The sequence below is a fragment of the Bos mutus genome, chromosome 13, assembly GCF_027580195.1.
Source record: "Bos mutus isolate GX-2022 chromosome 13, NWIPB_WYAK_1.1, whole genome shotgun sequence".
Taxonomy (NCBI): domain Eukaryota; kingdom Metazoa; phylum Chordata; class Mammalia; order Artiodactyla; family Bovidae; genus Bos; species Bos mutus.
This window is the reverse complement of record NC_091629.1, coordinates 38,892,763-39,152,260: the sequence shown is the minus strand read 5'-3', so window position 1 is coordinate 39,152,260 and position 259,498 is coordinate 38,892,763. Positions and strand designations below refer to the sequence as shown.

General features: G+C 53.4%; 9 protein-coding genes across 21 annotated transcripts; 6 read left to right on the top strand and 3 right to left on the bottom strand.

Annotated features, from left to right (window-relative positions):
* The first annotated feature begins 6,094 nt into the window (after positions 1 to 6,094).
* NTSR1 (neurotensin receptor 1) lies at positions 6,095 to 55,344 on the top strand. Its single transcript, XM_005893992.1, has 4 exons — positions 6,095 to 6,808; positions 49,920 to 50,121; positions 53,989 to 54,079; positions 55,095 to 55,344. The coding sequence occupies exons 1-4, from the start codon at positions 6,095 to 6,097 to the stop codon at positions 55,342 to 55,344; spliced, it is 1,257 nt and encodes a 418-aa protein (XP_005894054.1).
* Positions 55,345 to 84,632: 29,288 nt separating this feature from the next.
* Positions 84,633 to 89,500, top strand: MRGBP (MRG domain binding protein). Its single transcript, XM_070381445.1, has 6 exons — positions 84,633 to 84,776; positions 84,900 to 85,290; positions 85,796 to 85,917; positions 87,654 to 87,735; positions 87,991 to 88,065; positions 88,473 to 89,500. Exons 2-6 carry the CDS (start codon positions 85,143 to 85,145, stop codon positions 88,658 to 88,660), a joined length of 615 nt encoding a protein of 204 aa, XP_070237546.1. The 5' UTR covers positions 84,633 to 84,776; positions 84,900 to 85,142; the 3' UTR covers positions 88,661 to 89,500.
* A 2,388-nt stretch (positions 89,501 to 91,888) lies between these two features.
* OGFR (opioid growth factor receptor) lies at positions 91,889 to 99,532 on the top strand. Its single transcript, XM_070381444.1, has 7 exons — positions 91,889 to 92,092; positions 94,241 to 94,309; positions 94,846 to 94,924; positions 95,827 to 95,905; positions 96,648 to 96,714; positions 97,315 to 97,463; positions 98,186 to 99,532. Exons 1-7 carry the CDS (start codon positions 91,946 to 91,948, stop codon positions 99,201 to 99,203), a joined length of 1,608 nt encoding a protein of 535 aa, XP_070237545.1. The 5' UTR covers positions 91,889 to 91,945; the 3' UTR covers positions 99,204 to 99,532.
* A 2,601-nt stretch (positions 99,533 to 102,133) lies between these two features.
* Positions 102,134 to 121,033, top strand: COL9A3 (collagen type IX alpha 3 chain). The gene is made up of 32 exons (XM_005893989.3): positions 102,134 to 102,265; positions 102,867 to 102,935; positions 104,110 to 104,145; positions 104,732 to 104,803; positions 105,497 to 105,550; positions 106,669 to 106,704; positions 106,917 to 106,940; positions 107,185 to 107,238; positions 107,569 to 107,622; positions 108,026 to 108,067; positions 109,195 to 109,251; positions 109,630 to 109,683; positions 110,293 to 110,346; positions 110,537 to 110,590; positions 110,999 to 111,052; positions 111,443 to 111,496; positions 112,167 to 112,220; positions 112,763 to 112,816; positions 112,908 to 112,961; positions 113,107 to 113,151; positions 113,271 to 113,324; positions 113,407 to 113,460; positions 113,923 to 113,976; positions 114,082 to 114,153; positions 114,474 to 114,509; positions 114,975 to 115,019; positions 116,229 to 116,261; positions 116,428 to 116,574; positions 116,733 to 116,787; positions 117,246 to 117,428; positions 119,457 to 119,534; positions 120,330 to 121,033. Exons 1-32 carry the CDS (start codon positions 102,188 to 102,190, stop codon positions 120,518 to 120,520), a joined length of 2,055 nt encoding a protein of 684 aa, XP_005894051.1. The 5' UTR covers positions 102,134 to 102,187; the 3' UTR covers positions 120,521 to 121,033.
* Positions 121,034 to 121,134: 101 nt separating this feature from the next.
* TCFL5 (transcription factor like 5) lies at positions 121,135 to 138,458 on the bottom strand. The gene is given in 7 exon segments (XM_005894005.3): positions 121,135 to 121,916; positions 131,423 to 131,564; positions 133,415 to 133,661; positions 136,142 to 136,304; positions 136,585 to 136,771; positions 137,720 to 137,747; positions 137,750 to 138,458. Coding segments are annotated over 7 exon segments (1,518 nt in total). The 5' UTR covers positions 138,378 to 138,458; the 3' UTR covers positions 121,135 to 121,793.
* Positions 138,459 to 144,567: 6,109 nt separating this feature from the next.
* DIDO1 (death inducer-obliterator 1) lies at positions 144,568 to 195,068 on the bottom strand. 10 transcript variants are annotated; one of them, XM_070381440.1, is made up of 17 exons: positions 194,935 to 195,068; positions 175,548 to 175,652; positions 174,779 to 174,892; positions 173,264 to 174,101; positions 172,142 to 172,463; positions 170,066 to 170,278; positions 169,181 to 169,394; positions 160,375 to 160,849; positions 159,946 to 160,105; positions 159,441 to 159,557; positions 159,222 to 159,326; positions 158,853 to 158,988; positions 158,132 to 158,660; positions 157,425 to 157,578; positions 156,537 to 156,626; positions 155,639 to 155,834; positions 144,568 to 149,104 (listed from the first exon to the last, which is right to left on the bottom strand). In XM_070381440.1, the coding sequence occupies exons 4-17, from the start codon at positions 174,097 to 174,099 to the stop codon at positions 146,061 to 146,063; spliced, it is 6,591 nt and encodes a 2,196-aa protein (XP_070237541.1). In that variant the 5' UTR covers positions 174,100 to 174,101; positions 174,779 to 174,892; positions 175,548 to 175,652; positions 194,935 to 195,068; the 3' UTR covers positions 144,568 to 146,060. The 10 variants fall into 10 exon arrangements, with proteins under 10 accessions (XP_070237541.1, XP_070237539.1, XP_070237538.1 ...); XM_070381438.1 differs by having other exon boundaries at positions 194,834 to 194,984; XM_070381437.1 differs by lacking the exon at positions 194,935 to 195,068 and adding an exon at positions 186,409 to 186,541 and having other exon boundaries at positions 175,479 to 175,652.
* A 93-nt stretch (positions 195,069 to 195,161) lies between these two features.
* GID8 (GID complex subunit 8 homolog) lies at positions 195,162 to 201,276 on the top strand. 2 transcript variants are annotated; one of them, XM_070381443.1, is made up of 5 exons: positions 195,162 to 195,297; positions 197,892 to 198,021; positions 198,884 to 199,080; positions 199,719 to 199,916; positions 200,595 to 201,276. In XM_070381443.1, the coding sequence occupies exons 2-5, from the start codon at positions 197,904 to 197,906 to the stop codon at positions 200,766 to 200,768; spliced, it is 687 nt and encodes a 228-aa protein (XP_070237544.1). In that variant the 5' UTR covers positions 195,162 to 195,297; positions 197,892 to 197,903; the 3' UTR covers positions 200,769 to 201,276. The 2 variants fall into 2 exon arrangements, with proteins under 2 accessions (XP_070237544.1, XP_005894049.1); XM_005893987.3 differs by having other exon boundaries at positions 195,284 to 195,414.
* A 4,501-nt stretch (positions 201,277 to 205,777) lies between these two features.
* Positions 205,778 to 221,551, top strand: SLC17A9 (solute carrier family 17 member 9). Of its 3 annotated transcripts, none has more exons than XM_070381430.1 (13): positions 206,063 to 206,265; positions 211,815 to 212,012; positions 212,243 to 212,382; positions 214,165 to 214,264; positions 215,579 to 215,709; positions 216,158 to 216,305; positions 216,475 to 216,571; positions 217,158 to 217,245; positions 217,898 to 217,932; positions 218,274 to 218,389; positions 218,980 to 219,035; positions 219,181 to 219,210; positions 219,578 to 221,551. In XM_070381430.1, exons 1-13 carry the CDS (start codon positions 206,207 to 206,209, stop codon positions 219,739 to 219,741), a joined length of 1,362 nt encoding a protein of 453 aa, XP_070237531.1. In that variant the 5' UTR covers positions 206,063 to 206,206; the 3' UTR covers positions 219,742 to 221,551. The 3 variants fall into 3 exon arrangements, with proteins under 3 accessions (XP_070237532.1, XP_070237531.1, XP_070237533.1); XM_070381432.1 differs by having other exon boundaries at positions 206,069 to 206,265; positions 216,209 to 216,305; XM_070381431.1 differs by lacking the exon at positions 219,181 to 219,210 and having other exon boundaries at positions 205,778 to 206,265.
* A 21,304-nt stretch (positions 221,552 to 242,855) lies between these two features.
* Positions 242,856 to 243,527, bottom strand: BHLHE23 (basic helix-loop-helix family member e23). Its single transcript, XM_005894004.2, has one exon. It carries the CDS (start codon positions 243,522 to 243,524, stop codon positions 242,856 to 242,858), a length of 669 nt encoding a protein of 222 aa, XP_005894066.2. The 5' UTR covers positions 243,525 to 243,527.
* Between the last annotated feature and the right edge of the window lie 15,971 nt (positions 243,528 to 259,498).

Below are 259,498 nucleotides of genomic sequence, written 5' to 3'. Positions count from 1 at the left end.
AGAACAATGCCCGCAGCAGATCCCCGCTTTGATGTCGGCAGCGCGGGCAGCGTATCTGCACAGCGAGCACGCGTGTATTTATGGACCCGAGAGAGGCTGCGATTTCAGCAGATCGCGTTTGCTCTGCATGCATAATCTGATTATATTTTAACTGCTCATTTACACGAGAACACATTTCCCTCAAACGTGCTAATGCTCTTTTTTTTTCCCCTCAATGATATTTTTAAAAACCAGATTGCTGGGCGGTACAACTGCACTGAGAGAGCTTTCTGAAGTGAAAACAAGCGGCTCTCCACGTGTGGACGTGATGCTGCCTGCCCCAGAATTACACTCTGAGGGGAACAGACCATGTATCTGCAGAGCCTTCAGCCCTGCCCCAGGAAAGGGCTTTCCCAGGACTGGGCCCCAGAGAAGGCTGGCCCTGGCCCTCACCCCTCGCCTGGTCATCCTCCCAGAGCCACAAGGACAGCCCTGAGCAGGGACGAGAGTGAACAGCCCATCACTGCTGCCCCTGGAGAAGGGGGGCTTCACGAACACCTGCGATCACTGCAGCCCCCCAGGCTGTGGTTCTTGGTTACAGCAGCCCCTGGACCCTCCTGGGGCCCACAGCAGGGCTCCTCAACTGTCCATGATTAATAGGTCCAGAGGAAGTCCCTCTGAGCCCCCAGGGTTCAGCACTGGCCAGCCTTGCCCACTCCATCCCCCACTGGTCTGCTTATCCTGTAGGAATCAGGGGCCCATCCAGGACCTCAAAGCACATCCCCAGGAGCTGCAGACTCTACCTCACCTCAGAAATGACCTTAGGGGGCTCTTGTGGGGCAAGGGAGTCCCAGGAAGGTGAGAGGCAGGCAGTGGCAGCCAGAGGAGGACCCGGGCCTGACGGGAGAGGGCGCCCCTCTCCACCCTGCCCACCTGCAGGCCAGAACTTACTCCCAAGACATGCCTACCTGCAGGGCGAAGGGGAGAGGGGGTGACCCCACTGGGGTCACTAGAGTCTCAGACATGCCCTGGGGACTGCACCCTGGAACTTACAAGCCACCAGGCCTGCTGCCGGTGCTTCCACAGGATTCTCTCCAAGGCTCCTTCCCCAGAGCTGGGGCCACCCGGGCAAGTGGGTCACCTGCCTTGTCTGGCACCTGATTGTTTCCTAAGAGTGCCCGGAGTCACCGCGACGCTCCGAGGCAAGAATGACTAAGGAGACTCGGGTTTTATTTTAGAACTCATATGAAGTCATTAGGAAATGGGAGACATGTTTTTCTATTTAAGTACTTTTAGGCAACTGGAACTCCTGAGTATAGACAAAGGCACAGGTTTCAGGTCTCTGGAAGAAGACCTGGAACTGTCAGAAGTCGTGTTTATGCAAGCACCACCCTCCCTGGGAGATACCCTCACAGAAGGAAGGCCCATGGGGCGGGGGGCAGGGGCCTGTGGGGTGGGGTCCCAGCAGCTGTGACCCTTTCTCTTTCAGCTTAAGTCACAAGTGTGTTCACAAGCACCTCTGGGAAAGCTAACCAGAAATTGGTAAATTTATAAGAGGCATAAACTCAGCTTCTCAGGAAGAGAGCTGACAAAACACTGCTTTTCTCTGCAAGCTGAGCAGATGGAACTGTTTGTCCTTCTGCATCGGATGCGCTGTTGTCTTTCACACAAGAGAAAGTCTCAAAAAGAAAATGCCTTGGTGGGAGGGGGTACTCAGGGACCCTCTTTATAACCTGACCCAAGTGTGGAGGCAGAGGAGGATGAATGGGGAAGGCAGGGGACTCAGGGTCGGGGGATAACTCTGTCAGTTTCAAACCTGGTTGCCAGAAGTCAGGCTGCAACTTCAAAGAAAATTCTAAAAAGCATCCTTTGTGTTGATCAGCCTGAAATGCATGCCACAGCAAAGCCTTCACAGGAGTAATTTTTAGGAAGCTGGGCTGCATGGAAGCTTGTTTTGGAGATCAGATTTTCTCTTTCTCCTTAGATGATCTGACATGCCCTTTTTTCCTCCAAAATGTCATCTCTCCTGATGTGTCTCTTTGCTGAAGTCTTCAACGCCCCAGGTGGGGTCCGCAGTTGCCAGGCCCTTCTCAGCTGCAAGCGTTAGTGGCTATTGTGTGTACAAGCGCACTGCTCAATAAATCTAGAAAAGTGCACAGTGAGATGGTTTCAATTGTTAGGAGAAGGGGCCGTGCTGCTGCTGGGGGTGAAATGACAGTTGTGTGAGGTGTCCCCACAGCCTGAACCCCTCTCCCAGCCATCTCCCTGCCTGCTTCAGAGGGTGGAGCCCAGAGGGACTAGCCCCCAACCTGCAGCTCGGAACTCAGCCTTCCTCATGCATCCTCCACAGGGACCCTGAATGAAAGCCATGCCCGCACTCTCAGGGGCCCAGGAGCTCAGCCCCTCCTCTTCCTCATCTAGCCCACTGGCGGTAAAGCCGGAGTTTGTGGAGCAGTCACCTCCACGTGGAGCACCTGAAACACGGTGCTCATAGTGACCTGGTGATGCCGGGTCCACTGAGGTTTGGTCGGTTTATAGACCTGGAGCCCATGGTCAGCAGGGTACACTCCTGGCAGCCACACCCTCCCCATCATCTGGCTCTTCCTTGTGACCACAGCTCAAATTTCCAGAAAGCCAGCCAGGGCCCAAGGGTTAAGGCACAACTGGAAACATGAGGGATAAGGATGTGAGAGCCAAGGCTCATGCCCAGCCTGGAAGGAGACCTGCCACTCCCGCTCCACCCACTAGCTCTCACACAAGTGTTGCTCTATCTTTAACATCCTCCTTGGAATGCTCTGCGTTTTGACATGTGCACTTTCCAGGCTGTGGGTGGGAAGTCAACAGCCAAACACTACAAATTACACAGACTACATATCCTTAGGGTCTTTAGATAAATGCATACTACTCCCCACCCACCTGTAGCCTCATAGGAAACCTAATAATAACCTTAATAACAATAAAGTGTTTGTTTTGCCACCACGTCACTGAGTTTGGGGTCCTTTGTTACGCAGCAATAGGTAAATAGATAGCTGATACAGGTATTGCTGTGAACCTATATTTTTATTTTATTTTAGGAAGAAGCCTTCTTGTAATAAGAGCTGCCCAAGGGCCATATGAGGGCCAGAGGAAAGACAGGATGGGACTCCAGGACTCCAAGGACTGAATTCTTGTAGCCAGGAAAGTAAAGTCATTGTCACACCCTCTGCCCCTCATCCTGGCTGCCACTCTCCTAAGATGGTTAGATAATCCTGCCTCCTCGATAGCTTCAGGCCCAGGGGTGCAACCCAAAGGGGTCTGTCTTGGGTTCCAGGCTACATCCTCTTGCATTTGGAAGCCTGTTGGGGAAAGACCATAGGTGTTGCCAGTCTTGCTGTTCATCATCTAATCTCTTTCACTAGTTCATCAAAAGTCCACTGAGCACCCACTACATCCAGGTACCTTTCAGAGCTTGGAAGAAGTTAGCAAAGCAAACAAACCAGGAACCCCCACACACCTGCCCATGGCAGTGGTCATCCAGGCATCTTCCCTCCAGTGTCTCAGACTTGACCTTCACACTGAAGCTCAGGTGACCGCCCAGCTCAACAGCCAGGACCCTACCCTGCCTACAACACGCTGGGCTCCCCAGGAAGCTGGAGACACCCAGGTGCTGCTGCCCTCTTGGCCGACACACCAGCTTCCCCAAGAAACTCAGACACCTGCCAGAGCATCTCAGCCCTGGGAGACTCGGACAAGCAAGCTCATTGCGGACACACAGCATGTGGAGTGTCAGGGGGAGGCCGGCAAGGCTCAGAGGGAGTTAGGCCTGGTCAAGGGTGTGGTCCAGTCACTGAAGGACGCAGCAGACCAGCCCCGCCCTCCGTGAGCACCTCACCAAAGCTTTTCCTAAAGGGTCCCAGCCGTTCAGAAAGCACATGTCCAGGGAAATCATAAGCGAAAGAGGCAAACAGTTTGGACTCAGAAGGTTCCGGCTGCCGGGCCATCTGGACAGGCTCCCCGCTTCACAGAAAGAGGATTTTAGGCCTCCGGGGACTCCGGACAAGGTCCTGCAACCCATGTGGTTCAGCGAGGCGGCCCAGGTGACATTTCCTCTGTGATTTCAAGCAAACGCCTTGTCATAATATTTGTGCTAAGTTGCCTTTTATGATTTTTTAAGCTTCTAGGCTGGCTCGAAAAGAAATCTTTGCAAAGAAGCCCAGCTTAGCAGAAAGGTCAGGGATGTGAAAACCAAACAGTGAGCTTAACCAGCCGAATGAGAGCGCATTTCCATCAGGAATGTCCTGAGTGGCAACAGCTACTGGCCAGCAAAGTGGCCACTGGCTGCTGCCTTCCTCTGGGGGGAGAGGCGGGGATCTCAAGAGAGGTGACCCAATACCACTGTCCTCGGCAAGACTCCATGTCCCCATGGGTTCAGGATGACCTCCGGGGGCCAACACAGGCTGACACGGCACTGCTTTCTGTGGCGAGGACACTCAACTCCCAACCCTAGGACCTGTTCACTGAACCTATGGGCTCGCCTTCCAGAGAGCAAACCTGGGCTAACTTGGAGAAGTTAAAGCAACTTTTGTTTTCCCAGGTATTTCAGCTTCACACCCTCCGAAATCCTCACACAGTCCGCACAAAAGCATTCACTCCACAGGTGTCCACTGAGCGCCTGCTGTTTGCAGCACCAACAGCATCCAGAACAATGGGGACCCAGGAGCACCGATTTGAACTGTGTACCCATTTCACAGATGACTAAACAGAGGCATGGGGAAGCTAAAACACTCACCCAGATATTAAGCAGCAGGTTGAAACCACTCCTGTTGCCTCTGAGCTCACTGTGCTGGCCTCCAGCAAAGGGACATTTGTGTTCCCTGCGAGGGTACATTTTTAAGCACGTATCTTATGTGCTAAGACTCCGTGATAGGAACATCAGGGTTCAGTGGAGCGGAGGAGCTCAGAGCCAGCTGGGAACCGGAGACTAAGCACTGAGCCTGAGTTTCTCCCCCCACTGGTCTGAAGTCTGGGCTGCTCGGCCTCACCCCCTTTCCTCAGTGCTCCCTTTCCCTCAGGTCCCTCTGGTATCTGTTCCTTATTCCCAGCCCAGCCAGGTCCCTCTACATCCTGCCGGGCTGGACCCTGAGGATGACATCTGATGGTCCACGTTCAGGTGATGATGACAGGCCTGGACCCTACCACCTGCACCCACAGTGGCACACGGCCACCCCAGGGTGCACAGAGGCAGGTGGTACTTTATCCTCTGCTTTCTGATCGCCTCAGTCATCCCCTCCCCCAGTTACTTGTGCTAGAGTAGAGCCCCCTGGGAGCCCAGCTTCTGGCATCCCCCCACCTCAGCAGGAAGCCCACTGTTTGGGTGGGCTGGAAGCGACCCGGGGGCAGTTCCCTTGGGGAAGTGGGCATAGGAAGCTGGGGAGACCCGGAAAAGGGGGGCGAGCTGCCTGAGGCGGGTGCCTGGAAAGAGCCAATATTCCTGGCGCACCTCACTGGAATCCCAGTTCCCTGGGGCACTCCTTCCAGCCCAGATGGTCCCTGAGAGTGAGCGGGGGTGATCAGCCAGCCCTGCCCCGTTGCGGGGCGGGGACAGTGGCTGGGGCCGCCTTCTCTCCCCTCCAGCGCCCCCCACGGCTGGGCGCGCCCGTCGCCGCCGGCTCAGTGGAGGCGCAGAGCTCCGGAGGGCGCTGGCGCTGCGGGAGGTGCGCGGAGCGAGGTGCGCGGAGAGCGCGAGCGAGAAGAGAGCGCGCCGGGCGTGCGCTCCGCTCGGCTCCACAGGCTTTCCTCGCGCAGCCCAAGCCCCAGCCGGCCGGGCGCTCTCCGTGAGAACCGGTTCTGCCGCCCGGGGACCGGAGGAACCGTGGGATCGGGCATTCGGAGAAAGCTGGGAAAGCGCGGAGCCCGGAGGGAAGCTGCAGCCCCCAGTGAGTGCGAGCGCCGAGCGCGCCAGGCTGGCACGGACCGGGTTGGTGCTCTCCGGCTCGACGGCACACCCCCTCGGCCTCTCACGCCCACCCCTCGGGCTCCCTCTATTCTGTCCCTGCCTAAGACTCACCCACTCTCCCCCTGGCATCCAGCCGCGGACCCGGGGAAGCGCAGCAGCACCCGGCCCCGCGCGCCCGACATGCGTCTCAACAGCTCGGCGCCCGGTCCCTGGGTCGGCCGGACCGGCGACCCGTTCACGCAGCCGCCGTCGGTGCTGGAGAGGGCGCTCCTGGCTCCGGGCTTGGGCAATGGCTCTGGCAACCTGTCGGAGTCCGTACCAGCGGCGCCCAGCAGCGACCTGGATGTGAACACGGACATTTATTCCAAGGTGCTGGTGACCATCGTGTACCTGGCGCTCTTCGTGGTGGGCACGGTGGGCAACTCCGTGACTGCCTTCACGCTGGCGCGCAAGAAATCGCTGCAGAACCTGCAGAGCACGGTGCACTACCATCTGGGCAGCCTGGCACTGTCCGACCTGCTCATCTTGCTGCTGGCCATGCCTGTGGAGCTGTACAACTTCATCTGGGTGCACCACCCCTGGGCCTTCGGTGACGCCGTGTGCCGCGGCTACTACTTCCTTCGCGACGCCTGCACCTACGCCACCGCCCTCAACGTGGCCAGCCTGAGCGTGGAACGCTACCTGGCCATCTGCCACCCCTTCAAGGCCAAGACCCTCATGTCTCGCAGCCGCACCAAGAAGTTCATCAGTGCCGTCTGGCTGGCCTCCGGCCTCCTGGCCGTGCCTATGCTCTTCACCATGGGCCAGCAGAACCGCAGCGCCGACGGCCAGCACCCGGGCGGCCTGGTGTGCACACCCATCGTGGGCACCGCCACAGTCAAGGTCGTCATCCAGGTGAGCAGCCTCTTCTGGGGGGCAGGGGCAGGAGTCAGAGGCCACCAGACCGGGATCTCCCCTGGGAGCAAGGGTCCAAGGCGGACCCTCAGGGAAGCCTCAGTGCCTCATCCCAGAAGTAGTTTCCTGTCTGTGTGTCCTCTGGGTACAGGAAGTTGGAGAAAATTTCATGTCCCAAAGAAACTGTATTCCTATGAAGCTGGGAATGAGTCGGGATGGGGGAGGAGCAGGGGACTCGAGAGCAGCCTGATCCCCGGCTTCTTCCCACCTTTCACTCCAGGGCTGCCAGGCCTCAGCCCTACTTATTTCATCGCCTCCTTCCACCAAAGGGGCTGGAAGCCCAGATTACCGACCTCCCTCGAGCAGAGGCTCTGTGGATGGGCCTCAGCTGTCCCCAGAGCCCCTGAGGTGTAAGGCAAATGTGTGTGCTGGTGTCCTCCTCTTTCCAGAGAGGGTCCCTTCCATCAGCTTCTCAAAAGGCTTTGTGCTTCCCACAGGTGTGGTCCCTCTCCTCTACAACAGAACCCCTATCCCAGACTGCTCCCCCAGTGTCTTCTGGCCTGATGCTGTCTTGGGCTGGTTCCTTAGTTTAGCCTCAGTTTTCCCATCTGTGAAATGGGGTAATCACAGCCCTGGTCTCAGACGGTATAGGATTCAAGAGAGAGGGTATGGGAAGCCCTTGTCTGGCTCCTGGTGGGTAGAAGTAGTCAGAGGTGCTGTCCCTGGTGGTGGTGGTGATGTTGTTTCTGCTGGAAAATCCTAAGGTATTGGGCCTGGTGGCAGATTGGAGGGCCTGCAGTCGGGTGACCAATGCCCTTGGAGGGTCTGGTGAAGCATGTGGGGACCCAGGTTGGAGACCTCCCTGGACATTGGCTCAGCCAGGCAGGGGGATTCCAGCCCCAGGGAGAAGGCTTCTCAGGCAGGGCCCTGGCCTGGGAGCAGGGTGTCCACCAGAGCAAGTCAGGGAAGAGATACCACCTGGAATGGCATGGTGGCCTCAGGATGTGGGTAGCCATGAAAGGGCGGGGGCTCCCTCCACCCCAGAGTGGGATGGGAAAGGAGGGTCTGGGCTGAGCCAGGTTGGGGTGGGAGTCCAGAGAGACTGGCTGTCCTGTCTGGCTATCCTTTCACACCCAAGTCATCAATAGCTTCTCAGCAGAACCCATGCTGCTGCCTCTGAGTATGACAGGGGTGCCAGGCTCAAGGAGCTGGCATGCTTGGGGGTGGGGAAAGTGCCATCTGCATGTCTATCCTGGGCTGCAACTGGCCCTCCACAGGCTACTACCAAGATGGAGCCAGTGGGCAGAATTAAGCTCCAGACTCCTCGCCTGCCCTGGCTCCAGGTATTCCTGTGCAGAGGGGCCCCCCGGCAGCCACGTGTAGCAGGAAGATGAGTCACAGGCTGCAGGCAGGAGCAACCAGGGTGCGTGTGGTGACAGAGTGGGAATTACCTTCCGGCTTCCTCTGGGGTCTTGTGGGCTGTGCTGGGGCTGGGGAGTTGGGACACAGCAGCCACGACACCTGGCTGTGAAGGTGGGGCAGGTCAGTCATGCCCACCCAGGAGATGCTCCCCTGAGACCCCTGCCCCCTTGGACCCCTGTGGGCTGGGCCAGGAGCAGCTGGGGGTCAGACCATTAAGAAAACACAGCCACAGAGGGAACCCCCCTCAAGCACCCTCACCCCCTGTTAGTGCCACATGATCAGATACCCCAGGAACTTGGCTTGGCTTCCCAAAGGGCCCTCCCTGAATCCTTTTGGTGGGAGGCTGCCATGCTGATGTGGCCTGGGCTGTGTCCTGGTCACTTGTCCACTAGGCAAGTGTCTGTGGAGCTGGCTCTACAGAAGGACCGCATCTGTGGCCGCAGCTGTAGCACTGCTGAGCGTTTACTCAGCACTTGCTGGCTCCGGAGTTTCCATTTTTCTTTAATGGCCTCGGCCATATGCTCAAGAAAGACTGATGGGCCAGTTATTAGAGGCGCACTTATTTCTGACACCGACCACTCCCGCGAGGCTCCGGGCTCCTGTGTGCTGCTCCATGTGCCTGAAGGAACATTCCTCATGGAGAAGCTCAGCCCTGGCCTTGCCCCCTCCCCCCTTGTCCCTCTGCGCCATCCACTGTCCCAGGAGAGGTTCCCAGGGGATTTTATGTTCCCCACATGGGCTTCTGGGCCACTTGGCAAATCCGGGCCAATGTCCACTGTTTTAAACAGTGACATCTATGCAGAGAGGGGGTGGGCACCTGTATCCATGTGTCTCCCTCTCATGGGCTGTGTTGGGAAGTGTGGAGAGGTGGGCCAATCAAAACAACCACTCTTTCCAAAACTGGGGCCCCCTCCCAGCCCGAGTGTCTCCCACCAGTTGTGTCAGCCCTCCACCCCGTGAGGTTCCATCCTGGACACTTGCAATCAGAAGTAGCGTTTAGAAATGAGGTGCTTCGATGATGAGATTTCTGAGCAACTTGGAGCTGTCATTGCTGGAGTTTTCTGAGTGTGTGGTTGGAGTGGACAAGGTGAGAGGAGCTCATGGTGAGGACAGGGCTTCCCGGGCCAGCAAAGGCCCTGGATCCTGGGCCCCTGGTCAATAGGGAAGCCTGGGAGGTGGAGCCTGAGGAGCCTGCCCCGTTGCCCTGGGACAGTCCAGCACCTCCCCAGGGCCCCAGAGGGGACTGGATTCAATCCTGCAGGGTAGTGGTATCTCCCTCCCCACTGCCACATCTCCATCCCCTAGTAAATCCTGTCTCCCCAATGCTGGGGAGGGGTAGGGGGAGGTGGATGTCCCCCTCCCGGGGCCTGCTGCTCTAGGAACAGGGATGGCGGGTGTCTAGGAGGTGCCCCAGCTCAGAGCAGCCCCTCTGCATGCACGGTGCCCTTGGGGGGAGAATTAGGGGTCACAGGGCATGTGTACCTTTGTTAGAGATCCACTCCCCGCTCACAAGGCCACATTAAAACAGCCTCCCCTGGAATCACCCTTCAGACCTGCATCAGCATGGGGAGGGCTCTGGGTCATCACTTCATTGTTACTGTTTTCCAGGACCTGTGGCCCTGACAGCAGCTGTGAGGCTGGGGGCGATGGGGGTGGTGATGGGGTACCCCTGTAATCTGCCTTCGCAGTTGGCCTCTTTCACATTCAGTGCCAGCAGCATTGCTCCTCATGATGGGCTGGGTCCAGCTTCAGAAGGGGCAGCCGGCCCTGGGTGTGGCTTGTACGGGAGGGGCTCATGTCCACGGGCACATCGACTCTGGGCAGCCTCCTGAGCACCGAGGCCATTAAAGTCTGACGTGATCTGTGGAGGCAGAGGCCGCCAAGACCTGTCTCCACAAAGTGGGAGAAAATTGGTTCCAATAAAATCAGGCCATGGATCATTTTCTCGGTGTTTCTATCCTGTGCCACCAGCTGCGCTGTGCCCTCTCCCCCTGCCCCCATCCATCCACCTGTTCGCTCCTCTTTCATCCATCAGTCTCCCATTCCTCCACCTGCAGCCAGCTCACCTCGGTGATGCTGACACTTGTGGCTGAAGTTTGGCGAGTCACGGGGCCCCAGGAGAGTGATGCTATGTTAGGGAAACAGGCACCCAAGATTGGTGCCTCCTGCTGGACTCACTGCCCAGAATTCAGCTCCTCCCCCAGAAACATCTGCCCAGCACTCACAACATGCCGGGTCATGGAAGTTCAGGGCAGGCCAAGGGGCTCTCCTGTATTAAGGGGATTGAAGACGTAGCCCCTGAGCACCAGGCTGGGTTTCCCATCAGACCCAGGTGCAGAAAGGATGCTGCTGCTGAGACAGTAGGGGTGCAGTCCTGGGTTCACTAGTGATGTCCCAGCATGCAGTGGGACTTCTTGGTTTGGCGACTGTGCTATGGTTCTGTACAAGGACAGAGTCTGGGGCAGCGAGTAGGGCAGGGACCCCCATGAGCAGTCATCCCAGGAGACACCCACGCAGCTTGGGTGTCCTGCTTGGGGACTGCAGCCCATCCCTCGTGTCCAGAGTCTCAGCTCAGGGGGACCAGGACTCTAGCCGTGAGCTTTGGTGCCAGCATGGTACACTCGCCTATTGGCCCCAGCAGGACAGTTGTGCTGGGTGGGGCAGGGCCTGTGAGGGGAGGAGGGTGTCAACCTACTCAGGTGGTTGGAGGCCTCCATCCCACCACCAGAGAAGCAGCCAGGCTTCCATCTGGTTATCTAATGGCTTGTGTTTCAAGAGGGAGAGGAATCACAAGCCTTTGTTCCTTTTTTTCTGTTCCAGTGAAACACACTTAATGTGAAATTTACCACTTTCTCCGGCTTTAAAGGAGCACCACCCCACCAGTGCGGACTTCCCCACTGTCCCTGAGGGAGAATGCGTCCCCACTGGACACCAGCTGCCCCTGCCCCCAGCCCCGACTGTGTGTCTAGGGTTTGGCTGCTCCAGGCCCCTGTCAGACGGGATTTCCAGCCTGCCTTAATCTCTAAGATGTGGTGAAGATGTGGTGGTCACGAGTGAATGCACCGTGCCAAGGAAGGAAGCCAGTCTCAAAAGGTTCCAACTGTATGATTCCAGTCATGTGACTTTCTGGAAGGAAAGTGACGGGCACAGGGCAGGGAGGGATATTGGCAGTAGGTAATGCATGTTCTGTGTCTTGTGGGTGCTGCCAGCTCTGTGATGGAGCATTATCAAAACTCACAGGGCTTAGATAAAGGATGATTTCCTTGAATAGACACTGTCTCCATGAGTCCCTCAGAGGTTAAAGGCCAAGTCCATGGCCTCACCCTGTGAAGGCAGTTTGGGTGCCAGGTCCTCTTGGGGGGTGGGGGGTGCCTTTGGGCAGGAAAGTACCAAAGGGTCTGAGGGTCATTTCTGGGGAACTCAAATTCCCCAGGCAGCTGCTCATCCTACCCGCCCCCCATCACCCCAGGAGCCAGGCAGATGCTCAGCCCTCTGGGGGGGACCATGGTACCAAGCTCACAGCTGTGGGGGCTGCCTGCTCCCCAAGATCCCTGCTCTAACCTGGCAGTGCCCTGGCATTGAGCCTGGCCACCACCATCCCCAGTGACAGGGCAGCCCCCCAAAGGAAGCAGCCAGGCTCCTTGGGCCCTGAGAGAGAATCGAGGCCCAGAGAGGGTGGGGACGTCCAAACCAGGCCCACACCTGCCCTGTCTTTCTGCTCCCACAAGGGGCCCAGTTGGACTGCTGGTGTGCTATGACCCCTGCCCCCTTTGGGGATGTCACATACATGCACCTGTGGGGGTGGCTCCATCACCCATGGCTAGAGCCAGAGGGGGAGAGGGCCAGGGAGCCAGGTGGAGCTGGGCCAGTGCACCCAAGCTGCTAGGGAGGGGGTCTTTTGGGATTCTTGTCTTTGGCAGCCCAGGATCTAAGGTTAAGTGCCAACTTCTCCACTGACCAGCTGCAGGGCCAGGCTACAGATGTGACTTTCTGTGGCTCAGTTTCCTCAATTACCAGCTGGAGGTGGCAATTACTCTGTGGTCCAGGAGCAATGGGGCTGAGGCACCCCATGCAGCACAGGTGGCTTCAAGGAGAGACAGGTTCTCTGATTTGCACCTTTAGGGGCAACAAGAGCCTCCTGCCCCCAAGAAGGCTCCCCTGCCCAGAGCTGGGAGCTGATCCCACGGTCACACCCAGTCCCAACTCGGGGTCTGTATGCACACATCAGGATCCTGCAGGAGATCCCAGAAACTCCCGAGCCTGGCGTTGTTCTCATACCTGTAGGGTCAGGGACCAGACTGAGCATCTGTCCAGCTCCCCCGAAAAGCCTTCACTGCCCGAGGGCCCCTGAGCCAGGAATCTGCAGCACCATGTGCTTGAAGAATCCCCATCTGTCTTCTGTGATGACACCTCCCCCTTCACCCCCTTCCACACCCCCTCACCCAGCACCACATGCCAAACACAGAGGGTCCTATGGGGAATCTCCCCAAAAGGTGTGCATCTCAGCAGAGAAGACAGAGAAGTGGCAACACAAATAAGTGCAAGTGAACAGGAGAGGCAGTAGGGCTGTGATCTTAGGTAAGGGCGGGTATTACAGCATCTGGGGAAGAAGGTTCCAGAGCTGGAACAGCAGGTACATGGCACCTGCTGGGGTGACATGGCCAGAGCAGGGGAGCCCAGGGCAGGGCAACAAGTGATGAGTGATCATGGAGGACACAATTCAGTTCAGTTCAGTTGCTCAGTCCTGTCCGACTCTTTGTGACCCCATGGACTGCAACACGCCAGGCCTCCCTGTCCATCACCAACTCCTAGAGTTTACCCAAACTCATGTCCACTGAGTCGGTGATGCCATCCAACCATCTCATCCTCTGTCATCCCCTTCTCCTCCTGCCTTCAATCTTTCCCAACATCAGGGTTTTTCCAAATGAATCAGTTCTTCACATCAAGTGGCCAAAGTACTGGAGTTTCAACTTCAGCCTCAATCCTTCTGATGAATATTCAGGACTAATTCCCTTTAGGATGGACTGGTTGGATCTCCTTGCAGTCCAAGGGACTCTCAAGTGTCTTCTCCAACACCACAGTTCAAAAGAATCATTTCTTCAGTGCTCAGCTTTCTTCACAGTCCAACTCTCACATCCATACATGACTACTGGAAAAACCATAGCTTTGAGGACACAGGACATCCTTTATCCTGGGAAAATGGGCCCCTCAGAGACTCTAGCAAGAGGCCATGTGGCTTACACTTCAGACAACCGTTCTCCCTGCCTCTTTGACACAGTGGGGACTCAGGAGGATGGTTAGGAAGTCCACGTGCATGATCAAGATGACCCAGACCAGGCCGCTTTCGGAGAAGGTGGAAAAATGATCAGATACTAGATCTATTTGTCTTCTTTCTTAGGCTTAAGTTTATATCCAGGCTTCCCTGGTGACTCAGATGGTAAAGAATCCACCTGCAATGCGGGAGACCTGGGTTCATTCCCTGGGTTGGGAAGATCCCCTGGAGAAGGGAATGGCAACCAATTCCAGTATTCTTGCCTGGAGAATTCCATGGACCAAGGAGCCTGGTGGGCTGCAGTCCATGGGGTTGTAAAGAGTTGGACAGGACTGAGCAACTAACACTAAAGTTTACACCCAGTAAAAATCATTTGCCTTTGTTTACATCCATGACTTCTGACAAATACAGAGAAGCCTGTAACCACTGGCTCCAAAGATAGAGCCCAGTTCTGTCACACAAAGGAGTCTCTGCAACCCACTGCCCTCAACCTCCCCTCTGATGCCAGGTAAATTGAGCCTGTGAGTCTGGCTTTCTTAGAGCATGCAATGCCTGAGGTTCACTCACACCATCGCCTGTGTCAGTAGCATGTTCCTTTTGTGTGTGGAGGAGTACTCTACTGCACAGATGCTCCACCACGTGCTCACCGCTCACTGTTGGAAGGACTTTTGGGTGGTCTCTGGTTTTGAGCAATTATGAATAAACCTGCTGCAAATATTCATGTGCAGGCCAATGTGTGAACACATGCTTTCATTTTTCTCATGTAGGCATGAGAGTCAGATTTCTGGGTCACACAGGAAGTGTGTTTAACTTTGGAAGAAGCTGCCAGACCTTCCACAGTGGATGTGCCATGTTGACCATCCACTAGCAACGTGGTGGAAAGACAGTTCTCTGCGTCCTGGCCGGCACCCGGCACTGTCGGTGTCTGGTTTATTTGTTTTTCTGCTTTTCATTTATCCATTTTGTAGGTGTGTAGTGGTATCTTGCTGGGGTTTTAACTTGCATTTCCTTGATGACTCATGATATTAAGCATCTTTTCCAGCAGTTATGTGACATCTGTGTATCTTCTTTGGAAAAGTGTCTGTTCCTGTAGTTTGCTTATTTAAAAAAAAAAAAAAAATATATATATATATATATATATATATATATATAGGCTGTGCTGACTCTTAGGTGTGGCATGCAGAATCTTTAGTTGTGAACTCTTAGCTGTGGCATGTGGGATCTAGTTCCCTGACCAGGGATTGAACCTGCCCGCTCTGCATTGGGAGCACAGAATCTTAGCCACTCGATCACCTGGGAAGTCCCTGGCTATTTTTAAATTGGGTTGTTTTCTTTTTTAAGATGTTTATTTATTTATTTGGTTGCACTGGGTCTTGGTTACGGCATGCGGAATCTTTTGATGTGATGCTAGGGCTTAGTTGCTCCACTGCATATGGGATCTTGGTTTCCCAACCAGGGATTGAATCTGCATCCCCCCACCTAGGAAGGTGAATTCTTAACTACTGGACCACCAGGGAAGTCCTGGGTTGTTTGTTTTCTTATCATTGACCTTTGAGAGTTTTAAATATATATTCTGCATCTAAGTCTTTTGTGAGATGTGATTTGCAAATATTTTCTCCCCTTCTGTGGCTTGTCTTTGAATTTTCCTAATGTTGCAGGTCACAGAGCAAAAGGTTGGAATTTTGATAAAACCTAACTTATCAAAAATTTTAGTGGCTTATGCAAGGTCACAAAGCTGTTTTTCTTTTTTTTTTTTTTATCTTCTGGAATCTGTATAGTTCTGTGTTTTACACTTTTAGGCTTATGATCCATTTTGAGTTAATTTCTCTATAGAATGTGAGATATAGGTAATTTTTGTATATACTTACCCAAATGATCAATACCATTTGTGAAAGGATGATCTTTTCTCCTTTGGAGTTTTCTTGTACCTTAATAAAAACTCATCTGACCTTGTGTTTGGGGCTAAATCCAGACCGTCACGTGTCCCTTCAGTCTTTGTGCCTGTTCCACCCCCAGTCCCACATTCCGTCGCCACAGCTTTATAGGAAGTCTTTCAAGTAGCGCAAGTGCGCCAACCTTGTTCTTTTCCAAAAGCGTTTTGGCTACTCTAGTTCCTCTGCTTTTTAACATAAATTTTAGAATCAGACTTTCAGTATCTACAAAAAAGCCTGCAGAGGTTCCAGTTGGGATTGTGTTCCTCTATACTAATAGATCTACGTGGGGAGACTTGACATCTTAATACTGAGCCTTCCGATCCATATGCAAGGTGCATCACTGTATTTATTTAGGTCTTTGATTTTTTTCAATGGTAGTAGATTTCAGCATACAGATCCTACACATATTTTGTTATGTTATATCTAATTATTCATGTTTGGGGAATTATATATATGTGTGTGTGTGTGTACTTAAAAATTTTTTCTATTTCCTATTTTTTGTAGCTAGTATATATAAATATGATTGATTTTTAGTTATTGGCCTTATATCTTACAACCATGATAAGTATACTTATTAATTCTAGAAATCCCTCTGTACTTTCCCTGGGATTTTTTATGTCAACAGAGATGTTGTTTAAGAATAGAGGAAGTTTTATTTCATCCCTTCCAAATGTTTAATTTCCTTTTCTTGCCTTATTGGTCTAGCTACAACTTCTAGTATGATATTTAATAGGGGTGGAGGAGAAAGTTTCCCTGCCTTGCTACTGATCTTAGAGAGGAAGTCTTTAGTATTTATAATTAAGTTTGAGGGTTTCCCTGGTGGCTTTGATGGTAAAGAATCCACCTGCAATGCAGCAGACCTGAGTTCAATTTCTGGGTCAGAAAGGTCCCCTAGAGAAGGGAATGGCTACCCACTCCAGTATTCTTTCCTAGAGAATTCCATGGACAGAGAAGCCTGGTGGGCTACAGTCCATGGAGTTACAAAGAGTCAGACACAACTAAGGGACTAATATGAGAGTTTTAGTTTAAATTTTTAGTAAATTTTTTTTTTAATCAGGTGAAGAAAGTTGCCTTCTATGCCTTGTTTGCTGAGAGTTTTATCACAAATGGCTGTTGGGTTTGTCTAATCCTTTGCTTCATGTGTAGGCTTGGTTTACACCTCATCAGTGAAAGCCTCCTACACTGGGAGGACTTGCGACTGGACTCAGTCTCTTTTGAGGATGTTGTCCGTTTGATGTTTGGCTTGGTTAGGGTGGGTCTAGACTTTAGGGCATGGTCCTTATTCCTAAGGTGTGGACTTGCTGGCATCTCAGTGGGATGCTTAGTGTGTGAGGAAGACTTCTCTCCCTTCCAGCTCAGCCAGGATACCAGCCACCCTCCCATAAGCCCATCAAGGTCACAGTGTGTGCACACAGCCCAGCCAGCCCAGAACCTACGAGAGACCCCCGCGGGCTTCTGAGGACCCCACCATGCAGGTCCCCCTCCCAGCACCCGAATCTGCAGATTAAAGCCACTCCTGCAGCCCCAAGCTCTGAATTCTGCCTCATCAACTGGAGTAGCCAAGCTCTGCTCAGACCTCAGCTCCTGCTGTCACAATGAGGAAAGTGTCCCCAAATAGAGCACTGGGTGACAGCAGACCCCACCTTGTTACTTTCCTGCTCTCTGGAGCTATGGTTGTGCACTGTGGTTTGTCTTGTGTCTGAAAACAATCGCCTGACAAATTGTGTACAATTTTGTAGTTGTTTATGACAGGCGAGCTTGTCCAGTGCCCCAAGTAGAAATCATCTGTGGATTTTAAACATTGCCTACTTTCAAAAATATCTCAGGCAGCTTATGATAGAAGACTTAGTTCAAAGGGATTATTAAAACAATGTAGCAAAAGAATACATAAAAAGAAACATTGTTATCCTAGAAACATAAAGTGGAAGACAGCCCCAGTGTTTGAGTAAATTTCGTACTGAGGCTTATGAAAAAGTGCAACATTATTTGGACTTAAACATTTTTAGCTCTTTGTCTTAAAAGGTGGGTTTATTGTAAATTTCAATAACTCTCTGAGGACACATCTAAAGGTTAAGAGCATTCTTTAGTGAGTGACTCAAAGAGAGTTCCTCTGTTTGAAGAAACACGCCACTTCCAATGTCCTGAAGTTCAGAGAGTCCTGGGGTTGTTTGGAATCGTCCCTGTTCAGAAATTATGAAGTTGTGAGAGCTCACAGCAGGCCGTGGGGTACTGTCACCCGGAGCATCGTTTCCTAGTTGTTTGGCAGGACTGCAAACCTCCAGCTCCCAAGGGTTAGGAGGGAGTGAAAGTGCATCTGGATCGTGTCACTGCGGAGCCCTGTCTGTCCAGTCATCCAGGACACACTGGCTTGGAGCCCATATCGAACACTTGCTCTTTTGTGACTCAGTCCACTTCAGGCTCTGTGCCCAGCAGGATATGCACGGTCGGAAGCGCTGTCCAGGGTCACTATTTATTGCCGGGGACAAGGGAGAAGCAGTTACATCTGTGCTGACCCATCTCCCAGGCTCTGCTGATCTGGACAGACTAGCTGCTCCTGTTGCTGCCAGCCCCACCTGGGGACCCTTAAGAGGAAGGTGTGTCAGGCTGGGGCAGAGATCTCTCTATCCCCAGGACCCCCAGGCAGTCCTGGGGGCCCCCTCTGGACTGTCATCAATGTGGGGAACCCCGTGACATCATCCCTTTGTTCTTCCCACCCCAGGGGTGGGCCTGGGGCAGGTAGGGCCAAGTTGAAGTTGAGCACCCCCTGGTGATCTCCCAGTGGTCTGCCTATCTCCCCGGACAGCAGGTCAGGAGCTCAGGCACCAGCATCCAGGGAAGGAGGTCAGATGGAGAGCCCCATGAGCAAGGGATCAGGCAGCTGAGTCATGGCATGGCCCTTGCTGATGCCCTTATGGCTTTAGCTGGAGGCAGAAGGGAGTGCGGCTGGCCTGAAGGCCCCTCTGTCCCCACAGGCTGCTGCAATGCCTGGTACCAAATTCTCCCCAGCCCCACTGCCCACTCTGCTGAGGTGGACCTGAGCACCCCCAGGAGACATCTTCTCTGCCTAGGGCTGCCCGGGGTTTGGGGAGGAGGGGCAGATGGGGCACCTGCCACACCCAGGCCAGGGCTCAGTGGGGCTCAAGTCTCACTGGGGCCCAGAGGACAGTGGGCTCCTGGCGTTCTCAGAGGCCCAGAAGATTGGGAAAAAACACCAGCCAGCCACAGCGAGCTGGCAAGCAGACAGTGTACCCCAGCCAAGGCGAGCTGCTCTGCAACAGTAAGGCGCCTCTGAGCCCCCACCCTGTCACACTCGCCTGCAGACTCAACACGGATAATTGCAGGGCACCTAGACAGGGTTAACACCCGCTAAACTTCCTGCAATTCATTTTCCTGACGGCTTGTTTAAGAGACGCTGTCTTGTGTATTAAAAATACCTACTTTTATGTCAGAGCTGGAGAGCAGCTAGAAGGCGCTCAGAAAGCTTCCAGTTAAAACCACACAGGGCGGATCTTCACGTTTTGAGAAAGCTCTAACCCCAAACACTTTCTATGCATCTGCCTGTCACGGAAGCTGCGAGAACCTCACGGTCTCGTGAGCTGATGGTCCTGGGTTTGCAGCAACAGACCACAGAAATCCATTCTCCCAGAACTGGGAGGCTGGGCTCCCAAATCAGAGTGTGGGCAGAGCAGGCTCCCTCAGGGGCTCCCAGGGAGAGTCCTCCTGCTTCTTCCAGCTTCTGTGGTCCAGGCGTCCTGGGCTCATGGCACCTCTCTGCCATCTCTGCTTTCATCTTCTCATGACTTCTCCCCTGTGTCCACGTCACTCCTCTCTGGCTCTTTCTAAGGACATTTGTCACTGGATTTAGGGCCACCCCTATCCAGAGTAATCTCATCTTGAGATCCTTAACTGCATCCATGGAGACTCTTTTTCCAAATAAGGTCCCATTCACAGGATCCAGGGGTTAGGATGGGGGGACACCAATAACCCCACTAGACCCCACTTGCAAGGGCAGAGACAGAAAGTGGGATCAGGGCCAACTCTCCTGGACAGAGGGCTGGCCCCTGTGTGCTGCCTGCCCAGGTCGTCTCAGCTCAGACCCGTGAGGGGCACCTGGGTGAATGCTGGAGCAGGAAGGGCTGAACGCAGACCTCACAGGCCTCCAGTGCAAGTGCGCAGCACAGTCCCAAGACCAGCCAGGATGGTGTCTCAGCAGATGAGATGCTCTCTGACCTCCCTGCAAGGACATGGCCCTGGGTGGGGTGGGACTGGGGGAGGAAGAGGACACAGTTCAGGCAGGCCACAAATCCTCTTTCATAGATATTCTCATTTGACCCCCGTGGTGACCCTGTGAGGTTGGGACCACGAACACATGGGTTCTGTCACTGCTTTCTCCCTACGCCCCGCAGGCCTGGAATGAACAGGGCCTCCGAGGATGAGCCTCAGGATCCTCTACCAGGCTTGGCCAGTTGTTTTACCTGTTCACACCTTGTCAGGTAGCTCCACCTGTTCACACCTTGTCAGGTAGCTCTACCTGTTCACACCTTATCAGGTGGCTCCTTGGCTGAAAACTCTCACTGCCTGCTGGAGCGTGCTAACTTGTCCCAGCTTGGTCCTGTCTGACACTGTAATGAACCAAAGTTGAGCTCAGTTTGACTTGATGACCACACACGAGCCTACAGTGAGGGACAGGTGCCTGTGACAGTCAAGGGGGTCAAATGTAGGGAGCCAGCCATGGCAAAGAGGTTATGGTGAGGTCTGTGGCTCCAGGGTCCATCCTTTCTGCTCCAAGCATGAAAACTTTAATACTTCCCTGGGGCCTCTGAACCTGGGTCAGAATCCATGCTGTCTCCACATGGCCATGTGAAGCCCAAGGGGACACATGTGCGGAACAAGCCTGGGTTTACTCCTGGGACTCAGCAGCCGAGATGGCTCTGCTGTGCGGGGTGGCCGGGAAGGGCAGGTGTGGATGCTGGGTCCCTGATCAGGAGGCTGTGCTGGCCCAAGGGTGAGCCAGAAAGGGGGTGCGGCAGTGAGGCCAGACTGTGGACAGTTTCCCAGCACCCTCCAACCCAGTGTCTGGGCACCCTTCCACCCGCTAGGCTCCCTGACCTGGGCACAGGGGGATTCCCAGTGGCTCTGCCTCAAGGCCCCCAATCCCTGCTCCATTCCCTGGGGCCCTAGTGGTCCCCTGAAGAGCCAAGAGCTCCCCTCCCTGTCTTGCCCCTGGGCTTGACCAGACAGAGAATGAAAGGAGCTGCCAGACAGTGGCCCAAGGGACGAGGTCACCAGCACCCCAATGACAAGGAGTGTCTGGTTGACATTTAAATCATTTGAGCCAATTCCAGCCCTTTCTAGGGGTGTTAATGGAGTCCTTCCCTGACCTTTTTCACTAAATCTCAAAAGGGATGGGGCACCCCCGGGTCAACTTCCCCCACACTCTCAGAAACTATGAGCTGGGGTCATGGTGCAGGAACTATTTAGAATCCAGCACCAGCATGCCAGGACAGAAATAGATCTCCAGGGAGGCTCCGGTGTCCAAGAGCCAGTGGCTCAGGCCCCAGCTGCCTCGGGACTTCCACTGCTATTACCAATAAATTAAACTTGTTTTTGTTTCTCCTGCCCTGGAGAAATAGCCGCTGTCAGAGCATGGAATCCAGGAGGGCAGGCTCTCAATGAAGGAACGCCCGAAGGGGCCCCATGTGACCCTCTCCTCTACACTTTTTGCCCCTCTGGGAAATGGAGTTGGTCACCCCAGTTACTCACATGTGGGTCCCAGGAGCTCCTGACTGTCCCATGAAGTGTGGCCCCTGGAAGACAGGAACCCTCCACAGACATCATGGGGTTAGTCAGTTCACAGATCTGAGGTCAAGTGGCTCCATATCCACAAACAGTGAGGGTGCCCACAACCCAGGGGGTCTGCTCATCCATTACTACCACAGGAGAGATGGGTGCTGAATGATGCTTGTGACCCTCATCACTTCTGACAGCATTTGGGTGTCACACTGTTGCCTCTAGGGTTGCTTTGGAAACCAGATGCTGTGGTGCAGCCGATCGATCCCCTGGCTCCATCAAGAGGATGAAGGGGTGGGCACTGGTGTTTGTGAGCACTATCAGGAAGGAGAGGGCTTAGTGTCACCCAGGCTCATTGGTCACACAGGCGCTGGGTGTTCCTGGAGTCCCAGAGAGAGACTGTCTCGTTCCAACCAGAAGAGTTATCTCCTGAAGCCAGGTCAGGTCATGTCGAGCCCCCACAAGAGCCCACGCAGGCCCCTTCAGCCCGGAGTCAGGTGCAGGGCCTCTGTGCACACATGTCCCCATCTCCCCAAAGACTTGTCACCTAGGGCTCTCTCTCTCTCTGCAGCTCCCTCTGCCCTCTGCTGCACCCAGCATGGCACCTGAGCCTGTGGGCACAGTCCCTGAATCTCCATGAGTCTGGAGCAGCAAGGCTGGGAGGGCAAGGGGATCACAGGGACCCTAGCCCAGAGTTTGCCGGGAACAGGTGGGTTCAAGTGCCGGAGTGCGGCAAGGCGCAAACAGCCTGTCTCTGCCCCTGAACATAAACACAGCTGTCACCACCTGGAACACAGTTTTCTTCCCTGTGATAGGGCCCATCCAGCAAGCAGGTTGGAGCCAGCTTCTTTCCACAAGCCTGCCGGCACTCAGCAAAGCAGCTCTGGGCAGCAGCTCCAAGCCCCTGGCTAGCAACCAGGTGACTCCAGCAGGCTGCACAGATGGGGCAGCTGGACAGAATTTCTACAAGGACGTGTCCAGGGCAGCTGGAGGGTGCACCTCGGCTGGAAGAGGTGGACCCTGGACCAGTCATCGTATCTGGTTGAAAGCTCAAATGGCTCCTGGATGTTAGGAATCCAGGCAAATAGCCTGGGCAGACCTTGGTCAGCAGGAGCTTCCTGAGGGCCAGCAGGGAACTGAGGCACTGCCCAGGGACCTGCCCTGTTTCCTCTGAGTTTCCCCGGGTCCTTCCTGGAGTCTGGGGGGAAATGTTGACTCACACTGGCCAGGCTTCGCTCCTGCTTGAGAGCAGACAAAGCGGGCCACAGGACAGAGCAGCTGGGTGCCACACCCTTGGCCCCCCAGTGCTGGGACCAACTCGGGGCCAACCCTGCCCCAAGCGCCCTACACTTCTCACCCTCTGTCAGAGCAGACAGTGCCAGGCCAGTCAGAGTTCTAGGATTGCCCAAACTCTATGGCTCATTCAGGCCCCAAACAGCGCCATTTGGGCTCTTTACAGCCCTCCCAGGACTCCCTATGAGGACAAGGAAGACTGACATTGACTTTCAAGCAATGTCAGCTTCCCGAAGCAGGGAGGGCTTCCTGGAGGGAGGGCTTCCTGGAGGAAGGACCAAGAGGCTTTCAGGTCTGGGGAAGTGGGTGATTGCTCCCCCCAGATTTTCTGGGCATCTGAGTTTTGACCCAGTAGGACAGAGTCTCGGGCTCCTTGACTGTGATGTCCTCACCTCTCGCCACTGTTCAGCAGGGCCCCAGGGCTGTCTCATCCATGAAGCTCTCCACCCCGTAATCTCACAGCTCCTGTGCCGACCTCGGGCTCCACTCCTCCCTGAGTAACGAAGGCGGAGTCCAATAAGGCATCCCTGACTCCCTGACATCTGGCTTGGTTGGCAAACTGCCAGCTTTCCTTTGGGGGCAGACAGACAGACGGATGCTCAAGGCAGGAGTACGCAAAGCTTCCATTCAACCCCAGCTTTGCTCCTGCGGGTTTTTACGTTTGGTTCTAAAAACGGCAGAGGGCTCATTTCTCAACTTCCCCTTTGCAAAGCTGTTTCTATTCCAGTGAAAATTGAATGCATTGGTGGTTTTAATTGCTGGCCAGTCCCTGGACCCGTTTCCACTTGGGCTGGACCAGAGCTCTGCAGAAGGTAGGTGTGCACAGTGAAAGTTTATTTCTGTGTGCGTGTCTCGCTCACAAAGAGAAAGAAGAGAAGAACCATCCACGAAGGGCGAGCATGCCGACTGGAAGGCGGGGCTTTCTCTGCCAAGCAGATTGCAAGGCAGTCGTGTTTGTGAGACAAACACCTGTTCCTCATTCAGAACAGAGGCATGTCCCCCAGGCCCACCTGGACAGGCCAGCAGATGCTTGGGCCGGGCACTGGCAGCTGTACCCACAGTCCCCACAGCAGGGCCCGGGGCTCAGGATGCAGATGCCTCTCAGCAGAGAAGAACTTTGGGTAGATTTTATTCTGAGGGCACTGGGGACTGGAATTGGAGAGGGGGCCTGTCTCCCCTCTCCTAACTGCAGTAACAGACATGCTATCTGGTCATCATCCTTCCATGCCTGGGAGCTCTTGGCCAGCAGGGAGCTCTCCATGGCCTTTCCCAGGCTGCAGTCCATGGACTCCTTCAGGCCAGTTTCTCTGCTCTGCCCACCACCCCAGGATGGCCCAGTCAGGAAGCATTAGGTCCCTGGAGACACAGGCATGGCAGGCAAGGGGCTCAGGAGAAGTCCAGCCTCAGCACCTCTCACCGGAATCTGAGCCATCTGGAGCTGGTCCCGCTGGGAGGTGGGGGCTGGGCTGTGGCCCACATAGGGGACATCTCTGAGTCAGGGGTGACTTGGGTCACATGGGGCCTGTGGCATGGCCAGGACCTGCAGCGAATCACCTCAAAGGTGGCCTCTGTGGCACCATCAGCTCCAGCCCCACGGAGGACACGTGTTCTGCCCCTGGAGCTTCGGACTGTGTCCAAGGTCCCCGCCCAGGCACAGCCACTGGCAGCACCATTCAGTGGGTCTGTGACCCACCTCAGCAGCCAGGGTGGAGCTCAGGGTGATGAGTTTGGGGATGGGCAGAGATGATGGCCCAGAGGACCAGGCATCCCAGCTTCCCCACCCAAAGCCCCCACTCATCCAGACCTCTGTGTCCTGGCCCCCTGGACACAAGCTGCCCCAGCGGGCACCTAAAGGCCTCAGACCTCACCCCGGGCCTCGGCCAGGACGTTGAGCCCTCATGCCTCGGTTTTCTCAGCCTCTAAGTTTGTGCCCACTTTAAATACAACTGGATGTGTCCTGAGGAAGGTGACCACAGGAGTGGGGGCACCCAAGGTCCCCCAGCGGGGACTGGGGACCAAGGGGACCTGGTCACTGTTTATAAATGTCTAAATTCTGCCCAGAGGCAGTGTGAATTTCTTACCATCTCCATGTAAATCTCTGGAAAATTCTGCCTTTTCCAGAATGTCATACAAAGAGTTGGAATCATAGTCCATAGGCTTTTCAAATCAGCTTCTTCCACTTAAAAATGCCCTTAAGTTTATTCCATGTCTTTTCATGGCTCAATAGTGCCTTTGTTTTTAGCACTGAATAATATTCCATGGTCTGGATGCACCCTGGTTTTTATTTATTCACCTGCTGAAGGTTATCTTGGTTGCTTCCAAGTTTTGGCAATGTCAATACAGCTGCTATAAACCTCAGCGTGCAGGCTTTTGTGTAGATATACGTTTTCAGCTCCTTTGGATAAATACCAAGGAGCACAATTGCTGGATTGTATGGTGAGAGTATGTTTAGTTATATAAGAAACTACAAACTCTTCCAAAGTGGCTGTAATACCATGTGGCATCCCCACCAGCACAGAATGAGAGTTCCTGGGGCTCTGTATCCTCTCCAGCATGTGGTATCCTCATTTTTATTTTAGTCATTCACATTGTATCTCCATTTGCATTGTATCTCTCTTGGCATTATATCTCTAGTTCACATTGTATCTATCACCATTCACATTGTATCTATCTCCATTCACATTGTATCTCCTTGTCTTGGTTTGCCTTTCCATAATGACTTAGCAGGGATTCCCTGGTAGCTCAGAGGAAAGAATCCTCCTACCAATGCAGGAGAGGAGGGTTCCAACCCTGAGTCAGGAAGATCCCCTAGAGAAGGAAATGGCAACCCACTCCAGTATTCTTGCATGGAGAATCCCATGGACAGAGGAGCCTGGTGGGCTACAGCCCATGGGGTCTCAAGAGCCAGATATGACTTAACAACTAAACCACCACCACTACCATCAAAGACTTAGGTTGTTAAGAACCTTGATTTCTTATGCTTATTTTGTCATCTGTGGGTTTTTTGTTTTTTTTTTTTTTTTGATGAGGTGCCTGTTCAGAGCTTTTGCCAGTTTTTAAATTCCTGTTGTTGAGTCAAGAGAGTTCTTTTGTATTATAGAGGTTTTCTCCTACGTTTTTATTGTGCCAGGTTGAACCGATGACATCATAGGAAGTCCTGAAGCCAGTGGTCAGTCCTCCAACTTTGTTCTTCAATGTTATGTCTGCTGTTCTGGTCTTTCACCTCCTCTCCACTTAAACCTTAGAATAAGTTCATTGATATCTACAAAATAACTTCTTGAGGTTTTGATGGTGTTGAGTTGAATCTGTAGATGAAGAGAATTGAAACAGTAACAGTATTGTCTTCTTGTCCATGAACATGGACTCTCTCCATTGATTTAGGTGTTCTCTGATTTGTAATTTTTCTTCTGTAGATCCTGTACACATGCAATTAGATTTATAACTAAAGTATTTCATTTTGGGTGCTACTGGCAAGCAGAGGCTGGCCAGGATGGCCTGCACGCACATCTCCACCCACACTTGCTTACGGGGTGATGGGACCTCTCTTTGCCTTGGCTCCCCATCTGGACCATGGTGAGGATGCAGGGAACTGCCATCTGTGAGTCACTGAGTGGTGCCTGGCATGGAGCCCCCGTGTCAGGGTTTGGAGATAAAGGCCACTTGCTGGCCCCCTGCTCTTCAAGCAAATTTCCAAATTTTCTTGAACCAGCTTTAGCAGTTAAGACAGTTTAAAACAGGAAGTCTACCTTGAGCCTAACCCAAACCCACTTTGCTTTGGTTCAATGTCCACATTACTGGGCCTTTGACCTGCTGGGCAAATGCACCTGTTTTTACCTCACAAGCAGGAGGGTGCACGGGGCCCATCACTGGGCTGGTCAGCCTTGGGCTGGCCAGGCCCTGCAGCTGCCAAAGAAGGCCCGAGTATGGACCCCAGGCTCCCTCTGACTGTCCAGCTCACAGACCGGCTGTCCCATCCATCTGTCCGTGCCTGTGGCTACAGAGGACAGAACCCCAGAGCTCCCCATCCCGTGTCAGAGATGGACGAGGAGCCAGGAGTGCACACATGCCGGGGGAGGGCCACAGCCTTGTCCCACTCCCACCACTGGGCCAAGGCCAAGGGAGCCCTGGGTCTTGGCCAGAGCCCCACGCGGAGACCTTTAATTTAGGAAAGTAGGTCAATCAACAGGGCAAGGGTGCCCCCACCCCATTCCCTGGTGCAGCTTCTCTTCCCCTGCCTGTCGGGGTCATGGTAAGGCAGCCCCAGGCCTGCAGACCCTGCTGATGTCTAGGTGATAGTGATCTCTGGTGACTGTGCGGGCATCTGTCAGACTTGTCATGTTGCTGCGAGAGGCCTGGGGCCCCAAGCGGGCTGTGGCCTGGGAGCCACGACCCGCCTGGGTATCCAGCATCATGAATATTCATGCAGGTAATCGACTTGCAAATCCCAAGTAATTTACATGTCATAAACAGAGTGTGGATGTCTTTTCAGGATAAGATCTGTCAGGGAAAATAAATCTTGATTAGCAGTTATAACAGGGAAACAGTCTCCATGTCCACGTCTGAGTCCTTGTCCTCGCGAGGCTGCTGGGAGGCACCTTGTGCGACCACCCTTCAAAGTCTCAGCTCTGGGGATAAACGTTAGGACAAATCTAGGGAGAAGGAGGCGGTAGGTTCCCTCGTGAGCTGCCCCTGACCCACACTCCTCTCTGTGGGCCATGAACTGTGTCTTGGGCAGGGACCCCCAGGCTCCCCACTAGAGTCAGTCTGTGTCCGTCCCAGTATTCTGAGTGGGGAGGACAAGTTCTAGAAAGTGTGACTGCTGTTGACCAGCTCAGGGCCTCTTACCCAATCATGTGGCAGGTGGTCCGGGCCTTGAGAGGGTGGTCCACCACCCTTTGATGGAGGCTCTTGACTCGGGTCTCAGGTAATGACAAAGATTCTGAGAGGGGTAAGCAGACCTCCCACAGGGATCAGGACTGTGACAAAGCTGTGACTGGCTTGTGTCAGGCACTGTGACAGCCCAGACACGGTTGCCCCCCACTCCCCGCATCACTAATGAAGTTCTGAGAGCTGACTCTGACTCCTCCACCCCCCATGGCCACCCTCAGGGCTGAGTGCTGTCCCCACTGTCCCCATTTATGGAGAAGGAGACTGAGGCTGGGGATGGGGGGGAGGGAAGCCGCTCACCTCTGCCTCTTCTCCTGGGTGTTCCCACCCTTCCCAGCACCCTGTCCTCGGTAGCAACTTGGCATAACTCCAGTTCATTTCTGGGGCTGGGTGGGTGATGGAGCAGGAAAGCAAGATTTCCTGGGGCGCTCCTTGTGGCTCCTCCTCCCTCCTTGGAAATTTTGGTGCATCTGGACACGTCCTGGGGTGCGGAGAAGGCCAAGGTCTGCTTCTGGAAGCCATGGCCCCAAACTCAGGCTACCCTGGGGTCCCTGCAGCTCCTCCAGTGTCCCCCTGAGGGGCTGCCTGCCCACTGTTCCTGCTGGGTGGCTTTATCTTTTAGCACAATTTTGCTCATGACTCCCTTTAAATGAATGACTAACTTGACCTTGTGCAGGTTCTGACACATCCCATTTTAGGGGTGACCCTGGGGTTTGAAGGCTGCACTTCTCTCTCCCCTGCGGGCCAGAGGTGGGACCCAGGGAGGGGGTGCAGGCATCACGGGCTGTGGGGTGGACGTTTCTGGAAACTGCTCTTCAGTGCTTCTCATAAGAGCCTCGAGCTGCCCTTTGCAATACAGTGTCCAGTCTGAATCCCAGGGACTTTTGGTGAAAACTACATACTCGTGACTCCAGAGAGCTCGTAGGAAGCAGAAACATCAGCACCTCACTAGTGCTTTTTATTCTGGTTGCTTGTTGAAACGGTAATATTTTGAATAAATTAAGTTAAATAAAAAATCCATTAATGAAATTATTTCCACCTGTTTCTACTTTGTTAATATAGCCATGAGAAAATTGTAAATCATTTATGGCTGGCACAAGCCAGGCTGTTCCACTGGGCTGTTCAGCCACAGACGCTGCCCACAGCGGGAGGAAGTGGCCTGTCCATGCATGTGGGAATCTTGTGTGTACTTGGGGCCATTCTCCAGAGTCTGCCCAGGCCTTCCCAACCCACGGCCACTAGGGCCCCCACCCACCCCATGTGGAGATGGTTCATCCCTCCCTTTGCCAGCTGTTCTGGACTGAAAGTGTCCCCCCAGATTCCTATGTTGAATCACTGGCCCTAGTCATGGGGTGATGACTTTGTGGGGTGATGGGGTCTTGAGGGTACAGCCCCTCATGATGGGATTAGTGCCCTTATAAGAGGCCAGAGGATCCCCATCCTCTTTCTGCTGCAGGAGAATACAGAAGGCAGCCTCCCCCGAGCCCATCTACACTGGCACCTGGTCTCCCCCTCTGGCCCCCAGACCTGTGAGAGATTGATTCTACCATTTCTAGGCCACACCGTTAGGGTGGCCGGGGCAGGGGAGGGGTGGGGGGAGTGCGTATTCATCTGTTCAGTGTGTGAGCGGCTGGGAGCACTGTGCTCATTCCTGGGCAGCCAGCTGGGGATGGGGTGGGGGGAGAAGCAACGCAGTGACACACACCATGCCCCAGGGAACAATTCACTCTTGACCTCTCTGTCCTCTGGGGCCGTGCCACTGCCCACCTGGCCTGCTGGGAGCTATGCGGAGGCCTGTCTCTGCTTGGTGCTCCACACAGGCCCCGCCAACTGGGGCCAGCCCCATTCACAGTTATGCAAATTGCTGTAATTGCAGGCAGGAGGTGGGGCCTCTGGAAGCCTGTCTGCTCCGCCGTGCCAGGATGCCACGGTTCAGCTGGATCTCGCTTCTGCATCAAAACCCAGTGTCAGCGGCTTGACACACCCCCAGTCTAACAAATGAACTGACTTTGCTTTTGTGACAAGTGCAGTGCTGGGAGGGGGAATTTAGTTCCTTGCATGGGTGGAGAAAAGATGCAGATAAAGCAGCCCCAGGAAGAGATGCCCACTGCAGGGAGAAGCACCCCGTGGGCTGTCGGCCCCCACTCTCCTCCACCGTTCGAGGATGGGATGGTGGCCATGCCCCTGCAGCCTCCCCAGGTGGCAGCCACCCTGCCCATCGCTCCCTGGGGTGGTCACCCCAGGAAGCTGTCTCCATTTGCTCTGATGGACAAGGCTGGAAGCTTCTACCAGACTCCAGGTACTGATCTTGACCATGTCCTTTTTTTTTTTTTTTCGTTGAAAGATAATTGCTTTACAGAATTTTGTTGCTTTCTGTCAAACCTCAACATGAATCAGCCATAGGTATACATATATCACCTCCCTTTTGAAGCTCCCTCAATCTCCCTCCCCATCCCACCCCTCTAGGTTGATACAGAACCCGTATTTGAGTTTCCTGAGCCATACATCCAATTCCCATTGGCTATCTATTTTACATATGGTAATATAAGTTTCCATGTTACTCTTTCCTTACAGAAATCTCTCCTTCCCTCTCCCCATGTCCATTCTATTCTCTATGTCTGTTTCTCCATTGCTGCCTTGTAAATAAATTCCTCAGAACCATTTTTTTAGATTCTGTATATGTGCATTAGAATATGATATTTATCTTTCTCTTTCTGACTCACTTCACTCTGTATAATAGGTTCTAGGTTCATTCACCTCATCAGAACTGACTCAAATACGTTCCTTTTTATGGCTGAGTAATGTTCCATTGTGTATATGTACCACAACTTTATCCACTCATCTGTTGATGGGCATCTAGGTTGCTTCCATGTTCTAGCTATTGTAAACAGTATTTCAGTGAACAACGGGATACATGTCTTTTTCAACCCTGGTTTCCTCAGGGTATATGCCTAGGAGTGGGATTGCTGGATCATATGGTGGTTTTATTCCTAGTTTTTTTTTTTAAGGAATCTCCATATCATCTTCCATAGTGGCTGTATCAATTTACATTCCCACCAACAGTGCAAGAGCGTTCCCTCTTCTCCACACTCTCTCCAGGATTTATTGCTTGTAGACTTTTTGATGATGGCCACGACTGAAGCGACTTAGCAGCAGCAGCAGCATTCTGACCAGTGTGAGGTGATATCTCATTTAGGTTTTGATTTGCTTTTCTCTAATAATGAGCAATGTTGAGCATCTTTTCATTGTTTGTTAGCCATCTGTATGTCTTCTTTGCAGAAATATCTGTTTAAGTCTTTTTCCACTTTTTGATTGGGTTGTTTGTTATCTTGGCATTGGGTTGTATGAGCTGCTTGTATATTTTGGAAATTAATCCTTTGTCAATTCTTTCATTTGTTAATATTTTCTCCCATTCCAAGGTTTGTCTTTTCACCTTGCTTATAGTTTCCTTTGCTGTGCAAAAGCTTTTAAGTTTAATCAGGTCCCACTTGTTTACTTTTGTTTTTATTTCCAATACTTTAGGAGGTGGGTCATAGAAGATCTTGCTTTGATTTATATCACTGAGTGTTCTATTTATGTTTTCCTCTAAGAGTTTTATAGTTTCTGGTCTTACTTCCAGGTCTTTAATCCATTTTGAGTTTATCTTTGTGTTAGGAAGTGTTCTAATTTTATTCTTTTACATGTAGCTGTCCAGTTTTCCCAGCACCATTTATTGAAGAGGCTGTCTTTGCCCCATTGCATATTCTTGCGTCCTCTGTCAAAAATAAGGTACCCATAGGTGCGTGGGATTATTCCTGTTTTTGTTCCATTGGCCTATATTTCTGTTTTTGTGCCAGTACCATACTCTCTTGATGACTGTAGCTTTGTAGTATAATCTGAAGTTAGGAAGGTTGATTCCTCCCGCTCCATTCTTCTTTGTCAAGACTGGTTTGGTATTTGGGGTCTTTTGTGTTTCCATATGAATTGTGAAATTTTTTGTTCTAGTTCTGTGAAAAATGCCATCAGTTATTTGATAGGGATCACATTGAATCTGTAGATTACATTTGGTTGTATAGTCATTTTCACAGTATTGATTCTTCCTACCCAGGAACATGGAATATCTCTCCATCTGTTTATGTCACCTTTGATTTCTTTCATCAATGTCTTATGATTTTCTGTGTACAGTTCTTTTGTCTCCTTAGGTAAGTTCATTCCTAGATATTTAATTTTTTTTGTTGCAATGGTGAATGGGATTGATTCCTTAATTTCTCTTTCTGATTTTTCATTGTTAGTATATAGAAATGCAAGTGATTTCTGTGTTGATTTTGTATCCTGCAGCTTTGCTAAATTCACTGATTAGCTCTAGTAATTTTCTGATGCCATCTTTAGGGTTTGCTATGTACAGTATCATGTCATCTGCAAACAGTGAGAGATTTACTTCTTCTTTTCTGATCTGGATTCCTTTTATTTCTTTTTCTTTTCTGATTGCTGTAACTAGGACTTCCAGAACTATGTTGAATAATAGTGGTGAAAGTGGACACCCTTCAGTTCAGTTCAGTCGCTCAGTTGTGTCCGACTCTTTGCGATCCCATGAACCGCAGCACACCAGGCCTCCCTGTCCATCACCAACTCCCGGAGTTCACCCAAACCCATGTCTATCAAGTCGATGATGCCATCCAACCATCTCATCCTCTGTTATCCCCTTCTCCTCCTGCCCTCAATCTTTCCCAGCATCAGGGTCTTTTCCAATGAGTCAGCTCTTCGCATCAGGTGGCCAAAGTATTGGAGTTTCAGCTTCAACATCAGTCCTTCCAATGAACACCCAGGACTGATCTAATCTTAGGGGCAATGCTTTCAGTTTCTCACCATTGAGAATAATGTTTGCTGTAGGCTTATCATAGACGGCCTTTACTATGTTGAGGTAGATTCCTTCTATGACAATTTTTTGAAGAGTTTTAATTATAAATGGGTGCTGAATTTTGTCAAAGGCTTTACTGCATCTATTGAGATTACCATATGGTTTTTATCTTTCAATTTGTTAATATGGTATATCACATTGATTGATTTGTGTATACTGAAGAATCCTTGCATTCCTGGAATAAACCCAACTTGATCACCGTGTATGAGCTTTTTGATGTGGTGTTGAATTCTGTTTGCTAACATTTTGTTGAGGATTTTGCAATCTATGTTTATCAGTGATATTGGCCTGTAGTTTTCTTTTTTTGTGTTGTCTTTGTCTATTTTTGGTATCAGGGTAATGGTGGCCTTGTAGAATGAGTTTTGAAGTGTTCTCCTCTGCAATTTTTTGAAAGGGTTTTAGAAGGATAGGCATTAGCTCTTCTCTAAATGTTTGATAGAATTCTCCTGTGAAGCCATCTGGTCCTGGGCTTTTGTTTTTTGGGAGATTTTTATCACAGCTTCAATGTCAGTGCTTGTAATTGGTTTGTTCATAATTTCTATTTCTTCCTGGTTCAGTCTTGGAAGATTGAACTTTTCTAAGAATCTGTCCATTTCTTCCAGGTTATCCATTTTATTGCCATATAGTTGTTCATAATAATCTCTTGTAATCCTTTGTATTTCTGCATTGTCTATTGTCACCTCTTTTCATTTCTAATTTTGTTGATTTGATTCTTCTCCCTTTTTTCCTTGATGAGTCTGGCTAAAAGTTTGTCAATTTGTTTATCTTCTCAAAGAACCAGCTTTTAGTTTTATTAATCTTTACTATTGTTTCTTTCATTTCTTTTTCATTTATTTCTGCTTGGATCTTTATGATTTCTTTCCTTCTACTAATTTTGGGGTTTTTTGTTGTTCTTCTTTTTCCAGTTGTTTTAGGTGTAAAGTTAGGTTGTCTATTCGATGTTTTTCTTGTTTCTTGAGGTAGGATTGTATTACTATAAACTTCCCTCTTAGAAATGTTTTTGCTGTGTCTCATAGGTTTTGAGTTGTCATGTTTTCATTGTCATTTGTTTCTAGAAATTTTTTGATTTCCCTTTTGATTTCTTCAGTAACCTGTTGGTTATTTAGAAACATGTTGTTTAATCTCCATGTGTTTGTATTTCTTACAGGTTTTTTTTTTTTCTTGTAATTGATATCTAGTCTCATAGCATTGTGGTCAGAGAAGATGCTTGATATGATGTCAATTTTCTTAAATTTACTGAGATTTGATTTGTGACCCAAGATGCGGTCTATCCTGGAGAATGTTCCATGTGCACTTGAGAAGAAGGTGTATTCTTCTGCATTTGGATGGAATGTCCTAAAGATTTCAATGAGATCCATCTCATCTAATGTATTATCTAATGTATTTGATCTAATGTATCATTTAAGACTTGTGCTTCCTCGTTAATTTTCTGTTTTAATGATCTGCTCATTGGTGTGAGTGGGGTGTTAAAGTCTCCTACTATTATTGTGTTACTATCAATTTCTCCTTTTATGTCTGTTAGTATTTGTCTTATGTATTGAGGTGCTCCTATGTTGGGTGCATAGATATTTACAATTGTTATATCATCCTCTTGGATTGATCCCTTGATCATTATGTAGTCTCCTTCCTTATCTCTTGTAATCGTCTTTATTTTAAGGTCTATTTTATCTGATATGAGGATTGCTACTCCAGCTTTCTTTTATTTCCCATTTGCACTGAATATATTTTGCCATCCTCTCACTTTCAGTCTATACGTGTCTTAAGGTCTCAAGTGGGTTTCTTGCAGACAGCATATATATGGGTCTTGTCTTTGTATCCATTCAGCTAGTCTGTGTCTTTTGGTTGGAGCATTTAATCCATTTACATTTAAAGTAATTATTGATATATATGTTCCTATTGCATTTTCTTAATTGTTTGGGGTTGATTTTGTAGATCTTTTCTCCCTGTCTTGTATTTCTACATAAGTCTATTTAACATTTGTTGTAAAGCTGGTTTGGTGGTATTGAATTCTCTTAACTTTTGCTTGTCTGAAAAGCTTTTGATTTCTCCATCAATTTTGAATGAAATCCTTGCTAGGTACAGTAATCTTGGTTGTAGATTTTTACCTTTCAGTACTTTAAGTATATCCTGCCATTCCCTTCTGGCCTGCAGAGTTTCTGCTGAAAGATCAGCTATTAGGCATATGGGATTTCCCTTGTATGTTACTTGTAGCTTCTCCCTTGCCGCTTTTAATATTCTTTCATTATGTTTATTCTTTGTTAGTTTGATTAGTATGTGTCTTGGTGTGTTTCTCCTTGGGTTTATCCTGTATGGGGCTCTTTGTGCCTCTTGGACTTGATTGACTATTTCCTTTTCCATGTTGGGGAAATTTTCAACTATAATCTCTTCAAAAATTTTCTCATACCATTTCTTTTTCTCTTCTTCTTCTGGGACTCCTGTTATTGGAAAGTTGGTGCATTTGATATTGTCCCAGAGATCTCTGAAACTATTGTGTTTTTTTTTTTTTTTCATTCTTTTTACTTTATTCTGCTCTTCAGAAGTTATTTCCACCATTTTGTCTTCCAGCTCACTGATTCATCCTTCTGCTTCAGATATTCTGCTATTGATTCCTTCTAGAGTATTTTTAATTTCAGTAATTGTGTTGTCTCTGCATGTTTATTTTTTAACTCTTCTAGGTCTTTGTTAATTGATTCTTGCATTTTCTCCATTTTGCTTTCAAGGTTTTTGATCATGTTTGCTATCATTATTCTGAATTCTTTTTCAAGTAGTTTGTCTATTTCCTCTTCATTTATTTGGACTTACGTTTTTCTAGTTTGTTCCTTCATTTATGTAGTATTTCTCTGCCTTTTCATTTTTCTTTTTCAACTTATTGTGTTTAAGGTCTCCTTTTCCCAGCCTTCAAGGTTGAATTCTTTCTTCCTTTTGGTTTCTCCCCTCTAAGTTTGGTCCAGTGGTTTGTGTAAGCTTTATATAGGGTGAGATTTGTGCTGAGTTTTTGTTTGTTTGCTTGTTTGTTTTTCCTCTAATGGGGAAGGCTGAGTGAGGTGGTAATCCTATCTGCTGATGATTGGGTTTGTATTTTTGTTTTGCTTGTTGTTTTGATGAGGCGTCCTACACAGGGTGCTATTGGTGGTTGGGTGATGCCTGGTCTTATATTACAGTGATTTCCTTTGTGTGAGTTCTCACTACTTGATACCCCTTAGGGTTAGTTCTCTGGTAGTCTAGGGTCTTGGAGTCAGTGCTCCCCCTCCAAAGGCTCAGGGCTTGATCCCTGGTCAGGAACAAAGATTCCACAAGTGGTTTGTTATGGCATTAAGTAGATTAAAACAGATATGCAAAAACAGGAAACCAAAGATGAACCCCAGACAAATTGCAGTTACAAAATCAGGCAAATAACAATTAAAATAATGGAATATACACATATACATATACACCCATGAGCAAAGTCAAAACAGTCCAATAAAAATAAAGTACAATAGATTGACCCGGTGAACAAAAGACATCAAAAATTACATTTACCAGTTAAGAACAAAACTAACTACACATGGACATCACCAGATGGTCAACACCAAAATCAGATTGATTATATTCTTTGCAGCCAAAGATGGAGAAGCTCTATACAGTCAGCAAAAACAAGACCAGGAGCCGACTGTGGCTCAGATCATGAACTCCTTATTGCCAAATTCAGACCGAAATTGAAGAAAGTAGGGAAAATCACTAGACCATACAGGTATGACCTAAATCAAATCTCTTATGATTATACAGTGGAAGTGAGAAATAGATTTAAGGGCCTAGATCTGATAAATAGAGTGCCTGATGAACTATGGAATGAAGTTCATGACATTGTACAGGAGACAGGGATCAAGACCATCCCCATGGAAAAGAACTGCAGAAAAGCAAAATGGCTGTCTGGGGAGGCCTTACAAATAGCTGTGAAAAGAAGAGAAGCAAAAAGCAAAGGAGCAAAGGAAAGATATAAGCATCTGAATGCAGAGTTCCAAAGGATAGCAAGAAGAGATAAGAAAGCCTCCTTCAGTGATCAATGCAAAGAAATAGAGGAAAACAACAGAATGGGAAAGACTAGAGATCTCTTCAAGAAAATTAGAGATACCAAGGGAACATTTCATGCAAAGATGGGCACAATAAAGGACAGAAATGGTATGGACGTAACAGAAGCAGAAGCTATTAAGAGGAGATGGCAAGAATATACAGAAGAACTGTACGAAAAAGATCTTCATGACCCAGATAATCATGATGGTGTGATCACTGACCTAGAGCCAGACATCCTGGAATGTGAAGTCAAATGGGCCTTAGGAAGCATCACTATGAGCAAAGCTAATGGAGGTGATGGAATTCCAGTTGAGCTATTTCAAATCCTGAAAGATGATGCTGTGAAAGTGCTGCACTCAATATGCCAACAAATTTGGAAAACTCAGCAGTGTCCACAGGACTGGAAAAGGTCAGTTTTCATTCCAATCCCAAAGAAAGGCAATGCCAAAGAATGCTCAAACTACCGCACAATTGCACTCATCTCACACGCTAGTAAAGTAATGCTCAAAATTCTCCAAGCCAGGCTTCAGCAATATGTGAACCGTGAACTTCCTGATGTTCAAGCTGGTTTTAGAAAAGGCAGAGGAACCAGAGATCAAATTGCCAACATCTGCTGGATCATGGAAAAAACAAGAGAGTTCCAGAAAAACATCTATTTTTGCTTTATGGACTATGCCAAAACCTTTGACTGTGTGGATCACAATAAACTGCGGAAAATTCTGAAAGAGATGGGAATACCAGACCACCTGACCTGCCTCTTGAGAAACCTATATATGCAGGTCAGGAAGCAACAGTTAGAACTGGACATGGAACAACAGACTGGTTCCAAATAGAAAAAGGAGTACATCAAGCCTGTATATTGTCACCCTGCTTATTTAACTTACATGCAGAGTACACCATGGGAAACGCTGGGCTGGAGGAAGCCCAAGCTGAAATCAAGATTGCTGGGAGAAATATCAATAACCTCAGATATGCAGATGACACCACCCTTATGGCAGAAAGTGAAGAGGAACTAAAAAGCCTCTTGATGAAAGTGAAAGTGGAGAGTGAAAAAGTTGGCTTAAAGCTCAACATTCAGAAAACGAAGATCATGGCATCTGGTCCCATCACTTCATGGGAAATAGATGGGGAAACAGTGGAAACAGTGTCAGACTTTATTTTGGGGGGCTCAAAAATCACTGCAGATGGTGACTGCAGCCATGAAATTAAAAGACGCTTACTCCTTGGAAGCAAAGTTATGACCAACCTGGACAGCATGTTCAAAAGCAGAGACATTACTTTGCCAACAAAGGTCCGTCTAGTCAAGGCTATGGTTTTTCCAGTGGCCATGTATGGATGCGAGAGTTGGACTGTGAAGAAGGCTGAGCACTGAAGAATTGATGCTTTTGAACTGTGGTGTTGGAGAAGACTCTTGAGAGTCCCTTGGACTGCAAGGAGATCCAACCAGTCCATTCGGAAGGAGATCAGCCCTGGGATTTCTTTGGAAGGAATGATGCTAAAGCTGAAACTCCAGTACTTTGGCCACCTCATGCGAAGAGCTGACTCATTGGAAAAGACTCTGATGCTGGGAGGGATTGGGGGCAGGAAGAGAAGGGGATGACAGAGGATGAGATGGCTGGATGGCATCACTGAGTCGATGGACGTGAGTCTGAGTGAACTGCAGGAGTTGGTGATGGACAGGGAGGCCTGGCTTGCTGCGATTCATGGGGTCACAAAGAGTTGGACACGACTGAGTGACTGAACTGAACTAAAGCACAAACTGGAAAACAAAACTAAAGCAAGGTGCCAAGTGGGGAATAAAGCAATGAAAACAAAACTAACAAATATGTTGAGAGGAAAGGAAAGAAAGAAAAGAAAGAAAGAATAGATATGCAAAGTTAAATAGAGGTAGATGAAGAAGATTTATATACATTGAAGATTAACTAGAAGGGGAAAAGAATAGTAGGAAAGGCAAACAAAGGAATAAATGTATAAAAATATATAATAGGTTTAAGAAAATTAAAATCATAAAATAGAGAAAAGAAAAGAAAAAAAAAAACAGAAGAAGAAAGTGAAAAGGAAAAAAAGGGCCATGTCCTTTTGCTGTCCTCACATGGGTGGGCGGGCAGGGTCTCCCTGGGGCCTCTAAGCTAATCATGGGGCTCCACCCTTATGACCTCATCACCTCCCAACACATCGCCTTGGGGGTTGGGATTCAGCGGTTGGACTGGGGGACACATGTTCAGTCCAAAGCAGTTACCCTCTGTGTAGGGCTGCAACCTGGGGGTGGGAGGTGGGGTGGGTGCTCTGAGGCACTGCCCAAGGACTCCAGGCCTGGTCTCTGCTCTCCACTATTTGTAATTTTGTGAGGGACAGAGAGTGAAATGGTTAAACAATGACAAGAAAGTGGAACAGGACACAAGTCTGCCTGGGAGGGGAGGCTTTCCCCATCCTGCCCACAAACAGGTGTAAGGTGCCAATGGGAAGCACACGGCCTGGCCCAGCCCCTGACCCCCTACAGCCCAGGGTCCTCACGCCAAGCCAAGACAGTACCTCTGCCGTCCCCTTCAAGGCTGCTGTCCTGTTCCCCCATTAATTAATGTGAGGGTGAACCGAGGGTAAATGATGTAAAATAAATGAATGCACAGGCAAGAGAGGGCTGTTTGCTCCATTGTGGCCCATGAGGCTGAGGCTGCAGACCACTCCCCAGGGGTCAGGGGACACATGTCCAGGGAGCCGAGGCTCCAGTCAAACCCCATTTCTGGCTCAGAGCTTCCTTCAAAGGCATCTGGTCTAAATACCAAATTTGGACTCCATGTTCAACCGCCCTCTTGATCAGAGTCTAATTTTCAGAACCTGCTGAATATCACCCAGATTGTTCTCCTCCCTCCACAGAAACCAGAGAGTGGTGACTGTTGAGGCCCATGTTGGCTGAGGGGAAGTTTGTTTAGAAACATGTCCCCTTGGCGGTGACATGGATTGGGGAGTGTGGGGTCTGCTCAGGATCTGGGGTGCAGCAGCTGGACACCTGGAACCTGATGGTCTTCTCAGAGGCCACTTGTGGGGAGGCCAAGGCCTCAGTCATGAGGCATTTCTGTCACTGGAGTCACCACCTGGGTCTTCCTGAGCCAACGTCACCAAACCACATCGGTCCCCTCACCCACGCACAGTCAAGCCAGTCCAGTGACAAGGAAAGTGTAGTGTTTACTGGTGGCACCAAACCCAGAGTCCAGGGCAGCTGGGGCTGAAAAAGCCTGAACTCTCTGATGGGTTTCAGGGGAGCATTTTAAAGGCTGGCTGAGAGGAGGGGTGGGCATCACAGGGTGTGTGATCAGCTCCTGTACAGTTCTCTGATCTCTGGTTGTGCGGAGGTGCTGGAGCGGGGCCACTGGGGTTCAGGTTATCAGTCCTCCAGCTCCAGGAGGCTTGGGGGCTATGAGTGTGAGATCCTCAAGTAGTTGCCATCTTCATCTCCTTTCAGCATCTGTGCCACAACTTGGAAATGTGCATCAGATACTATTATCTGGTGCTTCAGAGATGAGCTAAAACAGAGGATGTGAGGGGGTTGCCTCAAGAAGGCTTCCCTGGTGGCTCAGCAGTAAAGAATCCACCTGCCAATGCAGGAGACAAGGGTTCAATCACAGAATAGGAAAGATCCCCTGGAAGAAGAAATGGCAACCCACTCCAGTATTCTTGCCTGGAGAATCCCATGGAAAGAGGAATCTGGCAGGCTGCAGTCCATAGGGTCACAAAGAGTCAGACATGACTGAGCAACTAACCCTTTCAGGAAGAGCTCAGAGTGTCCTGCTTGGTTGCACCAAAGGGCTAAACAGGACCAGACATGGAAGACAGCTGTGCACACATGCAGCTCACACACATATATACCCACATAGACACGCATAGACATGCATAGACATACAGACACGCATGCACAATACGCCCACTGAAGTGTGACTGGTGTCTGGGGGCTCGAGGGAGGACAGCTCAGACACCGTCGCAGCATGGACCCCTTGCAGGATGCCAGGCGCTCATCTCGACCTGAGCTCACCTGCATGGGCCCCTCTTGCCATCCCCTCTCGCGGTTAATTTCACAGTCACTTAAGCTCATTCAGCAGCCAGCTCTCCTCTGTCAAGCTTTAATTACATGTTGCTGGTTTTTCAAGTCAGACCCACAGGTTAGATTTGCTGGTTCATAGGAAATACAGGCAAAAGAGCCCCACCCTTCTGCCCACCCCTCTTTCTGTGTAGTGTGACTGGAAGGATGGGACATCACAGGTGGTATCCAGTTACCTTTATGAAACCAGTCCCCTCCTGGCCAGCCAGCTGCTGGCAACCTGTCCCTAGGAACAGAGTCTACAAAGAAATTTAAAAAACAGTCCCCAAGTTCTGGGGTCAGACAGTCCAGTCAAATGACACAAATGATCCCTGTCCAACATTCCCACCGCATCCCCCTGTCTCCACAGGACTTCTTGTCAGTACTTGGGGGGTAAGGGCCTGTGAAAAGTTGAGGAGGGGAACTTCAGATAAACAAAGGAGGGTGCTGGAACATTCCAGAAGAGACACAGAGCCTGTCCCTGCTCCTCCATCCATGGCCCCTGGGCTGGGAGGGAGCCAGCTGCCCACGTGCATCTCCAGGTAATAGTCTGAGTCACAGCCACCTCGAGTTACTGTGAGGAAAGAAAGGGCTGATGAGCCTTGAGTGGGGCATCAGTAAGCCTCTCACAGTCCCTGTGAGCTGCTGACCTGCCTCTCAAGAGAGCGAAGCTCCCCTGGGCACCAATCAGCACCCACTCTGACCCCGGCCCTCAGGATCAGACTGTCAATAGTGCTCCAGGCACCCAGGGCCTGGGTCACGCAGGGTCCTTCTGCAGCTGGGGACCGGCCTGGGCTGCCTCCATCCCCTGGTCCTCCAGGTGGACCAACCACCCTGTGTTTATAGGCAGGAGGCAGGTCCAGTCTGAGAAGGGCACGTGCTTGGGTTGCCTGGCCCAGCCCCAGCCTGGGTGGCTCTGTTCTTTGCTCTGCTTCTAGAAATAGAAATCACCCTTCAGGACCCCCACACACACATGCAAAGGGCGGAGAGCCACGCATACCTGGGCCACCCACAACACGCAAAAGCCAAGCCTGTTCCCTGTTGCAGAGGGCCCTGCATGGCCATGAGGAGGATAGTGCAGTGGACCCCATGTGGTCACGCAGCCAGGAGTTTCTTGGGGGTGGAGGAAGAGTGGTCTTCATCAGATACGGGTGTGGGAGAAGGAACTTCAGGATGCCGGCCAGCCCCCTCCACCCCGGGTGTTCCCTCTCACTTCACTGATGGAAGTGAAGTGATCCTAGAGTGCAGGGCAGCCAGGCCCACCCGCACTGGTGGGGGCTGAGTGGAGTGGGAGTGCAGGACCCCACCATCACTTCTAAGGCACCCTCCCTCCTCATCACAGCCATCCAGGTGGGAGCCCCAGGAGGCCTGGCTGAGGGAACCTCTGTGTCATTTCCCAGGGTCAAGCCCAGAGCACAGGGTGCCCCCCATGCCCAGGGGTTGGTCAGCTTGGGAGAAAACTAGAGCCAAACACTGGTTGAGTGGGGTCTAGGGGGACGTGGATGACCGCTCTCAGGCCCCCTCCCTGACACCAGCCACTCGGCTCCAAGTCCACCATAATCAGATTGCCCTAAGCAAGGACAGAGCTCTAATTCTATTGAGAGGAGCCAAGACTCAGAGTTCAGGGCCTGATGTCCACGGGGAGCACAGTGACCACACGCCAGTGGACAGTAATTTGAAATTGGGAAGGAACAGGATATTTGCTGAGCTGCCCACACAATTACATGACCAGAAAACACTAAAAATTGTGGAGCTGGAGAATCAGCTGCCAGTGAACTCAAGGTAGGGCCACTCCCACTGGCCCTGGAGGTGGAGGACAGGGTGAGGGACAGTCATACTGCAGTGGGGACACCACTCCTTCCTGGTAATCCCTTTCTGGAATACACGGACACCAGTTTGGACCCCGGTCTCAACAGCACAGTGGTGCCCAGTCCTACAGGACTCACTCTCCAGCACAGCTGGGGAGTTTGCTCATTTCCACAGAAATCCACTCCCCACATCCACTGGCCCTGCTGCTGCTGCTGCTGCTAAGTCGCTTCAGTCGTGTCCGACTCTGTGTGACCCCATAGACGGCAGCCCACCAGGCTCCCCATCCCTGGGATTCTCCAGGCAAGAACATTGGAATGGGTCGCCATTTCCTTCTCCAATGCGTGAAAGTGAAGTCGCTCAGTCGTGTCTGACTCTAGCGACCCCATGAACTGCAGCCTACCAGGCTCCTCCGTCCATGGGATTTTCCAGGCAAGAGTGCTGGAGTGGGGTGCCATTGCCTTCTCTGCCACTGGTCCTAGAGGCTCTCAGTTAAGACCAGGCCCCCAGGTTTTCCTGGCTTGGAGCCGAGAGCATTCTCTGATGGCTAAGTTCCTTCAAGGTGCACACAGAACCTCCAAAACAGGTGTAGAGTTGGCACCACTGGTGATCCTGAGTCAAGTTGTGGTCCCACACAGCAGGAAAACACAAACAGGAGGCTTGGCAATGACCACAGGAGCTCGTGTGTGGATAGTGGGGTAACAGCAGTCAGTTTTTACTGCCTGGGAGCTGCCCTGCAAGGCAGGCTTTGTTGCCATTGTGGTGTGAAGTATGGGTCGGGATAAGACCATGATTCCATGTAGATACCCAGGTGACCACCAAGGTACCTTCCTGCCCACATGCACAGAGGTAGGGCCAGGCCCAGGGTTAGGCCTCCATCCCCTGCCCTGTGCCTGTCCCAGTCAAGGACTTTTCCAGCCCTGCTGGTGGCTAATCAGCAGACATCCCACTGGTCTGAATATTCTCATGGGCTTTTTAGCCAAGAGGTGTTTGAAAACATGGCAAACAAGCCTCTAGCCCACAGATGGTTTTGAAGCAGTTTTGAGAGGGGCTGGAATCACTGGAATGTGACTTGCCACCCCAGCTTCCACACCCAGAGTGATGAATGCCCCCACCAGCTCACAGCCAAGTCCAGGCCCCAGCACCTCGCCTGTGTGCTGCTGAGGGCAGGAGTCCTGTCCTCTTTCCTTGAGGAGGAGCACGGCTGACCCAGCAAGGGTGGAGGGGCAGGGGTGGTAAGAGGCCATTTCCCTAATCCAATTGAGGGTCTCCTGGAGCCGGGCTGGTGCCAGCACTGCAGCGCAGCCAGAGCAGACAGGATGTGACTACCCAGGAGGGGCGGGGGATGGGGGAGGAGGTAGCATATCTCCGTGGCTCCAGCACTCAAGAGGACAAAGACTCGCACAGACAGAGCTGCTGCCTGCGTAGGCAGTGGGGCAGTTGGTAAGGCTCCTGTAGAGGTTTACAGGCTGCTCACCTGCCCCTCATCAGAGGTCACAAAGAGTCTAGGAGCAGTGAGGACAGTGTGGAGTGTTCCTGATGGCCCCTGCCCCAAGCTGGCCCTACTCCCCCGACCCAGGCCCTCCCCAGCCCAATCTCTCTATCTCTCCCCACCAGGCCAGCGGCCAGTGGGCACTGTCCATGGTGCTGAACCCCGAGGCTCTCTGGGGCTCGAGCATTCTGTTCACTCTGAGTCGCTGGTGACCCTGGTCCACCCTCTCCCAGAAATTCCAAGCCAGAAGATGAGCATGAGAACCAGAGTGGAGCAGAGGGGAGACCAAAGAAAGAGAGAGTGATGGATGGAGGTTCAGTCCTGAAAGGAGTCATGGCCTTTGCACTAGAAAGTGTGCTCAAATTTCTGCAGTTACCCAAAGTGTCCCCTCTGGGAATCTGGGGTGGGGCGTGCCCCCCTCCCCAAGGCTTTACAGATGAGAATGAGGTCCCTCCACTTGCCCACAACCAGTGGGTGCTCTGTTCACTTACTCTCTGCTCACAGACCAGCCCCACGATGGAGGTGAGCGCCGGGATGCAGGTCAGACTGGGTCTGGGCTTTGTCTTCTGTAAAATGAGAGTAGCAGTAGCTTCTCCATGCATACTCCACAAGGTGACCCGTGCACAGCACTAAGTGTGGGTCTGGCTGGTGGAATGCATCTGTCAAGGGTTATGATGTGTATCATCTAGAAAGTGGAAGTTAGATGGACTTAGAATGTCCTCTTTTATACTGAGCCAAATTCTGGTACTGGAACCATCTAACGCTGAGGGACTGCACTGTGAGGAACAAGACCAGTGGCCGAGCAGTCAAGCTAAGCCCAAGGTGCACCCAATCTATGGAGCCCCCTCTCCAAGATGCTCTTTCAGGCACTAAGATGAGTAACTTGGTGCCTGAGCAGCACAGGCAATTCTGGGGGAGGCTCAGACGCTCTGCTCTGCGGTCAGCACTGACCTGACCCACAGAGCAGCGGGCCTCGATGTTGGTCTGTCTTCTCTCCCAGACTTTTGTCTGCTGTGGACCGTGCACCCTCTTGGAGGGGTTCCAGCAGTGTCTGGAGTATCTGGGGGCCACTGAGATGAGGGATGATAGAGGGCAGTCACCCCAGATGGTGTCGGCCCCAGGAGATTCTGGGTTGTGTCACCTGGAAGGACCTTTCTGCCATCCCAGACCCAGTGTCCTGCCCCTGATGTGAGAGTGGATGTGCTGAGATCTGGTCCCCTCCACCTACAACACTCCACCCCAGGGAGGCAAGAGGGGTGTGTGGTTGGCGTGTCGCCATGGGTACAGGACCTGGGCAGCTGCCACAGGTCGCACATTCATTCAATTCATTAATTTCATTTAAGGTCAAGAGGACATGCCCGGAGGCCCCAGCTCCCAGCCCTCTCCCTGGGTTGGCCTCTGTTAGGCTTCTCTCCAGGGAGCCGCCTGGTGTTGAGCTGGCCTCTTACTCCACAGAGAAGCCAGCTGCTCTGTTCCTGCTCTCCTCACTAAACCATGACGTTGGCCCTCCCTCTCGGTCATTCTCTGTCTTGACAGTGCCCTGTGGTGTGGATACATCATAACTCATCAAGAAGCCCAGGCAGTGGATGTTGAAGATGTTCTGGGTTCTTGCTTTCTGAGCAAGGCTGTGCTGAGTGATGGTGACAGACAGGGACCCTGGAGTGACTTACATCACTGTTCTGCCTTTGGCAGTGGCCAAGGAGAGGGGAGGGCTTCCAACTAGGGGAGGTGCTAGTGGTAAAGAATCTGCCTGCAATGCAGAAGACATGGGTTTGACCTGTGAGTTTGGCTCAGATGGTGAAGCGTTTGCCTACAATGTGGGAGACCCAGGTTTGATCCCTGGGTCAGGAAGACCCCCTGGAGAAGGAAATGGCAACCCATTCTAGTACCTTTGCCTGGAAAATCCCATGGGCACAGGAGCCTGGTAGGCTACAGTCCTTGGGGTCACAAAGAGTCGACACACGACTGAGCGACTTCACTTTCACTTTTTCCTGAAGGAAGGCAAAGCAACCCACGCCAGTATTCTTGCCTGGAGAATCCCATGGACAGAGGAGCCTGGCAGACTGCGGTCCATAGGATTGCACAAGTAGGATACAATAAAGCAACTTAACAAGGATGCATGCACAAGGGGAGGGGACTTTCAGCATTTGCTGGGTGAGGAGGGTTTGTTCCCCGAGGTTAGAAGGAGGTGGTCCCTAAACCCTGGGCCTGACTGGGCTGGTCGCCTGCTGGAAGTGACCTCTGCCCAGTCAAAGAGGCCATCCCAGTGGCTCCACAGTGGAAGTTCAGACAGGAAGTCCCTTCTCTCCACCTCCCCTGTCCCCCGCAGCTTCAGAAGCTGCTGCACAAGCTACTGGGTTTTGCCAACACCCTGAGCAGTGTTTTGCACCTTCCCACTCACCACGGGCTGCTTGCTGAGCTGTGAAGCTTGGGAGTCCAGAGGCCAGCTCTTTACTAAACACAATGGGATCAGTCAGGGGGAGACAGGTGGCACAAAACCAGCTATGGCTTCTCAGAGAAAGAGTGCACAGGACAACAGCCTTGATGGGGGTGGCAGAGGAGTTGTGTTGGCATGAGGACCCTGGGCTGTGGAGGGCCAGGGGCCGGGCCAGGCCATGTGCTTCCCATTGGCACCTTGTACCTGTTTGTGGGCAGGTTGGGGACAGCCTCCCCTCCCAGACAGACTTGTATCCTGTTCCACTATCTTATTATTGTTTAACCATTTCACTCTCTGTCCCTTACAAAATTGCAAATGCTGGAGGGCAGAGACCAGGCCCGGAGTCCTCAGGCAGTGCCTCAGAGCACCCACGCCGCCCCCTCTTGCCCCAGGCTGCAGCCCTAGTCCTGGGTAACCCAGCGTGAATTCTGCTTCTGGCCCTGAGCCTGGAACTGTCATTGTCTCCCTGTTAGTGATGGGAACGCTGAGGCCAACATTCCCCTCTGGGACTGCCTGAGGTCAAAGCTAACCAGTGGACAGGTCAAGGGTCCTGCAACTTCTTGGTGGTCCTGCCCAACTCAGGAGTTTTCAGCTCAGGGGTGCAGACCCCCAAGGAGGAGGGGGGACAGGGAATCATCTCAACATGTCACTCAGAAGACCGTCCGCCCCCAAGAAGGCTGCCCGGTGTAGTTGGAGCTTGCCTAGTGGTCATTCGAGGTTGTGGCAGAGTGTGCCTGGCTACCATCTCAGAAAAGATGGGCTCTGAGGTGGAGACGGGCAGCTGCCCTGCACCAGGACCCGGGCCCTCCAGCTCTGCACACTGTGCCCTCCTGGCTCCCTGGGGCAGGGGTCTGGTCCTGTTCTCCACACCCTATCGCCTGAAGTGAGAGGCAAGAGGGCAGGGCCATAGTTGTAGGAGTGATTGCAGGGTACAGTGGGGCAGGAATTTCTCCTGGGACTGAGAGAATTTTTTCCCACCACTTAACTTTTATAGCAGAATTTTCCAGCAGTGCCTAAACTACTTTGTTTTTTTTTTTTAATTCCAATAGTATATCATGACAGTAAAAATTTCATAATTTCTTCTAGCAGACTTGTGGCTTTTATTTCCGTGTTCTAATCTTTGCTTGATCTTGATTTGTGTGTGTGTGTGTGTGTGAGGGAGAGAGAGAGAGAGATCTCTGTGAGTCAGAGTACCCATTCCAGGAACTCATTCAGGTTGTCTTAAGGGCAATAAAGGAATATTTATTTTGCACAAGAAGGACTGAAAGTCCAGGAAGGATGACTGCAGGCAGAGCTGGATCCAGGAGCTCAGTGTCCCCAGGGTGCTTTCCTTTCCCCTGTTGTGGGAGTTTCACTGTTAGGCAGGTCCTTCCCTCAGAGGTGAGAAAAGAGTGTCAATGGCCACAAAAGCAGTTTCCTACTCAGCAGCCTCCCAACCCTCAACCTGAGGTGAGGTCTCTCCTGAACATCAGGTCTGGGGCTGTTCTCAGAGGACAAGTGTGACTGGTGCAGAGGCGAGCATGCACCCTGCATTTGTCCAGAGTACCCACCTGGGCCTTATGGAATGTGCCATTGTTCAGGAATCCGGGAGGGGTGGGTGGTTCCTGGGCAGCAGAGGGAGGTCCTGGGAAGGGACAGTGGATGCAGCAGGCCCTGAGCGTCTACCCCTAGCTCTGCAGCCTGTCACCACCTTCCCCCGCTGTTTGGACGCCACCTCCACCATCTACCATGTTTGCCTCCTTGGGAACATTTTGGGCCTCTCTTGCTCCCCTGAGTTATTTGCACCAAACAAATCTTGTGCCGTCTTTGTTAGTGAGCTCCCATAGTGAGTAAGGCCTCCCTGCTGACCTGCCATCCTTCCCTCCAGAAGTGTCCTGGCCACTGTTACACTGTTTTTTCCGGTTGAATTTTAGAGTCTGCCTTTCTATCCCCACATGGTCTCGTGTGTCACTGGGACAAACGTACAGATGAGGCTAAGGCTGAGCCCTCCACACCTGGGCATCTCTGTCTGGAAGGAAAGCCCCAGCTGCTCTTCCTCTCTGCTCTGTGTCTCCTGTGGCCGCACTTCCGGTGTTTCCTTGACGGCTTGCACAGGGCTGAGCAGACTCACTCCTCTTTGCTTGTAGCTGGGAGTGGGCTGCTCCCTTGTTCCCAGAAGTGGGGTGTAGAGTGCAGAACTGGGTGAAGCCTGAGCCCCCATCCATGCTGGGAACCATGGCAAAATGAAGCAGACCCCTAGCACCCCCACAGTCCAGGCTGGAGGGGCAGGAGTAGCCTAGGGAAGGCACCCCCTCTTCCTGCACCAGGAGGAAGCCCCTGCTGGCCAAGCCTCATCCTCAAACCTCTAGTGGGGGGCTTCAGTGCTGGGGCCCTCACCCCACCCTGGAACCTCAAGGTCAGTGCCTGGACTTCTTCCAACTCAGGGATCCGCCAGGGCCTCAGACCAGACCCTGCAACCCACCAGCCTGGACCCTGGTCCACTGCTCGCAGACCCCCATATATGGCTGTTTCACTGTCTGTGCTCAGTGAGGTGTGGTATTTCAAATGTTTTGACATTTAAAATCTGTGTTGGATACATTTGTTTTGTTAAATTATACCTGGCTGTAGTGACTCATGGGAGTTGATTTGTCTCCTGGGCCTGCACCCCTACCCAGCCCCCAGCCACAGCTGCCCCTTGGCTTCACCAGCCCCTCATCGTCCAAGTCTCCAGACCTTTCCCCCAAGCTCGGTGGGGCTGAGCACTCAAAAGACAGAGCCAAATGCAATTTTACACCAGAGGGTGTTACTCCCCTCTTCCCTTATAGCTCAGAAGGTGAAGAATCTGCCTGCAATGCAAGAGACCCCAGTTTGATCCCTGGGTTGAGAAGATCCTCTGGAGAAAGGAATGGCAACACCTTCCAGTATTCTTGCATGGAGAATCCCATGGACAGAGGAGCCTGGCAGGCTACAGTCCATGGGATCACAAGAGTTGGACATGACTTGGTGACTAAACCACCACCACCACTGGGAGGTGATTTGGGACCATGGGAGACCTGCTCCCCATCACTGGTCAGGGTCACACACATCCACTGGAGGTTTGTGTCCCTATTGGGAACAACAGCACTTTCTCAGAGAGGCCACAGACTCTCGGGCTGGGCAGGTGCCTGAGAAGGTGGGTCAGCCTAGTATTGCCAAAGGGCCGGGCTCTGGCTCAAGTTCAGGTCTGAGCCGGTGATTTCAGCAAGACCCTTGGCACCTGGAGAGTCGGTCTCCCCAGAGGCCAAGAGAGGTGGAAGATAGAGGAGACAACAGGAAGTGCTCTTCAATGCGCTGAGAGGCAGTGGGCAACGGGGCAGTAGGCAGGGTCCTTGCTCTGTGTCCTAATGTGAGCTGTCCACATGCAGGATGAGGGACGCTGGGTGGGCCGTGCTGAAGAGAGGTCAGGTAGGGCCGCATCCTTGTCCAGACCTGGAAATGCAGAGCCTAGACCCTCACCACACCCGGGATGCTCCAGGCTGGGCCCTGTGCTGGGGGTTCCTTGAGGTGGCAGAGAGGCCACGGACCCTCAAGCCAGCCAGCAGAGCTGGCCTGGAGATGGGCAGACCCAGCTACTCCCACCTCCAGCCCCTGAACCTGGGCCGGTGGACGGGCGAGCACCAGGGCACATCCCTGCCTGGGGCTCAGGGACACCCTCCTCTGTCTCTCTGAGGGCCAGGGGGCAGGTGGGCCCCAGGGTGCGTCCCCACCCGTCTCAGAGCCACCCTCCTCCCTCTCACGCAGATCAACACCTTCATGTCCTTCGTGTTCCCCATGGTGGTCATCTCCTTCCTGAACACCGTCATCGCCAACAAACTGACCGTGATGGTCCGCCAGGCCGCTGAGCCGGGCCAGGTGTGCACCGTCGGGGGCCAGCACAGCTCCTTCAGCATGTCCATCGAGCCCGGCCGGGTCCAGGCCCTGCGCCACGGCGTCCGGGTCTTACGTACGTAACTTCTGGGCCCTGGGGTGGGTGTGGGGGTGAGCTTGGTACCACAAACAGGGAGGTCTAGAGAGCTGGGGAACCGAGCGTGCCAGGCCGAGGCTTGGGGTGCCAGTTGCTCCAGGGATCGGGCTGTTCTTCATTTACTACTCGTCCACCCACTCACCAATTAGTAAGCCTCCTCGTGGCTTTAAATCAGGTAGTTTGCTCACAAAGCCAGGGCTGCAGAATTGGGGTCCCCATGCATGCTAGGCCAGCTGGAAAGGCTAGAGGTACCGTCCCCCCTCACAGGTTCTAACAGGGCATCCTGAAATCCTGGAGGGTCAGGTGGAGTGGACCCTCTGTTTCTGTGAGTTGTGAGGGTCCTGCCTCCATCCCTCTGTCCCTGGCCTGGTCTGGGCCTGCAGATGGCATCATGACGAAGGGTCCTCAAAACTACCTACCCCTCCCCACTGTCTTGAGGCAGCCCCAGCTCACTCAGCCCCCCAGAGCACCCACCCCCACCTTCCATTGGTCCCAGCAGCCCCCCTCCCATCTCCCTCCCTGCCCCGGCTGCCAGCCCCTCACCGTCTGCAGCCACTGGTCTTGAGAGGAAAAGGTCCCAGCAGCTCTACCCAACAGGAACATGATGCCTGCAGGCCCCACATGAGATGTTAAATGGTCCAATAACCATGTTTTGAAACAGGTAAAATTCATTTTGTTCATTTATTACTCCAGTATTTCCCAGATATGATCATCTCTGCCTCCATCTGCATCCTGTAAGTGATAGGAGAGTTACTTCGGGTGTGTTTAGCCCTCGGCCTGGCTCGGCTCCCTGCAGCCTGGTGTCGAGTGACCAGCAGGCAGTGTCCAGCAGGCAAGGCCACAGCATCTGTATCTGCTGTGTGTGGATAGGCTTTCTGGAACTCCTGGTGTCTCCAACCCCTGTTTTCTGCTGCTTCCAGCAGGCAGCTCCCTTGTCAGGGCCTCCCAACCCCAGGCCTGCGGTCTCCAGAGACCTCCCAGTGTGGGTCTCAGGGCCTGTGGGGTCAGGACAGCAGCCAGGGTGTGGGCCCCAAACCCAAGACCTCCACAGATCCTTCTACAACCCCAAGACAATGACATTATCTCAGGGACCACGCTTCTCTCTTCCCCAAGACAGCATAGTCAGCCCCAAGTTTTCCCAAGCAGTTGGCTTTTTATTGCTCTCTTTTTCGTTCTGGTAAAATATACCCAACATAAAATTTACCATTTTGACCATTTTAAGTGCGCAGTTTGGCAGCTGTGTAGACAATCATATCACTATGGGGCCATCACCACCATCCCTTTCCGCCTTGTAAAATTGCAACTTTTCCCATTAGTAACAAGCTCTCACCACTCCCCCAGCCCCTGACAACCACCTTCTACTTTCAGTCTCTATGAATTTGACTCCTCTAAGGAGCTCATATAAGTGGAATCATACAGTATTTGTGGATTTTGTGACTGGTTTATTCATGTGATGTAGTAGCCTCAGGGTTCATTCACCTTGTAGCCTGTATCAGAATTTCCTTTCTTTTTAAGGCTGAATAATATCCCACTGTATGCAAGGACCACATGTTTATCCATTCTCCATTGATTTCAGCTCCTGTGAATAGTGCTATGAGATGCTGGTATCTGAGTTCCTGCTTTCAGTTATGTATATATATCAGTTCAGTTCAGTTCAGTCGCTCAGTTGTGTCCGACTCTTTGCGACCCCATGAATCGCAGCACGCCAGGTCTCCCTGTCCATCACCAACTCCCGGAGTTCACTGAGACTCACGTCCATCGACTCAGTGATGCCATCCAGCCATCTCATCCTCTGTCGTCCCCTTCTCCTCCTGCCCCCAATCCCTCCCAGCATCAGTCTTTTCCAATGAGTCAACTCTTCGCATGAGGTGGCCAAAGTACTGGAGTTTCAGCTTTAGCATCATTCCTTCCAAAGAAATCCCAGGGCTGATCTCCTTCCGAATGGACTGGTTGGATCTCCTTGCAGTCCAAGGGACTCTCAAGAGTCTTCTCCAACACCACAGTTCAAAAGCATCAATTCTTCAGTGCTCAGCCTTCTTCACAGTCCAATTCTCACATCCATACATGTATATACATACACACACACACACACACACACACACACACACACACACACACACACACACACACACACACACACACACACGCCCTGGAGTAGAATTGCTGAATCACATGGTCATTTCTGGGTCGGGAAGATCCACGGGAGAAGGGATAGGCTACCCACTCCACTATTCTTGGGCTTCCCTTGTGGCTCAGCTGGTAAAGAATCCTCTTGCAATGCTGGATACCTGGGTTGGATCCCTGGGTTGAGAAGACCCCTTGGAGGAGAGAACAGCTTCCCACTCCAGTATTCTGGCCTGGAGAATTCCATGGACCATATAGTCCATCAGGTTGCAAAGAGTCGGACACAACTGAGCGACTTTCACTTTCACAGTACTTTCTCATGTTTAATTTTTTGAATTAGAAAATATTTTTAAACAGCCATACTATTTTCTCAAGTGGCTGCACCATTTTACATTCCCACCAATGTTGCAAAAAAGTTCTAGTTTCTCCATATCCTCCCACAAATTACTATTTTCTGGGGTTTTACTATTTTTTATAATAGTCATCCTATTGGAATATGCTGCTGCTGCTGCTGCTGCTAAGTCGCTTCAGTTGTGTCCGACTCTGTGCAACCCCATAGACGGCAGCCCACCAGGCTTCCCGTCCCTGGGATTCTCCAGGCAAGAACACTGGAGTGGGTTGCCATTTCCTTTTCCAATGCATGAAAGTGAAAAGTGAAAGTGAAGTCGCTCAGTCATGTCCGAGTCCAGCGACTCCATGGGTTGCAGCCCACCAGGCTCCTCCATCCATGGGATTTTCTAGGCAAAAGTACTGGAGTGGGGTGCCATTGCCTTCTCCAATTGGAATATGAGGCAGTATCTTATTGTAGCTTTGATTTGCTTTTCCTGGGTGATCAGTGGTGTTGAGCATCTTTTCATGTGCTTATTGCATATTTGTATCTCTTCTTTGGAGAAATGTCTATTCAAGTCCTCTGCCCACTTGTGAATTGGGTTGCTTGAGTTTTGTTGTTGAGTTTTCCATATATCCAGGATATTAATCCCTTATCAGATGTGAAGCAAACATTTTCTCCCATCTGTAGGTTGTCTTTCCACTTCGTCAATTGTATCCTTTAATACAGTTTTTAAATTTTTATCCAAATTATTTTTTCCCTTTGTTGTCCTTGGTGCCATCACCAAGAAATGATTTTCAAATCTATTGTTGTGAAAATTTTGTTGTATCTTTTCTTCTAGGAATTTTATACTCTTAACTCTTATGTTTAGATCTCTGATCCACTGTGAGTTAATTTTTGTGGATGGTGTGAGATTAGGGTCCAGCTTCATTTTTTGTATGTGGGGATCCAGTTTTCCCAGAGCATTTGTTGAAAAGAGTCCTTCCCGCTTGATCTTGGTACCCAATAGAAAATCATTTGAGCTTTCTGGAAACTGGAAGGGCTTATTTCTGGACCGTCCATTCTGGCCCATGAGTCTACACATCTGTCCTTATGCCCTTACCACTCCATTTGGATGACTGTAGCTTTGTGGGTGGTTGGGGAGTTTGCAGTCAGGAGGGATGAGTCCTCCAGCGTTGTTTTTTCTCAAGACTGTTTTGGCTATTCAGCATCCATTGAAATTCCCAATGAGTTCTTTTACTTCTACAAAAAACTGTCATCAGGACTTACACAGAAGTTGCACTGAACCCGTAGATATGTTGTAGTACAGGCATCTCAACAGTATTGGGTCTTCCAGTCCGTGGGCACAGGACCTCTCCCTCCAGCTCTCTGAGGCCAGTGTCTCCATGTCTCAGGTGCCGTGGTCATCGCCTTCGTGGTCTGCTGGCTGCCCTACCACGTGCGACGCCTCATGTTCTGCTACATTTCAGACAAACAGTGGACCCCGTGAGTACAGGAGGCAGGGACAGAGGGGGTGAGGCTCAGGCCGGGGGCGTGCTCCCCAAAACAAGTGGGACTGGGGCACTGAGAGGGGCCGCTCAGGGTAGGGGTGGGAGTCAGTGTCCCCCAGCATGTGCTCGGGCATGGCTGTGATGGGTTGGGGGGGACAAAAGGCTGTGGAGGGACAGACACCCCTGGAAGCTGCTTCAGAAAAGGAAAGCAGGTCCTAAGATGATCAGCAGGTTTGGGGGAGTCTGGAGAGTGAAAGGAAGGGCTGGTCCTGCTGGCTGTGGGTGGAGAGATAGCAACCTTCAGGGTCCCTGGACCACTCCCACCCCCAGCCTGGAGGAGTCATCCACCAGGAGGACCCGGGGCTCCAAGAACATCATGCTCATGCTGTTATGTTCGGGCACTGGCCTTCCCATGACAGCAGTCTGAACCCTGCTGGGTGAGCTCCTCTGCACAGCAGGGCTCCAGGTCAAGGGTCATGGGCTTTTCCAAGTGACAGGGAGCCACTGGGGAGGGTACAGCTAGGCTGAATGAGGAGAAGGTTCAGGGCGTGGAGCATAGCCCCAAACACAGGGTTTCTGAGATTCAGGGCTGCCAGGTGAGGGTGTGAGGTCCCTGTGCATGGAGGAAAGCAAGTTGAGGTGAGGTACACAACTGTCTGAGCTGTATGGAGGGGCTCCTACCCTGGCTGTTTCATTAAGGCCAGGCCCCAGCTGAGCCTGGCAGCCCTGGGGTGACTGGGATCTTGGACAGGAAGGGCACATCCACAGGCAGCAGGGAAAAGTGGAGACTGTGGCCAAGGTAAGCTGCACACCCTGCCTTGGGAGGGTGGCCGCAGCTCAGCTCAGCAGCTCAGCTCAGCAGCTCAGCTGACCGGTGCTGGGCAGAAGTGTATACAGAACAACCTCTCAAGAGAAACCAGAGTCCTGAAGATTATTATGAAATATCCCCACGTTGGCCAGGGCCGCCCTGTGTGTCTGGGCCCACCGACCTGAGTGTTCTCTCCCCGCAGGTTCCTCTATGACTTCTACCACTACTTCTACATGCTGACCAACGCCCTCTTCTATGTCAGCTCCACCATCAACCCCATCCTCTACAACCTCGTCTCTGCCAACTTCCGCCAGATCTTCCTGTCCACCCTGGCCTGTCTCTGTCCCCTGGGGGGCCGCAGGAGGAGGGGGCCAGCCTTCTCGAGGAAGGCCAACAGTGTGTCCAGCAACCACACCTTCTCCAGCAACGTCACCCGGGAGACATTGTACTAGCACGAGGCAGGCTGGGAGGGCGCTGGGAGGGGACCAGGATGGGGTCACTCAGCCTCCACCCCCATCCACTCAGCACCTGGGAGCTGGAGGGAGTCATCCCAGGGCCTGCTCCCGGGCATCCAAGATCCAGGACCCAGCACCCATATCCCAGAGGCCCCATTTCTTTTCAGCTTCTCCTCTCTCCCTACCACCTCCCTCCTCTCCTCTTTGAAAGCAAGAGAGATTGCTCTCCTCCCAGATCTAAAAATGGCCTTTAATGAGGAGAAATTTGTGTTGGGTGACAGGCAGTCTTCTTTGTTCTCAAACTAATGGATGTTTAGGGAGAAAAAAATGAAAGGGGCAGATCAAGGCAGGCCGCTGGGCAGCCCAGTTGACATTGGAGGGCAGTGACCCCAAGAGCTGGCACTGAGAAGAGCCCGGCAGGCAGGATCACCGCAGGCCTGGTGCCACCGAGGGCCTCTGTCATACCTCTGGTCAGCTCAAGACCAAGTCAGCCCGTTGTGCAGCAGGCATTCAACACCCCCTCCAAGGTGGTGTCACAGGAAGCTTTGATGCCACCAGAGGGCTGGAGTCAGCTTGCCATCGCCCAGCCCTGGGCCTCCCCATCCTCGCATGTCCTCCGCTGGCCAAGGCGGCAAAGCCCTGCAGGGATACCTCGGGCAGCTCAGCCTCCCAGGTCTCCATTCTGACTCTGCAAAAACAAGGCCAGGTCCGTGGGGTCCTGGTGGCCCAGTCCAGGACAGGGACATCCCCACGCACTCTCATTTCTGCTGTCCAGCTGAGCTCCTGCAGCCCTGGCTCCGAGCTGCTTCAGGGTGGACACCCAAGGTGGAGGAGGGTCGACCAGGTCTCCAAGAAATGCCAGCCCTGGGGCCATAGGTGAAGAGGAGGAGCCACAGGTACAGGCTGCCTGCTGGCCAGCAGCCAGGCAGAGACCGAGACTCGTCCGTCATGCCTGGCCCCAGCTCAGATGCCCAGGACAGCAGGCGCCTCCTTGGTCTCTGGGAGCCAGTCTCAGACAGGACAGCCCAGCCCCAGGAAGGTACCCTGAGCCAGAGGAAGGCGGCCCCGGGGGAGCTGCTTTGGACCAGCCGGACTAGGAGTGGACAAGAGACCAGAAGTGAAACATAGACCTTTTAAAACAAGTCTTCCCTGGGCCTGGAACACATTGGCCCAGAAGGGAGACAGTCAGACCAATGGTCAGATGGGCGGACAACCACATGGGTGGCACTGACTCAGGATCTGAGAGCTGCTCCTGGTCTGGTCTCAGCCTCCATCCACAGAAACGGCGAGTCAGATGCTACAGTGTCCACAGGCATGTCACATCTGGGCTCTGCTATGGATCGGGGTCACTTGACCCTCCCAAATCCTCCCCCAAGCTGTTCAGCAAGAACCAGGCCAGGAGAGTCAGCCCACAGCTGGTCCCCATGCCAGGCAGCCCTGCCGTGATACAGTGGCCATCGGCACAGAGGACAAGGCCAGCCCAGAGCTCCCACACGGGTGTCGGTTCTGGACAGGGGTAGGGGAGCCCCCTGCCCTGCTCAGCGAGTGGGCATTGGAGTTCAGCAAAGACTGAGTCTGGTCCCAGGTGCTGGCTTCAGGCGGAGGACCTGGACTCTTTCTGACAGACCCTCAGACCCTTCTGGCCTCCCTGGACCATGCACACACTGCAATTCCCCGAGCCCCAGTTTCCCTGTCTGAGTAGCAGGCATGGTAACTTCACCCACTCAGCCAGAGCTGAGTGTGATGGCTCTGGAGGACCAAGCTTGGATGATGGAAGGATGGTTCCCTGAGGTAGGGGCGGAGAGGACATGGAATGAGATGAGATGCCCGCCTCCCAGACCCTCCTGGGGGCACACGGGCAGGGCCTGCCACTGAGCTCCAAACCCACCTTACTGTCTGCCCACTTCACATCAGTGGAGACCTGAGTCCGTGCCCTGTAAGACACCCTCCTGAACTACCCCAGCTCCTGGTCAGGTCACCGTGGAATGCCAGAGGCCGGCTCTGAGTGGTGTCTGTGTCCCATCTCAGGGTCCAGTGCCCATGAGCCTGGTCACCAGTGATGGCGAAACCCCACGGTGTGCACTGCCCAACCACCCTAATGTCCCGTAGGGACTGGGACACCCCCTCAATAAAGAAGTAAAGGAGCCTGTGAGCCTGTGATGCACCCCTACATGGGAGAGGGGCCCCACGGGCCTGCCAGCAGCCATTCACCCACTCATCAGACAGTGACTGTGTCAGCGACAGCCTTCTGCTGGTCCTTTCACCAAAAAAACATGTGCTTTGGTCCTGTTTCCCAGAGCTGGGGGGCTGGGGGCCAGGACCCCCAGCTCAGGTCCCACCTGCCCCCAGAGCTTTCAGCAGCAGCCTGTGAGGGGCCTCTCCTGAGCATGAGGTCCCATGGAGCCTGAATGTGGGGACCTGGGTCCACATTGGCTGTGCAGCGACACCTGCCACCCAGTGTCCTGATCTGGGGTCTGGGCACAGGCAAGGCCCACCCAAGGGGGTGCAGGGCCCTGTGACTGTTTGACCCTGGTCTCCATGGCCCCTCTAACCAGCCTGGCTCCTCCCTGGGGGCCAGCAGGTGGGGGCCGGGCCAGGGAGGGACGCTCACCTGTCCTTGGACACAGCCAGAGCCATCCTCCAACAGAAGGGCTCCTGCAGCAGGGTATCCCCTCCTGCCCTCTCCTCTTCCCCTGCTCTGCCTTCATCTCATAGCAGCAGCAGAGTCCCTGGGGACCCCAACCTTGGAGGGGAGGGGCAACATGGAAAGCATCGTTCCAGATTGCCAGCCTCTGTCTTTCCCTTCTGTCTCCTTGGCCAGCAGTCTTCCCCACACTCCCCTTCATTCATTCATTCACTTGCCAAGTGCCCCTCTGAGCCTGGCTTCCTCAAAGCCTCCCCATCCTAATGGACACGGGGCTGAGTGTGAGCTTCAAGTCCTCTGTGCTTAAGAGCCATCCGCGCCATCAGCAGGGAAGTCTCAGGATGCCCACTCTCACTGGCAAGCTCCAATAAGTATGCTGACATTTTACAAGAATAGCCAAAGGAATAAAACTCTAATAGTGGAATTTCAGGCCAGTCATGAGGAGAGAAATTTGGGGTCAGTGGCAGCAGTCCCAAACCCTCAATGCCACTGTCCCACAGGGCCAGAGCTCTGGTCAAGGCCCTCCCTGCCTCCTGCAGGTTTTCTGAGCTGCAGTCCCTGTTCCAGCACAAGGAAGGGGGAGGAATCCACTCTCCTACAGGAAGGCACCTCTGGCCCCATCGCTGTCGCTAGGCAACAGGAGGAGGGCCTAGGAGAGAATTCCATACATTTTGAAATACATTTGAAGAAAGAAAAAAGCATCCGGTCGCTGGCTGTCGGAGCACAGGGGAAGCTCTTCTCCACCCACCTGACTCCTCCCCACCTTCTCCCTCCTCCCATCCCCTCCCTCCTCCCACATGTCCCCCATTGCTTCCCACAATTATGATTTGAATTCCAATTTCTATCAGAACACCATGGAAACCATGTCCAGGCTGAATTGATGAAGGAGAGAATGGGAGAAGGGGAAGGCGGGGGGCTGGTCAGGGAAGGAGGAGAGACAGAGCGAGGGGCTGAGAAGGGACTGCACTCCACCTGGGAGGGCCCCCCACCACACGTGTGCACTCCCACCATGCACATGCATGTGCTCGCACATGTGCTCAGCCAGCACCAGCCTCCACCTCCCGGGCCTCATTCGTCGGCTGAGGTCGCCAGTTCCCAGCCTGCGGTCTGGCTCTGGCTGGGGGTGGGGCCCAGCACCTGGACACTGCCTTCCTGACCACCTGGGCCCCTCAGTCCCACCTCCCCTCCCCTCTTTGGAGTGAAGAGAGACATGGCGGCCCTCGTTCTGCTCTCATCACCCTCAGGGATCCCCAGCAAAGCTACAAAGAAACTTAAAGGGAGCTACCCGCCACAGCCAAGGATGCTCCAGGTGGGGGTGGGGATGGGGGTGGGGGTGGGAGTGTGTGGGCAGCTGCAGGGGGTCCAGCTGGGCCATGACTCTAGATGTCCCCCACCCTAACCCCCTTTACTCCTCAAGAAACGTGAGCTCAGCTCTCTGGGGAGAGAAGTGGACCCTGGATGGAGTAGGAGGGAGGGCTGCAGAGGGCGTCTGAACCTGATCCCCACCCAGAGCCCTCCCCACTCCATCTAGCTTGCTGTGTACACATTAACTTTCAAGATGCAAAATCTTTATCTTTCATTATAAAAGCGATTCCCTCTTTCATGAAAAATTGAAATAATATGAAAAAATACAAAGTATAGGGTGAAGTCTCAGCTTTGTCCCACCTGGAAGTGACCGCAGCTGGCAGATGGGTGAGAACACCACCCAGGGCACCACCATGTGCTACCTCACAAACACACTGGTGCTTAAAGAGAATGCACACCTCCACTCACAAGACACATGCACTTACATACACACATGCACTTACATACACACATGCGAACATAGGCACATGCATGCCCTCACATATACATATATATATATATATATATACACACACACACACACAGGCACACACATGCACACACATGCATATACATATACACATTCAAATATATGCATATACACACCCTCACATAACACACATATACAGACATACACGCACATACACACATGCAAACATATGCATGCCCTCACATATACACATACATACACACATACACACATGCCCATACATGCTGTATGTGCATGTATGCTCATATGCATGTGCTCATACACACACATACCTACACACCACACATACACGTGTGTACACTCACACACATATACACATGTGTATATATACACTCATGCCAACATATATGCATGCACACACTCTCATACACACACATGTACACACACATAGACATGTGCATACATACTGTGCACACATAGAGGTACTCATGCACACATAGTTGCACATGCATGCACACATGTGCACACTCACACGCGTATATACATGTGCATACATATATGTATGCAAGTGTACACTCATGCATGCCCTCATACACACATATACACATACATGCACACATCCTCGCATGTACACACTTGCACATAAATACACATATACATATGTGCATGTGTGCATGCATGCAAACATATATGCACACGCATGCTCATACACATATGTGCATGGACATGTGCATGTGTATATACACATGCACATACATGTACACGTGTACATACACATGCACATACATGTACACATGACTGCAGCCATGTCAGTGCACACAGCACTCCCCCTTTCTTTTCTATTTAATCTTTAAAAAAATTTTTAACTTTTTATTTTATATTGGAGTATAGCTAGTTAACAGTTTTGTAATATTTCAGGTGCATAGCAAAAGGACTCTGCCATATATACACATATATCCATTCTCCCCCAAACTCCCCTCCCATTCAAGCTGCCACATAACATTGAGCAGGGTTTCCTGTGCTATATAGCAGGTCCTTGTTGGTTATCAATTTTCTTTTCTTTTTTATTAAATTTATTTATTTTTAATCGAAGGATAATTGCTTTACAGTATTACATTGGTTTCTACCAGTCATCAACATGAATCAATCATAGGTTTACCCATGTCCCCTCCTACTTGAACATCCCTCTCACCTCCCTCTCCATCCCACCCCTCTAGGTTGTTACCTCTAGGTTTTTTAGACACAAAGTTAAAATAAATTTCTGACATTCAGATGTTTCCAAAAGCAACTCTCCTGTGCAGGTAAAAAGTCCCCAGGAGTCCAAGCAGAGGACATGCTGTATCTCAACAGAGTTCAACTGATCCCTTGGGAGCCCAGAGATGGGATGGCCCTTCAGGGGTATCCTGCAGGGCTGATATGGGAGGCCAGCAGAGAGCTGGGCCAGCAAGGTGGCAAGCACTGCAGGCTGTGCATCCTCATCAGTCACTTCTCTCGGCCCCCATTACCCTTCATCACTGATCCCTCCTCCCGGCAGCCAGACTCCTCTGAGCAGCCTGGCCATCTGTCTACATTAGAAAGGGGTGCTCCTGCAGGGCGGGGGGGCAGCACCATGACTCCTGCCTGATGACCTAGACCCCTGACCCTAGGTGACTCTGGGGCCGAAGAGGCCCAGTGCCACCCACAGAGACCCCCCACAGCTGACAATGGTCCTCATGGCTCAGATGCCAGTCTGCACCTGTTTCCATCACTCAACACATTTAATAAGCACCTACTGTGTGCACCCCAGGCTGGAGGGAGCTTCTGGTCAGGGGCTCAGGGTGGGGGCCGGCTTGTCCTCAGCCCATGCCCCACCTGTGCAGCCCCAACACCACCAACAAGCTGTCTCTCTGGTCCTCCAACTCCCTGCATTAGGGCTCCAGGAGGGGGCCTGGGATGCAGCACTTACCCAGCATTTCTGGGGCCTGCCTGGCATGGACTAGCCACTGCTGAATGTCCCAGTAGGGCCAGGAAATGCCCCCTCACTGGCCCTAGTTTACTGGTGGGGGAGGGGCCTGGGGTCCCCCAGACACCATCAGGTATGGGAATCCAGTCTCAGTGTATAAGGGGGTGAATTTTAAGGCCCACTTTCCATCATGGGGTCCCTGGGATTGTGAGTCCCCTTCCCCCACCCCAACCCTAGCCAGAGTACCCTGGCTTCAGCCTTCGGGGCCCCAAGAAGCCAGAGAGGCAGATTCTTCCATGGCAAGATGGCATCTGTGATCAGGAGGGTGAATGCAAAGGATCCTGACCATCTCCCACCCACCTTTAGGGGTTCCAGCCTGGCCTAGGATGCCCTGTTCCTACTGCTCACTTGCTGCTAAAACTTGCCGGCACCCCGCCACCCCAACCACTCCCCCTCTGAGCAGCAGACTGTCTGCTGCCCCCATGTGCCCCGCTTCCCCTCAAGTGCATCCTAGGCCCATTCATGACCACAGAATCTCCCGTGTGCCCTGTGGGTTCACCCCAGCTGCACCCCCGAGGAAAGAATTGTCAGCACAGCCATTTCACAGGCGCCGAGTCTGCAGAGTGGCTGAGCGGAGAGGGAGGGGGTGGGGGTGAGGGGTGGGGGAGGGGTGGGCATGGTCTGGCTGGAGAAGCGGCAGGCTGGGGCCAGAGTCAGGACCTCTGGTGCCTTGAGCAGCCCCATGGTCTCAGCAGGGCCCATGGGTTCTGCAGAGGGCCAGCCAGACATCTCCTTTCTGGCCCCTATGTGGGCAAATAGCCACTGAAAAAGAAAACAGAAATTCCCTGCTGCAAACAGGGAAAACGTGTCCCCACTCCTTCTTCAAGCGTTTATTTTAGAAAGCTTGGTATCGTACTTCCTTTGAGAGGAACAAGCCTCTCTTTAAAAGCAGAATAAGCCTCTTGCCAGCTCCCAGCCCAGTCTGTGTTCCTCGGGGACTTAGAGCCATCTCTGTCTCAGATGCAGTCATGAAGTACAATTGCCCCCCTCTCCCAGCCCCTGCGGAGGCAAGAGCCTGGCCCCAAACTACCTCCTGCCATAGAGACACTGCTGCTGCTGCTGCTGCTGCTGCTAAGTCGCTTCAGTCGTGTCCAACTCTGTGCGACCCCATAGACGGCAGCCCACCAGGCTCCCCTGTCCCTGGGATTCTCCAGGCAAGAACACTGGAGTGGGTTGCCATTTCCTTTTCCAATGCGTGAAAGTGAAAAAATAAAGTGAAGTCGCTCAATCGTGTCCGACTCCTAGCGACCCCATGGACTGCAGCCCACCAGGCCCCTCCGTCCATGGGATTTTCCAGGCAAGAGTACTGGAGTGGGTTGCCATTGCCTTCTCCACATAGAGACACTAGAGGTGTCTTTTTCCTTTGGAAAAAGCCAATTAGTTAACACAGACGGTCACCCCCATTACCAAGTAGATTTAGGATGAACTGTATGTGACAAGGCTTCCCACATGGCACAGTGGTGCCAATGCAGGAGACGCACGAGAAATGAGTTTGATCCCTAGATGAGGCAGATGCCTTGGAGAAGGAGATGGCAACCCGTTCCAGTATTCTTGCCTGGGAAATCCCATGAACAGAGAAGTCTGACAGACTACAGTCCATGGGGTTGCAAAAGAGTCAGACATGAATTTTTAAAACACACCTTTTTCATACATATATGAACAATTTTTCTAATAGGTGATACATGCACACCGTGCAGCAGGAAAAAGGTGCAAAGCTGATAAAAAGACACCACATCATGGCCCCTCCCTTCTTCCCCTCTGGTTCTCCCTGGAGACAGCCCCCACAGGGACATGAGTGACCAGCTGGCCCTTTTGTGAGCACCCAGCCGTCTGCCTCTCTCTGCAGCTCAGTCCCTCCACGACAGGTTTGCTCACTGGAGCCAGGTCCCAGGTGGAGGCCCTCGGCAGGTGAGGTTAAGGTGGGGAGAGGCTCCTGGACTCCCAAGTGGGTCCAGCATGGCAGCAGGAGCCCAGCCTGGATGAATGGGCATTGGCTTCTTCCCAGAGCCTCCCGCGTGGAGCCCAGCAGGCAACCCTGTGATTTTAGCCTGTAGGACCAAGCAGAGGGACCGTCTGCTCTGCAAAACATGAGGTGGTAAATGATGCTGTTTGGTGCTGCCATGTCACAGTCACTTGTTGTGGCTGCCGGGGAATCTGGGAATTGATACATGGCCTGCTGTGTGCTTCGCTACAGCTCCTGCAAATCCACGTTCTCTTCCCTTCTTTGCTGTTAATAGAAACTTTTGCAATGTGTCCCTGCACCCTGTGTGGTGAGCCTGCTGTGCAGGTCAACTCGCTTGTGAGCCCTGAGTTAACCCTCTCCTGGGAGCCTGCAGAGGCTGCATCTACATGAGAGCCTGCACTGACGGGGAGCTGACTCAGCCGCCCCAGGACTCCCCCCGCAGGGACCGCTGCCTGATTCTGGGTGCTGCGCTGCTGTCACCTGCTTTGTCCTGAGCTGGTGGCATCCTGAATCTGGATTGGGGGCCACGAGGGAGATGGGACAGGGTCTCTGGCTCCCTGTCTGCAGGGAGCGGACACCTCTGAGCTCCCAGACCAGCAAGGCCCTGCTCTCTACAGCACTCCCGAGGATGATGGCTGGAGGGCAGGGCAGGCCTGGGTCAGCACAGTCAGCAGTGAGGAGGCAGCGGGGAGGACGTGGCCATGCACACACACTCCTGCTAGTTCCAGGATGCAGCTGGAGAAAAAGGTGCCAGGTGTCTTTGGGGGTGATCCCAGAGCAGGTCAGGGGGCAGTGAGAACATCTGTGGGTTCTGGAGGCTCCACCAAGGACCCCTCGGAGATGGTGCTGGAATGCTGATAGGCTCTATCTAGGGGTGGGGGAGCAGGGGCTTGCACCAAGGCCCCAAGCAGCAGCAAAATCTGCTCCAGCTGTTAGCATCCACAGGTGTACAGAGCAAGCCTGGGGCAGGACAGCTGCATGTCTGGGGTGTTCCTCACTCAGACACCCAAGCAGAGGGATCCAGTCCACCCCTGGCCTCTGCAGGTAGGAGCAGGCCTGACCCACCACGGCACTCGGCAAATATTTGCCAAATGAGGCAAATCTATATGGGCTGAAATGGAACCTATTTGTGATCAGTGGTTGTGTTAAAAATAAAGTGAAGGGCCAGCAAGAGACAGAGTGGGCTTCCATTTGGGCTTTTTTTTTTTTTTATAACTAGGGGAATTACAGATGGAAAACCAAGCTTCAGGGCAGAGGGCATGGGTGGCTTCTCCACACAGACTTTTTAGCCAGAATGTTCTTTACCCTGTCATGATTACTTGTTTTTATAATAATCATCTTCATCAGCATAGAAACGCTATTTATATTCCCCAGTTCTTTATGATGAAAAATGTCAAACATATAGAAAGGCTGAGAGAGTGTACAGTGGGCACCTGGATGCACACTAGCTGGATTCAACAATCGTGAATAAAAAATTTCTGCATTTTCTTTTAAGTCTGCTGGGAGGTCAGAGATTAGGACACAGCAGGAGGGAAAGCTGGGCCTGGAGGGTACTTGAGTGCTGGGAGAGGGTGGGGGACAGGGAGGTACTGATGCAGTGGGAGGGGAATGGGGGGAATGAGGGTGGGACAGGGTGACTGAGAGCCCCCAGCATCCCGGCCTGAGGACCAGGTGATGAGGCAGGAGAGAGGGGCAGCTCCATGTCCACTGCAGCCACCCCCAGGTATGGGGGGCTCCCCCTCGCGGCTGCTTCTCTGGGGAAGCTCCTGATCAGGAAACAGAGGCACCTCCCCCACAGCCCCCAGTGGGGCCTCAGGGAAGGTTGCATCTGTTGAGGACTTTGTAAGTCAGTTGTGATGTGTCAGGTTCTTGGGAAGCCATGACAAGTGCTGAAATCTCCCCCAGCGGAGTCACAGTATCATTGCTCACTGTCTCAGGCTTGGCAGCCTTATGCGCCAGGAATTTCAGGAACTGGGAGGATCCACAGTGCAGCGGAGCACCAAGGCCATGGGGGCAGCTGGCCAAGGATGGGCTTCTTCCTTGAGCCCCCTCCGGCTGGTACACCCACGGAATTGGGCTTCTGTGTCCAGGCTCAGATCATGGGGACCCCACCTTCCCCCAGCCTCCCCAGGATGACACATCCAGCAGCTTCCCTGAGGCCTCAGAAAGCAGCAATACCCGCCTTTCTCCTCCAGCTCCATGACCAGAAAGTAGATTCTCCTTAATTACTTGGAAATTTCAGACAAAGGCAAAGCCCAACTTCCCACATCTCTGGTGAGGACAGTCATCACAGCAAGTGGGGCTGGGCCAGACAGGCTCCAGTGCCCAACAGACAGGCAGCAGCCCATGTTGCCATGGAGGGGACAGGCTCACAGCCCTCCACCCTGCCTGGGACCAGGGGGACTGCTGTCCACTTCTCAGACCCCGAGCCTCAGATGGAGGAACCGAAGGGTCTGTAATGGGGCATGGCTTGGCTTGGACAGACCAATGCCAGGAGATGCTGGGCTCTGAGCCTGGCATTCGCCTCGATCCCAGGAAGGCCTGACACTGCCATCTGTTCTGACTTAACCAGCTCTGCATGAACGGCCGCCCTGCCCCAGCCTCACACAAACCTGAGATCAAGGAGGGTGTGTGTGGGTGCCCTTGACAAGGAAGGGCAGGGCCCCTGGGACCCAGTTACAGAACTGGAGCCCTGGCGATGGGGGGTTCTCAGAAGAGAGCTGCATAGGGACCCTTCCTGGAAGTACCTCAGCCCTCCCACCCATCCCCCAGGGGGCGGCCTTCCCACCTGCTGAGGCTGATCCAGCTGGTGACAATCAGTGTGACCCCCCTTCCCAGCACGGGGGCCTGGACTGGAGGGACAGAGGTAGAGAGCAGGGGACCCCACCTGCCCCAGCACCCCTGCTCCCTGTCAGTTTTGGGAGCCCTGACACCTGAGCCAGCTAGGGTCCCTTCTGCTGCCTCCCAACACACAAACGAAGGAGAAGACGCAGAGCGGAAGAAAGGCCTCCAGCCAGGATGGGCGTGAGCTCTCTCATGGAGAGTTTTCAAAGCCTCAGTGCTGTCTTTGAGAATGAACGTGGAAACCTGCCTGCTGGGGCCATCCCAGCCATCCTGCATTGTGCCTCCTCGGATGTGCCAGGAGCTGCCCTGGCTAATGCTGGCAGGAGCTGAGTGCCCAGAGGCGGGCAGGAGTCCTAACCAGGACCCCAGATGAGGACAGCCCCCACCTTACGCTTCATCCTGGGACCGACCACGCTCACAGCCCACACTGTCCTGGCTCCAGGCGGGCAGGGGCTGCCCAGGATCACAGAGTGGGTTCTGCTGCTGCCAGGAGCCCTGGAGAGCCCAGGCTGAGGCTCGGGGGTCCTCCCCCTCCTGTATAAGATGGAGGGACAGGTGGGTCTTCATGACCTCGTTTCTCCAAACAATGTTGGAAGCTTCCGGAAGCACCAGGACCTATCTCTTAATGAGTTCTCAGAATCCCAGAGTGGCCCCCACCCCAGCAGGCCCCCCACCCCATCGCTGGGGCTATGTGGCCCTTTCAGATATTCCCCCAGTACTCCTGGGAGACCCCTGGTGACCCCATGAGATCCTCTGAGGGGTCAGCCTCGATAGTCCTCTCATTTCCCCTCTGCCTTCCCCCTCACCACATGCTGACCACCTCCATCTGTGAAATGGAAATTATTTGCTTTCGCAAAGCAGGTTTGGGGAATTAGTTTAATCAGAAAGGCTTGCTCTGAAGTACTAGAAAGGCCAGGATTTGGGAATCGATCATGTATGAAATTACACAATGCTGTTTTTTAAATGAAACAAAGACTACTGCTGGTAGGTTTCCTTCACGTGTCTTTTGCCCCATTCCATCTCTCTGTATTTAAATTTCAAATAATTTCAAACTCAAGTTGCGTGACTCATATGAGTGTTTTGCCCAACCCCACCCCCACCTCCAGACCCGTGAGGTTGCTGTGTCTGCCCACATTTGCTTCTCAGCTTCTGTCTCTCTAAGGATCCTCTCCTCGACTGTCTGAGATCACTGCCTTCATGGACTTGAATTATTCAATAAAAGTAAAAAGCAAGTTCAGACAGCACAGCAGGTCCAGAGGGGAGGATCACATGGTGACAGCCTCTCCCGGCGGCATCTGGCTGAGCACTGCATTCTCACAGCTGTCTGGGCCGCTGCTGGGCCAGGTCCTCCTCAGATTCCTCTTGTTACCCTCTGTACTTCCTGAGGGCTCTGTCTCAGGGTTTCCTCCTAGGTTTTCCAGGTCCCTATGGCCTATTAGTGTGCATGTGCCTGCTAAGTCACTTCAGTTGTGTCTGACTCTTTGCAACCCCATGGACTGTAGCCCACCAGGCTCCTCTGTCTCTGGGATTCTCCAGGCAAGAATACTGGAGTAGGTTGCCATGCCCTCCTCCAGGAGATCTTCCCGACCCAGGGATCGAACCCGCACCTCTTATGTCTCCTGTATTGGCATGCGGGTTCTTTACCACTCGCGCCACCTGGGAAAACCTGGTGGTCTGTTAGTGTCCCCCAAAAATTCATGTGTTGAAACCCTAACCAGCAAGGTGACATGTTAGAAGGTGGGGCCTTTGGGGGTGATGAGGTCATGAGGATGGAGCCCCACGATGGCATTAGTGCCTTTGTAAAATGGACCCCAGAGTGCTTCCTCACCCCCTCCACCTCTCGAGGACACCAGGAGAAGATTCTTGTGTATAGCTGGGAAGAGGCCTCACCAGAACCCACCTGTGCCAGCCCCCTGATCTCGGGCCCCCAGGCTCCAGGGTTGTGAGAAATAAACATCAGTTGTGGATAAGACCCCAAGAGTGTAGGGTGCATTACCACGGCCAAAGCTAAGACACAAGGTGACTGTGAGAACCTTAAATCTGCTGTCATCTTTATTTTGTGATTTTTCAATGTTGCACATGTTCTCAACAACAGTAGACTTGCGGCAGATGCTCCTTCCTGACATCCCCCCACCCCCGCCATTTCCCTTGGCCAGAGTATCACTTTCCATCTTGTATGGGATGCCTTTGAACTTTTAAGAGCACAGTGGAGCCTGGAGACCATCCGCCCACCCCTGCCACCAGTCACCACGTCCCGTCACATATCTGATCCAGGACTTTTGCCTTCCGCTCCATGACACAGTCAAGACTTCCTCTTTGGTCAACAGAGATTCTAATCAGGTAATGCTGATCCACAGCACCTAAAGGTTATGATGATGGAGACATTATTTTCCGAGAAGCCTGGTGTTGTGTTAGGCCCGGGATAGGGATGCAGGTCTGTCGCTACCCATCACCAAGCACCTGTGCCTGTTCTCCCCTCAGGGGTCACATCTGGCTTGCGTACCCCACACGGCCTCTTTCCGGAAGCTGTTGTGCCCAGGGAGGCCCTGAGCCTGACAGCACCTGGTCCCCAAGCTTGCAGAACACGCAGGCTGGCTGGCTCTAGTTTGGCATCAGTGTCCTTGTGAACACCGATGGTTGGAGGTAGCCATCACTCTGGGTCTGAGTCCCCAGGGGCCAGGCCTGTTCCTCTTCTTAAACTCCTGTCTTTTGTTATTGTCCCTGGGTCCTGAGATGTCACCAGGAGAGGCCTTTTGCATCAGTCCTGCCTGGCATCCCTGAGCCCAGTGGCCACCTCTTTGTTGCCCTGCATTGTGTCCATATTTGAGCTGCAGTTTGTACCCACCCCCACCGGGGCCCATGCTCACGACCTGACCCTCAGAGCCCATGTCCTCCCTTCTCAAAGTGGACAGAAACCAGGCCGAGACCCAGATGTTGTGGAACCCAGGTCCATAAAAAGTGTGGAGCAGAAGGGATCTTAATGCAGAGTGACTTTTCTTGCTGTTGAAAGAATCGCTCCTTTACAGACAACATTTACCATTCTCCACATTGACCCAAAGAATCACCTCCTTCTGCTGTTTGTGCTCAAGGAAGCAGAGCTGGCTTCTGGAAACTGAATTAGTGGGGAAAGATTTCATTGTTCTGAATATATTCCAGCCTGGCCAGTGCCACTGAAACTGACTTGAGAGCCGAAATAACTGGTCACCCCGGCACAGCCTCCACAGCATCCTGCGCTCATCACATCACCATCCTGCAGCGAGTCTGAAGTCATAATTGTCCCTGGGCTCCAGCAGATCCAAGTGGATGAGAATAACTGTGGAAAATGATGCTGGACTCACCATCAACAGTGGGAAACCCTCATTTAAAAGAAAAGAACAGAGTGTGAGGGGATCAGGAGGGCCTCTTGGGGGGGCAGGCAGACGCAGTGCTGAAGTGGCTCTGAGTCATCTTGGGGATAGGGGTCTTCACAGCCGACTTCAGTGAAATGCCAGCCTCCAGAGATCAAGGTCTGCTCCTTGCCCACCCTTCCGGGGTGGGACTACATAAGGGGAAAAGCTGAGAATGAAGCATGTTGTCAGCAGTCACACTCAGCTCTGTTTTCCCCTCTGCACCTGGCAGGCCCCCTCCCCACACCTCGAACCCCCCAGCCCTCAGCCATGATCCCCTCCCCCAGAAGATACTCCTGCAAAGGGGTCCCTGGGACCACAGGAGGAAGGGGGAGGGGAAGGGAAAATGAGTGCTGTCCCAGGGGCCCCACCCTTAGAGAGGTAAGAGGTAGGGGTGGGTGCTCTGGTGTCACAGGAATAGAGCACACAGCCTGGCCCCTAACCTGGAACATCCAGCCCATCTCATTTCCCCACCACAAAGGGGATGTTGACAGCCCCTGCCCGGGAAACCCTCCCTCCACTTCCTGTCTGCTCAGTCCCTGCTGTCACAGGTGAGGCGACCAGTCCTCACAGCTGCAACACACCAGCCAGACAAAGACCATTCCAGCAGGGCCGGCTCCGATAACAGCTGGCTGTGACCCAGGGCTGTGACAGGCACGTATCCCGCAACAGGCAGAAAGTGTGCAGTCACTTCCCTCAAGAGACCAGAAAATAAAAATGGTAAGCAGCAGCTCAGTTCATTCCCCACTTCGCTGGAAGGAGCGAGGGAGGCAGTCGGGAGGCATCTCCCACCAAGTTCCCCTCCGAGACCTCTGGAGGGGGAGCTGTGTATACGTGCATGTGTGTGCACGTACATGTGTGTGTGCACGTGTGTGCATGCATATGCACGTGGAGGCAGAGCCTGCACTGCTGACAAGTCCCAGGTGAGGCCCAGGCTGCTGGCAAGAGGCCAATCGAGCAGCCCAGGTCCATCAGAACTTGCACACCCTCCCACAGGCCCAGGGACTCGAGAAGCACACGTGGACAGGCTTCCAGGTGGCTTCTCCTGGCACAAACAAGCTGAGGATCCGTCCCTCAAGAAGGATGGCTTGCACCCTCCCTGGGGCCCTGGGCCCCTACAATACCAGGCCTGGCAGCCAGGACCTGGCTCCCCTTGGCTGTCTTCAGTCCCCTCTACACCTCCTAATGAGCCCCCCGTAGTGCCAGGGCCACCCTGTCTCTCACTCTACAGTCACTTCAGTGGGAGGCCAATGGAACATCATGGACCTGGCAGCTGCAGACCAGAAGATGATTCAGTCAAAGGCAGCTGGATCGTCAGATAAGATATGGGATGCCTGGTTAACCTTGAACTTTGCATAAACTGTGGATAATTTGGGGTATAAGTCTATCCTGTGCAATGTTTGGGGCATATGTATACTGCAAAGTTATTCATTGTTTATCTGAAATTCAGATTTGACTGAGCATCCTCTGTTCTTACAAGTTGAATCTGGCAACCCTCTCAAAAGAAGCCAACCTCCCAGTCAGGAGTGACCAGCAACTGAGCCTTGGGCCCCGTGGGTGGCCTGGTGGGAACTGTACGAGGGAAGAATGCTGACCACGGAGGCTGGCCCAGCGGGCAGGACAGACATCCCCAGGGTCATCACAGTGATTCCTTGTGTCCCTGGTCTGAGGAATTGGACTTCCTTTTCAAAGCACCCTAACTGGCTCTCTTGGGTGGGCCAGGTCCCAGAGAACAGGAAACGCCTTCTCTGGGTCCCTGCCTGCAGGAGCCTAGATTTGGGTCTAAATAGTGGGTGGGAAGCGCCCCCTAGAGGCGTAATGTGGGGATGCAGAAGCCTGCCCTTGTAGGCTCCTCAGCCCGGGACTAGGGTGACAGCTGTCCTCCAGGTCCAGATTTCAGGATAAGGCCAGAGGACTGCCGTGGTTGAGCAGATTGATGTGGGCAAGCAGGACCCCCAGCAACCCCCCAGATCCTCCTCCCAGGTCTCGGCCTGGGGACCAGAGGGAGGCCCCTGGGGTGGCAACCTGGGACCTGAGAGTTGAAGTCCGGGCAGGAGAGAGACAGGCAAAGGTGGCAGGCATTTGTGGCCCCTGGGGCACAGGAGGACCAGAACAGGCCTGCCTGGCGAGCTAGGAGGAAGGGGTCACAGGAGGGTGGCTTCTGGAGCTCAGGTCCTGTCCTTGACTAGGGAACTGTGGCAAGGTTGCTGATGGTGGATAGATGGAAAGGTAGGTAGATTGTAGCTTTATTTCTTTTCAAAGTTTGCTTTTAATACAAAGTACCTTTTGCTCTTTATCCATTCTCTGTGGATTCTATTCCTTTTTCTTGGGGCTTACTTCCACAAGGCTTCCTCCTCACCACACACATGTGTGCACACACGCACACCCCCACCACGCACTTCATGTCAGCTTCCCCTCTCCCCACAAGCCTCTCCCAGAGCTTCCTCCCTCTGCCCATCTGCAGCCCCCAAGGGTGTGGCCACATACCTCCCACCTTACACAGGAAGGGCAGGGGAGCCACATAGCTCCTCACACACACAGGGCGCAACGACTTTGGTGTCGCATCTGTCATGTGACTCTACTTGCTCTCTCACTGTCAGATGGGGAGGAGGCTCAGCGTCATTTTCCCTTAATTAATTTTTACTGAAGTATAGTTGATGTACAATATTATATGTTATAGGTGTACAATATGTGCTTAATCACTCAGTCATGTCTGACTCTTTGTGACCCCATGAACAGTAGCCCACCAGGCTCCTCTGTTCATGGGATTCTCCAGGCAAGAATACTGGAGTGGGTTGCCATTTCCTTCTTCAAGGTGTACAATATAGTTGTTTATAGTTTTTAAAGTTTATACTCCATTTATAGTTTTTATAAAATATTGGCTATATTCCCTGTGTTGAATAATATGTTTGTGTAACTTATTTTATACACAGTGGTTGGTCCCTCTTAATCCCCTGCCTCTGTATTGCCTCTCCCCACTTCCCTCTCCCCACTGGTAACTGCTAGTTTATTCTCTATATCTGCATCTGCTTCTTTTTGTTACATTCACTAGTTTGTTTCATTTTTTAGATTCCACATATAAGTGATAACATACAGTGTATCCTTCTCTGTCTGACTTCGTTTCTTTCACTTAGCATAATATTCTCCAAGTCCATCCATGTGGCTGCAAATGGCAAAATATCATTATTTTTTATGGCTATCCATTGGGGAAGGCAATGGCACCCTACTCCAGTACTCTTGCATGGAAAATCCCATGGATGGAGGAGCCTGGTGGGCTGCAGTCCATGGAGTTGCTAAGAGTCAGACATGACTGAGCAACTGAGCGACTTCACTTTCACTTTTCACTTTCACGCATTGGAGAAGGAAATGGCAACCCACTCCAGTGTTCTTGCCTGGAGAATCCCAGGGACGGGGGAGCCTGGTGGTCTGCCATCTGTGGGATCACACAGAGTCGGACACGACTGAAGTGACTTAGCAGCAGCAGCAGCAGTATACCGTTTTATATATATAAAACGGTGTATATAATATATATAGGTCCCAAATATATATATATATATATATAGGTCCCAAAAATAAAGTCTGTCACTGTTTCCATTGCTTCCCCATCTACTTGCCATGAAGTGATGGGACCAAATGCCATGATCTTAGTCTTTTGAATGTTGAGTTTTAATCCAACTTTTTCACTCTCCTCTTTCACTTTCATCAAGAAGTTCTTTAGTTCTCTCTATATATACACCACATCTTCTTTATACATTCATCTGTTATTGAAGACTTAGGTTGCTTTCGTATCTTGGCAATTGTAAATAATGCTGGTATCAGCGTACATGTACCTTTTCAAATTAGTGTTTTTGTTTTGTTTTGCTTTGGATATATACCCAGGAGTGGGATTTCTGGGTCATATGGTAGTTCTATTTTTAGTTTTTTGACAAACCTCCTTGCTGTTGTCCACAATGGCTGCACTAATTTAATTTCCACCAACAGTGTACAAGGGTTGCCATTTCCCCACATCCTTGACAACAGTTGTTTGGTTCAGTTCAGTTCAGTCAGTCGTGTCTAACTCTTTGTGACCGCATGGACTGCAGCATGCCAGTTCTCCCTGTCCATCACCTCCAGGAGTCCACTTAAACTCATGTCCTTTGAGTCAGTGATGCCATCCAACCACCTCATCCTCTGTCGTCCCCTTCTCCTCCCTCCTTCAATTGTTCCCAGCATCAGGGTCTTTTCCAGTTAGTTGGCTCTTCACCTCAGTTGGCCAAAGTTTTGGAGTTTCAGCTTCAGCATCAGTCCTTCCAATGAATATTCAGGACTGGTTTCCTTTAGGATGGACTGGTTGGATCTCCTTGCAGTCCAAGGGACTCTCAAGAGTCTTCACCAGCACCATAGTTCAAAAGCATCAGTTCTTTGGTGCTCAGCTTTCTTTATAGTCCAACTCTCACATCCATACATGACTACTGGTAAAACCATAGCTTTGATTAGATGAAACTTTGTTGGCAAAGTAATGTTTCTGCTTTTTAATATGCTGTCTAGGTTGGTCATAACTTTTCTTCCAAGGAGCAGTGCTTTTTGATTTCATGGCTGCAGTCACCATCTGTAGTGATTTTGGAGCCCCCCCCACAAATAAAGTCTGTCACTGTTTCCATTGTTTCCCCATCTATATGCCATGAAGTGATGGGGCCAGATGCCATGATCTTAGTTTTCTGAATGTTGAGTTTTAAGCCAACTTTTTCAGTCTCCTCTTTCACTTTCATCAAGAGGCTCTTTAGTTATTTTTTGGTTTCTGCCATTAGAGTGGTGTCATCTGCATATCTGAGGTTATTGATATTTCTCCCGGCAATCTTGATTCCAGCTTGTGCTTCATCCAGCCCAGAATTTCTCACGATGTACTCTGCATACAAGTTAAATAAGCAGGGTGACAATATACAGGCTTGACATATTCCTTTCCCTATTTGGAGCCAGTCTGTTGCTCCATGTCCAGTTCTAACTGTTGTTTGCTGACCTGCATATAGGTTTCTCAAGAGGCAGGTCAGGTGGTCTAGGATTTCCATCTTTTTCAGAATTTGCTACAGTTTGTTGTGATCCACACAGTCAAAGGCTTTGGCGTAGCCAATAAAGGAGAAGTAGATGTTTTTCTGGAACTCTCTTGTTTTTTCCATGATCCAGCAGATATTGGCAATTTGATCTCTGGTTTCTCTGCCTTTTCTAAATCCAGATTGAACATCTGGAAGTTCACGGTTCACGTACTGTTGAAGCCTTGCTTAGAGAATTTTGAGCATTACTTTGCTAGCACGCGAGATGGGTGAAATTGTGTGGTAGTTTGAGCATTCTTTGGCATTGCCTTTTTTTGAGATTGGAATGAAAACTGATCTTTTCCAGTCCTGTGGACACTGCTGAGTTTTCCAAATTTGCTGGCATATTGAGTGCAGCACTTTCACAGCATCATCTTTCAAGATTTGGGATAGCTCAACTGGAACTCCATCACCTCCACTAGCTTTGTTCATAGTGATGCTTCCTAAGGCCCACTTGACTTCACATTCCAGGATGTCTGGCTCTAGGTCAGTGATCACACCATCGTGATTATCTAGGTCATGAAGATCTTTTTGGTATAGTTCTTCTGTATATTCTTGCCATCTCCTCTTAATAGCTTCTGCTTCTGTTACGTCCATACCATTTCTGTCCTTTACTGTTGCCCATCTTTGCATGAAATGTTCCCTTGGTATCTCTAATGTTCTTGAAGAGATCTCTAGTCTTTCCCATTCTATTGTTTTCCTGTTTCTTTGCATTGATCACTGAGGAAGGCTTTCTTATCTCTCCTTGCTATTCTTTGGAACTCTGCATTCAAATGGGTATATTTTTCCTTTTCTCCTTTGCCTTTTGCTTCTCTTCTTTTCACAGCTATTTGCAAGGCCTCCTCAGACAACCACTTTGCCTTTTTGTATTTCTTTTCTCGGGGACGATCTTGATCCCTGCCTCCTATACAATGTCATGAACCTCTGTCCATAGATCTTCAGGCATTCTATCAGATCTAATCCCTTGAATCTATTTTTCACTTACACTGTATAATTGTATGGGATTTAATTTAGGTCATACCTGAATCAGATCAGATCAGTCGCTCGGTTGTGTCCTACTCTTTGCGACCCCATGAATCACAGCACGCCAGGCCTCCCTGTCCATCACCAACTCCCGGAGTTCACTGAGACTCACATCCATCGAGTCAGTGATGCCATCCAGCCATCTCATCCTCTGTCGTCCCCTTCTCCTCCTGCCCCCAATCCCTCCCAGCATCAGAGTCTTTTCCAATGAATCAACTCTTCGCATGAGGTGGCCAAAGTACTGGAGTTTCAGCTTTAGCATCATTCCTTCCAAAGAAATCCCAGGGCTGATCTCCTTCAGAATGGACTGGTTGGATCTCCTTGCAGTCCAAGGGACTCTCAAGAGTCTTCTCCAACACCACAGTGCAAAAGCATCAATTCTTTGGTGCTCAGCCTTCTTTACAGTCCAACTCTCACATTCATACATGACCACAGGAAAAACCATAGCCTTGACTAGACAGACCTTTGTTGGCAAAGTAATGTCTCTGCTTTTTAATATGCTATCTAGGTTGGTCATAACTTTCTTTCCAAGGAGTAAGCGTTTTAATTTCATGGCTGCAGTCACCATCTGCAGTGATTTTTGAGCCCAGGAAAATAAAGTCTGACACTGTTTCCACTGTCTCCCCATCTATTTCCCATGAAGTGGTGGGACCGGATGCCATGATCTTCGTTTTCTGAATGTTGAGCTTTAAGCCAACTTTTTCACTCTCCACTTTCACTTTCATCAAGAGGCTTTTGAGTTCCTCTTCACTTTCTGCCATAAGGGTGGTGTCATCTGCATATCTGAGGTTATTGCTATTTCTCCCGGCAATCTTGATTCCAGTTTGTTTGTGTTTCTTCCAGTCCAGCGTTTCTCATGATGTACTCTGCATATAAGTTAAATAAACAGGGTGACAATGTACAGCCTTGACAAACTCCTTTTCCTATTTGGAACCAGTCTGTTGTTCCATGTCCAGGTCTAACTGTTGCTTCCTGACCTGCATACACATTTCTCAAGAGGCAGATCAGGTGGTCTGGTACTCCCATCTCTTTCAAAATTTTCCACAGTTTATTGTGATCCACACAGTCAAAGGCTTTGGCATAGCCAATAAAACAGAAATAGATGTTTTTCTGGAACTCTCTTGCTTTTTCCATGATCCAGCGGATGTTGGCAATTTGATCTCTGGTTCCTCTGCCTTTTCTAAAACCAGCTTGAACATCAGGAAGTTCATGGTTCACATATTGCTGAAGCCTGGCTTGGAGAATTTTGAGCATTACTTTACTAGCATGTGAGATGAGTGCAATTGTGCGGTAGTTTGAGCATTCTTTGGCATTGCCTTTCTTTGGGATTGGAATGAAAACTGATCTTTTCCAGTCCTGTGGACACTGCTGAGTTTTCCAAATTTGCTGGCATATTGAGTGCAGCACTTTCACAGCATCATCTTTCAAGATTTGGGATAGCTCAACTGGAACTCCATCACCTCCACTAGCTTTGTTCATAGTGATGCTTCCTAAGGCCCACTTGACTTCACATTCCAGGATGTCTGGCTCTAGGTCAGTGATCACACCATCGTGATTATCTAGGTCATGAAGATCTTTTTGGTATAGTTCTTCTGTATATTCTTGCCATCTCCTCTTAATAGCTTCTGCTTCTGTTACGTCCATACCATTTCTGTCCTTTACTGTTGCCCATCTTTGCATGAAATGTTCCCTTGGTATCTCTAATGTTCTTGAAGAGATCTCTAGTCTTTCCCATTCTATTGTTTTCCTGTTTCTTTGCATTGATCACTGAGGAAGGCTTTCTTATCTCTCCTTGCTATTCTTTGGAACTCTGCATTCAAATGGGTATATTTTTCCTTTTCTCCTTTGCCTTTTGCTTCTCTTCTTTTCACAGCTATTTGCAAGGCCTCCTCAGACAACCACTTTGCCTTTTTGTATTTCTTTTCTCGGGGACGATCTTGATCCCTGCCTCCTATACAATGTCATGAACCTCTGTCCATAGATCTTCAGGCATTCTATCAGATCTAATCCCTTGAATCTATTTTTCACTTACACTGTATAATTGTATGGGATTTAATTTAGGTCATACCTGAATCAGATCAGATCAGTCGCTCAGTTGTGTCCTACTCTTTGCGACCCCATGAATCACAGCACGCCAGGCCTCCCTGTCCATCACCAACTCCCGGAGTTCACTGAGACTCACATCCATCGAGTCAGTGATGCCATCCAGCCATCTCATCCTCTGTCATCCCCTTCTCCTCCTGCCCCCAATCCCTCCCAGCATCAGAGTCTTTTCCAATGAATCAACTCTTCGCATGAGGTGGCCAAAGTACTGGAGTTTCAGCTTTAGCATCATTCCTTCCAAAGAAATCCCAGGGCTGATCTCCTTCAGAATGGACTGGTTGGATCTCCTTGCAGTCCAAGGGACTCTCAAGAGTCTTCTCCAACACCACAGTGCAAAAGCATCAATTCTTTGGTGCTCAGCCTTCTTTACAGTCCAACTCTCACATTCATACATGACCACAGGAAAAACCATAGCCTTGACTAGACAGACCTTTGTTGGCAAAGTAATGTCTCTGCTTTTTAATATGCTATCTAGGTTGGTCATAACTTTCTTTCCAAGGAGTAAGCGTCTTTTAATTTCATGGCTGCAGTCACCATCTGCAGTGATTTTTGAGCCCAGGAAAATAAAGTCTGACACTGTTTCCACTGTCTCCCCATCTATTTCCCATGAAGTGGTGGGACCGGATGCCATGATCTTCGTTTTCTGAATGTTGAGCTTTAAGCCAACTTTTTCACTCTCCACTTTCACTTTCATCAAGAGGCTTTTGAGTTCCTCTTCACTTTCTGCCATAAGGGTGGTGTCATCTGCATATCTGAGGTTATTGCTATTTCTCCCGGCAATCTTGATTCCAGTTTGTTTGTGTTTCTTCCAGTCCAGCGTTTCTCATGATGTACTCTGCATATAAGTTAAATAAACAGGGTGACAATGTACAGCCTTGACAAACTCCTTTTCCTATTTGGAACCAGTCTGTTGTTCCATGTCCAGGTCTAACTGTTGCTTCCTGACCTGCATACACATTTCTCAAGAGGCAGATCAGGTGGTCTGGTACTCCCATCTCTTTCAAAATTTTCCACAGTTTATTGTGATCCACACAGTCAAAGGCTTTGGCATAGCCAATAAAACAGAAATAGATATTTTTCTGGAACTCTCTTGCTTTTTCCATGATCCAGCGGATGTTGGCAATTTGATCTCTGGTTCCTCTGCCTTTTCTAAAACCAGCTTGAACATCAGGAAGTTCACGGTTCACATATTGCTGAAGCCTGGCTTGGAGAATTTTGAGCATTACTTTACTAGCGTGTGAGATGAGTGCAATTGTGCGGTAGTTTGAGCATTCTTTGGCATTGCCTTTCTTTGGGATTGGAATGAACACTGATCTTTTCCAGTCCTGTGGACACTGCTGAGTTTTCCAAATTTGCTGGCATATTGAGTGCAGCACTTTCACAGCATCATCTTTCAAGATTTGGGATAGCTCAACTGGAACTCCATCACCTCCACTAGCTTTGTTTGTAGTGATGCTTTCTAAGGCCCACTTGACTTCACATTCCAGGATGTCTGGCTCTAGGTCAGTGATCACACCGTCGTGATTATCTGGGTCGTGAAGATCTTTTTGGTATAGTTCTTCTGTGTATTCTTGCCACCTCTTCTTAATAGCTTCTGCTTCTGTTAGGTCCATACCATTTCTGTCCTTTATCGAGCCCATCTTTGCATGAAATGTTCCTTTGGTATCTCTGACTTTCTTGAAAAGATCCCTAGTCCTTCCCATTCTGTTGTTTTCCTCTATTTCTTTGCATTGATCACTGAGGAAGGCTTTCTTATCTCTTCTTGCTATTCTTTGGAACTCTGCATTCAGATGCTTATATCTTTCCATTTCTCCTTTGCTTTTCACTTCTCTTCTTTTCACAGCTATTTGTAAGCCCTCCCCAGACAGCCATTTTGCTTTTTTGCATTTGTTTTCTATGGGAATGGCCTTGATCCCTGTCTCCTGTACAATGTCATGAACCTCATTCCATAGTTCATCAGGCACTCTATCTATCAGATCTAAGCCCTTAAATCTATTTCTCACTTCCACTGTATAATCATAAGGGATTTGATTTAGGTCCTACCTGAATGGTCTAGTGGTTTTCCCTACTTTCTTCAATTTAAGTCTGAATTTGGCAATAAGGGGTTCATGGTCTGAGCCACAGTCAGCTCCTGGTCTTGTTTTTGCTGACTGTATAGAGCTTCTCCATCTTTAGCTGCAAAGAATATAATCAATCTGATTTTGGTGTTGACCATCTGGTGATGTCCATGTATAGAATCTTCTCTTGTGTTGTTGGAAGAGGGTGTTTGTTATGACCAGTGCATTTTCTGGGCAAAACTCTATTAGTCTTTGCCCTGCTTCATTCCGTATTCCAAGGCCAAATTTGCCTGTTATTCCAGGTGTTTCTTGACTTCCTACTTTTGCATTCCAATCCCCTATAATGAAAAGGACATCTTTTTTGGGTGTTAGTTCTAAAAGGTCTTGTAGGTCTTCATAGAACCGTTCAACTTCAGCTTCTTCAGCGTTACTGGTTGGGGCATAGACTTGGATTACTGTGATATTGAATGGTTTGCCTTGGAAATGAACAGAGATCATTCTGTCGTTTTTGAGATTGCATCCAAGTACTGCATTTCGGACTCTTTTGTTGACCATATGGCCACCATCATGGCCACTCCATGATGGCCACTTCAATTTAAGTCTGAATTTGGCAATAAGGAGTTCATGACCTGAGCCACAGTCAGCTCAGTCTTGTTTTTGCTGACTGTATAGAGCTTCTCCATCTTTGGCTGCAAAGACTATAATCAATCTGATTTTGGTATTGACCATTTGGTGATGTCCATGTGTAGTCTTCTCTTGTGTTGTTGGAAGAGTGCATTCTCTTGGCAAACTTCATTCTGTACTCCAAGGCCAAATTTGCCTGTTACTCCAGGTATTTCTTGACTTTCTACTTTTGCATTCCAGTCCCCTATAATGAAAAGGACATCTTTTGGGGGTGTTAGTTCTAGAAGGTCTTGTAGTTCTTTATAGAACTGTTCAGCTTCTTCAGCATTAGTGGTTGGGGCATAGACTTGGATTACTGTGATATTTAGTGGTTTGCCTTGGAAATGAACAGAGATCATTCTGTTGTTATTTGTCTTCTTTTCAATGACAGCCATTCCGACAGGTGTGGGTAATATCGTGGTTTTGACTTGCATTTCCCTGTTGATTGGCAATATGAATATCTTTCCATGTGTCTGTTGGCTGCAGACATTTTTTCTTTAGAAAAATGTCTATTCAGTTCCTCTCACCTTTTAAAAATCAGGTTATTTGTTTCTGATGCTAAATTGTGTGAGCTGTTTATGTATGTTGGATATTAACTCCTTATCAGTCATGTCCTTTGCAAATACTTTCTCCCATTCAGTAGATTGTCTTTTTTTTTTTTTTTGTCAATGGTTCCCTTTGCTGTGCAAAAGCTGTTAAGTTTAATTAAGTCTGACTTGTTTATTTTTGCCTTTATTTCCTTTTCTTTAGGAGACTGATTCCCCCCCTCCCCCCCTCCCCCGCCAGCCAAATCACTATGATTTATGCCCAAAAGATTTCTTCTTATGTTTTCCTCTAGGATTTTTTTATGATTTCTGGTCTTATATTTAGGTCTTTAACTCATTTTGAGTTTATTTTTTTATGTGGTTTGAGAAAACTTTATAAACACATTCTATTTACCCACAGCTGTCCATTTTCCTAGCACCACTTATTGAAGAGACCTGTCTGTCCTCCACTGTATATTCTTGCCTCTATTGTTATAAATTGATTGATCATGATTGTGAGGGTTTATGTCTGCACTTTCTATCCAGTTCTGTTGCTCCGTGTGTCTGTTTTGTGGCAGTACCATACTGTTTTGATGACTGTAGCTTCATAGTATAGTCTAGTGTCAGGACACATGATTCCTCCAGATCCGTTCTTCTTTCTCAAGATTATTTTGGCTATTCGGGGTCTTCATGTTTCTGTACAAATTTTTAAATTACTCTAGTTCTGTGAAAAGTAACAGTTGGTATTTTGATCCACTGTCTTCTTTACTGCGGGAAAAGCTGCCCATCTTCCACCCCTCCCAGGGCTCTGGAGGTCTAGGTGCCCTGAACTTTTGGTGCAAGCCCTTGGTCTTAGCTGATCCCTGCAATATGTGTCCAGAGTGGGTCCAGGAGTGGTGTCTGAGCCATGTCAGGATCAGGGACCCTTGTGCACTGAGATCAGGAGTGAGGGGCTCACAGTCAGGCTCCCATTGCACCTGTGGCCTCTTTCTGAAGTCCTGCCACCCAGGGCTGTCCTCATCCTCAGTGAAGCTCCCTTCTCTTCTGCTCCTTCACGTAAGATCTTACATCTTCTTCAGTGTGATCCTCCAACTATGGGCTCCCAGCAGATAGGGCCCCCACCCAGACCCTCCCTACACCCCTGTGCCAAGCTCTCAGGAGGCAGTTATTGATCAGTGATCACCTGGTGACCACCTCCTTCCCCAACACCTATGTTTCATCCCTAACAACACCTACCCCTTGCCTTTGTAACCAGGTGGGAAGAAACTGACCATAATGGAGGAATTTTCACAGTAGCTCTCTACTCATGGATTAAAGGGGCCTCCTTCAGCTCAGACTCTCATGATCATCCCAGGATACACAGGTGGCCCACACACATCTCTCTACCCAGTTGCACTTCACTTTTGAACACTTTTTCTTCTGTATGTTATTTTGAGGAGACTCATCCTAAATAGGCCTTCCCAAGTGGCACTTGGAGAAGGCAATGGCACCCCACTCCAGTACTCTTGCCTGGAAAATCCCATGGACGGAGGAGCCTGGTAGGCTGCAGTCCATGGGGTCGTAAGGGTCAGACACGACTGAGCGACTTCACTTTCACTTTTCACTTTCATGCATTGGAGAAGGAAATGGCAACCCACTCCAGTGTTCTTGCCTGGAGAATCCCAGGGATAGGGGAGCCTGGTGGGCTGCCGGCTATGGGGTCGCACAGAGTCGGACATGACTGAAGCGACGCAGCAGCGGCAGCACATTCTAAATAAGTCCCAGGTGGCCCAGTGGCCCACGCTGGATCACCAGTGCGGTGATCTGAAGCCTGACATCTGATTCACCACAACCCAGAGGCTGAAGGTGCAGGCACAGCGTTCAGATTCCTGAATCCTGCCTCAGTCTGGCTCCGGTTGTGCTCACGTCTGTGGGACACAAAGAAATGAGCCATTTCACTGGGATTAGGCAAAGTCCTGGCAGCTGAGCATGGCATTTAGCTCCACCCTGACACTGGGCACAGAGGTGGGCTCAATACCCATGGGTAGAGACGGTGCCACACAAACCTGGTGAAGCAGACAAATGGGCAGTACCCAGGAGGCTTCATGTAAGAAAGATGTGGAGAAGGCAGTTTCCTTTTGCCCAAATCATCCAACCTGTCTTTCTGCATTGAGTCTGATTGCAGATACACATGCCAGGATCTGCCTGGAACGAAAGGAACCAGGTGTCTGAGGACCACAGCTGCTGGCTGAACACAGCTCAGCTACAGGGGCCACCAGAGAGGACCAAGACACAGCCCAGCACCCAGGTGACCCCAGGCAGGAGGAAAAGATTGCATGAGAGGCACAAATGGGCTGAGGCTGTCTTGTGGGCATCCTAGAGGCATCTTGTGTAGCTTCCTAGAGGAGGAGGCTCTCCAGATTGAAGAAGACAGGAATTGGGTGGGGATAGAATGAGCAGAAGGTGGACCTGGTGGAGGGGCAGGGACCCCGACGTGACTGGGAAGTGTAGGGAGATTAATGATGAGGGCCACTGTCTGTCAGCACTTTCTGTGTGACAGAGCCCATGTGAAGTGGCTTTGGGCTGTGCTCCGTTCCACCTCACAGCAAGCCCTGAGGGGAGTCCCACTTGTGGGTCAGAGAGAGGAAAGGAGCACAGTCCCAGCGAAGTCACAGTGTCCCTCCACATCGTGGCTCCAGGACAGCCGGTGGCACTGGGTCACTGTGAAATCCTCTCTGGGCCACGTGTCCCCACTCTGTGGGGACTGACATCACACGAGGGAGGCCAAGACTCTGAGTCCCCGCTGTTCCGGGAGTGAGGCTGGCCAGAACAGTTCCGAATGCCCGCTAAGAAGCGCGAGAGTGTGCCCAGGGCACCCCAGGATAAGGCGCCGTCGTTAGCTGCACTGCACGGAGGACACTGCGGCCTGGAGAGGCTCAGCGTCTTGCCTGGCTCACACGGCTGGCAAACCGCAGAGGCAGAAAGGGACCCGGAAGGCCGACCCGGAGTCTACACCCAGGGGGAGAAGAAGAGCAAGAGCACTCCTAGCCTTGGGTATCCCGCCCGGGGCACCTCGTGGGCGTGGGCTGACGGAGAAGGGGCGGGGAGAAGCCCTTGGGGGCGGGGACGGGCGGGGCCGGCGATCTTGATTGGGCGCAGCTCTGAGCTTGTCACCTGACTGCCCAGGCCGGCCGCCCCATTGGCCCCGCCCCCAGAGGCCCCGCCCCTCCCGACCAGGGTTAACCCCCCAGGGCCCAGTGCCGGTCACCCTGGAGGCCCCGGGCGGGAAGGCTGTACCCCGACGTCCCTGCCCCGGTGTTCAGGAGCCTCTCTGTGCAGCGCTCAGGCCGAGGGTCAGCTGGAGGCAGTGGAAGCCCTTGGAGCCCCTACTCGCAGGAACTGTAGGTTGCCTGTTCTTTTTCTTTGCTTCTTACTGAGGTGCAGCTTGCATTCCCGCCATCGTAAGCGCAGAGTTCAGCGGGGTTTACCCCGAGCTGTGCAGCCACTGGAACTATCTAATTTAGGGCATTTCCATCCATCTACGCAAACCGACTCCTTCGCCTGATCCGCCTGCTCTGCCGGCGCTGCGCCGCGGGACCGTGCCGCCTAGGGGCGCGGCGACCCAGCGCTCAGCTGCGCCTGCGCCTGCGCCGAGCGAGAGCCCGAGAGCGAGCCCGTCGAGCGCGCGCCCACGCCGCGAGTGCGCCTGCGCGGAGCTCGTGGCCGTGCCCGCTCCCGCCCGGGGCTCGTCGCTGGGCGGCGGGGCCATGGGGGAGGCCGAGGTGGGAGGCGGCGGCGCGGCCGGCGACAAGGGCCCGGGGGAGGCGGCCACCAGCCCGGCCGAAGAGACGGTGGTGTGGAGCCCCGAGGTGGAGGTGTGCCTCTTCCACGCCATGCTGGGCCACAAGCCCGTCGGTGAGCAGAGCGCCGCGCCGGGGCGGCCCACCCGCGTGGGGGCGGGGCGGCCGGCAACGGTCGGGGACGCGCGCTGGGCGCGCGGGGCGGGGCCTCCTGCGCCTGCACCCCCGCCTACCGTGCCCCCACCTGCGCACCCTGCCCCCACCTGCGCATCCCACCCATGCTTCCTCCAGCAGTCCCCAACTCCTGCCCACGCTGCCCCCTTCTATACCCTACCCCCACCCGACTCTGCCCCCTTCCTGTGTACAGCCACCCATCCCGGCTGACTCCAGCCCTCACGTGCACCCCGACCCCTGTCCCCTCGTTACACCTCCGCTGCAGACCCCTGCCTTTTCCTCTCCCACCTCTTACCCCCGCACCTCCTACCTCCTCCACCCTCCACCTTTGCCTCCCTACACCCTTGCAACCACTGCCCGCTTTCTCTCCGTTGCCCCCTACCTCTCTTTTCTACCCTACCAGCTGGCCTACCCCTCCCCCACAAGCCGACCCCTTCCTTCTGCAGGTGTGAACCGGCACTTCCACATGATCTGTATCCGAGACAAGTTCAGCCAGAACATCGGTCGGCAGGTCCCATCCAAGGTCATCTGGGACCACCTGAGCACCATGTATGACATGCAGGCACTGGTGAGCTGGACCCCCGCAGACAGAGCTGCTGGCAGGGAGCCCCCTCCACACCACCTACCCCGCCTTTGTCCGCCCCCCCACCCACCCAGGTCCTGGCCTCAGGGACCTTGACACCCAGGATGTCCCACAGGTGACGAGTTGTTAAACGAGATAGCTCTGGGTAGTTTTATGAAAACACAAGCCTGGTGACAGTAGCTAGCTACTGTACTGAACCTACCTTAGATTTGGAGGGGAGGCAAGGTTCAGTTAAGATCTTTCCAGGAGATAACTAGGGAGCTGAGGCCTGTGTGGGAGGGGGCTCTTAGGTTGTCAGTCCTGTGGAAAACTCCCAAGGGCTATAGGCAGGAGGTGACTGGGTCTGAGTCACATTGAGATGAATATGGTGGCTTCTTGTGAGAACCAGGCTGACCGGAAGGCCACCCTCAGGGAACCCCCAGATGCTGGGTCTGAAGGAGAGCAGGTCAACTCAGTAACCAGGACAGTAGAAAAGACAGGTGGGTGTTCCCTGCAGAGGAACAGCAGGAGTCAGGGCCCTGTGGCAGCAGGCGTCAGGACTTGGGGCTGCACCGGCACCCCACCCTGTGCCCCTCCCTCCTCCCACCCCCCTCCCACTGAAACCTGGTGCTTGTCATGAGGCAGAGAGTGAAGCTCAGACCCTCCTGTGTCCTTAACCCTCACCACCACAAGTTCCCTGTTGGCCTTGGGCAAGTCGTTTGCATCTCCTTGTCCCAAGGCAGAGAAGGGAGAGAAATGACAGTACTGCTCTGACCCCCAGCCCGCAGTTAGCACCTGGGAACTTGAGGTCAAGCTGTTGAACTGAAGCAGGCCCCCCAAAGGGCTGTGCCCACCAGTTGGGGCCTCACTCCCCCAGAATTCCCATGTTCAGCAGTTTGATAGGACCCCATGCTTGTCATGTTGGGGTGTCACCTGGCCCCCAGACGCTTCCTGCATCTCCACTCCAGGCTGGGGCCCAGAGCTGGACACAGAGACAAGTATGGCAGGGCCCCTGTCCTGCGGGCCTTTGGTGCGGTAGACAGGACAGATGGCTCTCAAGTGCAGACGCTGGCTTAGAGGGTGCTGAGGCCGTGACGCCCATTACGGGGTCCCCGTGATACTCAGCTGTGGGGGCCACCAGGGGGGCTCTCAGTCCAGGACAGGTAGCCCTTCCTTCCTCAGTTCCTTGGACCCGAGCACCACTATAGAGCTGATGCCATGGTCACCTGGGACCTTGTAAATATGGGTCTGTGGATCTCACCCCATGGGATGACCATGGGCCTGGGAGCTCTCAGGGTTTGTGAAGCTCCCAGCTGGCAGTTGGCACACTTATTCGCTGACCACCAGGCTTGCAGCTCAGCTCCCAAATTGGGGACTAGAAGCCCTGTCTCCTGAATCCCCTCCCAACCCAGAGACCTTTCCCGCCAGCTCACCTTTCCCTTTGTCTGGTGGTGGTGTTTCCGGCTCTCTGTCCCTCTGGGCCTACGTGATCTGGGGAACAAGTGGAGCCTGGCGAGCATTCCTGGTGCTGCCTCCATTTTGCTTTGTTTGCCTGGTTTCCACGAGAGAGAACAAAGGCCTCAGGCCCTGCGCCTGCCCACTGCAGCCCCTCAGGACAGCCATCTGTGCTCGTTGGTCACTCCTGAGTTGGCTCTTACATCTCTAGTCACATTTTTTTAAATGTGATATTTAAAATCATATTTTCTTCTTTGCTTCTAAAAAAAACCCTTATTTGTCATCAGCACGAGTCTGAGATTCTTCCGTTCCCAAATCCAGAGAGGAACTTCATCCTTCCAGAAGAAATCATTCAAGAAGTCCGAGAAGGTATGACTCGGGCAAGGGCAGATTTGGGAATGGGAAAAGGCGGTGGTGTCAGGGTGAAGGTCACGAGCCTCAGAGAGTGAGGGTCACTGGCTGGGTGGTGCTCACCCTCCAGGATGGGGCGGTCTGGGGGCCTCCAAGACAGGGGCAGACACCTCCCAAGTCGGCAGCAGCCCCTGGCCTGAGCCACCGTGGTCAGGCGGGGCCATGGCGCTCACCATTGTGGGCTCCAGGTCATCGTCGGTTATCTCCCCACAGGAAAAGTGATCATAGAGGAGGAAATGAAAGAGGAAATGAAGGAAGATGTGGACCCCCACAACGGGGCTGATGATGGTAAGCGTGGAGCTTGCCCTCCCACCGTAGGGCCCCAGGGGCATGGACCCCAGCCTGGTGAGGCTTCCCCATCACTGGCAATGGGGTCATTCGTCTGTCTCAGCAGCTGAGAAGGCAGCTTCTGTCTGGTCGGGGAGAGCCTCCCACACAGGGGAGTCACTCTTGGAGCCAGCCTTGGGGGTGGGGGTGCAGGAGGCTGCCCGACTAAAGTAGAATGGGTGGCAGCCTTCTCAGTGCAGGGCAAACCCCAAGAAGCAAAGATGGGCACAGCCGTGCAGGCACCTCAGCTAGGGAGGAGCCTTTTGGGGTCGACGTCATGTACATAGGTATAGATTTTTGTAACTGAACAGGAAGATGAAATAAAATTTTGGATATTCTGTTTTCAGCCAAATGATTTTGTCTCCCAGTTTTTTCATCTTCAGGAAGCTTGGGGAAAGCAACAGAAAAGTCCAGCAAAGACAAAGAAAAGAACAACTCGGACTTGGGGTCCAAAGAGGGGCCAGACAAGCGGAAGCGCAGCCGGGTCACCGACAAAGTCCTGACCGCCAACAGCAACCCCTCCAGCCCCAGCGCAGCCAAGCGGCGCCGGACATAGATACTCACAGCAGGCGGGTGCTGTGGTCTCGAGGCAGTGGGAGGGTCAAATACCACCGGCCTTACTGCCTGCCCTCGGGTGCCAGAGGCTCCTGAGGTGCCACTCAGACCGTCTGGGCTCGGATGGCCCCCAACGCCCAGGATGGGTCCCGCTCAGATGCTGAGACCCGGGACGTGAAAGCCCAGGCCGCGTCCTCTCTGGACACTCGTGGGTTCCATCGCTGTGGCTCAGCTGCACCTGGGGCCAAGCGTTGGCATGGGCCTGAGGACCAGGCTGCGTGGGCAGAGCGCGGACACAGCAAGCAATAAATCATGGACTGCCTCTCTGCTCTGAGGGGCCCGGGTCTTCCCGTTTCTCCGTCTGTCCACCGGTCAAAGGCTGGCTCTCAACTGACTGCAGCCTCAGGGGGGGAGCGTCAGGCCACAGGCGCCGGCCCTTCCACCACCAGGGAGACTTGAGAACTGGGTACTTTGCCTCATTCATCTGTACTGTAATGATGTATATAATTTGGTTGGTATTTCACTATTTAATTTTTAAGAAGCCTATTTTACTAGGGTTTTATACGAAAAAAGTACTGCAGAAGTTGAACCTGTGTTGTATTTTTTGCTGAGATGTTTTGTTTTAAGGTAACAGACTACTGAGATACTTTTCACTCAGTTTTTATATGCCAGATACAGAGAATTTGTAGCGGTTATTTTTGTATTCTCGAGTCAGTCCACTCGCAAACAGACCAAATGAATGAGCAGAGGGAGGCAGGCCGAGGACTGATGGGGCCTGGGCACCAGGCTGACTGAGACATACTTGCTTTTGACTGAGGGACATTAAAGCACAAAAAAGCAACTGGAGTTGTGTGATTTTGATATCACAGTTAACTTTTCTTATAGTAGGAGGTTGTCTTTTTCCAAGATTTATAACTGAAGCTAGGCTTTGATGTACTTGGATCACTTGATACAATGAATATACAAACTAGTAACAGGTCTAGAGCGGCTACTTTGTTGCATGTGAGCATCCCTTCAAATAAAAAACCTCAAGAGAGGCACCCAGTCGGAGTGGTGCCTGATGGGAGTAGTGCTTGCTTCCCCCCAGCATGAGAACTGGGGCGGAGCTCAGGCCTCCCAAGTGAGAGAGGAGGCGCTCACCCTCATCCTGACAAACCGGGAGGACACTGGTGCCACCCATCCCCCCAACATCAGCCACAGGCGATTGGAAATCCCTGAGCCCATGGGGCTCCATGGGCTGAGAGGTGGCCGGGTGGGGGTCGGAGGCCGGCACCTGCTGCCCCAGTAGGGCCCGCAGTGCCTGGCACGGAGTGTCTCATGTCAGGTCTACTGACCCTGAGCAGCCCTGGCCTTCCGTCCTGACTGCCCCGTGCAGGAAGCTGAGGCAGAAGCTTACACCCCACAGTCAGACCTGGTGCCTAAGGGCCCCATGGGGTGAGATTCCAGGAGAAGATCACACTTTAAGAGGGGCCTCCTACCACAGGGAGGGGCATCTAGATGGCACCCTGGTACAGTCAAATGTGACTGGCACTTGTAAAGCAGAAGCTGGGCCCCATGTGAGAACAAGTGTGTGGCAGCAGGCAGTATGGGAGGCTGTGCTCTGAGTGCTGCAGCCTGGGGCTACAGCACTGTGTCCTCCAGTGCATGCTTATCTGTTTTCAGGTAGAGGTGGGAGGGCCTGCCTACCAACCCAAGTGCTCTCAGAGCGCCCCAGCACCCATCAGTGCCTCATCAGAGGGCCCCATCCCTCCAGAAGTCACAGCCAGGGTCTAGTCACAGTCAGCTGCAAGTCAGCTAAGAAGGCCAGGCCTGTGGCCACAGTCTGCAATAGGCCAGCCCTGCACAATGCCTGATGGCACCCCACTCCAGTGGTCTTGCCTGGAAAATCCCATGGACGGAGGAGCCTGGTAGGCTGCAGTCCATGGGGTCGCTAAGAGTCGGACACGACTGAGCGACTTCACTTTCTCGCATTGGAGAAGGAAATGGCAACCCACTCCAGTGTTCTTGCCTGGAGAATCCCAGGGACGGGGGAGCCCGGTGGTCTGCCGTCTATGGGGTCGCACAGAATTGGACACGATTGAAGTGACTTAGCATAGCACAGCACAATGCCTGGCCATCTGCCTCTGTTGCCTTCTCCTTGGGACACCTACCCTGGCCATCAGTGGCAGAAGATTTGCAGAAATGCCCAGAACTCCATACCTTTGGGGGAGTCACCACTGTCCTTGAAGGTTGTCCAGGCGAGATGGTACCCAGAGAGATAACGGAGGTTGGTAAGCCTGCAAGGAGTTGGCACCAGCATGAAGGGTCTTCAGCCGTGCCCATGGCCAAGACTGGCAGGTTCTGTCCAGCTCTGAGCTGTCCGCAGATGCAGAGCTCAAGGACTGTCACATCCTTGGGCATACCAACCTGAGGCCTGGCAGCCTGCAGCATTGGGCAGGGCCTCAGTCTCTGTTGACCAGCCCTGAGGGTGACCCCGGGTCATTCCTGTCTCCGGGTGTCTGGGTCTTTACCTGGTGCCTCCAAGTGAGTGACGGCAGCACCCATGCTGTCTTACAACCACTACCTGCAGCAGAGGGGACAGGAGGGCAGGCCCACGAGGACACTGCACTATGGGACTCTCAGACAACTTGGGGGTATCCTCCTAGGGGCACACTTGTGGGGGACATCTGCTACAAACAAGCTCCAGGGGGCCACCCTTCAGGGGGACACCCTCCCTGAGGTCATCCTTGGGGGGATCATGGTGGAGAGAGGTGCCCTGCAGGGGAGGGTGTTCGGAGGGGAAGGGACGTTCTGGGGGTGCTCTGGGGGACCTCCTCAGGGGGCGGGCTTCCTGTCTACATTCTTCTGAGGAGAACACAGGGGCGGGGCAATGGTTCTGGACATCTTGCGTGTAGGCGTCCTCCAGGGTGGAGGAGGCCATTCTCCAGGGGAAAAGGGACCTGGGAGGGTCCTGAGAGGGTACCCTAGGGAGCACCCCCCAAGGGTCCTCTCCAGGGAGAAATCCCTACCTAGGTGGGCATGGGGTGGGGGGGGACAACCTTGGGGGAGAGGGGAGCGTCCTCCGGAGGGGCTTTCTCGGGGGGAGGGATATTCTCGGTGTGGGAGGACAGGCCTCCGCCAGAGGGACATCCTTGGAGGGTACATCCTGGGGACGGTCCTCCTCCGGGCTGGGCGGACCGAGACGGCAGCCCCGGCCCCGCCTCCGACCCGCCCCCCGGCCCGCCCCCGCGTTTCCTCCCTGTTTCACTTTCGCTTCCGCCGGAGCGGGTCCCACCGCCACCGGAGCATGGAGGACTCGGACTGCGACTCGACCTGGGACGAGGATGAGGAGGAGAACGGCGAGAGCCCGCGGGCGGAAGCCGGCGAGGATGGCGAGACCGGCGCTCTGGGGAACGCGGAAGCCGAGGAGGACGCGCCGCCCAGCGCGCTCCAGGTGCCGCCCCCGCGCCCTGGGAACCCGGCGCCCCTGGGGAGGCCGTGGCGGCAAAGGGGGCAAAGCCCGGTTTCTGGCAAGCCATTCCCCGCCCCGCCGCGGGGCCAGGTGTGAAGGCACCTCCCAGAGACCCGGCTTGGGGCCCGGCTCCCCATCTCCAGCGGTGGCCCCCTTCCCTCCCTGTCCTCCGGCTACTCGCTTCCTGGTTCCCAGGACACGCTGAGGTCCGCTCCGACCCGCTCCCCCGCGTGCTCCCCCGCCAGGGCACCTTGCAGGGAATCCGGGGCCACTCTCAGACCCTTATCCCCAGGGCCAGATCGGCGCGGTGACACTTCCTCCAGAGGATGGCCCCAGCACATCCTTGACTCCCCTGTCACATCCCAGCCTCAGGCCCTTGGCTCTGTCCTCTAGACAGACCCAGCCCTCAGCTCTGGCCTCCTTCACCGCCTCTCTCCTGGAGCTGCTACCTCCACCCCGGCTCCCCTACCCAAGACTCCACCCTTCCCCAGGCCCCAGAGCCCCCAGCCTGCCCCACTCCGTTGACCCTCACTAGGTGCAGCACCTACCCGCTCTGACTGGGGCTGACCTCATGTCGTCTGGAGGTGGCCTTGGAGGCTACATGTGTGTGGAGGTGGCCTTGGAGGCTACATGGGTGTGGCTTGCCTGAGCCAGGGCAGCTGGTGTGCCCACCAGCTCCTCGTTGTCACCACTGGTTACTTGTCATAACCATGGTTATTCAACATTACTGGCAGTTACTTGCTGGTACTTACCAGGTGTCACAATCCCCGAGTGGGTACGCCATTGCTCCAGCTGGGGTTCTAGGTGAGGGAGAGGGCTCCAAGTGATAGTTGTCACGACGTGTCCCCCTCCCTTTGGGATGAGGATATCTTGGCACCGTATCTGGGGAAGCTTGGGTTCCAGCCTTAGTGGTCTCAGTGATGGATTGTCGTGCTGCAGATGAGCACTCTGGTGTTCAAATTTCTCTCCGGGTCTTGGAGTGGTCGGTCAGCAAGAGGAACCCCAAGGGGCTCCTGGGCCTGCTGAGAAGGCCGGCGACCTCGGCACATTTCCAGTGTTTCAGGGGTGCACGAGTTCCTAGGGTAGGTAGGCTGGGCAGTGGTCAGAGGCACAGATCACAGGGCAGGAATCCACCTCTTCCCCCAGGCGGATGCCCACTGGACGTGGTGCAGCTTAGGTGGCAGGACACCATCCTCACTATAGCTCCATGGGCCACTCCTAAAGCAGTGCTTCGGCATGTGGACCTTCCTGTGAGATGCCCATGGTCCTCTGACCTCTTCCCTGCCCCTCTGCTATGGCTTATCTCCTTCTACAAAGTCCCAGTCCCCTCTCCATTCCCCCATGGTCCTTCCTGGCTGCCACACACTGGGTCCCGGTGTGGCTTTTTGGTGCTTCCTCCTGGACACTGTCATTTGTGCACCCATGGTGCTGGCCCTGCTCTGAGCTGTGCACCTGACCACCTGACCAGGACCCACCCTCTGGACCGACCCAGGGAGGCTGAGAAATGGATGCTGATGAGGGGTGGGGCAGCTTCTGCTGAGTTTCATTTCCACCCACTGTCCATTGACCTAACCAGCATCTGGCTAAGAAACCCTCTTCAGAAGCATCTGGGGCTCTAGGTGGCAAGGCCACTGCCCTTGGGTATACAGCCCCTTGCTGCTGCTGCTGCTGCTGCTGCTAAGTCGCTTCAGTCGTGTCCGACTCTATGCAACCCCATAGACGGCAGCCCACCAGGCTCCCCCATCCCTGGGATTCTCCAGGCAAGAACACTGGAGTGGGTTGCCATTTCCTTCTCCAATACAGCCCCTTAGGTGTTAGCTTAGAGCGCAGGGCAAGGAGGAAATGTTGGGGGAGGTGGGGTTCCCAGAGGAGGTCCTGGACTGTGATGCCAGCAAACAAGGGAGGAGAAAGTAATGCTGGAGTCGGGGGGCACCCCAAGAATGCACATTGGCCTGTAGTCCTGAGGGCTCACTCCAGCTACTCTGGCCCCTCTGATATTGCTGGCAGCTAGGCCCAGTCCTTGCTGCCCTTACCAGGGTGGGTCCTCCCTGGGGTGGGTCCTGCTTGCTGGCTGCCTTGAAGAATGGGGAGGGTCTCCCCACTGGGATCTGATCCTTTCTCTCTCTCCAGCTCAAGGTGACAGGGTCCCGAAACTGGAGAGCTGCACGGGACACACGCCGGTACCGGCACCACTACCCGGTAGGTATCTGTGCACAGCCCCACCCCTGCAGCCCACCAGGACTGAATCCTTCCTGTAATCACGGGGTGACAGCACCACGCCCTAACTCCCACCACAGCACCCTCACCTTTCACACTGTGACTGCGCCAGCTGCCAGCTCATCCACAGGAGGCCCCACCAGCCCATCTCATGGCTTCTGTTGTCCTCAGCCCCTGCCCTCTGTACCCAAGAGTCTCAGGGAACCCTTGGGCTGTCTCTGGGGTGCAGATGAAGGGGACCTCCCAGCCCTGGCCCACATTGTTGAGGAGGGGATGGTCGTCACTGGTGGTCAGAGGTGGCTGCTGTCTCCCAAGTGTGAAGGCTGGTCCTCCCCTGTGGCGTGGGGGACCCAGGTTTGGCACTTGGGGTCTTCACCAGCCCTCAGGATATCTGGAGGTTGACGGGCCAAGAGCCAACACCTCCTCCCTCCCACCCAGCCCAGGAATGCTTCAGTATGAGGGGTCCTTGGAGTCAGCCTGTTTGGATGACACCTTGTCACCTTTCTCTGGCTCTGTAGGATCTGGTAGAAGGAGATAACAATGGCGACATGCTCAATCTGAGTTTCTACAAAAATGAGATTCGGTTCCTGCCTAACGGTGTGTACCTGCCCAGCTGCCGGCAGCTCCATTCTAGGGGTATTCCTCTCTCCTCTGCCTGTCTGGTCTGCTGGGACATGGTTTGGACCTGTGGCTTTCAGATATACCCCCACAGCACCCACCCCCCCACCCCCCAAAGCTGCTGAGGACTCCCAGGGCCCCAACCCTTGGCCTGGACACAGTGGCCACCATGCTCCAAAGGGCCAGGCGATGAATGCTGGTGGCTTTGCAGGCACACAATCTCTGTCACGACTACTTGACTCTGCCTCCATAGTGAGGAAGCTGCATACATAAACTAACAGGAAGGAATGGTTTTTACCTTTTTAAACAGTTGGGGAAGTTTTATGGTACAATAACATTTATGACATGTGAAAATCATATGAGATTCAAATTTCAGTGTCCACGGTGAGGTTTTATCAGAACCCATCCACATACGTGTTGTCCATGGCTCCTTTGCTGCACGCGCCAGGGGGCCGCACAGCCTCAAATATTCCCCTCCAGGCCCTTTGCAGAAAGTGGGGGGTGCCCTGCGGAGACCAGGCTGCAGCGTAGGGCTTGGTAGCAGGTCCTGTGTGAAGGCAGAACTCCAGCTAGCAGCCTGTGGTTTGTGGGGTGCAGCAAGGCCTCCCTTCTGCAAAGACAGGTTTAGATCTGGGACCACTCTCTCTTACCCGATGGGGCCTCCCAGGTTCTCCCACCCAGAGTGCCAGCATGGCCTGCCCACTCCGGTCTGCCCTCTATCAGCCATAAGGGTTCACCTTCCAGATTGCACAGTGGTGGTCAGCCTAAATTGGGTTAACATCACAGGAGGTGTGCACAACCTGAACCCCAAGGTCCTCATGAAAGGGGCGAGGGGAGGGGCTTTCGGTAGTCCCCCTGACTTGTCTCTGTGGGCCTCCCAGGCTGTTTCATTGAGGACATTCTTCAGAACTGGAAGGAAGACTATGAACTCCTGGAGGACAATCACTCCTACATCCAGTGGTGAGTGGGCGGGGCTTCTGAGGAGGGGCTTGAGGCTCCGCCCGTACTGGATCCTGGCTCCACCTCTTCCAGGCGCCGGGCTTACTGAGCAGGCGCACTGCCCTCTGTGCCCCGTGCCTGGCTCTGCGGGCAGGGGCCAGCTAAGGGGAGACCGGGTCTGGGTTCTCCAGCTGGAAACAGCCTCAGCTGCTGGGGGTTGACGCTGGCTTTGGGGGATAGCAAGAGCAGTCGACTAGCTGGCTCGCTGGAGGCCCCATGAGGCTGTCCTGAATCTGTCCACAGAGCCCCTCTGCCGCAAGGGCGGATTCTAACGGTGTCTTAAGGTGCTCCCCGGACGCTGGCCTGCAAATGCAGTGTCCTTTAAGGACGGCTTGCAGGCGACTGACCCAGGGCACAGGATATCCCTGAGAATAATTCCGCAGCATTAATGGTGGGCGGCAAAGAAGAACGTGAGAATGAAAGGGAATGGTAGAGAGGCTGGTCGCTGTCTGGCAGGTGCCCTCCTGCTGCGTGGGCAGGCTGGACTCTGGGTGGGCTGGGACTCCTGTGGGTGGGCTGTCCTGGGTCCTTATCCTGGGCACTCCCCCTGGAGTTCTTCCATCCTCACCCTTTGACTTTATTGACTGGGGAGAGATCACAGCACATGTGGCATGCCAGGTCCAGCCAGCCCTGCCAGAGTTGAGCCGAGCCCCAGGGTCCGCGAGTGTTGCTTACCAGGCCTGTGCCATCCCTTCCCTCACAGGCTGTTTCCGCTGCGGGAGCCAGGGGTGAACTGGCACGCCAAGCCCCTCACACTCCAGGAGATCGAGGTGAGCTCTGGAGGTCAAGGTACAGGTCACGGCTAGCCACAGGTGTTCATGGGTCCCTTGGGGAACAGGAGCTGAAGGACTCCCCTACCCACAGTTTTATTATCTTCCCTCATAAGTGGTCCTTGCCTCTGGCCCTCAGTGCTCCTTGCAGGCTTCCAGAGAAATCTGACTGAGAGGGTTGCTCATGTCCAGGGGTCTCGGGAAGGGGCCACAAGCAGAGTCAGAGTGACCAAGCTTTGCCTTGGTCAGCCCTGGTTTGGGCTGGATCGATGATGCCTGGCGAGTGGGGAGGGGGCTCCAGGAGCCGGGGAGGCCAAGCAGGTGTGCCCAGGAGACAGGATGGGTGCTTACAGCCCTGTGTCCAGCCCTAGGGTCCCTGAGGTCTTCCCGCAGGTCAGGGAGTTCCTCTCAAGGCTACAGCACATGCCTCAGGCTGGGGAGGTCTGGTGCCAGTTCAAAGTCAAGTGAGCAGCCCCAGGCTCCTGCGCCCTGGCCTTCTGAGCCAAGGCCCCAGATGAATTTGGGCCTGAGGAAGGTGTCCAGCTCTTGGCTGTGTTGCACTGACACTGAGCTCTCTGCCACCCTTGGGGGCTTTTCCAGGCATTTAAGAAGTCTGCGGAGGTCAGGAAGCGGCTGGTCCAGGCCTACGAGCTCATGCTGGGCTTCTTTGGGATCCAGCTCCAGGACCGAGATACCGGCCAGGTGTGCCGAGCACACAACTACCAGAAGCGCTTCCAGAACCTCAACTGGTGAGCAGGCCAGGAGCTTGGGGTTCTGCACAGCTGGTCTCTGATTGCGAGAAACATCTCTGGGGAGGGGCCTGCAAGGCAGAGCCTGAGACTCCCAGCATCCTCTGAGCTTGTGGAGGTGGGGCAAGGGCAGGGTGGGGGCAAGACAGAGTAGGGTGAGGATGGGACCAGGTTGGGCAGGACAGGAGAGGGAGCGGGAGGAGTAGGGGTGAGTGCCACCTGATTCAGCTGTGGGCTTCTTGCTATGGCCTGCCACCCATGTAGGCATGGGTTGGGTTGCCAAGGGGCTCCATCACTTTCACTACATCACTGAACATCCCACCTGGAGGGTGTGGCAGACATGCTCCCCTCTCCCCCCTAGGATGCACTGGGTGGAGGGGCAGCAGCTCAGGGCACATGGGCAACAGACCCCTGCCTCTAGAGGGTCCCCATCTGGTTCTTCTCCAGCTGTGCTGAGGGTGCGTGTTCCATGGGACCAAGGGGACAGTCACCCTTCTAGGGAACGCATCACAGTTCTTTACCTGCACGATCCAGGCACATAGGCCATCTTCTCAGGGACCTGAGGACAGGGTAGGAATGGGGACTGACCTGTGGGCTGGAGTGTCTCTGCTGGTGGACACCAGCCTCTTGGGGGAGTGTGAGGGGGGGCTGGAGAAGGGCAGTCTTTGGCTGAGCACCGCCCACCCACGTGCAGCCCCACCAGCGCCTCCTGTCCCCACCAGGCACAGCCACAACAACCTCCGCATCACCCGCATCCTCAAGTCTCTGGGGGAGCTGGGGCTGGCGCACTACCAGGCACCCCTGGCCCGCTTCTTCCTGGAGGAGACGCTGGTGCGGAGGCAGCTGCCAGGCTTGCGGCACAGCGCCCTGGACTACTTTGTGTTCACCGTGCGCTGCCGGCACCAGCGCCGCGAGCTGCTGCGCTTCGCCTGGGAGCACTTCCGGCCCCGCTACAGGTTCGTCTGGGGGCCCCAGGACAAACTGCAGAAGTTCAAGCCATGCTCACCACCCTGCTCATCCCGGCTGGCCTGCCCCAGACAGGCGAAGGAGGAGGAGAGCCCTGGGGAACCCCCCCTTGAAGCTGGCACCCAGAGGCACGCCTGTGGGCTGGGGAAGGACGAGGAGGCAGGCCCACTGGCCGAGGGTCCCCAGCTACCTGGCACAGAGTCCCAGGAGGTCAGAGCCCTGGAAAGGGACCAGGGAGATGAGACCAGCGAGGAGCAGGGACCAGAGTCACCAAACCCCAAGGAGAGCAAGAAGAGGAAGCTGGAGGCGAATCTGCGGGAGCGGGCCCTGGGGGAGCCAGGCGCCAGCGCCTCTGAGGTGGAGAAGATCGCCCTGAACCTGGAAGGCTGCGCCCTCAGCCAGGGCAGCCTCAGGGTGGAGACCCAGGAAGTGGTCAGCCAGGCCCCAGAGGAGGCCAAGCAGCCCTGCCCCCAGCCCCCAGGGGCCAAGGTGGCCGATGAGGTAAGGAAGCGAAGGAAGATGGACCAAGGTGCCAGTGATCACCCAGAGGCAGCAGCAGATGGTGGCACCCTGACACTGGCCACGACTAAGCCCCCTGCCCCATCTGAGTGCTCAGAGGCTGAAGAGGGTGCAAATGGGATCAAAGAGGAAACAGAAGGCCAGGCAGGGCTGGGGCAGAGTGCCCCTGGCAGCCCAGGCACTGCAGCACCGGAGGTGGAGGAGAGAGCAGAGCCCACAGAGGTGGGGCCTTGTGTCCATCCCGGAGAGCCTTAGGGAAGCAGACGCCCGTGGCCCTCCTGGCCCTGCCCTGCCACAGGCCTGGGAGCCACGTTGTCAGCTGTTCTCAGTGTCCAGCTCTGTTGGCCTGTCCCTGGTGGTCACTGCAGCTGCAAGGAGGCCAGGCCCAGTCCTCGGGGAGGCTGAGGCTTCAGCCTTCTTCCTTCCACCTCACTTCCCACCTCCTCCCTCCTGTGTGCTGTCACCCCCCTCCCCCCCACCAACCTTTGTAACTTGGCCCTTCAGGGTCTGGAGGGGTGGGAGGGGGCACTCATTTTCTTACTCTGATCCAGAGGCCTTTTCTGAATAAACTCATTTGACTTTGAGTGTTTCGGTATGGACGGCAGCCCGTGGATGGCCAGGGCAGGGGAGGGGCTGGTCTCATGAGTACCTCTGGCTGGACTTCTGGGTGCACATGGCCCAGCTGCGTCACCACTTTGCTGTGGAAGTGCCTGGGGCACGACCCTGGTGCAGCCCTCCTGAGCATGTGTGCCCCCCAGTGTATACCCCCCAAAATGCCTGACCCCATGGCCACCCAGAGCCTCTGGGGCTGGGCATTGGGTCCCTAGGCTGCCTTTTGTCAGCGATTCAAGGGTGTGGAGCAGTGTTAGGTGTGCCCTGATCTGGGGCTCTGTGATGCGCCTCGGAGCACAAGCTCTGTGGTGGTTCCATGGCTCTGTCCCCTCTGTCCCCACCCTGGCAGCCACAGCCGCCCCTCAGCCCATGGGTCCTCCACACAGGGACCCTGGGCCCTCCAACCTGGCATGGGAACAGAGTGCCACCCTCCTTCAGCAACCCCCAACCCACAGGGCATGCTGCCATCAGCCTGGCTTTGTCCCCTGGCCAGGACTGACCTCTCCCCTCCTGACACGTGGAAGTGATGGAGGTCACACCTGGGGGTGGGGGGCAGGGGGAGGGAGCCTAGTTCATTCTGCGGGTTGGGAGCTGGGACCTGCATCCCGCTAACATGCTCCCCTGACACCTCCTGTCCAGTGTGTGGGGGCGGGGGGAGATGGACAAACTTAAGGTCACTTTTTGGGGCTAGTGTGGGCCATACAGTGACCCCAGGGGTCAGGGTCCTTATCCAGACCATTATCAGGCTCACGTTCAGATGGAAAAGCTTGGAGCCTGGAAGGGGAAGACCCCGTTGGAGCAACCCTGGGGGAGGGGAGTATCTGTGCCCAGCAGTGGGACCTGGCGATAGGCTGGCAGGCCGCTCAGACCCACCTGACCTGCAAGCTTCAGGAAGAGTGATGGCCCAAGACAGGTGGGCAGTAACCCTGGACACTGGCCAGTAGATGTGAAGCCAGCCCCCTGGCCTCTCCCCAGGCCACTGTGGCTATTGGGGCTTCAAGACAGGGGCTGCTCTCCAAGGGAGGGTGTTTCCTGGCAGCAGGTGGGAGGGTCTGCATAGGGCTAGGATGGGGGAATGGGATTCCAGGCACTCGGTCTCTCCTTGACTTCACAGCAAGACTTCCCCAAGTCTGGTCCAGCAGGAGCACTCTGGCGCCCCTGCTGTGTCAGGCATGGGAGTACAGGAGGAAGGGGGGTTGGGTGAGAGGCCGTGTCAGTAGGTGTGGGATGGAGCTGCTTGCCCCGCCCCCAGTCCCACAGCCTCACCCTGCGTCTGTGAGGATGTCCTAGGATGACTCTTGAAGGCAGGAATTTTGGAGATTCTCTTGTCCCTTCCTGATATAATTATCCCTTCCTTTAGAGACAGAGAAGGGGGAGGCAGAGGATGAGATGGTTAGATAGCATCACCAACTCAATGGACATGAATTTGAGCAAACTCCAGGAGATAGTGGAGGACAGAGGAGCCTGGTCGGCTACAGTCCGTGGGGTCACAAAGGGTCGCACATAACTTAGCTACTGAACAAAGATTGGAGGGTGTGGCCAAGCCTGACAAGCGGTTCACAGCTGAACCCAATGGGGAAGGGAAGGGAGGTTCTTAACTGTGTGGTCTACCTCCACGCACCTCCTCCATCGACTCAGAAGCTCTGAGTTGCCTCCTGCAGAAATTCTGAAGCCTTATTTCCCAGGGAATTCTAAAGATTCTGACACCAAGCAGGGGGGAGCTGCGGATTCTGAGCAATCGTAGGTGACCTGGACATTTGAGTGTCCCCCTGCGGGACACTGAGTGCCCCTGGCCTCAGGTGCTGCCCCTCACCCTGCTGTCCCCATGCGTTTCCAGGTGAAGCACAGCTCATCCAGCTTGTGAGAAAGGAGCAGCCAGCCCCTGTCCACTGTTTCTCTCGAGCCTGGGGTCACGGGGGCACTTCCTTTCTCTGTGGGGCCCCCACTTTCCTCTTGGGGTGGCAGTGCCGGGTGAGAGTCCGGCCTTTGCCAGTGCTGGTTCAGGTACATGGACCACTCAGTACAGTTAAAGTTTGGGGTGAGGGCTCCGGTGAGGGGGGTTCCAGCCTGGCAGGCATGGCCCTGGGCGTCTGCTCACGGCAGGGACTGGCATCCTTGGTGGGCCCTGTCTGGTCCCTGGCACAGATGTGTTCACTCTCTCTGAAGGACTTCCTGGGCCTTGGGCAGCGGGGTCCCTCTCAGGACCCCAGGGAGGAGAATGTGACTCGGTCAGCCCCTTGACAGGACCAGGACTGCCCCTTTTTCAAAGGAGCCTTCAGAGTGGGGCTCTGCCTCCACACCCTGGTCCAGGACCAAGTGAGAAAAGAGCCTCTTTCTTTTTTGCTGAAAGGTGTGTGTGTGTAACTCACCAGTCCCAGGATAATTTTAACTCAGAGGCTGGCCCCAAAAATGCCACTGGGTTTCTTTTTTCCCTGGCTGGCTCGGCAGGGAGTGGGGCGATGCAGAAGCCCCCGCCCACCCAGGTGGGCTGGCTGAATGGGGGGCTTGTGCGAGGGCCGGCGGGGCGGGAACTGGCATCTGGCCGGCCCACCACCAGCCCCGCCCGCCGAGCCCAGCTCGAGGCCCCTGCCTCCGCCGCCAGCTCCGCTCAGAGTGCAACTGCAGCCATGGCCGGAGCCCCCACCCTGGCCCTGCTGCTGTTGGGGCAGCTGCTGGCTGCCACCGTAATCTTGACTGAGGCACAGGTGAGCATGGGACCCCGGGCGCATGGGGCTTGCCTTTGAATGCAGCTAGGGTGGGGGTCCATGGCTCTGTGGTCACCTGTTGAGCAGCGCAGCCAGGGAATAAGCTCCCCACTTGCCCCCTGTAGCCAGTCTCCCTGAATCAGCGAGGGAGCCAGGAATTCCGGGGCACTTGGAGATGGCGGGCACAGTCTTGTCACTGCAAAGTTTCCGCACCACCTGGGCACAGGCTCGCCCTTGCCCGGGTGAGCCCCCATAGACACGGGGACACCCTGGGATTGAGTTCAGGGACTGCTCCGTCCTCAACCCAGCGGGTGTGGTGCCAGAGCTGCATCTCCACCAGAGACACACAATGTGGCCTTTGTTCCTCGTGGGCCTCGGACGTGGCCCCTCTTGGCCCAGCAAGGTGGCAGGGGACACTGCAACAGCCCGGGGGTCTGAAGGAGAATGGGGGAAGGGGCGGTGCGGACCCCTGCACAGGTCCGAGCTCTTCTCCGGACTGGGAGGAGGGGCTGCTCTGTCAGGCTAACCCCAGGGCCAACCAGGGGGACCCGCAGTGGGACAGCATGGGGTGCTGCCACCTGATGATGTTTCTCCATTTCAGAAAGTGGGACCTCGAGGCCCCCCCGGTCCCCAAGGGCCACCTGGGAAGCCAGGAAAGGATGGCATTGATGTGAGTTTAGGGGGGATGATGGGGAAGCTTCTGTGGGGTTCTCACTCTGGCCCCAAACTCCCTGAGCCCCAGGCCTGATGGAGAGAGAGTCAACCTCCCAGAGCTGGGGTGATGTTGGGGGTAATGAGCACCCCTGTGGGATGTGAAATGGGACAAATGATCCTTGCTCCTGCTTGCAGTGGACCCCTCAGGGGTTGTCTCCCCAGAACAGGTGGGGTTGGCTGTGTAGTGCTCTTTGGGGTGGAAGTGTGGGCCCTGAGGCATGTCTCTGGGTCCCTGGAGGGCCCACACTCCTCTTTTCTGGAGGTGAAGGCCCAGGCATGGGCCTATGCCCCTAGCAGGGTCTCCGTGGCTACTAGAGGTTGGAGCCAGCCTTGAAGGGGCTGGGGGGCTATCATCTTCAAAGTGCCCCAGCCTAAGTGTGGCCCTGGCCGTGTGGAAGCAGATGAGACCCCACAGCCTGCCCCCAGATCCAGGTGGGGTGAGAGCCCTGGACCCAGAGAGACTCAGCCAGGCCATGAAAGTTAGGGCCCTCCAGACCTCTCCTCACCAGTACTGTTCCCCGGTGGAGCCGCCCTTGGCCAGTTCTCAGCTCCTTGAGTCCCAGGGGCCTGCCCGGCTCTTGATGGCCCGAGTCTCCCTCCTTCCACCCCCTCCGAAGGGCCATTGCCTAGTGCAGCCGTGTTGGGCCCTGGACCCAGGCAGCCTCCACTCCTGGTGGGGCTGGGCCCCTTGCACCCCAAGGCTCCGCAGCCGATAGGAGCCAGGCTCCATTGTTCCCTCTAGGGATGTTTCCACGTAATACCTGGCCTGGAAGCTTTGGGTGGTCATCAGAGGGGAGGGGTGCTGGGGTGCCTTCCTCTGTGAGTGTGGGGGCTGCCACCTCTGACTAGGTTTCAGGCAGGTGGAGGGGTGGGCTTCATGATGCCTCCCATCATTTCTGGGATGTTCCTGTGCCCTCAGAGTGGGCTCAAAAGCCCCAATCTGTCCAGCTAACCCCTCTCCCCACCACCTGCCCTCTCCCCACCACCCACTGCTGTGACTGCCCCTGGAAGGGAGGGGCCCACCGGTGTGGACGACAGGATGAGGGGCTCCATCTTGTCTTCTGGAGCCTCCTCTGCCCCAGCTCTGCTCCCTGGGGACGCTTGGTCACATGGGCATGTCCCCTCTGCAGGGAGAAGTTGGTCCTCCTGGTCTGCCTGGGCCCGCGGTGAGTGTCCTGGCTGCGGTGTGGGCTGTGTGTGTAGGGAGGGGGTGGGGATGTCCACCTTCTAGTCTGGAGGGGAGGGGAGGGGTGGGCCTATAACAGAGGGGTCATTGACATCCCTTCCCATCATGCTGGGCCCTGGGTCACCAAAGGGGAGGGCTGGGAGAAGGGGCAGAGCAGAAAGCAGTGGGAGGGGAGTAGGTGGGACTTGGTGCCTCTCAGGGCAGGGTCTGGCTTTTGAAGCTTGTTCGGGCCAGGGGAGGGGTCAACACAACCCTGCACGTCCAGCTTGTCAGAGGTCCCACAAGTGACCCTCCTGGAGCTGTTCAGGCCAGGAATTAAGGGCTCTAGGCTCACAGAGGGTATCCCAGCCCTTCACTGGGAAGGTTGAAGGGTCCAGGTGATTATCATACAGATGTAGCCAAAGACAGGTAGGGGGCTGCTGGAGGAGGTGCCAGCGAAGGTAGGCAGCTGGGCCAGGGTCTAGTGGAGAGGCCCTCCTCGGGCCCCACTGGAGGACGTCTCTCTTCTTGGTGAAGGCCACTCTCTGGCTCAGCTTCTGTCATGCCTCTGCCCTTTCCCTCCACAGGGACTGAAAGGGGCCCCAGGGAAGCCAGGGAAACCAGGAGAGGCCGGGCTGCCTGGACTGCCTGGAGTGGATGTGAGTGTGCCTGCTCCTCCCCTCCCTGCCTGCTCCCCTCCTCTCCTCGTGCAAGCCCCCACCCCCTCCCGCCTGGAGGGGCTCCATCCCAGCGCCCAGGAGTCAGGTTTAATTGCTGCTCTCCAGCTGGGCCAGCTCAAATAGGAGAGTCTGGCCCAAGAGAATCTCCAGAGGTCCCCCAGCGGGGTCCCTTGGCCTCCGTCCCAGACCCGTCAGTGTCTGGCCCTGTCCACCAGACGACAGCGCCAGCACACAGGAGGGGCGAAAGTCCTGCCAGCTTCTCTGGGAACAAAGGCCCATTATCCAGGCCCCTCCAAGCCCCTGGCGGCTGCATCAGGGGTCCTCAGGAGCTTAAGGCGGAGCCCCAGGACGGGGGCTTTGTAAGCACTGGAGGGGGTCCAAGAGGGGAACTCTCCTGCTCCCTGGGCTTGTCCACTCCAGCAGGGGCTCCAGCTACTGGCTTCCCACAGGCTGCCCCCACCCCCCCAGCACAGCACACCAGGTGGATGGTGGGTGTGGCCAGTGGGGGGAGGTACTAGTCTAGTCTTTCTGACCTCTCTGGACTGGCTTTAGAGAAGGGCCCATGGCTGGCTCTTTCCCCTGGAGGGGCACATCCTCCCTTTTTTTTTTTTTTTTGGGGCACATCCTTCCTGTGTGACCCCTCTAGCCTCCCTCCTTCCATCTGCTCCCCAGGGTCTGACCGGGCAGGATGGACCTCCTGGACCCAAGGGCGCTCCCGGAGAACGGGTAAGGCAGGCACCGCATCCAGTGGCTTCAGCTTGGAGTTGAGGTCCTGGCCAAGGGCAGTCTAGCTGAGCACCGCCTGTCCACAGGGTGGGGGTTCTGAGGACAGCTGCCATGACTGGACTGGCTGGGCCCTGCCCCTGATGTGGGTTGGAGGGGGCAGGAGGGCAGGTGGACACAGGGTGGCACGTTCCCTGTCCCCACCCCATCTGGTCAGAGCTGCCCCAGCCCTCAGACCGTGTTGAGGGGCTGGCATGGGCGGGGCATGGCTGGCCCTTCTCCTCTCGTGGTGAACCACTGCCCCTCTCTCTGAGGGGCCATGGTCATGGCCCAGCCTGTCCCCTGAGTCTGACCAGTGTCCACCAAAGCCTCTTTCTGGTTGATTAACTTCTCTCGTGGTGCTGACAGCAAAGCTGAACCCAACACTCCCTCTCCTTCCCCGCTTTAAGAAATGACCGTTTCCCAGCCCTGGAGTGCAGAGGACAGGGGGCTGGGTGTGGGGGAACCCAGGACACAGCACTGCCTTTGGGAACTGGGCTACGGAGCTTTCTTAGTAGAAACAAGGAAGAGAGAGGCTGCCTGCAGGAGGGCAGGTGCTTGGGTGATGCCAAGGAGGGTTTGGGAGATGGAGGAGGGTGGGAGAAAGTGGGCTAGCTCCAGGCTTTTCTGCTGGGAGCCTGGGACCCAGGAGGGGAGGGCCTCCAGTACAAGAACCTTGAAGTTGGGATGCAGGCAGGAGGAGGTCCAGGAGGGTGCTGACAGGCAGGTGGCTGCTGGAGCTTTGGGACTCTCTACTGTGGGCCAAGGTTGGAGGGCTTCCTGGAGGAACCGGCCATGGAGTTCCTCTGTGTGGCGTGGGTCACACCTGGTGGTCCATCCTGCCTGCAGCAGTGCTCCCAGGAAGGTGGGACCGGTTCTAGCTTTTCCTCTGCAGGATTGTTGGTAAAGGGCTGGACCCAGACCCCTGAGACATCAGAGGTCCCCCCACCGCCTGCTGTTAGTCTTCTGTGAAATAGGAACCCCTCCTCAGGGGAGATGGACTTGGGAGGGAGGGGAATGGGTTTGCATACACTGGCATAGTGCCTCTGCCAGCCCCTCTGACACCTCATTTCCTCCTGCAGGGAAGTCTGGGACCTCCAGGGCCACCTGGGCTGGGGGTGAGTACTGGCGTCTCCTCCTGGTGGGAGTTTGAGGGCCCCAAAGCTCCCCAAATGCAGCCCCTCTGCAGCTTCTTCTGGGGTCCTGAGTGCCATCCGGGCTGTATCCTCTCATCCCCAGTGACTGCCCTACCAGCTCAGGGTGATGGGATGGGTGGTGGGCAACCCCCTCCCGTCCCCAGCAAGCCCTGACCCCATTCTTGACATTGCAGGGCAAAGGCCTCCCTGGACCTCCTGTGAGTACTTACAACTCTCGTGCCCACCCCCCCCACCAAAGCATGCCCACCACACTCAGAGCCAACATGGTTACCAGGTCCCAAGCCAGGGTGAGGGTGGGGCTTGGTGGGGGTAGACAGAGTCCCTGTACCTAAACAGAGCTGGCCAGCCCTGTGAAGGGGATACAGGACAGAGTCTGAACTGCTCTGGGTCCTCAGAGCTCCTTGGGTGCAGACCCCGCTCTCTCACTTCTTACCTTCCCAGGGAGAGGCAGGGGTGAGCGGCCTCCCAGGTGGAATTGGCCTCCGGGGCCCCCCGGTGAGTGGCTGCCAGGACTCCCCAAAGGCAACTATGGGGGAGGGGCTTTCCCTCCCTTTTCCCTCCCTCCTTCACCTTCTCCCTGCACCCCTCCTCTCCCTCTCCTCTTGCTTGTGGTCCTCAGTGGCTGAAGTCCAAGGACAGAGTGGATCTCGGGATGCAGAAGGTGGGGGAGGGGCAAGCAGGTGGGGGGCACCATAAGTGCATTGTCCTGGGCAGGGGGTGGGATGGGGAGGTCGGGGTCGGGGGGCTCGTCTCCGGAGGAGGCTGGTTGCCTCACCCCTGGTGGGGGCTGCTCCTGCTCTTTCTAAGTCATAACCCCTCCCACAGGGACCCTCAGGACTCCCAGGCCTCCCTGGCCCCCCAGGACCTCCTGGCCCCCCTGTGAGTACTGGACAGAGGCTCTCAAGCTCTCGGGCGAGTCTCAGGCATGGGTGACTGCTTGGTGGGTGGGACTCCCTTGTCCCCAGGGTGCCCATCCTCAGGCCCCCCAGGCTGTCAGCCCCAGGACCCATGTCTGCATGGAGAGTCCTGGCCACACCCCAGACAGGGGCTAGGGCCAGGCTGGAGCAGTGCATCAGCTGACCCCAGCTAGTGGGGCTCAGGCCTGGGGACCGCCCCATCCCAAGGGCAGACGGTTTTTGTCATTGTCACGCACTCTGCAGAGGGGCCAGCTGGCACTGGCCACTGGGGGATGAAGGGCCCGAGCGCCTTGGTGGTCTCGCGTGGTGGGTTGTAGGGAGAGAGCATGGACGGCTGTGTCGAAGCTGGCATCTCTGTCTTCCAGGGTCACCCAGGGGTGCTTCCCGAAGGTGCTACTGATCTTCAGGTGGGCATGTGCGGCCTTTTCAAAGCCTTTTGTGGGGGTGCCTGTCTTGGTGGGAGGGGGCCCCATCTGGAGAGCACAGGAAGGCAGGGATGGGGGCTCCCTAGGAATGGGCTCAGTGCAGGCAGCACCAGTTCTGGGTGTAGCATCCCCCCCCACACTGCCCTCTCCCCACCCCCACAGCCTAGCCTTGCACCATCGCATCTCCCTGGCATGCACGGTAGCGCAAATGGAAGTTAATTTAAGCAAAATCACATGTTGACCAATTCTGCTCCTCCTTGGCACAGCCAGGCTTTGCGTGTGAAGGCCAGGTTTTAGCCACGCAGGGCAAGCTTGACCGCCTTGATGGGGCAGACAGAAACTTTCAGGCTACAGTCTAATAGTTGAGCTTTGTCTCTCATGTAAGAACAATGACTCTGGAGGCCTGGGGTTCGTGGGCCAACACCCAGCCTCCTGGAAGAAGCCATTGTAAGTTATTAAACAGAGGGCCTGGCCTGGCCCAGCTAGCCCACTGGTGCCCCTGCCGGCCCTTCTCGCCTCCACCTGTGTCCTGAGGGCTTGATGTTGGTGTCCCTGGGGAGGCTTCAGGGGGTCTTCTGGAAAGAGGAGAACGGCTGGGCCCCTGATGCTAGGGGATCAACTGGGGGGTGATGTCACTGGCTCTACCAGATGAGCTGTGGAATGATCCGGAAGCCCCCACACCAGCCCTGGGCTCGCCGAGACCCTGGGGATGCCCAAGGGTCACACACGCCTCCCTCTGGCACCTCCATGCACCACGGGGACCCCGAGCAGGGCTGGCTGCCGAGCTGTGTGATGAAGGCTCCTTTGTGAAGCCAGCAGCCACTGTGCTGAATAGCTACTTTGAACCTGTGCTGGGCCGAGACATCAGAGCTGGGTGTGTGGAGGCGGCCTCGAGGGGCTGGTGGCTGCGGCCTGGCTCTGCAGTGCCTCACTACACCCCACGGCGGTCCTGAGTGAGGCCCTGTCTCAGCCCCTAGGAGGTCCCCTAGGGGCCGAGGTCCCCTTCACCTGTGCCAAATGGCCCATCTCAGGGCCTCCATGTTCTGACCTCAGTTCCCACTCCTATTCTCTTTGACCGGGAGGGGTCTGACCACTCTGTTTCCCAACAGTGCCCGGCCATCTGCCCGCCAGGCCCCCCAGGGCCCCCAGGAATGCCAGGGTTCAAGGTGAGCAGCCACTGAGGGTTGACACAGACCCCAGCCCACCCCTACACTCCCTAGGAGGTGGCCAGGCCCCCACATGGGCAGAGGTCAGGGGGTGGTGGGGTCACAGGGCTATTGCAGGAAGCAGTGGGGGCTGGGGTCCCACCCTGCTGGGGGTCCTTGCTGTGTCCCTGTCCCCTCAACACTGGTGACCCGCCGGGATAGGGGCATCGAGAGACAGCGTGGGGAAAGCTGGTCTCAGACCCCCATCCCAGTCCTGGCCCAGCACTGCTCCTCCCACCAAGGCCTTGGTTTCCCCAGCTGGCTGATGGGCTGGGCAGGCCTAATTGTTTAGGACTGCTTGGGGGTGGGGCCATGACTGTCTGCTCACTGCTCTTTCAGGGACCCACCGGCTACAAAGGGGAGCCCGGAGAAGTTGGCAAGGATGGCGAAAAGGTAGAGGCCGGCCATGGGGTGGAACCCGGCAAGGGGGTGGGGAGGAACGGGCGCTGGGGTGGGGTTGGGGTGAGGGGTTGGGATGAGTGAGAGGTGCTGGCTGCTTCCCAGGCAGGCAGGTGGGGGCACCCTGACTGAGCGGCTTCTGTGAACCCCCCATCCCCCCATTCTGGGCCTGCCTGCCAGAGCCTGGTGGTTTGGGGCAGGGTCTCTGCACAGACCCCCACCACCTGGCCTCACACAGAGGTTCCCTGAGCCTGGGCAGACCCGCTGCCCTCCCTCCCTCATGGCCACTTCCCTGGAGGACATGTGTCTGTCCTTACCCGCAGACTAGGGCCCCTCTAGCATGGTTGGAGTGGCCAGACTGCCACGTGAGCGGCTGACCCCCACCACAAGGTGTCCGGGGAGGGCTGGGGTCCTTGCTGGGAGGAAGGACAGGGTGAGACCTCTCTGGAAAACGGCCAGTGCCCCCTCGGCCTTGGAGGTACAGCTGTGAGGTCAGGGCAGCGCCCCCCACTGCTAGGGCTTGGGCAGTAGGTAGGGAGAGAGGGCAAGGAGGAGAGCTGGGGCTGGCCCCACCCACCACCACTTTCTGTGCCTCTCTTGCAGGGTGACCCCGGCCCCCCTGGACCCCCTGGTATCCCGGGCACCGTGGGGTTGCAGGTGAGCAGGGAGAGGGGTTGGACAGGTGAGGATGTGGGGTGGACAGCTCAGGGCTGTGAGGAGTGGTCCACCAACTCCCAGGACGGGACTGGGTGGGGGTCCTGAGACCAGGGTCTCCATGGCTCCTGGGGGTGTGCACTCCTGGGGGACTGCTGGCCCGGGCCCTACAGCTCCAGCTCTCTCCCTTCAGGGTCCACGGGGCCTACGAGGACTTCCAGGGCCACTTGGACCCCCCGGGGACCGGGTAAGTCTACAAGCCACCCCCCCCCGCCTACCTGGCCCTTGAGGGGCTATGGGCCAGCCTGAGGTGAAGAGGCATTGGGGGCCACCTCCCGAGGTCAGGTGGGCCCTGTGAGTGTGGGTCCTCACCCATGGCCATGGCAGGGCTGTCTCTAGAGTCCACTCACTGGATTGTTCCCCAAACCGGAGCCTGTGAAGGTTTTTGTGGGTCCAGGGGGTGGGAGGGGCAGATGGGGGGCATTGGGGAGGGGGCTTGGCAAATGTGGGGAAGGGAAGAGGCCTGGGGACCCTAGCGGGGTGCTGATGGGGCCGTTGCTGGGGGCTCCTGGGAGGGCCTCTCCAGATGGACCTGGGTGCTTTGGGGACGCCCCCAGGCTTCTGATGAGACGCTCAGGGTCTTTCTCCTCCACAGGGTCCCATTGGGTTCCGAGGGCCCCCCGGGATCCCAGGAGCCCCTGGGAAAGCGGTATGTGTGTGTCTGCGGGTGGGTGGGGTGGCCCCTGCAGGCCCAGCTCTGTTCTCTCCTCTCTTCTTCACCCAGTCGCCTTCCCCAGACCCACTGGGCTGCCCCAGCCCTTCCCGGGGCTTCACTGTCCCGTGGGCTCACATGGGGGATACATGTGTCACACCTAGGCAGGTACCCATGTGCATGCCTGAGGGGAAGGACTGGGCACGCCTGGCACGGGGTCGAGTTTCCCGAGGAGTCAGCCTGGCCCTCATGGGAGATCTGCGCCCTGTTTCCAGGCATGAAGTGGGTGGAGGTGTGGTCGGGGTCCCTCTGGCCTCTACGACCCTCAGCAAGGTCACCCGCCCCCTACCTTGTTAACTCTTTCCGTGTTCCCCCTTGTCACTGCAGGGCGACAGAGGAGAGAGGGGCCCAGAGGGGTTCCGTGGCCCCAAGGGCGACATTGTAAGTGAGAGAACCTGGGTTCTCTGGGTCCTTCCTGGGCAGAACCTGGTCCATGAGGGTGGGGGAGTCACACAGACAGCAAGTCCAGGGAGGCCTGGGGTGGCTGCCCTCTCCTGGAGGTAGGGGGAGCCCCTGGGTAGTGCCAGGCCCGGCCTGAGGAGAAAAGCCTTCCCCCCAGCCCAGGTAGCTTCCCCAGGAGCCCCCGGCCTTGTTTCCCCTGTGGCTCCTTGAAGCTACTGTCACCTAACAAGCTCCTCTTGGGAGTGGCCAGGCAGGGGCCAGAGGACCACTGACGTCCATCAAGAGGCCCTGGGCTGTGAGGCCTGACCTTGTGCCAGGACTGCCCAGCTGAGAGATGGAGCAACAGAAAACATGACTCTTGGGTTAAGTGACACTGAGATAATCACACATCTGCCAAAATGAACTGAAGTGACCATCTCCAAACCCATCTCATCTTCCCCTGGCTTGAGAGCATCCCCAAGACCCTAAGATAGCTCCTGCTTGATGGGCCTTTTCCCCTAAGGGTTGGGTCTGGCCCCCACAGCTGTCCCCCAGCCAATCCTGAGTCTAGGAAGTGGTGGGCAAGCCTCCTGCCCCCCTCCCAAGACCCAGTGACACATCTGGGAGAGCAGTCCCCGAGGCCTGACTGTGGTCCCTCCGTGTCTCCTAGGGCAGGCCTGGTCCTAAAGGCATCCCCGGCATGTCTGGGCCCGGTGGAGAGCCGGTGAGTGTCCGCGGCTGCCAGCGCATGGGGGGGCAGGGTGGGTGACCTGTGCAGCTCTCCTAACCCTGTGCCCACATTCAGCCCGGACCCACACTTCTTCCTGGCCCCCTGGCTCCTCCCCCACCCCAGCCTGAGAGGACAGGGCGGCACAACCGGTCGTGGGAGGCAGAGCTAAAGGAGGGGAGGGGAGGGAGAGACCCTGGCTGCCGTCCTGCCGCCCTCCCAGCACGTGGTTATGTCTGTGGTTCCAAAATTGGTCTAGCCTGTGGGACTAGGCTCGATCCTGGCCTAGGCTCGATCGAAGGCCAGATCCTGGCTCCTAGGCCTCAGTCTCCTGGTCTGTAAAGTGGGCACAGCAGACTCCCTGGAGTGCTGTGAAGAGTTTGGGTGCATCCTCCCTGCCCTCACCTGCACGATTGGAGGACAGCACAGGTCACCACCTGCCTGAGCCCAGGAGGGTAGACCCACGGCAGGGCAGTGGGGAAGGGCAGGGCCTGGAGGGGGCCCACCGCTCACCCGGCCTCACACTGTCCCATCCCCAGGGCATGCCAGGCAAGGACGGCCGGGACGGTGTGCCAGGACTTGATGGCGAGAAGGTTGGTCCTACCTGGGGGTCTGCAGGGAGGAGGAGGGTGTGTGGGGCATTCAGCCTGCAGGACCCCAGCACGTGTCCCACAAACCTCACAGGGAGAAGCTGGTCGCCACGGTGCCCCGGGAGAGAAGGGGCCCAACGGGCTACCGGTGAGTGCATGCAGCTACCGGGCGGCCATCTACCCCGAGCAGGGGTGTGTGTGGGGTCTCTGCATCAAGGCCAGGGAGGCTGCGGGAGCCCCTCACTCTCAGGGTGCTCTGTCTCTGACCTTATGTGCTGACCTCTGACCTACAGGGTCTCCCCGGACGAGCAGGGTCCAAGGGTGAGAAAGGAGAACTGGTACGTGGTTGCTTTCTCCAGGAGAGGGAGAGGGGAAGATGCAGCCGCAGTCTGGGTCCTGGGGGCAGAGGGGGCCCTCCCCTGCAGGCAGGCACTCAGGGTTCACCCCTCCCCCGCAGGGCAGACCTGGAGAGCTGGGTGAGGCCGGCCCCTCGGGAGAGCCTGGTGTCCCTGTGAGTATCTGCAGCTCTTGCCCCCTACTCGTGTGTGTGTGTGTGGAGCCTGCTGACACCCTCTGTCCCTTCTCGAGTGTAGGGAGATGTTGGCATGCCCGGCGAGCGTGGAGAGGCTGGACACAGGGGCTCAGCGGTGAGTTGGGGAAATGAAGTCTCGGGGGGCAATGGGCTCAGGGCCTGTTTCTCTGTGGGCTGGGGTGACATCTTGGAGGTATGAAAGGGCTGAGTCTGTGAAAGTTGGGACATGGTGGTGGCTGGGCCCCAGCTGTCCTGTCCTTGAGACTCTGGCTGAGGGTGCAGAGGCCCAGCACCCAGCACCAGGCCGAGGGAGCAGCCCCACCTCAGGCCCCTCCACGGACCCAGCAATGATGCCACCAGCCTTGGTGCCCAGGGCAACAGGGGAATTGGTGCCTGGTGCCACGTCCGGCTGATGCACGGGGTCCCAGGGCCTGACCTCTGCTACCTCAGCTGCCCCCAGGATGCCCCCTCCCCAGCAACTGGGCCAGATGGCTTGGGGTCAGTCCTTGTGCCTGCCTGCCCGCCCAGCCCCCAAGGGGAGGCGGAGCTGGACTAACGCTCCCCCTCTGTCTTTCAGGGGGCGCTGGGCCCGCAAGGCCCCCCCGGGGCCCCTGGCGTCCGTGGCTTCCAGGTGGGTGAGATTTGGGGCCGGGGAGCCCAGGTGGGCCAGTCGGGCTTGGGGAGAGTCAACACTGGGCTCCTTTGTGGGGCTGATGAGCTGGGCCCTTGTCTATAGGGCCGGAAGGGCAGCATAGGAGACCCCGGCCTGCCGGGCCCCCAAGGCCTCCGAGGTGGCATGGGCGACCGGGTAAGTGCTGTCCCTGCAGGAATCCCTGCACCCCCACACCCCTCATCCCACCTCCCACAGTTCCACAACACACTCAAAGGCAGTGTTGGTGCCCAGTAGTTAGCACTGGGGGGTCCCCATTGTCCCTGAGACTTGGGGGCTGGGGCCATCAGGGAGGAGGCTAGGGGCAAGCTCCCAGCACGCTCAGGGGCCAAGATGCCAAGTGTATGGGAGGAGCCCATGTGTGCCGAGCTGGTCCTGGCACCCCAGTGGGGGAAGGGCACTGGCCCCCTCCCCCACCCCGCTGTGATCCTCTAACGCTCATCACCCCTTTTGACCAGGGCCCGGGAGGAGCTGCCGGCCCCAAGGGCGACCAGGTGAGACATCAGTGGTCAGGTCAGCTGGGGGGCTGCCACTGTCTTCAGGGCTGGGGGCACCTCCTTCTCTCCCTCCCTCCCTCCTTCCAGCTTTGTCGCTGCCCCCACTCCTGGCCCCCAGGCTGACAACTCAGAGCACCCATGCAGACCGGGGTCAGTTGGCTCCTGGGTACAACAGAGGCTGCCTGTGGCCGGGGGTGATTCTCAGGGACCCTCAGAGTAGGCATGCTCCCCACTGGCTGTCTGGGTCCCAGGAGCAGCACCTTCTCTCTGGAGGGCCCAGGGTGGGAGAGGGGCCCACAGCTCTGCTGCTGACCCCCCAACCCCCTGGAGCACCAAGAGCACCTAAAATGGTCCAAACCCACCTGAGGCTCTGCTCGCTGTCTGCCTGGCACCCAGGCCTGAGTCTTGGGCACGGCTCCCGCCAAGAATGGGTGTCGGCAGCTCGGCACTGTGTCATTTCAGGGCATCGCAGGTGCTGACGGCCTTCCTGGGGATAAAGGAGAACTGGTGAGTGTGACAGGCGGCCTCTTGCCATGGTTGTGGTGCGGGGAGGGCAGCATCTGCAGGTCTGTGGGGTGGGGGTGGGGCCAAGTCGAGGCTGAGGCAGAGGGTGGGACCTGTGCTGTCCCCTGTGGTGGGTCTTCTATCCCTCACCCCCTCTCCACACTCCCTCTGTGACTTTTCAGTATGAACTAGCCAGAGCTGAGGCTGAGCTACGGAAAACGCTGCTTCCACCGAGCTGATAGAACAAAAGGCTGATAGAACTGACAGTCACACTTCGGGAGGTGACTGAAAGGGAACAGTCAGGGTGTCTGGGAACAGAGACCATCGTGGCCGCATGTGGCTAGGGTCTCTGGCTCCGTGACCAAGCCTTTCTTTAAGTCTGGAAACGGCTCAGTCCAGGACCCTCGTCTCCAGCAGAATCTCGTAGCCCAGAGCCAACCTTTCCGGCTGGGGTGCTCGGCACCAGCTGTGGCTGGAGCGGAGGTGGTGTCGGGCTCTCACCGGAGAGCGGCCCGGGTGGAGGAGGGGTCCGGGGCCATCTGGCCGCCGGCTGCTGCCCACTCCCTGTCCACAGCCTGCCAGGCAGATTCCTGGGTTCACAACTGGAGAAGGGGGGGCCTCAGCCACAGAGAGTTTCAGCTCTACCTTGTAAAACAAGAGTGAGAACAAAGCAAACATGGGTGAGAAGTGCACCACTGCTAATGACACTGCTTAGGGAAAATAAGGTGGCTCCCTGATGACTCAGATGGCAAAGCGTCTGGCTGCAGTGCAGGAGACCCGGCTTCGATCCCTGGGTCGGGAAGATCCCCCAGAGAATGAAATGGCAACCCACTCCAGTATTCTTGCCTGGAAAATCCCATAGATGGAGGAGCCTCGTAGGTTACAGTTCCTGGGGTTGCAAAGAGTTGGACATGACTGAGCAACTTCAGGGAAAATAAGTTTAAAAACATCAGTAGCTACAATACAATCTCAGCAATATAAAAATATAAAAAGAATATACAATATTTATGAACATATAAGAAACATACCTAGAGTAAGAAGGAGTAACCCCTGTGGATGCTGTCATGTAATCAGACAGCAGCTTCATGGGCGACTCGCTTTCTCTTCATCCCCATCTAATAACAGGCAAAGCTGGCTCCTGGGGAACTAGTTCCCACAGCCAACAACACGTGAGTAACTGAAGTGCACAACTTCCCTTCTGCTCTTTTCCAGGGTCCCAGCGGCCCTGTTGGCCCCAAAGGAGAGGTGAGTGCCTGGCAGACACTGGCTCCCCGGCCCCCTTGGGGCCCCAGGCTGGCTCTGGGGCACTGATGGCCGTGTGGGTCAGAAGTGGGGAAACTGCCAGCTCCGAGGGAGAAGCCCCTGCAGGTGGCTCGGCCATGACCCCCTCCCTGCTTCTGTTTCCCTCCAGTCTGGCAGTCGCGGGGAGCTGGGCCCTAAGGGCATCCAGGGCCCCAATGGCACCAGCGGCGTAGATGGCGTCCCTGGCCCCCCTGGCCCCGTGGGCCTCCAGGGCGTGCGAGGCGTGCCTGGCATCACTGGAAAACCTGGGGTCCCGGTACGTGTCCCCTGGGAGCCAGTGCTCCTGCATGTTGGGCTCTTCCTGGATCTGGATCAAGTCCTTTCCAGACAATCAGGGTTCCTAGTGTTCGTGGGGGTGCCCCAAAGAGAAGTCAGTGGGCCCAATATGATGATGGATTTGGGGGTGAATTTCAGGGGAAAGAAGCCAGCGAGCAACACATCAGGGAGCTGTGCGGGGGGCTGGTCAGTGGTGAGTGTCCTCCCTCCCACCCCACCCTGCCTGGTCCACAGTGCCTGCAGCCTCACCCACCCCCAGCAGGGTCCCATCCTCATCCCCACCCCCCCTCCCCCCACCCCCAGCCTCCCCCTCCCCTACCCCCAGCCTCCCCCTCCCCCCACTGCCACCCCCCACCCCCAGCCTCACCTCCACCCCACCCTCATCCCCACCCTCCATCACCTTCCAGCCAAGCCCACTGCTGGCATCCCTGGGGTCTGCACTGGGTGGGCTCCTTCCCCTCAGCATTTCTTAGGCCTGTGATTTGCTCCTCAGCATTTCTCAGGGACAGCATACTGACACCATTTCTCACAGACCCAAAGCAGTCACAGCCCTTCGCAGTCAATGAACAAGCTGTCTTTGAAGAGCGGTATGCTCACACTTCACGTAACACACTTCTGATGAATACACGCCTGATCTTTGTTTTCCAAAAGAGCAAATCGCGCAACTGGCCGCGCACCTGAGGAAGCCCCTAGCACCAGGCTCCATCGGGCGACCGGGTCCTGCTGGCCCCCCGGGCCCCCCGGGCCCCCCAGGCTCCATTGGTCACCCCGGGGCTCGAGGGCCCCCTGGATACCGAGGTCCCACAGGAGAGCTTGGAGACCCTGGACCCAGAGGTGAGTGCAGCCCACTCCACCATGCAGCCACACGCTGGAGCCCCCCACCAGTATCTCCATGCAGTCTCCACGTTGAGATGCTCCCTTATGGGGACAGGGTGGGGAAGAGGCCCAGAGGGGAAACTGACACGAGGCCTCAGGGGCCCCATCCTTCCCCTCCCCTCTCCTCTCATCCCACCCTTCCCCTCCCCACGGGCTCCTCTAGAAAAGCCCCAGAGGTTAAGCCATTGCTAGAAATGCCTGGGGTACAGCCCTTCATGCTCTGGGGCCCAGCTCCTTATTAAACCCAAGGGTATGACAACATTTTCCAAAATGTGATGTTCTTCTCAAGTTTCATTAGAACAACATTTGGGGGAGGACAGGCTGAGAAGAATGAGAGGAATGAACCAACAGGAGCCCCATTTATATGTAAGAACAGTTCCTGTAATGAAAACTGGCATGTGTGAACATTTCTGTGGCAAAAGGCAAAAGTTAATGAGATATTGAGAAATGCATCTTAAGAACTAGGAGAGGTAACTTAGAAAGAGGCGGAAACCTTGACCCCCTGCCGTGGTGCCGTCGTCGAGGGAAGCTCAGTGCCCACACAGTAACACGGCTGTGGGAACTTCTGGCCATTAACCTCTTCTAAAAAAGGCCTTGAATACTTGGTTCATTATACATCATCTGCTACCACAGTCTGACTGTCTCAGGTCAGCTAGCTTCCCAGCCCAAATTCAGGATTTAGAGCTCTCATTGCTGCTAGTTCGTTTCAAACTTATTAACCAAATAATTTTCTATTTCTGAAAAACCGTTTAAGAAAAATGAAACTTACTTCTGTGAGTTCCTTTGTTCATCTCTGAGGTTCAGTGTAAATACTTCAGTAGATGAAATCGCTTCTGTAATTAGTGGTGTCGTTTCGTTACTGTAAAGACACTGAGAGTATTTTCAGCGCTAGAGGGCAAACGCCGGCGGACGCCCTTCTCTTCCCGGCAGGCTGAAGGCCACTGTCAGACAGCTTCCTGCTGTCTTGGAGACTTTACTGTCTGCAGCGGGGGATGGTTCCCCCCAAAGACAGACCAACAAGGTTTTATCCAAATAGGGATCTGAGTGCCTTTAAGACTGTTGAAAATAAAATTCAAAAACAGCATTCATCACCTTTATGGATTCTCAGAAAAACAGCATGACAGGACTCAGTGGAGGCAGCCATTCAGCTGCAGGGTCACTGTGCTCCCTGGGGTGCCTGCCTCGGGCTGGGGACACCTGAGGGTTATTGTTTGAGTTAAAAGAGAACATATTCTATAGGTCCTCAGGCAGATGCCACTGTCACTGCTGGGCATCCATCTCCCCAGGACAAAACGAGTCAGGGAGCCGTAGAGGCCGGGGAAGCCCAGGACCCGTGGGAGGCCCTGACTGCCTGGCCCTGGGGCTCCTAGTCCTCTGCAGAAGGTGTGCTACCTTCTGTGATGGGAAAAACAACAAACACCAATTGACAGGAAACTGGTGTCACTGCTTTTAGCGTCAGGCAGGACAGATGCCCCCAGCCCAGCTGTCTGCCTCAAGCAGCATCACTATGTGGACAAGAGGCTGTTTCCCCAGAACATCCCCAGGTCTTGCAGCCAGCATCACACAAGGCACGGGCAGCCCGCGGGCGCTCGCAGAGGGCCTTAGCGCACCTTCCAGACACCAGGGCCACAGAGACCAAAAGCAGCCACGAGTGAGGGAGCAGAGAACAGAGTTCAGGGGGTGTTTGAAAACACCCTAAATAACTGTCAAAACTCATGGTGAACATAGGAATACACGGTAAACGCTCAGATTGAACAAGCTCAAAGTCCGAGAGTGATGTTCTGATACTGGGAGTCACACAAGTGGGTGACGTTGAGCCCGACACTTTGCTGCGTGTCCTTTCTAAATGTGTTTTGATTCAGTAAAAAGCTTAGAAAGCAGGCACCCTGCTTGTAAGCAGGCGGATCACCACTCACCACAGCCAGTCTGTCTTTGAACTTGAATCAGAGCTTCTAAGCATGTGATTATGTCACTTGCTCTTAACAGGAAACCAGGGTGACAGAGGAGACAAAGGCTCAGCTGGCGAGGGCCTGGATGGGCCCGACGGAGACCAAGGGCTGCAAGGTACGAGACCACTGTCATTAACGTCCCACGGGCACATCTGGGGGGCGAGCACACTTCATCGCCTTCTAACAGAACAACTTCTCTCTCTTGGCAAAGCATTCTTAGAGGCGGGGTCAGGAGCTGTTTCAGTAACCACTTTTATATGGAAAAGCTGAATCAATGAATTTATCACCCTGTGTTGAAGTAGATTCAGTTAGATTCTATTCAAGTAAAGCCGTCAGGTATTTCACTTCAGTTCAAACAGAATTTTCTCTTAATTGACCCACGTGTACCCTGGGTGTTGGCAGTTTTCACGTCAAATATAAATGCTCTGCTAAGAGGGAAGAGGGCAGCTCCAGCCGTGTTCCCTTCTGTGCCTTCTGGTTGGGGGATACATGCTGGGACCACCTCAACACACACCCATCAGCACCGCCCGGCTCCTGCTTTCTCCTCTGCTGACCTCCTCTTCCACCTGCTGTCCACCTGCTCAGGTGCCCCCACACATGCCACCCCCGTGGCTACCACCCTCATCAACAGCACCCCCATCCCTCACCCAAGACTCATTCCTCACACGGCACCGACTGACTCACTCCACGCTACCTTGCTAAGGACAGAACCCCGACTCCTGCACCCTGGGCCCATCCTCCCCACGCAAGGCCTCTGCCCTCACTGTTCTCCAGCCTGAGTGCGCCTCCCCTGGGCCCCTCCCAGAGTTAAGAAACGAGCTAGAGAAACACAAGAGTTGGGTTGGCTTAATGGACACTCCACTGATGTCCCCTTTCTGTGTCTCCACTCACCTTCCTGGGGGCTCTCAAGGACCGCAAGGCGTGCCCGGCATCAGCAAAGACGGCCGAGATGGGGCTCATGGAGAGCCTGGGTTCCCCGGCGATCCTGGCCTTCCTGGTGCCGTTGGCGCTCAGGGGCCTCCTGGCATCTGCGACACCTCTGCCTGCCAAGGAGCTGTGATGGCAGCTGTCGGGGAGAAGTCAGGTCCCCGAAGCTCCTAAAACACAACTTCGGGAAGAGTGAGAAAGCGGTGCCAGCAGTGGGCTCTGGAAGGATCGTGGGGACCAGTGGCATCCTGGTATTGATGGGGGACGCCGCCCAGCAAGCCATCCAGCAAGGCTGCCCCTCCTCGTCCTCAGCAGCGACGACTGGACACTTGGTCCCCAAGAGCATGCTTCATCGAGCTGCTGTCAGAAGTGTTCCGTCTCTACATGAATTTACAATGGTCCCTTCAGCTGTAACGTCATACCTCAGACACAGACCAACATTTTCAGAGGGACTGAGGGTGTACACACAGAAGGTTCCGTACAATTCCGAGAAAGAACAGTCAGCAACTTGTTTACATGGCATTTGTGTAAAGACTAAGATAACACTTCAATAAAATGACACATGAAATCTTCAGATTAATGACTGGCCACAGTATTACAAAAAAAATAAATAAAGAATTTAACGTATGGTATCCCTTCCATACAAAGGTCTCGTCTGATTTACCTGCTTCTTTTGTGCACAAACTTTTAACTATCTCTGTTGACAGTATTTATTGAAAGTGACTGTATTGCACTAAAGCCTATTGGGATTATCTGTTGTAACAAATAAAGCCACTCATTTGAAAAACTCAGTTCCAAACATTACAGTTTATTACACAGAACGTAATGACTCTATGAAAATGAGGGCACTGAAGCAATACTACTGTGACAATATTTCATTTATGGACAAAAGTACCTTTAAAGGAGGTCTCTGGAAAATTTCCAGCAAAAAGGTTTGAAAGAGGACTGCATTTTGCAATAAAGTTCGGTCCAGCTGGAAATCATTACAAGGGGAAGTGATAAACAAAAGAAATAAAATTCCCAAACTACTTACAGTTAAGAAAAATTTAACTCATTCTAGTTGCTAACGGGGCATATCTAAAATGTAAATAAAATAAGTAAAAAGCAATGTACCTTTTAAGACTAAAGAAATTACAAAGGATGTTAATTTTTTTGAGTTATCATGTTAAGAAAACATGATGGAATCAGACTGATAATTGAAAAATTACTTACTAATCGTCAAGATGTCTTCATCCCCAAAAGGTCTAAGAGGACATAAATGGGTAAGTATTTTGTTCTAGATAAATATTTCTACAAAATGGGCTTTCAAAGTCCACATTAGAGTCCCATGAGCTGAGACACGTCCCTCTCAAGTTAGACTGTCAGAGCGGAAGTCCAGGGTTGAGGTGATGTTTGCGTGTCACAAAGGCGTGGCTGTCTACTGCCCAGGAACCAGTGTTCACGTCCATCACTTGATCTCCACAGCTGGGCTGCTCTGTAGACTCTCCTGCGCAGGACATGTCACCAGGGAGTCTGGTCTGGTCAACTTTAGCCTTCTGCCAGTTTTACCGCAAAATACACTCTCAAATTCCTAAAATCGAGACAAGACCATCAATGTACTGTATGCACAAACATGAAAACTGCTATTTTCAAAAACACAAAAGGTTGACATTAAGAGCTAAACTACATCAAAACATATAGTTAAGGTGTCACAAATATATGTCACATCTTGTAAGGGGATAAAGATGGGGATTCAAACACTTTCCTTGGTTACCTTTACATGTATTTTTATTTCATTTTCCAAAAGATTCTCAAAATGCCAGACCATATTGTAAACCCTTCTGATGTTCAAAAAAACACCCCTAGTTTTTATTTTCATTGTGGTAACACAGACATAAACTCTACCGTTTTAACCATTTGGAAGTGTGCAATTCAATAGCATTAAGTATGTTCACACTCTTGTGCAAACCATCACCACTTTCCATTTCCAGAACTTTCCACCACCCCACACAGACCCCGTGTACCATTACGCACCCCTCCCACCAGGGGCATTTACAGTCTCCACCCCCTTGTTGCTAAGTGCTCAGTACTGGGCATGGCGATGGCCAGACTGAGGTGACTCCCCAGTATCCTACTGGCTGTGGGTCAAGTTAATGCCACTCTACCTCTAAATGCTTTAGAAAAGGCCTCGGTTTTAATGGCTGTATCTGTCTCAAGCTCACAAAAGGAGAAGGCGAGTGCAAGCAGACAACCTGAGGCTCACAGGCCTCCAGGAAACAAAAGATACAGGCCTGTGAGATGTAGAAGGCGGGAAGTCCCACAGGCCACAGGTTGGGCCCGCTCGCCAACATGAAGCTTTGCATGTCGTGAGACTTAACACTCTGTGACAACTTCAGCAGAGAATTCTTTTCCGTATAAAGTTTTTCATGTAATACACAATACTGAATAATCTTAATTGGTTTATTTCTCCCTGAGATGCGTCAGGAGTCTTCTGGAAAACTCAGAGTCAGTTAGAGAAGGAAACTTATTACAACCTGTTATCAATAGCAGCTCAATATTCCAGGAAAACTTTGCTGCCTTAATAGAGAGAGAAAACCATATCGAGTATTGTACCACCTTACTTTTAATAGCAAACTTCATTTACTTAATTCAATTCAGTCTAATCTGAGCCCATCATGACCACATGTAAAACACTTTCCTTAAGGTTCCTTTTCCACAAACCTTCCATCACTTTCTGTATACATATTAATTTGTCCTTTATTTTTGCCCATTCAGAAACAACAAGCTCTGGGACAGAACTATTCTCCCTTTACCCCATGAACAAAGATATTTCCATTCTTTATATCTTCCTCTCACTGAGGGTGAATATCCTACTTTCTTTACATACTGAAATGCTTCCCTTATTACTTTTAGTAGCTTAATTGCATATCTATTACAATTTTAACCCTTAAAAACTTTAATCTCTAGTGAAAACCAAGAAGCAAGTAATTGAACTGTTCTTTATATCAGCATGTTTTGATTGGCAAACTTAAGAACACATTCTGTAACCTCTCAAAGCATATATTTTCCTATGATACAATTTTTCAATTTAATGTGGTACAGGACATGTGTCTAATAAGCCCAAATAACTTAAGATTTTTTTCTCTCTCAGAAGACAAAAGGTGAACTTAGACTTGTCCAGCAATCAATGTTCAGTGTTTTATCTTAATGAAAAATGACTTAGACCTTTAATGAATTTCTGTCACAGAACTTAGTTGAGCAAAACTAGTTTCAAGTTACCAAAAATTTGGAAAAACTAATACATAATTATTCCTAAAGAGTTCATCTGAAAGCTTTTATCCCATTTATCTCTATTTTATTATTTATGATAATATTATACAGACATTACCCATCCAAAGATCACATAGCTTGTATTTCAATACAAAACTTATCAGTTTATAACTATTATCCCATTCTCTATCTCTATTATAAAACCGCCCTAAGCTGTATAATCGGAGAAGGCAATGGCACCCCACTCCAGTACTCTTGCCTGGAAAATCCCATGGATGGAGGAGCCTGGTAGGCTGCAGTCCATGGGGTTGCTAAGAGTCCGACATGACTGAGCGACTTCACTTTCACTTTTCACTTTCATGCATTGGAGAAGGAAATGGCAACCCACTCTAATGTTCTTGCCTGGAGAATCCCAGGGACGGGGGAGCCTGGTGGGCTGCCGTCTATGGGGTCGCAGAGTCGGACACGACTGAAGCGACTTAGCAGCAGCAGCAGCAGCAGCAAGCTGTATAACAGTAGCAAAACTTAGGTATCCATTAGCAAGCCATCTTTTCCCTATATCTACAGAGTATTATGGCCAGGCCATATTACAAAGGAAAATCATTTTTTGTACATTTTATTGGTTTGTGACTGAAAGCAGCCCAATTCTGGAGAATGTACCACAAAAGGCTGCATTTGAGAAGTGAGCTTGCGTCCCCAGGGCTGGCACACTTACACACAAGACAAAGAACAGGATTCCCGCACACAAAAACAAAAGGCAAATCCAAGCATTCCCTGAAGGTCCCCAAAGCTTCCTGTTTTAACAACAAACAAAATGCAAATGAAAAGACAGGAAATCGTGACCACCAGCGTCCTGGCAACTCACCCAGCAAAGGTAAAACTTAGTAACAGTTGGGATACGCTGAATTTACTTGATTTTAAAAAGGCTCTTTCTTCCCCCTTTGATTTGTACTTCTACTAATTAACCCACAACTAAAGTCACAGGCACTGTGAGTTGTGTCTGCATTTCAAGAACATGATAACAGTTGTAACTTCAGGGTTTCTCCTAGAAATATTTTGATCTCTGAGGGTCATGATACTGAGAAAATATCTAAGCCAGTTTTCTCTGATAGGCAAAAAAACCAGTTTCAGAATTTCAACAGTTTCATCTTAACCAATTTTCTCTAGAGTTTGAATGAAGAATGTTGTGGCCATGTGGTGTTTAAAAAAAAATCACTTTTCTTTTTATAGAAGCATAGTTGAACATTTAACAGTTTTGTAAAATACACCCTAGACTACAAGATAGAACAGAGCACTGATCACTCACACTTAATTATTCATGGCCAGTGTTGTCAAATACCAAGCAAATCAACAAGTCAAGGCAAACCTGTCTCTCAAGGCTCAAGTTCCCTAGTCTCAAAAGAGGGAGTTCCTAACCAGTGGCCATCAGAAACAAAGCCACATGACCAAGCCTTACTTAGTCCAAAAGGGAAAATCCCAATGAATACTCCTCTGCAGCTGAAGTCAATGTGATAGGGAAGAATACTCTGGTGTCGCCACACATCAGTTCCATTACTTACCAAAGACGTCTCAACCCGCCAATGTGAGCACCTTGTTTTCCTTTACCAGAAGTGCCATAGGCCAAGGACGCCCGGTCGGTGGCAAGCGCCTGGTGCTGCCCCTGAGAAAAGGTGCTCAGGTGCTGGACAGGATCCATCTGGGTCACTGAAACTCACTGAACCAAATCTGGGTCCACTTGCCCATGCACAGTAAAGCCAATTTACTGACACCAGGGTGTGGTGAAGGAAAGTGCGGTGTTTGTTGCAGGTACCAAACAAGGAGCTCAGATCTTCTGAGCATTAACACTGATCACTGGACAAGCCTAAGTTCACCTTCTTTCATCTTCTTTGAGAAAAAAAACTAAAGATGCTCAGGCTTATTACACACATGTCCTGTACCACATTAAATTGAAAAGTTGTAGGAAAACGTATGCTTTTAGAGGTTACAGAATGTGTTTGTATGTTTGCCAACCAAAACATGCTGATGTAAGTGAAGTGCAAGTCCCTCAGTCATGTCTGACTCTTTGTGATCCCCATGAACTATACTGTCCATGGAATTCTCCAGGCCAGAATTCTGGAATGGGTAGCCTTTCCCTTTTCCAGGGGATTTTCCCAACCCAGGGATCAAACCCAGGTCTTCTGCATTGCAGGCAGATTCTTTACCAGCTGAGCCACGAGGGAAGCCCAGGAATCCTGAAGTGGGTAGCCTATCCCTTCTCCAGAGGATCTTCCCAACCCAGGAATTGAACTGGGGCCTCCTGCGTTGCAGGCAGATTCTGTACCAACTGAGCTATCAGGGAAGCCCATGCTGATGTAAAGAACGGTTCAATTATTTGCTTCTTGGTTTTCACTAGAGATTAAAGTTCTTAAGGGTTAAAATTGTAATACATATGTAATTAAGCTTCTAAAAGTAGTAAGGGAAGGATTTCAATGTGTAAAGCAAGTAGGATATACACTGTCAGTGAGAGAAGATATAAAAAATGGAAATATCTTTGTTCAGGGGGTAAAGGGCAAATTGTTTTGTCCCAGGGCTTCTGGTCTCTGGATGGGAAAAAATAAAGGACAAACTAACACGGATACAGAAAGTGATGGAAGGTTTGTGGAAAAAGAATCTTAAGAGTTTTGCATGTGGTCAAGATGGGCTCAGATTAGACTGAAATGAATTAAGTAAATGAAGTTTGCTATTAAAAGTAAGCTGGTGCAAGACTCAATGTGGTTTTCCCTCTCTGTTAAGGGAGCAAAGTTTTCCTGGAATATTGAGCTGCTTTTGATAACCACTGCTTTTGATAACAGCTACTAAAACTAGCTGACTCTGAGTTTTCCAGAAGACTCCTGAGGCATCTCAGGGAGGAAATATTAAACTAATTGACATTATTTAGTATGTTAAATTACATGAGAAACATTATATGGAAAAAATTCTCTGATGTTGTCACAGAGTATAACTAATCATGACATGTAATACTGCACATGGGTGAGCAGACCCAAGTTTGGTTTAACAATATTTGGTGACCCAGATGGGATTTCCATTGCATCTGGGTGCCAAAATCTGTTACTGAACAGAATTTGGGTTCCCTCGCCTGCACACAGTAAAGCCAATCTACTGACACTGGGTTGTGGTGAACGAAAGTGCAGCATTTATTGCAGGCGCCAAAACAAGTTCGGGTCATTCGAGCATAAGCCACCCAGACTCCTTGTTTGGCACCTGCAATAAATGTTGCCCCTTTCTTTCACCACAACCCGGTGTCAGTAGATTGGCTTCACTGTGTGCAGGCGAGCGGACCCAAATTTTATTCAGTGACTTTCAACCTCATCAATTAAAAAACAATAAGGAAAATAGGAAAGGGAGCCACTGCATATTAAAAGATATTTAAGAGCTATGAACCAAACACAGTGTTTGGATACTGACTCAAATAAGTCAACTGTAAAACGACAGTTGTGAGCCAGAAAAATCTGGACAGGGATTGAGATTAAGGAAGAGGATGATGATGCGGTTGTGCTTGTAACCAGCACTTTCCTTTTTTAGAGACACATTTGCAAATGAAGAGATGTGACACCTGGAAACACTTTAAAATAATTTGGTGAGGGTGGGAGGATGGGGATGAATCGGTAAAATGAAGTTATGCCTGAGGCTGAGCTATGGGACACAGGCATTCATTATTCCAGTCTCTCCATTTTTGTGCGTGTATCCATTTCTGTTTTTTTGTTTTTTAAAGAACAGCATTCTTACACAATTAAGTCTAGGTTTATCTATTTTTATTGTGGTAAAATATATATAACATAAAACTTGCCATTTTTACCATTCATAAGTGTAAAATCCAGTGGCTTAAGTACACTCACAAAGTTGTGTAATCATCATCATTATTTCCAGAACTTTCTCATCTTTCCAAACTGAAACTCTGTCCCCATTAAATACTAACTCGCCATCCACCTCCCCCAGCCTCTGGCACCATTCTACTTTTTGACTGTATGAACCGGATGACTTCATATAAGTGGAATCATACAGTATTTGTATTTTTGTGTCTGTCTGTTCTCATTCAGCATCCTATTTCTGAGGTCCATTCATGTTGTGAGGCATGTGTCAGAACTTCATTCCTTTTTGTGGCTGAATAGTATTCTATTGGCTGTAGAAACATTCCGCTTATCCATTCTCCTGTTGATTGGATTATCTCCACCACTTGGATTGTTTCCATCTTCTGGTGACCGTGAATAACATGGCTATGAACACTGGTATACAAGTACCTGTTCAAGTCCCTGGTTTTCTACTCTCATGGGTATTTACAATACCCAGAAGTGGTATTGCTGGATTATACAGTAATTCTACATTTAACTTTTTGAAGAACCACTAGCTGTACCATTTTACATTCTCACCAGCAATCCCAAAGTTTTCTATTTCTCCACATCCTCACAAACACTTGTTATTTTGTTTTGTAATAGCCACACCTAATGGGTGGCAAAGACCCAGATGCTGGGAAAGATTGAAGGCAGGAAGAGAAGGGGACAACAGAGGACAAGATGGTTGGATGACATCACTGACTCAATGGACATGAGTTTGAGCAAGCTCTGGGAGATACTGAAGGACAGGGAAGCCTGGTGTGCTGCAGTCAATGGGGTTGCAAAGAGTTGGACACGACTGAGCGACTGAACACCACCACCACCACTTAATGGGTGTGAACTAGTATCTCATATCCTTAAAGTGCTTTTGATCTGCATCTCCCTGATCATTAGTGATGTTGAGCATCTTTTCATGTATTTATTGGCCATTTGCTCATCTTCCTTGGAGAAATGTCTATTCAAGTCCTTTGCCCGTTTTTGAATTGTGTCGTCTTTTTGCTGCTGGACTATAGTAGATTTAAACTTATTTTATGACCACGAAGGGAAGTGTAAGCACTGTGTCTGCTGCCACTGCTCTACCTCCCAAGTCATCTGGAGCTGCTGGAGTGCTCCGTCTGACCAAGTGGTGACCGAGACGGCCAGCCCGCCCAAGGCCTTCTGCCATTTGCAACAACCACCTACGCTCAGAGGCTGTATCTGTACATAAATATACTCTAATTTTCTTCCCAATATTTAAAATATTTTCAGTGGATCTTAATATAAAATGAACCATGGTTTGATCATTTTCTGTATTCTGACACCCCAAGCCGAAATATAAAATATTTATATTTTATAAATATATTTTATAAAATATAAAATATTTATTTGAGAAGGTAGAGTTTACCTTTGAGAATAACTAAACAGAAGTCATCATTTCTCAGATGTAAGAAAGTTCTTCAAGAGATTTTCTAAACAACCTTCACACAATGAGCAGACTACCTCTGGGTAGCCATCTTTATTCTCAATAGTTCTGCCGGAAGTAGAGTTCAGGTGTAGCTCAATCCAGACTCTCACACAGTCCCTGGGACTTGACTCATGGGAACTTGGAGGGACAGTGAGAGAGGGAGACAAGTGGATGTCTCCTGCCCTCGAGTGCACCAAAGGTAAACTATCACTCTGCCTGGTTCAATTAGCATCTATCTCAACAAAACCTCATTGAAATAATTGAGTTCTAAGGGATTTTTACAACTCATCAGACACCTTGAAATGATATCTGGTCAAACTTGATATTCACATTACATTTGTAAGTAGGAGAATGCCAATGATAAAATCTGTATTTTTAGTAGGAAAAAGAAAGATTGTTACAGTTACATGACAAGAAATTATATCAGGAAGTCAGGAAGAGGAAGAAAACTGGTGTCATCCATAGACAGAGAGGAGAGAATCAAAGGCAAAAGGTTAATGAAATCAAGAGGGGTGACAAGCCTCAGGGCCCAGGGGGGAGGGGGTGCCCCAACACTCAGCTGCACGAGAGCCCCAAGGAGACAGGACCGGCGAATCACAGTGGGAAGTGCCACACGGGCTCTCGGAACAACAGGTGTGACAGACAAAGAGAGGACAAGAAAGGCCTGAACCGTATTTCATAACCTTGACCTAATAAACGTACAGAATTCACCAAACAGAGAATGCATGTCCTTTCCAAATAAACACAGAATTTTTAAAAATTTGACTACATAAGCCGTCACAATGGAAGTCTCAGCAAGCTGTTAAAAACTGCCATCTTTACAGATCAGAATGTGAGAAACAGGATAGATAAAATAGACAAAATACTATTCTTAAAAAGCAGAGTCTTGGACTTCCCTGGTGATCCAGAAAGGGCAGTGGGATGAGATGTATACTGAAATAATCTTGGCAAATTACTTAAGACTTTTATGTATTTTACCTTTAAGAACAAAAATGTTCATGTAAGTGGGAGGGGGGACGTCACTAACGAAACAGTAACGACACAAAGGTTTAGGATTTTCCAGTCTAATTCTCCCCAAAATTGCTGATATTACTTCAGCCTGTTTTTTGATGGGTCCTGTAAGCCGACACAGAAACAATTTACAAACTCAATGTAATTAAATTTCAGAAATATTCAGGAAACCTAATACACACAAAAATTAATATGTTTTAAACTATTTAATCTTTGAATATAGAGACAGTTAAGTTCTTTTGGTTGTTGTAAACACCATCATCATATTTGAATCAATCATATGAATAATAATTCACCATTTACAAGGTACACAGAGCCAACCATTAAATTCATTTTTTTAAACATAGAAGCTTTATTTTATTACAATAAACCAAGTATATTGCTAAAAAATGTTAAAAAAATAACCAGAATAACCACATTATAAATAACCATAAATGATCCAATTAGCACAAATCTAACATAGGTATGGCTTTAAAAGGCAATTAAAAATATACAATGAAAATAAGGAACTTGACGAAATTACAAAACTCACAAGATGGAAATGCACATGGGCAGAGGAGAGGAAATGGAGAAGAGAAACTCTCAGCACTCAGCCTGACAGGCTGGCTGTGGGAGAGGCATGCTCAGGCCCCCAGGATCTAGACATAGGAGGCTCTTTCTAAAATGGTTCCCTGTTTATTACACCAATGTCAGCTCAGTTCTCTTATTAGACTTATGCTTTGTCAACAGCAGCATGACAGCTGGGACCAGGAGCAAAACCAGGGCGCTCTTCACTAACCACGTGCCCCCACCTCAAGTTCTGAGGCAGGTACCTGGACCCAAGGTTCCCTGAGGCAGAGCACAGGAGCCACTGCCGGGCACATTCTCTCATCTGAAACCCCAAGGAAGCGGGTGGGTCGGACCCTCGCTAACATCCAGCATCAGGTCCCACCAGGAGCCCAGCTGGCTCACAGGGTATCAATGGCTCCTCAGCCCCAAAAGACAGGGTCAAGGTTGAGGCGCTCACTGTACCAAGAAACTGAGATGCTTGCCGCAGGTCCCCGCATAGTCCTCCATCACCCGGGCCGAAGGGTCTCTCTGCTCTGTCTTCTCAACACGTTTGATAACCAGACTGTTTGATTATTTTTGACAATGAATTGCCTCTTTTTGTTTCTATTTGTGCTTTATCCCTTTCACAACAATTTCTGAGGGCAAAAATTCACACCCTACAGGCCTGTCTCTGAAACCCCACTGAGCCCCCATACAGATCAGGTGTCTCCTTGCTAGCTGACAACTGACAATGCAGGCTCATGCTCTGCGGTTGGTGGACAAACCCAGCTGTGCTTCGTACTTTGATAATAGATAATTCCATCATTAACAAGCAGGGTGTTACTCACACTGGACTCAGTATCTGATATTAAAGTCCAGGAAACAAAGGACAGTTTGGGACATCTTCAAGGAAAAGGATAAATAGCAATACTGACCCATTTATAGGACTGAAAGTCTCCTGGCCTAGATACTAACCTTTTTAAGAGAATCTCCATGCCTCTCCTGAATATATTTCAGGAATGCTGTGGTCCACTGCAGAGTCGTGGCCTTATCTGTCTCAGCGTTGCAAAACGGGACTAAAAGGTTCAACTCGTCACAGCAAATGCGGATTCTGCGCCTATGGTCAAAACCCAAATTAATCACATCAAAAAGCTGATGCAGAACAAGGGAATAAAGTGAATGCCTATGTTCCTCAAGGAATTAGCTAAGAGCAGCTCCTCCCTCACCAGGATCCCCTCTGCAGCACCAGGCCCCCTTGAGGGCCAACTCAGCCTTGTCGCGCTCCCTGGAGAGTCTCCCCTCTTTACTTCTCCTGGGGTACATGCAAGGGCCAGCTCCAAGCCTCTAGAGCAAGGATGGACCCAAAGCCCCAAAACCAGAAGCAAAACTGTGTATGTGCTTCTTCTGGGCAGAATGTTCTTTCACTCAACAGGCCTTTACCTGCCCGCTAGGTGCCAAGGAGCTCACACAAGCTAGGACTCAGAGCACTCATCCTTCAAGGGGTCCCAGTTCATTTAGAACACAGACTACCAGCCTGTTAATGTTCCCAAACCTGGTCTTTTTAGAGATGATTTACATAACTGGAGGCTTACTCTTAGACTATTTTTAACTTTCACGAATTACACTCAGTGCTGCACGAGCTGATGTGGAACACTTGATACAATATGGCCCTTGTTGCTCATCTTCCCATGTGTACACTCAGAATTTAAGAGAAACTTTGTAAGGTAGCAACAGTGGGAATTCACTAGATGCTCTGTAACCACAGGCACCAGGCCCAACGTCTCAGCTTGTTTGATGCTGGCGTCCCACTTCAAACACCTATTTCATACACAAGGAACTTATAAGGAGACGAGAGGAACAAGAAGGTTGTTAAACTAGGAAATGGCAGAGGAAGAATTCAAACCTTCACTGTCAACAGGTAGTAGTAAGTAAAAGGCTTTTTGTCAGATGGTATGTACTCAGTAAATGTTTATTAAATACATGTCAGAGTGGGAACAATGCCCATTATAATTCACAGTGAGTTCAGTTATGTGTGGACACATATTTAGGTGTCTAGCTGCCTAGCTTTAATATTTCCCTTTAAAAAGAAATAAATTGCCTTAGTCCAACACTATAGGTTCAGAGACGAATATATGTCTTGCTCAGTGCTCTAGTTCTTGAGCCTAAAACAGAAACTAGTACAGTACTCAACAAATGACTAACTAACTATATGTGAGGGAATCATCATGTAAAAACCCAGCTGCAATGGAAAATATAACCACCTTTGGATCTATGCAAAACAGCACAAATAAAATCAACAGATAAAACAACTCACATAAGCTGTAACCTCCTCCTTCTCCAACATTATTAGAAGACCCAACAAAACTGAGTGACTCAGTGACCAGTGACCCTGGCCTGCACCTTGAAACTCAGATTTGGGGGATCCCACCACCACCAGTCACCACCCTGTGACTAAGCCGTGGTGCAAACAACACGGCTTATGCCAAATACCAGCTTTCCTTCCGGGGTCTGGGATCTGGCTGCAGCCGATAAGGAAGGCCCCCACGGTCAGCCCCCTACTAGTAGGATCCCAGGGCGCCAAGTCTCTCAACCGCTCTCCTGGCTGGGGACACACTCCCATGGCTTGGGGCTGACAGGCATCCCGAGTGGCTCCACTGGGAGGGGTTCCTGGGAGCTGGTGCCTGGTCCCCTGGCTCTCCCCACACGCCTCTGCTGGCTCTGCTGGGTTCTTTGTCCAAAACAGACCAGAGCCACGAGTGTTCCCAGTGATTCATCAAGCCTGGGGGTCGTTGTGAGTACTCCCACCTCACAAAACACAGTGGCCGCTGACTCCTGCCGGCTTTCTCTCCCTTTGAATATAGAAATGGCGACACCATCATTTTCTACAAAAGGCTGCCTGCCACCAGCACTGCCCACCACCTGCTTGGCGTCTGAGACAACCCTATGCTGCCGATGTTCAGGCCTTACCTTCGGTCTCTTTCCATGCGGTTGTGCCTCTCCCTGCGTTGGGACCGGCCCCCCTGCGGCCCGCTCTGGGTCTGCTCTCCAAGGGTGGCCTGGGATGACTCTGCTGACTGCCAAGCTCCCTGTGCCGCTGTGGAGCCTTCGCCCACGTTCTGAATCTCTCCAAGGGCTCTTCGTTCTACGTTTGTGTCCAACTGACGTATCCTACTCCGATTCCTCTTACTTATGGCTTGTTTACATAGCGCTTCTTCTTTGCAAAAGAAGGAAAAAGTGGTATTTTAATTTTTCAGTTCTTCTTAACTTACCCTCGTAAATGCTGAATATATTTTTCAGTATTTTCAATCCAAGATGTAAACATGAATGGATAAGGTGCACACAGAACTGAACAGGAAGCCTCAGTATTCCACAGGGGCAGCTGGCACAGAGCTCCAGGTTTCAAACTATAAAACTGAACATAAACCAAATTAAAATACACTGAGTATTATGTGATCAATAGAGTTTGTCAAAGGTCTCTCCTTTAAATCAAGAGGCATTTTAACTGGGATCTCTGAATAGAGAAACCAAGAAGCTGTTTGATTTTCCTGATATTCAGGATGGAATCTGGGATTTTTTTTAAACCCAGAAGTATTTTCTCCAATTCTTGATATGCAATTATTCTAAAATGACAACTGATACTATAACTGCAATGTTCAGAAAAGGACAAAACCTAAGTGGTTTAGGGTTAAACATGCCCTCACCTTACAAATGAGATTCCTTCCCTCTACAAAACCAGTAATCACATCATAGCTGTGACGTGTGCTACAGAAACATGTCAAGTTCCCATCAAACAGGGGTCTAGCTAATACAAGTGGTGATGAGCATTCCCAAGGTGCCATACAAAGCCAAATCTTCTACAGTGACATAATTGCTGAACACAAATTTCAGAATGGGGATAACTTTTAAAAAGACATAGAGGGGAATTCACAAGTATCAGTGATGTTTTGTTTCTTAAGCTGAATAGTCAGTACAGGAACTATTTTAATATTAACCTTTGTACCTTACAAATGTTAACGTATACTTTCGCATACAACGTCACAGTGACCAGGAAAAATTAATCACTGATGTGGGAGAAAGCAGGAGCACTCCATCACTATCCTGTCCCCATCAGCTCTCAGAAAGCACACTGTGTGAGCTGTGTTATTGTTGGACAACATGAAAAAGAATGCTTCCCAGGAAAAATGGATTGAGAGTTAACGTCAGAGGTAAGCAAAGTTTGTCTTCAGCAGTTTCTTTATGTCTAAAATGTTCTGAATCACCTTATGGCCTCTTGCTCCCAACTCAATCCTTTGCCCATCTGCAGACTGTCCCCACCAGGGCTTCCCAGGTGGTGCTACTGGTAAAGTATCCGCCTGCAATGCAGGAGACGTGGGTTCGATCCCTGGGTCAGGAAGATCCCCTAGAGAAGGAAATGGCAACCTGCTCCAGTATTCTTGTCTGGGAAATCCCATGGACAGAGGAGCCTGATGGACTACAGTCCATGGAGTGGCAAAGAGTCAGACACGACTGAGCGACTAAACCACCACCACTCAGTTCAGTTCAGGTCAGTCACTCAGTCGTGTCCGACTCTTTGTGACCCCCATGAATCGCAACACGCCAGGCCTCCCTGTCCATCACCAACTCCCGGAGTTCACTCAAACTCACATCCATCAAGTTGGTGATGCCATCCAGCCATCTCATCCTCTGTCGTCCCCTTCTCCTCCTGCCCCCAATCCCTCCCAGCATCAGAGTCTTTTCCAATGAGTCTACTCTTCACATGAGGTGGCCAAAGTATTGGAGTTTCAGCTTTAGCATCATTCCTTCCAAAGAACACCCAGGACTGATCTCCTTTAGAATGGACTGGTTGGATCTCCTTGCAGTCCAAGGGACTCTCAAGAGTCTTCTCCAACACCACAGTTCAAAAGCATCAATTCTTCGGCAATCAGCTTTCTTCACAGTCCAACTCTCACATCCATACATGACCACAGGAAAAACCATAGCCTTGACTAGATGGACCTTTGTTGGGAAAGCAATGTCTCTGCTTTTGAATATGCTATCTAGGTTGGTCATACTTTCCTTCCAAAGAGTAAGTGTCTTTTAATTTCACGGCTGCAGTCAACATCTGCAGTGATTTTGGAGCCCAAAAATATAAAGTCTGATACTGTTTCCACTGTTTCCCCATCTATTTCCCATGAAGTGATGGGACCAGATGCCATGATCTTAATTTTCTGAATGTTGAGCTTTAAGCCAACTTTTTCACTCTCCTCTTTCACTTTCATCAAGAAGCTTTTTAGTTCCTCTTCCCCTAAAATCTCTGAACGGATTTCAGACTCATGCCTCATTCATGAAGTATGAAATTAAAAAAAAAAAAAACTTTACATCTGTCAGCAACTTGAAGGTAACGAAAAATGTACATAAGTCTATCATTTTTCTGTTTAAAGAGGTTACTGTTAAGAAAAACCAGCCTCTAAACTGAATATTTCCAGGCCAAGTATAAACTCGATGTTCAAAATTGGTATGAATGTTCAAAGTGAGGTGACTAAAGCAGAGGGAGGAAAGGGTTCCTAAAATGCAAGCAGACTTCCAAGATTATTTCATATGTTTATAAACCACCTCCCCCTTCTCCCACCCATGGCCAATTAAACCCACCCAACATCAAGGGCAAAGCTCAGGCAGGAAGAGAAAGCATCTGCCAGCTTCTGCCGTATCACTTACCTCCTACTTTAATCCAAACCTGCTCAGGCAAAGCTTTGTTTCTACTACCCAAAGTCTGCTTAGTGGATTCAATTTCTTGCTGATAACAGAAAGAAAATGCTCTTGGCAATCCAATATCCTGATGCTTGGCAGTTTCAAGTATAGAACATGAGTTACTAGAACTCTGGAGAAAATGAAGCAATAAGAACTTTATCAACATGTGACAATCTTCTCTCTACGTACAAATAAAATGCACTTTAACAGAAATAACACCAAAACTATTCATATGAACTTGAAGAACTTTTATAAGCACTTTTAAGTATCCCCGAACCACATAAATACTCTCGATTTCAAAATGTTATTGCGCTTAATGAAAGGGAAAAAAAAAATCCTTGGGACCTAACTAAAATACAACTTATCCTTTTAATACAAAAGAGCAAAGCTTTACAAATTATTTTCCCTACCTGTGTTTGTGAAATATTAGAATTTCCACTAGTAGCGCAAGCATTTGTAGTAAACAGAGGGTATGTAAATTGCAAAGCAGTAGTTGCAGCAGTAGTTTTATTTTTCACTAATGTTGTACATTTGTTTTGTTGTTGATGAAGAGGAACATTCATTAGTTCGGATGGATGGCGAATAAGAGTAACCAAACTGCCAAGACAAAAGAAACCCAGAAACACGTGAAGTGTGTGTGGCCGGTAAGTTTCCTCAAACACCACAATCACTTAGTATCACACTTCCGTGGTTATCATTAGATTTTCTAGATAACAGATTCTAACTCGAATCTGTTACCATGAAAGGCCCCTCATCATGGAAATCTCTATAAAACAATTATCCACTAGTGTTGTAGGGGACAAGTTCAAACTATCTTCCTCACAATGCAAGGTGAAGCTGTGTGTCATCTTTCAGTTACAACTCCCTTCCCATCCCACTTCTGACACCAATCTCTGGTGGTTTGTTTTGTTTTGTTTTGTTTTGCCATCCTCCAAAATCTGACGACTATGGGCAAAATGGGGGGAAAACTACAGTGTGGGGACAGTCAGAAAACTGAGGAGACACCCCAGCAGACAGGTTACTCCCCTCCAGGAGGCGCTGGGAGAGTGCCTGTGAGCTGGCAGTCTGGCTGCAGGATGAAGCTGCTTTTCACTCGAAGCCTCACAACATGACCTCTCTCCTTCCAGGGCTGTATCTGCACAGCGTGAGGTCAGCCTAAGCCTGAGTCAATGCAAGGGGAAGCGGAGGCCTCTCCTGACATTTAGGTAGGCGATCTGGGGAAAAGCCTTGATCCTCAGGAGCATCTGTGCACTTAACTCATCTCTCTTCCACGTGCAGACGCAGACAGAGTGCACACCATAAAGGAAATGCTATGGGATGTGTACGCAAGACCTGCTCACTCTGCCTGCACAGAGCACACAACGTCTCAGGTCGGCCCCAGGCCCTCTTGAGGCCTGCTCCCTGTTATGATGCAAGCTGCACGGAGGCTGCTAGCCTCTGCACATGACCCTGGTCTACACCCAGACCGAGGCTGGTGCTTCTCTGCACCGGGCCCTGGTCTACACCCGCACCCGGCCGGGCCCGGTCGCCAGAGGATGCACCCACTTGTTGAGCGCCACGCCGGGCTCCGGGGCTCCGCGCCGCGCGGGGCGGGCGGGGTCTCGGCAGGGATGCTGTTGAAGCGATCCTCCAGGCGGACGCGCACCGCCGACTTGGCCCGCGCCTCCGGCGCGCCCTCCGCGTTCTCCTTGCCGGCGCCGTCGGGCGCCTTGGGCCGGGGTGCGCCCGGGCCCGGGCCGTCGGCGCCCGGCGTCTTCTCGGCGGCGGGAGCCGCGCCCGCTTCGCTCAGCAGCATCATGCGCAGCTCCTGGAAGTCGATGTGGCCCAGGCACTGGTTGGCGCCTGCGAAGCCGCCGTCGGCCAGCGTGGGCGGACACAGCACTGGGTACACGGGCGGCGCGCCCCCCGCCGCCGCGGCTGCCGCGCCCCCCGCCGCCGCGAAGCTTCCCGCCGCCGCGCCGGGCGCCGCCGCCGCCAAGAAGGCCGAGTTGAGGCGCGTCTCGAGCTCGCCGTCGGCCGCCGCCGCCTCCATGTGCGAGTAGAGGATGTGCTGCAGTTGCGTGTACTCGATCTCCGTCATCTCCACCAGGCTCAGGTCGGTGGTCGTGAAGCTCAGCCCCGCCTCGCCCAGCGTCGCGTCCGCGCCCTCGGGGCCCGCCGGCCCGCCCGCCTGCGGCGGCTCCCGCGGCCCGGGGCCCGACATGCCGGCGCCAACGGCGTGGGGCGCGCGGGCGGGCCGGCGGGGCCAGGCCGGGCGGGCGGGGGCGCGGAAACCGCCAGCCGCAGCGCGCCTGCGCCGCCTGCCCGCAACGGCAGCCCCTCCCGGGTGCGGCCCCGCCCCAGCCCCGCGGCCCCGCCCCGCGGCCCGGCCGGGCCAACCGCCCGCCCCGCCCCGCCCCCGCCACGGCTCCACCTCCCGGGCTGCGCGCGCAGGTAGAGGGCGCGAAGGGGGTGGGGCGGAGCCTCCGGGTCCAGAGGCCGCGGGGCTGGACTACCTGGGTTCGCGCGTCCGCGAGTCGAGACCACTGTAGTCCAGTGTCGCGGGAGCAGACTGCCTGGGGCCTGGCCTGGTATCGGGTCGCAGGTACCTCTCCAAGCAATGCACCTCCTCGAGTTCACGGATTCACGGGTTGCTGTGCGGGTAGCCCCTTCTCGGGACACGAGGGTTCCGTGCGTCCGAACAGCAAACAAGTGAGACAGCGGCCCAAAGTACAGGTGTGACGAGGCAGTCTGTGCCTAGGTGAAAACTCAGTCAGGTAGATAAAAACACGCGGTGCCGGTTTCGTCCTAGAACAGGCAGCGCTCCTGTAATCAATGCATGCCGCGAATACTGGCCAGTGGTGAGTGTGGTGCACATGCCACATAGGTTCATCCTTTTAAAGTGTGCCCTTTGGGGGCAGTGTATTCACATCCCATCACCACAGTCAGGTTCAGAACATTTTCACCCCAAAGAACCCCATACCCATTAGCACTCCCTACCCACTAACCTCCTTTCTGTCCTTGTGGGTTTGCTAAGCCTGGGCCTGTCCTCTAAGGTGTAGGTACTGTGTCCACCTCTCAGCCATGCCCCCACATCACCCAGTGGTTGTTTTCTGTAGGGGAACCAGGTAGTTCAAGGACAGGCCTGTGCCTGAAGGCACAGTTCTTCCACCAGGCTGTCAATGTTGTGCTCATTCCATTAAAGCTCAGATGGCCCTCCTTGGAGTGGCATTCATTTCTTCTGTAGTATCTCTTCTTCGGACAATATAAAATAGTCCTATGCATTTGCTTTGATAGTTTGCTTTTTTTTTCCCCACTTAGTATGTCCCCAGTAGGGAAATGATGAATCACTTGCTCAATAAAAGATATCAGGACATCTGATTAATCATATAGAGAAAAAATTAAGAATGCTTTCCCCCACACCAGCATAATAATTAGTTTCAGATCATTGAAATACAAAATTGTATAACCAATAAGTATACAGGATGATATCAATAAAATATATGAGACGATTCTAAGCATGACACCAACACAGACCATAATGTGCACAGACTTGCCCTGGCGAACTTGTTTAAAAGCAGATTCTAAAAAAAAAAAAAAAAGGCCTGGGTAGGTCCCAGAATGCCCCGTTTCTAGGGAGCCCCCAGCTGATGTGTGTGCCTCTGATCAGTGGACCCCACTCTGAGTAGCAGAATCACAGAGTACGCGGAAATTTACAGTGTTTAAAAGAGAAAATAAAGATTATATTCAACTTGGCTTTTCATTTACCAGAAATAAAGATCACTGGCACCTACAGTGTTTTTTGTGTTTCTTGATTTGCATGGATTCCTTGCAAATAGCAGTTTCTGAGCTTTCTTTTATTTAGACATGAAACATGAGAATGATCTGGCTTTAGTGAAGCTTATTTTATAAATCAAATGTGAAGAAAATATCAAACATGCTTACTTCAGACTCTAAATGTGGCTCCCAACAGTTCTGGTCTAGCCCTCCAGGGCAGCCCTCCTTAGCTGAGGAGTCAGGCAGAGCCCAGGGAAGGTCAGGATGGGACAAAGCCCACCTCCAACACTTGGCTCCCTTGAGCCAAAAGTAGGCCCCTGTTCCAAACATGCCAAAAAAAAAAAAAGTAAACAGCATCGTGGAGCAGTGCAAAAGGCTGCCTTTTGAGGCCAGGAGGGGCCACCCTGTGGCCAGGCTATGCTGTAGGGGAGACCTGCACGGCCAGCTGGGCCACGTTCCTAGCAGCCCCTCTCCTGTGTGTTCGTGATCGGGGGTCAGCAGAGACAGTTCTGCACGAGATCTGGAGGCCAGAAGAGGAGCTACAGCCTCACAGATTTTTCTACTCAGAGGTCACACCCTGGGACCACACGTGTGGCGATCCCCCTCTTGGGGACAGCAGCTCCACCCACTGTTCCACCTCCTAGGGGCCCACTCAGCCTCTGTCGAGCCCAGTGTGCCTCTAAGCCTTGCAATACAGTGCCCAGCTTCTCAGGCCGGACTATCAACTCTGGGGGTGCAAAAAAACATAGGAGAGAAGCCGGTCCTTCCTCAGGGAACCTGACCTGTCCTCACCCCATTCTCCACACCTTCCCTCAGCCGGTCCTGTCTATCCAGCTCCCACAGCCAAGCTAAGCCTGCAGACCAAGCCCTGATATGTCACCCTGTCCCTGTCTCTGTCTTTCCCTCTCTCCCTCCCTGTCTCCCCCTGACCCAGATAACGAAGCGACAGTGAAACCCGCAGCTCCAAGTCTTCATGTTGTGTGCTGTGCATCTTGTTGCTGTGACTTGTGGGTTTCATTCACTCCTTAAGGAGTAAGATGAGTGGAGAAATCTTTGTTAGAGATGTGATTTTAATCAGCTGCTTAGGAGAATTTGCAGAGTCTGACAAGACTGAGCAACTAGCACAGCGCAGAGCCCTGAGTAATATTTGTTGTCACATGACCTGGGCCTGTGATGTGTGTTCCTTGAAGCAACTTGGGAGAAATTGATTAAATATTTTTGTGACCAATTACTAAATATTTGCAAAAATTAATTGTTAAGTATTTAATTTTGTGTTTTAAGTGTTTGATACTATCTTTAAATATTTCTAAAAATACTGTTTAATAGATTGATAGGAGTAAGAAATAGGACACAGAACAAAATACAAGTTTCCCTCTGCTTTCTCGAAGGTGCCTCGTCTGTTAAAGTATCAATAAATTACACACACAAGGAAAGACAAACCAAAGGAAAATTTAAAGCCACTAACTTGGACTTCCAAGGAAATGAATGCGTCAGCCTGCCAGGTCAAGAGACCAACAGTTCAATGACAATGGGCAGGTGGCCCGCAGGAGTCAGACCACCAGAGGCAGGGAGAGGGCTGAGGCTATAGTTAAAAAGTAAAGTGAAGTCACTCAGTTGTGTCTGACTCTGTGACCCCATGGACTGTAGCCTACCAGGTTCCTCTGTCCATGGGATTTTCCAGGCAAGAGCACAGAAGTGGGTTGCCATTTCCTTCTCCAGGGGATCTTCCCAGCCCAGGGATCGAACCCAGGTCTCCTGCATTGCAGGCAGACGCTTTACGGTCTGAGCCACCAGGGAAGCCGAGAGGGAAGCCACCAGGGAGGCTATAGTTAAAAACTGGAAAATCACAACACATTAAAAGCAGCCCGAGGTGGACCTGCGCTGCAGAGAATTAGCGCTGAATGTCCAGGGCTCGGTGGAGAGATTTCAGGACTGGTCTGGGAAAAGTTCAACGGAGCAGGGTGTCAGAGCCGTGGCTATGCTGGGGTGTCCTGACCCGCTCAACCACGTGGTGAAGAGAAGGAAGCAGCAAAGGGACCCAAGCCTTCTCTCCCTCGCTCCCACCCCTTCCTCCTTCCCCACTCTGTGTTCTTTAAACAAAAGGAAAGTGTTCCTTTACTACTTACATGATGACAGATGTCTATGGGTAGCCAGTCCATCATCACAGATGAAAGGATGCATGTGGTCCAGGGGAGAGGTGTGACCTCAGCCGAGCTGCCTTTCAGGCTTGAGCCGCTTTCTTTTTGTTCCTGACGTGCAATATGTGTGTGTGTGTGTGTGTGTCCATGTGCATGTGTGTACAGGCAGGAGCTGGGTCTCACCCAGCAGTTGCCAGCCCAGCACAGTCTCCCTGTGGGTCTGGGTGTCACTCACAGTCAAGGTCATGAGAGCAAACAGCCTCCATAGCTGCCATGGGACAGGACCCCTTGTCCCCCGAATGCCTCCACCCTGCTGCCATGCCCACCACCCTGCTCTGTCTGCCTCCTGTCCCCTCTGGCATGTCCTGAGCAGAGTCTTGCAGCTGATGGCCTTGGCCTGGGGCCAGTATCTCACTGGACGCATGTGGCTCCCCCTGGCAGTTGGGCCTCAATCCACCCTTACGTTGGCTAAAGGGCACCTGGGTGGTTTTCTGCTTTGGGCGATCGTGAATATGTATCACCAGAAATATTCAAGTTCTCGCACCCTTGGGGTGACATTGCACCCCTGGGAGCACATGCTTTGGGGTGAATGTAGAGGGGCATGGCTGGTTTGCATGGACTTCAGGGACAAGTCACTGATTGGAAACTGGCAGCTCTTCTCTGGGGGTGCTGCCTTCCCTCTACACTGTCCTGCGTCCTCGCCAGCACTTGCCACTATCAGCTTTCTGACTCACGCTGTGTAACTTTCCTGGAGCAGTGTCCATGGCAGCTGAATTCCTCTTCTTTTTACTGATACCCTGATTTCTCTGTTGCAGCCAGAGGTGGCTGTGTGCCCACCTGGCCAACGAGGTCAAACCAGACATTTTAAAGGGGCGACGCTGGCTTCCTCCTACAATAGTGAAGGGATGATGTGATGGTTCCAAAGGCAGCCTTCTTGCAAACCAGAGGACAAGAGTCATGAACAGTGGATGGCAGTGCAGGGGCCCCTCAGTGACATCATAAGTCAGTCCACTTGCTGGGGCTGCCTGTCCCCCACCTTCATGTGTTGCTCAAAGATGCAAAAATCTCTGTACCTCTTTGGTGATCCCTGCCTGAGCACCAGGAACACAGGTACAGGAAAAGGAGGCCAGAGGCACTGCAAGGAACTCGTGCCTCTGGACAGCGGCACCTGGGGAATCTTGGTTTCCCTGGGATACCTCTCATTGCCCCCATTCCATGAACATGTGGGACCCCACATATCTCCAGGGAGCATACATTCTCTGGGAAGGAGAAGCTTGAAATCTTTTGAACAATGTGAAAAATGAAAATTAGGCTTTTGATGAATACTTGATATCTTTGGGAATCACCCAGGTTATAAGAAGTGAAAAAAGATACAAGAACGTATAGAATCCCAATTGTGTAAAAGAAAAATGGAGGGAAAAGGGATTAAGGGAAAAGGCACACAGCCGATGACCTGTTGGGTGGGAAGATGTGGGTGGTCTTGGTGGGTCTCCCCTTTCTTAAGTGTCTGACAAGAAGCAGGCTTCACAATCATTCGAAACCTGGAGCTCCAATCCTCATCTTGAGGGACCTGGGTTGCGGCTGGGGCTCGTATCCCGGTGCACCTGCTTCCCCCAGCCCTGCCCAGTGTCTGTCCTGCAGCACTTGGGCTTCTCTCTCTGGCAGGCGTCACCAAGGTCAGGCTAGCACCATGGGTTCTCCACAGATGAGCCTCCTTCCTGGGCCATTGTGTGTCAGCGAGCCTGATGCATTTCCAAGATGGCAGTGGTGGCAGTGGCCCCAGGCTGGGGTCCCTGCACTCACCCCTGGTTTCTCATGTGTTCAGCTGGGTAACCGATGGTCAGTTACTGACTCTTCAGCCCACGGGGTGGAGTCTGTCCTGCCCCAGGGACGTTTTCTGGGTGTCTTGGCTCACGGCAGGATGATGGGTGCACAAGCTTTGTTAAGAAGCCAAATGCTGGTGCCAGGGTCACCAGGTTGGGGCTAGTCATGCAGCTGAAGTTCAAGGGCAAGACCCACAGCTTCGTCGTCTCCTCCCAGGCTGTTCTCCTGACCTGAAAGCACCACATGCCCCCACCTCCCACTCTACCACCCCCGGCTATTTACTCCACCCGGCATGGTGCCTGGCCCACCTGCTCTGCCTCACCACATGCTCCCTACCAACCTGCCGGCCAGCCCGATGCACCTTTAAGCCCTGAGTCAGCAACTGGGACTCTGGGTGCCTGCCAATCCTGCAAGGGATCTGCGTAGACTGCCTATCCCCAGACCTCACGTCCCTGTCATCCCTGATCGTGCTTCTCTGTCTTTCCCTTTGTGGCCTCGGACTTCCTGCTGGATGTGGGGACCCACACTGGAACTGTCCCTAAAGGGGGTGCATTTGGGAGGGGTCTTCAGGCCAAGAGCACCCCCTGCCCACAACACGCTGACCCGCAGGAAGTAGGGAGCCAAGATGTCCTGTCCAGACCCGACTTTCCAATGCGATGCCACACAAGACAGAAAAACTTTCTGTAGATGTTTATTCTACTTCATGTAACAAAGCTATGAAGTTCCATGTTTAAATGTACAGTGATATAATACTTTGCAATATAAAATACAATTTACAGAAATTTCTATCAAGTAAACCTAAAGAAACACACTTGATTTTTTACATTTGGTTGTATTTAAATTAGAAAATTTTTGTTTTACATGTAAAAAAAAAAACCTTCACATCACATTAGATGTTGGAACTCGTCACCACTTTAATGTAACTTAACCTACTGATAGGGTCTGTAACACCCACAAATCACCCAAACTGCTAAGTTCTCAATGTTCTCGCAGCTTAAACGTTTGTGCTAGAAAGGGAAGAATCTGTAGTGATGTACAATGGAATAGACTCCAAAGAACAAAGGAAATTCTCTAACTTTACATTTGCAAAATTAAGTTTATGAAAATATAAAAAAAAATATCAAATTATATTTATACAGTCAAATAAATTAGCAAGTTTTCCTCTACTTTCCACTTCAGAAATACTTGGAAACACATGACGGGAAGCAGCTTCCTGTGCTTCACGGTGAAAAGCATTCTAATTTGCAGTTTTTGAGCTAATAGCGCTATTTTCACCTCAGGCTTTATACAAATATTGTTCCATTTCAACGACAAATGCTGAGACTTATCACCTGACAAGGACAGCAGTGTGGAGCTAGTGCACTTTTCCTGGGACATAAGAAAGAACTGCTCAGGTGGTAAAGTCCAACCAAAAAACTGTTCCTGATTATTCAAGTCAAAGAACGGCCCTCCCACCCCACCCCACCTTTTAAATTACACTTAATTGATTTATTTCCTTTCTTTAGACTGGTAAAATTTAAATCTTTTAAACTAAATATTATTTAAAATTCAACAGTTTCTATTCAGATGTTGCTTTTAATCATTTTTTGGGGGAAAGAAAAACTGTAAGGCAATACATAAAAACTGAGCAAAACTAAGAAATGTTTTGTTTCCTGGTTGAAATTTGTAATTCAAATTTCTTTGTGACGAGAGAAAGATGCATCTGTTAAATTTGGCATTTCTCAACCATCCAGAGGTTAGCTGACAGCCATGCACAGAAACCCATGGCCACCAGGTCCGAACCCTGTGAACCAGACTCTGGAAACAGCCACACCTCTGGAAACAGACACACAGGTGAGATGTCAGGAAAGGCATGGCTTTAACAGCCACTAAACTCCCTCACAACTTACAACAGTCAAGTTACTAGAAAAGATAACTTTATAATCTGAAAAAGCAATATGCTTTTGTAGGTACGTTCCCATTTCAGTATATTTAAATGGAAATGTTAAGAGTTCTTAGTTTTTTGTTTCTAAAAAAGCATAGGAATTGTAAAGGTGTGAAATTTTTTAAGAAACCATTATACACAAAATTACAGTAACTTTTCAAGTCCATAAGGTTCTATTTGCGCATGAGCCCTCAGTTCTTTCCAAGACCATCTGCTCAGCAGGGAGTGCGGCTGCTGCAGGGCCCTAGGTCTGGGCAGTCGGAGCGGCAGCCCGAGGGGTCTCGGTCTTGGGGTCCCGGGGCCGCTCCGGGCTCCGGCTGCGGTCCCTGCGGCGCTCCCGCTCTCGGGCCTTGTCGCGGTCTCGGTCCCTGCTGCGGGACCTCTCCCGGTCGCGCCTGCGGTCGCGGTCCCTGTTGCGGCTCCGCTCTCGGCCCCGGTCCCACTCACGCCCCTTGTCCCTGCTCCCGTTCCGCTCGCGGCTCCTGTCCCAGTCACGGCCAGTGTCCTTGTCACGGTGGCGGTCCCAGTCTCGGCCACGGTCCCAGTCCCGCTCGCGGCTCCAGGTCCGGCCGCGCTCCCGCTCCCAGGGCTTCCCACGCTCCCTCTCCCGCCGCCGGTCATCGAGGGCCCGGCCTGAGCGGCTGTCAGGTGGTGGGGCCTCAGGCTCCTCTGGGGCCTTGTCGCGGGGCCGCCCCTCAAAGGCCGGGCCTCTGTACTCATGGCCCCGGCCCCCCTCGCGGAAGTCGGCCTCTGGGCCCTGGGCCGGTGCAGCAGACGGTGCAGGAGGGTGGCTGGGCAGCTCCAGCAGTGGCCTGGGCGCTGGCTTGGGGCCGGGGGGAGCTGGACCCTGGAAGTGGAAGCGGGGAGGCACCGGTTCACTCTTCTCCGGGAATGGGGCACCCCCCCGAGGTCCCCCAAAGGGCAGGGGTGCAGGTGCCCTCTGGCCGGAGAACCGGGGCGGTGAGTGGACCCGCTGCTCTTCAAACTGCTGAGGCTGCATGCCCCTGGGTCCAGGCACGAAGCCAGGCGCTTGGCCTCTGGGGCCTTCAAACTGCCCAGGGTGTGGCCCCCTTGGGCCCACGAAGTGGCCGGGTGGGGGTCCTCGCTGACCTCCGAACTGAGAGGGAGGAGGGCCGCCTCGGGGTCCCTTAAACTGCGACAGCAGAGGCCTCCTCTGACCCCCAAACTGGAACGGTGTGGCACCCCGGCCTCCTGGGAATGGGGCCTGCTCAGGTCCCTCGCACTGGGCAGGGCCACCTGAGGCCTCGCCGTACAGGGCATCCGGGTACTCTCTCTTCTCCCCGTGTGCGTCCTTACGCTCTTCCAACAGAGGCGGCCCTGCTCCCCTGGGTCCTCCTAGGTGGGACGGGGAGGGGCCCCTGCCATCCCCATAGGGAGGTGGCCCATGTGGCCCTGAGAACAGGGAAGGGATGGGTCCCTTCGGAGGCCCGAATCTGGCCGGTGGAGGGCCTCCTCTTGGCCCATCGTTATTAGTGTTCTCTTCTGAGAATGGAGGGACTGGCCCCCGAGGAGCCGGGAAACTGGGGCCGTGAAGGCCCGACATCCCGAAAGCACGCGGTGTAGGCTCCCTCTGGCCCTGAAACTGGGGTGGAGGTCCCCCTTTCTGTGCCAAGGCGGGGAACACACCAGCCCCCTCGCCTGGCCTGGGCTGGGGCTCTCTGTCTCCTTCAGTGTCAGTGGCCAGGGCGTCACTTTTCTCAGCAAACTGAGCATTTCTCGGGTCATCGTACTGGGAGGAGCCCATCGGGTTCTCCTGAGGTGCATACATGGGCCCTGAAAAACCAGGAGGGGGGAAGGCCTGGCCCTCACTCTGCGGAGGGTAGAGAGGCTGGAAGGAGGCGCCCGGTGGTGTGGGCAGTAGTACCTTCCGGGCAGGTCTGGCCACAGCATCCAGGCCGGCCATGCTCTCTGGCCCGAGGGTTTCTGAGGGCTCACGAGGGGGACCATCCTGTTTGGCCGGCAGTGGGGCCTCTTCACCCGGAGTCCATGGTGGAGGGGCCGACTCAGGTTCCTCCTGGGCCGGCAGCAGCCCTGGACCGGCGGAGACCCCTCCGGGTGCTTCTCTGGCCGGCGGGGCCCTCAGGGCAGCCTCGCTCTCATTGTTCTCCACGGCCAACCGCCGGGCCTGCCTGGGGTCCCGGCTCAGCCGTGCCTCGGCATTTGGGCCGGGGGCCTGGTTGGTGGCGGGGGCCGGAGCCGGCTTGACTGCAGCCTGCGGTTCCTGCGGGAACAGCTCGGCCTTGGGCAGTGTGGCCTTTGGAGGCGGTGACATGAGTGCGTCTGACACGGAGAAGTGGGCCATGGAGGCCCCAACGGCGGCCCGCTGCTGCCTGAGCGCCTCTTCCTGCTCCTCCACCTGTCGCTTCTGCTCCTCGATCTGCTTGTTGAGCTCTTCAATCATCTTCTGCTGCTCCACCAAGGAGGGAGCAGAGAGGCCAGGCCCGCCACGTGTGTCTACACACATTCTGTTGGGCAGGTCATCGATGGTCACTTTGGCTTCCTCTAAGATCGTCTCATCCTCGGGGTCGTAGGCTACCTCCTCCCGCTCAGCTGCCTCGGGGGCCTCTTCCGCGTCCTGGTGCCTGGTCCGGTCACTGGGCGGAGTGTCCAGGGCTCTCTCAGGACCGTACTCTTCCTCGGGGTCATACGGCCTATCGTCCTCCTCCTCCTCCAGGGCTCTGTCTTTGGAGAGCTGACCGAACTGCTGGACGATGGGATCCAGCAGGGGTGCTGCCGTCAGCCCCCCATCGGTCTTGGCTTTGGAGTCCTGGTGGGGAGCTGGGGCCGACTCCACAGGCTCTTTGGAGAGGGGGTCAAAGGACTTCTTCTTCCCAAAGAGAGTCTGCAGGATGTGTTCCAGGGGTGAGGCGGTCTTTGAAGTAGAAGAGACAGAGGAAGCAGCCGCTGGAGCTGCTGCCGCCGTCCCGGATGGTGCTGTGGCTCCTGGTTTGAGTGTCGACAGTATTTTCAACATGGAAGACGAGCCTGGCGCCCCAGGTGCTTCTGGAGGAGGGGGTGGGGGTGGGGGAGAGCCTGGGGGCGTGGTGCTGACAGCAGCGTCCCCTGGGCAGAGCTGGTATTTGGTGGGCCTCTTCTCCGGCGGCAGGGCAGCAGACACTTTGGGATGGACAGGCTCCACCTCGTCCTGTGTCAGCAGGCGAGCCCGCTTCTCCTCTGTCTTGTCTAGCTCGCCAGCGCCTGAGGGCCGTTTTGTTTTCTGACAGATCACTAACCCGAGGATTATGTTTGGACGCGGTGACTCGAGACCTAAAAAACAAGAGTTGTGAGAATGTGAGAACCAAAATCAGCCTTTGTCCTTGAGAGGTAAGCTTATTATGGGCAGGGAGGGGGAGGAGATTCTGTGGCAAGATAAAATCAAGTGTTGGGAGAGTTACTGCGACAGACGCATACTGCACCAGGACTGCACTGCACACTTGCCTGGCCTGACGCCCCACAACCCACGAACTGGGGGCCTGATTTACAGACACGTTCATCCCAGTGGCTGGAATCCTACAGGTTTCCAATTACACGCAATGCTGAGACAGAAGCACCCGCCCCAGACCGTTAACATACTGGGCATGAAGCCTGTGTGGACCACAATGTTTTCTAAAATTGAGCTCTGTTCTTTTATTTGTCTCTAACTACAAATCAGGAGGGTAGCACCCTCTTTCGACTCTAACTTATGAGCTGCAATATATAATTTATTTTATACTAATGTTAAAATTCAATTAGGGACCGATTCTACAACTCAATTACAGTGATCAATACAGCACACAGCATTCCATTAAGTTCACCACTCACTTGTGTCAACAATTATAATTAACAGGAAAAATGATGCTGACTGAAAGGGCTAAAATAAACGTTCTTTCAGGTTTAGAAAGAAACTCAATGACCAGTAACTTATCAAGAGCTACCTAATGCTCAGGTCTTTGTCAACAGAGGACATGGGCCATAAAGTGCACAGGTGTTCAGGACAGGGGCGGTGATGGACAGGCTACATGGAAAACATGCTGAGAATTTCAGAAAAAGCATAATTCTTAAAAATTACTATTTCTTCAGTAAGGCTGAATTGTAGTACTCTATATCAGAAATGCTACTGTTTCAGTAATGCCCCCCACCCCGACACTCATAATAAATCCAGAATACTGACAGGGGAACAGAAAAACCCAAGTCACAAATCAGTGATTTAGGAAGAAATGATAAACACAGGAGAAAAATTGTTTCCACAGCAGAAGATAGTTAAAATTAATCAAATTGTATAATTTCAATTTATGGATAAATCACCACTATTTATAGATATTCACGTATTTCCTATTTATTCACTAAGAAAATTCGGACTGCTTTTCCTGTTCTGTGATCTTAAGTTGCTCACAAATCAGTTGTCTCTGGACATCATCACGTGGCTCCAAGCATTTCTGTCGCCCTTCCTAAATGCCAGCAGAGAGGTGCTGACGAGGAGAGCCAGGCCCACCAGAGTGAGCTGGGCCAGGCCAGCATCCACACGGGTAACCTCCACACGAAGCACCTCCAGCCCCTCCCCACATGGCTTCTGGGCCTCCTGTTCACAGAATGATGTTCATTGGCTGAGGGCCCATGAAGAACCCCACTAGTGAGAGGAGTGGCTTCCAGAATGTCCTCTGTCTGACCTGACACAGCTGTGGAGGGAGGAGCTGGACACAGGGGTCACGGGGACATGGGCACAGGAGGGCCAGGCCCACTGCACTGAGCATCGCATCCAAATAGCTCTGCTCAGATGTCAAAGGTAACCCATCAAGTTCACTTTCTAATCAAAATGAATTACTTTAACTTGGTATGCCTCTCACTCTAACAGCCTTCTACTGAGTATTCATAGCTCACAAAAACCCAGACTGGGGTAGTCAGTTGCTCAGCTGGCTCTCAAGGCCCTTCTGGGCTGACTGTCGCCGACAGTCCCAGAGCTGGCAGAACGGGTCCCCATGCTGAGCACAAGCTGGAGCCTCGGCGGCCCTGTGAGCAGCAGATTGATGTGCTTGGCGATGGCAGGCAGGGCGGGCAGGAGCCCTGGCCAGGGCCATCCTTTCAGGGCAGGACCCATGACGGTTCTCACCGCAGACAGGCTGTGCCACCTCTGAAGAGCTAGACCTCTGAAGGGCCAACACTAGGGCCTGCCTGGGGTGTGAACCAAGCTCGGGCCAGAGTGGCCGTGTGTGGACCGTAGTCACCACGTTAGCTCCGGGGTCAGCATGCTGTCCTCAGCCAGCACTGCTCCCACCATGGCTCTCACCAGCTCCAGATGCTTCCTAACCAACAAAGTGTACCTCAGACTCGGCAAGACACTTCAGACTCTGCCTTTGTGGTCACGGCCATCACACCTAAGGTTATGATGGAACTGCTTCACATTTACATTTGTTCTGAAAACACTAAGCTCCCTGGCATCCCCTGAGCAGGTCTGTGGTTAAACGCTTTCCGCTCTCAGCTACCCCATCTGCACACGCCTCATCAAGCTCCGGAGTTGGAGGAGCGTTAGTTTTGAACTTCCCTACCAATCTTCTCCAGGATCTTACATCTAAACTGGGTCGTCTCACAATGCACACCCCTATCGGGAAGCAGTCAGATCTCATCCGACTCACACGATCAGCTTATGGAGCATGAAGACATGAAATGTCACCAGCACCTCGGAAAGGACTTGCTCATGGGAGACCTACAACTCCTTGCACTACATGGGGCCTTGGCAGTGACCCTCATGGAGACCAGGGCATGTCCACTGCACCCGTTCCGCACTCTCACACGTGGGTGTCTGGCAAGGCCGCCACTGGGGAGTTGGTGAGACAGTTGTCCCCAAAGACGTCCACTGGGGCCAATGTGGCCATGACCACTGCTGAGTGTGAGCCCTGGAGGAGAGGCACCCTGAGAAGAGTGTGCAGAGACAGGGGCTCCAGAGAGGGCATGGGGCACCCCTGGCCCCAGCAGCAGTGACCAGCCAGGGTGCTGATGTACCCACCTCCCTTTGAGGGTGGTTGTGAAGCTTATGAGAAAGTAGATGAGAAGTAGGTGTGGGGGACACTGAACTACTGATTCCAGACAAGGGGTGTTGACCAGACTGAGCACCAGGATGTTGGTACCCCCACTCGACTCTCCAAACTGTGAGAGCAAACGGTCCACAATGTTCCAAGGGGGTGAAACAAGTCTTTCAGCTGCACATAGCCCCAGGTTCACACTGGGAGGGCCAGTCCCAGACTGCCCATACAGACAGAAGTGGACTCACTGAAAAGGTGTGTGATTATTTCCTGAGCCAAGGTCCAAACAGGGGCCTATGTCTGGGTGTGTCAGCAACAGGGTGGCCAGGGAAGTGATGAGAAGCAGCAACCCCCTCCCCGGGGTGGGGGGTGCCCCCAGATACCTCAGATGTGGCACTTGGAGGGTGAGGTTTAGCTTTAATCAATAAACCAGCAGACAGCAGCCTCCTTAACCACATCATCATGATGCTCCCACCCCTAAGTCTACCTGGCATGCTCCACTATTCATTATTTAAAGTGAAAACCTTCTTATGGCCTGAGTCTGACAAGACAAAATGTTCACACCTGCAGGAACAGAAATTGTGTTGGTGTTAACAGCTACCGCCCTTAGTGTTTGGGTGGAGAAGCCCTGCCTGACCCCACACGCTCACTCCCCAGCAGACCTCCCATGCTGGGTCCCTAAGACCTGTGGTCCCAGTGAGCAGAGTGCTGTCCGTCCGCGACCAGGAGCCCGTGCAGTGCCGCCCGCACAGCCAGAAGCTCGCAGGGTCGGCGTAGGCAAAGCAGGCAGATAGTCCTCAGTCACGGTGCACCTAGACAGGGACCAAGGCCTAGCAGACGGTTCAAACTCAGACAAACAATGACCAGTTTCCATGAAATATTTTTTATTGGTTTCAAAGGAGAGAGAAACACATTCCTCATGGCATGACTGTGACTCTGATAACGGTATCTCCGCACGGTTTCGGAAGCGCACAACTAGGCGTGCACGCACACACACAAGCAGACACTCAAGACATGCTTACCTGACAACACTGTAAGTCGTGGGCACTTTCAGCTAACTCAGGAGACAATTAGGAGTGAAGACAGAAAACACCACGGATTGACCCCATCTGCTAAGAAAGCGGCCTTCTCCTTGCCACACCTTAGAAGGTATGACCCTGTCCTCTGCTCAGTGTGGCTGGGGAGCCCTGGCTGAGACCCCGCGTCCCAGCAGTGGAGCCTTGTCCCAACATGAGGGGCGGCAAGCTGGGCCATGAGTACTGTCGGCTGGGTCAGAGGGACGCAGGCCTCCCAGGTGTCCCCCGAAATAACACTCGGGGCGGCGTGTGACATGACGACGGCCTGGCCTCTCTGAGACAAGTCTGAGAGCACACAGGACAGAAGGTCCTGGAGGTGGAGCAGGCTCAGGGTGTGCTTGGACGCCGTGCAGGTGGCTGGGCTGTGGGCTCTGCGTGGAGACCCCTCCAGGTCCACCATCCCCACAGTGCAGGGTGGAGAGGACGCTGAGAGCAGGCAGAAGGTGCAGGCCTCCCCAGTTCTGGACACGGGTTCAAAGCCTTGTCTCCACCTGCTTCTTGGGTGTGAGCCACACAGTGAAAACCCACTGGCTCCTAAGTTCAGTGGTGAGGGTCACCGGTAACTTTTTCCAGAGACCAAGTCATGCTGAGTGGGTCACTCTCCACCTACAGCTCCGGCAGCCGGCCTGCGGGCTGCTCAAAGCTCTGTGCCCCAGTGAGGCCTCAGGACGGAGGCAGGGCCGGGGCAGACCCTGGCTCCACACTCCCCAGTCTGGTGACCTCAGGCAGCAACACCCCCAGGTAGTGCGGGTGCTCAGCTGGGCTGGCTGCTTTGAGGGACATGACGCCCCTCAGGCTAGGCCTGTGCCATCAACATGGTGCAGAGACAGCAGAGCACCCTACCCACCTGGCAGACACTGCACACGCCACGAGCCTGGGACCTGCCTGCGAGCACTTGCACCGCATCATGATTTAAGTGTGTGAAGTGGCTCAGGGAGGAGTGTGGCCGACGTGCAAGTGGACAGAAGACACACAGATACCATTGTCAGATGAACATCCCAGGAGAATTAAAAACACATATACCAAGTTAAACAAGCTCAGACTTAGAAGCCCTTCAATCAAAAAGTCTTGAAACGTCTTCTCTCTACTGTGGGTGAAAATCTGCCACAGGAGCTGTGGGGCGCTCCTTCAGGAGTCTCAGCCTCGGGAATGTGGGGGTAGGAGTGATGTCCTCCCTGTTAGTCACCCATGTGGTCACTTGGCGGTTAAGGCAAGCACTCCCACCCAGCCCTCCTTATGGCCGTGTCACCCGGAATGCCCAGCACGGCAGTGTCAGCTCCTGTCTGGGCTTCACTGGGGAAGTCTCCTTGGTGGCCCCCCGGCCACTCCCTCCCTACTGCATCCCCACGCCTGACTCATCCACCTCTGCTCTCCCGGGGACTGTCCCGTGGCCCCAAGCCTGGCTAGTCCCTGGCTCATGTGACAAGATACTCTGGGACGGAGCCATGGAGTCTGCAGGTAGAGCTACAAGAGGGGCTCCGACAAGGCTGGAACGGTCTCCCTGCCCCACTGGACAAGCACTCAGTGTATGCCTATCCCTGTCTATGCTTGCACTAGGCCCCATAAAGGCCACCGCCCTCAGGACTGACCAGGGGCTCCTCACGGTGTCGGGTAGTTGGCTTCACGACCGTCACTGCAGCATCTGGAACACGGTGTCCGGGGACTGGCCAGAGCCTCGGGAGCTGCCTGCCAAGAACTTTGGCCACAGCCCTCCCTGCCACCCATCAGGCAGCACCACTTTAGCACAAGGAAGGCCAACGGCCCCCCAAAGCACTTGGCTTCTGACACGTGTTTGGCATTGAGACAGTCTGTGTGTAGTTCTAAGAGCACAAACCAGTGGTTGTGGGGGCTGACAGGACTCTGGGGGCACAGCTGCAGAGCCCACCAGGGGTGAGCGGCCCTGCAGGGGCCCAGACAGCACAGGTGGACACAGGTGTGCATGTGGCTGTGGCAGGAGCATGGCCATGGACACGGAGATGCCAGGTGCAGGGGGCCCCTAAAGATGCCAGGTGCAGCCACAACCCCTGAAGTAAAGTACTTCAAGAGCCCTGAACACGTGGTGGACTCGGCATCTCTGAGGGGCTATCAGTCTTGGGGGCTTCATGGCCAAGGGGATGCTCCCACGGGGGCATCTTTCTGTGAAACTTAAGTCACATCAACCTCTCAGGGTTTAGAGAGCCCTCAGAGACCACATCCCCCTTGGAACCACCTTGGCCCCTCCACAAGAAATCAGTGTGTAAGTCACGCTTTCACGCAGAACTCTGTTAGGAAGGAGCAAGCAGAAAGAGGCCCACTGAAGGTAAAACTCAAGCAGCAGGTTTCAAAGTGCCTATTTCTATAGCCATTTCCTATTTCACTGCCATTTCTTGCAACTCCTTGAAATGAATCTCCAAGACAAGGGGGAACAGCCCGGCTGACGTCCGGAGGAAGGCAGGACCAAAAGGCCAGACCTCAGCCCACCCTGCTCTGCCCCTGCTCCTGCATGTCAACACCTGCTTACCTGGGGCCAGGCAGGCTCTAGGTGGACACTGCAGGCTTGGCCCTCTGCACAAAACTCTTTAAGACAATTTACGCCTTGACAGGGTACCTCCAGTGCCCCCTCCTCTATCCTGGAAGTTCTGCAGCCCAAGCTGCTTCAGCTCTGCTCCAAGTTCCGCTGCCGAGGCAGGTCTAGGGGAGGCTTGGCGTCGGCGGGAGGGGATGTTTGGGGTCTGAAGGCTGGTGCTTACCTGGCCCCTCAAAGGGCAGCAGTTTGGAGGGGATGGGGTCAGTGGCGCTGAGTGGGATCAGGTAGAGGTCCTTGACGTGCCGGCTGTTGTTGGCCACAACGCCGAAGCGGTCGCGGCTGCTGAAGTAGGAGTAGAGTGAGATGTAGGCCACCTCCTCTTCCTCGGTCGCGGGGTGGAAGCGGATCAGACAGAGCTCCTGGACAGACAGGACGGGAGCATGGGTCTGTAGCTGCTCGGAAAAGCTGCTGAGCCTTAGGAGCAGCTGCGAGGGAAGCAGTGCCCAGTCCTGCTGCCCAACACGTGAGAAAAACAGGGCGGTGAAGGAGCACAGGCCCGAGACTCAAGACTGCTGGATTCCATCTTGGTCTCGGAGGAGCCTCTTTAAAATTATTTCTATTTATAGTCCCAGGGGGATCTCGACACAGATCTCACCTCATGGGGTTTTTGAACCAAAGGGTTCATCTGCGTGTAGGGCCAGTATCTGACACAGAGCTAAGAAACCACGAAGCGTGTGATGAGTTGTCTGCAGCTCTGAAACCCAAGGGCTGAACTGGACCAGGGTCATCACCCTCTGTGACCTCAACAAATCCAGAGCCCCTCCACCAAAGAGCAGCACACATGCAGATTCATAGCTGAGTCCACATCTCTGCTGGCCCCCCACTGCTGCCCACTCCAGCAGCTCAACAGTAAGGAAGCAAAGCACCCATGTTTCTGACCGACTCAGCTGCACACACATCACAAAGCTTCCACCGCCATGCTCCCCAAACACCCTCACAGGGCGGCCAGCTGTCAGCTGGATTTGAAACATTCACCTGGAAACATCTCACAAACTGAGACATTTCAAGTACTAACAAACCCCTCCTTTCTCGGGCACAGCGACCAGGCTGCAGGCAGGTACCTTGGACACTGAGGATTTGAGCTTGCCGATGTAATCCCAAACGGTCTTTGGAGCAATCCTCCCGCCAATGTGAATCGTGTCGGGCAGGTCCTAAACGGAACAGACTCTGAGTAAGTGGCCAGTAAAACCCTGGTGGTCACAGAGAGACCCCAGACACCAGATTCACAAGAAAATCACAACTATTCCAAACAAAGTAGCGATTACACAGTCAAACGCTGCTCAGTTAACTAACATCCAGGATCATGAATGACCAACCCCAAGGATGGTACAAGGACAACCGTCTACTAACTAGGGTGACAGCAAAGCATTTTAATGTTCTCTTTTAAGAACAAACAGCAACAATCAGGTGTGATTCAGAAGTGCCTGAGCACTCTTGGCTGAGTCTAAAATGCTAGTGCTGTTTCATTAATTTTGAAAAACAATGGTGCTGTGTGTGTGCCCCTGCACACATGCGGCTGGGCACACATACACCCACCCGGGTCCTGTACAAGCTCCAGTGGAGCAGAGGGAGGAGGAAGAGGAACTTCAGCTTTTTCAGGGAAGATGAAGGGTCTGGATTCCCACCACTGTGTGAACTGCATAATCTCAGACTCAGCCCAGTACAAACAGCCCCTATTTTGCCTCTAGAGGAGCTTGTGCATCCAGACACTCAAGAGGAAGACGGTCACACTTCTGACTCCAGTGCATGATCAGAGTGCCTTGGAAAACAGGTATGCTCACGCCTGTGCACACACACGCATGCACGCACACACACACACACACATACACACTTCTCTCTTGGTTCACATCTGACTCCAGTGCGGGATCAGAGTTCCTTGAAAAACAGGTGTGTACATGCGTGTGTGCGCACACACACACTCTCACACTTCTCTCTCTCTCGGTTCTAACCTCACTGAGATAATCAAAACATCCAGAGACAGGATACGCCTTAGTGACAAACTTGGCTACACTTTGCATGTTAATAAATCCTTTCCAAATGGTGCTGAGTCGAGACAAGAAGAGGGTTGTATCTCCTTCAGGAGGGGACCGGGACTCTGAGATGCTGCAAAACAAAACCACAGAAAGTAAGTGAACCTTCTCTCTCTGCCCAAAGAATTGCCAGTATTTACTTAAATTGTGTGAGAGTCATGTCTGACTCTTTGCAACCTCTTTGCAATCCACAGAGGATTACCTGTCAGGCTCCTCTGTCCATGGGATTTTCCAGGTAAGAATACTGGAGTGGGTTGCCATTTCCTTCTCCAGGGGATCTACCCCACCCAGGTATCGAACCCAAGTCTCCTGCATTGCAGCAGACTCTTTACTGTCTGAGCCACCAGGGAAGCCAGACTCTTACCATCTGAGACACCAAATATATTTTGTCAAAGAAATATATACTGTATAGGCAACAAAAGCAGATGGCTCTAAATTTAGTTTTTAAGATCTATATCTCTAAGAGGATAACCAGTCACCCTAAAACCGAAGCTTTAAAAAATGCCTTTTTATGAAACAGAAAACTGAAGAGAGCTGCATTTCTGGGTGGATTTCAGAGCTGAATGACTGAATCACTCATCACTGCTCTCCCTGTTCACTGGAAAGGAAGGACGCAGAGGCTGCACCTGATGCTTGGGGACGGCGGCACGGACAGGAGGTATCTGGGCTCGGGGGACGCGGACGGCTTGGCCAGGATGGACTTGGGCACCGTCACGGAGGGTGGCACTGGCTTTGGTACATCTTGTCGGGGCTCTGCTGGGGTGGTGCCCTCCAGGTGGGTTGCTGCAGAAGCTGTGGCCGTGCTCGGCCCGCCCAGTGCAGTCCTGGGGTCCCGGCCGGACATCGTGACCATGGTGAGCACACTGCCACCACCAGGGGTGGGGCAGGGCAGACCTTCCAGGGCTGGGGGCTCAGGCTGGTTGTCCTCCAGAGGCACTGGGAGGTACTTCCCCTCCAAGTGAGTGTGAGCTGCACTTTCCAGGTCTGGCTCTGAGGCATTTTCAGGCGGGGTTTCGGGTGCCGTGTCATCTGCCTCGCTGAGAACTGGCTCAGGTGGGGGGCTGTCGCGCTTGGACTTGGACTCCTCCTTCTTGACAGAAGCTGATAACTTCTGTTTTTTCGGAGCTGGTTCATCTTCCGAGGATGGAACCTGACCTGGAGAACAAGAGGAAGGCCTGCGTGAGAAATCCCACATGGTGGAGGACGAAGCCTGCCCGTGAGCAGATGGACGACCCCAGCTTTAAGAAGTGGCACTCTGAAGGCAGGGCGTACTCCAGCTCCTGACTATCTGACTTGGCTTGAGCCCAAGGTCAGGAAGAGGCCTCCAGTGTCCCCAGGCCTGCTCACCAGTGCAGATCTTGCAGTTCAGGTCAAAGAGGTGCGCCCGGTGCTGGCTGGTCGTGTCCTGCAGCATGCTGCTGAAGACACCCGGCAGCGGCGCTGCACTCCGCTCAGGGGCCGCCCGCACCGACTCTTGCTGTTCCTAACACACATCAAGTGGCAGAGGGGTCACTTCTTTTCCAACCCATCCCCAAATGAACAGCACCATGAGAAAGCACCCCACATGACTAAGGATCACTGAAGAAAGAGAACAGGACCACTGGACACAAGAACTTGAGGAGCAGTAGAACTCCACACACTTGCTTAAGGTCAGTGTCCTCCCAATAACTCAAACACCCAGCGATATCTGGAAGCCCCAAAGGTGCAGGTGCTCACGTCAGAGTCTGACACTGGTGGAGAGTCTTCCATGTCGGGAACAGCTTCCTGTTTAATGGCAGGCTTCTTAGTCTCATTGTGCAATTTCGTTCTGGACTCCATCACCTAAAATGAGAAAGACATAAAGCCTTAGCCCTTCTTCCCCAAGAGGACTCACCTGCACCAAAAGGCTATTAGTTCACTTCTGGGCCTCCAGCCACCGCTTCTGCCAGTACTCACAGGCTTTGTCGTTCGCTCTCTCCACACAGAGAGCTCTTTGGAGACCAGTTCTTCTGGTTTCATTCTCACCAGTTTTGCCAATGAGATTTCTTCACGCAGAACTCGATGGAAAAGTCCCTATAAACAAACAGGTCTCATTCATGCCTTCAAAACCTCTGTAGGTCTGATTCTAAGAAGAAACGATGTGGAGACCACAGCAAGGTTAAGTTCCTTCCCCGAGGCCAGTTGAGGGCCCAGACAACAGGGGCCCCGAGGTGGGCAGCCGATTTGATGGCCTGCTGCACCAACCCTGCTAGAGATCACCTCACAGAAAACAGTCGACTGAAGAAGGTACGGAGTTAAGAGGTAGCGCAGGCAGGCAGGAGCCTGGCCAGGCAAGTGCCCGGCCCCATGAGGACAGTGCACAGCATTCACGCACAGCCACTGCGGGGACCGAGTGTCCTGACCACAGGCCTGGGGCAGCACCTGGCCAGGGCTGTCCCACTCCTAAGGGTCTGGCACACACCTGGTTTTTGGGGTCCTTGAGGTTGAACATGAGGCTGCGGTACTTGCTCTTGTACCGATTGTCCGTGACTCGGAACAAGTTAAACATCTCCTTCTCGATGAGCAGTGCGATTTTCCCTACTTCATTTTCTGTCATAATTAAGTCATCACTGTCATTGACCCTAGAAGGAATGAAAAAAGCCCCACATCAACTGCTGCACTCACAAGTGACTTTATTTTCTGGGCTGTGCCATGTGCCATGTGGGATCTTAGTTCACCGATCGGGGATTGAACCCAAACTCCTCTGAGGAAGCGAGGAGTCTTAACCACTGGACCACCAGGGAAGTCCCACGTGTGACTTTTTCCTTTGAACAGTGGGGCTACCATGAAACTGCCACTTTTTATGGGGAAAGCCATCCGTTTTAACAGATAAGAAATAGTGAAACCGCACCTTTTCCACAAGATCTCCTTCAAGGAGCGTCTTATGTTCTGCCGAATTTGTGAATTTGGCTGGGATGAGGCTGGGCTCACGGGGCCCAGGCGTCCTGGCGCTGGAGAGGCCAGGGGAACGGAGGTGCTCCCAGGCTTCCTGACAGCTCCCACAGAAGCAGCAGAGCTGGGGAACTTTCTGGAAGCAGACGTGGCAGCAGCAGTCACCAGCCCTGCCTGCTTGGCAGGGGGAGCGCTGCCTGAGGGGGAGGTGGTGGACGAGAACCATGGCCTCTTAGGGATGGTGCCCTTGAAGCCTGAGGGCGACTTTCTGACAGTGGGCTTGGCCACCGCTGTGTTTGCAAAAGAAGGGGATTTCTTTGGAAGGAGATTTCTGCCCGGAGGTTGTCTGCCGGCCCCCGAGGAGCCTGGAGGAGCCAACTTCTTCGCCACCACCACAGCCGTCTTGTCCTCCATGCGTCTGTCCTCCTTCACGGCTGCAAAGGAGAGAGACCCGCTTAGTGAGGTGGGGGCGTGGGGGGCCCACACAGCATGTGCACCAGAAACCAGCAGAGCTAACCAGGCATTACTCTGTGAGACGGACTTAAAGAGAACTTTTAAAGTAACTGTTGAATTCACAAACGGAGTGTAAAAAGGACTACCAGCAACAATTCTGATAGCGACTATATACTTTGAGGACAAACGCTTTATTATTAATTAAAAAACCAATAATCCAGTAAGCTGTTAAAGGCTAAATTTAAACCGCTAACATAACTTGAAAATTGAAGGGCAAATTTCACTTTATCAAGAAAAGGTATAATTTCAAAGACCACTCTCATGGAGAACTCCAGTGCAATTTTTGGTAAACATGAACTTAGAAAACCTTTCCAGAATGCAGCAGACACACTCTTTAAATGCATATTCACTGCCCACCACCGCCTCCCCAACACCACAAGGCTGTGAAAGTACTAGCAAGAGTCCATCCCAGGGGTAAGGGGCTCACAGGTGTTCACCATTCTTTCAGAAAGTCAATTGGACATGGTAAGATTAATGAGACACAGGATTCTGGGAGAAGACTGCAACATGGAGGAGGCCAGCTACTTTTATGCCAGGAGCTGGGTGGCAGGGCCACAACACATTCCCATTCACATGCCTCCAGCTGCAGCTTGTTACTGGCTAAGACAGTAGGTTCGAGCTTTTAACCCAGACAGGGATGCAGTCAAAAACTAAAACGGAAATCTTTATGCCAGTACTTCATGCTGACAGAGTATACCTAACCCTGTATCAGACCGAGAGAGCTGCACCTGCAGGTAAGCAAAGCAGGTCATTCTCAGAATCAGCCTGTCAAGATTAAAATCCAGACCTAAAACGAGCCGTCACTGACGGTTTTTTTTTTTTACAAACAGTCTGGGTTCTACGGCCCACTCCCAGACAGCCCCGCTCCGGTCCACTTGCCCAGAATGGTTGGACCCAGATGGGCAGGATGGGGGAACAGGCGGGTCCAGGGTGCGAGCTGGGACAGCATGGGGACACCAGCTGGGGCAGGTGGTCATCTCACATGGGACCGATGGAGAGGCTGCCTGCCCAGGTGCAGACTTAAACACCCACGGCACGGTGAGCCCCCAGCACCTAAATGGGAGACTTCAAGATGTTCCAGCAACCTTCCCACTTTACCCAGAGATTAGAGCCACCAATCTGTCACCCCCTGGTGCTTCTTAAAACTGTCCTAGGGAGACCCAGGGAAAGTCCAGTGAGGAAAGTGAGACCCTATCTGCAGCTAAGGCTTGACCCCACAACAGCCCCAAGGCATTCACGGCCAATATCACACAGGGCCATCCTGGCACAGGGTCAGAGCGCTGCCCTCCAGAAGTGCCCTGCCTCCAACACTGGCAGTGCCAGGGCAGACAGGGTGCTAAAAGCCCAGGGACTGCAAGTTTTTTCCACTTCATAGTTTAAAGGAAATTACTTTTTAACCAAGTTTGAAACAGGGCTACTATGCACACCCAACACTTTTAATTAAGAGTCGGGTTAGAGGCAGTTCATTGTCATCAAGCAACAATCTTGACTTCCAGTCTCCCATTTCCATCTCACAAAGCCTGATCCATGCCCCTCATCCATGGTGTCCCAACCACTAGTCCCGTGTCTGCTGGCACCCCCACGTGATGCTGTCTAGGCTTTCCCAAGACCACCCACTTCCCGTGGAGGGCTCACTCATGCTCTACGTCCGCCCCGCTGGCCAATACCCACATCCCATCAGCAAATCAGTTCATACAGTAAAAACTGGGAACCTCACAGTAACTAAAATGAAAAATTACATTTCTGTACGTATTATTTCGTCAGCTCAAGTTCACGTCCCTAAGGGAGTTGCCACACCTCAGTACATGGAAACTTTTCTTCACCAGCTGACTTGGCTAAGAGGGTCTGCAGTACCTAATGTGCGGACTGCTAGAGTTTAGGTTAAATGAGATGGGTGGAGGCCCTCTTCTTGGGGGAAAAGAACAGAGTGCAGCAGGATGCAGTCCCAGATGTGACCACCAGCAGGGGATGAAGGAACCAGCCTGTCAGGATTAAAATCCAGACCTAAAACCAGCCCAGTCACTGTTTTACAACCTCCACTGAGATTATTTTTAACATTTTTAAACAACTGCAAAATGGTAGCCTAAAGTGCTTCCAGAATCCTCAGTGAGGCACCTGTGATGGGGTCTCAAATCCTGCCACGTGGCACCTACATTGTTTCAGGTGACAATTCCTGTTAACTTCACATCCTTCACTCCCTAAGACCCACGCTTGTGCTGTCTCACTGGTGCACTCTCACTCGGAAACACAAGCCAGAGGCTTATTTCTGGGCCATTCCCAGTCCAGGTGACTGAAGTGAGCGATCTGCTGTCCAGGAGCAGGAGCAGGTGCAGTAAGTGAACATCACCTGAGAATTAGGGGACAGCTTTCCTGAACCAGCCTTCTGCTTTCTTGGAAAACTAGTTGCTTCTGGCTTTTTAAAGTCACCTTTCATCCTGCCTTCCCTGCATCTCAGAGTATGTAAGTAGGTGTGACTAGTGTAAATTAAGAAACTGGCAAAAATATGGACACTAGTGGACCTTAACAGCTAGTTGTTTCTGTCCCCCTTGTCCGTCTGGCCCCATCATCACATGTGGGCTGGTTGCTGCCGAAATGGCAGGACACCACACAGCACTGGAGTGTGACAATGACACACTCATTTCTGTGTAGAGCTTAAATTGCACCGCTGACTCTTCACCCAAACTCCTGTTACCGTGTGTGCACCTTCACAGAAGGGAAGGAAAGCAGCACCCCCAGGGCATCGTGGCTCCAGAGACGGCAGACCCCCCCCAGTGCTGTCAGGAAGCAGGGGAGACTACCAGCCTGCAAGTTGGAAGAACACAGCCCCCTCCCCCAGGACTGTGTGCCTAGTCTGGGTCATCCTGGGGTCCTGCCTGTGGCAAAAAGTGGCCCGAGTTCCAGGCTAGGTGTTTTCTTGGGGAGCAGCTACAGGAGGAAAAGCTGCCCGGTGGCCTGGTCACTGCCCCAGATGACGTCGTTTCTGCTGGGTCCGGCCATTGGTTTGTACTGGAAATGAGTTGTTTGTGGTGAAGCCCGGTAGGAACCAGGCAGGCCGGTGCGTTCAGGGACCAGCAACATTCTAATTGGCTAATTTCCCAATCAGCATGAAACCGGAGGCCTTGTCACTCGGTGAGGCAGCTGTGGCGCTACAGCTTCGCTGGCCACTGGGTGGCACTGGTGGGCCTCGGTGGGGACGGGAGGACAGCGGCGTGGAGGGCCGCCCTCCACGGGCAGTCAGTGCTGTGCAGCTGCAGCAGGACGAGGCAGCAGCGACGGGCTGCCCACGCCCAGTCAAGGCTGTTGCAGGGTGGCTCCTCACAGGGCCCGGCGAGAAACCCTGAGGGACGGCCATGGCTTTATGCCTTTCATCCTGCCCAAACGAGGTGCCAATTTACCCTAAAAGCCCCTAGATACGAGGCTTAGAGTAACAATGAAAGCGGGGTACAGGGGAAGCACAGGCTGGGGGACACTTCTTACGAAGCACGGGCTGTAAATGTCAAAGGAATCAGAGCTTCTGGTGTGACCAGGCGCCAAGCAAGACTCACCGCATGGTGTGAGTAGAGGACCCCCTCCCTTTCCCCCCTTGCCCATTCCCACGTGGCTACAAACCTGCCCAGACAAGGCAGCTACTGCCCAAGGATCGGGTAAGGGAACCGACCAGCTAGGGCTCAGAGGCCACAGTAGCTCTGGGGGATGGACTCTGCACACCGTTATCAGCAGCTCTATTTTCAGCTCAGCCTGGCCATGTATGATGCTGCCTCTCAACTTTTTGACTCCTCCTGGTGTGAAAAACACCATTTTGCTTTTGTACCTTTGCTTAATTATTCTTCAGTGAATTTCTCCTGTAGTAGTAGTAATGCTTACATTGCGGGGAGGGGGGGGCGGTGGTACAGAGAAAACTCGGGAGGCCTGAGCTCTGGCCCTGCGCTCTCACAGCAGGGGTCTGTATGTGGGTGCATAGCCTAACTGTTCTGCTTTGGGGCCAAAGCTTGTCCAGATGGACTTTTTTCTTACTGATATCCAGTATTTGAGTGACTTACACCTAGAGAGGTGCAGAGAACTATCCATAATAAATTTGCAAAAAACCGAGTACACGTTCAGAGGCAAACAACCCTTCCTGTTTTAATAGTTTCACATACAGCATTTTGAAAATAAAATACTGAATGATCCATAATGGGTTGGTAATGTATGAAAGAAACGGTCAAAGTCACCCCTTCAACAGGAATCACCAGGATGACATGGGACGGAGGCCATGGGAGGCAGTGTTCCCGTGTCCTGTCTGCATGGCTAGTGATGGGGGTGACCCCTGCCCCGAGACCCCACCAGGAGCAGAGCTGCTGCATATCCTGAGTTCTGACCCTGCCGCCAGGCACTCCTACCACTTTAATGAGGTTCAGTTTTCACTCGTCTGTGCCTAAATCATCTACAACTTTAAGAACCGTGATGGAGCCAGGGGCAGGTTGGACGCTTACTGCCCCCACCCTGCAGGCCTCTAGTCCCCAAGGGTGGTGCTCAGTGGAGCCTGTGGCCCAAGGCACCTGCTGACCCGGAGGGTTAAGCGGCAGTTACCTTGCTGTTTGTCCTGTTGATGCCTCCCGGTGCACGGCAACGCCCCAAGCTTCGTTTACATAAATTTAAAGTGGAAAACTTTATCGATCTTCTTAGGTTAACTTCTTTAACTTTCAGAAGAAAGACTATAACTATGTGCACAGTGATGTGCAACAAACATCGAGGGTGTTAACCGTTCAAACACACCCGAGCCCCATGAACCACAGGGGAGGGTGTACAGCTGCGTCTTCAGAGGCCTTGTGGACTCGATGCCACCTCAGGACTCTGCCTCAGGGCTTGTCTGCATGTGTCACAGGAGACACAGAGCCCCACAGGCCACACGCAGGCCACAGAAGAGCAGGCATGGTGAGCAAGACCGGTCCTGCTGGAAGCTTCTACCCCACGCCCCCGGTGAAACACCAGAACTATGGGGGGGCAGCCTGGGCACACCTGAGGGCCAGTCAGAGAAAACACCTGTGCATGCAAAACCTTCCCTGCACTGTTTCTGAACAGCTGGCTATTAAAAAATCAAACACTTGTGAGAAGTAAAATACTTAAAAATACCAGATAATGTCAATGACATCCAAAAACATTCCAGCTGTATGGGTAACAAAAAACAGCCATCTTGGTGAACTCTGTATGAGAACAGGTTCTGACTCCAAGTGGGGGGAGAGATGCAGATGTGCAAAGCTAGTTTGTCACCAAACACTTTTTTTTTTGCCACTATCCTGGAAGAGACGGATAAAAATGGCTCATGCAGCTGATAAAACATGTCTCTCCGAGGGGGCCATCGCTACTGACTGCTCTTCTCCTCTCACAGCCTGTGACAGGTGTCGCCCCTGTGAAACCACGTCCCTGGGTCCCGGAGCCCACGGAGCCGCAACTTGGGAGACTGGACATGTGGCTCACGGGGGCCACGCTTGTGTCCCAGTAGGCTGCTCAGCATCACTGGACCTGGCGCACAGGTTCTGCCAGGGGTTCCCATTTTAATTCTCAAAGCTAAAGGACACTGCAGGAATTTCATTTTTCATTCAAAATTTTGTTCAAATCCCGTGTTTGTTCAAATCACCTCGGGGCCATGGAGGGAGCCTAAAATATGGGGAAATGTTCTGAGTCTGTCAGAGTCCCACTTTCAAGTTCTAACAAACCAGGGACACTTCAGAAAAAACACTTCAGCCCTCTTTGTGCCTGGATAGTACTGAGAAGTGAAGAGGAGGAGATGGAGAGGAAAAATGAATTGCAGAACTATGAAAACAGGAACATACATCATAATTTGGGGGAGAAATAAAACGGCAACTATTTCCCTAAGCTAAACTGTACAGAAACTCTGAAAAACAATATAAATAAATATCAGAGAGCAAGTATATGTTACTCCCATCACCCCAAGGATGTGAAGGGCTCTATGTCCACGGGGGCAGTAGGTCAGAGCCCTCATGCACAGCAAGGGCTGCCCCTCACCCGCAACCTCAGGCCAGGGCCAGCCTGGGAGAGGAGCGTCCAGAGCACCGCCGGGGCAGCACGCTGACCTCCCAACGTCTACCCAAGACTTGACCTGGACCCAGGGCCATGTGGACAACGCCCCCTCCTGATGACTGTCCTGGCATCACCTGCACCCAGAGAAAAGTCACACCTGAGGCTCGGGTGGCAGGTAAGGGTCCTGCTGAGTGTGTGTGCAGGGCCCTGGGGAAGGTCCGCAGCCCCCGCCCTGTCAGGTGGTGGTTTGGGGAAGAGGCAGAGGCATAGCTGCTACTCACCGAGGCGAAGTCGGGTGTTTACCAGCGCCCTTTAACGCTCCTCCCAATCATCTTTTGGGAAGATGACATTTCTGGGATAACAAAAAATCATCAGAAGCAACTAGCTCAACTAGCTCAAAAACTAGCCTTATGCAGGCTTGAAGTTGTGGCTATCCATCCACGTGGTTCTGAGCCGTAAATGTGCTGGGAAAGTCAGTGAGGAGCTGATGTGCAGAGAGAAAAGGCAGGGCAGAGGGAAGAGAAAACCCCGCCTGTGAGCAGTCACTGCCTCCTCGCGGGCCGATCTCCCCACCTCCCCACCCCTCCACCCCAGTCTTCCACCAAAAACCCAGAATAAAGAGTTGGGGGACAAGTGCCCACCCCTCCTGTCTGTCAACTTTCCTAACTTGTGGAGCACCCTACAGCTGACTCCTAGCTCAGAGCCTGGGGGATTCTGGTCGACAGAGAAGGAAATTGGAGAGTAATCAATCACCCAAGTTTGTGGCTACATCCCAGTCTTCCTTTTATTCTGCCACATGCCTACACCAACCAACCGAGAGCAGTTAGCACAGGATCCCAGAGGCTGTCCCCGCCCGCTCATGGCCGGGCGACGGTTACAGTTAGGTCCAATCATAAGCCCTGTAAAGCGCTGCTGTGTAGAGGTGTGCCTCTACTGTGTTGAGGTGCTATAACTTGATGGAAATTTGACACGCTGTTAGCACGAAGTTCTTAGTTCAAACAATCTGAGGTGTACTGAAACTCATTTTAATACAGCATCTGGTTAATATTTAACCACTCACTCCTAATATCCGAAAATAAATATATATATATATATATATAAATATACATACATACACGTAGTATCACTTTGCAGTTTACTTGCAACTTCATTTCTTAGGTCTTGGGTCATTTACATTCTCAAAAACGCATCTAGTTATGCAGTTTCCTAGCCACATTATAGCCAGGAGGTCCCCCTTTGGGGGACTAGCTTAAGATTGGGCTGAAGGGAGGCAGCACTCGCCTGTAATCTGGAAATTTAGGACCACTTAACCTTTTGGTGCTTTCAAAAAAGTTGCAAGAGTTTAAGAGCATAAATTAAACCTGAGCACAAAATAATCTCAATCACAGAATACAATGTGCCCTGGAGCAATTTAAGCGTCCAAAATTTAATTTTGGAGAACGAGGCTGAGAAACAAGAACAGAGGAGAGTCAAGCTGCACAGTCTCCTCTGGGACTGCATGAGTCTGTCTGACCCATCCAAGCCCATTCCCAGGAAGCGGGGGAGGAGGGCGGGGCGGGACTCCTGGTCTGGGTGCTGCTCAGCGCAGAGATGTCTTGCTCACTTACCTTCCAGCACAGGAAGTGGGCCAGGGCCTTCAGGACTGGCATGTGTATTTATGTCATGTGTAGTATGTGAATTGGACGTGAAAAAAATCCCAGTTTGGTCAAAAATAATTTAACTCCTAAAAATCATACTTCAGCTGAAAATCAGCTACATCACTACTGTGCAGTAAGAGATTCCCACAACATACAGAGAAGAGAGGGTCACGTGTGTAGGGAGCAGGCTGCATGGCACAGCCCCATGTGGAGAGCTCCCGGCGGTGGTGGCACCGTGGCAGACTCCGGCGGACCTTGGGGGTGGGCTGAGTGCCCCACCATCAGGTTCTGTTGAAGACACTACACATACTTACCAGAGCCTAATAATAAAGAAAGTGATTAAAGACATCAATGGTCAGAGGTGAACATTCAGCCATGAGCTGGTACAGCTTTTTGGAAACACTGACAGGAAGTCCCAACAGACTAAGGAAGGGTGCGCCAGGCTCAGGAGGCCTCCTGGCCTCGGGCAAGGGCTCCGATCTCTGCAGGTGCAGCACCACACATGGCTAGAACTCCTAGCTCTGAACAGGCCTGAGTGCACGGCCGTCCAGAAAGACCAGGAAGGGTCCAGAGCTCCCCCTGGGTGATACATACATTTATACAACAGTGGCGGCCAGGGGGCAGCAGTCTGTTCTGGCTTTACTGCATTGTAATTGTGGTCGCTGGCCCAGGACGGCGTGCTGCTCTCACAGACTGGCTCCTTAGTGAGGACCTCGTTCCTGGGAGGGGCCACTGCTGCCTTCTTCACCGCGTTTTCCTTCTTGTCTGAAGCCAGTCTCTTGTGCACAGAAGAGATTTTAATGCCTGCCTGGATAATCAGTAAAGCCCCAATCACTAGGGAGATCACCGAAGTTAGCCTGCGGTTGTTTTACTCAGCAGCGCAGGTCAGGACACACTCAGCTCCTGGGTCACCCCAGCCCATGAGCTGCATCGGCCACCGCCCTAACATCCTGCTGAGGGGCCAGGCTGACAGGACAATGAGGGGCTTTGGAGCGAAGCAGTGAAATGAAGCTCGAGCACAGCAGGCAGTGCCCCCGTTTGAAAATGCACCCAAGCAACACTGCCCAGACAGGGGCTGTGGACTTAACAGCATGTGGAGAGGACAGGCGTACCCCTGCACCCCCCCAAACACTCAATGTGGGCACCCTCAGGGCCCGCTTCCAAACCCCGCTGCCTAGACTCCCACAGGGACCACTCGCTCCCCGGAGGGCTGATCTGAGGGGTGAACTACTCCATGCAGCCACTGGCTTCCGTGTTTCTGTTAGTCCCTCAGCTAGAGGCAGGAGAAGAAAACATGAGAACACGTGCCTCTTCGTAATTCTGACCAGAACACTGGTGGGGAAGGCGGAGGGCAGCGTGCAGGCGTCTTGGCCCCTCTGGGCCTGTGTACCTTCCTCTCTTTCAATCAACCCACCAAGCCTGGCACCTCCAGGCAATTTTGGTTTCAACTACGCAAATGGCCGGTCTTGGTCAACTTACTTGAACGCTACATTTTTGAAGAACGATTTTTTCTGGCTTTGTCTTCAGCTTTTCTTTTGCTTTGGGTTTCTGCTCCTTCCCTGCACTCAGGAAGCGCATGGTGGCCGCAGCGTGCTTCAGGATGCAGTCGTTGCTGCAGTAGACCGAGTCAGGTTGTGCCACGCTTGAGCACCCAGGGCCGATGCACTTGGCAGCACCAGGCGCTTCCACGACCTGCAAGACCAGACACGGGTTCAATGTAGTCCCCCGCTGGGGCAGGCACCATGCTCTGTAAGGTCACTATTTATGGTACCGAGATTAACACCTTTAATCATGTATGAATGATTATGCATAAAAATGTATCTGTTTATTCAAAACACATAAACCCTCCCTCCCCTGAGTAAGGCATCACGTTTTCAACCACCTTTCACGCCCCGCACAGTGGGCAGAACTCTGAGAGGACTTCTGCTGCACACTTCTCAACACAGCGGGATTTCACACCAGAATTAGGTTCTGTCATTGACCGTATGGGCATGGATTTTGCCAATTTAATTAAGATACCAGGTAAGAGGCTTTTGAGTTAGTCCAAAGGTTTGACTTATCAGGTAAAAACCCTCAAAAGAGGAACTGAGCCTCCAGAAGAGTGAACACTCCATTGCTGGCTCTGATGGGAAGCTGCCCAGGCCTGGGCTCTGCAGTCAAGGACCTCAGGCAACAGCCAGAACACCCAATTACACACGGATCTCAGAAACAACAGGTCCAGTATAAGCATGCCACAGAAACTGCCAGGAACATACTTCATATGCATTTTACCCTAGCCGAGACTGATGAGACCCTAGCCCCACTGACACACAGAGAGCAGTCTTATAAGACCCAGAACCAAGGGCCTGGCTCAGCTAGGCCTGGGTTTCTGGGTTAATGGATGTGTATTGTCTAAGTCGCTAAGTTCTGGTCACCTGTTATCCAGCAGCAATCTGGAATATGACAAGGGCTGAACACAGCTGCTTGTGGCCATGATTACTAAAGCACATTTTAATGGTCAAGACTAATAATGTATGTGACATATACATGAAATGCACTTGAGCAAAATCTTTTTCCTCAAATAATGTACTTAACTGACTTTCCTCCATAGAATCCAAGTTTTACCCAGAAAAAACACTTAAGCTTATGTGCAGTCTTAAACACAGCAGGAAGATGATGCTTCCCGCTGATTTCCATTTCTGTTATGTTTTCCTTAATTACCAGTTATTCTCATATTTCCACTTAGTGCCTCTTCACACCCCCAGGACAGGGTCCAGGCCTCAAAGCTAACTCACTGCAAGGGGGTGATGGCAAGGGTGCTGACATGGCCACCACAGGACCCCACCACAGGACGCCTGCATCTACAACACCTACAAGAGATGGGCCATGGTGGTGGGGTGGGCCCCCAATTCAAGGAAGGCTTGGGGTGAAAACACACTGAGTGTGACACTCGTGAGCACCTGAGACAGTTCTCAAGATGCACGGAAACCACAACCCCTGGACAAGACATGTGTGAAAAGAGCTGGGAAAGGAGGAAAAAAGAGCTGCACAAACACCGGCGAGTGGGGAACACCATCACAGAGGGTGTATCAGGCACAGTCACCTTGTCACCCTGAGGAGCTGTGCCGCCACTCTGGGTGGCCTTGGCATCTTGCCTTGAGGTGGGGATGAGACTACTGGTTTTCTCAAGACAGGGCAGGTGATACAGGTGCACACGTGCTCCTGTGACTCGAAAGTAATTTTCTTAATACGTGCACTTGAACTTTAAGCTCAGGATGCTGGTCGTGAGAACACTAAAGAGTAATTTTTTAAAAAATTATGAAATACGTTAAATCAGTAATCACAGCACAGGAGACAGACACAGTTATTAACAACATCAAAAAACAGACCAGGCCATGCTGGCCCTGAGCAGGTGCATGGACCCAAGAGCCCACAGAGTCCAGCCCTATGCCAGTCACTGCAGGGAAAACCTAACTTATCTCAGAAGACAGACGCTTCCGACCTTGATGTTTCTGCCAAAGGCAGTTGAGGGCTTACAGTCACCTCTATTGTTGGCCTCAGGAAATAAGTACTTACGGGCTGGAATATCTTGAGTTTCTTCTTGCCACTTGGGTTTGCAGCTTTTTCAATTCTACCCTTAATTCCCTGGTCTTCACTTGACTTCTGCTCCACGGTTCCTATACTGGTGAAGTCCGTGCTGTCGGCACCCAGGGGTCCTGACCTCGTGTCCTGCATGTCTGTGGCTTCTGAGCTGGCCTCATCCTGCACCTGCAGGATCGTGCAGTTGGGGCAGATGTAGTCTTCCCCATTCCTCTCCAAGAGGCGCCCTCGAGCCTCAGAAATGCCCACACAGTCACCATGAAACCATTCTTCACATCGGTCACAGCAAATCATAAACCTGAAATAAAACAACGGTCAATGTGTTAGTCACTCAGTTGTGTCCAACTCTTCACGACCCCGTGGACTGTAGTCTGCCAAGCTCCTCTGTCCATGGGATTGCCTAGGCAAGGATACTGGAGTGGGTTGCCATTCTCTCCTCCAGGGGATCTTCCCAACCCAGGGATTGAACCCAGGTTTCCCACATTGCAGGCAAATTCTTTACTGCCTGAGCCACCAGGGAAGCCAATGGTATCAGGAATGAAAAGGGAGAGACAAACTCAATTTTAAAAATATCAATAAGTCAAACTCACTGTTTTTAAAAAAAATTACAGAAACATGGAGCATAAAGAATGTCAGTGTGCCCTTCTCTCAGTTCTATTACCACTGTACATTACGAAATTACATCATCCTTTTCTTCGAGGGCATCCTGCCCTGGACTGCAAATGCCTGTCCAGAGAACGGCAGCCACTCCTTTACCCCTGCAACTACCCAATGTCCACACTGTGCCCCAGTCACAGCCAGTCTGAGCAGCGTCCTGAGGGCTCTCTTGGGCAGCAGACCCACTCTGGTGCAAGCCATCGCACCCATTCACTGCCATGCTGTGACCAGGCAGCCAACACCCCACACCAGCCACCACCTGACAAGGGCATGGTTCTGGGTAGTGCCCACACACTCCACTGGTTTCTTTCTGACAATGACTTGCTCATCTTTCCCGACAAACAAGTCACTCATTCAGGCCAGCTTAAGACTCTCTTAAGAGAACAGTGAAGTCTCCGGCAGTTTCCCTGGCTCTGCCCCCAACCATCCCCCACGACCCACCTGTTGTTGTGAGGCTGGCGGCACAGGCAGTACAGGGCGCTGGGGTCGTACACCTCACACTCCGGCTTGTGCCGGATCGAGTCTGTGGCTTCCTCGGCTCTCCCTCCTGGGGCCACTCTCCCATCCTGCCGGCCCTCTCTGTCCTCTTTCACTGCCTGGGCCGCAGCCCCCAGGTCGCCCTCAGGCTCCCGTGAGGCAGGCAGTGAGCCCTCCATCACATCCCCTGCCTGGACGTCCACGGTCTCAGCCGGGTCCTCCTCCCGCCGCTTCCTCCGCAGGCGGTTCTGGATGCCCCTCGTGGGCCGGTCCGCGGGCTCCTGCTCACGCTTCTTCCGCAGGCGGTTCTGGAGTTCCTTCAAGGTCAGTCCGTCGCTGTCGCTGTCGGACGTGTCGTCCTCGTCCTCGCCCTCTCTGGCCTTTGCCGAGGAGGCCAGCCGCTGCTTAGCACCCGTGGAGCTGGACCTGGGCCCACTCTTCCCGTCTGAGGCGCTCTCCACACTGCCCTCAGAGGCAGTCTCCGCGTCTGTCGCTGGACAGGACGCTGGCTCCCCAGAGTCCTCCAGGGACACGGGGGCACTCCGACGGCCACGGCGCCGCACAGTGGTCAGAAACTCCTCCACCCGCTCAGTGCGCTTTGGCTGCCGCCCACTGCGCCGCAGGGATGGGCTCTGCTGCTGCCGGGGCGACGGCTCCAGGGTGTCCACCTCCGCATCCCCGGCACCCTCGCGCTTAGCAATGGTGGTCCTCCGGAAGCCCCAAGTCTTCCGGAACTCCTTGCTGGTGGGCTTGATGGCTTTGGGCGCCTCCTCACCACTCGGGTCACCCTTGTCATCCATACCTGACAAGGAAACACAACCAGGCCATGTCAGGCATCAGCCAGGGCTGCAGTCCGGGCCTGACACCCATCAGCTACGAGCAAGCACAGGGGGCACTCCCTCACACATGGGAGAACCCGACCTAAAGAAAGCAAAAATGCTTCTACAGTGCAGGAGGATTCAGTGACGAACCCCATGCTCAGGAGGAAAACCCAGCGAGCAAACTACATCTATGAACATGTCTCCTGACTGCTGAGGATAAGCATGTATACCAGAAGTCACGGAGAATGAGGAATTGGGCAGTGGTGCTGCCAGGACGGGGCAGGATAGGGCAGCAGGGGCTCTCTGGCTCCCCACAGGGAGACATGGGCCCACCTCCCACCTGGCTGGCTCCAGGCCCAGAACTCTGGAGCCCCAGAGTGTAAGATGTCCACCATCCAGCAGGGGAAGGGTGGAGATGGGCTCGTTTGCACCCTGAACACCCAGCCCCACTGAACCCACCCAGATCCTAAAGCCGAGACTGTGTCGACACAACAGGGGTCACCCAGCTCTGCTCTCAGGTCCGCAGCAGGGACACTCAGCCAGATGGCACCTCGTGCATCTATTTCTTCTCTCTTCTAAGAGATTATTAAAGGCTCCAGTTTGTGAAAACTTTGTTCTTATTTCAAATGAAAAAAGCCTGAAAAAATACAGTATATACCTTAAGAATTTTTTCCCCAAGCTGTACAGGCTTCAATTACATTTAAATGCTAATGACAACTCAGATTTTATGCCACGTTCCATCCCAGGGGGAGGACTCGTACAGAATGAAAACCTTCAAACAGAAAACACACAAAATTCAAAGTCACACACCACGGAACTCTCTGTTTGGTTCCCACCAAGTGGTGTCACCTCCCATCCCCCATCCAGACCTGCAGTTCCCCACTCTGGGCCTTGGCCCATGCTCTGTGACATCAGCAGCCACCCTGTGACATTGTGCCCTCAAGGGCCACACCACTGTCCTGGTCACCCAAGGCTTTCTGCAGGAAGGACTTTCCTCTACAAGATACAGCCCTCACCAGCAAGAATACACGTCATTGTAAACTAAAGGAACACTCAATCTAATGATTGATTAGACACTCTTGGGCTAAAGTTTAGAATATTTCCAACAAATATTAATGGTACACCAGTTTTTATACATATATAATGCCACTTTTGAAATAAAAACATGACATCAAAACTTAAAATTGTGTTGTTGGCATTTAACATATTATCAACTGTGGGAGTTTTGCAAAAACAAAACTGTGGCCAATAATTTGTTATGTAAGACTGAAATGTCCCTGGTAAACAACATTTGGATAACAAAAGACGCATCAGTACATCTCTGGTCAGTAAGATGTCAACACTACTGCCGTTGTTACCTGCCCCACACAGAAGCATGGGCACTTCTCCCGACTTCCTAAACCCAGCACAAACAGGGCCGTTACAACCTTGTGGCACAAGGAAAGCACCAGGCCCCCAATGCTGCTGTCGTCAGCCACTGTTCACAGATCACAAGGCAAATTATCTTGAGACTGTGTCCACGGAGTAAGCTCCTAAAACAAACAAACAAAAAAACATTTTAAAGATCTAAAGCAACCAGAACTAAAATCACATTTAAGGGAAAAAAAGGCACAAAACTTTCCAAGCAATCTCTTAAGTCTACATTATGTGACCTACAAAGACATCCACCCAGTCCACAGATATGGCTCCCCTGCAAGGACTTTTTTTAAAAAGGGAAGATGCATACTTTGACTACACGATGAAAGCAGGGCTGGGACAGGCCATGGTTGGCACCCTGGTGGAGAGGGAGCTGGTGGTCGAGTGCAGAGGCCTCAGTGGGCGGGAGGATTTCAAAATCAGTCACTGGTATCAGCTGCTTCCTAATTACAACCCTACTTCTGATGGACCCAGGCCAATAAAAACCAGAGGGAGAATCAGGAACAAAATATGAAAAGATGAACAAGAAAATTATATGTGAAAGCAATTATTTACAAATTCTTAACACTGTAGCTATGTCGTCATTTTAGTTAAAAAATCTAATAAAGATTTCAGAAGACTAATAATTATTGGACATCCCTGTGGTACAGCTTATCTTTGTGTATTTATGCATTTAATGAACATTTCTCCTCCTGTCTCCTCATTCAATCATCATACCTAAATGCTCCACAAACACATTTCTGTTTCTAGGTAAATTCTCAGTATTAACATTTTAACACATTTCACATTCTATACCCAAGACCCCTGCCTGCGCCTCTCCTCACCTCACCTCTTCCTCGCCTCACTCCAACTGCCTCCCTTGTTAACTGTGGTCTCCTTAGTGACCTCAGGACAAACATTCCATCCCACCTCCTTTTAAAGGGACAGAGCCCATCTCACTCTGGCCACCCTCCATCCCCAACACCATGGCCACTGCATCTCTTTCAAGTGGTAAACCCATTTCAAAATGAGAAACTTCTCAGAAAGTACTTGAAATAATTCTTACTTTTATATTTCACAACAATGAAAAAAATAAAGAAATTAGGACATTCTCAGGAAAAAAAAGTTTTAAAAATTTATGCTAATCTAAAAAAATCATGCCTTTGGATTTGAGTTCTGAAAAATCAAAAAAGGAAAATCCAGTTATTTCTGTTAAGTGGAGTGAAATACTTAACTCAAAACATAATATAATTTTAGACAATTTGATTCATTTTTCTTGATTTTATACTTGCAAAATCAATTTCATGATTTCTTCACAAATTCAAACATAAAACTTCAGGTCATGAAACAAAAAAGTCTATCAAGATAAAAAAAAACAAAACCTCTAAGATCAAGGCAAGTTAAAAAGAAACTGTTATGTTCCTAACACAACTTAAAGTAGGTCCACATCCAACAGCAGGTCACCAAACAGTGGTCACACTGCACCAGCAACGACGACTCCAGAGAGGAAAAGGACAGTAGGCACTCCTAAAACTGGGACAGAGAAACCCAGAGGCAAACACTGGATACCCTGAAATGTACAATCTTAAAGTTCCTAAGTGCAAACGTCCTCTCAGCTGAAAACGGCTCCATTTCGTACTAAGTAGACGTGCAAATACCAGTGAGAAACCGTGGGTTCCCCAGGCCCCCCTAGGGGTGCTGAAGGCACCCATCAGCACCCAAGGACAGGCGGAAGCCCACCTCCCAGGCAGCTCTCCACTCCGACTTTTTGTTGTCGAGGCCCGGTGATATCCCTAAAACTTGAGGACCCCAAAGAGCATTTGCTCATGTGGAATGTGTATTTCCAAAATTAAACCTGAGAAAGACTTTCAGAATTGCGGACATTCCCTCATACTACAGTAAACCTTGACAAACTGCACTTCCCCAAAAAGCGGTTGTGACAGGAACCTGAAGCCACATCCGTACTCTGCACACGTTCCTAGGCTTACAGCCTAACTATATAAAACTGTTAAGGCACTCAGAGTGCATCTTGTGCCCATGTGCACATGTGCAGAGTCCACAGACTGGCATATCTCATTAGCCAGTATGAGACACACCTGCTAATGCCAGCGTCCATCTCCTGAAATGTTTTTCCTTACTGGGACAATCAAGCTCATGGTGGCAGATAAAAGCTTTTCAAAATTCTAATCTTCACTTAAGCTGGCATTTTTTCATCAGTAACAAATACTGTCCATTGCTTTCTTCAAGACTCACACTGAGTATCTTTGAGGAAACACCTGCCACACACCCAGAAAATGCAGTCCAGCAGCAGTGTTCTGCGGGCACCTCTGTCCCCTTGGGGGCGCGCTGCCAGGAACCTCTGTGCCAGTGGCGCATGCCCACTGGCGGGACCTGCTCACAAGGCTGTGAGCCTGGACAGGGTTTCCAAGCCTACCCTCCAAAAGGGTTTCGATACACACCACGAACATCTGTAACATGACATTTCTAGTTGCTTAAGGACACGCTGGATCCATGTCAAGCAGTCACACGTATTCACACTTTAGGGTCGGACGAGAACAAACACTTCCTTCCACAAAACTGGTCTAAAACCACGACTTAATTTTCCCTTCACGTTGTCCAACCCTTGAAAGATAAGCTGCCAGAAATGATTTTCTTAAGAACAAAAAACATGCTCCCCCGACAACGTGGGTGAAACTGGACTCTACAACCAGATACATCTGAAGGCTTGGCTTCTACAAACTTGCAACATGCAAGTAACCACATCTTGGTCATTTAAAGATGTTCAGGTCTATGAACTGAGGGTTTATTTCTCTGAGACACTTTAAGTTATAATATATAACTGCAATGAAGCTCCTACTTTCACAGTACAACGACCAAACAGGTACATTTCTCAAGAAGGTAACAGGCAAGCACACACCTGCCCTGCCCTATGCTATGCTGTCACTTCAGTGGTGTCCAACTCTGTGTGACCCCATAGACGGCAGCCCACCAGGCTCCCCCATCACCGGGATTCTCCAGGCAAGAACACTGGAGTGGGTTGCCATTTCCTTCTCCAATGCATTAAAGTGAAAAGTGAAAGTGAAGTCGCTCAGTCGTGTCCGACTCCCAACGACCCCATGGACTGCAGCCTACCAGGCTCCTCCGTCCATGGGATTTTCCAGGTAAGAGTACTGGAGTGGGGTGCCATTGCCTTCTCTGTGCCCTGCCATACCTGGCAGCAAAACAGGCTGGTCCTCAAAACCTCACAACCGCGAAATATTCCCAACTACAGCATTACCTCTGGAGAAGGCAATGGCACCCCTACTCCAGTACTCTTGCCTGGAAAATCCCATGGACGGAGGAGCCTGGTAGGTTGCAGTCCATGGGGTTGCAAAGAGTTGGACACGACTTCGAGACTTCACTTTCACTTTTCACTTTCATGCATTGGAGAAGGAAATGGCAACCCACTCCAGTGTTCTTGCCTGGAGAGTTCCAGGGACAGGGGAGCCTGGTGGGCTGCCGTCTATGGGGTCGCACAGAGTCGGACACGACTGAAGCGACTTAGCAGCAGCAGCAGCAAGGCATTACCTCATTACTCTGGGCTGTGCTAACTCACTTTACAGTTCTGCCAGGTGAGGCCAAGGTTCACAGCTACTGAGATTTCATATTAAGGGTCTTCCGTCTCTGACTAATTCTGTGCTGTGGGTGAAGAGGGACTGAGAAGATGCTAAAAGTTCTTTACCTACCAGGAAAAAATGAGGCAAGCTTTCCCAATTAAAGCCCCTTTCACTATTCCGTTTTTACTAACAGAGCAGTCACTACTGACGGCTTGTCCGGGAATTTCAGATGATGGGAAACACCCTGAAGGGTGGGTGTCCTCTGACCACGGGTGACCCCACACTCATCCTGACTCGAATGTACAGATGACACTTCAGTCCTTCAGGAGCCCCATCAGGATAACCCTGAGTTTACTAAAATTACCCTGAATCAAAGGTGCCTGCAGCACAATAAGCTTCTCAAGAGGTAATTGCAGAGAGAAATCTAGGAACAACCCTGCTGTTTAACATTTCTGAGGTGTTTTTGCTTTACAGGTATGTGGAGACAAAACCCAAAACTTTTTGCTTAAAAACTTGCTTGGACTGACGTCTGCCCCGGCCAAGCTCTAGCGAGGTCAGGCCCCCAGCGCCCTGTGTACAGGTGGCAGCGGCTGCTCCAGCGTCTCTCCCCAGTTTTTAGTGAAAACACAGGCTTGTGACCGGATAAGCCACCTGAACATGTCGGGGTCACAGAGGAAACGAAGCCCCCCGTCCTCCACAGAGCCCTGCCACCGCAGACAAGCTCCTGTAGTGGTCTGCACATCTGCACCCCTGAGCCTTCACAGATGGGGTGACTGGCTTGGCAAGAGGCCCCAGAGCTCACCCATGGCCCTGCCACCAGGATCGAACTGCCCCGGCACCCTGACCCCAGGCCTCCCATCCCCGGAGCTGCGGAAAATCAAGTCCACTGTGTAAAACCCCTCAGTCTAGGTCTCTGTCACAGCAGCTCCCTCTTGCCTCCCAGGGAACAGGAAAACATGGCTTCAAACACTGGTCAAGGGAACCTGAACCCTATACCCTGGGGGCTGGTGCTTGTAAGGCCATTGCTAGGGTCTTAGGGACCCTCTGAACTGCACAGGCTCTTAACCTTACTGAGTCTGCAGGATGAGGTGAGTTTGGCCACCACTAAATGCCCAGGACAGCACTGGGATGGGGTCCCAAATGGGCGCCACGTCTCCCCTTCCCCAACCAAGACAGAGGGCAACAGTGACTGTGTGGTCACAGCCGGGACCTGGACATGGAAAGTACCTCCCAGAACAGCCATCCGTGCAGGCATCCCAGCAGCTGCTTCCCTAGCATCTCCAAGTCCCATGGCTGTTAACACAGAACCTTGACCCTCCAGCTCCCCACTGCCTGCCCTATTGCTTTTGTATCTACAATGGTCCATCTGGGTCCCGAGTGCATCTGGGTTGGCTACTCCCATGGCAGGGGCAAGATCCCACATCACCCACAGTGCCCACTGCAAGCCCTGACTGTCTCATGGTGGCAAGAGCTGCTAGTTAGGGTCCAGTGGGAGGCTGTGGGTGAGGAGAGGACATCGTACAGTAAAGGCTAAACACCCTCAGGTCAAAAGACCTCTGAGACCTCTTCACCCAGCAGGCACCTTCGCCACACTCCAAGCCTCTCATTCCAGGCGGCACACTGCGAGGGAGACGTGTGCACTGAACCCTCCTCACTGGGGACGGCAAACTGGCCATATTCCACTCCTTTCCCCCAAAGCAAGGAAAGGGTTGAGACGCCCACATTCAAAGACACTGCCTATCTTCTTAACAGTAATCCATTTCCCAGGTGTTAAAGTTCTGGACAACTGTCTTTTTCAATTTTCATTTCTCAACAAGAGCATTTCTAATCATGATCTAGGCAGAGGTTCTCAAAGTGTGGCCCCCGGACCTTCTAGCTGGCCTCCAAGGTCAAAGCATTTGTACAACACTACTTAGCAAAGTGACTAAATAATAACATGGAAGTGTTTTGTGACCTTTCAGGGGCAGGGTAGTTTTTCAGAAGCTAAATGATGTTGGTGTGATGATAGCTGGAATGCAGAAGCAGGCAGGAGAATCTGGCTACTGTTGCCCTGCCTAAGTCAGACACTTAAAACCCCAAGCCACCTTTCTCCTTAAGCTATTTCTTATCTTGGAACATAGTTTCCATAGAGTGTTACTTATGTTAATATGCAGGTGTTTGCTATTATTTCTAAGTGAGTAAGTAAACTTAATGTCTCATTTTTAATGCCAACCATGGGAAATATCAATAGATAAAACAGAAACAAAAGCCCTTGGGGTCCTTGTTCATTTCAGGTATAAAGGGGTCAGTCTGAGAAAAGACAGCACAGACTTGACATGAAGGGTGATGTCAGATGGCTGTAAGACTGCAGGGCCCTGACAGTGAGGCTCAGGACGCCACCTTTCCAGGAAGACGAGGAGGCACTGATCATGAAACTGCAGCATTCGGAGGGACTGCCGCCCACATCCAAAGAGAAGTGGTTGGGGAGAAACAAAGCTTGCCCTCTCACAAGCATCTGCTTCCCGAGTGCAGCTGCAACTCATGCCACAGGCCATGGAGCAAGCACGATGCTTGGAGACCGCGGACACGCGAAGTCCAGACCCACACTGTACACTTCAGCTGGAATTGTCCTCTTTCTCTGAGATTAGCAGAGGCCAATGTCTAGGTCTGGGGCGGGGGGGGGCAGTGGGGAAGGCCCAAGCTTAAATAAAACGGTTATAAAATAAACAACAGGACTGTCCTACTGATTTTTACAGATCCACACAGAGCTGAACTTGATGCAACTCCCCACAGCTGCCACTGCTGCCTGGGCGGGAGATGTGCTGAGGAGAGCACCTTACTACTGGAACACCTTGTGAAAGGGTCAAGTCTTTTTAAATTACAACCTAAAGAGCCAAGGGTAGTGCTGTACTAGCCTGTCTAAATGGGGCATCTCAGAGGGACCACTCCCCCTGGTGCAACTGAGCATCCCCGGTTCTGACCAAGGGAGCCAGCAGTGTCCACCCTCAATGACCACAGCATGACCCTCCCACGTTAATGCCTAAGTCCGAGGGTGTCCCAGACTTCAACCCCAGCTGCAAACCTAACAGCTAGGCACTCTATCCAGGTATATGGAGATGACCATGACCTCCGTTTCCTAACAAGATACCTGAAACGACACAGCATCAAGTACCAGTCAGTGTAGGATAAATGGCAAATTTATGAAAACGACAATGTCTGCTTGTGAGTGGCTGGGAAAACAGGCCCTCGTGAACAGTCTGTGAACATTTATCAAGGGCCCCCCAGTGCTCCACACAGAGCAGGCAGCATCTCTATTCCCCTCGGGGGTGGCTGCTTCACTGTGACCTGGTAGAGAGAACTAGGCGAGAGCAGGTGTGTTTATGGGGTGCTCCCAGCATGGACACAAATCTATGACCATCACCAGGAGACCAGTTTGAAAGAAATCCAGAAACATCCAAGTGATGGTGTTCTCTAGTAAGACTGTAATGAGAGCAGGATGAACTCTAGAGCCCCTGCCATGGAACGAGCCCCACGCCCGAGTGGAACAGGAGGTTACATCCAGTTCACAGCACATCCTGCCTACCCCCCAGCCCCCAAACCAAGCTCACAAACATGTCCACAGCTGTAACTGGGCTTCCAGAGGCTGCTACTTTCTGGGGTTTCTGCTTTCTTTATATTCTGTATATTGTCTTGTTTTCTATGTATAAATTTATCTTTGCAACCCACAGTACAGCTGTCTTTATACTGGGGGAGGCCCCATTTACCTTCCTGTTGTAAAGTATATTAAATATCACTTACACATCTGCATCAGCATATGAAAAACAAAACCATAGCACCTGATACCCGTGAGAGAAACAGCTGCTTTACAAATTGGGCTCCCAACCTGCCCACAGCTGAAAACCCACATATAACTCATATTCGGCCTCTGTGTATGCAGACTGTGCAGTACTGTAGTACTTACTGCTTAAAAACAGGCTCTATGCGAGTGGACCTGGACAGGTCAAATCTGTGTTGCTGAAGGGTCAATTACACGACTCAGAAAGAGGAAAAGACTAAGAGTCGCCATGCTGTGCTGTGTGCTTAGTTGCTCAGTCACATCCAAGTCTTGGCGACCCCACGGACTATAGCCATACAAAACAGTAATCCACTTCTGGACATACAGCTGGAGAAAACTCTAACTCAAAAAGATACACGCACTCCAAAGTTCACCGCAGCACTATTCACAAGAGCTGAGACACAGAGACAACCTCAATATCCACCAACAGATGACTGGATAATGCAGATGTGGTATATGTATGTAACAGAATATTATCAGCCATAAAAAAGAACGAAATAATGCCATTTACAGCAACACGGATGGGCCCAGAGATTATCATAGTAAGTCAGAGAAAAACTATTTACAAAACAGCAAAACAGACATAGAAAACAAAGTTATGGTTACCAGAGGGGAAGTGCATGCTTGGGTAGGAGGATAAATCAGAAGTTTAGGGGAAAAAAAAGAGGCCTGAGCAAGAGACTCCAGGAAGTGTGAACACTTCACATCAAGTGAGGACTGCCTGGCCTATCCACTCCCAATTAGTATGTGTCCATTAACTGTTAATCGTGGAGATTCTGCAGTGGAATTAACACACATTATTTGATGCTGGCCATAAATAGCGTCATGTTAGGTACCCACTGTTAAAGATGCCACCGTTTAAATAAGAAGTGCACAAAGGACTGTTTAAGGAAAGTTTTCTTAAAGGATTCTCAAGGCCACCAGGTGTATGAGAAATCAGTCTGCTCTTGGACACAGTGCCAACTTCAGGGACCCAAGGACAAAGTGAGTCAGCCTGTGAAAAACTCAACCCTGGCTCTCAGGAGCCAAGTGGAAGTCACCAGGGATCTTGGGACAACTGTGTACAAAAGGGAAAACATGTCCTGTTAACAGGAATATAAAACAACCAGGACCTGGAACATCTGAAAACACATACGAAAGAGACCCAGCCTGTGGGTTGCCTGGGAAGGGGCCCAGAGCCTCTAAGGCCTCTGTGGTCATAGAAAGACTTACAGTGTCAACAGCAGGTCCCACAACTCCAGTCATAAAGAAGATGGGATCCCAAGTCCCACTCTAATCCATCCTCTCCTCAACCTGAAGACAAATCCCACCCTCATGAAGGCCCACCTGAAGCACTGGGCACCATGTCCAAGCCCCATGACACACTTCCTCAACAAGCCATTGTGATGTTCACACAGGCGTGTGTGCTGTGAGGGGCATGGCTGGCCAGAAAGCAAAGGTCACTGCGGGAACTAGCAGATGGTAAGGGGAACAGCCAACTGCACAACTTTTAATTTGTGCCCTTTCTTATCAGCACATAATTCACTTCACTTGAAACAGCCTGAATAATCAAATACTAATAAAGGACAGTTCTTGGTGGAAAATCAGAACTAAGTTAAAGATATACCTTATTCCTAAACTCATTGCTAAAATAAGCCTGCAAGAACACAACCAACTAGGAAACAATGCTTAGCAAGTGCGTTAGGCAAGGAGTTTCACAACAGGGTTGGGGCTGGGTCTCCATAGCTAACCCTTGACACATCTATGCCATGTTAAAGTGGGCCAGTCATACAGATGGTTATGTCTATGCACCAACCCCAAGTGCCAAAAAGGGCCCCAGGCTCCAGGTTATGTGGCTGGCAATCCTCATAGGTCCCCGTTACAAGTCTCCAGGCCTGAGAAGGCCACCCTTCTGGTCTCTGCTACAGCCAGGGTGCTTGGCACACAGGATGCAATAAATATTTGTTGAATACAATGAGAAGTTTTCCTAAAGGTCACAGATCGTATTTCCTTAAAGTCTCCAGTTAAAGCACCTTCCTTGGAAGCACGTTGAAACCAGAACTACATAGCTCTGAGGAAACCAAAGAACATTTGTCTGGGGTTGGCCCAAAGGCCCAGTTAGAACCCAGGTATTCCATCCTGGGCAAGCTCTTTACAGGTGCTTCAGCTTCTGGGAGGTTAGAACAGGTACAGAGCATCATAGTCACTGAAACGAATGAGCACACATACAGTGCTCAGAACAGGGTCAGCCTGGGTGGACTGCCCACTGTGAACTGTTGCCAAATGGAGGCTCAGCCTCCCCCATACCAACCAACACTACAATGAGGTATGTGAACACATAAACACACTGAAAAGATCTTAACATCTGCCTTTCCTTCCTGCAAAATCCCCAAGATCATGAGGCTCAAATCTCATTCTATCAAGTATACAAATTACACGATGTTACCTAAGGCCAACACACGAATTAAACAGTATCTTCAATTTCACTCACATGCTGTTGTTGTAAGGTCCCATCTCTAAGCTCATTAATTGGAGTGCTGGATTCAGAGCAGAAAACCTGCCCTGACCTCCAGGGTTTCCCAAGAAATAACAGAGAGAAAGCAAACGAGGGCGTGGGATCAGGACCCAGAGGCCTAAGCCAGAAAAGGGATGGCAGGGCACATCTCCCGGGAAGCTGAAAGTTACCCCTTTCTACTGTGAGGTCGACCAGAGCATAAAATACAACATAAATTTGAATCTTACATCAAATCGACAAGTGACGCAATAAAAGCTAAAAATCTGCATTTTACGGCTAGGCACATACTCTTTCAAAAAATGAAACCAATTTTCTGAAAGTCTTTTTCGTTGTTCTCTACTTCCCACAGCATCAAATACCACATAACTATCCTAATGTCATCCTTTACAAGAGTAGTCGACTAGAAACAAGCGAAACAAAAGCGACAAAAACCACACTTTAGGGTGAAAAAAAAAAAAAAAAGACCGACAGGGAAACTTCACCTCCTTTAAGATGTCTAGAGAAACTACTCTGGTTTTAAAAAAAAAGGGTGGTGGGGAAGGGGGAATTCAACCCTATGTTACACAATTAAGGCAGAATCATTTCCATGTACCAGCAGCTAGACCAGGAACTTCTAGGAAAAAAGCATCGCCCCGCTCTAGGGTCACCCCGCTGCGGGTCACCGGGCGGCGTCCTGCTGGCGCACTTCAATCCGTTTCGACCACGATCCGGCGCCTCGAACACTCCAGCAGCGAGCGGACCGGGCCCGGTCCCTCGGAGTGGACCCTGTCCAGCAGGCCGGCGCCCTCCGCCCCCCTGCAGCCCACTGTCCGCGCGGCCCTCCCTTCCCCCTCCCCGCGGCCGCCGCCATCTTCTCCGCTCGGCGGAGCGCGGCCGGGCGCAGGCCCGGCAGCGCCAGGCTGGCTGGCCTCCGGGCCGGCCATCCCCGCCCGTCCCACGCGGTCCCGCGGGCGGCCGCCCCTACGCCCAGCGCCCCGGCCGCCACTCACCGTGGGCCGCAAGCCTCCAGGGTTTCGCAGCCATTTCCTCCGAGCGCCGCAGAGTGGGCGGGCGGGGTTGGCGCCGGCCACCGAGACGCGTGAGGTAGAGGGGCCGCCCGCGCTCTCAGTGGAGGGAAGACGCTGGCCACCGAGACGCCGGGGGTAGACGGGCCGGCCGCAACCCGAGCAGCGCCCCGGCGCGGCGGGCGGAAGGAGGAGCCCGGCCCAGGCCCAGTCCCTGCCCTGCGCCGCACAGTGGCCGAGTCCAAGGGCCAAGGCTGGCAGTGTAGGCGGCGCGGCTCCCGTCGGCCACCCTGGGCCCAGTTTGTGGCAGAAAAGGCAGGCACCCGGACGCAGAAGCAAGGCGCCGCGCTCCTTTCCCGCCGGACTGCGTTCCCAGCTTCTCTGGACTCGAGCCCGCTCCCTACCGAGCCAACCAGCTCAGCGCCGGGGCAGTTCCAGTCTCAGCGCACACAACCGGGCACACCTGCCTACGGGGGCTGCAAGGAAAGCGATCTGACAAATGATAACCCTCCACCTGGATTTTCTTCACTCAGTGCTGACTAGTATCAATTAACACCCCAGTACCTGTGCGTGCTTAGTCGCGTTGGACTCTGCAACCGCATGGACTGCAGCCCGCTAGGCTCTTCTGTTCATGGGGATTCTCTAGTCAAGAACACTGGAGTCAGTTGCCATGCTCTCCTCCAGGGGCTCTTCCCAACCCAGGGATCAAACCCAGGTCTCCAACATTGCAGGCGGATTCTTTACCGTCTTAGCCACAAAGGAAGCCCCCCCGCACCTGCCCCTCCCCAAATACTCAACAAGCAGACCTCAGAGGGGAAACACCTGCTACCTTGGGACGCTGGACCCAGGACAGTAACTCCTTGGCTGAAGGCCTTTTGTCTCCATCACTGCCTCTACAGGTCCCTTATTCCACATTCCTTAAAAGCAGGAACCTCTCAGCAAAAAGTGCCCTGTGTGTAGTAAAGCTGTGCGTGCCCAAGACCCTACAGAGGGCTGCCAGGTGCTTCTGTAGGGGAGCACTAGGGGCCTGGGAGCAGGTGTGCTTCTAAATAAACATCTGGAAAGACCACACAGCCTGCCAGGCTCTCAGAAAATGCCCCTTTTCTTCAAACAATTCCAACACAATTTGTTTCTGTTGGTGTGATTCCATTAGGACCAACCACTTCCATGGAATCTTGCAGACTAACTTCATACTCCAACATCTTGACCGTCTTCAGGTTTGTCCCAGATAAGTGTAGTGAGAAGTTCAGAAACATGACAGATTAAGTGGAAACTGGCTTGAACCAGGAGTATGATCTTGGGCAAGCTGTCTGTTGAATGGGACTCATATGCTGGGGTGCAGGCGAAGCTCTCTGCAAAAGGCTCCCTAAATGGGAGCTGGAATGGGGAAACCCCACCCAACCTCTCTGGCTGAAAATCTTTACATGAAGCAAACCCAGCAGCAACGTCTTTCTAGGTGAGATTTTTTTTTTTTTTCCAATCTGTGTTGTCTTTTCACTTTTTAAAAAAAATTAATAATTTTAATTGGAGGCTGATTACAATATTGTAGTGGTTTTTGCCATACACTGACATGAATCAGCCATGGGTGTACATGTGTTCCCCATCCTGAACCCCCCTCCCACCTCCCTCTCCGTCCCATCCCTCAGGGTCATCCCAGTGCACCAGCCCTGAGCACCCTGTCTCATGCATCGAATCTGGACTGGCGATCTATTTCACATATGATTATATACATGTTTCAATGCTAATCTCTTAAATCATCCCACCCTCGCCTTCTCCCAGAGTCCAAAAGTCTGTTCTTTACATCTGTGTCTCTTTTTAACTTGTGTGCGGCTTCAGGAGGGCACTGGGTCCTGTGAATGACATGGAAGATGGGGCTGCCGATGGAACAGGAGGAAGCTCTGGGCAGAAAGCTCAGGGGACAGAAAGAAGACCCCAACAGGAAGCCCCACCTGTGCCACTACAGTACTTGGGTTGGGGATGGCAGCTCAAGTGGGCACTCGGGCAGCAAAGGAAAGGAAACTGCACCTCCCCACCTACCCCTGCAACTGGCCTCCCTTTCTAACATCCCAGTGGGAGCTGGTCGTGACCATGGGCTACAAGGTTCAGAGGCATCTGCCATCTGCGGGAGGACTCAGGCCCTTGTCCTTCTACAACCTCTTCAGGTAATTCAGTTCATCTACTGTCACTCCTCACAGGAGCTGCTCTTCCCTGGTGCAAAAGGCATTTCTAGAACTGCAGTTTGGGTACTTTTCGTTGACATCTACTAGCTAAGAAGGGGCTTCCCTGGTGACTCAGATGGTGAGAAATCTACCTGACATGCAGGAGGTCTGGGTTTGATCCCTAGGTTGGGAAGATCCCCTGGAGAAGGGAATGGCAACCCACTTCAGTATTCTTGTCTGGAGAATCCCATGGACAGAGGAGCCTGGCGGGCTGCAGTCCACGGGGCAGCACAGGGCTGAACAACTAACACTTTCACTTTCACTGCACTTTCAGCTAAGGAATACCTTCTCCTAACAAACTTATTTTAACAGCTAAACCCAGAGGAACAAACAGGTTTAAAAGGAGTCTCCAATTGACTCAAATACCCCAAATACACAAATAAAAATCCTGAAGTTCAGGGAACTGACAACAACAGTGGTTCAGAGGTTAGGAAGCTACGCAAGCTCCCAGGCCTCAAGGGGTTTCAGTCTTTGAGGAAAAATATGGGAAAAGTACGACTGATGCATCCTCCATATGTGTGGACACCAGGTCCTGCCACAAACACCCACGGACAATTCTGAGGAAATTTATGAAGGCGGAAAAGCACAACTGGAAGAGTCAGCAGTCCTTTTAGGAGACCGCTTCCTTCTCTCACCCCCGAGTTAAAGCCCACTGGAAAGCAGGGTCCTGAGCAAAGCACCCCATCTCCTGGTGGTCAAGTGCAACCCTGAGAGACAAGGTAAAGTCTGTCAAGACCCTCTCCAAGGACAATTTAAAACCAGATGAGGCAGCAGCCAAGTCACTTTATTGTTACTCTTGTTCAGAACTCAAGGATGAACAGGCTAGCACCCACCCTGCAGGCAGGCCAAGAAGGGGTCAGGGAGTCGGGGTCAATGGTAGGGCCACTGCCTGGCCCTGGGGCAAGGTCCCCAGTGAATCTGGACCCAAACTCAGACCCAGGTCTGGGCTGGAGGGGAGACGTCGGGGAGAAGAGAGGAAACCAAGGGCCAAAGTCACGGTGGGACCCCCTTAGCTCCTCCTCCCTGGCCTTGGTCACCACTGGGTGTCTTTGAATAGCTAACATGTGCCCTCTAACCCCAGGGGCCATGGGCTGCAAGGCTAAGACTTCAGAACAACGCTGCTTACTCCTACCCTTCAGGATGGCTCCTGATACTAAGACTACTTTCCCCGTAAATTTAGTGAAAAGTAAATAGCTAACTTAAGAAGAAATATTTTAATAAGTATGAGACATAAGAACCGTATTTCCTTGCTGGCTAGTTTCATCTCAAGTCTCTAAAAGAACACACCAAATAAAAAAGCCAGAAAAATCAACTCCTATCACAGAAAAGCAGTTTTGACAGAAAAGCAGTTTAAGAGTAAAGCGGACACAAGCACGTGGCATGCTGCCTCCACCACACTGTGCCTAGATTCTGCATTTCCTCACTAGCTCATCCATCACACCACAAGGGCAGGTGACAAAGGAGAAAGGCGAAACAGGCCCACAGATCTGAACCGAATTCCGAAGGCGGCTGGTAAGCAGGAACAGGAACCTCCCTCCACAGGGTGGGAGGGGATGGTCAACTGAGACAAGGAAGGTCCCAGAGCAGGGCCACAGCCGCTAGTCCTCAGACGCAAGTATGCATCGACAAATAACTCTCGTTTTTTAGTCACTAAGTCGCATCTGACACGACCCCATAGACTGTTGCAACCCCATAGACTGTAGACTGACAGGCTCCTCTGTCCACGCGATTTTCCAGGCAAGAATTACTGGACCTGGTTGCCATTTCCTTCTCCAGGGGATCTTCCTGACCAGGGATTGAATTGGTCTTCTGCACTGCAGATAGATTCTTTACCTTTGAGTCACCAGGGAAGCCCTAAGTAACTGTACTGGCTACATTTTAAGAGATTATTTTTTCCAAAATTAAAATACTTGAAAAGTGAAAGACTCACTAAAATCAGGTCTAACAGTGGCTTTTTGGATTTGTCCAAAAGAGGAAAAAAAAAAACAACCATGTAATTTCCTGTGCTTGCCTGGATCACAGAAACAAAATGGTGAAGTGAGAAAAGTGTATTTGAAGGAAATCTCAACAAGAATAATGCAAGTCGAGCTATTAGGAAATTGCAAAAGGATACCCAACAGGTTTTATTCTGAAATTTCAACAAATCAATATAGGAGACCAAGAATGTTGCCTTTTACAACTATACAGAAAAACAAAAAATCTTGGGATTCTGTCAGCATACAAAAGTTCCTCTCATTCCAATGGAAAGTAAAAGCATTTAAAGAGTAAACATAAGAGGCTTTTAAAGTCAAAAAAAGAAAAAACAAAATTTGGCAAGTGTTTTTAAAAAGGAACACATGGTTATCAGTTGAAACAATGGCTCATCTTTATTCAGTGTTCTATCTCCCATATCAGACGTCCGATCAGAACTGGGCTAATGCAAAAACAAAACAACCAAAACCAAACAAAAACAAGAGACCCCTTAAAGCATATACAGATAAATTTTCAATAGCTATGCACATATACGTTATTAGGCGTTTATATACACACGTGCACGTGTCTGTATCTATAACCAATGTACTTATCAAAGCCCTCTCCAGGCAAGAGGGAAGGGAATGGAGAGTTTCAGCAGAGACGGTCTGCAGCCCACTGCCTGGACAGGGTAGGTAAACTGCCACTTGAGCTTGCTGCCCGTGCCCCGCTGTCCAGCCCAGGCCATGTGTTTTAGGTAACACCTTGCTGGACAGTTTATGTTACGTCCTCTGCAGGAATTAAAAACTCAAGAAAAATATTACTCTACCCATCCAAAGAAACGTATGACATAACCAGTGCATGCTGGTTTAGTGGTATAATCCAGAAAGGGAAATACAGTCCAGCAGGGAGGGGGAGGGCGACCATCTCAGACCCCACGACACATGCTTCACAGGGTCTTCATTCAGCTAATTCATCTGGATACATGCAGCAGAACTAAAGCGTAAAAACAGTCTTCCTTACTCCTTCCAACAGCTTCAGGATCAATCTGAGAAGACCCTGAGTAAAGTCAAGGCTATGGCACTTGACCTTTGAGTGAACTCCGGGAGTTGGTGATGGACAGGGAGGACTGGCGTGCTGCAATTCACGGGGTCGCAAAGAGTCGGACGTGACTGAGCGACTGAACTGAACTGAGTGGTAAGGACATCTAGCCATTACTGGTTAGATAGCATCACCAACTCAAAGGACAGGAATTTGAGAAAACTTTGGGAGATGGTGGAGAACAGAGGAGCCTGGTGTGCTGCAGTCCATGAGGTCAACAAGTGTAAGACATGATTTAGCAACTCAACGACAACAAGAACCGGTAACAATTCTGAGCAGCAATGTCCAATCAGCTTATGCCTGACCCTGAAGAAACAGGTCTAATTTGCCAAATTCCCTGGAAAGCAGGGCTCCAGCATTCAGGCGTTTGACTTCATGCTTTGAGGGTTTGACAGTAAGACAGAAACACCCTCTAAAACACTGCGGTTCTGTAAACTGTGCCTGACACCTGGTTGCTGAATAGTCCAGGGTTTGATTAAAGGAGGCGCTGTGTATTTTATTATCAAAACACATTTCATTTTAAAGTAATTCTTGCATGCTCCTTTAAAACTAATAAACCTTAACAACTCTCCTTAAAAACTCCACACTGTTCTCCATAGTGGCTGTACTAGTTTGCATTCCCACCAACAGTGTAAGAGGGTTCCCTTTTCTCCACACCCTCTCCAACATTTATTATTTGTAGGCTTTTGGATCGCAGCCATTCTGACTGGTGTGAAATGGTACCGCATAGTGGTCTTGATTTGCATTTCTCTGATAATGAGTGATGTTGAGCATCTTTTCATGTGTTTGTTAGCCATCTGTATGTCTTCTTTGGAGAAATGTCTATTTAGCTCTTAACAATAACCCTATGTACGAGACAGCAAAAGAGACACTGATGTATGGAACAGTCTTATGGACTCTGTGGGAGAGGGAGAGGGTGGGAAGATTTGGGAGAATGGCATTGAAACATGTAAAATATCATGTATGAAACGAGATGCCAGTCCAGGTTCAATGCAAGATACTGGATGCTTGGGGCTAGTGCACTGGGACGACCCAGAGGGATGGTATGGGGAGGGAGGAGGGTTCAGGATGGGGAGCACATGTATACCTGTGATGGATTCATTTTGATATTTGGCAAAACTAATACAATTATGTAAAGTTTAAAAATAAAATAAAATTTAAAAAAATAAATAAAATATTCCAGACATGGGTATACAGATGAAAAAAAAAAAAAAAAACTGCTCAATTTCCCTGGTGGTCCAGAGGCTAAGAATCTGTCTGCCAATGCAGGGGACACCAGTTCGATCCCTGATCTGGGAAGACCCCGCATGTCTCAGGGCAACTAAGCCTGTGCACTACAGAGCCCGCACTCTGCAAGAAGAGAAGCCACTGAAATGAAAACCCTGCACACCTCAACTAGGGAAAACCTTCACGAAGCCAGAAATTAATCATTTTTTTTTTTAAATAAGGGACTGCTGATCTGTGTGATTCAGTGCCATTCTCAACTTCTTCCTCTGCTCTCACTCCGCCCGGACCCGTTTCCCGTCCTTTGTCCATATCTACTGAGACAGCTTTTAGCGAAGGTCTTCACCCTCACTCACTCATCTGTTCCTCCACGTTCTCAACAAGTATCTATGGAACCCCTGCCACGTACTAAAAGTTTCAGCTCTTGTGAGGGTCACATGTTGGTGGAGAACTGTGACACTATCAGGCATCAGCGACATAGAACGGTGTGCTGAAGGCAACGAAGGGATCGTTTACGGACCAGGGGAACACAAAGCGGTGGACGACACCCTACTTGTTGGGATGGTGTTCCCACTCCTAGGCACTGGCCTAGGAGTGTTGCACACAGACCCATCTCCTGAGAGCCCAGAGGAAGGGCAGGGTGCTGAGGCTGGCTTTCAGCTATGCTCACTCTGCACAGACAAGTGGGGAGTCGCTGATGGGTGTGAAGAGGGGGCCAGGGACAAGAGAGATGACCCTGGCTGCTGTATGGGCTTCAATAGGAAGCCAGTATCTGGACAGAATTAAAGCAGAGCAAGACCACTTCTGGGGGTGAGGGGCCATTAACCTATGACCCGCAGAGCAGGCGCAGCTGAACCTTCTTTAGGCTGGAACACCCTAGCTCTTTAGGGCACCGGATTTGTTCTTGTGCACCCTTGAAAAGAATTTTAAAAATCTGCACCCCTCGCCCACTGTAAAGCTGGTGTGTAAAGTTATTCAGAGGATTAAGTGCTTGAAAAGGATGTAATTGCAGACACACTGTATTTGCATTTTAAATAGATTAGGACCAAAGCTTTGGACTTGCAGATTTAGCTCAGTTCACTAAAGAGAAATATCCACCATTAGTCGTCTTTGTCTAATCTGTTTACCAAATTGCACTTACTTTCTGCAACAAGTCCCACTGCATTTCCACGCAATCACATGAAACCATCTAACTCTGACTTTTAACAGGAAGACACTGGAGTTCATTGGATTCTAAAATCTTTTAACTTGACTCTCCAGCAACTGGAAAACGGGAACGACAGAGGATGAGATGGATGGCATCACCGACTCGACGGACAGGAGTTTGGGCAAGCTCCGGGAGTTGGTGATGGACAGGGAAGCCTGGCATGCTGCAGTCCACAGGGTCGCAAAGAGTCGGATACGACTGAGCGACAGAACTGAACTGACCTGGAAAACGAGACCTTGCTCTGACGTAATCTGTACTCTTTTCCCGTGGACTCACAATAATAACCGAATAAAAGCGTGAATGTCTTCCTGCGCCTCCGCGACCCCAGCCGCAGGGCAGGAAGACCCTCCTCGAGCAGCGGCCGCAGTACCTCGAAGCCCCAGGTGCACAGGCCTGCGGTCCCCGCCCAACCTGAGCGCGGATTCTGAACCACGGGCGGGAAAGACCACCGGGCCCGTGGGAGGTTCCCTGAGGGCAGGTCTGGCCCTGTAGACTTGTTCTGGAGCGAGCTGGTGTGCGCTCTCCGCCGCGGTCGCGTGCCCCAGAGCCCACCCCAACCGTCGGAACCGAGAGCTCCCGCCGTCCGCGCTCGGGCGGCTCCTCCCGGGCCTGCGCGAAGGCAGGCACCGGGTCGGCAAGGTCCCCTCCTCGGGGCTGCGCGGAGCACCGGCGCCTGTACCCCCTCCCCGCCCCATGCCCTCGGGCTTACACAAACGACGGGAAGGACGCTGGGACCTTCGCCTCAGTCTAGATGTCGCCGTCTCGGCGCGAAGTTACCCTACAACGACGCCTCCACGGCGGCCATCTTACCCAGAGGCAGCCGATGCCTTTTGACTCTCGCGCCAATCCGTAGAGCGAAGGAGCCGTGAAAGGAGTTCTGCGCAAGGACGGAAGCTGGAGTCCCGCGTTTCCGGGCGGCCGCCGCACCCCGCCCCCTCGTGAAGGCACTTGATTGGCTGCCGACTCGCGATCTCGCGATCTCGCGGGAAGTGGCTAAGGGGGCGGCCGCCGGTGTGTCTGCCCTCCCGTTCCCCGCCCCCGCCTCCGCCTCCGCCGCGACTCCCGCCTCCGCCTCCCAGACCCCGGCGCCGCCACCTCCCCCTCCCCCCCGGCCCCGCCCGGCCCTTCGAGCGGCCGCGGAGACCGCGCAGCGCGGCAGGCGGGATCCGCACGGTAAGATGGCCGCGGCGAGCCCAGGCGGCCGGGCCTAGCGTCCCCGCCGGAGTGCGGCGGCCGGGAGGCGGAGGGCCGGACTCTGGGGTCGTGGCCAGGAGGGATCGAGGCGGGCCGGTGAGGAGGCTGACCGGGCTGCGAGGTTGCGCTGGCCGGCCGACCGTGCAGGGGGCCTGCCGGTTTCGGACGTCCGAGCAGGTGTCCTCGGGCCGCGTTCTCGGGGGAGGCGGCTCCCTCAAGAGTTTCCAGGTCCAACTGTCTCCTCTTCCTAAGGCGGCGGAGTCCGGGCGTGGACTCGGTGTTTGTTGTTGATGGAGCGTGTTTTGAGGGGCGGCGACGCCTGCTGGGAGGTGATAGTTCTCCACAAATCGCACAGGTCTGCGGCGGGAACTGTTTGCACCAGGACCGCATTCGAGCAGACACTGAGCTGCCGAGACAGGACTTTGCTCGTGGGGCGAAGGGTTCCTCGCCGTCCGTACTGTTTGTGGGGTGTTTAAGTGCTCAGTTTTTCCTGCACAAAACAGAATGGGTCGGTTCTTCAAAGTTGTTAACTTTCCAGTACTGCTCTGTCCCCCATGAGTGAGAGTTTTCGCTAGTGGCCGCAGCTTAGAGAAATGACCTTGTGTGAGGGACGGCCCCTTGGTTTTGTCTCAGTCAAGTTCTCTAAGGCGGATCAGAGTTGGGCATGGCATCCCCCAGCGACCAGGGACTTCATCTTGCTCCCCTCTGCTTTCCCACAGACACTGTCTCCCTGGGCGATCTCTGGTGAAGTCTTGGCTTTCAGTCAATTTGTGGTGGACATTGCCCTAATTAATGTTTCCGTCGCCCAACTGGGGACCTGTAATCCAGGTGCCTGCTTGACTTCTTCTACTGTGGGTCTGATAGTCACCCCAAACTCGCCCGACTCCTCAAACCTGTTCTTCTCCCAGTCTTTGCTCATTTGGGACTCCATTCTCCAAGGTCTCCAGCTTGAAACCCCTCCATGGTCCATGAATCTTCTTTTATACATTCCCACCGGGTCCAGCAACGAGGCCCATTGGCTCAGTCCACAGCGTCTTGTGGGCTGTGCTCTTGGTTCTTCCACTGCTGTCCTCTTGCGTGGGTGGCTCCTCACTGGTCTTTCTGCTCAGCTCTCACCACCCCACAGTCATCCCATGTCCACTGGGAAACCAGAGCCATCTTTTAAATTGCTTTTATTTATTGAGGTAATTGAGCATGTGCTTTGCTTTATATAAGGTGATATCCACAATACCTCTGTCAGTTACAAAGGATAAAAGGGAAGTGGACAGTGGATGGGCTTACCACCCATCCTGACACCCCTGCTGGGGTTCCCAGGGCCCCCTTTCCATGGGAACCACCTCCTGAGTTTCAGGGTTCACGCTCTTACTTGAAAAAATAACATGGTTTTTGCTATGAATGTATTTACTACTAAGTAAAAATTGTATAACTTGTCTTGTTTTTGTTCTTTAAAAAACTTCTGCCCTTGGGTCTCTGCTGCAACCTGCTCTCTTCATGCAGCTGGTTTCTAAGTCCCCTGTGTGGGCCTGGTCATGTATTTTAACTGCTTTAGTAAATTCTGTTCCATTGATACAGTTAGTGGCCCTAAAATCCACAAAACTTTGAAAACCAAAAGTTTTTGGTCTTGTTTTTAATTGATTTCTTGGCAGACCCCGACCCTGCAAAAGCTTTTAGTAACTTCTGTTTCACTCGGTGTGATCCTTATGCGTTTAACTGAAGCAGTCACGTCCAATCATGGGGTGCTGCCGCAGACCCCTGGGAGGATGTCTTGTGATACATATATCAAATAGTCTTTGTACAACCTGAATAATTCTGAAGTCAGAAACTGGTCTGCCCCAGGGCTTTGGTCCTTTGGGACTGCAGTCCTATGAACCATCGTTTGCTTGTCCCTGCTGCTGTTGACTGACTCCTGGGTGGGCAGTCTCCATAGTGTTGCCATCCTGAACAGTGACTCTGAGCACAGGCTTGTCTGTGTCTGGGACACAGTAGGCTGTTTTTTGGGGTCCCAGCTGGTAGAAGAGCCATCGGCGAGGAGCGGAGCACACATGCACAGTGTGTGCTGAGTGTGTTGCTGTGCAGTCCGTTCTGACCACAGGGTAAAGGGGCTCAAGAGACCGTGCACATGTCTGTGTGAGCACTTGGTGTTGTCAGGCTGCTTCATTTCTGTCAGCCTGGAGGGTGTGCGAGATGGCTTGTCTTGAGCACACACATCATAGCAGGTGAATCTTCAGCTTGTACCTCTGCGTGCCACCCTGTGCTTAGAGGAGCATCTATCTATTAATAGACTGCTGCTGGGCCTGGAGGGCCTTCATCTGACCTGGACTGACCTCTTGACCTCCTGGTCCTCAGACTCCTGGCTCTTGCTCATGTTCATCCTGCTTTCTGAACCTCCCCAACCTTCTCTCTGGTCCCTGAGCCTGTGTTTGAGTCTCAGGCCCTCTGCATGTGCTGTTTTCCACATTTTAAGTATCTTCCCTCTCTACCCTTTGGTTCCTGTCGCTGTGTTTGTATCTGAAATGATCACAATTGTGAGAATTTTTCACCAATTCTTAAAATATTACTTTTTTTCCCTGTAGAAGTAAATCAGAATGAGTTACACAGAAAAACCCGATGAAATCACAAAGGATGAGTGGATGGAAAAGCTCAATAACTTACATGTCCAACGAGCAGACATGAACCGTCTCATCATGAACTACTTGGTCACAGGTGAGGGCTGTGCTATGGGTGCTGCCTCTTGGGCACCATTCTCCCTTTCTGGGCTCACAAGCAAGACTTTACCACTGGAGGGTCCTGAAAGTTAGGTTGCATTCAGGCATCATGGAAACGCAGTGCTCTTGTAACCAACTTGGAACTACCATTTTAAAGAGATGTCCTCTTCTGGAGATGAAATCATGATTCCAGGTCTCTGAGATCTAAAGAAAAAACCTTATTTCTTAGCCTTTGACATTTTGCAGTTGATCTACATCATTAACAATGTGCAAAAGTAGATTTAAAGTCCAAATAATTAATCTCTTCTGGCCAGTTTGGTAAATGATACTGGACTGTTTCAGAAGGTGTGTCCAAGTCAAAAGAAGAAAGGGGGAGGGGCCTGTGGAAGGTAATGCAAGTGCTCTGTGATAACACCTCGTCCTCCTGACCCTGTGGAGGAGAGGGTCGCTCTGCAGAGCTGAGAAAACCCACATGTCTCCAGAAAGTGAGTCTCCTTCCTGGAGTTCCAGTGACCTGGGCCCCATCAGTCTCTGAGACTGAAGGAACTGTGTACTCATTCACAGTGGGAGGGCGCTGTGCTGCCCCTGGAGCAGGTTGGCAGCTTCTCCACATAGGCCTGGACCCCAGTGCAGGGGCCTCAATGCCCATCCTCCCCTGACTGGAAGTTGAGGGGGTGGGGCAGGTGGAAGGAAAGGAAGTGTAGCTGGTAAGCCACAGAGGTGTTAATCCCACATCCCAAGAAAGTGCAGTTCTTACTAGAGGTTTTCATTCACAGAAGATGGGCTTTCTAGACATAAAAAGCCCTTGTGTTGGTATCTTGCTGATTTTCCAAGCAGTTGAAGGTAGTTTTCTTTTCCAGAGGGCTTTAAGGAGGCAGCGGAGAAGTTTCGAATGGAATCTGGGATTGAACCCAGCGTTGATCTAGAAACACTTGACGAGCGAATCAAAATCCGTGAGATGATACTGAAAGGCCAGATTCAGGAGGCCATTGCGCTCATCAACAGCCTCCACCCAGAGCTGCTGGATACAAACCGCTATCTCTACTTCCATCTGCAAGTGAGTTGCTTGTGGACACTTGGTGAATTAAGGTTCTTCATGTTAGCCATCCCCAACTTCCGGGCCACAGACCGATACCTCCTATCAGGTTAGAGGCAATAATTCATTAGAAATAAAGGACACAATAGACGTAACGTGCTTGAGTGATCCCAAACCATCCCTGCCCTACCCCAGTCAGGGGAAAAATTGTCTTCCACAAAACAGGTCCTTGGTGGCAGAAAGCTTGGCAAGTGGACGTGTTAGTCACTCCGTTACGTCCAACTCTTTGCGACCCTGTGGACTGTAGCCCGCCAAGCTCCTCTGTCCATGGAATTACCCAGGCAAGAATACTGGAGTGGGTTGCTGATCCCTTTTCCAAAAAGCCTGGGGATGGCTGCTTGCTGTTATTGAGAGGTAATGAGGCTAATATCATTAGAATATTGCTGTAATTGACGAGGGAAGGGGTTTAAGTTAGCTGCTCTGCCATGTACCTCAGAAGCTGTTTCTTGCTTTGAAAATGCAAAGTCAGGAGCTTGGAATACTCAAAAACTCTGTCCTCTGAGAGGCCCTTTTCATAAGAAGCAGGTGCAGCCCTGGTGTGGGGGGTTGTCGCTGGCTGGGCGCAAGTTGTTCACCCTGTCTGCCTGGCCCCCAACCAGCAACAACACCTGATCGAGCTGATCCGCCAGCGGGAGACGGAGGCAGCGCTGGAGTTTGCACAGACCCAGCTGGCTGAGCAGGGTGAGGAAAGCCGCGAGTGTCTGACCGAGATGGAACGCACGCTGGCCCTGCTGGCCTTTGACAACCCCGAGGACTCACCCTTCGGAGACCTGCTCAACATGATGCAGAGGCAGAAGGTGGGCTCCAGAGGGCTTCCGTCCACATCCTCTGTGGATATTCAGGGCAGGATTTCCAAAGAAACGGGGTGGTGTGTGTGGTGTGACCAGGACACTACTGGGAGGGCCCCACACTTTACTTGTGAAATACTAGGAGCCCAGGGTATTGAGACCCTTAAACGATAGTTAAGCCTCTTTGCCAGTTTTTGTTTTTTTTTTTAATCTGAGCTGGCTTACTGTGTGGAGACTCTTAGGAACGGATGTTCCAAGTATCTTTTGATGAAAATCCCACACTTTGCTCTCTGCCATGGCCTCTGTGTTCCCACCAACAGGGCAGCTCCCCAACCGCAGTCCCCCTTCCCCACTGCCCTGACTGCCCTGAAAGGAGGGTGTCCTTGGGGTCCGCATCAGGTGTCCTCCTAGGGCTTGTTGGGTGGAACTGGTATCTCATCCCTGCCAGTTCCCTCATGCCCAGGCTGGATGTGAGATCTGCTGACCATACCGTGTGCCGCTCTGGGCAAGGACTGTGTTTTATATCCCCAGAGTACCCGACGGTCACAGGCTTCGTGTTTGTTTAAATAAGTAGCCAGCCTCTCGTGTAAAAATGGTTTTGAAGACATATAAGATGCATCTTATAATGGCTCCTTTTCGCAGGTGCCCTGTATGTGAGGTGGTTTTTATTGGCTATCCATTTTCTAGGTGTGGAGTGAAGTGAACCAAGCTGTCCTGGATTATGAGAATCGTGAGTCAACACCCAAGCTGGCAAAGTTGCTGAAACTACTCCTTTGGGCTCAGAATGAGCTGGACCAGAAGAAAGTAAAATACCCCAAAATGACAGACCTCAGCAAAGGCGTGATTGAGGAGCCCAAGTAGTCTGTGCAGGGCCCCGCCGCATGGCCCCGGGCCCGCGGGCGCTACCTGGGACTGAAGATTTTTATGGCAGCAGAGAACTCTCTTCTCCCTTCTTTTACTGTTTGTGTGTTTTGTTTTGTTTTTGACCCAGCATCATTTTGAAAGGGAAAAGTGGCCCTTTTAAGCACTGGAAAACTCCCAGTGCAAGATACCGTCTCTTCTGGAAGGCCGGCAAGGACTGCCCCATGGCCTGTGCTCAGCGTTCTGGGCGCTTCAGCTCCTGAAGGCGCCTCATCTTAGGGCCGCTAGTCCACTCGAGGCCCTGCTCAGAGCACGGGGCAGCACTGATGACCGTCTCACTCTGTCAGCATCCAGGAGGACAGCGTGTCCTCCTCCCCCCATCTCGGCCGGCCTTCGTGTAGAAGTGTTTTCTTTCCCTCTTTGGTTTTTGGTTTGTTTTGGTTTTTTCATAGGAAAGACTATATGAATTTGTAAATCCCAATTCAAAGACTTCTTTTGTGCGCGGGCACTAAGTTTGGTTGTCTTCCTGTTTGGTCTGGGTCGTGTGGCTTTGGGGGAGATGGGTGTGTGCGTGTGTGTATGCGGGGCGGGCTGTGTGTTTTTTAATTTTTTAAATATATATTTTGGTGCTGTAAGTGGTGAGAGACTCTTTCCTAGTGGATCAATGAACCATCTCTCCTGGGCACTTTTGTTGAAAATAAAGGTTTCTCCTTAATTTCAAGAATGACCACGGTGGTCTCTCAGAAGTATTCATCATCTCAAGCACAACTTTTGCTTTTGGAGTGGCTTCCCCGGGGTGACCATAGTGACGCTGTCTGGTACCTACAGCCAGAAAGGGACAGCTCCCGGTGACACGTGACAGTGCCAGGCATGTGCTATGGTGCAGTGAGCTCTGTGACCCACACTTTTGCCTCTCGCTCTGTCAGCCAGTCTGGCAGACATCCAGCTCCTATTCCCTCATGTCTGTCCCCTGCCCGGTGCCCACTGCCGTCAGTGAGTCCTGAGTGCAGGCTCAGGTGTTGGGGTTTGGGGCAGGTGGCCCAGGGTGCCAGTGCAGAGCTGCTGGCCCTCAGTGAGGCTGGTGGAGGTGGAGGGGCCCTGGCGTGCAGAGCTCCCCAGGGCTGATGACCCCCATACATCCTCTGGTGAGAGCACCTGCATGGCTGGGATTCAGTTCTCACCTGATCCCTCCCACAGGGTGGGTTGTGCTGGCACCTGGGCTCTGCAGAGATGCACGCCATCAGCAGCCAAATTTAGAGAGTCTGTTGGCCTTGGTGCTCGGCTGGGTAGGTCTTTGGGAAGGTCAGGTCTTCTCCGGCTGTGGGGCGTCTTCGTCACGCAGGGTCTGTGGCTTCAGCTCCTCTCCCCACTCACTTCCGGCTGCACGTGGAGGCTGCAGGTCATTGGTTTTCAGTGGGTACAGCTTCAGGCAGAGTTTTCCCTCCCCAGTCACAGAGCAAAGGCAAAAGTGCTGAGGTCTCTGTATATCAGGAGACCATCAGGCCCTGGACTGGCCCTTACCCGTGGCAGTGATGAGCTTCAGCTCTGTCTCAGTCATCAACTCAGATGTGACCTTTCTGTATGATCATTTCCTCTTAAGATTTGGGAATAAAAGTAGGGAGAAAGGGGCCTTTAATCTTCAGGTGATAGTTAAATACAGCAGAAGCTGAAGAAAAATATTAGGGAAGTAGAGGTAAAACTACACTTTTCGAAAAGCACGAAGTAATTCAGCATATTCCTATCCTTTACTATTAGTGTATATAAGATAATTTATGTGCATCATTAACATACAATCAGTCTGACATTTTTCAAAATAGTGGGTTTGAGATGTATGTTACCGGGTAAGAACCATCCATGAACCATGGGGACCTGTGGAGGGCCTGTCACGTGTAGGAAGTGCTGTCGAATGCTTCAGAGAAGTGCTGCTGGCTTGTCCATCATTTAGTCAGTGAGGGGCTTGACCAGTGAGTGCAAAGACCCATGTGAGCTGGGTGCCAGTGAGATGTGGAGAATTCAGATGGTGCTGTTGGGTTCTTTCCCTGTGTATAAAGAGTGTGGTTCCTTCCCCATAGGCTGGAAATCTTTAAAGGGGCGGCTTTGCAGACTTTTCTGTTTCCTCCTTTTGCAGTCTTATTTTTTTCAGCAAGCATTTCAAGGTAATGAACATTAAGTATATCGATTTTTCTACTTCATCTCATTTGGATCTCGCTGTGATGTTTGTTAAAATGTGATGTTTTACCAGGGTAGTTTATGTCTTCTTTTTTACACTTTCTGGTGGAAAGTGCCTTGAAATAAATAAAACGTGACAATATTTTGGTGCTCTGTGTTCCTGATACTGTGAAGTCACATGAGGAATGACCCCTAGTTTGGATTCTTCTGAAGCATAGGGATTATTGCAAGGCACATGAGAAATACTGTATTTTGTTATTTGAATCAAGGTTTCCAGCTTCTAGAAAAGGCAGCTGTTGTTTGGGATGGTTCCTGTCGTGGACTGAAATGCCAGGGGTGAGCCTGGTGGCTGCAAGGCTAGCTCTGCTGTCCAGCCGGGATGCCCCCTGAAGACAGACGTGCAGAGCAAGCACGTGATGGGCAGCTTTCCTAAAGCAGCGTGACGTCTGTGCTTTCCCCAAGTGCGGAGTGGGCTGCGCAGGGGCCAGAGGTGGCGAGGACCCTGGGGACACCCAGGCCGTGCTCCAGCAGGGCTGCACTTGACCAGAAGTTGTGCCAGGTGTAGCAGCCCATCTGTGCTGCGCAGTAAGGTCGGGTCTGGAGGCTGAGGAAGGTGAGGTCACGACATAGCAGAAAGGCCTTTGTGGTGTGTCTAGGCAGCAACTCCAGTAAAACTCATGCAAGGTGCACAGGCCCCAAACAGTAAGAGCCGAGGCCCCAACACCAGTGGGCGTGGCTGAAACAGCCATCACCAGCATTGGGGGCCAGGGCTAGTCTCTACAGGACCCACTGATCACTCTCCACCTTGAAACTCAGGAACAGTGGGTTGGCTGGATATGAGGTCCCTCACAGAGGTTACTGGAAGCTGGAGGCGTGTCCAGCTGCTGCCAGCGTGAGTGTGGCTTCCTCTCGGGTTGGGACACGTGGTCTAGTGGCCCTAGCTGACACCCAGATCTTCTGCCTCATGGAGGATGGCCCGTCCAGCTCAGAGGCTCAGGAAGGGGTCGGATGCTCACCCTTGGCCCTCCATTGGCCTCTGTGCATTTCGAGCAACCCTCCACCTCTTGTTCCCCACTAGCCAAAGCTTTCTCACCTTGGGCCTGGAGTACTGCAGTGGCCTGTCCTTCCTTGCCTCTGCCCTGGCCACCCTGAGTGGTCCTCACAGCAGCCAGGGTGATTCTGTGACCCTCTGGGGCTTCCAGTGTCAGAGCCCTGGCTGGTCTCTAGCTGACCACCAAGACCCATGAGCCTGCCCTTCCCCACTGCTTTTGTCCCCCTTCCTGTCCCCTCACCCACCAGGCTCCTTGTGGTCCTGGAGCTGCCCTGGGCCTCTGCCCACCCCACCCACATGCCCTGCTCATTCTCTGCTCTCAGACTTGATGCACAGGTCTTGGCAGGGACACTTCCCAGCCCATCCCATGGCAGAAGCCACCCTTCCCTGCCTTCTCGGTTTCCTTTCTGTGTTTTGTTCATGCACAGCTCCAGGAGGTAAGCAAATGACAAATGTTCCCCATGGTGCAGCTCTAAGTTTTCATATAAAATCACCATCAGGGACTTCCCTGGTGGTCCAGTAGTTAAGAATCCACCTTCCAATGCAGGGAACACAGGTTTGATCCCTGGCCAGGGAACTAAGATCCCACAGGCTGTGGGGTGAGTAGGAAGTCCATGTGCTGCAGCTGCTGAGCCTGCGTGCCACAACTAGAGAGAAGTCTGTGCATTGCAGTGAGAAATCCTGCGTGCCACAGCTAAGACTCAACGCAGGGCTTCCCTGGTGACTCATTGATTCAAAATCCACCCGCCTATGCAGGAGACACAGGTTGAATCCCTGATCTGGGAAGATCCCACATACCATAGAGCAACTAAGTGAGTGCACCACAGCTATTGAGCCTGTGCTCCAGAGCCTGGGAACCATGACTACTGAGCCCAAGCACCACAACTACTGAAGCCTGCATGCTCTAGAGCCTGTGCTTCACAAGAGATGCCACCAAGATGAGAAGCCCACGCACCACAATGACGAGTAACCCCCACTCATCACAACTAGAGAAAAGCCTGTGTAGCAACAAAGACCCAGCACAGCCTAAAGTAAATAGACTTTTTTTTTAAAAAAAGACCCGATGCAGCCAAAAATAAATTTTTTAAATCATCATCAAAGCTCCTGGGGCAGTGGGTGGCAGTGAGCTGCCAGGTAGAATTTAGCAAGGATTATCACACTTTCCTCAGTCCTGGGTTATTTGGGGGAGCACTGCTCTCTCCACACCGTCTTTCTGTCCCATTGAGCATCGTATGGGTGGAAGAAGTGCCGTCTGCTGCTAGCATGTGTGGAGCAGGGCAAGCCAGGCCTGCGGTGAGCACCACTGCACAGAAGGAGCTGGGGGAGGGGTAAGGCCAAGGCCAAGGGGTAGGGCGTTTTAGGTTTTGTTCAGAGGGCCTCCTCCTTGTGTGACCTGGCCAGGTTCACCAGGCTGCCATGTGGAGGATGGATCCGGGGGGGGGGTGGAGGTGGGGTTGTGGGTGTGTGAAGAGGCAGCAAGTACCTGGGAGAAGCAGAATTGCCCAGAATTCCACTTGCTGCCTCTCTGTGGCTGTGCCCACCACCCCTGGGCGTCAAGGCTTCTGAAGTCATGAGAATGCCCCCAAGAGCGAGGATCCGGGGATCCGAGGGCGGGGCCTGGCACCTGACAGGAGTCAGAACACGGTCTCCTCCGTGGGCTCTGGATCGCCAGGCTTCCTTCCCCCTGCTGCTCCAGGGTCCCGGGGCCAGAGCCCACCTTCAAAGACCCATTTTGAAACTGGTTCCCTTCCAGTCTTATTCCCTTTGCAGTGGGTGAGACCAACCCCAACTCTCACCCGAGGTGTGCACAGCCCTGCGAGGTGAGAAGCCCCCGGCATGCAGGCTGCCCGCCAGGATCACCGCCGGCTCAGCCCCTCCAGAGCCCCATCCTTCCGGCTGGCTGCAGGGGAAGCGCCCTCGCCGTCTGTCCCGGACGTCCGCGGCAGCCGCGAGGAGGCCCCGAGGCGCGCAGGGGTCTACCCCGCCCGCGGGAGCGCCAGGCCCGGCCTCCCCGACGGATGTGAGTGGGGCGGGTACCGAGTTGCGGGCCCCGCCCTGCCCGCCCGCCCCGCGGTGGCCGTCCGGGGGCGACACGTCCTGGGAGCGCGCCGGACGGAAGCGCCGCTGGGACTGACACGTGGACTTGGGCGGCGCTGCCCGGTGGCTGGGCCGGGCGGGAGCGGCCCCGGACACGCTGCGCCCGCGCCGTCCACGCCCGATGCAGCCGCCCCCAGACGAGACCCGCAGGGACGCGGCGGAGGACACCCAGTGGTCCAGGTGAGGCCGAGCGCTTCGGGGGATGGTCAGGGGAGGGTGCGGGCGTCCTGGGTGGAGACAGCTCCCGCCGGCGGCACCTTTGCTCCGCCTAGGGGCCACGTACCTCCCTGCTGCCTCCCTTCCATCCAGGGCCCGGTTCCCCAGTGCCCTGTCTGCTCTCTGCAGTCCAGGTCGGGTCTTGGTGGGATGGGAGGGCTGGGGGCAGGGCCTCCCAGCTCACGACCACACACGTTGACAGGCCCCAGCCCCGACCTGTGCCCACCCACCTGAGGGTCGCCTGTAGGTGCGCAGTCAGTGGGCTGGGGGCAGGGGGCTACGCTGGAACCTGCAGCAGACACTGACCCCTGCCTTCTGTGCCAGCTGTGTGATGCACACAAGGTCCCCCGGGGTGGGGGTTTACCGCACAGGGAGACCTTGGGCAGGTCATGGCCCTGGGCTGGGGGCTCCGCCCCGCAGCGTGACTCACACAGTGACCAGGAGCGAGCAAGAGGATCCCCTCCGGTTCTGGGGGGCTGAGGTCCCCAAGTCATGAACGTCAGGGCCTGCCTCCCCTGACATCCCCCTGCCTCCCCTGAACTGGCCCTGCTTCCAGGGCCGGTTCACCTCCACTTCTGCATCCTGTGGGCCTGCCTTGTGCCTTCCCTTTCCCCAGCCTCCCAGAGCCAGTCACAGGAAGACCTGGGGAGCCAAGGGCTCCCTGGAGACAGGGCCCAGGGACGGGGAAGCTCAAGAGCCCAAATCACTCACCAGGTGCCAGGTGCCTAGGAGGGCTGCCCACTGGGTGTACCTGCCTCCCACTCACCTGCTCCCTCCCCACCCTGCTGGTTGTCTAGGCGAGGCCTCCTCCCTCAAGCTGACCCAGGAGCCCTGACCCAGAAGCCAACCCAAGTGACAGGAGCTTTGCAGGCGGCTGGGCAGAGGGCTGGAGCTTCTAGAGAGTCCTGTTGCTTTCTAACAGTCTGCCTTTGCCTTCACCACCTCCTTCCCTCCCTGCCTAGTTTAGAAAGGAGCGCCTCCAGGCAGGCAGCTGGGTCCTGGGTGGAGTGGTGCATACCCTGTGTGGATAAAGGTGATGAGAACTGTGACAAAGGGTTGTGGCGACTGTGCGGCTGCTGACTGCCGTGTGGACCACCCAGAGGCAGGGCCGTTCCTGGGACATACCTGACAGGGCAGCCGGCAGCCTCAGCCCCGCTTCTCTCTGGCCCTTGCCCTCTGTCCCCAGCAGCAGGCACAGTTCCCTTTTCTGAATCAAGGGTCCACGTGACCTCGTGTTTGCTCAACCATGGGTGCTTCTCAGGCATGGGGGCCTTTGGCAGGAAGCAGAAGTTTCTAGAAAAGTTGAGGGCATGGACGAGACTCTGGACTGGGCAGAGTGAAGGGATGAAGGTCTTCAGACTTTTTATGGCTGATCCTGTCATGACCTTACGTGTTCCCAGCAAGCCCTGCCGGAGACCAGGATTCTGGGTCTGGCGTTCTGATCAGTCGCCACATCTGGGTCACCTGCACCAGCAGACTTGCTGGTTCTGTGTCCCCAGCACCTGTGGAGGATGTCCCTTTGCCCGGCCAGCAGCACTGCCTGCCAGCTCAGGGACAAGGCTGCGGGTCCTCCAGAGCCCTAGGAGGAAGCCCATAGCACCCGGCCTCCCAGCTTCTGTGGGGGTCCCCATTCTGGCACCTTAAGCTCAGGGCCAACCAGTGATCTGGAAGCGGATGCCTTTCCTGACCTCTCGGTGCCCTGTCAGCCTTCCAGAGTAGGCTAGTCTCAGCCGGCTTTCCCCAGTTTCCAGCTGGACTTCCCACCCAGAGAGCAAACAGAACCAGGCTCCTGGAGCGCTGGCAAATTGCATCCAAAGGAGGGGCAGGTGTGCTGGGGGGCGCGGTCCCATCTATGCAGGTGACCCTTCGTAGCTTTGGCCACAGAAAGGAACAAAGCTTCCTTTTTAAAGGCACCTTCCGGCTATGGCTGTTCGGGGAAGTTAGAAGCCCTGCTCCCCTGCGCCTGGGTTTGCAGGGCTCACCTGTAGGCTGTGGAGGTCACCCTGCGCCAACCTCTGAGGCTCATGCACCTGTACTCAGCAGTCCTCTGCCCGCTCCTGCTGGCTGGCCTGCCATGCCGGGCTAGGAAAGCAGGGGCAAGAGGGGGGACTGGGGGCATCATTTCCATGGTTGGAGCCCCAGAGGAGACAGTCCCTGAGCTCCTCTGGGGGTCGCTGAGCCAGTGCTTCCTGTGGCCTCCTTGGCCTTCCTGATGCCCCTCCCCTGTCCTACCCTGACACCCCACTCACAGTCTGGTTCTGTAAAGAAAATTAGCATTTGGGGCCACTAGGCCCCAGGAGAGTCCTCAACCTGCCCTGTGGGGTTCTGCCCCCGCTTTGCCTCTCGAGAGGGGCACGCCCCATCAGCCACTGTGCTGCTATCCCCACTTCTGAGTCACTCCAGTCACACTTTGCCAACCAGGAAGGAAGGTGGGGGCACTATGGCCTCTCCCTGATCACTAGGCAGTTTCCAAGGGGGCACCTGCCCCCAACCAGTCTAGTGGATGGCTCCTGGGAGTGTAGAACGGCCGGCCTTCCAGCACAGAACACTTTCCCACTGGACTCATAGGAAGCTCTAATATAAAATGCAAATTGCCACAGAGTACTGCCCAGGAGCCCCATCCTTGCCCCTCCTCAGGGCACCCAGAGACGCAGCGTGAAATCTGTGGTCCAGTGCACCCAGGGAAACTGAGGCCCAGGGAAAGGGGGTCTCCCCTAGTCAGGCTGGGGCCCAGAGTGCACCCAAGTGTCTCCTTGGGAGAGTTGCTCATCACATCAGACCATTCCCTTCGTCCAGAGCTAACAGCACTTTGGACGGTAATTCCCAGACTCCTAACTGGCAAACACAACCCTCTGGGGAAACAGGCTGGGCTTATGCCCCTCAAGTCCCCTCGAGCAGAGGTCTGTCTCCACTGGTGGGATTGCAGGACCCCACAGCCTCCAGCTGTGGGGGCAGCAGCTGGATGATGTGGCCCTGAGCCTCCCCCCACCCAGGGCCTCTGCAAGCCTGAGACACAGAAAGGCTCCCCATCTCGTTTCCCGGCCTGTGGGAAAGTGCACCAAGTTGCCAGGGTGAGCGGAATGGGGTTGGGGGAGAAATGCTGGGAGGAGGTGGATACTGTTGCCAAGGCTCCCCCGGCCCCACCCCCCCAGTCAATGGCTCCTTGTTGAGGCTTCGGGTGCTGGCAGTCACCTTGCTAGTCACTGACCTGTGAAGGAAACAGGCGTCAGGGGAACAAGCCCATTTTCACCGAGGAAACTGAAGCTCAGGAGGCCCGGTGGCTGGGCCTGTGTTCCCCCCGCAACGTGGCTGCATTTTCCCCAGGTGGCAGTGGCCCTGACCTGGAGATAATGGACATGGCCCATAGTGCCCATTTACCAGGCTCCTGGTGCGCGTGACGCCCACTGGTTCAGGGCACAAAGTTGCACTCAGGGCCTCTGAGGTCTCTTACTCCTGGGAGGCGTCCAGGAAAGTGCTCTGGCCCTCCCAGGGCCGGTCCTGTCCTCACCCTGGACTGTCCTCCAAGGCGGCCTCAGCCTGGGGGGATGCCACAGGGAGGGGATCTGCCCCCATGTCCATAGATGGAGCCCAAGCTTCTGCTGCCCTTGGCCCCTCTTGCTGTTTTCAGGTCAATGCCCAGCGAGGCAGCCGAGGGAGCCCCTGCCAGGTCCAGACAGGGGTTCAAAGGTTTGAATGGGCTTGGGGCACCAGGTTGAGACTCCAGGGTCCTGGCTCATCTGCCAGGTTTGAGGTCCCTGCCGTCCTCTGTTCCTTTTTTTTTTTTGGCGACGCCACTGCATGCCTTGTGGGATCTCAGTTTCCCGACCAGGGATTGAGACCCACGTCCCACCCCCCCACCCCCCACTCCAGAGTCCTGATCACTGGACCACAGGGGAATTCCCTCTCTTGGACATGGGTTTGGGTAGACTCCAGCAGTTGGTGATGGACAGGGAGGCCTGGCATGCTGCAGTTCATGGGGTTGCAAAGAGTCAGACATGACTGAGCGACTGAACTGAACTAAACTGTTCTGAGAACTGCCCATGCACTCCTGCTGACCTTGCCTGCCCAGTGGCCTGCCCAAGGCCCTACAGCACTGATGCCTTGGCCCCTTTCCGCCAGGCCTGGGGGTGCGGGGGGGCAGACTTGAAGCCTCTGCCCTGTCTCCTCCCCACAACCTGAGCAGCATCTCACTCCCCCGCCCCCCGACCTCACCCCTGCTCTAGAAGAACCCTTACCCCAGTTAGGCAGGTGAGCCCAGGTGTAAGCAGGACACCCAAGACACCCCCTCAAGGCTGCCTCAAGGCCTCCCCACTCTCCTGACCTCCCCCCACCTCACCCCTGCCCCAGGAGAACCCTTGCCCAAGTTAGGCAGGTGAGCCCAGGTGTATGTAGTATCCCCAAGGCACCCCAAGGTTGCCTCAAGGCCTCCCCGCTCCTGAACTCCCCACTGCCGTGACCCCTGCAGGGGATGTCTCCACATTGCACAAAGACATCACAAGTCACTAGTGGTGCCCCCCCTCCCCCCACAGAAAGGGCACTGAGGCTCTTCTCTCTCTCATTTAAAAGTCCCACCACCCCTATCTCATTTTTAAGAGCAGTTGTAGATTGGATCAGGAAGATCCTCTGGAGGAGGGCCTGGCAACCCACTCCAGTATTCTTGCCTGGAGAATCCCATGGACAGAGGAGCCTGGAGGGTTACAGTCCCAAAGTAGGGTCTCAAACAGTTGAACGTGACTAAAGTGACTTAGTATGCACGCACAGATTTACAGAGCCACCGTGAAGCCAGTAAAGACTTCCCTGTGCTCCACACCAGAGTCCCCCTTTCACATCCCAGATCAGTGTCCATTTGTCACTATCCGTGGACTGCCGTGGACAGTACTGCCACCAAGCCACACTTGCTTGGGTCCTGCACTTCCCCCTGATGTCCTGGGATGCCTCTTCCCACCCCACCTTGGACCAGGGTCCCATAGGCGCTGAGTCCCTGGGCTCCTGTCTCTGGCTTCTCCTGATTTGGTGACTGATAATTGAGGAGTTCTGGCCAGGAGTTTGGAGGACAGTCCCCATGTGGATATTGTCTGGCAACCTTCCTAGGAGGTTTGGGCTGCCTCCCTACTGCCCAGGCTCTTCCAAGGGCCCTCTGGCCTCCACGGCATGCTGGCCATCTCACACCACTTTCCCCTGTCCCCTGCTGAGCAGACCCAGCTTTCCTGGGGGCCTTGCAGGGGCACTGCTCCTACCCCCTCTCTGCCTCAACTGGGGTCCTCGTGCCAGCCCGTTGCCCCCTTGGCAGGTTACACTTGGTCCACCGAGTGCCCGTGTCCTGGAGCACTGGATCTCCCCCACCACAGCTCACTGCCCTCACTGGCCACTGTGTGCTCCCACCTCCGCTGTTTCAGGGACCTCATGCGTCATTTCTAGCATCTGCCTGTTCCTCCCAGGAGTCACCAGACATGGATAGGTGGGTGTTCAAGAGGTGGTCGAGCTGTCCCTCACATCAGCCTCTCTCTCCCCAGGCCTGAGTGCCAGGTATGGACAGGGACACTGCTGTTGGGCACGTGCCTGCTCTACTGCGCCCGCGTCAGCATGCCTGTCTGCGCCGCCTCCATGAGCCAGGACTTCGGCTGGAACAAGAAAGAGGCCGGCGTCGTGCTCAGCAGCTTCTTCTGGGGCTACTGCCTGACTCAGGTGGTGGGCGGCCACCTGGGGGACCGGTAATCCCCGCCCCCCAGGCAAGGCTGGGAGAGGGGGCTCCTAGGGAGGGAATGTGGGGACTGGGAGACCCGAGGTCCGAGTTGGGGTGGGCTGGGCCAGCACTCAGCTGTCTCGGGGTGCTTGGCTCCTTGGGGACCCCGCCTGCTCCTCAGCAGGATCCCCTAGTCTGGCCCATCCTGGCAACCTGGCTGCGCGGTTCCTCATGGCCACCCTCTTGTTCCCCTTGCAGGATCGGTGGCGAGAAGGTCATCCTGCTCTCAGCTTCTGCCTGGGGCTTCATCACCGTGGCCACTCCACTGCTCGCGCACCTTGGCAGCGCCCACCTGGCCTTCATGACCTTCTCTCGCATCCTCACCGGCTTGCTCCAAGGTAGGGGGCCCAAGCGCAGCAGAGCAAGGGATTGTGTGCACATGTGAGTGTGTGCGTGTGTACCTGTATATATGGGCGTGTGTTCAGGCAGGTGCTCCTGAGCAAGCATACGTGTCCTCGTGTGGGGCCCTGTGTATGGTATGCCTCAAACTCTGCCCCAGATCACAGAGGGTGCATTAACACCGAAGGCTGTTGCTGGTGAGGCTGCTCCTGGTGGGGCAGGTGGTCAGCGGAGGACCATTCCCACTGGCGCGCAGCCAGCTCTGTCTCACATCCCTGCCCCTGTGTTTGTGCTCTGATGCCGTAGCACCCAAGCACTTTCTGTTTTCTAGAGTCACTTCACAGGCTGGCTGGCACGTTCTAATGTCACATGTCCTCCTGCCACAAAGTCTGCTCCAGGAATCTGGTGGCCACCAGGCCGCCTCGTGGTGCTGTCAACTCCACCACAGGGCTGTGCCCAGTTGGAGGCCACACCCATGCTGGCTGGGCCAGCGGGCAGAGGGATGCCAGCATTCCCAAGACCTCTGGGTCTCATGCTTTGGGGACATTACGCTTCTGGAGAGAGGCCTCCTCAAAGACCTCCGGGGGGCAGGGGGAGTTGGTGGCAGGGTCTCACGCCCTCCCTCCAGGGGTGGGATGACCTTCCGAGCTCCTGCCCTACCCCAGCCTGGCATCTGACAGGATACACCCCCTTCCTTACCATATCTCCCGCTTCCCAGAGCCCAGGCCGGGGGTGGGCTTGCTTCCAGCCCACACCCCCAGGATCCCAGACATCCTGGACTGGGCCTCTACCTGCTTCCTGATCAGCCCCATCAGCCCAGCCTGCAGGTGGTCCTCGTGCTCCAGGCAGTCCAGCACCTGCACTCCTTCCAACTCACCCCAGTGACCATGGCTAGTACTGTCTGTCCTGCAGCTGAGGCAGGACTGAGCTGTGTGACACCTGGCTGGGAACTGCCCACTGGGCACCCGGCTGGACGGCCGTCAGCTCAGCTGTTTCTCCCCATCCTCCTCGGAGATGGAAGGACTTCTCTGTGTGGCCTGTTACAGTGAAAAGACCAGGGGTCCAGGGGCAGTTCTCACCCTGAGTGACCAGCACTTGGTGTGGGCAGTGCTGGGTCCCAAAGGGAAGGTGGGGACGATGTCCTGTACCAGTGCCCAGCCTCTGAGCTTCTCCTGGGTGCTTTTGCAGAAAAACCCAGTGTAACAGGCAAGAGTTGCAGGCCCCCAGTACAGTTTTTTTTTTTTTTTCCAAAACTAGAGTTTGAAATAATTATGGCTTCACAGGAAGTTGCAGTGCAAGGTGCAGTGAGGCCCCGAGCTGCCCCCCGCCCCCCCCACCTCCCTGCAGTGACGTATCCCATAGCTACAGGGCAGTGTCGCAGCCAGGACCCGGCGCTGTGGTCCCTCAAGGCCGTTCAGGTCCCACCTGACATTTGTGCACCATGTGTGTTAGTGTGTGCACTTGTCACGTGTGTGCATGATCACCCGTGTCGGTGCCAGGACTCTGAAGCCCTGTGGCCTTGAGAGCTGGCGTAGGCCCCCTCCGCACCCCGCCAACCGCCCCAGCTGAGTGTCTCCTTAGCCAAGTGTCAGGAAAAGCCCACATCCACTGTCCCGGGGGTGATGCAAGGAAGAAGGAGACCTGGGCTTGGATAATCACCCAGAGCCCCTGGTGCTTCCAGCCCATCTCTCATGCCTCGACCTGCTGCCCTGGTGGGCCTCGTGGGCCAGCTGGCTTGGGACACAGCTCCACATGGCCCCTTCCTTCTCCACCTGCCCCAGGGGTTTACTTCCCTGCACTGACCAGCCTGCTGTCCCAGAAGGTGCGGGAGAGTGAGCGAGCCTTCACCTACAGCACTGTGGGGGCCGGCTCCCAGTTCGGGTAAGTCCCAGCCTGGGGCTGGTGGGGACAGGCCACTCGTGTGAATGCCACAGGGCGATTCAGGTTCAGTGATGGTGACACATGGAGAGTCTGCTCCTGGAGGCACTTGCTGCCCAGCCACCCCGCCGCCACCACTGTGTTTGCTCTGTCCCCCTGGGGCCAGTGGCAGATGAAGTGGGCTTTGGGACTCTTGCCCACTTATATTCCCTTCCTTCTGCACTGACAGAACTGGATGGGGGCCGTCCCCATGGGGGAGGTGGCCTGCATTTGCTTTAGAGGGCACCCATCGTGGTCCAGTCATGACAGATCTGATCCTGTGTCCCTCCCCACTGCATGTCCCCCAGAGCACCAGACCCTCCGTGGGGTGTCTTGCTGTCCTAATGGGGCTTCACAACCCCTGGGTTCAGGGCTTCACTTCACTGCTGCCGAGTTCCAGGCAAGAATGCAAAGGGGCCAGGGGTGCCTGTGGGGGTGCTGGGAGCTGCCCAGATGGAAACCCTGGGTGCCCAGTGAAACGTGAATTTCAGAGAAGCAATATGAAACAAGTCACACCAAGAAAGGTTCATAGTGCATCTGAAATCCCATCTCACTGGGTGACCTGGACCTGTTGGGTGGGAGCAGGTAGAAGGGAGACACAGGGAGAGACCATGCCCACCCCCCTCCCCTCAGATGGGGAAATGGAGGCTCAAAGCAGAAGACAGCCTCCACGGGCCTTGGTGGGAAGCTTTTTCCTTCTTTTTTCTTCTTTAACCATCTCCTGGTCGAGCCTTGGCAGACGAGGGGCAGTGGGGAGAAGCTCCTGGACAGACAGGCCAGCCTGTGGCAGGGAGGCCCCCAGGACACAGGATCAGCAGGACACAGGGAGGCAGTTGGGTTTGGAGGTTGTTTCTGCGTTTAGAAGTCTTTTTGAAATTTCATTCTCTCTGATAACAAGGAGCTGAAAACAGCGTGGAGGTTTTATATCAGCGAATTCTTGTCACCACTGTCTTCTCATTGCCTTTTTTATTTTAAAAAGATTCACATGCAAATGTGGGCCAACTGAAGGCCTAGTAGGGAGATCCTAGAACAAAGCAGGGCCCCTGTGCCATGTCATGGCTGCGTGGCTGTGCCTGAGTCCACGCTGGCCCATGGCATCAGAATGCCCTGCCAGCTCGCACCCCTAGCATCCCGCACGGACCCTGCCTTCTTGGGCAGCTGCTCACAGATGACAGGGTGCCCTGTTTTCCAGGGACTCAGCTTACACAGGGTGGGGTCCAAGAGGCAGCTTTGGCCCCAGTGAAGCGAGGGTTCTGGCCATGCCCACTGTCTTTGCAGGACACTGGTGACCGGGGCTGTGGGCTCCCTGCTCCTGGACTGGTACGGCTGGCCGAGTGTCTTCTACTTTTCGGGTGGACTCACCCTGCTGTGGGTGGGTTACGTGTACAGGTGTCTCCTGAGTGAGAGAGGTACGTGCCACTCCCTGGGGAGCTTGGGAGGCCTGGTGCACTCCTGGTGCCTCGTCCCCTCCAGGGAGGGGCCACTGAACCCCGAGAGCAGGTGGGCCCCGGGACCCGGGGCTGTGGCTCTGCCCTCCAGAGAAGGATGCTCCAGGTAGAGAGGACGCCTACTCCCTGAGTCTCATCTGGGCTATGGTCAAGTCTGGGGACTGTTGGATGAATGCAGACGTGCAGGGGCCACTCAGCCGGCACAGGCAGTCTGCAGGGGAAGTGGCAGCCTCCGGTGACAGGAGTGGGGCCTGGGAGGTTTGAGGGCTCGGGGGACAGATGGTCAGCACTAATGTCTACCCCCGAAGGCAAGTGCTGCTGAGCCCAGGCACTGGCAGAGAGGGTATACAGCCCCCACACACAGCCAGGGGCCCACAGGCTGCCCCCAGCATCTGGTCTCTGGGAACAGGTCCATCCTCCCACCTGGATGGCTTTCACGTGGACCTGCCTCCCCCTTCAGATCTCATCCTGGCCCTGGGCATCCTGGCGCAAGGCCTGCCCGTGTCCAGACACACCAAGGTGCCCTGGAGACAGCTCTTCCGAAAGCCTTCTGTCTGGTGAGCGGGCTGTTGTGGGGACAGGGTTTGGGGACCTGGATCCACCACCGCAGGGGAGCAGCCGGCATGGAGGCAGCTCCACTCTGGGCTTCCCGCTCTCAGCCCCTGGCCACCCTGGTGTGGGGACGGGCTCCAAGTGTGGATGCTGAGCCTGGCGCCCACCCCCCAGGGCAGCCATCATCTCCCAGCTATCTGCGGCCTGCTCCTTCTTCATCCTCCTCTCCTGGCTGCCGACCTTCTTTAAGGAGACCTTCCCCAGCTCCAAGGTGGGTTGGCCACCAGGCAGCTCGTAGGGTAGGGGGCACCACAAGGCATGTGCAGAGAGCTGGGTTCCTTCCACCCAGGCTCTGGCAGTTCTGACACCGTGTGGCTCAGTGCCAGAGCCTGGGTGCACACAGGAGAGGCCCAGCTGCTGCCCTGTCTGCCCACCCCACTGTGGACAGTCCTTCCTGGGGTTGGGGGGTATGCAGGGTTCCTGATGTGGGCACAGATGTCCTGCAGTCAGCCTGGCTGGCTTCACCCCAGTTGCTCAACCACCAGACCTCCCGGTCTGGTGACCAGGAACTTCGCGTCACACACTCTGGGCAGGACGCAATCCCCAGCTCTGCCCCCACCCTGTGGGGAGCCACGAGGGAGGTCCTTCTCACAGGGGAGACAGCACCAGTAGTGCTCGGTCCATGTCAGGGATGGATTAGGGTCTGGGAGGCCGGGCTGGGAGGCCTAGCCTGTGGGCAGAAGAGAGACTTACTGCGCAGTGGTCATGGGCAGCGGCCACCCCACCCCTTTGTCCTCTCCAGATGGCCAGGTGCCCATTCTGGACGCCTCTTAGGTCCCTCCACTCCCTCCCTCCAGGGCTGGGTCTTCAACGTGGTGCCCTGGCTGGTGGCCATTCCCGCCAGTCTGCTCAGCGGGCTTCTCTCTGATCATCTCATCAATCAGGGTGAGCCCTGGGGGAGGGGAGGGGGGCATCCCTCCTGGGTGCCGCTGTAGCAAGGTGGAGGCATACCCCTGAGGACTGGCCATGATGTGGGTCCCCGGTCCAGAGAGCCAGCCCCGGGGGCCCTGGTGCCCGGCTTCTGGCCTGACAGCCAATGCCTGCCTCCAGCCTGCCACCTCCCTAGCCTGTTCCCCATGAAGGGGACATAGTCACCGTGGAGCAGTCGATTCTCCCACCTGGGTGCTAGACGCAGTCCCCCTGGTGGGGTCAGACCACAGACCTGCACACCCATGCCCTGAGGATGACCGCTCGCAGGCAGGCTCCCCACGACCCTGCCCTACATGGCCTTAAATGTCAGTCTTGTCCTCATTACCAAAGGAACCACCCACTCACTGAGGGAAAAGTAGAAAATTTGCAGAAACACAAAGAAAACATTTTGTAATCACTGAGGGACTTGCTTTGCCCGGCCTCTTAAGTGCACACACATACACACTCATACACGTGTGCACGTGGCTCAGATAACGCAGGCTGTCCCCCGTGAGCCCGGCCCAGCCCTCCTCTCCCTGCGGCCCTGCCGGGTGGGACCCCTCTGGATACCGTCGGGGGTGGGGCAGCACAGATGGCCAGTGGGACACTCTGGTCTCCCCCTGTCCAGGTTACAGGACCATCACCGTTCGGAAGTTCATGCAGGTAGGAAGGTCCTGAGACCACTCTCTCCCGACTTTCTCCCACTCTCACCGTTTTGCTCCTGGGGCCCCTGACCTAGAAGGTGGCCAGTGTGGTATAGCGGCTGGAGGGCTCCCTGGGTCAGCTATGGGGACTGGTCTGACCGACTGAGGCCCTTCCCTGAACCCCAGTGCTCATCGACTGGGGCTTCTCTGGCTGCAACTAGCATGGCCAGCTGGTTAGTGTAGCCTTGTTCCGTGTCCTCCGGGCAGGCCCAACCTGAGAGGGAGCCCCACCCACCCTCATTCAGGGCAGCCCAGGAAGGCCCAAGGCTCCCGCCGCGTCCCCGCTTGTCTCTCCTGCAGGTGATGGGCCTCGGCCTGTCCAGTGTTTTTGCCCTGTGTCTGGGCCACACGTCGAGCTTTTGTAACTCCGTGGTCTTCGCGTCAGCCTCCATTGGCCTCCAGACCTTCAACCACAGGTGAGGGCCGGGCACCTCATCCTCCAGAGCCCCCCATGCCGCCTCTGGGCTCCCGGGTCCTGGGTGCAGGGGAGGAGCCCTGTGATCCGTGGTGCACATGGAGGGTGGGCAGTGACAGGCCCCCACGAGTGAGCCACAAAGTGAAGAGGAATGGAGCTGGTGAGGACCCAGGCTTTTTGGGAAAACGAAGCGGTGTTTGGGGAGGGGCCAGCAGAAGAGATGCTGATCTCTTGAGAAGCATCCTCTGAGCCAAAGGTGGGGATCCAGCCTCATGTCCCCCAACCTGCACTGCAGCTCAGGGTTTAATCAGGAAAACAGCTCTGAATTGTTCTGAGTTGGAACTTGATGTTGTTTTCCAAATTATTGGGCCGCAAAGCGTGTGTGCGCTCAAGCAAGCTTGCCTCCCGTCTTATTTTATCCTGGGAGTGGGTCCCATGCCATCACCACTGCTGAGCTGGGGCTGACCTCCTGGTGTGGTGGGCAGGCCTGGCTGGCCTCTGGGATCCAGGTGATCAGAAGAGCTACGGCTGGCGTGGTGGCTGGCAGCCATCCTGTGGTCACTTGCCCTCGTTCTCTCCTCTTTCCCGCAGTGGCATTTCCGTTAATATCCAGGATCTGGCCCCTTCCTGTGCCGGCTTTCTGTTTGGTAAGGACCACAGGCCCTCCTTGAATAGGGAGTAGCTGCCGCTTCCTGCTCAGGACCTCTAGGGCCTATCCTCGGGCAGGTGGGCTGTAGGAGAGTTCCAGTGGGCTTCCACTGACCAATCCTCATTCTCCCTGTCCTATTCCAGGCGTGGCCAACACAGCTGGGGCCTTGGCAGGTGAGAGGTGGGCTGGGATCCCCTGCCTGCGGGTATCAAGCTGCCCCGCTCCGTGTCCTCCCACCCTCTGCCTCAGCCCTCAGGATGGGGCGTGGTACCCCTCAGAGGGTCCCATAGTGTTAGAGCAGTTGCGGGGAGCTCAGACCCTGGAGCTAGCCACGGGGCGAGAATAGACCTGCCTTCCATGGTGACATGGAGCCCCTGCACATGTGCGGGTCCTCAGAGGCTGAGGACTGGATTGCAATGACAGGGCTGGTGCCCTCAGGGCCCCTAGCTTCTCTCCACACTGTCCTCGCAGGGGCTGGACAGCCTGTCCTCAAGCCGGCCTGTCTATCCCCCAACCGGCCTGTCCCCTCTTGCGGTACAGGTGTAGTGGGCGTGTGCCTGGGCGGCTACCTCATCGAGACCACGGGCTCCTGGACGTCTGTGTTCAACCTAGTGGCCGCCATCAGCAGCCTGGGGCTGTGCACCTTCCTTGTGTTTGGGAAGGCCCAGCGGGTCGACCTGAGCCCCGCCCATGAGGACCTCTAGCCTCCCTGACCTACACCCCTGAGGACCTTGGGCCATCAGCAGGGAACTTGGCCCTGCTGATGGGCCCCTTTGCTCCTGGCCCTAAAGGGAGGGAGCCTCAGCCCAGGGGGGCGTGGCCTGCTTCCCCTGCCCATGGGGGTCGCACCCTTCTTCCAGTTAGTGAAACTTCAGTGTGGGTGGATTAGTATCTTTAGTAGCAGTAGCTTCATGACAGACACAGTCTATTCTGTGTAGACTCATATGTGCCCCATGCAGGCATCCCTCCCTGGGGTCATGTTGGTGCAGGGTGGGCAGTCAACTGGAGTCTCCCCCCAGAACCTGCTTGGCTTTGTGTTTCGGCACTGGGGGCCAGATCATGCTCTGGAGGGGGCCGTCCTATGCACTTTAGGGTCTTTAGCAGTATCCCTGGCCCCCACCCACCAGACAGGCCCCTAGTCCCAACAGCCAGCCCTGCCTCCTGACATAACCAAGTGTCCCCAGAGGACCTGTCCCTGGTGCCCCTCCTGTGAATCCCTGGGCACTGCTGATGGACCTGCTCCCCTAGTGCCTCGTGCGGGTGTGTGGGCACCCCTCCTGGGCAGGACACACCCTGAACCAGTGAAACCCCCTGTCCTCCTTGTCTTTCTCCCTCCCTGTTTACAGTAGAGGGACCAGTTGTCTTACAGATTAATAATAGACTCTGCAAGATGTATATGTAGAAAAAAGAAACTATGAGAATATGGAAAATCACACCAAAGCCTTATTTAAATTATGACTATTAAAAAAATTATGACTATTAAACTATTTAAAAAGAAGACCATTATGTCATTTAATTCTCTATTTATAAAAAGAATAAACACATGTTAAAGATTTATTTCATTCATTTGAGGAAACCAGCAAAGTGTTACAAACTGTTCAAGGAAAACATCACGAACAGACAGACACACTGACCCATGTGGGTGCTGACACGAATGCGCAAACACCTCTGAGGTGGGCCTTCCTTGCTCCGCCCCAGACAGACCCTGTCTGCGCATCTGTGTCAGAGCCTCTTGGCGGTGCTGTCCTCTGTGCGGATTCCAGAATCAGACAAATCCTAATTTTCCATGTGAGCAAAGATTTCCCCCGACAGCCTCCCCACCCCCGCTTTTGATCGGGAAGAATCAGATTCTCGATTACAAAGTGAGTCTGGCCTCTGTAGGTTTGGCCTGATTGTTTACAGAGACGCAGCAAGAATATGAATTTACCATGAAGGCCTTTCTGTTTGCTCGGCTGGGGTTTTTCACGAGAACCTTCAGGTGGAATTCCAGGCCGTGCTGTTCTGAGATGGGAGCCCAGCCCAGAAAGTTCTCCCACAGTGGGGTGCCCTCCTTAGGACCCGGGACGCAGGACAGCTATGGGCTTGTGGCTGTTTATGAGTGCCGCTGTATGTTACCTTGTTGGGCAAGCATCACCCCCATCTCCTCCATGACTTTCTCCTCCCAAATAAGAACTGTCCCCTCCTTGTCAGACCCTGGCGTCCACCATCTGTGTTCTGTCTCTATGACACTGACCCCTCGAGGCCCTCTTGGGAACCCGTCCTACAGTATTTGTCCTTTCATGACGGCTCATTTCGCGAAACATGATGTCCTCACTGTGCATCCGTGCTGGATCATGTACCAGGATTGCCTTCCTTTTTAAGTCCATGTAATGTTCCGTCGTATGGACGGACCATGTCTTGTTTACGTCTTCATCCGTCAGGGGGACACGGGCTGCTTCTACCTCCTGGCACTGTGCATTCACTGCTGTAAACCTGGGAGTAAGAATAACACCTTTGTCTTTGGTTGTTCAGTCACTCGGTCGTGTGCTACTCTTTGCAACCTCATGGGCTGCAGAAACACTGGGCTCCCCTGTCCTTCACTATCTCCCGGAGTTTGCTCAAACTCATGTCCGTTGAGTTGATGATGCCATCCAACCATCTCATCTTCTTTCACTCTCTTCTTTGTCTTTAACCCACAGCGAACTGTAAACTCTTGGAGAGACTGAGAGAGATGGCCCTGCCTGTGGGAACACAGCCATCCCATTTGGTGTCTCTGTGCTTGAGTCCTGAGGGATGGGGGCCCAGGGCACTCATGTAAACTGGGATCCCAGGCCTCCTGGATGCTGAGTCTGATTGGACTTCTGTCACGGCTTCACTGTCACCGCCTCACAGGACAGGAGAGGGAGGAGCCGGGGTGGGGGCACTGGGCCTGCTGTAAGCAGCTGGGCCTTCTCCTCCCATCACGGCTGTTCCTGGTCCTGAGTGTCCTCTGGGATCTGGGTACAGCCCCACCCCTTCCCAAGGCCAATGCTGGGCCCTGGAATGGGCTCCTTGGATTCCAGGTGAAAGCATTTGCTGGTGGGCAGGCCTGACCCTGGCCATGTGTTATCTGGTGCAGGGAGGCCCAGACATGGCCTCACCCCTGGGTGGCCTTGGCAGGATCCCAGAGCCAACACTGACCCTGAGTGCAGTGGCGGGAAAGGGGGCAGGCAGGGAGCGGGCAGGCTTCTGCAGGGTCACCAGACCCTGGACACCAAACCTGCTGTACCTTCACTCCCGAGAGGAGGGGCTCTGGATGCCCAGGGCCATGAGTGTGCATTTGTGCTCGGGGTGTGTGAGGCGGGGAGTTGGGGGGAGGGGGGCGTGCGCGTTTGCCACACGTCTATGCCTGCACCACCCGCGGCCAGGAAGTGCGTTGGGAGGACCAGGCTGTTGTTGCCCCCGCAGCTGGCCGACAGAGGGCGCCGTCCGACAGGGCTTTGTCCCGGCCCCCCAGAAGCCGACCTGGCTCCTCCCTGGGACGCTAGGTTGGGAGCTGAGGGATCCAGTTGGCCACCAGTGCACCGGCGCTCGGGCCCCTCGGCTCCGTAGGAAGGGATAAGTTGGAAGGATGTTCCAGGAGTGAGGATGCACAAGACTGGAGCCTGAGGCAGGAGGGGGACCCAGGAGTGGCCGGGCCTGGGAGTGCGCACGTGGGGCAACTTGCGGGGTGGGGCCCTCTCTCACCACCTTTCCCCCAGTCTGGGTCCCTCCCACTGGCCGCCAGGGCTCCTGCACACACGGGGTTTCTGTGTCCACTTCTAATAAGAAGATGACATGCCAGCAGGGCTTCATGGTTGGACGCCCCGAGGTCCGTTCCCCCCACCCCCTCCTCTCCCCAGGGCGCACGTGTCCTCAGGGGCGGGACTGTCCCCCCCTATTCGGGACTACAGAAGTCTGGCCTCAGGTGGGGCTGGGGTCCCTCCGGTGCTCAGGATGTTGAAGGGCTCAGGGCCGTTGAAGTCCCCCTAGGTCCTGTCCTAGACCCCAAAAGCCCCACACAGGCCTCACTAGGTGCCCCACCCCACACCCCTCTGTCCCCACCCCCACCCCTACCCCCACAGGTAGGGTGCCCCTTCAGTAAGTGACTCTTTTCTGTCTTTTCTGTAAAACAGCATCTTTAACAGCCACTTAATATCTGTAATTAGCATGCTAATTAGACCTACCCCTCTGGGTTCCCCACCCCCATTCCTTGGCTTTGTCCTTCAGCCCTAGGACAGCAACGCCCTGTGGGTCCCCACTTGCCCCTGGGGACCCCTTGCTCACCTTTCCCCGGGTGGGAGGTGCGGGGGCCACCCTGGGCAGTTGGGCCACCCCCAACTCTGGGGACCAGGGCCGAGTTCTTTCCCGCGTACAGTGGAGACACTACCCACCTCCGCAGCAGAGGGAGCTGAGCTGCACGTAGAAACACACTTTTAGGGAATTTGCTTTATCATGTTTAATTGAAGGCCGTTGAGGCCGTGGCATGAATATTCAGCGAGGTGGCAGGAGCCTCTTCAGACTGCAGGACTGCAGGACGCACCCAGCACGGGGCCTGTCAAAGGGGGAGCGAGGTGGGGAAGCTATTAATTGAAATAGCTTCATTAATTAGTAATTAACAGCAGAGAAATGACTGTGTCACACGTCGTATTTCAGTGGATGCCCTTCATGTGTTATGGGGCCTTTAATTAAAGGATGTGCATTTTAATTAAAGGCAAGCTTGGCCCTTTGACCTTTGGAAGACAAAAGAGGCTCTGAATTTTCAAAGAAACTGGCCAGGAGGCTGGTGCAGGCCTCAGGGGACCGGCGTCCTCTGGCTTCGGGACCCTCTGCCTTCCAGCCCCTCTGAGGCCAAGGGCCCTGGCTGCTCCTCCCTGAGCCCAGAGGCGGTGGCCATGTGGGGTCCTGTGGGGTCACAGGTCAGCACAGGAGGGGTCCCGGGCAGGAGGGCCCAGAGAGTGATGTCCGCACAGCCCTGTGGGCCAGTGTCCTGCAAGTGGGGGCTCAAAGCAGTGCCCTGAGACCTTGGGGCAGGACGGAAGACCACCGGGCCAGTTGGCTGAGCCCTCCTCCCCATCGTGGGCTCCAAGTCTCTGTTCTCTTCTGATGCGTGTGGACACATTTTGTGAACAGAACAAGGCTTCGCACAGGGCACAGCCCAGCTCCCCGGGAGGTGTGAAGGTGGCGGTGTCCTGGGGCTGCAGGACCAAGCTCTCAGACCCGGGACTGGGACAGCAGACCTCTTGCAGGCCTGGAGGCTGGAAGTCTGGGGTCGAGGTTCCAGCAGAGGTCCCTCTCTTGTGCACGTGGATGGCGACCCCCCTACCCCGCCCCGTGTCCTCATGGGCTCGTCCCTGCATGTATGTCTTTGTCCTAATCTCTTATCAGGACAAGCAGATTGGATCAGGGCCACCCTAGGGATCTCGGTTTAAAGTTATCCCCAGCCTGGAAAGGCCTTATTTCCAAACAAAGTCACGTTCTGAAATCCTGGGGGTTCAGGATGTCAACATATGAATTTTGGGGACCTCGTTCAGCTCATAACAGTGTGGCTCCCCCACTTCCACCTTTCCTGAGCCCAGAGCCATAGGAACCAGGAGAAGCTGCCTGGAGACCTAGTGGGTACTGTGGGCTGCTCAGACCCCCTTATGGAAGGGGTGGGGTTGCTGGCGGCTCACAGCTGAGTCTCCTTCCTGGGGTTGACCCCTCTCCAGCATGGAGGGACAGAGGCCCTGCCCTTGGCCTCAGCTGGGACAACCCTAAGGAATATAGGTTCCAGAGGTCCCAGGGGGTGGTGGAGGCTTCGGTTGTAGCAGCAAAGCACCCCAATTCCTCCCCTGCTCCCCGCCTCCTCGCCCCCTCCCCAACCACTGATGCTGAGACCACCTCCATGACCTCCTGCTGCAAATTTCCACCTCAGCCTCATCTGCAGGGGCCCCTGGGCTCAGGCAGGCCCTGCATCCCAGGCTGGGGGCTCCCAGAACCCTCCCTGCTCAGGAAGGACATACAGCTCCTGCGTCTGAGACTCTCCATCTGTTAAACTAGTAGGAGACGCCACACGGTTAACTGCCCTCCAGGCCCCAGGGCTCGGCGATCAGTAAGTGACAGCCCAGCCAGGTCCTGCTCCCAGAGGAGGTGGGGACCAGCCCCCTGCAGCCCATCCCTCATTTGTCTGAGGGACAGTGGAGCTGGGTTCAGGCAGCACTTTTTCTCTCTTTGGCTAAGGATGAGCTTGGCCAGGTTGGGGCTCGGGGGTGGGAGGCGCTCGCGGCGCTGCAGCACCTCAGAATCCGGAGTCCTAAGGACCCTCAGCACCATAGTTTCCCGAGTTCTCCCCACAGGTTGGTGAGACTTCAGGAGGTTTCTCTGTCTTCTCCCCACTCCAGTATTTTTGCCCCAAGTGGATGATTTGAACACAGACATGTCCAAGGAGCCAGGTGATGAAGGTCCCAGAGCTACACCCCCTCCCAACTATCTCCCTACTGCTGGGCTTTGCCTATTCATCAGTCATCTGTCCCTGGGACCACTCATGTTTTTATCATTTCTATTTCCATGCTTCCTTTTCTGAAGCGAAAATCGCCAAGGTTAATTCTTTCTTTCTTTTTGGCTACACTGTGCAGCATGTAGGATCTTAGTTCCCCAACCAGGGATTGAACCCGCACCCCCTGTAGTGGAAGTGCAGAATCTTAACCACTGGGCCACCAGGGAATTCCCAGGGTTAATTCTTTTAAAAAAAAGAAATATTTATTTTAATTTATTTTTTTGGCTCTTCCAAGCCTCAGTTGCAGCATACGGTATCTTCTAACTTTGTTGCAGCATGCAAACTCTTAGTTGCAGCCTGTGGGATCTAGTTCCCTGACCAGGGATCGAACCTGGGTCCCATGCATTGGGAGCGAGGAGTCTTAGCCACTGGACCACCAGGGAAGTCCTAGGGTTAATCCTTTTACGTGAAAAACACACACGGCTTGGCTACTTGATTTATGTCAAAATTGACCAGTTATAAAGTCCAGTCTCTGGAACCTATATCCATCTATGCTCTCGTCCTGGGCATCTACCCTCTGTGATTCAGAAGCAGCAGGACATGGTCTCAGCCTTCTGGCAGGAGACCCTCAGGGCTGGCCCAGCCTTGCTGTAACTCCTGGATTAACCCCTGCCCCAGGTCCTGCCTGCTGCTTGGACCCCATCCTGGGCCTGGTCCAGTGGGTTCCCATCATGGACTTGTCTCCAGAGTTGGCCTAATGGGCAGCTCTGGGCAAATGGGAGTGGGGGGCCGGCAGCCGCCTCCTTGTAGGTGGAGGGCCAGCTCGTCTGCTATCAGTGTGGGGTGGGCAGGATGCCTGGGCAGCCCTGGTGGGTGCCTTTCCTCCCACACTCTGTTCTGTCAGAGTGGCCACTCCAGGGCCTCGCCTGCCTGTTTACACACTCATGTCTTTGTTGAGTTAGAGACAGTCCTGTCTCTGGCTCACCAGCAAGATTCAAAGGGGTTTGAAGAATAAATGTTTTCCCAAGTTTTAGCTGACATTCAATTTTAATGACTTTTTAAACAAAGTAACTGTTAAATGTGTGTGTTTTATGGCCTCCTGATGTCTGACAGGTGTTTTTGCCCATGTGGGAAGCAGATGCTGACTGCGCCTCCCTAATAGCTCATAAATAACCAGCCCTGGGCATCCTCCTTTGTATGTGGCTCTGCCAATGGCCAATTTGTTCTTCAGAAGTGGCCACGCTGGCCTGTCAATCAGCTCTTGCCGTAGGCACTTTTTGGTGATTAGAAGCCCCTTGGAGAGTGAGAACTCCAAATTAGTTTTAAATAAAAAATAAGAATATTCATGCTGTTGAACATCTAAAGGTAAGAGAAACAACAGAATCCAAACCAGCCAGCTTGGGTCCCCATGTTGCTGGCGGAGGGGGCTGCAGGCCCAGACCCACCAGGGATCGGGTGCAGGACAGAAGCAGGGGATCATCGGGGGATGGATGTGACCAGAGTCAGCCTGAGACACAGGCCAGTGGAGCACGGGATCTGCAGACTGTTTCCTGTCCACTCTGGGCCTTTGTGGGACATAAAAGCTCACCCAAGGACGGGGGGTGGGGAGCTGGTCTCCTTGAGAGGAGGACAAGTTCCCCTTGGAAGAAGTGACAAGGACACAGTGTCTCGGATGAGACTGCATGGGCATGCCAGCTTCTGTGTGCTGCCCGCTCTCCCCTCCTTCTCCCTCCCCATCCCTGGCCTCTGCTGCCTCTCCCCTGCCAGGATGAGCAGGTCCAGTGCCTGCTGCTATGTCATGTCTGCTGTCCTCCTCTCTGGAAGTCAGGGTGACAGCCTTGTGAACTCTTTCTGGGGTCCTTGCTGGGCTCCAGCCCCAGGCCCTGTCCAAGGTGCTGACCAGGCTCAGAGAAAGGCTTGGTCCCAGGCACATGAGCTGCCCTGGACTCACCTTCCTACAGTGGTGTCAACTGCTGTGGGGACCCTCTCACCATTGGTTCTTTACTCCTCACCTCTGCTTAGTGGGGACCCTAGCCCTACCCTCCCAACCTCTTGTCTCTCCACCAAGTTCATCCTTCCCTCATCCCTTCCTCTGCACCTGCTTTTCCTCTGCCTGGCTTGCCCACCCCATTCTCCCAAGCTCAGCCCAAGGTCACCTCCTCCAGGAAGTCTTCCTTCATCTCAGGCTAACTTATCTGATTACTGTCCATGCCAGTTCTCAATGGTGGGTTCTGCCAGGGTTCGCCTGTTCAGGCTCACAATTTGTCTTCAGCAGACAGCTGTACCTGGCACATGGAGATGCTTGATCATTAATGACCTTTGATTAGTTTAGTCAGTTAATTGGTCAGGGTTAGGTCATTAAGATCGATACCAACATCACCTCATCGTGGTGACTGTCTTTTTCAAATTTACCACTTTCACTGGTTTTAATGTTGTACAGTCAACACCTCTATCAAGTTGCAGAACCTTTTCACCACCCCAAAAGGATATTTGGTACCCATTTGTAGTCACCGCAACCCTCTCTTACCCCAGCTCCTAAAAACCAATAATCTACTTCCGTCTTCCTGGATTTGCCTCTTCCGGGCATTTTGTACAAGTGGAATCACACACTGTGGGGTCTCCTGTGTCTGGCTTTTCTCACTGATGGTAATATCCTCTGGGTTCATCAGGGTGTCACATGTAGCTGAGTAATAGCCCATGTCTAGATGAGCCCCTTCTGTTGGTTACTCCTCAGCTGGTGGGCATTTGGTTGATTCTGGTTTAGGCCCCTTTTCAGTACTCAGTAGCAAGAGGAGCATGTTGAGGGGCTGCAGAGACACAGGCGTCCAAAGTCCCGCATCCCTGTTCTCAACTGTGACTGTCCTGGGAGCCTATGACCCACTCTCGGCCATCAGCCACTCCCGATTTCAAGAAGGACAAAGTGGTCCCTTCCCAAATGAAGTGAATTCTAACCTTTCAACCAGGGAGGATTGTGCCAGCCAGGACAGTGTCTGCTATCGCTGCTGCCCAGGCCTGTGCCTAGCGGCCCTGCAGTTCTCTGCTGAAGCGGCTGGCGTCCACATATGCCTGGCAGCGCAAGTCTCCCGTGAAACCCCTGAAATATAAAAATCTTAAATATTTTAGCAAATAAAAAAATTTTTAAATGTGCGGCCAGATGTCCAAGTTGACAAAGTGCTTAAGGCGTTTGACTGATAAAAAGCCAGAGCCCACAGTAAGTGGGATTTAGAACAAGCCCCGAGGCAAGTGTGTGATACTAGAAACGTCCCGGCCCTCAGAGCGGTGCTCGGGCTCGGGCACGGGGGTTTGAAGGCAAGCGTCCATCTGTCGCACCGCGCGTCCGACACTCAACAAAGGCGTATGGATCTCAGCGCGGCCGCTTCTCTGCTCTGCAGCAGGCCCAGGCGGGACGTGTCACAGAGGAAGGGCCATCAATATTCATGGTCGGCAGGCACCTCTCCTCTCTTCCCTCTCTCCACTGTGTCAGCTCTCTGCTTGGGCTGCAAACAGCAACTCTGCCTTCAGAGTCTGCAGAAGCACCTGAGACACCGAGGGGCCCAGGAGGCCATGGCCCTCACGTGGGAGATGGAAGATCACCCTAGGCCCCTGTGAGGGCAGAGGGCAGAGCCCTCCCCAGACAGAGGAGGAGAAGGACCCAGGGAGGCCACAGTTCTCACCTGGGCAGAGAGGGGGGGTCAGCCCAGGACCTTGTGAAGGCAGACCCCTCCCCAGATTAAGATGAGAGAGGGAGAAAGGGGAGCCCCGAGGGGTGGGGTCCAGGGAGGGATGGGAGCCCCGAGAGGAGCATATACAGCTGAGAACTATGGAAACAGCAGAAAGCCTGAGCTCGGTTGGCTGTTTTTTAAATCCAGGGGTTGATTTCCAGCACTGCTCTCCAAGTGTAGCATGTGTAGCTCAGGAAGAACTAAACATGGGGTCTGGGATGGTGGGGACCATTGGCCTTGCCAATGGAGGGAGAGGGGAAAGAGCTGGGCCTTCTGGGTATGGATGGTCTGGTCTCATTTGCACCCCTGAGTTGCTGGTTCTGACTGTGCTGGTGACAGTGGTTTTGACCTGGAGCTCCCACCACCTGAGCCCAGTTGGGCCCCCTGTAGGGCCTGGTCCAGGCCTCTTGGGGGAGGGCCTCTTCTACCAATCCGCCCTCCTTGACATCTGAGAAGCCCTGTACCTACGTGGCCTCCCCATGGCTGTATAGAGTCAGTCAGCACAGTTAGCTCCAGGGTCTGGCAACCAAGAATGAGTCCTGGGAGCTGATCCACGTGGGAGAGTTAAGGGTCTTGTCCTGGAGAACACCACGATTATCGGGAGAGTCACACACAAGCTGGAACTCCGCTCGATCCTTTACACCATGTCAGGGGACCCAGGTGAGTCTTTTGTACTAGGGCACTGCCCACCTGGTTGTCTGCTAGTCCCGTGGGCAGCTGGGGTGCACCTCCCAGCCCAGCAGAGTCTTAACCCATTTTACAAACCAGGACACTGAGGCTCCAGGTGGCCAGTGGCCGATCCAGGCCTTGGGTCCTGCCTGGTCAGGGGCGCCCCATCTGTTGCTCACAACCTGCCTCTGTCCAGCCAGACCAGAGCATCTGCAGTGGGAAATGGCCTGTGGGCTGTTCCAGTCCCGGGACTCCTTCCGTGCCCAGAAGGGCACCCCTTCCAGAACATTCTAGCACAATCCACATTGAAAAAATAGAGATGAAATGAAAAGACAGAGGAAGTTTTATTATTGTAGCTTTTATATCACACTCTGAATGGCCACTCTTGTAATACAGAGTCATTATCACAATTAAACCCATTCCATTAAATAGCACAGGCGTTTATTACTGCCAATAAAGGACAACATCAGGGTACTGATGGAGCCAGCATATCGGGCGCTCTGCCTCCTGAGCACCTGGGCCAGACATCTGGGCTTGGGGGACTCACTGGAGAGGACTGGGGCCCTGTTGGGGTTCAGAGTCACATGTCATGTCTCCTTATTGAGTGCCTCCTGCTTATGAGCATGACCCAGGGGCTGAGGGGACAGTTAGCAGAGACCCTGAGAGAGAGGACAGCAGTTTGCTCTTGGAAAGGATTGACAAGGAGTTTCCTTACACGTGACCCCTTGTTGAGACAGTTGCATCCAACTCTAGCACTCAGAGCCTTGATGCTTAAAGAAATGAACATCTAAAAGTTGAAATCAGACCCTGTGATTGTGGGAACATTTTTACATGCAGGACAGGGTATCTTTTGGTGATTTTCTTTCCATCCCTTAGAGTGACCTATGCTAGCATGATGGTTTTAAAATACATTTCCAGACTATTTGACAGTCCTCACCGCAGGAGAAGGCTTAATTCCCTCTTCTTGAGTGTGGCCTGGGCATAACTATGTGCGTCTAATGAATAAAAAGTGGTGGGAGGGGTGATTGTGATTTCTAAGATGATGTTACCCATCATCGTTTGCCTCAGGGACTAGCTGCCCCACGGCCACCATGACTCAAGACAGCCTTTCACCTGCTCCATTGTCTCCCACCTGTGAGACGTGAGGATGGTTTTCCCAGGACAGCTAACACCTTGGGGTCCCCAGAGGGTCCAGTAGGCATGCCCAGCTTATGACTGTGTCAGGGTCCACGTGACCCTCCCACAACTCTGTGACATGGCTCCCAGTGATGCAGAGGCTGTGGGTCCATCTAGGTAGCTCTGTGCTGTTTCTGACGACCCATGGGCTGACCTGCAAAGAGGAGGGTGGTGCTGTGAGCACCCTGGGGGCTGTGTGCACACAGTTGGCCAGGGGGCCTGAAGCAGCCACCATGGGCCCTTCCCTGCCCTCTTGAACCTCTGGGAGAATAAAGCCATGGAGGAGCCCTGGACTGCCCATGAAGGAGAGGTAGTACCGTGAGGGGTAATGGGGTCCTTGTATCCTCCAGGGTGGGCTTGGCCATGGCTTCTGCTGCTGCCATGGAAGTGCCCACAGACCTGGGCTGAACAGTAGAAACTTGCTCTTATGCAGTCTGGAGGCCAGAGGTGCTAAGTCAGGTGCGGGCAGGGCCACAGCCTCTGGAGACTCCAGGGAGCGTCACCCTTGCCTGTGCCCACTCTGGCGGAAGCTGTCTCTCTGTGGCTCTTGTCACCGAGCTCCCTCTGCCTTCTCTCATGTGGACACATGTAACAGCACTCAGAGCACACCCAGATGAGCCAGATAGCTGCCTCTTCTCAGGATCCTTAGTCATGCCTATTGTGTGTCAACCAAAATTTCTGAAATGGAGACCTGATTGAAATGCTAGTGCTTACTTGAGGTTTATTAGGACTGCAGCCTGGGAGAAACAGATTCAAGAAGCACCTGAATTGTGTTCTGTCAGACCTCAGCATGGGGGGAGCTCATAAATGCAGAACCTGCAAGGTTACAGTCAATTACGCAGAGAAGGGGACACAACCAAGCCAGACCTGTCACTATGCCTGTAAATGGGCAGTATCTGATGGAAGTACATATGTGTGCATGCATGTACACACGTGTTAGCATTTGTGCAAATGCAAACATGTCTGGATACATGTATGCAAATATGAACATGTGTCTGGATATGTGTGTGCATGTGTGCAAATGTGAACATGTGTCTGAATACATATATGCACGCTTGTGTGTGAGCGTGTGTGTACAAATCTGCATGTGTGTGTAGTGTCTCAGGCACAGCCTGGGTTGGGGCAGGCTTCTTTGCATTCCTCCTCCCCCAGCAGGGCTGGCTTTGCAGGAGGCAGCCTGACCTGAGCGATGTGCCAGAAACCCAGCACTGTAATTCTGTAATTTCCATCCTGTAATTCTTAATCACTTGGGAGCCAGGGCCCCGTAGTTTCATTTTGCACTGGGACTGCTGTTCTGTAGCTCATCTGGCCCCCAGGAAACTGATGGAGTCTTAGGAGGCAGGGCTGCCAGGGTATCTGCAGCCACGTGAGTGACCTGGTCAGTGGGTTTCGGGGCTAAGTGTGCGGGGGCCAAGGACAGTGGCCAGAGCAGCAAATACCAACACAGGAAACCTGCTGCAATCTAAATTGAGATGATCAGGAAATGTGTCTTCAGTATTAAGTATGAACGATGCAGTTACTTCTGGAGAAGGCAATGGCACCCCACTCCAGTACTCTTGCCTGGAAAATCCCATGGACGGAGGAGCCTGGTAGGCTGCAGACCACGGGGTCGCGAAGAGTCGGACACGACTGAGCGACTTCACTTTCACGCATTGGAGAAGGAAATGGCAACCTACTCCAGTGTTCTTGCCTGGAGAGTCCCAGGAACAGGGGAGCCTGGTGAGCCGCCGTCTATGGGGTCGCACAGAGTCGGACACAACTGAAGCGACTTAGCAGCAGTAGCAGCATGCAGTTACTTCGGGCAGAGGCTTACTAAAATGACTTCCTGCTCTTTACCTGGGAAGCCAGCTGTGTGTCTGGCTAGGAGGATGCAGACCCTGCCGGTCTCCAGGAGTCATCTATCAGTGGGCACCCCCCAGCCCTGGCTCCTGGGCAGCTTTGTTTCTGTGTGGGATGGGCAGGCGGGAATAGCAACAGAGGAGTCTCCGGAGAGTGGCGGGGACAGTGCCACCCTGGAATTTTGGCTGCATTTAATATGTGTAATGGGGAGGAAGTGGGCCAAGGCCTGAGATTAGCACTCATCACAGATTCAGGGCAGCAGCCGTCCATCTGGACGCACTCAGGTGGGTCCAGTCCACGGCTCAGCCCACAGGCCTCTCCCACCAATGTCTGCTGGTCTTCATCTAATGAGTGATTCCGGATTAAAATGGGCCAGCAACAGGGCACTGATTTATATTAAATCTCCATAAAATGAAAATTGCAGAGACCTACTCAGGGTCATTCGTTATGCAAGGAAATTTAATCACAGTCCCATCCGAACGGCCCCGTGCCACCCGATGGATAATGGAGCTGCCATGTGGGGATTAGGAACGCATCCTGTTTGCTAGGACAGCTTCCCCTGATGTCTGTGCCTTGGGGCCCCACAGCCACCCCCCAGGACAAGGCAGGGTGTGTTGGGGCACTCAGGTCACCCCGGCAGCAGTGATTCACCCCGACCACAGCCCATGACACTCACTTTGCTCACTAGAACCTTCTCCATATTTTTCTCTATCAAAAAAGTACGACAGGAGGAAAAACAGACAAAATTCGAGCAAAAAACCCTGGGCCACATTCCCAGTTTGTGGAGACAGTGGTTGTGAGACATGGCCTCTCGCCTCCCCCTATTGGTTCATCTCCCCACTGTCACATCATCACACCTCCCAGGCAGGGCCCTGCCCACTATGCAAGATTTTCCTGTCCCTCAGGAGAGTCCGAGGCTTCTGGCTGCTCTTCTGTGGTTCCCAGGAAGGGGCCGGGCATCTCCAGGTTAACGCTAACTGACAAGCAGCTTAGCGAGAGCCCTGGGCACTGGACTCATGGAAAAGTGATATCATGAGGCACCTGCCCGCCTGGCCCTCCTGGGGCCCCTCCCTGACCACTGCTGTCAGCCCCGTTTACTCACATGTGCTGGCCTGGCCCCTCACAAGGACACGTGTGGACACCGGGCAGCTCAGGGGCTGGATGTGACCACTCTCCCTCACCTTTCCTGGGCCTGGACCACCTCACTGCCCCCACCTTGTCGGGGAAGCCATGCTCAGGTGTCCCTGGAGAGGACGTGTCTTTGGAAGGAAGAGTAAATGCAGGAGACAGAGGACTCCAGAGGGTGATTGGCATGGACGGAGCAGTGGATGCTGGACCTCCTTTATGGGGTGCCCCAGACGGCTGGCAGGGTCATCTTCAGAAACAACCCCATAAAGAGCAAAGTGGGGTGCTTGCGTCCCCCCAGAGCCTCTCCCACGACACGGCAGCTCATGCAGGGTGGTTTCTGCGACAATCAGGGTGGCCCCTGACTTTCAGAGACCAGTGCCCATGGTGGAGCAGTAGGAGACACCACCACCCAGCCCCCAATCTCCAGTACCATTGAGATCACCACCCACATAGCAGATGGTAACCTCTGCAAGCTTCAGACCCCCTGGGCTGAGTGACAGAGGCCAGGCCCCAACCCCACACCCTATGAATCCATTTAGGAGACATTCCTGAGAAAGTCACTGTAGGGCCAGACAGCAGGCCCGTGGTTTCAGGTCAGGCGAGCACAAGAGGGCTTTTGGGGTGATGGCTAGAGTGTGTATCTTGCTCTGCTGTGTCTCAGGCTGTATGCATTTACCCACATTCAATGAACTGCATCTAAGGGGTTCATTTTACTGGGTGCAAATTGCACCTCAATAAGCCTGACTTGAAAAAATCGAATTGTAGGTGTTAACAGAGCTCTCTGGAAATAGACTGGTGGGGAGGCAGTGGTTGTACGACCTTGTGAATGTTCTTAGTGCCAACAAATCATACACTCAAAAAGGGGTTAAACAGTGTTTTATGTAAGTATGTTTCACCACAATAAAAAGATACAATAAAGGACTTTCACTGGTGGTCCAGAGGTTAAGAATCCGCCTGCCAGTGCAGGGGACCTGGGTTCCATCCCTGGTCCAGGAAGACTCCACACATCTCAGGGTAACAAAGACTGCTCCCCCAACTACTGAGCCCAAGAATTCTGGAGCCTGTACTCCCCAAGGAAAAGCAATCCCCACTCCTGGCAGCTAGAGAAAGCCCTCTGGCAGCAACAAAGATTCAGTGCAGACAAAAAAAGAAAAAAAAGATACAGGAAGCAGTAACCCCTTGAAGAATGAAGGGAATGCCCCTCGGGAGCATGGTACCCAGTTGCCCTCTCATCTTTTCCTGCAGGCTCTGCAGGGGGCCTAAGGGGGCGGGGGTGGGATCTTCAGCAAAGGGTCACTGTGTCTGTGATCCCAGACACTGGCCATGACCTCCCTGGCGGGGAGCACAGTTGGCACTGATGAAGCCTTGATGGGGTGGGAGCGGGGGAAGCTGCTTCTCAGGACCCCCACTCAGTCCTCCTGAGGCACAGGGTCCCTGGACGGAGGGGAAAACGGGTGCTGGGCTCTGCATCCTGGCCTTGGTGCTGGGCTGATGCTCACTGGGCCTCAATCGTGTCTGTTCATTTGTGGTTATTTTGGAAACACTGTTCCTTCCCAGACGCTGTGGGCGGAGGAGCAGTTGAAAGCCAAAGGCCTTGTTTCAAAAACGTCTTTAGCAGGTCTGTGGCTGTAATGAGCCAGTTTAATGAAGTCAGTATCCTTGAAAGTTCATCCACATCCCTCATCCGTCAGCATGGCCACTTCCCAGCACGACATTAATTAGCCGCGGCGTTCCCTGCAGTGCAGAGAGAGGTGAGAACGACAGGTGTGGGGACCCATGGCCCTTCAAAAGCACTGTTTAACCAGCGTGTTAAACAGAAAACAAGAGCAAACCTGCCGACAACGTGCTGATTAGTAGGTGTTGACCCCTGCCCAACGTTCCTGCAGCTCCAGCAGCGGCCAAGGCCTCCTCCCTCTCAGCTGGCTCCCCTCTGCTTCTGTTGAAATCGGGCTGGGCTACAGGTTAAGTGAGGTGGGTCGGGTGCTGGGGCCGGCCAGGCTGGGGGACTCAGGACATGACTGCAGCTCAGGGAACACTGCCCTCACCCCCGTCTCTGCAGAGCCCCTTCAGACAGTGGCCACATTCGGCCATCCAGGCTCCCTCACGGTGAGGATGTCCCCTGAGGCCCAGTGGCAACCTCCCCTCAGGTCCTGCCCGCTGACCTACAGAGCTGTCTCACCCACCTTCCACAACAGCCCCCTCCCACCCCTGAAGGGCACCTTGTGGCCTTGGCAGAGAGGAAACCGTCTACAGCGTGACTCGCCTGTACATGCACTCATGGACGCAAGTGTGCTCACCTGAACGTGAGTACGTTCAGGTGATGCTTGGGCAGACAGCATGGTTGCCCCAGGCTGGCTCCAGACTGGGCTGAAAGGGGATGGTCAGCTGTTCTCCTGGATCAGGTGTTCCCTTTCCAGACCAGCCAGGCCTTCCCAAAACAGAGGCAACCAGCGCTGCACTGGCAGTGAGCAGGGTCATGAGACCCTAAACCTGCAATATTTGAAGGAATGTGTTTGTTAGGGGAGGAGGGCTTGCCAAAGGGAAGGGAGGGTTATAGTCTCTTCTCCCCAGAAGTAGCTGCAGCAGAGAGATGGACAGGGAGAGACAGAGAAAGAGAGAGAGAGAGGGAGGAAATGAGCCAGGCTGTGTGTGCAGGGGGCCTGGGGGTAGCTTCTGTTCCCTGGAAGCAGCCCTGGGACGTTTGAGGACGGCACTTTCATCCCATCTGGCAGCCCCAGGTCCCTGAGGTGGGGGGGGCGGGGGTGTGGAGCTCATGGAAAGCTCTGGAACATCATTGCTGACCCTGAACCCAGAAGGGCTCAGGGTGGATGAAGAGTAGTGTTTTCACGTCCAGGAAGCAGGTTACAGACTTCACATTAATTTTGGAAACCCAGACTCCTGCATGTAAATAAACACCTTCCCATGAGTCTGTGATGCCTCAAAGGAAGCCCTGCCGTCTTAGACCCTCAGTAGTTCGAGGGTGGCTGAGGGCTGGGCAGCTGTGCTGCTCAGGGAGACGCTGGAAGGACAAAGAGTCTTAATGCCCAGAGGCTTGAGATCCAGCTCCTCCCACCCACAATCTGGGCACCGCGGGCCAGAGAGCAACTTACGGACAGTGGGGTTTCTGTGCCCCTGTTACCAAGCCCCTGAACGTGTCCACTCCTGAGTGGTGAGCTGGCCCCTATCAAGCTTTCGGTCAGCATCCAGGCTGCTCTACACAACCATCCTGGAACCTGGAGTGACTTTGGCAGGGGGGACCTGGCTTCCCACCTGCTCGGTGATGACTTGGGACCACGTCGCGTGAGCCTATCTCTGGACCCCTGGCAGGTGCAGGCTGGGCCCAACCCAGACCTATCACCCCACATGCACGAGGCACTGAGACCGGCCGCTCATTCCCAAGGATCTTGTAACTTGGGTGCCGTCTGTGGTCAAAGGCAGGCATGCAGGCTGGTGCCCCGAGCCAGCAGCTGCGGAGTGACAAAGGCGGCAGAACGCATCCTGGCAGATGCCTCGAGGCCGTCCAAGAGCCCCATGGGTCCCTATGGCATCTTGGGACTGGAAGCCAGGTTCCCAGGCTGGCCTTGGCCTCATTAGGGCAGCGAGAGCTGTCCACGCGGAACTGGGGAGACTGCGCTGCCGTCAGGCCGAATCAGGGCCCCCAGGAAAGCAACTGACTGTGGACTCATCACTTTAGACAAAATGGAGCTTGGAGGCGAAGCCAGGCTGCTGGGAAGGCTGGGCTGCTTCCAACATGCAGGCAAGCTGCTCCCGCAAGGACTTCCCTCACTCCCGTGCCCGGCGGCAGCACAGCGCCATGCAGGGCTGGCACCCCAGGAGGCCTTGTGGGTCGTAGGGGGCAAGGCCACATGGGTCTCTGTGATGCATTCAGGGGGGTGTGCCCCCAGGAAGTGCGGACCCAGACACGGGGGGCCACAGAGCATCTTCCCTTTGTGTCCCTATCGGGCACCAGCCGGGAGTCCCGCAGAGCCGAGACAGCGAAACGTACTCATTTACAAACTCGATCCCCTCATGTTAACCTCCAGAATAACTCTGGCCACCTTCCCACTCACAGCCACACTGAAAAAACAGCTTTTATACCATGATATGAACGCAATGCCTCGGGCACTTCGGGCTGGGAAGAAGATGGCACAAGTCACTTTTTAAAATGGGGTAAACACCAGATCAAAGGTTACTTTGCTAATTATTTCAGCTGTCCTGCATTATGGTAACGTGGGTTTTGCTCCTTTGAGGTTAAATGTGCAAATGTGTATTAACTCTCTGATTTTATGAACAGACCTGGGGAGTTGGAACATCGAGTTACAAGCCCAAAGAGGCAATTGAGGGAGAAATTATTTAATCCATCATAAATCCCTCTATCCCATCCCTTCAAATGGGATGCCCAAAGGGATTAAAGACTAAAAACATATCCCAGGCAAATTCACATGATAAAATTGCTGTAATCACTCTCTGCTGGATTAAGCAGGGCCCGGAGCCTCTGCGGAGCAGGGTCCACGCAGGCGCCAAGGGAGAGGCAGGCTGGCTGGGCCATGCGGAGTGATGGCTGGTGCATTTCCCCATCAATTCAGGAAAACATGTATCTGTCCTTTGTGAGGCAGAACTTCTTTTAATGCTCCCAAACTGCAAAGAGACAGACAGGCGTATTTGGCAAAGCAAGCATCTGCACTGGGACACTACTCAGCTTACTTGTAAGGGAAAATGAGGCTCCGGGAGGTTTCCATGACCTCTGCAGATGTGAAAAGGAAACCTCATCTTTGGGATGAAGTCAGCAAAACGAAACAATGGAAGCCATGTGTGTGGTACTCAGGGGTCCATCCCTGAGCTCATGGGGGCTGGATGGCTTCTGTGAAGTCCACGCTCCTGGGCTCTGGGGGCAGAGCCTGGTGTAGGTAGAGTTCTGCCCCCGGAGTCTGGGCGCCCTTACCTGTTACTGGAAACTGGGATGCTGTTTTAGGTACATGAATTTCCTACCAAGAAAAGAATGATCTTTGGGCATAAAGTGTGTTGAGCACTATCAGAACCAAAAGTGCTGGAGCCACACCCGTCATGTCAGTCAGTAAATGAAAATGAGGTGCAGGACTGTGATCAAGTAATGTGCCTCTCTGACCCCGGCCAGAGTCCCCATGGAGCCACTGGGCTTGAGAAGCCTGCCCCAAGCTGCCAGGAGCCGGGCTTCTCAGGCTCGTAACCTGAGTGTGAAGGAGTCTTGGTCCGAGAATGACTCATGTAAGCAGTCAGTGCGGTCGAATCCTTCATCTGTGGGGTCAGCAGAGGAAGAGGCTCTGCTGAATCAAGACAGCCCCTTGGCCACAGCAGGGAGGACCCCAGGGTCACTCCACTGGCTCCCCAGGAGTCAGTGTGGATGGCCTATGCAAGGCTGATGTACAGCAGAAACCAACACAACACTGTAAAGCAATTATTTTCCAATTAAAAATAAAAATTAAAAAACTGCACTTTGAATGCTTTGCGCTTTTATCATCTCGAGCTGCTATCTCCACCACTTGATGGAGGAGTGGCCACTGGGCACTTGAAATGGGCTATCCCGAACTGACATGGGCTCTGAATGCAAGACACACTGGATTTTGAAGACTCAGTACAAAAAAATGTAAAATATTTCTCTAGTAATTTATATTTTCCTAATAATTAAAAAATACTGATTACATGTTAAAATGATAATAGCTGGGCTATGTTGGAATAAATAAGTCATTAAAGCTAATTTCATTTACTTTTATTTTCTTTACATAGCCACCAGAAAATGTAAGATTCTACACATAGCCAGCACTATCTGTGTTGGGCAGCCCCAGTTTTAAAAGGCTTGCCTTAATATCTTGCTCCTCCAAGAATCAACCCTGAATATTCACTAGAAGGACTGATGCTGATGCTGAAGCTCCAATACTTTGGCTACCTGATGTGAAGAGTCGACTTATTGAAAAGACTGATCTCTCATTAATGTTGGGAAAGATTGAGGGTAAGAGGAGAAGGGGGCGACAAAGGCTGGATGGCATCATTGACTCAATTGACATGCGTTTGAGCAAATTCCAGGAAACAGTGAAGGACAGGGAAGCCTGGCATGCTGCAGTCCATGGGGTCTCAAACAGTCGGACACGACTGAGTGACTGAACAATTTTTGAAAATAAGCTGTGTCAAACCTGAGCTCCAAAAAGCTCTTTCCCACTGAATTCCTCCCCTGTCTCCGCCCCCGCCTGCCCCCTGTTCAGGAGGGAGCTCTGGGTTAGGCGCTGGGTGATGAGTTTTCTCAAGTTAATTCACAGCAACTCATGCCACCCCTGCAGGAAAATGAGCCTTAGAGGAAGACACCAGAACCCCCACCAGAAGCTCCCAGAGTTCCGGGCTCACAAACAGGCACCTCTGGCTGGTTATATTGGGGGTGCACAGGCCATGGAGGGGTCAGACCCTTCCTGTTGGGAATGTTCTTCCAATGTCTAGGTTGTCTTAGAATGAGGAGTTTTGTCATGTAAACTTGGGAGAAGCCAAACAAGCATTCATTTTAATATTTCAGATTGCATGATTAACGGCTGCTGTTGAGAAACCCACCTAATTTCACTTTAAAAAACTCCTTCACTCAACCCCAGGGAAGAGCATGGCTACCATTTTGGGAGGACAGGGATAAACATGTTTGCAGATTTTAAAAATATTTAAATTTAACTTTTACTTAAACAAAGTTATTGGAAGAATTTACTTTAATGGTTATTTTTAAAATGTTTTATCTTTCACCTAGAGGGGCAGAGAAATTTTTTTCTTCACCTTTTTCTTATTGTGTGGCTGTGTTAGTTCCTCAGTTGTGTCTGACTCTTTGCAATCCCACGGACTGTAGCCTGCCAGGCTCCTCTGTCCATGGAATTCTCCCGGCAAGAATACTGGAATGGGTTGCCATTTCCTACTCCAAGGGATCTTCCCAACCCACAGATTGAACCTGGGTGTCCTGCATCGGCAGGTGGATTCTTCACCATCTGAGCCACCAGGGAAGCTCTTTTTCTTACTGTCTGGTGTATTTGCTGAGTGGCTGCTTACAGGTCAGTTGTCTGTGTCTTAGAGACTTCTTAGACTGCTTTAGAAGCACGTGGCCCAAACTGACACAACTCTCAGAACACTGAAATTATGAGTTCTGTCACAAGTGAACACTATTTAATTCGATATTAAAATTTCATCATATTATTTTAAAAAATTTGTTGAAATCAAATACTTTGTTCTGAATATAAATGATGTGCTAAACATGTCTGACTTTATAATAAGCAGCTCTGTTTCAGATTATAAGTAACTAATTTATAAAGTTGATTCAGAGTCACTTTGAAATGACCCTAGAAGTTAATGACACTCGGATTGCAGTTATCTAAAAGGCATTTGAAACACACTTTCCAACACTCAGTTTTTAGAATGTGCAAAACTGATAAACTAGTCTGTTATGGGGGGAAAGACAATAAAAAATAAATATGGAAATTAGCAAAAACCAGTATTAAACATATGTCTTTATGAATAAGACTTAATCACACACTTCATTTTGCAAATACAAAAGGGCCTTTTGAGATGTATTAATTAAAGTTAACCGCTGTAGACAGGCCGCTTTGTAGGGCCGCAGTCCTCTCCCTATTAGCATAGCATTAACGACAGCCGCGGAAATTGGGTTAATAAAGCCGGGTATTGTGGCAGAGCCGGCGAGCGCAAACCGGCGAGCACAGCTCGGTCCCTCTGGGAGGCCCAGGCTGTGCGCGGCGCGTGGACCCCGGCTGGTGGCAGAGTTCTGAGTTGAGAATTGCCTTTAAAAGAGATCCCATCACCGTGATCATTGGCCAGGGCGTGCCCCAGCAGCATGTACTCACCGGGGCCGGGTCACCTCTCCCAGAATTGTGCGGGGTCGGTGGAGAGGGGCCTTGGCCTGTCACCAGGGCTAAACTAGGCCCTCCCCTGACACCCCAGGAGCCCTCCTCCATGCAGCCGCCTTTAAGCAGAGGGCGCATCTCGGTCTCCATACAGCGTCACCAGGGCCGCGCCAGGGCGGTGGTGCCTGGAGAGTCCAGGGGCTGCTTAGGGACAATGGGAAGCAGCCGGCGTCAACGTCCGCTCACCCAGAGGTCAACATCTCCAGGCAGGCTAGAAAAGAAACGTAACAGACGGGAAAGGCGAAAAGCTACCAACCGGGGTCTTCTTGCGTCCGCGGTCTAGCTCCCTTGCAACCACAGTTGCGGGACCCGGTTGGGGAGCATCCGGCAGTTCCGCTCCTGCGGCGCGGTGAGGGGGTCATGGAGCCGGCGGAGGCGGAACACGTCCACCCAGAGCGCGGCCTTGCGGTTGGCAAGACGGCCGACGGAGGCCAAACATGACCCCCGAGAAGGCCGGGACCCGGGCTACCCTCTGTCCCTGCGCTCTGAGAGCCCCCAGGTGGGTCTGGGGAGGACCACCCCCGGGGGGATCGCGCCAATCCCTGTTCCCGCTGCGACCCCGGGTTTCTTTTTGAGGCTGAGCGGTGGCGCCCAGACAAACACGGTTGGTCAGCCTCGTCCTGTCTCCAGGATCGATGGCTGGCGACGTCCGGAGAGTGCCCAGGGGCGCTGCAGGATCTAGGACCTGGATTCCAGCACCCCGTTGTCCGGTCCAGTCCCACTCCCGGCTGGGCTTTGCTCTTCTGTTCCGCCGGCCCAACTGCTCAGCGCACAAGGGCTGGAAGCGAGGTGCGGCCGTCTTCCCATGAGCGGAGTCCAGTGGGGGAGGGTGGCAGTCATGGGGGCAAGGTAAAATAAAGGACGCGTGCGGAAAGAGGGACGGCCCAGGGCCCTTAGGGCTTCTCGTTACAGTGTTTGCAAAGCGCCGAGGGCGTCCCGGAGAAGGCGGCGCACTTGTCTGGACAGGGCAGCGCGGCGCTGGCAGAGAAGGGGTACAGTGCAGCCTGGCCGAAGGGTGTCAAGGGCGCGGCGGCCACCGGCGTGGCCAAGCCCTGGCCGTGGTTGAGGTAGGCCACGAGGCGCCGCATCTCGTCCAGGGCCTGCGCCTGCATGAGGATGTAGTTCTTGGCAAGCAGCAGCGTGGCGATCTTGGAGAGCTTGCGCACCGACGGGCTGTGCGCGTAGGGGATCACCGCGCGCAGACCGTCCAGGGCGTCGTTCAGGTCGTGCATCCGCCGGCGCTCCCGGGCGTTGATGCTCAGCCGCAGGGACCGCTGCTCCCGGGGCCGCCGCCGTCCGTCCGCCGCGCTCCCCGGCCCGCGCCGCCGCCTCCGCCGCTCGAAGGCGTCGTCCTCGTCCCCGCTCTGCTCGCCGCTGCTCTCGGCCGCCGCGGCCGGGACTCGGGGCGCTGACGCCGCGGGGAGGTCACTTCCCGTGCCCGGCATGCCGTAGCCGCGGGCCGCCTCCGGTCCCCGGGCCGCCCCGTAGGCGAGGCCCGCCGCCGCGTAGCCGTGGCTCAGCTCCAGGTACGCGTCCCCCGACAGCGACTTGAGCTCTGCCATGGCCGCGCCTCTGGGCCCGAGGGCCCGCCGGGCCGGCAGGTGCTCCTACGGCCCAGGCCGTGCTGCCCCAGGGTCCGCGGTCGCGCTGGCCGCCGGCGCCGCCTCGGTCCCGCTCCCGGCTCGCGCGTCCGTCCGGCAGTCAGTCAGTCCCCGAGCCTCCCAGGGCCTCGGCCCCGCCTCTTGGTCGCCTCCCCCTCCCCCTTCTCCCCTCCCCCTCCTATTCCGTCTCTTTCTCTCCTACCGCCCCCGACCCCACCCCCACCTCTCGCGGCCGCGCGCTGGGCTGGGCTGGGGAGCGCTTTACCTCCCACTCGCGCCGCCACTCCCCCTTTAAGGTGCGGAGGCGCCCGCTGGGACTTCGCAGCCGTCCAATCAGAGGGGACCTGGTGACCGCCTCTTTCTGGAGCCTGGCCGCTTAGGCGGCGCAGACCGACGGCCAAGGGTGGGAGAGCCGCCAGGATGAGGGAGCCGGGGGCCTGGTTGGAGACAGTGGTGGACGCGGTGGACGTCTCCGCGTCTCAGCGCTGCCTCCTGCTGCTCCCGGGGGTGCAGCCGCTGTACGCTCCTGTCCCTCGTGGGCACCCTCCTCAGTCCGGCTCCTTTTCTTCTTCTGTGCCATTTTCAGGAGCTACGTCCGGCGTCGCGCAGACAGGGATTAGAGCAGGGAGCGCGCAGAACACCGCGGAGCCCGACCAGCCGAGTCCGGTTCAGGTGCCGAGCGCACGCCTGGGGCGCTCCTCCCGAGTGGGCGTCCTAGTAGTACCGCACAGCCAGGTAACCTGAGGGGCAAACTGGGCTCTCCCGGCGCCCCTTCCAGGGCCTGCTGACTCTCCAGGACTTCGGTGCTGGATGGGAGTGTTCGAGGAGACAGGCGCAAACACGTGGATCATCTGTCGTGGGACCATCAGAGACCGGCTCTCTGGGCCCCCGGATGAGGGGAGCAGAACCTGGGGCTGATGTTTAGGAGAGCAGGTCTCATCTACCTGCGTGTCCGGCTGGGAATGAAGGACAGGGTCTGGGGGAGGCCTTTTCCCAGGAGCCCCTGCACTGCCTCCTGGACCGAGGTCTGGAGAGCGAGTGGGGGAAGCTCAGGAGCTGGGGTGGGGAAGCATCCTGAGGGGCAGGGGGCATCTAGGCTGTTGGAGGGGCAGCAGAGGGTGGGGGTGGGGGGCAGAGGCCCGCGTGGCTGGCCCTGGTGGGGAGTTTGGTCTTTGCTGGGAGGACAGAGGCCACCCAGAAGGACTCAGGGGAACGCTTTCTGCAAACCGCGGCACCGCAGCCCTCAGGGGATTTGGGACGCTTCCCCCTGGGCGCCCCTCCCGGCCTGGCAGAGCTGTTCAGGGTGAAAGGGGTTGTAAGCAGAGGTGGGCCAGCTCCACTGATGCCCCCGGGCCCATGCGAGTGGTGGGGCCTGATGGGAACTGAGGGCCTCCTGCCTCTGGGCCTCAGGGCTGGGGGTGGGGTTGAGGGGGAGGGTATGCTCAGAGGACAAACTGAGGGTGGGGGCGTTTGAACCAACCAAGGGGTGTCTGGCAGGCACTTGTGGGGTCGTGGGAATGTCATCAGAATATGTAGTCATTGAAACCACAGGCACCCGGGAGATCGACTTTCAGAACAGAGGCTGGGGCAGAGCTCCCGCTGTGGCTGCAGGTCAGCATCGCTGGGAGGTTCAGTTAAATCCAATGTCAGCCCTCCCCCCGCCCCACCACGGGATCTGACAGCGGCAGTAGAAGCAGTCTCCGTGGTGGAGAATCCCGAATAGACCAGGACAGGCGTGGTTTTTGGGCAGACGCTGCCACCTGCTGGCCGCTTGGGAGATTGCACTCCACCTGAGGGCCTTGCTGTTTAATGGGCATTCTCAGGCCCTCAGGTTCCCATTAGCCTCACTTCCTGGCACAGCCAGGCACAGTGAGGCACCCTTGACACCTTGGCAAGTCTCCCCTCTCTGCTTTTGGAGGTGGAGGCTCCAGAGGCCAGTGCTTCACTAGAATTGGGTAAAACACAATGAAGCCCAGGCGCAGCTGCTACCCCAAACCTGGCCGCTGCCCCAGACCTTCAGAAGCCATGCCAGCCCTGGGGAAGAAGCTGCTTTCCAGGGTGAGCACAAGAACCCCGCCTGCTCCACCACCTGGTCAGAGGGTGTTCCTTCTTCCTTATGTCACTTCTGATGTCTCAGCAGTTTCTTTCCAAAAGTCACTAATGGGCAGTTTACACTAAGAGGCTCCATGGCCAATCCTGGAACATGGCTGAAAGAGGCCCAAAGAACACTGATTTCAAACCTCTTCATGTTTTTATTGGTTTTGTGTTGCATGCCCACACTTGCTTTTGGGTTGTGATTTTTTTTCTGGGCTATTTCCTAAGTGCAGAAGGCTAAATGCGGTCATGGCTCTTTGCTGTTTGTTGTGGGCGGTTCCTCTGGGGTGAGGTCCCCATGGGCAGGCTGAGGGCAGCAGGTTGGGATAGCCAGGAAGTGTCAGGTCCTGCCAAGCAGGGAAGAGGTTAGCAGCTGCTTTGGGGCAGCACTGGTCCTGCATTTGGGGCGAGACTCTGCCCCCATTGTTTCTGGGGCTCTCTGGTGATGGAGGGCCTGGGCTGAGGTTTGTTTTAGGGGTGTGTGTTCCCTGTACCTCTCGCCAAGTACCTCTGGGTAATGCTTGGTAATTGCCCTTCAAGTCCCCTGAGTGGCAGAGCCTCCAGGTGGCAGCTCTGACCTCTGACCGTCCACTGTCTCTGTTTCCCCTGGGGGGAAGGCCAAGAAAGGCTCCCAGTCCTCTTACCAGAACCGGTTTGTTAAGGTTGTTAGAAGCCCCACAGAAGCACCACCTCCTGCATGCAGACAGGATTTGACAGCTTATAACGCGCTCCCTCGCCCTCCCTCTCTCCCTCCACCCCACTAGTGGGCACCGTGCCGGGCGAGTCCAGAGTGACGAGAAGAATTTTTTGAAAAAAACCTTTATTGAGATATAATTCAAGTACTAACTACACAGCTTACCCATTCAAAGTGTATAAGTCAAGGTTGTTAGATTATTCACAGTGTTATGTGTCCATCACAACAGTCTATTCCAGGGCACGTTTGTCACCCCAAAAAGACCCGCATACATTAGACCTGCATCCCTCCCATTCCTCCTTTTACAAAGCCCATGGCAACCAGCATCTGCCCTCTGTCTCCATGGATTTGCCTGCTCTGGACATTTCACGTAAATGGACTCACACGCTGTGTGGCTTTTTGTGACCGGCTTTTCTCACTGAGCGTGTTTCCAAGTGTAGCCACGTTGCAGGAGAGGAGGTGCTAATGCCGGATGAGCTGCTGGCTTGTGGCCTCTGGGTGAGGTATGTAGGAGACAGTCCCCTGGTTCTGAATCTCCCGAATGTTGCTCACGACTGCCACATCACATCCCACCCACTGGACCTCTGGGTCCCCCATGGAGGTGGTCCCTGCTGTGTGTTTAGGTGGCATGCATGGAATGCATCAGCGTGAATATGTCTCCCCAAATACTCCTTGGTTAGCAGCAAAACTGTTGCCCCTGAGTAATAACGAGAGAGCCCCTTTCTGAGTCCACAGGAAACTCGAGGCAGCAGGGCCTCCCAGGGCTCTGGCGCTGGTGGCTTCAGCTCTGATTTCCTTGCATCTTCTCTGCCCCTCCTTCTCCATCAGCACAGATTCCTGGCTGACCTCATCTCCTTCCACTTAAGATTCCCGGTAGCTCCTGGTCACCTGTGGGATAGAGTCCCTGCTCCTTGGGGCGTCTGCCCAGCCCCACTCCAGAGCCCTGTCCAGCTTGCCCTCAGCGCTGGCCACATGGGCTGCACTGCCACCAGTGTGTGCATCTTTCTGGCTTCTGTGCCTTGGGTTTGGCTCTCTGCCCACCTGGCACACCCTGCCCATCCTGCTGGGCTGAATGCCCCTCCTCCTCCAGGAAGCACTCCTGACATCCTCCCCCAGCCATACAAGATGTCCACCCACTGTGGCTCATTAAGAGTGACAAGCTTGGCCAAAAGCTTGTGACATTAGATCAAGGCTCATCGTTTCCCTCCGAGGTCACTGCCTGCTTCCCCAGGTTTAGGCCCAGAGTCTTTAAGTTTCTCTGTAACAGTGTTAGGAGATTTCCTCATAGGAAAGCTAGTCTAAATAAATATTGGGTGAAATATCCACATTTAATACCTTTGGGGTTTTCCTTTCTTGTTGATTTCTAATTTTATCACATTGTGGTTCATATATATGATGGTTCATATATATGATGGGGATTTTATTGGACATAGTTGAAATTTTATATATATATGTGTGTGTGTATGTGTGTCTTCAACCAAGTGTGCTGTGTTGTTCAAATCCTTTATATTCTTATTTGAGTATTTGATAGATGCTGAAAGAGGTGTCAGAAGGTCTTTTACCATATTATTGAATATATCTGACAAAAATTGACAGATGGTGAGAAAAAATCGACAACAGTCCCTTAAGCTCTTATATTGGGTATGTTAAGATTCATCTGAAAAATTTGTTCCCTAAGGGCATGAATGTGGTTGCTTATTTCCTTTGTTGAAATTTGGTTTAGACTCAGCATTATGGGCATTTAAAAATTTTATACACTTTTTTTAAAGAACAGTTTTAAAGTTTACAGACAAATGGATGGGAAAGTACAGAGTTCCCACACCCCGTTTCCCCACCCCACCCTTATTATTAACATCCTGCACTGGTGTGCTACTTTTGTTACCAATGCACCAATATTGGCACATTCTTTTTAAAAATATTTGTTTATTTGGCTGCACTGGATCTTGGTTGCCACGCACAGGCTTTCTGTGTTGCACCAAGTAGGGGCTGCTCTCTAGTTCCGGTGCCCAGGCTTCTCACTGTGGTGAGTCCCTTGATGCGGAGCATAGACGCTGGGGCTCAGAGGCTCGTTAGCTGCTGCACTTGGCCTCCAGAGCGCGGGATCAGTAGTTGTGGTGCGGAGGCTTAGTTGCTCCGTGGCATATGGGATCACACCTGTGTCCCCTGCATGGGTAGATGGATTCCTAACTACTGACCACCAGGGAAGCCCTTGATACATTATTATTATCTATAGTTTAGGTTCACACTTTGTGTTGTACATTCCATGGGTTTTTACAAAGGTATAATGACAGGTATTGGAGAAGGGAATGGCAATCCACTCCAGTATTCTTGCCTGGAGAATCCCATGGACAGAGGAACCTGGTGGGCCACAGTCCATGGGGTCGCACAGAGTCAGACATGACTGAGCGCCTAACACACTAATGACATGTATGCTGATGAAGGAAATGGCAACCTACTCCAGTATTCTTGCCTGGAGAATCCCATGGGTCAGGAGTGAGTTAGGAGTGGGCAGAAATACCTACTCCAGTATTCTTGCCTGGAGAATCCCATGGGTTAGTGATGTGGAGTGAGCAGAAATACCTACTCCAGTATTCTTGCCTGGAGAATCCCATGGGTTAGTGATGTGGAGTGGGCAGAAATACCTACTCCAGTATTCTTGCCTGGAGAATCCCATGGATTAGGAGTGCGTTAGGAGTGGGCAGAAATACCTACTTCAGTATTCTTGCCTGGAGAATCCCATGGGTTAGGAGTGGGTTAGGAGTGGGCAGAAATACCTACTCCAGTATTCTTGCCTGGAGAATCCCATGGGTTGGGGTTAGGGTTAGGAGAGAGGAGCCTGGCAGGCTACAGTTGGTGGGGTCACACAGAGTCAGACACGACTTAGTGACTGAACAACAAGGAATGAGATATATCCACCCCACAGGGTAGTTTCATGGCCCTAAAAGTCCCCTGTTTGCCACCTACCTGTCCCTCTCTCTCCCCCAGCCTCTAGGACTATCTCATCTGCTCAATTTGTGTAAACTTTTTTGAGGGGAGATGTGGTGTTCTTTATAAATTAATTTGATCAAATGTATTGATCATATTGTTTAAAATACCCAAACACTTACAAATATCTATTCGTCTATCCCTTCTATTAGTTGTTGGCAATTGTGAATAAAGTTGCTATTAATATCCATGTGCTTTATGACTGATACCACAGAAACACAGAGCATCATGAGAGATGACCATGAACGAGACGCCATAAGATGGACAAACCTGAAGAAATGGGGAATTCCAAGGAACAGACAGCCTACTGAGACTGAATCGTGAAAAACGAAAAATCTCAGCAGACAGTCAGCAGTAAGGAGACTGAATCAATGACTAAAAACCTCCCAACAAAGAGGAGCCCAGGACCATGGTTTCACGGGTGAATTCTACCAAACATTTCGAGAGGATGAACAGCAGTTCTCAAAATCTCCCAGAAACTTAAAGAGGAGGGAACACTTCCAAATTCATTTTTCCAGGCCAGCGTTGCCCTGATACCAAAGCCAGACAAGGACAGGAGAGAAGAACCTTACAGACCAGCATCCATGATGAGAAATAAGAGGCAGAGTCATCTTCTGACCAGGGTTCAGAGGAAAGAGCAGCCACTTAGGGGCAGTTCTCCTTCTGGTCTCCAGGGGGCAGCAAGCCCCTGGGTTTGTGTGGCCAGTGGCCCGTCCCTGGGGACGGGGGCAGCAGGAGCCTGGTGTCCGACTGTGGCCTTGGCTGCCCTTGGGCCAGACCCTTTGGACCCTCTGGACCCTCTGGAGTAACTGGGATGCACGGAGGGCAGTCAGTGTTGGGCTCTACACAGGAGTCCAGAAGGGGGATGGGTGCCTGCAGGGGATGGGTGCCTCCAGGGGTCGTGGGTGGGGGCGCACTGTCCACATCTCTGGCCCCCAGTTTCCGCTGCCTCCCCAGTCCTGCTCAGGGCGCAGCAGCCCTGCCCTCCTGAAGCCTTGGGTCAGGGTGAGCTCCAGAGGGGGCTGCAGACACCGGCAGAGGTCTTTGCCTGGGAGGCGGGAGTGTGGTGGCGGGGGTGGGGGTGTGTGATTGTGCGATGCTGCCTGGAGCCAGAAGGGAACAGGTCTGGCTGCAAGGATGGGCCGAGGGAGCATCGGGCACAGATGGACAGTGGTCAAGGCTCAGACGCTGAGGCCAAGCTGCTGTTCCCTTTACAGCCCACCCTGGGCCCCCGATTGCCTTCTCATCTGTGAGACGGGTACAAGGCCCAGGCATGGCCGCTGTGTGCTCAGATGCGTCTGAGGACAGTCCTGTGTGAGCCGCCCACCCCGCGTGCTCTGATAGGTCAGGCCTGCCTGGATGACCGCAGCATGGACCATCCATCTGGGATGGCCTTGCTCGTCCATAGGCCTGCCGAACAGGAGGCTGGCTATTTCCCTGTCCACAAAATCAGGCGGCGAGGCCAAGATTCCTTGGAGAGACCATGGGGTCAGTCTCCCACCCTGGGTAATGCCTCTCCTTGGCCCCTCAGCCTGGACACATCACCTGGGATTTCGGTCTGAGTCCTGTTGCTATGACACGTGTCCAGGTGCGGGAACTGGACACAGGCTGGTGGTCGTGACGGTCCCGGGGCGTCTACATCTTGGTTGCGCTTGCTCTTGGACCCTGTCCTAGCATCGGAGGGACTGCCGCTGAGACCATTGGTCCTGGGAGATGTCGCCCCACTTTCTGCCTAATTAGGGGGAGGGGCAGCAGGGAGGAAATAAGGGTCATGTGCCCCCGAGGCAGCCGGAACCTTCCAACGTGTGTCAACAGCAGACCGCCGGCTATCATGGGTACCAACCAGGAGGAGATGTGGCCAGATGACCCAGACTGGCTGGGATCAGCCCAGCCACCCGCTGGCGTCCACGGGCTTGGCTCCAGGAGGCTCAGTGCGGTGGCGCCACCTGGTGGGGATGGGAGACAGTTGCAGCCGATCCAGCCCCACATACTGAAATTGGGCAAATGTGAGCGACTTTTAAAAACAGGGTGGAAGCTCAGAATTAACTCACATTTTCCATATAAGGTCAGAATCTAGAACAATGCGAAAATTAGACAGTGAAGCATAAAGATGTTAACTGGCGAAAAGTGCCAGCACACTGCACGCACAGAGCATCCCCCACAAGATGGAAATGGCTCTGGGTCCGTTGCTGTGGGGTTGCTTGCTGGTCCTCGGAACTCACCCTGGGACCTGGGCTGTGGCTCTCATGTCTCCAGCTGCAGCAGCGTCCCGTGTCCCTGGCACCCAGCCCTGCAGTGAGCAGAGGTTGTGTGACTTTGTGCTCACCTCCCTCTCCTTTTAGTAGAGAGAGAGGGTTGGGTGGCCGGTTCACTGTGTGGAGATGGATGGAGTTAATTCGATGCCCTTGAATCGGGCTTATCCTCAGTAGAGGGCGCTGGCCTGGCTGGAGCGGGGAGCGGGTGCGGGGGCACAGTCAGCTGGTGTCCAGTGACTGGCACAGGCAGCCACCCTCAGGGGCTCCACTGGCCAGGTTGTCCAACATGCTGGCAATTAAGGTGAGGTGTTACCAACTGCAGGACTCCCGTTTATCTCCTCCCTCTTCTGTGATGGGTCCTCTGATGGAGGGGTGGGGTGGGGTTGGGCACCTCGCCCTCGCTCTGGAACTGAGAGGCATCCTCCAGTTCCCCCAGTGGGTGGTAGGGTCCGCTGGGTCCCTCCCTTGTTTTCTCTCAAAACAGGACGTACTCCCTGCCCTGCCCTGAGCAGCTCCCGGGAGCCGGCATGCCCTCCTTTCAGAAATGATTTCTGCATTTTTTAAGACTCTCAGGATAAACGGGGAACCGGGTCCACGGAAGCAACTGCCCTACTTACAGCGGGCGGCGCCACAAGCAGGATTCTACCCTCCCTGGGGCCGGGAATCCAGACGCTTCAGACTCCCCAGCCCTTTCCCGTCTTCTCTTGATGTTCAAGCTCACAGACGCCTGAATGCCCCATCCCTCTGGCTGGATGGCCAGGCCACAGGGTGCATTTGATGCTCCTTGCCGCTGGACGTCCCCAAGGGCAAGGTCGGCGGCTCCTTGTGCTTGCCGCCCCGCCCCCCTTCCTGGCTCCTCCGGACAGGGACTGCCCGGGATGGGGGGGCGTGGCTTTCCGCAGAAGCCCCGCCTGGGTTCCACTGGATGGTTCCCTCCATGTGTGTCCTCCTGTGAGAGTGGACAGTTTTCTCTCTGGCCCTGCGGAGCAGGTCTGAGGCTGTTTGAGTGCACAGGCGCAAAAGGGAAAACAAATGTTTCATGTTCTGGACCAGAGAGGGGAGGAAATAAATAGCTGCATCCTCAGTTAAGTGCAGGCTCCCCACCAAAGGGGTGGCAGGTCTCACCTCCAGGTTTCTTGTCTTTGTCATCCTTTTAGGACAAAATTGCAAACCGCCAGCTACAGCCGTGCTGGGGACAGAGAACCAGGTCTCCTGGACTCTGGGGGGCTATTTGTGGCAGAAGGGGGCTCTGGGCTGGAGACTGGGTCTGGGAGGGCATCAAGTGCCACCCTGGGATCCCTGATGCCCTGTACCTGCTGAGATCTGGAGGCTGAGAAACGTTTGCCAACGTTTAATGCTCAGGCAGTGGGGCCACCCACCAGCAGTGCCCTGAGCAGGTGACACAGGCCTTTCGAGCATGCAGGGCATGTGGACTCCTCAGCCTGGCTGAGCCTCCAGCCTCAGGCCACACAACCGCTGGCTGGCTGGTCATGTGATTGTATCCAAGAGGTAGAATCTTCTGGAAGGTTCAGGCAGAGCCACTGCTCCCTGTCAGGTTACTAAGGGCATGTGTTTGTCTGGCAGAGTCACCTGGCACCTGCCCTGTACCATGCCTCGAGGGTCACAGTGCCCAGAGGTCAGCAGGAATTCTACGGCCACCGGCACGTTGGCAGTGTGACCAGTGCTGGGAAGAAAGCCGGCAACTGGGCGGTTGGGGCCTGACTGGTCAGGAGGCCATGGGCCCCACCGTTCATTAGGGGGCTCTGTGATGGGCAGCCCTGATGGGCAGGGTCTGGCCGGCACTCTGCGTCAGGCAGGAGGAAAGTGTCCTTTCAGGACCCGGGTTCTGCAGCCAGCCCAGCAGAGGCGGCACAGGGGGGCCTTCAGCCTTGGCCTCGAGTCACCTTCTCCTTGCACTGTCGCCTCCTATGGTATCTGTGGGCACAGCTTCACCCATATTTAGTGAATAATGATACTGCCCCCTCCGCACCCCCACCGATGACTCCAAAGGCGGAAGTGTCCTGGGCAGGTCACAGCTCACTGAGCAGGTCCCCAGGCTGCCAGTCTGGTCACCCTCAGTGGACCGGACATGGGTGCAGCTCCCAGGGACTCAGGGCCTGGTGGAGGTGGGCCCATCCCGGGACTGTGCTATGGTTCACTCAGGATGTGTGTAACTGGTCAGGTTCAAGGAGCATGCCTACAGCCCCCTCAGGTACTGTCCACACTCAGACTGGCGGCAGGCTCTCGCCCCCTCAAACGTGGGCTGACAGATGCTCTATCGCAACAAGGGAGCCGGTGTGAAAACCACGGCTTCTCCTGGAGCCTGGGGCTTGGTCATGAACAGTGTCTCAGGTCCATGGGCACCGCGCTGGCCCGGCCCGGAGTCTGACCCCTGGAAACATGAGGAAACAGGAGAAGACTCAGAGCTGACATTTAACCCTGACGGGGATCCACCTGGGAAAAAAATGAGACCTTAGACGTGTCAACACTCCGTAAATATTGCTTTCTTGAACTCTCGGAACTAAAGGCGCCATGTTAACCTGAGACTGAATGTCCCCTCAGACAGCTGCACTTTCTGGAACACAACTGCCTCCCTGTCTCAGGGGCACCTTCTCGGGGACGCTGAGAGGAGGGCAGGAATAGGGCTCAGGGCTGGGGATGGCGCAGTGGCCATGGGCTCACCTCTTCTCAAACCCAAACTGCTCTTTGATCATGCTCCCACCCCGAGCCTCCCCAGGGACACAGTTGGTTTACTGCAAAGACGGCTCTGTAGGCCTGTGTCCACCCTAAACCTGAAGTCGTAGTACTCTCCAGCAGTGATGCTTCCAGAAAAGAGGGGGACGCCTCAAGGCAGAGGTCACACTGGGCTCTGCTCCTTCCATACCTGGCCTGAGAGGCGCGCCCTGGTACCCGTTGGGAAGGCGGAGGCTGGCCTAGCATCGGGACCAACATCCGGTGCCGGCTCCAGCTGTATGCACGCTGCTCCCTGAGGCAGTTTCTGCCACCGAGAAACTGGGCGTCAGAGGGCCAGGAGAGTTGTTTGCTAGCTTGTCATCTTACAACTAATTATTTAATTACCCTAATTTAAAGTTTTACCAAATTTAGCTTCAAAACAAAAACCTGTGACTGCAGCGTCAAAAAGTAACAATATAATTAGCTTATTTAGGGGTAACATATTAACTCTGTTGATTGCAAGGCGTGATTCTGGAGGTAACCTGTGCTTGGGATGTGAGGGTGCTGACAGGGGCCCTGGGGCCCAGCAGTGGGCAGGTGGCCACCCCCTACCCAGGAACAAGATGCAGGCTGGGGTTTCTCCCAGCTGTGAGCTCTCAGAATGCCAGGGCTCGAGTCCCATCTCACTTGCAACCTTAATTCCCACCTGCCCCGGTTTTTTGTTTCCATCTGCCAGAGAAGGAGCTCCCTTCCCTTCTCCCCACCACAGGCCCCTGAGGACTAGTCTGGCTTGAACAGAGGTCTGGGAGCTGGCCTCTTGTCCAGGAGGGTCCTGGCTGGACCGTGGGGGGCTCGTCTGCCAGGGTCCTGCCCTCCTGACTGTGGGAAGCTGCAGGAAGCCCTCTCACCCTCCAGAGCAGTGGCCTCAGTGGGCATGAGCTTTGTGGCCTCAGGAAGTTTGTGCCTGAAATCTGGAGTGCCCTGGCCAGTGATGAAACCCTCATTGAACTGGAGCCCCATTTCTCAGATGCTGGGGGGCCGTGCAGACAGCTCCCTCATCCAGGCTGGGGAAGGGGCTCATGAGGGCCGTTGTCCGGGCAGCCTCAGCAGTCACTGTGTGTCTTTCCAGCAGCTGCTCCAGGCCTGGAGCGTCTTCAAGGCTGTCCGGCTCCTGGGCGGGGAGTCACCATCACCACCACCACCCCTGTCCCGTGCGCAGGACGTGGGGCCTGGTCCTCACAGATGTCCTGCTTCACCTGCTGCTGTGTCTCCAGTGTCTGAAGGCCCATGCATACACCGCGGGGGCTGGGAGCACATTTGTGACACAGAATTCACCAGCAAGTGACTGAACCAGCTGGACCCCACTAGGAGACAGGCCTCGGACAGAACACTGGGGAGCCGGTGGAAAGGGGGCTGGGGGGGCCCAGGGAAGTGTGAGGCTGCCAGTGCCCATGGATGCAGGGCAGAACCCTTGGGGAGCCGTGGGCTTCCAGGTCCCCGGCCCTTGGAGAGGCACAGCCTACAGCAGACACGAAAGGAGGGATGGAAGCAGACACCCACTTCCACTTCCTCCTCCTTTTGGGCCCTCTTGGCTAAACCCACCCAGAAGCCAGAGCGCAGGCACTGTATTGTCCATGGAGACCAGCCCCCCAGGCCCTCGACCCCTGGGACCTGACCCCCACAGGCCCCCGACCTCCTGGGTGCTTCTGTGGCCCCATTCCAGGCTCATCGGGACAGTGTGTCCATCTGCACAGACTCTCCCTGTGCCCTGGACCCTGAGATGTGAGGGGGCCAGAAGGCTCAGAGGAGTCTCTTTTGAGGGGTGGCACTGACCCCCCACCCCTCCATGGAATCCAGGGGTGCCTTCCAGGGGAGGCTCTGATTCTGCTGTCGTGTGCTGCCTTTTAACACGTCGGTGATGCTTGAGACTGGGCTAATTAATTAGAGGTTCTGAAAACAGCCAGGGTTTCCTGTGGGTGTCCCCTTAAACGGTCGTGGATGATGCGAAGGCCAGGTGGGCTGGGAGCCAAAGCCATGAAGAGACACTCGTGTCCCCCGAGCGTTGGGAAAATTAGGACATTTGGTGCCAGACTGGCCTCCTAATTAGATTCCCACCAGCTCCAGCAAGGGGGGAGGGGACCCGCTGCGCCATCTCGGGAGAGGCTCAGGTGCCCTCTGACCTCCAGGGGGCCCGTCTGCTTGTTGTCCAGCCGCCCATGTTCCCTGTGTCCGGACATGGCTGTGCTGGTCGTTCTGGACGCAGACCCAAGGGCCCCTCTCCTGCCTGGCACCCTGCTGTGTTCCTTACTGCCCGTACAGCCTCAGCGGCCACAGACAAGCCTGGCGCTCAGCAGGCTCGAGGCAGGAAGACAGAAGTGGGGGCCGGAGGTTCCCTGAGGGTGGCACTGTGCGCTAAGCGGCCCCCACCAGCCTGTCCACCTGCACTCGGCAGGCTGTCTGTGCTCTGCAGCCCAAAACCAGGCTCCAGGCCTGCTCCTGAGACCCTTCCCAGAGAAACAAGGGGGATCTACTTTGTTTGTAAAAAGCTGATTATCATAGATAAATGTATCTAATTAGTCTCATTTGCTGACACAGCCTTTAATTGTGGGTTGAATAATTAGACATATTTGCATATGCAAATGAGCAGTTATACCAATGTCAGTCTTTAACACGATTCCTCCAGAGACGAATAATTCTATTTCAGGAGAGAATATGATGCATTAATTCACACAGACAGACAACTTTATTTAGAACCAGTGACTCTCCTGTTTGTTTACATGAAGTAACAACTGTAGAACCAGGAGAAATCTCATGTTGAAGGAACATCTGGGGATAGTTCCTGAGCCTCCCCTTGGGCGGTGTCCCCAGTGAGGGCTCCCTTGGTGTCCCCCTCCCTCTGAGCAGAGCTGCTCACCCCCTGCTAGGTGAGGAGTGTAGGATGGTTGGGGTTGCCCCAAGGCTGCAATCTGGCCCAGGGCATTCTAGAGGGGGTCCCTCCCCAGGGCTGTGAGCTGCATGCTAATGGGGCTGCTGGCTGTGGGCCTGAGTTCTCAACTTCAAACAGCCCTGCCATTTACCTCCATCTAAGCCACAGCAGCTTTCACCCTCCCTGAGGGGTGGACTTGTGCACAGAGGCCTCGGTAGAGCTGGGGGTCCCCACTCCATGTCAGGCCTCCCTGGCTTCTGCTTTTGGCTGAGTCCCCCAGTACAGCGAGGGGGATCCAGGTGACCATCCCAGGTGACCACCCTCAGGCGTCCTCCAGGTCCATCAGGAGGGGCATGTCTCTGCAGAGCCTTCAGGGCACTGGCCAGTGAGGAGGAAAGAATAATCCCACCTACCGCATCCCAAGCAGAGCCAGGCTCCTCCCCTTTCCCATCCCCGATCCCCAGGCTGGGTGGTCACATGGGCTTCCTGGGAGAGGCTGAGTGCATGGAATTTGGCTCCAGCAAAGAAGGACGACTTCCCCACTTTCCAGAAGGTCCACACAGCAGCCCCTCCCCCATCCTCCTGTTGCCATGGCAACCAGCTCGGTGATGCAGACTGGAGCTGACACCGTCCCAATTTGCTGTGGTCCCCTCCCTCTCCAGGCCAGGGTGCAGTGGGCCTATGTGGCCAGCAGAGGGCAGTGGCAGGCCAGCCACTGGGCGGGGCAGGGGTGGGGGGCTAGGGTGGAGGAGTAAGTTGTGGGGAACCCGGCAGGACATAGACCCTGATTTTTGCGGTCTTGTCTTCTCGAAAGAGAAGGCCTCGCACCTCTAGTGGCAGGTCCACAGGACACGTTCACATGGCACGTCCATCTCTTCACCCGTATGGCCCTTAACTCTGCTGGTGACTGGTCTTTGGTGGAGCTGGAAGAAGGGGTGTCAGGACCACTCCCAGCCCAACACCTGGGGTGCTGCGCTGCCCAGAGCCTTGGGGGAACCCAGATGGTCATGGCCCCGCAAGGGGTGGAGGAGCTAGGGCTGCAGTGTGGTCTGGGAGGAAGGTCCTGCAAGACTTTGCAAAGCTCTTGAAAACCCCACTGAGGCACTGGGCTAGGGGAGATGGGTTAACTGCCCTCCTTCCCATGGGGGCTGTAGCTCAGAGACCCCCCGCCTCAAGCCCTTTCCTGGGGATCTGGTAGACCAGGGGGAGACCCATGTGTGTATAGCTTCATAAAGAGGGGTTCTGCCAGAGGAGAAAAGGGTCTGCAACCCCAAGGAGGTGGTCACTGCCCAATGCCTGCTGTGTGCTCTACTCGAGAGGTGTGTGTATGTGTGTGTGCAAGTTCTCCCATGTATGGATGCACACATGTGCACTTGTGAGTGTTCTGCATTGGGTGTACACACACATGAGTGCCTGCGGTTTCTCTGTACAGGTGTGTGTATCTGTGAGTGTACACACGTGTTCACAAGTTATCACACTCTGCATGAGTAGTTGTACATGTGGGAGTGTGCACACCTGTCAGGGTCTGTGTGTTCCTGCATGTGCACGCCTGCAGGTATATATGAGTGTGTGTGTGTATCTGTGAGTGTACATGTGTTCACGTTATCACACTGTGCATGAGAGGTTGCATGTATGGGAGTGTGTACACCTGTGGTCATGAGTGCCTGCAGGGGCATGTGTGTATGGGTGTGACCTGGGGCCTATTACCCCCCCACAGTGCTCCTGGTCACGTCCTCAGCACCTCCCGGAGTGTGGAGGTCGATGGCGCCCCTGGTTGTTTGATTGCAGACGCCTCCATGTTCCTCCTCCCTGGGGCCACCACACAGGTGACCCTCCTCCTGGGCAATGGGCCCTGCAGGCTGGACCGTCCAGCATTGTCGGGCCCCTCAGAGGTGGAGGCGCGAGACTGCCCTGCCACCTGCCCCTGGTTCTGCTCCTTTTCCTGTTAAAGGCGGCACACATGAGCCTCTTCTGTGTTGCTGGGGTCAGGGGGACCCACTGGGCACCTCACTGTGGTCATTGTGGCTGCACTCTGGGCGGGAAGCTTCTGGAAGCAACAGAGGGTGGGACTGGCTTTGGGGGCTGCACCTGCCCCACCTCAGGGGAGACCAGAAGCTTCCAGGGAATGCTTGCTCTTGGCTGCTGTGTCAGCTTAAACCCAAGGACGGACAGGAATCCCCGGCAGCCCGTACGTTCCTACTAAGAAAATGCTCACGTCGCATCTTCCGTGTGGATCTCCTGCCAGTGAGGGGCTGACGACACCACCCGTATGTGTTTGTCTTGTCAAAACTTGCTCGCCCTCAGCTGC

Bases quoted from the DNA above. Each gene is read 5' to 3' on its own strand.
- COL9A3 (XM_005893989.3), top strand. From the start codon at position 102,188: ATGGCCGGAGCCCCCACCCTGGCCCTGCTGCTGTTGGGGCAGCTGCTG. The intron at 113,977-114,081 runs GTGGGTGAGATT...CCTTGTCTATAG, and splicing joins CTGGCGTCCGTGGCTTCCAG to GGCCGGAAGGGCAGCATAGG. The intron at 117,429-119,456 runs GTGAGTGCAGCC...TGCTCTTAACAG, and splicing joins TGGAGACCCTGGACCCAGAG to GAAACCAGGGTGACAGAGGA.
- NTSR1 (XM_005893992.1), top strand. From the start codon at position 6,095: ATGCGTCTCAACAGCTCGGCGCCCGGTCCCTGGGTCGGCCGGACCGGC. The intron at 50,122-53,988 runs GTACGTAACTTC...TCCATGTCTCAG, and splicing joins CCACGGCGTCCGGGTCTTAC to GTGCCGTGGTCATCGCCTTC. The intron at 54,080-55,094 runs GTGAGTACAGGA...CTCTCCCCGCAG, and splicing joins TCAGACAAACAGTGGACCCC to GTTCCTCTATGACTTCTACC.
- BHLHE23 (XM_005894004.2), bottom strand. From the start codon at position 243,524: ATGGCAGAGCTCAAGTCGCTGTCGGGGGACGCGTACCTGGAGCTGAGC.
- GID8 (XM_070381443.1), top strand. From the start codon at position 197,904: ATGAGTTACACAGAAAAACCCGATGAAATCACAAAGGATGAGTGGATG. The intron at 198,022-198,883 runs GTGAGGGCTGTG...TTTCTTTTCCAG, and splicing joins CATGAACTACTTGGTCACAG to AGGGCTTTAAGGAGGCAGCG. The intron at 199,917-200,594 runs GTGGGCTCCAGA...TCCATTTTCTAG, and splicing joins ACATGATGCAGAGGCAGAAG to GTGTGGAGTGAAGTGAACCA.
- MRGBP (XM_070381445.1), top strand. From the start codon at position 85,143: ATGGGGGAGGCCGAGGTGGGAGGCGGCGGCGCGGCCGGCGACAAGGGC. The intron at 85,918-87,653 runs GTGAGCTGGACC...ATTTGTCATCAG, and splicing joins TGTATGACATGCAGGCACTG to CACGAGTCTGAGATTCTTCC. The intron at 88,066-88,472 runs GTAAGCGTGGAG...TTTGTCTCCCAG, and splicing joins CCACAACGGGGCTGATGATG to TTTTTTCATCTTCAGGAAGC.
- SLC17A9 (XM_070381430.1), top strand. From the start codon at position 206,207: ATGCAGCCGCCCCCAGACGAGACCCGCAGGGACGCGGCGGAGGACACC. The intron at 212,013-212,242 runs GTAATCCCCGCC...TTCCCCTTGCAG, and splicing joins GGCGGCCACCTGGGGGACCG to GATCGGTGGCGAGAAGGTCA. The intron at 216,572-217,157 runs GTGGGTTGGCCA...CCCTCCCTCCAG, and splicing joins AGACCTTCCCCAGCTCCAAG to GGCTGGGTCTTCAACGTGGT.
- OGFR (XM_070381444.1), top strand. From the start codon at position 91,946: ATGGAGGACTCGGACTGCGACTCGACCTGGGACGAGGATGAGGAGGAG. The intron at 94,310-94,845 runs GTAGGTATCTGT...CTGGCTCTGTAG, and splicing joins GGTACCGGCACCACTACCCG to GATCTGGTAGAAGGAGATAA. The intron at 97,464-98,185 runs GTGAGCAGGCCA...TGTCCCCACCAG, and splicing joins CGCTTCCAGAACCTCAACTG to GCACAGCCACAACAACCTCC.
- DIDO1 (XM_070381435.1), bottom strand. The intron at 170,279-172,141 runs GTAAGTACTTAT...CTGGTCTTGCAG, and splicing joins AACTCAAGATATTCCAGCCC to GTCGTGGAAGCGCCTGGTGC. The intron at 155,835-156,536 runs GTACCTGCCTGC...CTGTCTGTCCAG, and splicing joins TCAAATCCTCAGTGTCCAAG to GAGCTCTGTCTGATCCGCTT.